Source organism: Astyanax mexicanus, chromosome 7 (genome assembly GCF_023375975.1).
Source record: "Astyanax mexicanus isolate ESR-SI-001 chromosome 7, AstMex3_surface, whole genome shotgun sequence".
NCBI classification, from domain to species: domain Eukaryota; kingdom Metazoa; phylum Chordata; class Actinopteri; order Characiformes; family Acestrorhamphidae; genus Astyanax; species Astyanax mexicanus.
This window is the reverse complement of record NC_064414.1, coordinates 15,685,376-15,929,168: the sequence shown is the minus strand read 5'-3', so window position 1 is coordinate 15,929,168 and position 243,793 is coordinate 15,685,376. Positions and strand designations below refer to the sequence as shown.

Genomic DNA, 243,793 nt, shown 5'->3' with positions numbered 1-243,793 from the left:
GCCGGAAAACTTTAATCTGTTTACTGCAGCTCCACCACTGTGGAGATTCTGGAGATAAATCTAGTTTTCTGCTTGTCGACCATTTTTCTGTGGAAGAATTTGAGCACCCTCGGCAAGTAATGCAACGGCAGTCGTCAGGGCAGTGCCTCAAAGACCATGTGTTTATCACACTTGCTTCATCAACAGCAATTTAATGTTGAGGCACTATAGGCCTTAATTAGTAATGTTTTATACCTGTATATGAACCCCTGTTTTTTTAGAACACTCAAACCAGGGAAAGCCTTTTAAAGTATCTTTTTTTTCTTAGTTCTTTGGGTTTGGCTCTGAACCTGCCTTCTACCTGTCTTTAATTGATCTCTGATCACACCGGTCTTCCTTTTTTCAAAAGCAGCCAATATATCCTCTAAACTGCCACCAGATCTGGTCTCGTCCAGTTGCCCGGGCATGTTTCAGACAGCTCAACTCTCCTGTTTCCACCAGAACTGTCTGTCAGGACAATAAATTATTGTGGTCTAAAACCAGGTGTTTCGGTTTCATTGTCCAACCCCTGTATAATATAATAATAATAAACCGCTGGGTTATAAACTGTGTTATATCTGTAAATTGAGCAGATTTCTCCTCTGATGATGTTAAGGTGAATGTGTGATAATAACTGGGGTTAAGTCGTATGAAGGGTTGCTTAATACATTTTATTTGGACATTATATAAAGATTGTGTGTGTCCTGGGTGATTCTCTAAATCATGTGCCCTTCATACCTTACTTAAAATATTTTCACTGAACTATCATTACATTTTAATGAACACCAGCTGTATAAAGATTGCAATTATAGTCAAGCCTTTGCTATTAATTTACAGAGATGCTTGAACGTTTATGAACCCTTTGGAAAAAAAAGTAAATAAAGAGAGCCCAGTTAAACAAATGAGACAAAAATATTGTACCTGGTCATTTATTTATTGAGGAAAACAATCTAATATTACATATTTGTGAGTGGCAAAAGTAGAATTAGCATTTCATTTGAAGCTAAATTAGAGTCAATGTTTTTAATCAATGGCATGTAACCAGCTGTGAGTTGGCGGAGCCTGTTTTATTTAAAAGACAGGGATCTATCAAATCTGCTCTTCACAACATGTGTTTGTGGAAGTCTACAATTTCTTTTGAGCCAAACAATGAAGATCATAATACAGTGTTTGCATCATTATGTGATCATAAAAAAATACAGATATCACTTCGTTTACAATGGTTAAGCTTGTCAGCTGTCATTTCGTTTATTCATGACCATGCTCCTCATGCCTGATGTCACTGATTAGTAGTATGAGCTAATCTATCAGTTCTATGAGGCTTAGGTTTTCAGTGCATGCTAAAATGTAAAAAAAGAGTTCTAACATGTTTCAGAATCTACAGGGAGGGTGCCTAGAACCACTGCACACTATAACATCTTTCCATGATGTCATAGACAGCACCTTTTACAGACCTAAATAACCTTCACTTTATATAAATGTTCTTAACAAAATGAAAGATGTACACATATTTTAAACATGTTTTTAGGTAAAAAAGGTTATTCTATTTCTGATAAAGAACCAGTTAAAGACCTTTATTTGTATGAGTGTAATTTAGGATACACAGGAATGCACAAAAATGTGTGTCTGTTTTTTTTATTTCACCATAGTAGCAACATATCATGTCTTCTCAGATATTGACAACCTGTGACACTGAAACAACCCAAGTTTCCTGTTGTTTTACTGAGTCGATGGAAATGAGTCTACCGATACGGCACATAGACATCAGGCAGCAGGTCGTCCTTCAACAGAAAAAGTGCAAATTAACAACATCAACTACACAATCAAACATTATTGAACTAATATTCTCTGTGTTTTCCAATAAAATTCAATCACCATGAGCTATTCTAAAATTGCCACGAAAAACAGCAAGAACTCATAACAAGCACCTGAGAGAAAGGCAAACAACAAAGCACACCCAGATAAGCAATTGTGTTAGCTGAAGCTCAAGTGCCTCATATTCAAGGGAGCCACAGCAGCGAAAGCCGTGCAAGGTCTGCCAGCAGCCTTCCTGCAATTAAACTCTGATCCTTAAATATGACCCGGCAAATAATTATTAGGCTGGGTAAATTTCTCTCGACATGGCAAGCAAGTGCTACACAATCAGCCAATGAATAATGCAAGCCTTTGGAAACACTTCCAGTGCAATCTTGTGTAAGAGTCGCTGTGGTGTGATTTTTCTCTGTTATAAAACACAAAGTCCTTCACCCACAATGCTTTCTCTGAGGTTTTTTTTTTTTACACGATCCACCAATGGCATTTTTGTTGTGTTTTTTACAGCCCTGTAATGCACAACAAATTTTAATGAAACAGGCAAACCCCAAATAATTCATCCTTGTACTGTGTGAGGTGAATAGAGAGAGTCTCAATAGAGATACTTATGAAGAGTTTTATGCAGCGTTTGTAGTTGTATTGTCAGTGCACTCATTAAGAGCTCAAACCAATGAGAGTTTCTCAAATCTGATGTTTCTAAAGTCTTCCAGCTAACTCAATTATCCAGCTAACAGTGACAGCAGTAAACATTAGTCGGCTAGTTAACAGAAACTGCTGTATAAGCAGCTATTTAAATGGCTGATTTGGGGAAAGAACATGAATAGAAAACACATCATCCTTTTTTCAGAAAGCACAATGTTAGCCAAAGAATGTTTGGAATTTAGTCCAACAAACAACCAAAAATAATAAAAATAAACATTTGGTGAATGGTAGTATCATGTAAAGGAGGAAGATTTTCAACAGTCTAATAACCCTAATTACCTTTTTAAAGAAGTAATATCTGTGAATTCAGTGAAAAACACAGAGTTTTCACAGAGCTGATACTATTATTTCTGGGGCAGAATACAGTCATCTTAAACCAAATAAAAAAAGTCATTTTTTGTTTTCTGATGCAAACACAGAGACAAAATATATACAAGGTACATACAGTGTTAAAAATAAAATAAATAAATATATATAGAATATATTATACAGGTTTTGGACAATGAAACTGAAACACCAAATTATTGGTCTACAATAATTTATTGTCTCACAGATGCACCAGCAAGACGTGCACCAACAATTTGTCCTCTTTTGAACTCTGGTATGTCACCCATAATGTTGTGTGCATTGCAATATTTAGAGCCAAACTGTGCTCTTACCCTGCTAACTGAACCTTCACACTCTGCTCTTACTGGTGCAATGTGCAATTAATGAAGATTGGCCAACAGGCTGCTCCAATTTAGCCATGAAACCTCCCACACTAAAATGACAGGGGTTTCATTTTCATTGTCCAACCCCTGTATATACTTTGATTAATACATTCAGTGGTGCCGAAAGCCACAGCCTTGGCATCTTAACTTCCTGATAGTGATCATGACTGACTAATAATCTAATTTACATACATTCAATATATATTGGGAGCTGCAGCATCTTTGTCACGATGTGGAAAAATAACTCTTTCAAACTCCACACTTCTGCAACTAATTATGTTTTGTGTGCTCTAAATTAAAAGGCTAATATTGTCATAATATTAAAGTCCATGAAGACTCAAGGTAAACTCTAGACCATGACGCTACGTTTCAAGCAACTAAAGTTTTCAGTGTGTAAAGCCAGGCCTGTAGTCATGTGTTTCCAGCCTGGACTGCTGTGAATGATACAGACACATAGCAGCCATAGTGATTTGTATGTGTAACACTGTGGCAGTAATACTTCAGCGGTCCCATTCTCACTACCAACAAGACAGACAGAAAACTGAAAACATCAGAGCCACAGGAATTTCTGTAAACAATATTCCTGTGGATTATCTCATGACTTGTTGATGCAACAGAGCAGGAATAAAACATTCCCTTGGCTATGATAGAAGACATGCAGTACTGCTGGCTGCTCATGCTCTTCACTGAGACACCGTCTCGTATTCAGCGTCATGGGTAATTCTCTGGATCAAATAGGTCTTTGTTGAAGCCATCAGTGTATTAAAAAGGGAAAGTCAGAGCATGATGGGGGCTTTTGAAGTCTCCCCCAGCAGTGCTTTGTCCTCTAACAAGCAGTCACAGCCAGTGAAGTGGAGAGACGAGGAGATTAGCCCTCCTGGGTCAGAATTACACGACCTGGTCTGAAATACGCGAGACGTTGTCGAAATGGCTCACTTGTGTGGATAGGGATTTATGGCTGTCTGTGCTCATTTTGGTCCTCGCTCGTTCCTTTGTGCCTCCACCACCAGAGCAGCGACAGCTGAACGCCGCTTTAAACTCCTCCCGAAATTTACCTGCAACAGGAGGGAAAGAGCATGAACGAAGCTGTTGAGACTGCATGGAAAATGCAACAAAAACTTCATTGCAGACAGTATAAACCTGAGACCATTACTGTAAGATTTACATTCTTGTGGAAGTCTATATTCAGATGCTTTTATTAACTAAAACACAGAGGTCATGTATAACTGCAACTGGGTGACTGATGTTATTGATGAGAAATGACATGAAAGGAAAACAGAAATAGAGAAAGATTTACAAACAAGCAGCAACTAAATGCAGGTACAGTAATTCATGGCATCTTAAAGCAGGGAAATCAGCTTTTAGTGATGTTTATAGCTTACAGACTTCAGTCAGTTAATTAGCTATTGTAAATACAATATTTATGCTAACCCCCTTAATAAAGTTTATACACTGAAATCAACCAACACATCTTTATTGTTTCAATTCAGATCCATTTAAATGATTTACATATGATAGGCTTAAATTGAATAATTTGCATTTCTCCTAATGTCAGTCGAGTACAGCTATTATTTAGATGATGAGGGAATATTTATTATCATGCATCAGTTCATTGGAATGTTTGTGTTGTATGTGGTCCTGGGTAAAGAGAGTCCTTCTATAACTGACTATGTAACTATTATGCAATTAAGTAAATACATTGTACTGCACTGGCAAAATGCTGATAATAACAGCTGATCATTTATGATTTTGTAATACGTCAAACTTTGTGAACTTTGCATAATTCTAAATACAATGAACACAATTAATATTGTAGATAATGGTTATTTCATTTCTAATATTATAGCTAAGGGTTATATTATTTCATTCATCAGCATGATATCTACACTAGCATTTCTATCTGTGCATCTCTGGGTAAAATTGCTTCTAATTAGGGTGAATTAATCATGAACCACCTAAGCATCCGTGGCTGGCCCATAGTGCAGATATGGGCTCTTATCAGAGTTGCACAGTGAGGGTACAAAGAGAATATTATCCACGCTTATTAAGTATTAATTGAGAGTAGCTTGGTTAGAAATGAAAGGTGGATGAATGTTGCTGGATTACAGTTGCAGTTTAGAGGCTTTGAAGTCTGACTGTGAAAGCTGCTGGCAGCGCTGGGTGGGAAATGTTCACTGGTGATGCCTCTGTGTGTCCAGCAGGTGGAGAAAACCTCTCATCTGACACTCAGAGCACAGGCTCGGACACTTACCGCTGAGGAAATTATAGATGATGGGATTGGCTGCGCTGTTGGCATATATGAGCCAGTGGGAGAAGGTGAACCAGGCGTACACTGTCTCTCTGTTGTTTGTGTTCTTGAAAGCACCAAATACCCTGAACATAAAGATAAAGGTTAGATTATAATCTAAAAAAATATGAACTTCAAAATGTATTGCTCTGCATAGCCAGTATTTGTTATTAAGATACAACAAAACTAGCTAAATCAATCCTGATTGAAAAAAAAAAACAAAAAAAGTTTATGTTGCAAGTATACACTGCAAGAATAAACTGCTTACATGGTGACTAAAAGAGATTAAATGTGAATGCCTTCTTGTAAGATAACCCCCCCTAGAAAAATGTGTCAAAACTCAGAAGCAAAAGTAGAAGAATACAAGAGATACCAGAAGCAAAAGACTTTATTTTAAGGGCCCTATTTTAGAAATATATAAGCAACATGTGAATTGTGCATTGCGCAGCTGGATTTAGTGTGTGTCAGTGTTATGGTCAGCCAGTAGCGCACCTGTGTTTTTCGCTGCCAAAATAGCAACACGCCAGAAATTGACCTGAACTGTTTTGTATTTGTGACATATATACATTTCTCTTTGTAAATTTCCTTCTAAATTTTTTGGTATCCATTTATCCATTAATACACTGCATTAGTATTTTTTTCTGTGTCCTGGCTGTCAAAACAAACCCTTGCATGTCCATCTTCAAAAGCATAGATAGATGCCTGTATAATCAAGTACAAATGTGGATATAAAATGTGGATTCTTCACTTCTTTACTTGCTAACAATGATCATTTCCACAAGGGGTCCTCAAAACATTTTAACCAAAGAGCCTGTTCTTCACTCATACAGGAGGCCAGATAAAGAAAACATACTAAAACGTTTCCTTATTTACCACAAGGGATTGATTAACACACATTTGTACAGTATTTAAAAACATATTTTATCACACTTACTCTTGTGCTGTTTCTTTAAATCAGAGTTAACTTTATTTATTTTTTTTTGTCTGTTATAGTTAGCAATTCAGGTGTTTATTAGTGAGCTGAATGTGGTTGAAGTGGTTTTGTGCTGTACTCTATATTACTGTTGTTATAACATGCTACATAACCCTAAGCTAATCCTCACCACCTCACACTCAGGACTGAGTTATGTGATGGCACTGCACTGCCTTACTGTTTATTACATAACGTCTGTCATTATGTCATATTCACTGTATTTTTTTGTTTTGTTTTGTTTGTACTTTAATGTATTGTACTGTGAAATCTGTGTTTTATGTTTCACAATATTTCAGTGCACACTAAGAAAAGTAAGTACAGATTTGTACTGAAAAGAGTACAAAGCTTGTCGCTCGGGCTGTACCTTATATTGAGGTACAAAAAAGTACCTTTCAGTGAAAGTCCTTTTTTGTACCCATGTTTTTTGTGCCAGTAAAGATTATAAAAATTATAAATATTATCATCAACTAAATATGGCTCAAAAACTTGATGATCCAAAATTGTGTGGCTTTCAAATAAAAGATGTGCAATTAAAATATGATGAAATGACAAAAAAAGCATTTTAACATTCACAGTTTCTGTTGGCTAACATTCTGATTATTAGGGCTGCAACAAATGCAGCCTTATTTTGTAAGTAGACTTTTTTTGTCATCTGTTACTTCTACCATGCCTTCCATCTCTGTTTCCAGTGGGAATGGTTTTCTCCATCGCTTCAAAACAATGAAACAGCTAAACATGGGATTCAAATGTCATTAAATGCAAACGTGATGTTTAAATATGGAATGTTCTGATATTCGGTGAGTAAATATGTGATCTGTTGCATTTGAGCACTCTTAGATACACAAACTGAGTTGTGTAGTGCTGTTACACATTATCTATTAGTTCACTCAGACATTTGGGTTCAACACCTTTTTATAATTGACATTGTCCATTGCAGTGAGTAATTGTCACAGCCCTACCAATGATTATTTGGTTAGCATAGCATAATCATACAACTAAAAGCCAAACGTCTACAGAGTACCTCTTCATGATGTTGAGAACACTTATGGGCAGGTAACAGAGAGCGAAGACGAAGAGCACCACCATCAGCATGCGAGCTGTCTTCCGCCGAGCCTTCACCTGCTTGATCTCGGCCGACACAGCGCTGGTCCTGACCTTAACGGACTCGCCGGGTCCTGCAGAATGAGCCGAACACTGCAGTGATTTCCACTTCCTCTGCAGCGCTGACGACGTCCCGGGAATCTAAGAACAAACCCAGACATTCTGCTTCACAACCTGCATCAAACTGCCCTCAGTCATCAGATCACTCAGCTCATACACATCTCCTCTGGGTTTACAATGTTTTCAACAATAGCTTAATTATTAGAGCTTAAGTTTTAGAGTGATAATTAAACACATGTTCGTTTTAGAATATATTTAAAACAAAAGCAAAAAGATTATTTAAAGATAGATTAAAATAGATTACAAATCAACTGAATTCTATTAAATCAGTTCAGTCTGTTTTTACTGACCTCTACAGTGTCAGCATACGATTAATCATATAGTAGACTTTTTAAAAGTGTGGAAATGTTACACTTATTAGTTAAAATAAACTAATAACAACCAATGTATTCTTCTTATTATTACTACTACTACTACTACTACTACTATTTTGACAGGCTTATTACACATTGCTTTACAAATTATGTGAATCACAAACAGCACTGATATATGTGTAATCTATCTATTAAAAGTGACAGTAATAAAATTAAGCAAATTAATGTCTTCCAAATACACATCCTCTCTGTCATCTGGTGCAGCTGATCTAGAACAAAACTCAGTTACTAAAGTTAGTTTGGAAGTCTTTAACCCACTTCCACAACTGGAACTAGAGAAAATGATCTCCTCTTCATACAGCACAACCTGCACACTTGATACAGTTCCCACAAAATTACTAAAACAGGTACTACCAGATATAATTAAACCTCTGTTAATGATAGTAAACTCATCGCTCACCCTGGGGCATGTACCCAATAAATTAGTAGTCTTCATTACCTCAAGGCTAGATTATTTTAATGCTCTACTGTCTGGATGTTCCTGCCGTAACTTAAATAAACTTCAGCTAGTTCAAAATGCTAAAACTAAAAAATCTGACCATATTAGTCCAGTACTATCAGCACTGCACTGGCTTCCAGTCAAATCCGCATAGACTATAAAATTCTCCTGTTAACGTATAAAGCCCTACACAGGCTCGCTCCTGAGTATTTACGAGACCTCATCTCCTGTTATGAACCACCGAGATTACTTAGATCTCAGGGTGCTGGTTTATTAGTAGTTCCTAAAATTCAGAGGAGCTCTGCAGGAGGAAGAGCTTTCTCTTATAAAGCGCCTCAACTCTGGATTAATCTCCCCGAATATGTTCGGGACTCAGACACAGTCTCCATCTTTGAGTCTAGACTGAAAACTTACTTGTTTAGTTTAGCTTTTGGTAATTAATGTTTTTTTCCTTTAGATAAGGCTGCAGATCCAGGTGTTCATGGGCACAGGCAATTGTGGTAAAGTGAGATGCTGGTGCCGTTGTTCTCCCACTGCACACGGTCACTCAGGTTTGTGGACGGTGGAGTGGGTGGGTGCCGGTGTTTCAGGGAGCCCCCATGTCTATGTTACCTTCTGGCTCTCTACCTTTAGTTAGGCTGTTTTATTCAGTTCTGCCGGAGTCATTAGCCACACTCTAATAATGTTTTATATTCTCTGTTTTACACAAATCCAGTTAAAACTAATTCCATCTCTCTGCCTTCCTCAGAGTTACTGACTGCCCACCTGTCTGACCCCATACCGATGGATGTTGGTGACTACTGTCTCCTTTCTGGCCAGACTGATGGAAGTTTCTGAAGTCAGCTCTTCTCCATCACCCACCACAGATCAGCTGCTCATCATCCAGTTTTTGCCACATGCCTTAAACTAGTTGATCACTCTCCACTACTGATTGCATCAAAGTTTAGATAAACTCTAACTGCTTTTATTGCTGGTGTTGTTTTACACCTCAGTATATTAGACCTGTGTGCATGTATAATGACACATAAATAAATAACATTTATTTAAAAGCCGTTTGACCAGGGGGCGCTAGTCGAAAAGGGTGATGTCCACAGCACAGGGTGTCTGTGAGCTGATGCATCAGAACCGAGCCACTGCGCTTTCCTCCAAGCGTACTGAAATGCTACTCGGCAATGCTGTATCAGCAGCAGCTCAAAAAGAGGCGGTGGCTGGCTTCACATGTATCAGAGGAAGCATGTGTTAGTCTTCACCCTCCTGGTGTGTTGGGGCATCACTAGTGATAGGGGGAGTCCCAATGAGTGGGTTGGGTAATTGGAAGTGCAAAATTAGGGAGAAAATGGGAAACATTAGAAGAAAAAAAGCTTTCTTGCTCCTCCAGCTCTTAAGGAGTTTTTCTTGACTCTGTTGCTCACTGGGGGTTCTGCATTTTATATTCAGTGTTTTGCCTGATTATTTGTCCTGCAAACACATTTCTATAAAGCTTGTTTGACAACATCAGTTGTAAAAAGCGCTATACAAATACATTTGATTTGATTTGGATATTGTAATTTTGCTTTATTCATAATCAAGCAATTTTAATTACACTGATTGGAAAAATGGTAACAAAACAAAACAAAAAAATAAAATATTGGAAAGCCCTACCTCTTTGCTCAGCAGTCTAATTCACTAATTGTGAGTGTGAGTGTGGCTGCAGGTTTTCATGCCAAACAATTAGGAGCACACCTCATCAATCTGATCAATTATTTATAGACTGATTCCAGCTGATTAGACAAGTGGACTCAAGTAGTTTTACTTAATTGGAATGAAGAAATGGTTGCTTTTACCTCTCTTATCACACAAAACTGTCATTTGGTGACAGCTTTATTTACATGATTTGCTGACAGTAAGATTCAATCTTTATTTTTTAACTGTCAATTCAGAGAGGGCAATGTACTTCTTTGTGGTTTGAATATTTTTTTAAAATAATTTTAAAATTCTATTAAGAACAACTCTATACAGAATCTATACACAGATTCATACACCACTCATTTGTGCTGAAATTATCAGATATGTTTCAGCCCATACAAATTTGTTTTAAATGAAAAGCAACACATTTTAACCGATTAAGTCTTAATAGTGCAGATTTAAACAGTCTATGTAATACTGAAAAAGAGTATTATATGGTAAAATGCTATTACAGTTGCCTATTCATAAACTTGAACAAATGTCTAGGCTATAGGTAGAAATAATTTTAAAAATATTTAAAAAATTTCATGATTTGTGCCCTGTAAAACTGATGTACACCATACCTCATTTTATTGAACACACATTGAAACATGGAAACATGCCCCAAACTCACAATATTATTTACATTTTATGAGGTGAAAAGCAGAATTTACCTGTTGACACCAAAGCTTATGACAAATCTGGATGTATGCCAAGACCATGAGGCACAGTGGAGCGAAGTAGGTAACGATGAAGAAGCAGGTGTGGTAGATCTTGGGATAGATCTCATCTGCAACCGAGAGAACATTCACATTCACATCACAGCTGGAGAATGTGTGTCTCTGCAAAGCAGAAAACAAAAGCATAGCATTCCTGTTCCATTCAGACAACTGTCTGCTAAAAAGAAATGACAGAGGTGAAAGCAATTCAAAAAAAGAAGAAAACTCATGGGTGAGCAATTTTAGATGCACCAATTAAGGGAGAACAGAATCATTTCTGTCTACCCACAGAGAAAACTGGTGTTTGCTGGAGTTCTTCAGGTACAACAACTAAACACATCAGGCAGCTCTATAATCAATACATAATGCTGGAAATGAAATTATTTTATTCACAACAAAAAACCCCTCATTTCAGCATCAGCAAAGTGTGTTTTAAAGGAAATGAATGCTCTTTTCATTTTACAAAACCAAAAGATTTCTTTTAAAGTAAACATTTATCAGTCTAATACAGTCTTTTAACACAAATGACCAGCTTTGGGAGGTAACTTTAAAACTGAAACACATGAGAGATTATCTGTGAAAATGCCATTATAAACTAATCCAGTGGATTACTATTATTATTTTAGAGTGATTGGATTACTTTTATTTACTTTGGTATTCTTGCCTTTTCAAAGATATTTAAAGTTCTGTTGTATGTTTTGTGCTGATTTGCGAGAACATCAGTTGATTGTGGTCTTGGTCAGGATCTAATGAACCATGCTCTGGTTGGTTGCAGGGTGAAAACACTTTTCTAGATGGTTCAGACTTTTAGAGCAATTACAGGAAGTTGAGTCAGTCTTTAAACAAAGCAGAGCAAAAATAATTGGTGTTGTGCTGAAATCCCACTCCTCTTAGTGAGCAGACATGTCACACAAAAGTATGGATACAAACACAAGACTGAAAATGTATTATTTATCATTTATTTAAATAGTAAAGTATAGTACAGGGAATTGTGGGTAAACTGAGATGCTGGTGCTGTTGTTCTCCCACTGCACACGGTCACTCAGGTTTGTGGACGGTGGAGTAGGTGGATGCCGGTGTTTCAGGGAGCCTCCGTGTCTATGTTACCTTCTGGCTCTCTACCTTTAGTAAAGCCTTTTTATTTAGATCTGCTGGAGTCATTAAAAAAACTAATTCCATTTCTCTGCCTTTCTGTCTTCTCTATCTTTCTCTTCTATATGTATGGAGATGCAACATTCTTGATGTTCCCAGCCTGGCTCTCCACTGCCCACTGTGTCATAAATTACTACCTGTTAATTAGCTATAGCTCCATATTATCTCTCTGTACTGTTGTCTTGTTCTGTAATTGGTTTGTACTGTGTGGGTTAACCTGAGGGGGATGGGTTTCTCTGACTGATTCTTGGTTCCTCTTAATGTTAGGGAGTTTTTACTTGCCACTGTGTCCCACATTAACTGGCATTTCTGTGGTGCTGCTCATAAGCAGTGTTGGGCACGTTACTTTGAAAAAGTAATTAGTTATAGTTACTAGTTACTGCTCCCAAAAAGTTACTAACTGAGTTACTCCACTACAAAAGTAACTAGTTACCAGTAAAAGTAACTATTGCGTTATTTTTGCATACCTAGTTTTGAGCCGCCCCACCAGCCCAGCTGAGGTTCAGTATCCCTTACATTTTAAGACAGGTTTACAAGAAATCTAAAACAACCACATGTGAACCACTTACACACTACAATTAGATTATCAGAATCTGATAGGCCTACCTTTGTTGACATTGACATTCCTACATATGTAATTCTTATAATACAGCCTAAATGAAAACACTTTTCTAGATATTAAGTCTTCACTTTTCTGTCAGGGATGCATTTTTTTTATTCAATGGATTTAAAATTGAACAAAGGGTGCAAAAATTCTGTTACTAAAGGACATGGACCAGATACATTCCATCAGTGAATCCATTCCTCAATAAAGTATGCAAAACAGTACATCAACAATGGATTTCATGTAGCAATGTAATAATGTAAACAATTCACTTGTTTCTGTCTAATACACTGCTGGATTTACATAATGATTGAGTTATGGTCCACAGTGGGCTAAGGGATTTTAACAGGTAAACTCAGTAAAGGATTGTTTATTAGCTGATCAGTTGGATCCGGTGGAAAACACACAATTTAGAGGCAGTGATTAGAGTTCAGAAACTGCTTTAAACTACCAACATAAAGTACTGTACTAAATTCTGGCTATCCTCTACATCCAGCTTCTAGCTAACTAGTTAGCTAACTGTATTTTTGTTTATTATAGGTTACAGTAAATCCTGCAATCCTAAATTAGTAAAAACAAGTAAAAACAAATAATTAGTTACTGGCTGATCAGGTACATCAGGGCAGGTTGAACATTATATATATATATATATATGGGTTTGATCTGTCTGTTTTGATTGGGAGACGAGTCTTTTTAACCTGCAGAAACAGCTCCAGAAACAGTGTAATCACAGTTTACATGGTTACATTTCTTTTAGAAAAATCGCCATATATCCAGATATGTTTTAACGTCAGCTGCTCCGACTAGCTGCCTGAACTCACAGCGAGGGGGGGGGCTTCCCCACATCGACCCCCCTCTGCGCTCCGCAAAACCAGCAAGCTGATTGGCGGGACTTTCTCGTTGAACTGGCACCATGATTGGCGTTAAGAGATTTAATAATCTCTCATTAATACATTCATAATTACTAATACGGGAGGACGGCGAAAAAGATGGGTAAAATATGGTAGTTGCACAAGTACTTCAAGAGGAGTTGGATTCTGACAGCTAGAACTCAGCACAACACCTGGCAAAACAGCTCTCCAAACTCATTACTAACATTCTACAAACCAATTAGTATGAAGTATAGAGAGACTCCACCCACGTAGCTGATAATGACAGGATGTAGTAAAGTTCTATCAAAGTCTGCTTATTAAACTCCAGAGTAAAACCAAAACTAACTGGAACAAATACAGTATTTACAAACACACAAACCCCCTAAAGACTGGAGTGAACTACACTGCTCAAAAAAATAAATGGAACACTTAAACAACACAATGTATCTCCAAGTCAAACACATCTTCTGTGAAATCATAAATAAATGCAGCCAAAACCACAGTAATTAACTTGAAAATCACAGTAATACACTGTAATAATCCACCAATGGACAATCAAAAGGGGGCAGTAGTCATTTGGATTCACTGTGGATTCAACCCACCTACAACCTGAAGAAGAAGAAGAAGAAGAAGAAAAGTGGAGCAGCACTGAGTCCACTACACTAAAATTTAAATCTAATTATATTTTTATGTCAGTAGTTGAAATATTGAAATCAGAATAAGACTGCAGTATGAAAAGCAAGTTGCAAAAGAAACAAAGCTAAGATAAATTTTAACTAGATTTAATCATTTGCCAGTCTGGCCTGTTTAACTTTGAAAACTTGCTCTTAAATGTTCTGTGTTTGTCTGTTTATTTTTCAATTAAGAGTTATATTTTTTTTTATAAAAACTTTGACTTGCCCTGAGAGCCTCTTATTAACATGATGTGCCTAACAAACCAGTTTGGTGATTTGGTGTGTATACTAACTTTCATTTTCATTTCTGTTTGGTTTCTTGTCAGAATGAATCCTGACTCCAGAAAGTGCAGTGAAAAGTTCAAGACAGGCCAGAAAACTGGAAGAACTGTAAAGCAGAAAACATCAGATATGAATCCATGCGTCGTTTCTTTCACAAGGGACTTCAGAGTTTGATTGGCAAAACAATTAAACTAAACCCTTGTTCTTCACATATTAAAGAAAAATAATAATTAAAGAGTTGTGTTTGCTGTGTCTCTGCAGATTTTATTGAACAATAAATAATGTCATGCAGTACATGGCATTAAAGAAATGCTTATGTTTAACAGTGATTTAATACTGACTACAAAATAAGGATGGCAACAACCTTTGTGCAAGGAGGAACAGGAGGAACAGTGCAAGAGCCCTGCAAAATGACCTCCAGCGGCCACTAATATCCATGTTTCTGCTCAAACTGTCTAAAATAGACTCCATGAGGGTGGTATGAGGGCCCGACGTCCACAAGTGGGGCATGTGTTTACAGCCCAACACTGTGCAGGCTGATTGGCATTTTCCAGAGAACACCAAGATTAAACACCCTGTGCTTCTCATGGATGAGAACAGGTTCACACTGAGCACATGTGACAGACGTGACAGAGTCTGGAGACGCCATGAAGATCATTTTGCTGCTGCAACATCCTCCAACATGACCGTTTAGGCAGTGGGTCAGTAATGATGTTGGGAGGCATTTCTTTGAAGGGCCTCACAGACCTCCGTGTGCTCGCCAGAGGTATCCTGACTGTTTGGTGGCAAATGCTCTCTCTATACATTCACAGTTTGTACATTCACAATTAGACCAAACTATACACACACACACTCGCACGTCTATACTATCTAGTACAAAGCTAATGTACCAAATGTGTAAATATATTGTATGTATAGCTGATGAAGTGGCTTATGAGTTTAGATTTGGGTGCTGCTACTACAGACTGGTCTACTTTGTTTGTAGTACTGTAGTTTGTTTCCAAGTTAATCCCTCTTTAAAGCATTAATCAGGCATTAATTAGCTTTTTATATAATTAGCTCAATTAATAAACTGAACAATATTATAAATAAATAATGGACTAAGATTATTAGAAATAGACCTGGTCTTTTATTGGATCCCACTGAAGCCCAGTTCCCTTTTTATTAATACTTTTTCAATTCATTATTTAAATCATTTACATAAAACCTTACTCATTATATGGAAAGAGATCTTAATCATTTATTTTATTAAAATATATCTCATATGAAACTCATATTAAAAATGGGTAACATTTTACAGGAGGGCATCATTCATAAAGCTACAAAGGAAACCCACAGGATATCACAACGACAGACAGATTTATATGGGCAGTAATAAGCTTATGAAGCTGAAGAAGGACAGCTGTCATAAAAAAAAATATTTTTTAGCTTCTACATCAAGTGACAGATTAATATTGGTTTTCCATAACACTTTTGGAGATTAAATAACATAACATTTTGTGGCAAATTAACTTTTCTGATGATTTATTTGAATGTTTGGATGCAGCTGAAACTAAGACAAGCAAAAAGCAACTTGTAAACGTTGTAAGCATATACTTACCAGTCGCATGCAGAAGGGAAGCTATTATTGTTTAATATTATTCAAGTAAACTAATCATACCTGATGTTTGATAATGTAATCTACACACAATTAAAATCATGTAAAATATAAGAAACAATTAGTTAAATTAACAAACCGTCTACACTGGACCAGAACATAGAGATAACAGTACCTCATGCTGAGCTGACCGTACTCTTATACAGTCACTGATTATTAATGTTTATTATTTTAATATAAGGAGAAGTTATAGGGTATAACTTCAGTTCTATAAGGAATCCCTCTGCTTAAACATTACCATCAGACTCTGCCCTTTAGCTATAGGAGTCAAGAGCTTCCACTCTATCAGGGTTAACGCCCAATAGCCAAAACATTAGGCATGCTGCCTCTGATTGACTAATCTGGGGTGGGTTTCCCGAAAACGATCAATCTTAGCGAATAACGAACGAACTAACGAATGACGTGTGTAAAGAACGAGCCAGTTCTGCGAGTGTTTCCCAAAGACCTTCGCAACGTGAAAATTAACAAAGGAGGTTAAAGAACGTCTTTGTTGACTCCTCCCCCGAAACAGCGCACTCAATCGATTCACAAACATCAATTCAACACTGCCAATATGCAGTATTTATTCACTATTACACCCTAAAAACGTAGAAATGTGTTGTAATCATCAATATTATACTCCTAAAGAGTCATATGACTAAATAAATACTTGAAAATCTAATCTATTTTAAAACATTAAACTTATTTTTTACATTTTTAAAACTATTATTGTTAATATATATTATATTAATAGATATTATACTAATATTATTAATAGTAATATTGATAGTAATATTAATTTATTATTATTCTAATTATTAATATTATAAAAATAATATAATAATTCATATACGTATGTGTCATGGTCAGAACAGAATAGCAGACAAGCGCAGATACTGATAAAAACAAAGTATGTTTATTATAATAATAAACAGATGTAATCAGGGTCGATACAGAAATAAGGGTGATCACCAGTAGACAGAGCAATGAAGACAAAACCATACCATAGACGAGAGACAGTCCAGAGTTCATACACAAGCAATCCAGTATCAGAGATAATCCAAGAGGCGGTGGTGAAAGTACAGTCCAGGTCATACACAAACAATCCAATATCAAAGGCAGAGGCAAGAATCGGCGCCGAGAAACAAAAAGCAAGGTCATACACAAAGTAAACTGAGACAAGAGATAAGTAACGCTTTGTACGAGGATAACCTACAATACGCGGCGTGGTAGTCTGTTTGGCGTGCACCTTTATAGTGCCAGTAATCAGTATTCGGGACTTCCAGGAGGAAGCAGGTGAGGTGTCACGTGATCAGGTGAGTGCGTGATGTCAGCGGGTGGTGCATTCTGGGTAGTGTAGTTGTTAACCTGAGAACCTCCGTTAGAGCTTGGTGTGGAAGGGACAGAGGAGCTAACAGCAACAGACGTGACAGTACCTCCCCCCAAGGGAGTCGGAACGGAACCGGAACGGGGACGACCACGACGACGTCCACCCGACGGGCAGGGAGTACCGGCGGGAGGACCAGGCGTAGCCTCAGAGGTGCCGGGCAGGCGGCGGTTGCGAGACTGGGAACCCCTACGTACCGGAGCCGAAGAAGAGAGTGAGCGTTTGGGACGCCCACGGGGCCTAGGAGCAGGCTTACTAGGGTGACGGGCATGAAACTCGGCCAGTAGAGCAAGATCCAGCACGTCACCGGCGGCAACCCAGCAACGCTACTCAGGGCCGTAACCCTCCCAGTCTATGAGGTACTGGAGCACACCGCCACGCCTGCGTGAATCCAACACCTCTCGAACCGCATAGGTAGACGAATCCTCCCCCTCCACAGCCGCGGGCGGCACGTCATCTGGAACACCCTCAGCAAGCGGACCTGGGACAAGAGGCTTGAGCAGAGAAACGTGGAACGAGTTATGCACTCTGTACTGAGCTGGCAACTCAATCTTATAAGTCACCTCGTTAACCTGAGACAACACCTTAAATGGGCCAATATATTTAGGCAGCAGTTTCCTACAGGCCCCCTCAAACCTCAAGTCCCGGGTCGACAACCACACCCTGTCTCCGGGTTGGTATTGGGGGGTGGTACCACGGTGTCTGTCGGACTGCTCCTTATATTTCCGTAAAACCTCCGAGATCTGCTGATGCGTCTCCTCCCACACCTGCTCACTCCGCTTCATCCAGTCGTCAACAGCGGGAATCTCAGTGGACGACGCTGTCCACGGAGCTAACGGAGGCTGATAACCCAGAATGCACTGAAAAGGAGTGAGACCAGACGTGGAGTTAGTTAAGGAGTTTTGAGCTATTTCAGCCCAAATCAAATATTGTGACCACTCAGAAGCATGCTTGAAACAGTATAGCCTTAGAAACTTTCCCAACTCCTGGTTAACTCTCTCACACTGACCATTACTAGTGGGGTGAAACCCAGAAGTGAGACTCACGTGTACTCCCAAATGTTCAAAAAATGATTTCCATACCCGAGAAGTAAATTGAGGACCTCTATCTGACAAAATGTCCTCCGGGACCCCATAATGTCTAAAAATGTGTGTGTATATAGCTTGGGCGGTTTGAAGAGCAGTAGGAAGTGCAGGAAAAGGGATAAACTTAACTCCCCTAGAAAATCTGTCTACCACTGTAAGGATAGTTGTGTAACCTTCAGATTCAGGTAAATCAGTAACAAAGTCTACAGCAATATGTGACCATGGTCGTTCAGGAACAGGCAGGGGACATAGCTTACTGGCTGGAAGGGTTTTTGGTGTTTTGCATTGTGCGCAGACTGAACATGAAACTACGAAAGTTTGAACGTCAGCTCGCATGGTTTCCCACCAATACCGAGCTGAGATGAGTTGCAGTGTACGTGTAACGCCTGGATGACCGGAAGTAAGAGCAGCATGTGCCCAGCCAATAAGTTGATCACGAAATTGTTCAGGTACATAAGTCTTGTGAGGAGGGCAACCCTCCGGAGGTCGTGTGTTAACCAGACTCTGCTGGATAAGATCATCTAGTTCCCATCTAATAGCAGCTACCTTAACTGTGGGTGGCAGAATGTGTTCGGGTTCAGAAACATGGCATGTGTCATCTGGGGAACTGAAAACACGGGATAAGGCATCAGCCTTAGTATTACGGTTGCCTGGACGAAACGAGATAGAGAAGTTGAAGCACGAGAAAAACAATGCCCAACGAGCTTGACGGGGGTTTAAGCGTTTAGCCGTACGGAGATACTCTAAGTTTTTGTGATCAGTCAAAACGGTGAACGGATGTGCAGCACCTTCCAGCCAGTGACGCCACTCCTCAAGAGCTAGTTTGACAGCCAGCAGCTCTCTATCCCCTATCCCATAATTACGCTCCGCAGGCGACATTTTCTTTGAGAAAAAGGCTACAGGATGAAGCTTAGGCGGTGAACCACTGCGTTGGGAGAGAACTGCTCCGATGCCGGTATTAGAAGCATCGACTTCTACAACAAAGGGTAAGTCTGGATTAGGATGTTTCAGGATGGGGGCAGAGACAAAGGCGGCTTTTAATGTCTGAAAAGCTTGGTCAGCTTCAGGGGACCACTTCAGAATTTTGGTGGCATTTTTAGTGAGCGCCGTAAGGGGGGCAGCTATGCTACTAAAGTTACGTATGAAACGTCTGTAAAAGTTTGCGAATCCTAAGAAACGTTGAAGATCTTTGATAGACTGGGGAACGGGCCAGCTAGTGACGGCATCTATTTTAGAGTCATCCATAAGAACTCCCTGGGAGCTGATGACATAGCCGAGAAATGCGACTCTCTGAAGGTGGAACTCGCATTTCTCGGCTTTAGCGTAAAGATTGTTCTCTAACAGTCTCTGGAGAACTGAGCGCACGTGCTGCACGTGGGAATCTAAGTCTGAGGAATAGATCAAAATGTCGTCTATAAAAAGTGTCGCATATTTGCCAATCATGTCTCTAAAAACATCGTTCATAAACGACTGAAATACTGCGGGTGCGTTAGCGAGACCATAACTCATGACTAGGTACTCGTAGTGGCCATTAGTAGTGGTGAACGCGGTTTTCCATTCGTCCCCCTCCCTAATGCGGATCAAATTGTAAGTGCTACGCAAATCAAGCTTAGTGAAGTAGGTAGCTGAACGCAGTTGCTCAAGGGCACATGGAATGAGGGGTAATGGGTAAGCGAATTTTTTAGTAATGGCATTCAAACCTCTATAATCAATACATGGTCTCAGTCCCCCGTCTTTTTTCTTTACAAAGAAGAATCCAGAACCGACGGGGGACTTTGACGGCCGAATGAAACCTTGCGCCAAAGCTTCAGTAACATAATCACGCATAGCCTTTTCCTCATCGAGCGTAAGGGGGTAGACTCTAGCTTTGGGTAAGGTGGCACCCTCCACTAGGTCAATAGCACAGTCATAAGGACGATGCGGAGGCAATTTTGTAGCGTTATCTTTGCTAAACACTTCCAAAAAATCTGAATACTCAGCGGGTACAACAATGTGATCAGAAACGTCAGGACTCTCTACTGAAGTAGACTGAATGATTAAACTATCCAAAGCTAGACAATGTTCATGACAATGAGCAGACCAAACCGTGATATCCCCATCGCGCCAGGAGACAGTGGGATCGTGGGTCTTCAGCCATGGCATGCCCAGGATAACTGGATGCTCGGTGCAGGGAAGCACGAAAAGTGGTAGTTCCTCAAAATGAAGAGCGCTGGCTTGTAGAGTGATGGGCAGAGTCTGCAGGGTAACCGGCTTGGAGCGGACAGTCTTTCCATCAACAGCATGGATGGCTAATGGACGTAGAAGTTCTCTGGTGGGCACTCCATGCTCCTTAACTAGGTCCTGGCTGATGAAGTTCCCCTCCGACCCGGAATCTACAAGCGCTGGGACAGAGAGCATACCAGTAGGTAACATAATATTTACAGGCAAAGAAAAACATTTAGAGCGAAGGATTGTGTTGTGCTTACGTACCACGTTAGCGCGTGGAGAGCACTCCACGCGCTGTCCCAGGGCTGGAGCTTTCACAGGTCGGGTCAGGAGACCACACTCAGCCTTGAAATGCCCGGCCTCTCCACAATAAAGGCATAGGCGAAGTCGGATTCGACGCTGCCGCTCCTCTGGAGTTAGCCGGGTTTTCTGGATATCCATGGGCTCTGGGGCAGGCAGCGCAGCTTTCTCTGGAGTGGGAGCGCGGGGCAGAGACACAGGAGTGTGTTGAGTGCGAGGACTGGTCTTGGGTCGGCGCGAGAGAAGTTGATCCAACCGGATCGACAGTGAGATGAGCTGATCCAGGGTCAGTGAATCATCTCTGCAGGCTAATTCCCTCTGTACATCTGGGTTAAGTCCGCATCTAAACACGTTGATTAAAGCAGCGTTATTCCACCCACTACCAGCTGCGAGAGTGCGAAACTCCAAAGCGTAGGAAGCCACCGCCTTCTGACCTTGCTTGAGAGCCAGCAAAAGTTCTCCATTAGACTGTCCATAACGCGAATGATCAAAAACTGAGCGGAAAGTAGCCAAAAAGTCAGTGTAACTAGCCCCAGAAAGGTCTTCCCAAATAGCTGTAGCCCACTCGAGTGCCTTACCAGAAAGCCGTGAGATAATAAAACCGATCTTAGCTTTATCGGTTGTAGGCGGTGAATTACTGAAAAACACGGAGCATTGTAAAAGAAAACCGCTGCATTTTTCCGGATCCCCATCAAACAACTCCGGTTTAGAGACAGAAAATCCAGGCACAGAAGAGTTAGCGTTAGGCATACTGGGGGCAGCTAACGGGCTAGGGCTAGGCTCAGTTACGCCTCTGAGGTGAGCTAGCAGCTCAGCTAGTTGTTGCTGCTGCGTGGTTTGCTGGCGGGCTAGCTCAGAAACAGCTTGGGTCACACCAGCGAGCGTTTGCTGGTGCTGACCGAGTAGCCTCCCCTGGTTGGCTAAACCAGATCTAATAGCCTCAGTATCTGCTATCTGATTTAGTTCGGCCGCGTATTCTGTCATGGTCAGAACAGAATAGCAGACAAGCGCAGATACTGATAAAAACAAAGTATGTTTATTATAATAATAAACAGATGTAATCAGGGTCGATACAGAAACAAGGGTGATCGCCAGTAGACAGAGCAATGAGGACAAAACCATACCATAAACGAGAGACAGTCCAGAGTTCATACACAAACAATCCAGTATCAGAGATAATCCAAGAGGCGGTGGTGAAAGTACAGTCCAGGTCATACACAAACAATCCAATATCAAAGGCAGAGGCAAGAATCGGCGCCGAGAAACAAAAAGCAAGGTCATACACAAAGTAAACTGAGACAAGAGATAAGTAACGCTTTGTACGAGGATAACCTACAATACGCGGCGTGGTAGTCTGTTTGGCGTGCACCTTTATAGTGCCAGTAATCAGTATTCGGGACTTCCAGGAGGAAGCAGGTGAGGTGTCACGTGATCAGGTGAGTGCGTGATGTCAGCGGGTGGTGCATTCTGGGTAGTGTAGTTGTTAACCTGAGAACCTCCGTTAGAGCTTGGTGTGGAAGGGACAGAGGAGCTAACAGCACCAGACGTGACAGTATGTTCCTGTGTGTGTGTGTGTGTGTGTGTGTGTATATATATATATATATATATATATATATATATATATATATATATATATATATATATATATATATTACATTTTAAACCAACAGAAATATGTTTTGTACTTTATACTGTGAAGCTCCAGCTCATCCTAAATCACCATCTCAGTTGGGTTTAGGTCAGGGGATTGTGAAGGCCATGCCCCTTTTTGTCTACTAATTCCATTTGCGTCAATTCGTTTTCATGGTTTTAATATTAATCGACAATGTAAAAAGAAAAGAAAAAAAAACATGGAATGAGACGTGTCCAACTTTTGACTGATATTTGCGAGCTGACACACCCCAGAGTTTGCCCTGATGAACGGCCACAATGTTGGTTAGAAGCACCTGATTAAGGAATAATATTAAATATTATCTGCACATTCACTGATACCCTTTACAATACGTGTAGGTGTGATTAAAGACACTGCAGGCGTCCCTGCACCGGATACCAGGGATTTTCCCAATAGCATGGAAATATATTATGTTGTGCTGTAATTCCCGGTCTTGTGGGAACTGTATATAAGTGTGTGTATGCCACATAACAGCCTGATTACAGAATCAACGGACTTGGTGACTTTGCAGCTTTGCTTAGACCGTGAGCATCATCTGCAGGAATTGACTGATTGCATTTCTTGCAGCATTAATGTCAAGACTTCTATCATCGCTAATCTGGATTTTAATAATTTACTCTTGGGTTTGATTGGCCAATTCCAATATTCCCAGTTAGACTACAAGCCACAGTTGGCATTATAATATAATATTATAATAATATAATATAATGTAATATAATTTAATATAATATAACTTATTCACTCACTTACTCACTCGTCAACCGCTTTATCCGTTAAGGGTTTGGTTTGGGGGGGGTGGGGGGGTGCTTGGTGGATGGAGTCTATACCAGCTGGCATCGGGCGGAAGGCAGTATACACCCTGGACAGGCCGCCAATCCATCACAGGGCAGACAGACACAGAGACACATTCACTCACACACTCACACCTAAGGGGCAATTTTTATCCGACATCTAATTATCCTGAACTAATTTCTTTGGACTGTGGGAGGAAACCGGAGCACCCGCAGACACGGGAAATAATATAATATAATATAATATAATATAATATAATATAATATAATATAATATAATAATTATATAGTAATATAATTGATTATAATTAATAGTAATTTAATATAATATAATAATATTAATAATTATATAGTAAATAATTGATTATAATTAATAGTAATATAATATAATAATATTAATAATTATATAGTAATATAATTGATTGTAATTAATAGTAATATAATATAATTGCTTCAAACACGGAAACACTCTTTAATTAACGATCAATCTTAAGTACGAGTTAACGAAGTTCTTAGCGTTACGAAGCTTTCGGGAAACCCCCCCCTGTTTCTTAAACCACACAATCTACTCACTTAGGTACCTACCAACTAGGGGTGTGTTTAAAAAATGTAATCTTCAGTTTAAATCGATCTTCATTTGAATGATACGATATCGATTAATAAAAATCCGAATCGATCTTTAGAAATAGCCCATTTTCCGTACAGTTTTAACATCTCACGTTGAATCTCGCCAGACCATCCTGACTGGAGTGAGCTGGAGGCTGGAGCAGAGGATTGGCACTGCCGGGAGTTTCTATAAAAATGTAAGTCATTTTCTTCTGTATTTCCACTCACTGCTGCCTGTGTTTATCAAACTAGTACATTTAACATTATTTAAGTTGTTTTCCAGTGTTGTTTTCGTTTGCTCTTTATTCAAAGTAAGACCTGACTGGCTGAATCCACCGTTAGCTTAGCAGGTTAGCCAAATCACCGGGGAAGCTAATCTCCCTTTAGCCGGGTTTGCGAGCTTTACACGCAGCCGGTGCGCTAAACTACACCCCCACTGGTGCGCTATAGCACCAGTAACTGAGTGATTTAATGTGTACATTGTGGAATTATGATGGTGTTCTCTATGAAGCTTCTGTTACTAATTCAGATTATTTTGTCCCCAGGGATGAACGTGATTACCAGCCAAGGAAGAGGCTCTCATAACGGTGGAGCTAAACTCCGGTCAGAGTGACCGCTTTTCCTTTAAATTTAATCAGGTTTTCTCTCTTTACATTTATTTATTTATATCTATTTATTTTGCTTTTGTTGTGTTTTTATTGTCACTTTGCTTATTATATTATCACATCTGAACCAGTGGGTATGGGTAAATTTCACACTTTTATTCGCAAATGAATAAGAAATTTATGAAGCATGTTGTTTTTGTTTAATGTCACTAAAATGTCAGAATGTGGCCAAACCTGTATAGAGATGTGACGCACGGTGTAGCAATTAACTAAACTACATTAAATGATATTAAAAGAATATAATATAAACACTAATATTTTAATAACGGAAGTTTAGGTGTCCCTTGTATAATTACAATATTTTATATTCAAACTACAATTTTTATTGTAATTTAAATTTACCTAAATGAATCGGTTTTGAATCAAATCGGGACCTTGTGAATCGGGAATCGAATCGAACTTGGAAATCAGTGATGATACCCACCACTACTACCAACCTAGTATGCAGTGCAGGGAATTTTCTAATTTTAGATGCATCTCATTTCGGATGTGGATGATTCTGAATCGATTCACAAAGTGCCAAATATCCATTCAGACCTGACAGCATGTTCACATTTTGTGTTATGAGCTTGCTTTCTTACCTCCTAGTACCCTAGTACGATTCCATTTCCTAAAGTACGCATATTGTTTGATCTTGCATTTCCTTCATGTTCTTCTAATAACATGTATAAGTGTGCTCATCACGCTGTTTATTAATGCTTATTTACACTGCATGGCCAAAAAAAAAGTCGCAATCAACAAAAAAGGTTACACACTTTTAATATTTTTTTTGGACCACCTTTAGCTTTGATTGCTGCACACATTCACTGTGGCATTGTTTCAATAAGCTTCTGCAATAAGATTCACAAGACTTATTTCAATCCAGTGTTGCATTAATTTTTCACCAGTATCTTGCAGCATTGATGATGGTAGAGTCTGACCACTGCACAAAGTCTTCTGTCCAACAAGAACACTAATTCAATCTCCATATCGATCCATCCACTACTTTCACACAATGTTCCTCTACACTGTTGAAACAGCGTCCAAATGTTGAACTCTCAGACACGTTCTCTCTCTCATAGACTCTTTGTCTGTCTGTCTCTTACACCCACACACACACACACACACACACACACACAGCTGATGGCTGTGGGCAGATTAGAATATGCAGCTTATTTCCTTCGTTATAGCCCTCAGTTAAACTCAAAAACATCAAAACTATGCTGAGATAAACAAAAAGCTCTAACTGTATTGCATATTTTTTTTTCAGATCAAACACAGAACAGCCACAGCATTAAAACCAGCTCTGTATTTACATTACACTGGTCAGCCATTATATTATAATCTCCTTCTTTGTATATATTAATCAATTAATCATTTGAAGTAACTATGCTTTTTTCAAGTAAATAGGAATAATGTGGAAGAGCCTATTAAATAGCAGGATTCTTTATGGATCATTACAGATACTTTACTTTAAAAAAAACTAAGCAGTCATGCACTGAGAAAAAAAAATCCTAGATAGTAGAAAAAGATGCATTAAGATAGATAGATAGATAGATAGATAGATAGATAGATAGATAGATAGATAGATAGATAGATAGATAGATAGATAGATAGATAGATAGATAGATAGATAGATAGATAGATAGATAGATAGATAGATAGATACTTTATTGATCCCCGGGGGGAAATTCTTGGCATCCAGCAGCAGGTTACACAATACACAAAGTTAAAAAAGATAAAATATAAAATATAAAGATACATATAAATACAATCAAATAAGAAATAGAATATACAGTGTAAATGTACAGTCTTCGTGTGTGTGTGTGTAATGGAGATGGAGAATGGAGGTAGTGCAGTTGAACACAATAGACAGTGAACACCAGTTGATGTGCATAATGTGAGGATAACTGATGTCAGCCAAACAGAAAGTGCAAATACACAGTTATATAATAATTTAAATTAAATTAAGCAGTGCAAAAGATACGTAAACAGTGCAAAAGATACGTAAACAGTAGATGAATTAACTAGTGAATGAACTACTAGTGCAAAATATGGTAGAACTATAAAAAGTGTTCTAGGCATCAGCAAGTCTGAGAGTGTGTCCATAGCTGGGGGTGTGTCCATGGTGTGGCCAGAGTGGCCGGAATGAAAAAGTTTCACAGAGTCTTTAGTTTGCTGTGCTGAGAGGAGTTGAACAGTCTTATGGATTGAGGAACAAAAGACTTTCGGAGTCTGTCTGTGGAGCAGGACTGGGACAGCAGTCTGCCGCTGAATGAGCTCCTCTGCCTGGTGATGGTGCTGTGCAGAGGGTGGTGAACATTGTCATTGGTAATCGTTTTATAATCACACCACAGACCTGTAAATCATAATTAAATTGAATGGCTGGGCACATGCTTGTAAACCTGACTGACAGCCTGTCGAAAGTTGTGCACCGCAGTTCAGCACAATTTTACACAAATATTTCCAGTTGCAGCTGAAATTCCACTTTTAATTTTTTCTTTTTATCTGTTAAAAATCCATTTTAAATGCCTGATTAAACTGCCAATTATTGTTGTTTTTCTGTTTTTTTTCTGGTTTTGAGAGCTTGGCTGACTCCGGATATCTAATGCGAGACAGCACGTGGGTGAGGGCAGAGCTGGTTACATCACGGGTCCTGCATTGTTTAAAATATATATATCGTGAAAAAATACATTGCAAAGTAAAGAAATTTCAATATTGTGCAGCCCTATTACATAATTCATTCTGCTAAATTTCTGGAAGTTTCTGGAAAGTACACCCAAAAGTCTGGGCTTAATTTCATGAACCATCACTTCTCTCACCTTGGTATTCTTTATGCTTCAGAAGCATGTGTCACACATTACAAATGATGTATTTTTAGCAGGCTGTTAAATACCTAATATTACCTACAAAAGTGACTTAATTCAATTATTATTTTAAATATTGTAACTCCAAATTAACTTTTCTGATGTGATTTTTTCATTCCTGATGATAATATAAATATCAGCAGGTGGCGCTCTATAATAGCACTATAAAAGGCGTAGTTGATGCTAGTAGTTAAATTAGTCTACAGAAGTATTCTGGTCACTTACTTCAATTCAAATCACAACAGGGAAGCAAAACATAATCAGAGCAGACTTGTCCTCATTCATGGCATTACAGTACGGCACAGTCCAAAACAAATCATTCATAGTTTTAATGTCATCATTGAACTTGAATAAAATGATAGCTAACAATAAAAAATTAACTGCTCTAACATTTCCACTGGGAGAAAACCCTGTCCTGTCTGAAAATTCTGACTCACTTTCCACCTTTGACTTTATATTTTGTTAAGTATTGTTTTATCTTATTCTTCCTTTGTAACGTTTGTGTACTGTGTATACCCGCTGCTGGATGTGCAAAATTTTCCCTTGGGGATCAATAAAGTATCTATCTGTCTGTCTGTCCGTCCGTCTGTCTATCTGTCTTCTCATGTCCATTGTGTGTGTAGTGAGGCACATTAAGTTGTTGTAGGCAACCTTTCATTTTCCAACATTTTCCAATTATTGACTGTTCAGCCACTCTTAATCACAGTTTATGTGAAGAATGTTTGGCTTGATGTTAATGCTGTGTACAGCTACAGTCAGTGAGGAGAAAAGGGTGGAGGTACACGTAAGTCTTTATCATTTTTTTGTTTTTTTAAATTATTTTCTTTTGTGCTTTTGCTGCAATTTTGCAAACAGATAATCTCTTAAAACCATGCAGCCTTCATAAAAATTAAAATATTAAAATATAAAATATATAATATATATAAAATATTAGCTAATACCACAATTCTATCAGTTCCATCAGGTGGGAAGATTTAATGGTAATTTAATGGTGACAGAATGTGATGGTGGGATTATTCAGCGTGCCAAGCTTACAGTCATGTAAAACACCCCAGTACTGAGCTGCAAAGTCTAAAGTCTAACAGTCAATATCAGTACTGGCAGATGTTATAACAGATAAATTAAATTAATATGAAAAAAATTTACCACTTGCTTAAGTAAATTCATTAAATCAAGCAAAGTAAAATACAGCTTCCTCACCTCCCCAGTGTTCGTCACACACGGTGAAGAGGATGGTCTTGTTGGTGAGTTCAGGCAGAAGCTCAGGCAATAGACTGCTGCATTCCATGACAACAGCCTGCGGGATCATTATCACGCAGGACACCAGCCAGATCAGGATGATGCTCTTGCGTGCCCTTTTGGCCGTGCTCTTAAACTTGAGAGGGTGGCAGATAGCATACCAGCGGTCCTGAGCAATACAGCTGAGGGTCAGCACGGACACGGACACAGAGATGGTCTGCATGAAGAGATAAAAAAAGATTTTATAAACTAATGTAAGTACACTAATTCAGAAAGACAACAAAAAGGCAGCAAATACAATACTGTCAGTTCTGACACTGATATGGTTTATTAAAAACCCATTAATAGTACTAAAGTAAGCTTCTACTGACAATTATGGATGATGGTTATTACAGTGCTTTTAAGGTATACACCGGAATCAGCCATAACATTAAAGTCAATTCACAGGTTAAAGTGGAAAAATCCACTGTGAAATGGACTTGGGGTTCAACTTTTGTCGAATTATCCTCGGTTTGCCATTCAGACTGCAAAATTAATTTTATGGAAATGCATGTATATTGTAGAGATATTCTCAGCAACAGCTGGAATTCATGCATTTAGACAGAATTGATTTTGCAACCTGGTCCCCTATCCTACCTGTTGGTTTGTGTTTGTCAGTCTTGGTGACTTAATTTTAAGTGCTCATTGAGCTCCGATTGGCTACCAGTTGATGCTCGCATCAAATTCAAAGCTCTTACAATCGCCTACAAGGTGATGACAGAACAAGCTCCTTCCTACCTGCACTGATCACTCCTGAAGGCTTACGCTACCTCCCGGCCGCTGCGCTCCTCCAATGAACGTCGCCTCGCTTTGCCAAACATTCACACAAAGCAATCCAGACTGTTCTCATACAGAGTTCCCCAATGGTGGAACAAACTACCTTCCACTACCAGATCAGAAGAATCTCTCACTATCTTTAATAAACTCCTGAAGACAGAGCTCTTCAAAGAACACTTACTCTCCTAACACCTCTAACTAACTACCTTCCACTACCAGATCAGGAGAATCTCTCGCTATCTTTAATAAACTCCTGAAGACAGAGCTCTTCAAAGAGCACTTACTCTCTTAACACCTCTAACAAACTACCTACTCTAACCTCATTTCCTTCTTCCCCTCCTTCACTCCTCTATCCCATTATCTCCCTTTGACCTTCTTTAGACCCTATATAGAGATGTTTTTACCTTTACCTTCTATTACTTTTGTACTTCACTATTGTAAGTCGCTTTGGACAAAAGAGTCTGCCAAATGTAATGTAAAGTGTACTGCACCTGGAAATGTAACTGAAGGTATTGTGTAAACAAACAATGTTTTAATCTGTGTACGTTTAAAGTTCTCAGTGCCCTGATTTTAAATGTCAGGGCCTTCGTAATTCAACCAATTAAGCTTTTAGGTAATTTGAGCTAAGCCTGTTGCGAGCATCAGCTAAAAGTGCTGTATTTTGGAACGCAGGGGGAAATTCTACTAAAGCTATTATTCATTACAAAAATTCCCTAAACCCTGATCCATTTTACACAACAGTACTCCTATAGCAGGAAATATATGTATATATATATATATATATATATATATATATATATATATATATATATATATATATATATATATATATATATACATATATTTATTGTAGGACAAAGATATTATTAGGCAGTAAGTCAACAGTTCATTCTTAAAGTTGATGTGGTGATGTGATGTATGAGCAACTTTCACAAGCGTCTAATTGTGACGGCCAGATAAATATATCAGTGCATCTCTAAAACAGCAGGTTTTATCGGCTGTTGGATGACAACCGCTGTACCAGTGACAGGGTCATTATCACCCAAAGCCTCCTGCTGTGTGTGGAGTGAGAAGGCACTCTGAAACAATCCCACAGCAGAGCTACTGTAGCTGAGCAAATTGCTGAGAAATGGAATGTGAGCTATAATATTAAGGTGTCAGAACACACAATGCCTTGCAGCTAGCTGCGAAAGGTTCCAGACACGGGGCACATGCTGACCCAATTAGAACTGAGCTGTTTTCATGCCACAATATTAGGAACTGGTTTTAATGTTGTGGCTTATCAGTGATCAAAATGTCTTAGAACACTGCTATAAGATAAAATGATTTGCCAATCAGTGATCCAGTTTTAGAAACAAGCTATCCACCTTATTGTGCCACGCCCACCATGTCCAGAGGCGGCCTCCACTTTTCTGGATCTCTGTACTGTGGTCAGAAGAATTGGACAGGGGAAGGAATTTACACTACAAAGTGTGAGTTCGAGCCATCACAAACCCATGCCTCTTATCCAAACAGAACAGAAGCCTGAGAGGTGAATCTCTAGTGCGATGTGTGTAACAGTCTGTAGATGGCGCTGTGGAGGAGCATCCGCTATTACAGACTGAAAGCTGCTGAAAAGTAGCCAACACCTGTTTACACCCACACAGCTGTGATCAATTAATACCTGATTAGTATTCATGATTTACTGAAATTTAATTCCTCTACCCAACAGTGTGGTGCAGAAAGCTCATAACTGCTGTTTCTGTTTAATTTTGAATGCAGTAATTAAAAACATATTTTATTAATAATAATACTTAAAATATATAGGTATATATAATAGGTCGGGGCAATATTATATCACAATATTAAAAGACATTTTCACAGTTTTCAATATTTACGGCTATACACATGAAAAAAACAACACTTTTTTAATAACTATCCCATACTGTGTACAGTATCCTAAATTGGACTAAAATGCTTTTTGTAATGAAATATACAGTTGGGTAAGTCTTCTATAAGGATCTTTCTGCGCTATAGAAATGTTACTGAAATGTTCACTGTGTGCACATTTACTGAAGTAGAAGCTAATTTTCTTGTGATATACTTTGTAACATTTTTATTACAATTTTATTTTTATTTATATATTATTTATTAAAATTAATATTCTGAATACATATTTTGGTACTGTCTCTGCCTTATACATCTAATAAATCTAACGATTTTTAGTTATTCATGTAAGAAGGAAAATGCATGATAGAGCATAAATAAGGGTAACTGAAGGATCTGCAGTCATTTTATGAGTGGTAATGAAGCAGCTTAGCCCATCGGGGGTACAATTGGTCAACTGGTATACTTACATTTTCCATCCTTCAGAGTCTCTCATCCTCGTTAATGTATTTTAAATTATTGTCAGATTTAGATATGATGTTCTTATAAAGCGTTTTACTTTGGTTTGCCTTGTGAGCTTCTGTACTCTTTGTCTTATTCCTACTGCAATTGCTCTGGCTCCATTTTCTCTACTGACTAAAAAAGTCTAAACAAGGTGGCAGCTTTCATTTCAGGCAGCTTTTTACTTAAAACAAACTGTTATTATATGGTAACTCCTCAAGCAAGAGTTTTACATACAATGTTTTATTGATTAACGAAGAAACATTATACAGTACTTACTCTAAACTCAAAAAATCCAAAAGATTTAATGGAATTTTTAAGCAAATATTCTGGTCTGAAAAACAAACTACGAAGTCCTTTTTTAATGTTATATAATGTTTTTTAAATTATTTGATTATAACAGTATAACTGTTGATGTTTGCCAAATCATTTTGACAACTTTACAATCATCTTTCAACAGTTTTTTTGAATAATGTAATATACCTATTGTAATAAGTTTATGTTATGGTTTTAGTTTTTTGTGTTTTATGTTATGTTTCATTTAATATGGAACTCCTCTTTATGATGATATCTCAGCTCTGAACATCACTTATTTCACCAACTCCCTTCAACCTTACCTGAAAATAAGGTAATATTCGGCACAGCATGTCGCCCAAGAACCACGTTTCGGTGATGTCCACGACCAGGCTCGCAGGAAGGCAAGTGATAGTGACCAGAATGTCGGCAAAGGAGAGGTTCACAATGAAGTAGTTGGTCACAGTGCGCATGTGATGATTTTTCCAGACAGCAAAACAGACTGAAAACAGAAGAAAGGCGTAAAAAAGAAATATATTAAACCAGACACAATTAGGGTTAAGTGTTATTTGGCTTTACTCTGGTACATTTACTTTTACTTTAAATCTAAATTAGGGAAACCTATCTTTTAGAGCTTAAAAGTACTAAGGAAATATATCAAATACAATATAATATAGTACAATAAAAAAATCCACAGTTCACAGTTTTAGAAAACACACAAAAATGTACAAACTTTAAGTGTTTAGCTTAAACAAAATGAAATAAAATAAAAGTAGCTTTTCTCTAGAAATATATATTAGCTTTTTAGCTGTATCAAAACTATCACAGCTTATTTCAAACCATAAACACCCCTTCAAAATGGGAATGAAATCTCTCTCAAAGAAAACAGTAATTAGAACTGAGCCCATTTCATTAACACAGCAACTCAACCAGATCTATAAACGAGACTTAACACACTGTTGGAACAAGTCATTTAAAGATTGCACACTGAAATGAGTACAAACACACCAATGCTCTCTCTCTCTCTCACACACACACACACAAATTAAAAAGTGTTGCAGGTCTGTACGATGCCCTTGTGCAATGTGACTACGTGACTAGCCCTTTCTTACACTGGGAGTTTACAGTTCAGTGTCTGCAGGAGAGCAGGACTGAGATTCAGGCAGACCAGAGGAACGGTGGAGGCAGAAATCTTCATCAGAGATCTAACACTGCTTTACCCGGCCATAGCGGGTCTATCTGACCTTGGCAACTGTGTCCTCTCCCAGTCCAAACCACAGAGAACGAATGAGTCCCTGAACGTTAGGTACATCACACTCAGCTAGCGAAATTACTTCACTTCAGAAGTCAACTACATCCGTTTAGTAGTGAAATGCAGTGATAAGTACCGTAACACTGGCTTAGCCAAAATATTATATCTTAGCCGCACCCCTATTAACCATTTTTGCATATGACATGGTTTGTGATGTTTCATTCATGCAACATCATAATTAGAGTCTCCTTCGAAAATATAATTGAACTTTTTTGCGCCCAAACAGGGACACATCTAATGATGTATGTGTGTTAACATCCAGTTGTAGTATACACCTTGATTCTTTGTTTGGTAACATTGGGGTCAGTTTCATAGACATGGCAACAATGGATATTCTGAACTTGATCCTAATCTTAATCCTGAACATAAACCAGATCTTGATTTGTTTTTTACTCGTAGAGAACCTAAAGAACAACTCAGTGAACTTATTCAGACTTTTAGTCAAAGGTATATATAGATGAACAGTCATTTCAGGAAGCAGAAGACGAGGATGTAGAATTCACCACCAGTAGATCAGCCTGCTTGTGATATCAGTGGAAGATAGAGTGACAACTTTGGAAAATAAGCTATCACAGATTGAGGGTAAAGTAAATGAATGTGATTTAGGAATAGAAGATTGAATTAAAGCAGCAGCAGACAAATGGCAGTATTTTCTGGAAAGGGAATGTAGTAGAGTAAAAAGTGTACTAAAGTTAGAGATAAAAGAGCTAGAGCAGACAATGATTTACTGTTTGAGGCATAGAGATGAACAGATTCAAAGTACATGCCACTGTTACTTCTACTCCAAAATCAGGAAGTTGGTTACAAGTTAGCAGAGGTGAAAATGTAGCTGTACTACCAAGTAAACCACCTGTTTGCATAGAGTTCCCTCGGTGTTGGTAGTCAAGGAGAAGAGCAAGATCTCGTTTCCTATATTGGAATGGATGGATGGGTGCATGGATGCTTTATTGATCCCAAAGGGGAAATTCTAAACATCCAGCAGCAGGTATACATAGTACACAAAAAGTTACAAAAGAAGGATAAGATATAATGATAAAGTATAAAAATAAAGTATAAAAGTACAGTCTTTAGTGTGTAATGGAGGTAGTGCAGGTAACCACAGTAGACAATGAACACCAGCTGATGTGCAAAAAAAGGAGGAGAACTGAATTCAGCCATACAGACAGTGCAAATACACAGTTCTATATTAATTTAAATTTAGCAGTGCAAACTTGTATATACAGTCATATGCAAAAGTTTGGGCACCCCTATTAATTTTAATAATTTTTAGTTCTAAATATTTGGGTGTTTGCAACAGCCATTTCAGTTTGATATATCTAATAACTGATGGACACAGTAATATTTCAGGATTGAATATTTCAGGATTTCAGGATTGAATCTCCTCTTCAGAGGAGATTCAAATCGGAGAACAACTTGCAATTGGCCACCTTAAATACCTTTTCTCATGATTGGATACACCTGGCTATGAAGTTCAAAGCTCAATGAGGTTACCAAACCAATTTTGTGTTAAAAAGTAAAAAGTAGTTAGGAGTCTTCAAATACTGATAAGGGTGCCCATACTTTTGCACCGGTCAAATTTTGGTTTATTGCATATTGCACATTTTCTGTTAGTACAATAAACCTCATTTCAATCCTGAAATATTACTGTGTTCATCAGTTATTAGATATATCAAACTGAAATGGCTGTTGCAAACACCCAAATATTTAGAACTAAAAATGATTAAGATTAATAGGGGTGCTCAAACTTTTTCATATGACTGTATGTAAACAGTGTATAGTGAATAAACTTCTAGTGCAAACTAGAGTAGAACTATAAAAAATAATGTAATGTAATAGTGTGTGTCTGCAGAGATGGGGGTCTGTCCATAGAGTGACCAGAGTTGACGGAATGAAAAAGTGTCACAGACTGGTAGAACATCAGCAGGAGTTTCTGGCAGATCCTGAAGGACCGGAGCCTCCTGAGGAAGTAGAGTCTGCTCTGTGTCTTCCTGTAGAGGGAGTCCGTGTTTACTGACCAGTCCAGCCTATCGTCCAGGTGCACACCAAGGTATCTGTAGAACTTAACCACCTCAATATTGACCGCCTTGATGTGAGGAATTGTAAGGAATTCTTAGCTGTGTGACCATTATCTGATTCTGATTTTTTTTACATTTTGATATTATTGTTAACTGGGGCTGCAAAGGATTGGTGGCTGGCTGAAAGAAAAAAGTAAAAACCTGGGCACATTTCAAAACATATATTTTGCGCTCTTTTCTTTCAGAAGACTATGAACTGAAAGTAGAAAGAAAGATTTTGTAAAGAAATCCAGGGATTTTGCTTACCAGTATAGAGCCTTATGTAGTTAGTTTGGATTGGGACTCTGATAAAGCGAAACCTTAGCCAAGTTAAAATCTGTTTGACACAAGCCAATGCTGAGGATAATTGCAGGAAGAAACAGTATTCAGTAAAGAGAATTAATCAGTATGCAACAGTGCAGCCTCAACAGAAAAGTGTCCGGCCTACCTCCATTTCCCTTCCTCTTCTGATAAAATCCCATTATACTCAGGAAATTATAGACACTGGTAGCACACATTCTCTTATTCAAGAATCTCAGTGGAGAAGACTGAAAGATCAATCAGAAGGATGGAAACCCTGCCAAGGACAAACCTTCGTACTAGCAAATGGACAAACTCAGAGAGCCTTTGTACCACTGAATGAGAGTGTGAGATAAAGGGGCAACAACCATTATACATTCTATCTAATGCAGAATCTGCTTTTCTCATCTTTTGATTGATTTTAGTACAGCCGTCTGTAGTCTGCCTTCGGAAGATGGAACAAAATTTTGTTACAGCATCATATTGTTACAACTGATGAACTTCTAGTGAGAAAGAAGGCATACCGAGTACCAGTGGTCAGACAACAGATCATTGACCAGACTGTAGAAAAGATGTTGGGACAGGGAATTATACAACCTTCTACTTCTCCTTGGTCATCACCTGTTGCACTTGTTCCAAAAAAAATGGAGGATGGCGCTTCTGTGTAGATTATCGTGGCCTCAACTCCAAAACGCATCTTGATGCACATCCCATGCCTCAGATTCATGAAATTCTGGAGTTGTTACATGGTGTCACCATCTTTAAGTGGATATTAGCAAGTAAGTGGTGATTCACTGAGCATCCCTAAGACTGCCTTCATCACAAGCAAAGAATTATATGAATTTTTGTGTTTACAGTTTAGTCTAAAAAAACTCTACAGCTATACTCTAACAACTGACGGATAAGGTACTTTGAGAGTTAGAAATTGTTTTGTTTATATGATGCTGTAATTTACAGATCTAAAAGTGTGTTTGATTTGAATCTGAAAAAGTGTAATATCATGCGGAAAACTCTAAACTTCCTGGGACATGTAATTTCCAGTGTTGGGATTTCAACTGATTCAGACAAAGTGAGGACAGTCTGTGAATTTCTAGTGCTGAAAACTATAAAAGAGGTGCAGAGGTGCAAAGCACTATAAGCTAGAAAGTGATCTGCTCTTCTAACATAAGGGTTCTACACTGCCTCAGCTGATATAGTCCAGAACCACCACTGTTTGTAACAGATTTAGCAAATGTCAGATTTGTTTTTGTCTAGAAATGCAAAGATATAGGATTCAGTTAAAACAGATTAAAGTTAGATATGCTGACAAACAATTACAGTAAAATAAAGGCAAAAGCAGAAAAGTGTTCAATTTAAATCATCTTGATGAGCACCTGTAATGGAACTGTGAGAAAAAAGCCTGTAAAATACTAATTTTAGACGATACATAAATTCAGAGTTTTCTGTAGACACAGGACCACAGCCAGACTCAGGACAAAGTCGTTTGTGAGGAGATTTTGCTGAATTCACTGTTACATTTCATTTGTTACATCAGAGACAGAAGTTCTGCAGTGTTCCAGTGCCAGTGCTGGTCATGTTTAAGAACTTAACGTTGGGCTGCAGTGAAAATCGATCTGATATTCTACAAAACTGCACACAACACCATGAAATCTGGCCTTCTGGTAGGGTTTTCATTACAGGCACTTTGCCAGCACAACATGTCCTGCAACCAGTGGCACTACCTTTAGGGTTCTGTGTGAAATACTTTAAAAACAAAACAAACAAAAAAAGGCATTGCAGATTCTGGAACACTTTTCCCTGCAAGCGTGTTTAAGTACATCAATGTTTCAGAAAACTTTATCATGTCATAATTACAGCATCCTAACTGGGTCTTAATCTTAATTAAGTCAGGAATCAGGACACAAATCTTTGTTTTTCTCCACAATAATTATTTAAATTGGTTGTTGATATGTTGCATGGATGCTGCTCCTGTTGCAGTTAATTCAGTGCAAGGGTATGATCGTGCCAGAGAGAATACTTTCACGCTAATGTTGAGCAAGATATCTTGTTGTCCTGATATCAATCCTGAGCTGTTTATTGCGTTAAGACATTTGTGTCCCCTTGTCTAATTCATTCTGCCAGCAGGCCTGATTAGGAATAAAGTAGGATTAGAAAATGCTCTCACAGGCTCAGCATGAGCATCAGGAGGAACAGCGGATTGATTTAACAGAGAAACGCATTGCAGCAGAGGCGGAGGTCAACAGCATCAAGCAGGAGAGACAAACACCCAAATCCAGAGCTACAAACATTCTGTCTGTGTTTTGTCTGAATGAGCAGCAAACAACTTTAACACCTGCTTTTACAAAGCAGTAGGAATAAACAATTCAAATCATTACTAAAATTTTGTGTATGACCTTGAAAAAGACCCAAATCATATTGTGACAGTGTGAAAATACAAATAAAGAACTAACAAGAACAAACTAACTAACAGATATATGTATGTACGTATCTGTGAAAAAGTATTTTCCCCCTACAGATTTATTTTGTTTTTTTCTTTTTTCTTTGTCACATTCATATTTTTCTGATTATAAAAGCAGCCCCAGACCATCACACTACCACCACATTTACCAAGATGTTTTTTGGTAAATGTGAGACAGGCTGTTGTGTATTTTTGGTCAGCAGTGTTTTTTGCTTTGGGACTGTTATTTGAAATATCAGCTGCGTCCTGTGGGCACTGATAAAGCACTGGAGGAAGAGAAACACAAGCTGTGAAGTCTCTGACTTCACTTTATCTACAAGGTGGAGCAGCTAGAGTCCAGTGAGTGGACACAGTGTTTAAAAACTCCAGCAGCACTGCTGTGTCTGATTCTATTCTGCATACAGCACAACACACTGCTGAGAATAATGACCCACCACACAAATAATACTTTCTGCTCTGTGGTGGTCTCTCCTGTGGGGTCCTGAGATTTAAAGAACAGAATGAAAGGAAGATAATAATAAGATATACAGACAATCAGATGCAGAACTACAGTCTGTAACGAGTGTCCTATATGAGGTTTTTCTTTTCTTTTCTTTTTTTTGGAGCTGACAAAAATGTAGTGCAAAAACAATGAGGTGGCCATAATAATCTGACTGTGTTTATATAATACAATGGAAGCATACAGTGCCCTCCACAATTATTGGCACCCCTGGTTTAAAAGAGTTCTTTGGCCTTGAATACATTCTTTTTATATATAATATGAAATAGTAAAAAAAAGACAAACATCTTAGCTTTGGTGGGTGGGGGGAAATCACACATTAAGAAATAAATCTTTTAAATGTAATTATATGTTCCACAATTATTGGCAACCCTTGTGTTAATACTTTGTACAACCTCCTTTTGCCAATGAGACAGCACTTAATCTTCTCCTGTAACTCTTCACAAGATGGTAGAATACAGAAAAAGCTTCTTCAACTATTCCTTTTTGCACAACCTCTCTAAATCATCCAGAGTCCTGGGTCTTCTCTTACGCATTCCCCTCTTCAGCTCACCCCACAGCTTTTCTATGAGGTTGAGGAATGGGAACTGAAAAGCCGAAACACTGAACATATAATAAAGAACCCCCAGTGAGTGCGGAGGCAAGGAAAACCTTCCCCAGAGCTAGAGCTTAGATTCTGGTCCGGGGTCAAGAAAATATTAAATGGTGTGGCCGTCTGTTTTTTAATGCAGTTTGTATTTTATATAAAGCTATGTATGGTAATCACAATATAGTTTAGTAACAAACCAAACTGTGTTTTAATAAAAAGTTGCACAAGTGCGCAGTGCACACTCTGCTTGTCCGTATTGCGCACTAAACTTGCAGCACTGTGCAGTGCCTTATTAGTTTTGTGTGTTTTTGCACATAGACCATAAGCTCAATATAAAAAAATTATTTGTTTAGAATTTATTTTTATTCTTAAACCATGTTAAATTATATTAGATTGGAGGAAAGTCATTCAGACATCATTCTTGTAGCCTAATTTACCAAAGTTTAAGCCTGTGGATCACTGTTCGCATTGTTTATGTTTTAATGTTTCAGAGTTATTATTTAAGGTTTTTCTTTAATAATAGGTCTATTCTTCTTTTTTTTGCAATTTTTTTTGCAATGTTCATTAACATCATTCTGAACAGATTTTGCACATTCAAACATCCCAAAAATTGTCAGCTTTAGCGCTGTATGGGGCGGGGCGGGCTCAGACAGAACATGCATGGGCTCGGGCCAGACATTTTGGGCCTGATCTAAACTCTACTCAGAGCTGGAGGAGGAAGAACCTTTGGGAAGACAAAGGCTCACATACAAGGGGGGACCATCCTACCATTGGTCAGACAGCTTTTAAATAAATATTAAGCGCCCAGTTTGCTGGTAAACCAGGGCTAATAACTACAAAAGACCTCAAATGAGAAGGAAGAAACATCGACAAGCTTCTTCTCTTGCTTCTGTTCCTAATGAGAAGAAAACCTTCTCCACTTCATTAAAGCACCTTTACAGGCTGGACAATTGACACAAGACAGGTCGGGTTCATTGATCCGTGCTGCTGGTGAAAGATTCTGACCCTAGCACCTGCGCTTCAGCAGAAATCGAAGTTCATTGTTCCAGACTGTCTTTTTCCAGTCTTCAATCTTGTATGACATAATAAGCCAAAATCACAAGTCACCAGGTATTTAATAAATAAACCAATCTCAAAAAAAATAAGAACACAAACCAAGAAAACACTGAAGGTGATCAAGCAAAAAAAACAATTATACACCATAACATAAACCTCACCTGCCTAATACTGAGCAGCATCCCATGTCAATCATGGACTCTGAAGGTTTCCTGTGGTATCTGGCCACAGTCTCAAAAATGAACAATCTGTCATTTTTTTTATTCCTTTAATAATCAGCCTGCTATCCTTTTTCAGCAGAACCCCTTTCTATTCATCCATCACCAGCCCAAAATCACTGCTGCTCTCTAAATAAATATATTATCATTTACCACACTGCTTTTATAACTGAAAGTTGCTCTCATTTACTCATCACAGAACAATGTTAAATGTGTCAGCATCGCAGCTCATTTTTAAAGCTTTTAAATTCCAGTTTTAAATATTTTAAACTTCAGTTATTAACCTTTGAAAACTTCAGTTATAAACCTTTAAACATGCCCTGGCTGAAACTTTAGGTTTGCTGTTAAATGAGTAAGTAAAGTGCATCATTCTGTTTTCCAATTAAAGGAATAGCCTGGCCAAATGAAAAGTAACTATTTTGAATGTGTATTTTTAGGTGTTTAGTTCCATTTAACCCCGTTCATTCTCGGCTCATCCGCAGCTCCCGCTAGAAGTGTGCAGTTATTTGATAGAACACAGAGATGGGAAGATGGCAGGCTCTCCATAATTCAGCTATAGATGGATGTGTGTTTAGTCTCGTGAGAGTGAACAACACTAGTTTTTATTATTTGTAAATTAAGTGAAACGTTTAGCTTAGCGTTTGGTAGGTACTATCCACTGTACTCCCTGAGGAACTCCCTGTACAGGCCCTGTCCCACTGCGATTGCGTCTAAATATCCACTAAAGTACGTCCAAATTTCAGTGGACGCAGTTTAGTGTATATTTTTAATGGATATTTAGTGGATATTTAGTGCATATTTAGACGCAATCTGGACGTAGTTTAGTGGATATTTGGACGGCACCGTCCAAGTGGACGTAGTTTAGACGTTGCCGTCCACTTTAGACGCAAAAGTGGTTTTGGTACCTCCCAAAATTTTCGGAATAGACGGCGACTAATATGGACGTAATTTAGTGGATATTTAGACGCAGTACGGACGTATTTTAGTGGATATTTGGACGGCACGTACAGGTGGACGTCGATGTCCATAAAAATATTTTTCTGGCGTCCATCGCTTTACCATCAGCCGGTCATACAGTCCAAACTCCACCCGGCGTACAATCCAAGGCCTGACCCATACAGTCCTCTCCTGCTGCCGCCTCCTCCCGGTCTGGTCCAGCACATGGAGGAGTATGTTCTGCTGCTGCACCATCACTGCAAGGAATCTGTGGTTGTGTAGAAGAGAATAGATGTGCTCTCTCTTGTAGCTCAAGAAGAAATGATGATTCACTAGAAAAAACAACCATATATAGTTGGAAGTCGACGTCCAAAAAGTGGAAGTCGACGCCCAAAGAGTGGAAGTCGACGTACAAATTTGGAAGTCGGCGTCCAACTTCAATTTAGACGGAATATGGACGTAATTTGGACGCAGCGCGTTCACTCCGTGGACGCAGTGTTTTCTGATAAATTTGGACGTACTTTAGTGGATATTTAGACGCAATCGCAGTGGGACAGGGCCTTAAGATCTGCCTCATGTTTTCTGAGAGGCTCTGTTCAGTCATCTCACCCTTATACCCTGATGGCTCACAACCAAAGTTTACTGCTTTCATCACAGAAGCTTCACACATTAACTGTTCACTTGCTACATTCCACCACTTGATAGATGCCACTGTAGCTAAAGATGGTCAAGGTTTTTACTTCACCTGTCAGTGCTATTAATATTATGGCTGATAATATTATGGCTGGTGTTGAAAACTAAAAAGAGAATAGGTTGAGAAATTGAGAAATGTCATTTGTTGGTAGTTATCAATAAAATTAGTTAATTTAATAATTTTAATAATTATAAATTAAAATAATTATTGAATATAAATAATAAATAAAGAATAAGAGAACACGTTCTATCATATGTGTACAAAATAGTAAGTTAACCACAAAAATAGAGAAAAAGAATGTGTTGCTTTGGGTGAAAATGATAAAATAACATGCGAAACATCAATGTGTTCTCTTCACACACTCACAGTTATTTACACTATTTAAATAAAGAAAGGAGCAGAAGAAGGTTGGTTTCCATCCACTAAAAAATGAAGGCACTTTCTCAGAATAGCTTCTTAGCATTTAAACCTGTGTGGACAAAATCTATTTATCTAATCAGCAGGTGCTTTAATTTCAGCAGAGCCTTATTAATCTCATTTTCTTTGTCTCAGCAACTCTGGCCTTGGTGCCAGGGACTTATCGCGATTTCGAATGAATGAAGAGCTCCTTCATTTATGAAAGGTTTTAGAAGAATAAAAAGCTAATCTCTTCAGCTCAAAATCCAGCGCCAATCTGTGTCTCAGGAAGCTGCCAGCTCATTAGCCTTCAGGCCATGACAGCTAGAAACAAATTCAATGAATGAAATAAGAGGATTCTCTGAATTCTGAGGCCAAAACAGGGCAAAAAACATGCTGCCTGAGCTGCTGAGCTGCCATTCATGCCTTTAGGATTTAGCACAAGGCCAGCAGGTCTAAGGTAGATTTTGACGTCCAGCTGTTTGATACCAAAAGGACCATATCCTCTTTTTAGCATATTACACATGAATTTGGTTCAAAGATGAAGTCTAACCAACCGAGTATGTTTCACTGCCAGGAACACAGCATTTTATAGGATCTTTTAAATGCAGCTAAGAAATCTGCCCTTACTCTCTAAGAAACTGAACACAACAACTGGCATATACTTCGAAAACCTCCTGTGCTTCAGTTGCAAACTTCTTATTCCTGTTTTAATCCAAAACACGTTTAGTGATAATTAATGAGCTGCATGTTGCAAAACAGCAGAGCACAGAATACAAGGATGTATTAGTCTCTTTGTGCTAAGCTATCCAACCATGCTCTGTCACTCATTTGTCAGTCACTGGCTCCTTTCGTTGTCCAGTAAGTTATTAGTAATAGCAAAAAAAAAAAGCAATAAATATGGATATAAATGTAATGACAATATCAACCACCCAGGAGACTTCTCCATATTAAAAACAGCTCCCTGACACCTGCAACAACAATATCCCAGAGAGAGAGAGAGAGAGAAGGAGAGAGAGACAGAGATAGTGGGAGAAGGAGAAAGTGACTCAGGGAGCATCATAGAACATCAGAATATCATAAACAGAGAATATTATTTGCTGCACTGTTAATAACAGTCATAACTTTATATACAATGTGGTTAAACAACTATAAAAGACATACTGATGTACTTTAACAGGTGTCATCTACTTGCTGGTATAACTGCTACATGTGCTAGGTATTAATAAATTAAAATAATTTGTTAGAGAAGGCATACAGTACATCCCACATATTTCCTCTAGCTAGGTCGAGCTCCTTCAGGATCATTCTCTAAGTGGAAGGAGTAGCACCAGTAAAACAGCATCAGAGAATGATACTAGCACCACCATGCTTTACAACTAGGGTTTAATGCCTCACTGTTGCTTATTATAAGATACCTCTCTTCATTGTAACAGAACAACTAAACCCAGAACATTTCCTTGATGTTTCCTTGTTCCTGTGGTGAGGTTGAAACTTTAGATTTGACACTTTTGATACAGCAGCTTTCAGTTTATGACAGGCCTGCGAGTTAGTGGTTACTGAGCTGTCCTTGACCATGCTAACTAATTCCATTTTTCAAAGAGCATGGCTTTTTGGGGCATTTTACAGACCTTGGCAAAGTGTCTACACATGTAAGTTCTAACAGGATATTCACAACCTGCCAAGAAGACTGTCAGATTTTGACTGCTCACCTTGATCAACCTGCACTCTTACTGAACCAAAAAGCATGCACAGAAATCACCACTGACCCATCCATCACCCAACAATGTAAAAGATTATTCTACAACTGCAAACCTACCAGGACAATTTCATCCCATCGTCACTCTGGATGAGGTGGAGAGGTCGACAGCTCAGGTAAAAGAAACTGTCCACAAGATAACTATAAGTTGTGCACTCCACCAATCTGGCCTTTATGGGAGAGCGGCAAGAAGAGAAACAAACACAAAAAAGTGCCTTTTTCGGTTTGCTACAAGCCATCTAGGGGAAACAGCAAACATATGGAAGAAGGTGTTTGGTCTAATGCAAAGCGCTATGCGTGGCATAAAAAAGTAACACTCTGAACACACTCTGAACACACCATCCCCACTGTGAAACATGGTGGTGGCAGCATCATGCAGTGGGGATGCTTTTCTTCAGCAGGGACAGAGAAACTGGTCAGAATTGATAGGAAGATGGATGGAGCCAAATATAGGGCAATCTGATGGAGATCTTAAAACCTGGTGGAGGCTGCAAAAGACCTGAGACTCTGAATGAGATACACCTTCCAGCAAGACAATGACCCTAAACATACAGCCAGAGCTGCAATGGAATGATTTAGACCAGGGGTATTTAATTAGAATTCAGTACGGTCCGGTTGGAGAACATTGCGCCAGGCCAAGGTCCGGACCGTCGCCATTTTTAATTTGCGTTATAGTTCAGTATTATATATTGTATTCTAAAGAAGCCTTCTAAAGAAGTTCTGTCAGTGTTTTATGCCATCAACAGCTGAAAGACAAAACAAATTACACATACTAGTATATTTCAACAATATTTATTGTTTTAAATAGGCCTGTAACAATAATTACATTAACAACCTATCATAAAATAAATGGAAACACCCTGAACTTATGTTAACTTTGTTTTAAAATGTTATATTGATTTTATTTGATTTTATTTATATTAGATTTGCGCCTGCCTGTCATGATAATTATGATAATTACATGAATAACAAATCATACAATATATGGAGAAATGTTGTGGGTAAAACTGATGGGGGAAGTTGCCGATGCTTTTTGTCCCCTGGGGGTTGCCTTAGATTTGAGGTAGGGTTGTTTTGGAAGTAAAGAGAGCGCGTCTGGCAGCGAGGGTTTTTTTTCTTGCTGAGGAATTCTGATCAGGTGGAGTACAGTGGAATATTTTGGACTCTTGTCTCGGTTGTTTCTCCCTAATTCCTCCAAGTAACACCGCTCGGTTACATTACTGTTAATATGTTTTATAAAGGAATTTAAATTTCTTTTTCTGGTGCGCACCATCTGTATTTCTCACCGCCTGCTTCGCCTGTGTGGCTCTGCGCTCTCGCATCTGCACAGATCTGATTGGCAGAGGAGAGCGTTTGTTGATCTTAAAGCACACGTGATTGGTCTGTAAGTTTACTGCGCTGTAAAGCATGTAAACCATAAAGACAACACATTTTCTGTTGCTTTAAATGAACACGGTCAGAATTAAATCCTTAGTTTATGGGTTTGGGTCCGGATTGGACAACATCTGGGTCCAGACCCGGACAGCGGTCCGCCTATTAGTGACCCCTGATTTAGACCAAAGAATATTTATGTGTTAGAATGGTCCAGTCAAAGTTCTGACCTAAATACCACTGAGCTTCTGTGGAGAGACATGAAAATGGCTGTTAACAGACGCTCTCCATCCAACCTGGCTGAGCTTCAGCTATTTTGCAAAGAATAATGGGGCATAAATCCCTAGATGGTCAAAGCTGGTAGAGATAAACCCCAAATGACCTGCAGCTGTAAATGCAGTGAATGGTGGCTCTACTTAGTATTGAAATGGCAGGGCGGAATAATTTTGCACACTTTTCAGATTTTAATTATTTTTTTATTTTTTTAAACCGTGTATAATTTTTGTTTCACTTCACAATTATGGGCTACTTTCTATCACCTAAAATTTCAATAAAACACATTTAGGTTTTGATTGTAAGGTGACAAAATGTGAAAAAGTTAAAGGTGTATGAATACTTTTGAAGGTCACTGTAAGTATTCTTGTACTTCACAATCCTATTCTGTTAACTGTTTATTTTATCCAATTGTATTTTATTTGTCGTTCTTTTTTTTGCAGTGAATTAACCTGTATTAAACTGTAAACTGTGCATTTTTTGGTCTATTTTTAGGTTACTTTATGAAGTAATTAATATTTAGTCGGGTAAATGCATTCTAAATGCATTTTAATACTTTTGATACACTTACTCTAAGCAACTGAAAACATTGATGGAATGTTTGAATGGGATTATAAAAATGGCTATATTTTCATTGCTGCTGCTGCTTTAGCATGGCCTAGTTTGATCCAGTGCTCATCATGAGATAATCACTCTAGTGTGAGCCAAGTGGCAAAAAATAATTGCACTGGCTTTTGTACACAAGTGTTGTGTAATCCTGACTGTGTCCATCACTGACTAACATCATGTGTCCAGCTTTTCTATGTGGAGATGCTTTAAAGGATGTAAGATACTCTTTAAAGCTGGATGTGCAGAAAGAATGCTGGCACAGCTGGATTAAAAAACGAAATAATGAATTAACATATGGATCAATAGACAGACAAGTAGATAAACAAACAGAGCACAGACTGGCACAAAGGAAACGGACAGATAGCTCATGGATATACAAGCTGATTTATCTGTAGATTTTACTCACTATGCTTTTCTGACAAAACGGACTGAAATGGTGGAGAATGCAAAGTTAACCCTTAGAACCCTACGGATGGATGTTCCATCAAAATCGCACCTTGTTTTCTCAGCTTAATTACTCAGGAATCCCTTCACACATAAACATAATCCATGTATGGTTAGAAAGGGCTAAACGTACTATTTCTAAAAATCCCACTGTGGTAAAGCATCTACAAGAAACCCACTGAGAAAAACACCTAAAAATGTGAGATCTCCTTCCCCAACCAATATTATTTATATTTAGTGCTTCAAACATATTTATATGATGTTCCAAACCAATTAATTTCAGTAAATGACTCAAAAGTGTCCACAGAAAAAGTGTGAAACTACCTGCTTTACTCAAACTAGAGCTAGGTATGCTGCACACTACTTTATATTATTATATACTACTTTGTTTTACTTGCACATTTTTACTAAGTAGTTATTTTGCACTAAACATTTTTATTTATTTAAACTAAAAAGTTTACATTTTTGTATATAGTAGTTTTCTTTGTGTGTCTTGATCAAAATACTGAAAGGCATAGGCTGAGTGTCAGGTTTTTAGTATCTATATGTATCCTAGAGGTGTGATTATCAAGAAAAATAAGTCTGTCTGATGCTGTTTCTCCATGTATTTTGTTAAAGTAATAAGCCATGTAAATAACTATCATCAATATTCTTATGCTTTCAACTCATTTACACTCTAGTTTAACCATTTTTGAAAAGATATCTTAGGTATATTTAAAGTTTATACATTCAAAAATAAGTAAAAAAAAAAAAAAAAAAAAAACACGCTTTTGTTAAAATTTTTACCAAAACATGGCCAGTTCCAGGAAAATATAACAATTCTGCTTCCTTTTACATTTTAAATGATTAGATTTTTGAGCAGCCGTATGTCTTCTGGAGTAAAAGAGCTCATGCTCGTGTGTCTGTCTGATATAAATACTGTGTTATAAGACCTGAAAGAGGAACTGACAAAAACAAAGAAAAAAACATACCAAAACAGAGTTTAAAAGGTTAAGAAATGGTGGAGAATGCAGAGTTAGAAATGGTGGAGAAATCTGTGTGGGTGGGACAAACCATGTCAGTTTTGTGATGGAGAGGCAATTACACAAACAGTACGATGATTAGGTTTACTGAGAGGAAGGAATATGGTAAAATTTAACATTTATAGGTAATTGGAACATTAGTGTTGTTGTGTATATTGTGTGTAAAGTATATCAGGAGTTAACTAAGGGTGTTTTTACACCAGCACTGTTTAGTCTGTTTTCAGCAGGTGTAAAAACAGTAATGTTAATCTGGTTCAGACCAAAACAAACACACCTGCGAGTGGTCCCGGTTCGGTCCTGAGCGGTTCTGTTTATGGTGAGAACATAATCAGCTTGAGCTAAACGACTGTTCAGGGGCAGTTCTACTACTACAGATAATAACTAGTCCATCTCTGCTGCTTCTCCATGCTGAGCTGTTTTCAGACTGAATGCTGTAGGTGCAGTGTTCACCACTCTCACTCGTGCAATCAGCCTTCCTGTGTTTACTTTCTTACTCACACGCCCAACAGCTATGGCCAATCAGCATGCTCACATGATTTGTTGTGATGCATTTGGTTCCACTTAGGTGGCGGTTCCACTTACTCCTTGTGGTGAAGCAACATGCAACCAAGAGAGAAACAAATTCATTACCTGCTTCAGACCAGAGAAATAAACTACAGGTGGGGAAATACCCTAAAATATCATTTTAGATTAGTGTGGCTTTAATAGAAAGAAATGTAGTTGTGGATTAAATGTAGAACAAAATTGGACAAAAAATAAACAAACATTCATCAACCAGCCATGACCAGATCAGGCTTAGTGCTTAGTACAGAATCAAATGGAAGTAGCAAAAAAATGCTGTCTAGATTGTGGAAATGTGTGAATTAGACAAATATTTCTAAAGAAAAAAACAGCAGATAGTTTAAAAAAAAGAAACGGGCAGTTTAGTGCTTATGTGTTATTTGGTTGTCTTTGTCTCAGAGTATAATAAGACCACAGACAGCAGAGGCAGACAGAGACAGACAGTAAAAGCATGTTTACATGAGTCATCCATCACAGCTGTTATTACAGCACTGAACTCTGCACTGTTTTACTGAAACTCACTTCTGTGATTCAATTCTGGATAAAATACTCCAACTCTCCAGCCTCCAGTTACTTATCTAATGCGGTCCATTCCAAAATCACTTTTGTTAATTATCAACTGTTTTAATTCTCACTTAATTTGTCACACTCACTCTGGCAGGAAACTGTATCATGCCTAAAACCTGTCTAATGCCTTAAAAAATCCTTATTATATCATTTTTATATCAGTAAAATTTCAGTGGCCTGATTCACCGGTTTAAGCAATGTTATCTAGAAAATTGCATTTTAAACTTTTGCTAAAATTTGGTAGAGCTGTGGTGATATAGAAGTGATCTTACTGCAGATTGCAACTCTCTTGATTTTAGGCAATGGCTTATGTACAGTGCTTATAAAAAACGTTTTCACCTCTTTGACCATTTCCACTTTTATTGTGTTTATAAATGAACCACAATCTGAATGCGCAACAGATTATGTCAAAGTAAATACAGAATTCCTACAACCCTGAGAAAACTTAGAGAAAAGGTTACTGAAGGGTATAAATCAGGAGATGAATAGAAAATTCCAAGTCACTGAACAGTTAACTCCATCACTAAGAAATGGAAGAAAAATGGCGTATGAGTAAATCTGTCAAGTGCCAAGGCCGCCTCACAAACCAATTTAACTGATTGACCACATGCCAACTGTCGCCTTCAGCAGTCAAAATGAACCAGAGATTGGCAAAGAGAATTACATCAACTATACAACTATTAGATTTTAGCCAAAATCCAGTGGGAGACTCCAGACCAACTAATTTGTTCTAATGAGACTAAAACTGATCTTTTTGTCCTTCAGGCCTGATGCTATGTTTGGCAAACACTGCATATCACAACCGTACCATCCCCACAGTGAAGACACTGAGAAAATACCAAATCTGTCTGCAAAGTTAAATGTAGCTACTTGGAAGAATCTTAAGTATAAAACTAATTCTGGTGTGTTTAACACTTTGTTTACAAAATAACTCCATGTGTTCCTGTATAGCTTTAATGTTTTCAATATAGTATTGCTATCTTGACGGCGGACAACACAGGCGCACTACTGACTTTATGTTATTAGAGCTGTACAGAGATGAGTAGCTTGTTTTGTGTACGTTGTGGTGCTGCTGCCCTCTGCTGCTCTTTTCTAAATCTCTTAGGTAGGAGCTGCGTGGACCTGTCAGCTGACCACTTCTGCTATCATGTGACGGGGGATGTGAAGACAAAAGGCTCAGCATCTCGGCCTTTAATGGCACATGGTGTTTTTACCATGCATCTTAGTTTTTCCTTTTCAGTTCTGTTGCTTTATAAATGAAGTTGCCTAGTTACATGTTGACGTTTATATTTTTGACTAGCTCTGATGTTGACGTGTTTATATTGCTCTAGCTATAATAGTACTCAGTCACTGTAGGGGTGAGCTGCCTCTTTTTTAGTGACTTCCTTTTCTCCTGTTTATAGGCTGGGGAATAGGTAAGTTTTGTATGTCTTTCTTTTTGTTTTCTTTTGTTGTTTCAGGTAAATTAGCACTGGGTTAATTTAAGATAATTTTGTTGCTTATTTTGGCCCTGGCTCACACTGAAGCTAATTGTGACTTCACTTTGTTGCTTTACTTTATTTATTTATTTTAATGATTTTTTTTACTTTTATTGTTGAGTTTATTTGTTGTTGTCTGCCATGTATTTTTCTGGTTCTCCTTTAAAAAAATACACTTAATGTTTTGTGTTAAAATCTTCTGTGTCCATTTTTCATGTTGCAGCCCTTAAAACCCCTAGACTTATTTGAGCATTTTTGATTAGTGTCCTAACACTGATTAGGACCCTGACAGTCACCAGTCAAACAGTCAGAAGTTTACTGCTATCTTGGGACACAGGTGTGCTGTACACACACATGGACACACAGCGGTTTATAAACCCTACTTTTATATTCACAGCATGCAGCATGGTTTACAAAGTAAATAATAAAGTGCACTGTGATAGAACTGGAGTGAGGGTACTGTAATAATAAAGTGCACTGTGATAGAACTGGAGTGAGGGTACTGTAATAATAAAGTGCACTGTGATAGAACTGGAGTGAGGGTACTGTAATAATAAAGTGCACTGTGATAGAACTGGAGTGAGGGTACTGTAATAATAAAGTGCACTGTGATAGAACTGGAGTGAGGGTACTGTAATAATAAAGTGCACTGTGATAGAACTGGAGTGAGGGTACTGTAATAATAAAGTGCACTGTGATAGGACAGGAATGAGGTAAGAAAATCGGTACCATGTGTAGAGTATGTTTTTTGGGAGAAGTGTGAGCCACAATATCAGGAAAATAATAAACGTCACTGTATTTCACGAGCGCACTTTCATTGTGATTTTGTAAGTGCACTCAATCCTGCATCTTTAACCTTAGTGACGGGGGAGTAGGGATAATTGTGCTCAGCATGGTATAAGCAAAGCATTCCCAGTGTGAGTACACCCTGAGATGTGATTAATATTATCTGAATATCACTGGTATATCTCCCAAAACATTCTGCATACCATCAGCAGCTGTAGTTAGTAATCCTTGTCAAAAAAAGGTGTATTAGGTATATTTTTTAAAAGTATCCTTAACATAAAAAAGTACATACGTAACTTATGGTAACTTAAGTATATTTCAGTTGTAGTTAAGCTATATTTAAACACAACATAAAAGCATTAAATTGTGCATTTTCCTACTTCACTTGAAGTATACAGGTCCTTCTCAAAAAATTAGCATATTGTGATAAACTTCATTATTTTCTGTAATGTACTGATAAACATTAGCTTTCATATATTTTAGATTCATTACACACAACTGAAGTAGTTCAAGCCTTTTATTGTTTTAATATTGATGATTTTGGCAAAAAAATTAAGAAAAAAACAAAAATCTAAAAAAATTAGCATATTTCATCCGACCAATAAAAGAAAAGCGTTTTTAATACAAAAAAGTCAACCTTCAAATAATTATGTTCAGTTATGCACTCAATACTTGTTCAGGAATCCTTTTGCAGAAATGACTGCTTCAATGCGGCGTGGCATGGAGGCAATCAGCCTGTGGCACTGCTGAGGTGTTATGGAGGCCCAGGATGCTTCGATAGCGGCCTTAAGCTCATCCAGTGTGTTGGCTCTTGTGTCTCTCAACTTTCTCTTCACAATATTCCACAGATGCTCTATGGGGTTCAGGTCAGGAGAGTTGGCAGGCCAATTGAGCACAGTAATACCATGGTCAGTAAACCGTTTACCAGTGGTTTTGGCGCTGTGAGCAGGTGCCAGGTCCTGCTGAAAAATTCAATCTTCATCACCATAAAGCTTTTCAGCAGATGGAAGCATGCAGTGCTCCAAAATCTCCTGATAGCTAGCTGCATTGACCCTGCCCTTGATAAAACACAGTGGACCAACACCAGCAGCTGACATGGCACCCCAGACCATCACTGACTGTGGGTACTTGACACTGGACATTTTGGTATTTCCTTCTCCCCAGTCTTCCTCCAGACTCTGAAACCTTCATTTCCGAATGACATGCAAAAATTGAGCACCAGTGCTGCTTCTCTGTAGCCCAGGTCAGGAGCTTCTGCTGCTGTTTCTGGTTCAAATGTGGCTTGATCTGGGGAATGCAGCACCTGTAGCCCATTTCCTGCACACGCCTGTGCACGGTGGCTCTGAATAATTCTACTCCAGACTCAGTCCACTGCTTCCGCAAGTCCCCCAAGATCTGGAATCGGCCCTTCTCCACAATCTTCCTCTGTGTCTTACCCTCGTGCTTGAGGGTGTCAGTGATGGCCTTCTGGACAGCAGTCAGGTCGGCAGTCTTACCCATGATTTGAGTAATGAACCAGGCTGGGAGTTTTTAAAAGCCTCAGGAAACTTTTGCAGGTGTTTAGAGTTCATTCGTTGATTCAGATGATTAGGTTAATAGCTCGTTTAGAGAAACTTTTCATGATATGCTAATTTTGTGTAATTTTTGTGTGTAATTTTGCCCAAATCATCAGTATTAAAATAATAAAAGACCTGAAATATTTCAGCTGGTGTGCAATGAATCTAAATGTATGAAAGTTTAATTTTTATCATTTCATTATGGAAAAGAATGAACTTTATCACAATATGCTATTTTTTTAAAAAGGACCTGTATTGTAAATGTACTACTTTTTGTATTGATGCACATATTGTGTATACCTTAATGCAACTAGAAAAAAAAATACACTGAAGTGCACTTTAAGCAGTATTTAATGCCATTATATATATATATATATATATATATATATATATATATATATATATATATATATATATACACAACACAATGTATAATTTAAAGCATGACTTAAAAATATATTTAACAGAAATACAGAGAAAGTATGTTTAATGTGCATTTTCATAAACTATATTAAATTGAAAATGCATTTTTAGTATTATTTACCTAATTTGAACATATTTTTTATGCTCTTAAGTATACTTCCTTTCCACAAGGGCAGAGAGAGCACAATTGGTCATGCTCTCTGGGTGGGAAGGTGGTGCTCTCTCCCCTCATCACTCTCAGAGGCAGCTGGAAACGAGAAATCCCAAAAAACTCAAGAGAAACAAAAAAACTGAGTGGACAACAGCATAAAGACACTCATAACAAGTGAAACATAATGCTTAACTTTTACAAGAATGAGGATATTAAAAAATTATCATTTGGATTTCCATCTTATAAATAAAACATTAAGTACAGAATGCCTTGACAAGGACTGTTTACTTTTAGCTCATTTTATTTTTCTATTCAAACACCAGTACATAAACACTTAGTCATTATATTCAGGGCTGGTACTGGCCATTTGGGTGCTCTAAGCATAAACGCTTTGTGGTGCCCCCACCCCGGAAATGAACCTCACTATGTGAGGTTCAAAACCAAATTTGCCCGAGCATGCTATAGCAATATCACTTTATACCTTTACTATTAATAGTGATTACAGGACTATTTAAGAATGTAATGGTGTCATTTCCCTGCTAAAAAATCCACCTCAAGTCTAGCTGGTCAACCAGAATATCAATTTGAAAAGACTTTTTTTCTGAGTGTGTCTTCCTATCGGTTATTTTAAATGAATAGTGAAATGTGAAATGGTTCTTTGTGGATTTAATGATGTCGTAATGCCATTGCAAATAAGACATTTATCTCAGTTTTGACAGGTTTCCCATAGAAAATGAATGGTCGCCTGGTCGTTGTGAATGCAGGATTAGAGCTGCCTGGCTCTGTGTTTAGTGTTTTTGCTCCATGTGCATCAGTGCTACCAGTGTGTCCCAGACTGTTATATCATCCCGAGTGCGAGGAGACTCCAACGGCAGAGCTTCTGCCCGAGGAGCTCCGCTAAACAAAGGCACCCTGCAGAGCAGCAGAAACCCACCGACACCGACCACAACTGTTTCCTTCCACTTAAACCTCTACATCTCTGCTGTTCAGTCTTTCTACTTCTGTGATGTGCTCCAAACAATTCTCCAAGCACACGCTAAGGTTCAACACTGACCCCACTGGTCAATCAAAGACACAAATAAGCCAGCTAAACAGTTTCTCAAACATCAAAAGAGTGGAGTAAAGCTCACAGCCTTTCAGCACACACCATTACCCTTCTTCATTACTCTTCTTCTACCAGTTCTTCTACCACAGGAATAACACTTTGCCCCTGTGTCCATGTGACTAAAGCTGCACTACACAACAGAAGAAAACCTGGAGACCTAATATGTGTTGAGATTAAAATCAGGAAACTCTTTTTGGGAAGCAACCCTTCTCGTTCCTAAAGGTTACTGGTGCCATCCTAACTCAGCGAACATTAGAGCTTAGATTGGGCCCAAACCTGACCTGAGCCCATAAACTGTCATTATGAGCCCGAGTACAATTTAAACTCCACAGTTTATAGTAAGCAGTAAGAGTGTTAAAACTGAGCGTTTAACTACAATTCCTAATTGTAGAGGTCTGTTCTTCCTGATATCTGTCCCCAAAAATGTCCAGTGTCTTGACTGGTGATCGTGCCAAAATTCTGATTCTTATCAAGCCACAGCTTTACACAAAATAAAAAATAGCATTAAAAAACCACAAACTATTTTCTTGAGTCCGATTCGACAGAGACAGAGACAGAGCATTGAGTCTGGGTCAGGCAGACAACCTAAACTCTAGGTGTTCCTTCAGAATTTAGATTTTTTTTGCTAATAAATACTGCTGACAAGCAGCTTAAGGTGGGAGAATCTAAAGGTTTGAGCAACTATTCAGGGTGCACTTTCCATTTCTTTCAATTAAAAGTTAAACAAAACAACAAAAACCCATTTTCTGCCTAAAATGTTGAGAATTTCTTTTTCATTTTTCAACGGTTTGTCATGTCCTGGCCCTATTTCCTGTCTGTCCTCGTGCCTGTGTGTGTGCCATGTGACCTGTGCCCCTGTGTTCTGTCTCAGTAGTTTTCCACCTGTGTCCATTTGTAGCTCCGCCCCCTAGCCCCAGGTGTCTCCACTTCCTCTGTTGTGTATATATAGTTCCCCTGTGGCACTTTGTCTTGGTCGGTCTTTGCACAAACTCCTGTCGTTTGTCTCTCTCAGAGTTTCTTTGTTTCATAGCCTTTGTGTTTCTAGCCATAGTCCTCTGTTATATATTTCAATTCAATTCAATTCAATTCAATTCAATCTTTATTGTCATTCAGCACCACATCACAAATGCATTGCAGAACGAAATTACGTTGCATCAAGTCACAAATAGATAGCCACTATAGAGAGAGAAGAAGAAGTAGGAAGCAGAGGGAAAAAAAAAAACAAAAAAAAAACAATAATAATAATATTGCACCTTAGATAGTGCTTAAAGTTTAGTAGTGTTCAGCAGCCTAATGGCCATGGGATAAAAACTGTCCCGGAATCTTGTTGTTCTACATGTCAGGCTACGGTATCTTCTACCTGAGGGCAGAAGAGAGAACAGTCCATGGGAGGGGTGGGTTTGATCTTTAATGATGTTAGTTGCTCTCATCAGGCAGCGTTGTTTTGCCAGGTCTCCAAGGGGTCTCAACGTGGCCCCAACAATCCTTTCTGCTATCCTCACCACTCTCCTCAGTGCTTTTTTATCAGAGGTGCTGCTACTCTCATACCACAGAGAGATGCTGCTGGTTAGCACACTCTCAATGGCCCCCCTATAGAAGGTAGTGAGAACTGATGGACTAAGATTAGACCTCTTTAGCCTATTTATATATTTATATATCTTCTTGTTTGTTTCTTGTTCAGTTCTGTTTTGTTTATTTAGTTCCTAGTTTATTTCGTGTATAACCTCCCTGTTTGTTTTATGTTATCGTTACACCCTGTTTGTTTTGGTTTGTTTTCTTGTTCTTTGTTTGTTTGTTTCTATGTTATTTATTTAATATATTATTTCTTACGCCCTTACCTGCACTTGCGTCCACCTCCTCGACTCCCTGCCTGGTCTACCCTGACACGGTTGAAGGATTAGTTAATTTTCTATTTACTAAACTATTAACAGAAAGTTTAACTGGGGAGACTAAAAGTATGAACGGTGAGGTAAAAAAACAGCATTCACGGTCATTCTTTTCAGCAAGACACTAAATTGCTCCCTGGATGCTACAGCTGTGTGCTTGCTGTTTTCTCAGTGGACTTTAGCTAGATTCACTGTGTTTGTTCACACTCAGGAGCGTACGTGCGCTGCTCAGCTGCACCGCATGGCAGTATGCTCCGTTTGTTTGTGTCAGTGTTTTTGAAGCACTAAATGATGTCTGATCACCGTTATTACTCACAGCATAACAACCTACGCGTAATTTGCGGTCTGAGAGTCTATTCTTACAATCCAGGTCCAGCTCGTTAAAGTGAATAAGACCCTTTCTTCTGCCATATCAACTAGCGTTGGTGCATCTCAGGGCTGTGTGAGTTCTCGTTTGCTTTTTACATTATATACAGACGACTGTCGCTCAACTTCAAAAAATCAATATGTTCTAAAATATTTGGATGATACTGATTTGCTCACATTATTAACTGACTTGAACAGCTCTGATCTGCACCAACAAGGAGTAAAACAAATTGTTATATGGAGCAAAAACAAACAAAAAAAAACAGAAGAAGTTGTGTTTAGTTCTATACTGCTGTTCTGCAGTACTGTAATGCTGTGTGGTACAGTTGCGTGTCGACAATACTGAGTCACATGGTTTAATAAGGGTAGAATGAATCTATCTCTAAATGTAGAGGCTGAATTCCATCATACTGAAATGATGCAAAGGTTGAGAAGTGTGTTACTAAATCTACTGAATCAATTCTACTTTTTTAAAACTAAATCTAGTGTCTTGTGCATCAGCTTACTGATGTAATGCTGGTATATTGATTCATGGCTCTCTGTTCAGAGCCCCAGAGGGAGGACAGTTCCCTGAGGAGGAGCAGTGCCTGTCAGGAGGTTAGTGGTGAAATCATGTGGTCGATAAACGGGTTGGAGGTGGGCCTGGTGTGTGCCAAGCAGGAGGGATGTCTTATATGAACCCTGACACTCAATCAATTCAATGTATTTGTATAGCCTTGTCCAAATGAATCAAATAAAATGTCTACAAATATTTTAAAAAGTGTTTAAAAAAAACACCTGTCTCTACTGGCCATGGAATGCCTTCTACTAGATTTAGGAGCCTTGCTGTGAGGATTTAATTGCAATCAGTGTCAAGAGCTTCAACTCCTTGAGTCATCCATAAAGTACAGACAGTCCAGACAGTTCTATTCTACTTGTGTGTGAAGGGGTGTGTGTGTGTGTGTGTGTCAGCAGTAGGTGAAACTTAGAGTGTCCAAATACATTTTCAAATACAAAACACTAAAATGTGCAGAGCAGAGAAACGCTATTTTAGCACAGCATTTGCACAATTTCATAACAGAAAACTCACTTATTATAATTGAGAACAGATCTAGATCTGAAAATGAAACACACAAAGAAATACACAAAGAAAATTTTGAAGGCTATAAGTACAGACTATAGTCCAGGGAAAGTATGGTAGTCACAATAAAGATTATACTTCCCAGAAACTGCATATACCTATCCTTCTGAACACGTAGCATTACAGCAAGAGGGGTAAATGTTAGGGAGGTCTGTACTGGAGACGGGATAGAAGTAACCTATTACCAAAGAGAAATCATATCTGGAGTTTGTCAAGGCATCAGAGCAATCCAGCTAAAATGTGCAATATCATTTTTATTTTCTAAACATACAAATTATTTTACACATTTACATATACATAGTCAGGGCCAGGCACGGATGAGACAAGCATGGATACAATAAAGAGACTTTATTAAATATGGGCAATCCACAATCGTAGTCAGAAACGGGGCAGGGTCTAAACCGAAAGGCATATACGAAAGGCAGTAAACATGCAGGCGAGCGAGACAGTCCAGGTGAACACAAAGCAGGGAGGTATCAGAGGAAAGGCAAGATTGAGTCGTAAATACAAAGTGGATATACACAGAAATAAACAAAAGCTACACTATTTAATAACAGACAGAACCATATCAAATACTCTGCAGAAAAAGAGAGTGAAGTGCAGGGGTATGCATAGTGCTTGAAAAGCTTAGTCACCAAAAATATTTATTATACTAGTGAATCAGATTGTCATGATTCAGCAGGACTCAGACACGTGCAAATATGATAAAATAGTACTTTATTAGTACAAACACCAGGAAGAGGAATAGTAAGGCAAAAAAGGGTCAATACCTTTTTTTTGTGAAGCAAAAAAGGATCAATACGTTTTTTAATAAGACAAAAAAGGGTCAATATTGGCAAATACTGAAATAACAAAGAGCCTTCGTACCAGAGAACAGTCCAGGGTCATACACGGCAGAGCAATAGCAGAGGCAAAGCAAAAAGCAAGGTCGGAGAACAAAACAATATCGAACACAATAAGCCAAACTAGAACAGAGAAACGCTTTATACTACGAAAATTCTGTCAATCCTCGCTGGAGAACAGAGGCAAAAAGAACCCCTTAAATAGTAGTAGCTAGTAATCAGGCAAAAAGTTCCTGAAGAGAGTAAGGTGGTGTGTCTTGGGTGTGACTTTAAGCAGGGAGTGGTACATCCTGGGCAGTGTAGTCCTTTGATGGCCTTTTGCAGGTAGAGCTGAGTGTAGAGGAGACAAAGGTGCCTCCAATGCCCAGATTGGCATGGGAAGTGACAGAAGTGCTTTCAGTGCCAGACCTGACACAAGTTACAGAATGCATTTCTAGTTAATGATAAACTAACAAACTAACAAACAACATATATATATATATATATATATATATATATATATATGTACATATATATACAATAGTGAAACAGAAGCATGGATTATAATGGCCAGCACTGAACATTATATTTTGACATGTTCTAATTCTTAACTATATATATATGTATATATATATATACATATATATATAGTTAAGAATTATATGAAATAGGACTGCCACATCTGCACCATCATCAAGAGAGCTCATCAGAGGCTGTACTTCCTGTATACCTGGAAAAAGGCAGAAAAAAACTGTCTCTGATCCTTCATTACATACAATCCATATCCACGACACCCTCCCTCACTCCTCGCTTCTGTACTGCACTTCTGTTTATCTGTATCACTCTGTACTTAATGTCACAATTATTGTATTTTTTGTACTATAAGGCGCACCAGATTATAATGAACGTCTATTTTCTGGTCTATTTTCATACATAAGGCACACTGGATCATAAGCCAAATTTTAGAGACTCTATAGGGAACTTCTACAAAGTTTACAGGTAGGCTATGTGTGTGTGTGTGTGTGTAGATGGCTAGGGTGTATGTTACTGTGAAATGTTGCCAGTTATCACGTCTGTGGACAACTGTTACCAAACACAAATTTCTTATGTGTAAGCATACTTGCCCAATAAAGTATGATTCTGATTATCATGCTGGAAGAAGCCATGAGATGGTGTTTAAATTACATCTATCAAGGGATGCACACGAACAACAGCAACGCTTAAATAGCATGTGACATTCAAAGAATGATTGATTGTTATTAATGCCAAGACAGCAGTGTCCACCCTAGTACACCTCCTCCAGCCTGGACTGTTGACAGTAGGCACGCTGTAGCCCGTCTGACTGAAGGTTCTATGTGCTGTGCATTCTAATATGTTTTTCTGCTCACCATGGTTTATACAGAGTAGTGATCTGAGTTACTGTAGCCATTCAAACCAGTCTGACCATTCTTTGTCCAACCCTCTCTTTAACTGCCACTCACTGGATCTTTTGATTACATCAATCTTTAATTAAAAATCAGTACAGTTTTTAAGCTTAAATTCCATCTGGAAATACTGACTAAATTTTCTCTTCCAAAATCTGAAAACACATAGCTATTCACTTATCTGCTAACACCGGGTGAGATTTTTCACTGAATATACAGTGGTGTTAAAAAGTGCATGTTTGTCACTCTTAGATGGTAAAATACAACAAAAGTAAACACAAGGTGGTTGAGCCACCCTTAGTTGCAACAACTGCAATCAAGAGTTGAGGTAACCTGCTGTGGGTCTTTCACAGCACTGTGGGATTTTTTTGGCCCACTATTATTTGCAGAATTATTGAAATTCGGTTAGATTGATGGGTTTTCAAACATAAACCATCTTTTTAAGGTCATTCCACAGCATCTAAACAGGATTCAGGTCAGGACTTTGACTAGGCCACTCCAAAGTCTTGATTTTAGCCATTCAGAGGTGGACTTGCTGGTGTGTTTTGTATCATTGTCCTGCTGCAGAACCCAAGTTCATTTCAGCTTGTGGTCATGAACAGACGGCCAGACATTCCTTTTAGAATTTGTTTGGTAGACAGTGGAATTTATGGTTACATTTATCACAGTCAAGTCTTACAGGCCTTGATGCAGCAAAACAGCCCCAGACCATGACGCTACCACCACCATGTTTTACTGTAGCTATGATGTTCTTTTACTGTAATGCAATGTTACTTTTACACCCGAAGTAATGGGGAAGTCTTGGGGATCATCAAGATGTTTTATGGCAAAAGTGAGAGGAGCCATAATGTTCTTTTTGCTCAGCAGGGAATTTTGTTTTGATATTAGTCTCTTTCTGATGGGGGAGGCATAAACACTGACCTTAATTGAGACAAATTTGGATGTTGTTGTGGGGTCTTTTTTTGTCTAGCTTTTAAGTATCTTTTGGTCTACCTCTCTGTGTCAGGCAGGTTCTATTTAAGTGATTTCTTGATTGAGGTCAGGCCTGCGTGTTTTCATACAGAGCCATATAGGTTTGATTTTTTTTTCTCCCATAATAATGAAAACCTTCATAAAAAACACATTTTGTGTTTACTTGTGTTGTCTTTGACTAATATTTAAATTTGTTTGATGACCTGAAACATTTTAGAGTGACAAACATGCAACATAAGAAATCATAAAGGGGGCAAATAAACATATTGACACCACTGTAAAGTCTATGCCTAGGCTTAATCCCTGTGTGGAAAATCGACCAGTAGAATAGTTTTGTGTGGTACCCTGTTACCCTGTGATGTATTCAGATTCTGAGACAGTCAGATTTAACTACCTGGATAAAGGGGTGAATATATATTTATACTCTTGTTTTTTATGCCTGATACTCTGGATGTTTATGAGGTAAAATTGCTTCATTGTGGTGTTACTAACATATTACTAATGCTGTGCTGATGCTAAGTTACCGGAAATGCGCTTTGGTTAACAGGAAATGAATGTAGCTCAAGAGTTCAATGCATGGTTTGCACATTTAGATCACCAGTGCTGGCTTTATGTTTTTTGGTCTACAATATTGGTATTGTCCTAGGGCCAGCAACAGCCACCCCCAAGTTCCTCCCTGACACTGCCCTTGTGATAATAAAAAAAAAAAACAATATACATTTTACCCACTGAAAATGAAAGAAATCAGGCACAAACTCAAGCAGCATTAAAGTAAGAAGAATGGTCTCTATGAGCACCACGGTAAAAAAAAATCTGACATTTCTGAAGGTTCTCTAGAATGCAGCATTTCACATCAAAGCACAAAGGAAAAATGCAAATATAGTTAGAATTTAAAGGAGAAATCTTCATCAAAGTGAATACAGCATTTGAGTCTTCAACACCACCCAGATTATTCCAAGTTGCTTCTGTTAGTGTAGTCTCCACAGTAGACCATACAGCAGGATGATGAGACCCAGAGAGTCTTTGTTCATTCAGTTCAGCCCCAGGAGAGAATCTGACACATATCAAAAGCAGCCGCAGCACAACAGCCAGACAAAGTGGTTATTTCACACTTTTACCGTTCACAGCAACAACCACTTCAGAAATGATGCAGATTAGCGAGGCTAAGGGGTTTAACAAAAACAGCATGGAGGATGACTCAGAGGAACCCAACATGTTGCTGTGAACTGCACAAATGCAAATATTTCATTAAAAACTGTGATGGAATATACTATACATATATATATATATATATATATATATATATATATATATATATATATATATATATATATATATATATATATAGTCATTGTGCTTAGATGCTGTTGTGAAGACAGGATCAGCACAGTTGGTTGAGAGCACTTAAGCCATAAGTATACATGTGTGGTCTAAGCATGAGATCAGCTAACGTTAAATAAAGAAAGTTAGATAAATCTCTTCCAACAGTGACAGCTCGGTATATTATCTACTCTACAATATGAGCAGGAATGTAAGGATTTACAGCATGATGCTACTAAACAACCATCAGCAGCAGAATGTAATCAGTCAAGAAAGATTCAGCTTGAGGTTCAGTAAACGACTACCAGTACAATGATACAATGATACACTTTTCTTTAAAGCGTTAACCTGTAAATCAGGGGTCTCAAAGTAGCGGCCCGCGACGCGGTTTCATACGGCCCCTCACGGGTTAACAAAATAAACATACATCTGGCCCGCAATTCAATTTAATTATTTATGCTTTATTATGTTCGTTTTCATATTTTATCTTAACTTGTATTTTGGTGTGTGTGTGTGGTTTTTGTTTTTTTTTTTGCTTACGCTGCGTTGCCTGCTTTAGTAGTCTTCAGTAGCCTTCAACAGTCTAACCTTGCAGCCGTGGTGTGTCCACTAAACTCCGTAGTTATAAACATCCTGAGGTTAGCAGCGCGCTAACTGACCTGTTTATAATGTAATCCGAGCAGTGACTCCGTGACGCTGCTCTAAACTGCTGCTGTTAGCTGCTTGGGCTGAAAGATGAACTGTAGAGAGCTGTATTATCCGGTTAGTGGGGTTATTTTATTTCATACACAGAAGAACTTACAAATTTTTAAAAACGCTCCAGACTGGCTCAGCTGAGTCCTGTAGCCCGTGGCTGGGCTGCAGCTCTGACTAAGCAAAGACTGCGGGCTTGTGGTGCTGCAGCTGCAGCTCCGACTAGTGGTTGGATGAGGAACTGCTAAATCTGAGGAAATGCTAAATCTGTCACAGCTCACAATTTTTGATTTTATATTTATTAAGCCTTATTTCAGTATCAAACGTTTTGATCAAAGTTAATATAACTTATAAATTAAAAGGATTTATGTTAATAGAGCAACAAGCAAACATTTTTCCATGCAACTGTAATATTTGATTGAATAAATAGTATATTGAGAGTTATTTAACATTAAGGAGTAATTACATTCATTTTGTATTACATCTGGTTACATTTTCTTATATTTATAAGTTACATCTGGCCCTCAGAGGACAGCCAATATGCCAATGTGGCCCTCGGCAAAAATGAGTTTGAGACCCCTGCTGTAAATCAAACTGCCTGAAACTGCACACCCAAATCTCAAGCAGAATATAACCTTCTGTTTCATGAAGTGTTGATAGTAAAAAGCCTTTAAAGGTTTCTTAGAAAATATGGAAATACTGATATTGAAATGATTAGAAAATGATTAGAAAATCAGAAAATACTGAACTACTGATATTGAAATGAATCTCCAGTGATCTAAATATAATAAACAACAACAAAAACTAGACACGTTGCAAAATTTCATTTTAAAACCTAGATTTTAGAGCCTATAAATTGAACAGTTTTTGCCCATGAATGTTTTTTAGCCTGTAAAAACTGAACAAAGACATTACATGTACAGTAGACATGGAACAGGCAGCTTCTCCAGGTGTTTTTTTAATCCAACATTTTTAAAAAAGAAAATAAATAATTTTTACTGTAGAAAATTGGACGAATGCATTTTTTACACTTACTGGCAGTGTATTAAGAAGTGTCTGTCACACTGTGGGTTTCAGGGAGCCTCCTGAACACATGCTAGGCCTGTGATCAAGTAAGGTCTGAGGTTATAACCCAGCTTCCCGTATGTGTCATCAGAACTCAGCCTGATTGGTCTACAGACTTAAGTGACATATGATTGGGAAGGTCAGAGTCTGGCCTATGCGAATATATATGTCTTAAAGTTAAAATGCTTTGTTAAGTGCTCTTTACACAAAAATGAGAAGCTAGCAAATGGAAGGATTAAAGGAACAAGTCTGGTGTTGGTTTGGTAGGCACAGTCTAGAGTAAGTAATGCTGTTCTGAAGAGAAATCAGTTTAAAGCTTCTAATTCAGTAGACTTCAATTTTCACAGTATAATGACAGCATGGTAATCCGGTGAGGTAACAGGTAATTGTAGTCAAGATTTTTAAATAAAGCAGTATCAATAAAACAGAGGAGAAAAGATGGGCAGAGGATTTACAGCTTGTAACAAATGCATAAATTAGTTCAATATTGAAAACCAGAGCTCCTCAAAGAAAGCCTGGATAGGAATTTCAGATCTCTTCCTAAACGATTCAAGGTATAAGGAGTAAGTTCAGTGTTCAGCTCCCGTCTCTTCAATTCCTCAGACGCACTGCCTAAAAAAGCTGAAAGAACCACATGAACAAGCCACTACCACTTACAACTTTACTGTGCTGTACATAACACAAGCCTTATGATCACCATGTCCTTATCACCAACAAGCTCTACAATACAGAATTACTACATTCATTAAAACCACTTACACCTTTACTGTACTGTACACAACACAAGCCTTATGTTCACCATGACCTTTATCACCAACAAGCTCTACAATACAGAGTTACTATATTCACTAATACCACTTACAACTTTACTGTACACAACACAAGCCTTATGGTTGTCATCACACACTGGAAATATGTGTTGTGGTCAGTTGAAACAGTATTGCAGAGTTTGGAATAGGTTTTAAGTACCTAAACACATTTCTCAACACCATTATCTCAACAGAGTGTTTAAACATAAAAACCTTAAACATAAAAACCTTAAGTCTGCCAACTTTATAAAGCTCCTAGAGATTTTGTGCTCACATTGTAGTTTAATCCACTCATCAGATCTATTGCACCCATTGCTAACACAGATGTGCAAAAGCACATGCAAAACTTGTTTTACCACCGTACAGAAGTGTTGTTAATGGAGTATGAATGTGTCTGGAATAGATGAACTCGAACTGATTGGCACTTATTGGCATTTAACATAAAACATGAGTCAACCTGGCTCTGTTTCTGTTGTGTCAAGAAAGAATCCATTCCATTTGATTGATAGGAGAATACACATGCCACTGAAAGTCCACAAAAAAACTGCAAAAAAACATTATTTCTTTGTTGTAATGTGTCCTCACCCACAATAAAAATGCTTCTGGCAGGCCTGCAGCATTCTGCCCTCACAGACACTCTTCTTGTGGAATGCAATCAGATGCACCAGAGACAGTTACTCATCTTTTGTGACTGCCTTTATTTCAGAAGAACCGATGAATGAGCAGATCCCTGTAGTGCAAGCGATTTGTCAGGGTTTCTAAAAATCCCTCCTGCATCAGAAGAGCAGTCAGATGAGCATGTCAGCACTGCAGGGGGTGCTAATACCTTACATAGTTTGATCCCCTTATTTTTAGTTAGAGTTTACATATTGTGACATTGTGGACTGATTTATTTAGTATATTAGTAGTTGAATTGCTGTTTTACAGTGTATAGTATGCTGAGTATTCTGCTGGCAGTTCCTTTGAAACGCTGCAGTCTAATCGCTTTGTGCATGTGTGTATGTGGTACAAACTCCAGAAATCCAACCTCGCAAAAACTGTAGTTTTCATGTCTATTGTATATGTATATTAAGCAAGTTCATAGATAGTTTTGATTCTTTTTATATTCCCTGTTTGAAATCTATGTCTTTGAGCTAACACCCTTTCCTAGGAAGAGCTCACTGATATGTCTGCTGAACACATACACCAATCTGAATGTAAATTCTGCCCAGTTGAGTCAGCCCACTGACAGGTCTAAGCACATAGAAAGACCAATCAGGTTGCTCTCTATCAGATTCACTTTATCTCTCACCAAATTATTCCAGAAAAGTGTGTGAGCGAGTCTGATATTACCATGTCCTCATTTTCCCAGAAGATGGAGCGGTGAGATCTCTGACACCTGATTTCGGTTGTTGCTTGTCAAATACTGACGTAAAATAATCCAGTAAATGTAGCTGTTAAGAGCAACCTCTTCCATATATTTTATAATCTCTATATCTAGTCATGCTCAGGTGCAGCTGGTATTAACGGGCTGGTAGAACTCACTCCCTTAGGTCCTTCTGCAGGTTCATACAAGATACAGCCCCCTTCTCTGTTCCAAGTATCGGAACAGTGAGGCCAATCACTGTAAGGTTGCTGTAGACTGAATACTGAACTCTGAATGGGTTTGGCATTAAAATAGGGAAAATGAGACAAAAAACAAATCAACATTTTTTTTAAATATATATTTACATCTGCATCTGAATCACGCCTGTGCCCCGCTGAATTTTGAATTGAGGTGGATTAAAGTGTTTTAACCATGTAGTCTTTGTGGGACTTATAATAGTGAATAATAATTTCAGTAATTTGTTTTAGTGAGCAAAAGTTAAAGTAAACTATCCATTAAATAGTAGAAAATTGTAATAAATTGCATTGTAACAAAGATGCATTGTTAATAAAATGTTTTGCAAACTTTATTAAATGATAGAATAGCTGGGGAGTATCTCTGGGCCGTGTCCATAGTAAAAGCTATTGATTTTTTTTTTGTGTAGTTAGTAACTTTCTGTTGTCACTTTCTGTTAAAATCAGTGTTTCCCTCTTGTTCCCTAGTTATATATAATGACTTTTTCCTAAGACAGCAGAAATCAACAATTCTGAAACCCTAAACTCATTCATTTGGAAATCCTTAAAGTTAACTAAACTCAGCCCTGGACCTTTACATTCACAGGCAACAGCCCTGCCTGGAAATAAAAGCTAAAGTGTTGATGTTTTGTCTCATATTCATCTTTTAATGTGAAACCCATTTTTTTCTGTCAAAAATAAAAGGATTGGTCTCACCAATACTTGTGGGGGGGACTGTATCTGCATTTCAGTGGATCACACCATGAAATCTGTTATCCACTTAAGCACATTTTCTTAAGCCCACCGCATGCAGGTTCACCCTACTGCTTTGTAATCTCAGAGCAGATTCAAGGCTCAAATTTATATTTAATCTGTTTACACTAAAAACAGCATGAACATATACAGTAAGAGAGCTTTTTCTATTTATCGCTGTAATTATAGAAATTAGATATGCCCTGTGGAACCATACCGCAATTACCGCTGAAAACAAACAGAAAATATTTTAGACTGCACTGCCCCCATCTAAGAGGCTCTACAAGGGCTAGTACATGTATAACTGCTTATTTAATACTTATTAAATGTATCCTTTAAACAAAAAGCGTTAATCTATTGTTCTGAGTCAAGGAGAGAGTTTCCAGTTATATATATATATATATATAGAAAGCTCTTCTCATAAGGTCTATATTCATATTTAATATCACAAGCAAAAGAGCATGCACTAAAAAGCACAGAAAGAAAAGTCACTGGAGTTTTAGCTGCTCAAAACTGATTTCATATTTACAGCCATATTCATAATTCATTCCTAGTTCTACAGATTCAATTAATGAGTGATGTTTGTGCACAGATGCAGTTATCTTTTATATACCCTGGACACACTGCAGTACCAATTTATCACCACACAGATCAGTCAAATTATAATCTTAAAAGAGAATGCTGAACATCAGCAGTGAAATTAAAAAGTCATACATCCTCTACAGAGAACAAATGTCTGCACAATTATGTTTTGTTTATTAGTATTATTATAATGTTGGGGGAAAACATGTTATGGCCAATTTTATGTCAAATGCTATTTCCCTAATACGTTAAAGCCAAATAAAAAAAAAAATAAAAAAAATCAGAAATCATATGTGAGTGTTCGCTCTCTTTAACAGGTTTGCATACACATCACTTTTTCACTGATAAAATCAGCAACACATACCATTTCAAGAGAAAGGGCCAAACAGTTGGCATGCGTAACAGTAGTCCATATTTATAAAAAAAAAATCTGTAAAACACATTTCATGATATCTAATAATCTTTACAAGAGAGCATGAACTCAGCACAATGTGAAGATAATTACTGCTTAACCTCTGTACCCCAGCACAAATCAAACAGTAAATATGAAAATAAAGTACAGAAAATCAGCTTTTAATTTTAGGTCTAGGGTAAAGCACAAAAAAACAAAAGCTAAAAACAAACAAGAAATCTTACTTACAGAGAGTCCTGTAAATCTTACTTATCTGACTACATAAACTCACATAGACACATAAAAGTAAAAGGAGCACACCTGTCTTTACTGAGTCTCCATTTTAAGAGAGAATAACATAGGGGCTCGCGCATTACTGGTGGATTTAATGAGAAGCTCTAGGCTGTTTAAGTCTGTCGGAGCAAAGGCAAGCCTTATAATTGCACTTCATTCAGTCCGGACTAGTCCCTAATCTAAATTCTCAGAGGTCTAAAAGGGAAAATGAGCCTCTATCCGAGAGCTTTTAGTAGACATGTTAAAGGATGAGTGATGGGAGCGCTGCTCTGCATCCCTACCCGCGGGAACCAGCGCGCACGAAATAATGACCAGCCGTCAAAAACCGCCACCGGCGCAACTTACCGAGCGCGTTTCCGATCAGAGAGAGCAGGAACACCGCGATATATCCCGCTATTAAGACCCACTCGTACTGCTTGGGGTGCAGGTATTCCCTCCATATGTACTTTAAAAGTTCCTCGTCGTCGTCCAGCTGAGCGGGCGCGTAACGATCCGTACAGTTCGAGCGCTGATCCGCCGGCGAGCAGTCGTTTCGGCCGTGATGAACGACGGCGATTCCAGCCATGCTGCACGCGCCACGGCTCGTCCGTAAACGTCTAAAGCATGAATGATAGTGCGCGCGGTTTTTAACGGGTAGATGGGTGGTCACGGCGCGTGACGCGCGCTGAGGTACACTTACCGGAGCCACTGAACGGCTGCAGTGGATGAGCGAGCTTAAAGGATATAACGGTTCACACGAACACAGGGAACTCCTTGTTATGCATCAATATGCAACAGTGTTTCTATCTATCTGCATTTGTGTGTGTATATATATATATATATATATATATATATATATATATATATATATATATATATATATATATATATATATATATATATATAATTCAAATTATGTATGAGCATTTAAAAAAAATAATTAACTGAACATTATACTTACAGTTTATTTGCATTATTTACAAATTAATTCTAAAATATCAGTCAAGTTCATTAGGTTTTATTTTTGTGATTGACAGCTGGTTAAGAGGTCCCCCCTCTGCCTGGAGTGGTCTACCAATCATCATAAAGAAACGTCTTGACACCTACACTACCCTGTCTAATAAACATTGAGATGTTTTTTTTCTGTATAAAAGCGCCGCCTCAGAGCTCAGGACTCCACTCAGAATACATTTCTACTGGGTCAAAAGTACATAGAGGGCAAAACAAGTGATATAAATCTTATGTATTCCACAAAAGAAGTGCAAAATGAGGCAGATACTTAAAAATATAAACATGAACATGGACAAAAAGTAGTGGGACTTCTTGTCTGATTTCTTCTGAAATTAAGGGTTTTATTTTGTACTTTTCCCACCACCCCCTCCCTCTTCGGAGGACTGTTAATACTTTATTATTTATTTATCTATGGATTTACAACAATCATTTTAGATACAGGAAAAAAAAAAAAAAAAACAGGAAGATAACAAATAGACAAGGAAACATGATAAGGGCACGAGATAACTCTGTGAATGACTTTATCCTGAATGAGTTGAATGAGTGCCTAATGTGGTTGGGTTGATGGATCTTAACTGGTGATATTGTAAGAATGAAGTTCTCCCAGTGCTGTATTTCTGGGTTAGTTGTGGAAGTGACATTAAGGCGGTATTGTAATAAATGTGTTTGAGGTGTGTATTGCCTGTGTAAAATCTGAGGTGAGTAGTTTAATGTTTATTTATTGATGATACGGTCTGGGATGAATGGGTGACTGGTGTGAGTAGAGATATTGTTTTCCACCAAGTTGTCACAAGTAAATTGTTTCTACAGTTTATACTGTTGAAATGTGTATGTTGTAATTAATTGACTAATAAATGGTAAGTCAGATATCTGGATATCTTTGCAGACTGCTGAGACTGCTGAGACTGCACAGTTTGGAGTTGGACACCGAGAGAACATGGAGCCACATGCAGACTCCCCATGCTGTTTCAACTGTCACAAGCTCCTACAGAGGATCGCTGTGCTGGAGATGAGACTCTTTACCGCTCTGCCAGGAAAAGCTCAGAGAAATACCCCTCCATTGCGTTTTGAGGGTGAGTCTAAAGAAGCCAACTCAGTCCCACAGGCTAAGCTAAGGCTAGAGAGTCTAACTGATTTTCCAAACCTTAATGGAAATCAGTCCAATCTTGGGAAAAGAACTGATCCTTACGAAAGACCGAATCATTGGCACGAACTTGGAGCAAAGCCGAAAGCTAGAAAGCAACAGGTTGCTGTGTTATCGGCTTCCACGCCAAACTGTTTACCCTGGGCTCAGAAGGCTAAAGCTAATGCTACTGCTAAAGCTAGTGCTGCTGCTAAAGCTAGTGCTGCTATACCGGCATTCATGCAGCCTAAACCGCTCTCTTTGTGGAATCGCTTTGTGCCTTTAAGGGATATGGATGATAATATTCCCGAAAGTACCGGTGATAAGACAAGACAAGAAAAAATGACTGTAGATCAGGATCCAAAGCGGGCTAGCACAGATATGAGGCCTAACAAGCAGCAGGCTAGCACAGATATGAGGCCTAACAAACAGTGGCTCTCGCCGGACAACAAGCCCTTTCGGAGCACTCTTATCATTGGGGACTCGGCTGTAAGGAACATGGGCAGCAGAGTGATATTAACCTGCTGTCTCCCTAATGGGACTGTGGCAGAAATAAATGAGCAGCTCCCCAACATTCTCTCCCAGCATGGAGAGATTGACCGGATTATTCTGCATGTGGGGAGAAACGACATTCTTAGAGAACAGTCTGAAATCCTAAAGAAGGACTTCACTGAGCTATTTCATACACTGGAGAATCTGAGCGCTCAGATGTTCATCAGTGGACCACTCCCAGCCTGGGGGTCAAATATGTTTTCACGACTGCTTAGTCTAAACACGTGGCTAAGTAACACTTGCAGTAGTAAAGGCTTGAATTTCATTGACAATTTTAATTTATTCTGGAATCGCAAGGAGTTTTTTAAACTAAATGGCTTACATCTAAGCAGGTCCGGAATGAAAGCACTAAAGGACAACCTTCATTTTGCCCTACAACATCAATCTGTCTCTAGATTCATCTCAATGCAACAAGTGCAATCTGAACCTCAGCCTCTGTCACCTGCCCCCGACAAGGACCAAGGAGCACCATCACTGGAAAACAGTCCGGCTGAGTTCCTGACACTTGATGAAAGTTACAGTTATCTTCATCATCTGACGATGACTCCACAACCAGCAGTTGAGTCATCACACTCCTTCTCAACCTCCTCATTTGCTAAAGAATCATCTCCACATATGGAGTTTACTGAGAAAATGGAGAGATTGGTATGTGCTGGGACTAAACTTTCACACTCTATCTCAGACAGTCCACAGGTCCTACCAAAAAAGCGTAGGGCACCCCCTCCTCCTGACCAATTACAGCCCCGATCTCTAAGGCCACTTCATCACAGACAGCCCTGTCCTTCCTCTCCTGTTGATGTGCAGAGGACAGAAGATTTAATTGTTACTAATAGTAGATCTAGGGAGCAAAACAGTAATAGCACCCAGTGATGTGTTCAGGGTTCCTGCTATAGAAGAGATGGTACCATTGGCTGTTTTGAGATTGAGTTGGGACCCTGTATGTCTGAAATGTTATCAATTCCTCTGTTGATTAGAAGTAGAAAGAGTAGAGTTAATTTATCCAATGCGGCAAATCAATCTAATCTCCTATTTGTGCCACGTCAACCTCAGGGTACTTCAGACACTTCTATGGTTTCATTAAAACTAGGTCTACTTAATATTAGATCACTAGTCAATAAATCATTTTTAGTAAATGATATTATAATCTCTTACGATTTAGACTTTCTGTTTCTCACTGAGACATGGTTAACAGAAGGCAGCAGTGCTACTATTTTAAACGAGACGGCACCAGCAAATTTTAGTTTTATGAATGTGTGTCGCAATGGCAAGAAAGGAGGAGGAGTAGCTGCTTTAGTGAAAGAAACATTTCAGTGCAAAGAGACTGTTTATGGCAACTTTATGTCTTTTGAATACCTTTGTTTTACTTTGAAGGGTACCCCGAAAATTCTATTTTTAACCATTTACAGACCCCCAAGATACTCTACACATTTTATTGATGAATTCACTGAACTACTCTCAGTTATTTCCTTAGAGTTTAACTGCCTTGTCATAGTTGGAGATTTTAACATACACATAGATAATATCAAAGACAATAACACTACAGATCTGCTTAGTCTTTTTGACACTTTTGGTTTGATACAACATGTGAAAGGACCTACACACACTCGTGGCCACACTTTGGATTTAGTGATCTCCAAAGGTGTTGATATTTCAGCTGTCATGGTCAAGGACATGGCCCTTTCTGACCATTTTTGTGTCTTTTTTAATTTACAAAGCACCCCAGATGCTCAAACTTTCTCTGTTCCTGTTAAAAAAAGATATATAAAGGAAAGTACTGGAGCTCAGTTTATGGGAGCTATAACTAAATCTACAAATCTAATCTCAGGGACAGTTGATGAACTTCTTTATGGTTTTAACACTAAGATTTTAACTGCCATGGATGCTGTTGCACCGTTAAAAATTAAGAAAAATTGTAAAAAACCAAAGACACCATGGCGAAACACAGTGATGGTAACTGCTTTGAAAAGAGAATGTAGGAGAGCAGAACGTAAGTGGAGAAAAACTAAACTTCAAATCCATTATGATCTCTATAAGCAAAGCCTTTGTAATTTTAACTCAGAGCTATGTAAAGCAAGACAACTGCACTTAAGTGAGATTATTAACAGGAACATTAATAACACCCACACTCTTTTCAGCATGGTCGACAAACTTACAAATCCACCAAAAACAGACTGCTCCAGAACTTCTTTCTAGAGAAAAATGTAATGAATTTGCTAATTTTTTCAAAGAGAAAATTAAAACTATCAGACTCACAATTGACACAAAGCTGCCAAATTATGAAGCCATGCAGTCCTCAGGCTCCCCTAAAAATAACATTATTATGTCACAATTTAACACAATAGATCTAACTACTTTAGACAAAACTGTTCAGTCTTAAATCAACAACATGTTGTTTGGACATGCTGCCCTCAACATTTTTAAAGACTGTTTTCTATTCTTTAGCAACTGATTTGCAGCAAATAGTAAATAGTTCACTAGTATCAGGAACTTTCCCTAAGTCACTGAAAACAGCTGCGATTAAGCCACTCTTGAAAAAGAGAACTCTGGATCCTTCTGTGTTAAACAACTATAGACCTGTTTCAAATCTTCCTTTTATAGCTAAGATTATTGAGAAAATAGCTTTTAATCAAATCAGCAACTTTTTGGACACCAACAGATACTTTGACAAATTTCAGTCTGGTTTTAGATCTAACCACAGTACTGAAACAGCTCTTATTAAAGTGTTAAATGATATACAGCTTAATACTGACTCTGGGAGAATGTCAGTCCTGGTATTATTGGACCTTAGTGCAGCATTTGACACCGTTGATCACAGAATATTATTGGACAGGCTGGAGAACTGTGCAGGACTGTCTGGAACTGTCCTTAATTGGCTAAGGTCATACTTAGAGAACAGGAATTATTTTGTCACTATAGGCAATTTTGAATCAGACAGGATACCATTGACATAAAGAATCCCCCAGGGGTCAGTTCTTGGACCTCTCCTGTTTAATCTTTATATGCTGCCCTTAGGCCAGATGTTACAGAACAATAACATTAATTACCACAGTTATGCAGATGATACACAGATATATCTGTCCCTGTCTCCAGATGATTTTAGTCCTATAGACTCATTATGTCAGTGTCTGGACCACATAAATAATTGGATGAGCCAAAATTTCCTACAATTAAATAAAGACAAGACAGACTTCATAGTGTTTGGTTGCAAAGAAAAGAGAATTAGCGTTAGTGAACATCTCCATACTCAGGGTCTAAACACCAAAGACCAGGTACGAAATCTTGGTGTTATAATAGACTCAGATCTCTCCTTCGCTAGTCATATCAAATCCATCACAAACACTGCTTTTTATCATCTTAAACATATAGCTAGAGTCAGGTGTTTGGTGTCTCAGCAGGATCTAGAGAAGCTGATGCATGCGTTTATTTCAAGTAGAGTGGATTATTGTAATGGCCTTTTAACTGGACTTCCTAAAAAGTGTATTAAACAGCTACAGCACATTCAGAATGCTGCTGCTAGAATTTTAACTAGGACTAAGAGAACAGAGCACATCACTCCAGTCCTAAAATCTCTACACTGGCTTCCAGTTATTTACAGAATAGATTTTAAAGTGCTGCTGATAGTCTATAAATCACTGAACAGCTCTTGCCCCGAATACATTACAGATCTGTTTAGAGAATATAGACCCACTAGATCTCTTAGATCTATGGCCAAGGGTCACTTAGTTGAACCCAGAGTCCAGTCTAAACATGGAGAAGCTGCTTTTAGTTATTATGCTGCATATAACTGGAACAGACTTCCAGAAAGTCTTAGAAATACCCCAAATGTAGAACTGTTCAAATCCAGGTTAAAAACTCTACTTTTTTCTCGTGCTTTTAATTAAAGCAATTTATTTCATTTTTATTTTATAACCTAATTTGATTTTATTTTATTTTTTTGTTATTAATTGTTTATTTTTTGCCCTTTATTTTTAATTGTTTTTTTAATTTTTAGAAATGTTAATTGTAAAGCACTTTGAATTGCCACAGTGTATGAAAGGTGCTATATAAATAAAGTTGCCTTGCCTTGCCTAAGGTTTGTTTTAATCCAAGATTTATCTGAACAATTAGGTTTTATTCGTTTAAATATGTATTGAAATTGATTTATAAGGAAATAATGATGGACGTTTGGTGCCTCTAGGCCAACATGGGGTTTTGTGTCTGTAATGTGTAATATTTAACTCTGGGTGTTTTATTTTTCCAGAACAATTTAGTTAAGGTGGTATTTAGAGATTGAAACCAGATGGATAAGGGTTGAATAGGAAACATTCAAATTAAATAGTTGATTTTTGTTAATATTGTCATTGTTTTGCTTAATGAGTTGAAGTTGAGTTTGAAAAACTCTGACAGCTGGGGTATGTGATGCAATTTTTTCACATGGGATGAGTTTCAGTGTAACATCAAGTGTTCTTTGAAAGAATTGTAGATTTTTAACAATTGATTGAATACCTTTTTGGATTGTTTGAATATTTTATGTTGTTGATATTAACTGTTTTTTGTAGAATTAGTAAGAAAAAAAATAATCTGCATTGTTTTCTAGATTTTATGTTTCATTTTGGGTGTTTAAATTCCCTAAATGTTTGTGTTTTGTCATATATTTGCTGCTTTTGGTACTCTGAAAATAGAGAATAGAAAAAAATCAAGGGTTTTAAAAAGAGCTTATTACTGCTTTGTTGTAGTTCATCATTTATTTATTTATTTTTGTATTTGCCTGTTTGTTTGCCTGTTAGTGCTCAGTACACTTATTTAAACATCATTTATTCAGAGAGGGTTTGCTGTGAAACATGAAGAATATATGAATCCTGGTTTCTGTATAATGATGGTGACATTGAGCTGGGATCATTGTAACCGTAACTGATGACAAATGTAGGAGCTCATAAAATTAGTCTTAAACTTAATAAAACAAATCTTCTATTCATCTTAACAATTCAACTATGTGAAAACATTATTAAATGGTGGAATCCAAAAAATAATATCAGCAGTGTAGTGATACAGGATTATTTGCAACTTGCAAATATGGCCCTGAAAATACCTGAAATTCTATATGCAGTAATCAGTTGTTCAGAAGAATACATTTTGCAATGTTTATGTTGAGACTACCTTGTTTAATTGAAACCAGTTACGCCCATGAACATTGTAAACTTATGTTTCAGATTTAGGACTGGGCACATGAATCATTCATATGCAAAATTTTCAAGGACAGAGGGTGGCAGCCAACATCAGATTACTCTGTTTATTTAATTGAATTTTTTTTTAGTCCAGCAGAAAATACTCTATATTCTCTACTCGATATCCAAAAGTATCCAGATCCATTTTAAATCAGTGACTTCACTGATACAACTTTTACAACCTGGTTAGAAAAGCATGTGTTCTGAACAGAAAAGCAATGATGTTCTTGAGAAGCTGCACATGCTCTCTAGCTATATAGTGCCCACTGACAAGCATCATCCAGAGGGGAATAATCCCCTTAGCAATTTGGCTTTAGAGAAGAATAACTGAGCTTCTGGGAGTGATCTGGGAGCGACATACCTTCAGAATGAATTGGAGTCCTCACAGCAATGTTCCATCATCTAATGTAAAGCTGTCCCAGAAGAATAGATACTGTTTCTGCAGCAGCTGTCTGCAAATATTTGAACATATAGGGCAGATAGAGAGTAAAGTAATTACTTTTAGTGCTTTTGTTTATTTAGGAAATTTAACTTACTGTTGATTTATCACTGTGCAAACATGGGGGAATCCCATACAGACATTTTGTTGATTTTTGGTGATTTTGACAGCTTCTGGTTCTGCACTATTCTAGGTCCAAAGCATTTGCTGCACAGCACATCTACCCACACATGGTGAAAGATGTTAAGTCAAGGCACTGTGAGAAGCATTCCAGAAGCTTCAGCTTGCGTTTCCCTAAAAGCTGCTTGTAGTGAATTACGAGGTATGTTTCAGATCATTGTCCTCTCTTCAGCTTCCTTAAGATCACCACATTCAACAAATTCAGCTTCTTTAACACCCTGTACGTACTGTAACTAGTAATACATGTATTTTGCTGGTACAGTAACTGCATACACTTTACTCCTTTATTTAACAATGATAACTTATTTTCATTTAAGTCATTTACAGTGCTTCTTTTTATAGGCTTTCACTGATCTGTATAAATCACTTGGCTTCATTATTGGGGAATCACTGGTTGTAAAGTGTTTACAAAAGGCCTAAAAATAAGAGAAGCTATTTATTTCTAGAACAGGAGCTTACAATTCCTGACCTGCCTAACCTAAGTTCTGAGACTAGAGACTTTTCTGCAACTAGAAAAGTTTTCACTTTGCATGTGACTATCTTTAAGATAATTCAATTTAGAGTAACCATAAATCTAGATTTGTTGGAAAATGCTGTTTTTAAATAGCTTTTCTCCAGAGGTGTTACTACTGTTCACTTTAAAAAAGTAAGTGCAATTTGGCCTTTGTATGCAATATTAATGTGCATCACTGAAAACACATTCATGTTGCAACCAGTCTACAGCATTACTGCTCTCATCATGTTTCTGCTTAGTTTAAATGCAACATTTAAATGTAATATGTTTTTGCATTCAAACATTGTATTATACAAATATTCACATTCAAAGAGACTTACAAATTAATATACAAAAAAATAATCATTATCCTGGTTATGTGTGCAATCTAATTTTAAACAGAAGGGATGATATTCCATTTAGGAATATCTTGCATTTAGGGCAGTGAGTCCTGCTGCTGTTCCTGCCCATGGAGTGGTGCTTCTCTGTGGTTCATTTGATGTCTGTCTTTTCTTCTATTTTTAAATTGATGGTGTGCAAAGAAGTTATGTTTAAGAGAAATATTATTTATTATTTAATAAAAATGCCCAACTAAGATAATCATCAAATGATTCTCATTTTATTAAAGGTACAGTGTATGTGGCCTGAAATGTCCTGGAAGTGAAAGATTAATGGTAAAAATAAAGAGCGCTGGCCGGAAAATAACTAGCCAGCATGCATAAGCTCTCTTGACCTTTCTCATATCCCCAGTCTTAAGCTAAGACCTGCAGAAATAGATTTCTCTGTGCCTGATGTCCTTTGCTGTATACACAGGCTACTTTACAATGCAGACAAGACAGTCCATCTAAAGAAAGGTCAACAAGGCGTAAGGTGTTTCTGTCTTCTCATCCCTACCCAGAGCTTTACACTTAAATGTCTGTCACTGAACTGGAAATCACACTGATTCACAACATCTTCCTGGTCTCAGCGTTCTGCTTTTTCTGCTTATACTGTACTGATATTTTATAAATACTGAAACATCACACCATGTTGATTTGAACAGGAATTTATTTGCTTTCTTATACAGTCATTCACAGAATGGCCATATCCCTTTAGTGCAGTCTAATCGTCATGTCCTCTGACACCCATTAATAAAAAGAACAGTAACATTTTGAACATTATATTAAAACACAAAAAAACGCGTTACTAAATAAAACACCTTTAAATACACATGTAAACAAAAACCATAGTCAGCATGTGCCCATAAATTCCCCGCTTTAGCAACAATTATGCACAATATAACATATTGCACTTTATTTTTAGGTAACATAGTAAAAACGTAATGGCTTTAACACTAAAAATGCACATGTAGTAGAAATATGTGGATTAAGTCTTTCCCTGTTAAATGAGAACCCAACATACTGAACCACCAAAACCTCAAAACTACATGCAGCATACAGCTTCATACAGCACCAACTTCACGTGGGACTGAAAAAGCCATCTAAATGAGCTATTATCTGTTTCAGTGTGATAAACCTAATTGTTAATATGTTACTCAGAGCTGTTCAAAATAAAAGGGTTCATTGCAGCTTTTATAGTTTATGTAAAAAATATTATGTAAAAATGTACCAGAAAGCATAATATTAACAATTTCCTGTAACATTGTTACAATAATTTAACCTTTAGAGGCATTCAACTCTTCTGTCTGGTTCCAATCACTACCACACAGATTTTAGTTTTACTTAATGAATTAAAATAGCACATTTCACATCAAACCAAAAAATGAAATAATGTATTATTCTGAAATTGTTACATCAGTGGATTTCCCATTAAAGGAAGAATGATGATATTTTGCACGAGGTAAAAATGCCTCACAAACCCAGAAAGCATCCGTCAATTTAATCATTTGCACAATTTTGGCAGTATTATACATTGCACTTTCTTCCTAAATTGCAGCATAGTTGGAAAACAAAATACAGTTCATTTTATTTTTGTATGCACTGTTGTTATTAATTGAATTAACAGGATTGGGCTGATAGTCTTTATAAAAAAGAAAGTGGCCAACTAAAATCGTGTGACATGAAGCTTTCTTAATTCTGGAGAAAATACAAGATCTGAAGTTTTTAAGAAAAAACAGACTTTTGAAAATGAAGTGTTAACTTCAGAAACTGCTTTGACAACCTCAAAGAATCTCGGAACGCAACTGTATTATCTGTTAATGAAGCAGATTATCACTTATTTATTCTTATTTATCAAATTTCCAACCCTCTGTATGAACCGGCCTAATTTATTATCATGAGTATGTGTGTGTGGGGCTACATGATTGCTTCGATCAGTGTTTGAAGTTCCTTGGGTGAGGAAGGGATTCCTGTGTTTCTCTGCTGTGTGGCTGTTTGAAGATGCACTGCGATCAGAGGAGTTGTGCTTATTCTCGTAAGTGTAAAGAGACTCAAACCTGCTGTACAATCTGTTCCCTCCAACAATCTCTCTCTGCCCTTGACTCGTTCTTCCCCGAGCTGAACCTGATCTCTCATCTGGAGCCCTGACACAGGGCTGTCCTGATGATCTCACATTCCCATCACCAGCTGGGGAAGCAGCATGCTCCTCCGTGTTAAAACGAGGAGAAGATAATTCTCCAGTCACAGCATGGTTTTCATTTTCAGAGGCCCACCCATTTGCTCTTTTTAGCCTGCTGCTGTCAGTGGATTTCATAGAAACGGCTGTGTAGTCCCACTGTTTCATACCCTGCTGTGCCTTATAGTCCCTGTCATCCGAAAGAACGGTGTCAGAGCTGCCGCCCACTTTAGGGCTTGATGTGTTCTTTTGTTTGGGTGAGTTCTCCCTTTTTTCCGGAATATTAAGAAGAGATTTTATTTTTTTGGTGCTCTTTTTAAAGAATCGTGGTGAGGACATGCCATTGGGTTTGCGTTGTCCTTTGTCCTCAACATCTAGGACAGTTGCTGACACAGTCCTGGAGGGAGGCTCTTGCCAGATTGTGCACGATGGATCTTTGTGGTCTACCTTGTGGAAGTCGTGATGGGAAACAGATCTCTGGTCCTCCTTCAGATTTTGGGAATACCCTCTTTCTCCTGAACTCTCTCCAACAGTAGTCCTCTCTGTCTGTCTTCTCAACAGAGATCCATACATGTGACTGGAGGATTCTTTAATGTTGTTATTGTATGAGTTGTATCTAGGATCTGCCACACTGTGCCGCTTGTACAAGTTCTCTTGCTCGGGATCCTTAGTCAGAAGTCGACTTTTAGCTCGGCCCAAACTGGCATATAACGCATCTCTCCCTGAATTATAGCACATGTTATTCCCTGAATGGTCTAACATCTGCATACTGCGTCTCTTTAACATAAATTCATCAGGCTGCACACGACTGTCCATTAATCCGCTTTGATTCCTCTGTGTTGGCGGGTAGTATTGAACGCCTGGTCTCAGTCCAAACCCGTCGTGGTGAACAGAGGATGAGGACTCATTGGTGTAACTGCTGGTTTCTGGGTGTTCGGGGATGGTAGACTTGAAAACCAGGGATGATCTAAGACGAGAATGCACCGGAGGAGCAGGCTTGTTCTCCATTTCGTATGGGTCCAGATAATCATAGGATTCTCCAAGTGGAACCTCACTGTTGTTGAGGTAAGACTCTATCCTCCAGCTGCGCAAAAATGATTTGGAAGTGTTGGCTAAGCTGGGCAGGTTCTGCTGCATTAAATGAACTTGTTTGTCATGACCATGGTAGGACTGGCGAAGGTTAGCGCTCCTGTTCATCATATTCAGCCTGGAGTTTTCATATGGGTTCTCCATAGCGTTTGGATAGTGGTTCCCCACATAACGCCTGCTTTCTTCTGCCACATTCCAGTTACTGGAACCGTATCTGGAGTACTGAGGGATGTATGAAGGTTCCTGTCTCTCCCCTGCATAGCTGTGTCGTTTGTTGAAATCTGATGTTTCCTGAAGGAATCTACTATGGTGGGCAATTGGCGCAGGGATGTCTTCCATTATACTCCTAAAACCTGGCTGCCTTTCACATGTTTGTCGGTACACTGAATCTAGTGTATGTCTTAAATGATCCTTCCTTTCAAAGGCTTTGGTGGGGTGACCAAGGTAGCCTTCCACTTTGCCGTTCAATCTCTTGTCAGGAAAGATATCCTGAGGCTGGAATTCTGCTGGAATTGAGGAGCGGGCATAAAGGGTCCGGAACTCCTCATCATAAGACTCCACCAGTCTGCCTGTTATGAGCTGAACCATGCTGAGGTGGATCTTCTCATAGGACCACATGAAACTGGAGAGAGAGCAGAAGAACTGCATAAATGTGCATTCTGAATCTTAATCTGAATACATTACGTTCAAACTGAATTTAATAATGATGAGGAGGGAATCTGGAATTTCTGAGCTGGTGCCTTTTTTGCTTTGTTTGAGTATAAATGCTCAATACATTTAGATAAATTCCTCCATCTTACCTGTATGATCCAAAAAACACCGTTTGGCAGTCAACTAGGAGAAATTTGTGCCCCATGGCTCCATGGAACTTGGCACCTGACCGGCAGAGGTACTCCTGGCCTTTCACTGTACGCACCCTCATGTTCTACAGACAGAATATATATATAATGTTTAAATAATATTTGTGCAGCAAAGCCAGACACAATGTATTGACACAGCATCACTGAGAGCAATAAAATCACTAATTATCCAGCTGCCGTCCTGAACAAGTTTTACCGCTGCTTTGCATAAACAGAGACAAGCCCTTTTAAAGAACAAGGGTCAAGTCTCAGTGCTACTGACTGTAACAGACAGACCAAATTAATAGGTGTGTCTTTATTCCATGCTGTGTGTATATACCTGTTTCGAAACATATAGGATAAAATACCCAATATATACAATACAATAAACCCAGATGTTTTATTCACAGTGAAATCCTGTGGTCTTTAGTATCTGATTTTCTGGTGGCCAATTGGTTAAGTATATATATATATATATATATATATATATATATATATATATATATATATATTTATTTACTTTGAATAAACTACATATATATCAATATATGTTGCTTCCTTGGAGTTAGTTTTAGTTTTAATTTTCAAATATTGGACAAATTTGTTATCCTCTGTTATCCTTATTATACTCAAAAAGAAAAAAACAGTACAGTACAGTAAGGGAAAAAAACTTGTGCAGCATTTATCTTGTTCCATCCATCATGTAAGACAGACAACATAAATATCAACTGCCAAATTATAATCATGAAGATACAAGATGATATGTACAACACGTACAGTACATTAAATATGTGTACCATTAATTACATGTTTCTTTATTTTTACTACATTTATGTACATTATTTATCTGCCTATCAACAATATGTTTTAAAGGTTGCATACATGCCAAATATGTTAAGCTCATCTGCCAAAGCCTTTATGATATATGAGCATATTATGTGCATGTACAACTTCCTCTTTAAGTCAGAGGTTTAGGTGAAATGCTGTTAAAATACAGACAATTTTTAGAAGGAATGCATTTAGGAGGAGTGGTGAGAAAATCAATGGCATTTGAACCCACCAATAATTAGTACAACTCCCCAGGGCAAAGCAGGAGGGACAACTATTTCAAGCACCTAGACTGTCTCGTCTAAAACCTTGTTATCAGCACTTTGGTCACCCAACCAGACAGCACACGTATTGTGTCGCAAGAATACCACAGAGAATAACTTTAACTGCTTTAAACAATGAGACCAGTTTCCTGATTTTGTGAAAAATAAAAGAGAACTTGGGAAACAGCTGCTGTTTTTTGTAACTGTGCACAAATGTATTTTTTTTAATAAAAAAATCTAATGTGGAATTAAGTAATATGCAAAATACGTTTCTTTAGAATGCGACTGCACTGTTGCTTATCTTATGGTCCCCTGATTCTGAGCCTCAACTGGATTATATATGGCTCATTAAAATGAACTCTCATCATATCTGCTCTGAATGTAATGTGCGCCTAGTGGGACAGAAAGCTCACTCACCCTGAGTTTTTGAATCTGAATCTCATGGTTTTCAGCCATAGTGAGAAAGCTTTTGAAGTGACTGTGATCCAGCAGAATATAGACAGGAACACCCCTGACAGACGCATCAACTACCTCTTTAAAAATATCCACATCAGTAAACACGTCCATGGCGATGGCAATGACCTGTATGGGGAAGGAGAAGAAAAGAAAAAATGAAAATGCAGCAGAAGTGCACTGACAGCACCAAAAGATGAAACATTACAATAATTGAACATTTCACAATCGGACAGGCCAAACGGCAGAAGGCCAAAACTGATAATCAGTAATGGCCTGGAAAATGACTTAAGAACCGAGAAAGGTAAAAGCGGACAATAAAGGGCAAAGCAGCAAAATTCATGACATTCTTCAAGCAAACACCATACAGCAGCGTTCCAAAGCAGTGGAGCAAATATACAGACTGACTGGGAATACAAATCCCTGTAATGCAACAGTGACAACTCAACTCCATAACACTGATAGTTTTTAAAAAATCACAGCAAGCTGAGCTACAGAAGATACACTGGAGTTTTGCCATTTAGATCTCCGTCCTGCCTGACTGCCAGCATTCCTCTAGTCAAGCTTCAACAAGCTCAGCACAATGAGTTGGGGATAAGTGGCAGAACATTTCAATCAGTCATGTGTTGCCTTATATCACCACACCCCATGAAATCGCACTTGTCCATACAGGTGAAGCTTTTTTCGTTAAATAGTACATTTTTTTAATCTACAAAGATTTAAAAACTTTCTTACTGTGGCATTTTTGCCAAAATAATAACATTTTTCAAAAAAGGCCACATTTTACGCCACTAAATTTAAATTTTGTTGTTAAAGCCCTGAATTCAGTTCTGCTGAGTCTGTAACTCAACTGCCTCAACAGGTGATGAAAGAGTATTTTCCCCAGCAGTCTTCTGAATGTTGACAGCTCAATTTGTGGAGAAATATAAAGAAGAAATGTCTGTAGCTGCTTGCTTTCTTCTTTTCACTAAGCCTTTGCACACTTGTTTCTGTAACCCCTGAAATGTATAAGAATGTGGGTTTAAATGATCTAGTAAACTGAAAAACAACAAAAATAGAGATATTTGTTTTTTCATTGGAAATCAACAATATACTCTATTTCAGCAATGAGCCAGGATCCATTTGATTGGTTATTAATGTTTTATTGATAAAGATTTTAGTTTGTGACTGAAATCGCTCCCTATTTGTGTTTTAGGGTACTACTGAGTATATCAATCATTCTTTCTAAATGTCTGAACTGTAAAGTGGAATTTGAACATGATTTTAAGGCCATTATAAATGTACGCAATGCATCATAATTTAAAGTCAATATGATAGTTCGCTATATAAGCTTAATGTGGACTAAAATGCACACAGAGTCTTACTAAGCTACAGACAACTGAGCAAACTGCATCCAATAAAACATGTCTAAATACGCCAAAATGCAAAGAAAACTGCCCAAAAACAAAACAGCAGATTTTGTAAGGTATCAACACTATTAAAAACTTTATTCCAACATGCCTTCAAAATAAACTGCTGAGCTTAAATATGAACAGATAAGTAATTACAGGGCACATTGCACTATATAATCAGAAGAATAAATAAATAAACATAAACTTCCAAAGCAATGAAAGATCTAAATATTCATACATAATAACTAACATCACTGCTCATTCCAGTTTCCAGCAGCAGAACCAGTTCTGTTTCCACCACTGTAGCTATATACAACATAGATGAGTTAAATTTTCCCAACAATTTGGACACAGCAAAAGTCCCAGCACTTGGAAGTTTTGTCCACCCGTCAAAGTGGGTTTTCCCCAGTCGATTTCACTTTACTTTAGAATTTGGTAATGTGTGGGCAGAGTTTTTAACAAAGCTCAGCCATTCATCTGTGTATATGCGACTGTTGTTGGAACATATTAATGATGTCATAGGCTGTGACCGAAATGGCTCCCTACTCCCTCATTAGTGTTGCGTTATGTGGGGAGATACTAATAAGTTCACTAATTAGTGGTAAAACTGGAGTGAATTCGGACACTCACTCATCATTATCATGCACCAGCACCGGTCGCATAAACACACACAGGTGAGGGGTGGTTGAGCCGTGTTTAAAACTCCATAAACACACTGAACTGAGCTCTGAATTAAAGTCAGTGAAGCTCTGAGCTGATCATGAAGTCATTTATCTGCTTGTTATATTTATACTGTTTAAAAGATGATCCTCACGTTACTGAACTACATGAAGAAAACCTTAAAAATAGCAGCGTACACCGGCTCGCACTGTAGCCAGATTGGGTGGTTTCATGCCAAATGTCGAGTTGTATCTGAAATTGTCTGGAGGAAACGCTGTGATTTGACAGGTGAACAAAACCGCCAAGTTCAATTTCCAAACTCTTTACACTTGGTAGTGTTATAGTTAGATATTTAACCTGGCAGAGACAGACAGAGCTTTTAGTCCTGCTGATGAAAATTTGAAGCTGTGTTTATGTTCATTATTATATATGAGTATTTCTTTCTTTCATTGCTTGCAAGGTTGTTTTTATGTACTGTTTTTACGTTTTTGTTTCGTGTGTCCAATGATACAAGGCACAAAACACATAATACAAATATGCAGATAAACTCATTTAAATATCATTTTTTGTAATCAGTGATATTTAAGATATTTATGGTATTTTATTTTAGACCATGTTGGAATAAGCCCTGTAATATTGTTAATATGACGAATATCAGCTGTTTGGGTGGTTTTCTCAGTAATTTTGTGGATTTGAAACACGCTTTACCCAGTGAATTGGTTTTATCTGAATCCCACTGTAACAATCTGGCAACCCTGGTGGCTCGTTGTCCGCTCCGTTTCTTCGACTGTCTGTTGCTTAGTAGCGAAACCCGCAATGCATTTTGGGACACATTCAGCTCGCTTAGTAAGCAGCAAAGTTTACTATAAATCATGATGCATTATGGGAGTTTTTAATGCCCTCAAAATCACGTTCGAATCCCCCCTTATGATTCGGACACTCAAAGAAAAATGGCTGACATACTCAATAGTGCCCTAACTAGTAAATAGGGAGCCATTTTGGTCACAGCCTCAGTGTCTAAATTGAGCTTGATGTCATTGTGCTTTTACTGTTATCCAGTAAGGTATATAGTCCCTCCCTCGCTAATGTGGGAGCATCTTTTTGAATTTTGGTTCTAGGTTATGTTAAACTCATATACACTGCAATAACAGTATTCAGGAAGTGAATGAGTGTGTTTTGGTGTTTCCTGTAGTTACAGATGTGTCTATAAGTGTGGTGACTCTGCACAGATAACTTGAATTATTTTATGTACCTCTAGATGCTGATACATTAACTTAAAAAAAATAATAATTTCCATCACTATTTAGGGCCTTTATTCTTAAATGTATGTACATATTTAATGCTTATTCTTACACTCCTTTTCTCATGACTCAATGCTACATGCACCTACTAACCCTGAAATGTGTGGCAAAGTTAAGCCACAAACCTCTTTTTCTATATGTATCTATTTCACTAAGACCCAGAGAGCTCCCCTGCTGAAACTGAACTGAGTTTAGCACTGCTGTTTAAAAAGCAATACAAACATAATTCCCATGAAAATATGAAACTTTCTGATTACTGCAGGGTACACAACTCATCAGCCTGAAACTAAATTACTCAGCTTAAGCTCTCAGAAATGCAAGGTGTTTTTTAATCAGTCTACATTTTCCTGAAGACTTTTGACAGTTGTTTACATCAACACAGCTGCTAACACTTGCCACTTCTAAACCATACAGCATTCTCACCAGTGAGATGCAGATGTATTTTATTTTTGGGGTCTATATTTGCAACAAGGCTGAGATACTAATGACTAATGACTAGGTCCTGGTTTCAGGTCTGTCCGAATCCTCCACTGGCTCTGTTGGGGCTCAGTCCTGTCTGTCCTGTATATATATATATATATATATATATATATATATATATATATATATATATATATATATATATATATATATATATATATATATCGGCCAGTTAATATATATATCGGCCAGTTATTTAATATGCCTGATTATTGCCATTTTTTTTAATAATTGACATTGGCCGATATCTGTTACTGTTAGCAGAGGAGCTGGGAAACACACACCAAGAACACACAGAACTTCAGACACAATTTCAGCCTCGACTGGATCCCACACAGGACGGGTAAGTGAACACAGCTAATGGTAATAAGCAGTGTATCTTCTGTGTTAAGCACAGTTTTGATCTATAGTAGCCTCGGTGCTAGCTAATGCTAACTGGCTACTTTGGCCCAGCTCAGCTAATGTTTACTCAGCTACTCACACAGCCAGCTCAGTGCTGGCTAATGCTAACTGGCTACTTCAGCTCAGCTTGGCTAACACTAACTCACACAGCCAGCTCTGTACTGGCTTATGCTAGCTGTCTCTTTTAGCTCAGCTCAGCTAATGCTAACTCAGCTACTCACACAGCCAGCACAGTGCTAGCTAACGCTAACTGGCTACCTCAGCTCAGCTAGCCCAACACTAACTAAGGTACTCACACAGCCTGCTCAGTGCTAGCTAACCTTAGCTGTCTCTTTTAGCTCAGTTTGGCTAATGCTAACTCAGGTACTTACACAGCCAGCTCTGTACTAGCTAATGCTAGCTGGCTACATCCACTCAGCTAACACTATACCTGCTACTCACACAGCCAGCTCTGTACTAGCTAACTCTAGCTGGCCCTTTAAGTTCAGTTTGGCTAATGCTAACTCAGCTACTCACACAGCCAGCTCCGTACTAGCGTACATTAGCTGCCTCTTTCAGATCATCTCAGCTAAAGCTAACTCGGGTACTCACACAGCCAGCTTTGTACTAGCTAAAGCTAACTGGCTACTTTAGCCCAGCTCAGCCAATGCTAACTCAGCTACTCACACAGCTTGATCAGTGCTAGCTAACGCTAACTGGCTCTTTCAGCTCAGCTCGGCTAACGCTTACTCAGGTACTCACACAGTGCTAGCAAATGCTAACTGGCTGCTTTAGCTTAGTTTGGCTAACGCTATCTCAGCTACGTACACAGCCAGCTCTCTGCTAGCTAACGCTCACTTGCTACTTTAGCCCAGCTCTGCTAATGCTAACTCAACTACTTCCACAGCCAGCTTTGTGCTAGCTAATGATAGCCTGCTACTTTAGGTCAGGTCAGCTAACATAAACTCAGCTACTTCCACAGCCAGCTCTGTGCTAGCTAATGCTGACCGGCTACTTTAGCTCAGTTTGGCTAACGCTATCTCAGCTACTCACACATCCAGCTCTGTACCACCTAACGGTAGCTGGCCTCGTCGGCTCAGCTCGGCTAACGCTAACTCAGGTACTCACACAGCCAGCTCTGTGGTAGCAAATGCTAACTGGCTACTTTAGCTTAGTTTGGCTAACGCTATCTCAGCTACTCACACAGCCAGCTCTGTGCTAGCTAACACTAACTCAGCTACTCACACAGCCAGCTCTGTGCTAGCTAATGCTGACTGGCTACTTTAGCTCAGTTCTCAACTACTCACACAGCCAGCTGGTTAAATATCAGCATTAACTATTAAAAAAATATCGGACGATCACTAGTTTTGTGCATCACCATATTGACATAGCACAATGACATAACAAGTCTTAACATAAAAAATAAAAAAATACAAAATGTATTTGTGTTAATGTTTGATGTTTTTACGTGTTTAACAGTGTAAAAAGTGTTATGCTTTTATCACTGAATTACAGGCAAATGTGAGTTAATCTGATGTTACAGCACCAGCTGCCTCCTGCTACTTCTGATTAGACATGATTAGAAACGTATATCATACTCTGTCACGACAAGTAGAAATATGCTTCACCTGCACCTGGTGTTCTCCAGGTATTTATACATAAACCAAGAGGAGGGGCAGGAATAATTTTACAGCTATCTCTGCACGGATATCGCAGTGTCTCTCTGACATATCCTCATGGATGAAGGAGCATCACCTTCAATTAAATCTCTCAAAGACTGAACTTCTGGTCATACCAGCAAAACCATCTTTTCAACACAACCTCTCTATAAGCATCGACTCTCTCTCTCTCTCACCGACAAAGGTTGCTAGGAACCTGGGTGTTATGGTTGATGACCAGCTCTCCTTCACACACCATGTGACCTCAGTTGCTCGACCCTGCCGCTTCGCGCTTTATAACATCAGGAAAATTAGACCGTTTCTGACGCAACGGGCCTCCCAACTCCTGGTGCAAGCAGTCGTCATCTCACGCCTCGACTACTGCAATGCCCTGCTAACTGGCCTCCCGGCCTGCGTAGTAAAACCACTCCAAATGATCCAGAATGCAGCAGCATGTCTGGTCTTCAACCAGCCAAAACGGGCACGTCACCCCACTGCTCATTGAGCTCCATTGGCTACCAGTTGAAGCTCGCATCAAATTCAAAAAGCTCTTACAATCGCCTACAAGGTGATGACAGTACAGGCTCCTTCCTACCTGCACTGATCACTCCTGAAGGCTTACGCTACCTCCCGGCCGCTGCGCTCCTCCAATGATGGTCGCCTCGCTTTACCAAACATTCACACAAAGCAATCCAGACTGTTCTCATACAGAGCTCCCCAAAGGTAGAACAAACTACCTTCCACTACCAGATCAGGAGAATCTCTCACTATCTTTAAGAAACTCCTGAAGACAGAGCTCTTCAAAGAGCACTTCTCCTAACACCTCTAACACACTAACTACTTCTAACCTCATTTCCTTCTTCCCCTCTTTCACTTCTCTATCCCTTTTTTTCCATTCGACCTCCTTTAATCCCTATCTAAAAAATGTTTTATCTTAACTTCTTTTACTTTTGTACTTGACTATTTTAAGTCGCCTTGGACAAAAGCGTCTGCCAAATGTATGTAATGTAATGTAAGCTATTATATAGTTTTTACTAGCATTAATGTGATTGATAGAGCCATTTAATTATATTTAAATGACTGGTAATAAATGAAGTGTGCAAATGAGCTTGAATTAAAAGGTGCACTATCAATGAACATCTATTTTCTGGTCTATTTTTATACATAAGGCACACCAGATTATAAGGTGCATTTTATGCGACAATAATAAGGAACAGAGGTGTCGCCATGTTTTCCTTCTAATTTAGCTAAGCTAAGTTAAGCTAAGTTAATGTATAAAAAAAAACATTTCAGACGAGTCAGACAAGTCAAATGGGTGCTGGATCTACAGATATCTCTCCTGAAAGTTGTTTATTTGGGTGAGTAAACCACTAGCAGTTACCAGCTAATGCCGGCTGACAGCACTACACTGAGGAACCCTGAGTGGACCGGTAAGCCAGGGCAATATTAGCTAGCGGTTCGTCCCACATAGCTTGTGTTAACATGGTAAACACGCAGACTACATGCCTATATGCTCACCTCTGTATGGTGAAAGAGCTAGCGCTTAGCGGGGGAAACCTCGTCTCCCCCCTAATCTCAAAGTCTGGCAGAAATAGGAGCTTTAGGTACTGAGTGTTTTAATTGACTGCATCTGCTACAATTTAATTTTAGGTTTTTTTTTTTTTTTTACATATTTTTATTTCTCCAAAATAACAGCTGTTAAAAATGTTAAAATACCCTTGTCTGACATTTATACATAAGAACATCATCCTTACAGAAGCTCTGCAGCCACCCTACTGACCTGCTGTTTACATATTTCTACTGTAACTAATGAAATACAGCCTGAGTTGATAGAATCAGAACAGAGAGACAGGTTGTTGAGCCCAACATCAATCTCTGACCCTGTTCACACCCCCGCAATGACTACTACAAAATAACATTTGCCGTGACACATGCCACAACTCCTCAATCCAGACAGATAGACAAACAGACAGCATCCGTCCCTTCTTTAAACACTCTGATAACAGACAGGTAAACTGCAGTTCTATGTTTATTCTGGTAAATGGTCCAGTATGTCAAACTCAGAGTGCAGAATGACTTAAAATGTTTGGCATCTGGCACAGAAAGACAACGCACAGTTTAGCTTTTCCTCTACACTAAAATTAGTGAGATAATAAAAGGAGAGATGAATAACTCAGATAGAAAGTGTTTAGATTTCTTTCATCAAAAAATCTTTTAAAAACCTAAGAAAAAAACAGAGTTGTAAAGATTGTGTAAAGTATTTTTTTCTCCATCAAATATGAGGTATTGATTAATTCGAATTTACAGTTAAGGATGACGTGTTTTCACGTCAGTTTTTCTCTCAGTTTTAAATTACGCTAACCGGGAATCATACACAAACAACAATATAGCAATTAGCGCTTTCCACTAACTACTATGTTGTTGTTTGTGTGTGTGTGGTAAGCATGCAGGAGCAGGGTCACTCTGAACTATGGGATCCCAAAGGGTTTGTTTGAATGAGTTTGGACGCAGACCATACACATTCTAGCTTTAAGATATGTTTAAAAATGGTTGTTTCGAAAAGAAACAGCACATTTATTTCCTTGCCACAACTGTATATTGTGCCAAATCCTAGTGCCCAATCACTAGAGAGCTGGAGGAGTGTGAAAGTGAAATTGCACATTGTCATTTTCACAGCTTAATAACCCTAGAATGCCTCAGCACATCAGCACAAAGCATATATATGTCTAGAAGGAAAATCCTACCGTTTCTAAAAACTGCAGTGATATTGCTCTCTGGTGAGGATCTGTGATTATTTGTGGGAAAAAAAATGAGTGCTCCTTTAAAGTTTCTTTCACAGTAACTTACTGTGAAACTCGTTTATTGCTTTATTTCTATTTTCAAATATAAACGCATGGACTTGTAAACAATGTTTTGAATCACTGATCATTGATTTGTGAATAGATTCACTCAATGAGTTGATTTTACACTGAACCCAAAGTGTCTGAACACCACATATCACATGATAAATTATGAATTTTCAGCAGAGATAAATGTGTCCCAGTTTTAAGAGTTTAAGGGCGTTTTCACACCAGCACTATTTGGTCCGGTTAAAATGAACTCTGGTCCGTTTGTAACTTTAGTGCGATTCGATTGAGCAGGTGTGAAAACAGTAATCTCACTCGGGTGCAGATCAGAAGAACCGGACTGAGACCAGCTAGAGGAGGTGGTCTCGGTCCGGTACCAAACGAACTCTGGAGCGGTTCGCTTGTGGTGAGAATGTGATCCGGTCTCGATCGGATCCAGCTATTAAATATAAGCCATTTATTTGAGCTAAACTGCTGATAAAGTAAGCACAGTTTAAACGGATATATTAGACAGATAATGCTAATTACCACAGCTGTGAACAAACACTGTGTCCATGCACGCTCCGTCTGCGCTGCGTTCACTGCTCACAGCCGAGTGACTCTGTTTATTATGTATAAATCTGCGCTGCACGTAGAAACACTGTGTTTGAAAGTGCAGCGTTTCAGCGTTCAGTGTTAAAGCACAGATATTTGCGCTGGAACACAAAATCTTCTCGCTGTATTTACTTTTTTCATATATATATATTTAAATGTACTCCCGTGTCAGACAGCTCTGGCCAATCAGAGGACACAGGCTGCTCGCATGGTTTATTGATGCGCATTTTGGTGCGTTTACATTTATGCCTATGTGAAACCAAACTGAACAGAGCGAGAAAACACTCAAAGTAAACAAACTCATTAACTGATTCGGACCAGAGAAACGAACTACAGGTGTGAAAACTCCCTAAAATGTGTCCCAGCTATTTTAAAGTGGCACTGACTGGATGGAAGGAGTTCTTATAAATGGATTTGGACTGACGTAATTCCTAATTTTGTGAGGTTTTATATATATATATATATATATATATATATATATATATATATATATATATATATATATATATCACAAAATTAGGAATTACGTCAGTCCAAATCCATTTATAAGAACTCCTTCCATCCAGTCAGTGCCACTTTAAAATAGCTGGGACACAGTCCATCCAGAGCCTTTACAGTAATCGATTCTTAATCATTGGAGCCGAGGTGCAGTGAATGCACATTCCTCAGCTGAAAAGAAACACTCTCGGGTTACCTCCCCGGTAGCAACACTCTGCATGCATGTGGCAGAGCAGAGTTCTCACAGACACACCCAAATAGCTCAGAAACTCCTGTCTGACCAAGACAGAGGGAGTGGAAAAATTAACTATTGATTGCACAAGGCTTTAGCTTTTTTCACAGCTCAGTTTGTGTATGTCTCATGCATTTTAGGTGGAACCGTTGCTAGGGAAAGACAATCCCTCCCTGATTCAGACAGAAAAGTGAGTTGTACCTGTCCTCCATTACAGTGAATCATTAAGGTTTACATTATCTGTAATGGCAATTTCACATGGGTATGTGAAGTCACCACTGAATATCCATTCATGTCAACATTAATCTTACAGTAGTGCAACAATATTAATGGACTGCAAGACAAAAATGTTTGTTTGTCTTTATCTCTTTTTGTTTTTCAAAGTCATAATAATGATAAACAGCTCTGCAAAAAAAATTGAGAGACCACTTCAGTTCCTCTGATTTTGCTAGTTGTATATATGTATACTGTATGTTTGAGTAAAATTGTTTTTTTTAATTCTATAAACTCCGGACATTTCTCCCAAATTCCAAATAAAAATATTTTTATTTAGAGCATTTATTTGCAGAATATGTGAAATGGCTGAAATAACAAAAAATATGCATAGCATTCAAACCTTAAATAATGCAAAGAAAACAAGTTCATATTCATAAAGTGTTAAGATTTTAGAAATCAATATTTGGTGGAATATTTTTTTTTTTTTAAATGACAGTTTTCATGTATCTTGGCATGTTGTCCTCCACCAGTCTTACACACTGCTTTTGGATAACTTTATGCCACTCCTAGTGCAAGAAGATGGATGATCACAAGCCATCAAACGAAGCTGGACTGCTTGGTTTGATGGCTTGTGATCATCCAACTTCCTCTTGATTATATTCCAGAGGTTTTCAATTTGGTCAAATCAAAGAAACTCATCATTTTTATGTGGTCTCTGTGGTCTTTTTTCAAGAGCTGTATTTGCCTCTGAAACTAAATACTATATAACTGTGCTATAAATCATTGAAATAAACCACACTGTTCCATTTACCTTAGACGAATGAAATAAGAACTGTGATCCCTGCTCACTGGGAATCTGGTTGTCTGGGAGCTCAAAATAAACCTTTGATTTGTAATATACCATGGACTAACAAAACACCAGTGCTTGCAGATGTACAGTATCTCACAAAAATGCAGATGTGGAAAAATGTATTGAAAATTTGTAATTGAGTAAAATTACCTTTACTTTGCTAAAAATCTACTCGAGTAAAAGTAAAAAAGTACTCAATTTAAAATGTACTTTGAGTAAAAGTTACATAGTTACTTTTAATTATTTATTTTTAAAAAGTACAACAAGTCATAAATTATGTATAGGTGACTATAAACCGTATTTTTATAGTTTTACAGCTCATTATTATTATTATTTTTTTAACTTGCCACTGCTATGCTTTAACTGCTATTGACAGGTTAATGATTTTTTTTTAACATTCAAGCATATTGTTTAATGTTACCAATAAAAACTTAAGAAATTATCATTAAAAACATGAAATTATACAAAAAAAGAATGCTGGTCGGCGCATGTGCAGTGCCGTAAAAAAACACATATCAATGGGTAGCATAACTCGACAGAACACCAGTTCCCCCGGGCCGTGCACACAGACCCAAGGCTACACTGATTCACACAGCGTCTCTCCCGCTAAACCGTAATAAACACTGCTGGAAAAAGTTCAGCTGCGCTGCCATGGTGAACAAAACTCAGCACAAACTATGTGTTTGTGACGTAAATTAACTAACTTGCTAGCTAAACTAGGCAGTTTGATATGTCAGTTTAGTTCAGCGTTGTTTAATGTCTAAAAGGGATCTATGTAATCCATGATCGTTAGCTAAGGTGTTTAGGTTATATCCGCCTCAATCGCCTGTTAACATCACGCCGACAGACGCATTTCATACAGCTTTCAGAGCATTTAATATACTATTAATTTAGGTGTTAATACATGTTAGTAGCAAGGGTGTCAAAAGTATTCACATTCATTACTCAAATTGAAGAATAGATACTGGGGTTTAAAAAATACTTTTACTTAAATAAAAGTATAAATTTACTGCTTTTAAAACTATTTAAAGTATAAAACTAAAAGTAATGAAAGGGGAAAAATGACTTTATAAACAGAAACCTAGGCCGCACTACAGGGGCCTATAGTGCACTACCCCCGGTGACTAGATGACTAGAAGAACTTAAATGGTGCTAAAAAAAAGGTCTTCAGAGAAGAGGGATGTTATTAAAATATTTTACAGACAGCATCATACCTGTTCTTAATACATGCTTTACCAACCAACTGTAGACTGTAACTTTGCACAGTGAACTTACAAATATTGCATATAGCAATAATATAAAGTACCAGTCAAAAGTTTGGACACATTCTATTCTCAGAGTTATGCAGTAAACAAAACATAAAAATAGTAAACAAAACCTTTTTTTTAATAACTTCTTAAGCTCCAAGCCTGAAAATACATACCCAAATTTTAAAGCTTTTTACACTAATATTAAATTATTCAGAGAATTTTAATCATATCAATTATATTACAAAATTAACTGAAAACACTTAAAATATACAATTGAACATGTAATATTCAAAATATGGTAAAAACAAGAAAAAAATACAGGTGCTTTTCAGGTTTTCTAATTTCTAATCTTAAAATGAAATATTTATACGTGTGTTTATATAAGTGTTTTACAGTTCTTTATTCCATGTAAAATTATAAACTGCTCTCTTTCACTGGTTAGATATTATAGTGATCTGCTCCTGGGATATTTTTCTTTCTTTTTCTACAAAGGACTGGAAACTTTATAAGAACAAAAACTACTAATTTTATAACTTATTTTACAGTAAAGAATGTGTTTCTGTATTCTATATATCTGCTCAGTGACAGTGTCGGGTTACAGACCCCTCCCCACCTCTCCGGCTAACACGGCACCTGATTGGCCGGTTCACATGTCTTTCTTCAGAGAAGACTCTGCTGATTCTGTGCATGTGCATTAATAAGCTGTAAACCCAGCCCCAAACCTTTTTTTTTTTTTCTAAACCAAGCCAAACCTTTAAATAACGTGTTACATTTGATATTATAAGCACTGCTTTGACAAAAATGAGGATTATTGGCGAATGGACTGATGGACTGAGCGATTTTGAAGCATCAGGGAGCGGTAAGCGCTGGTGGGGGCTGTGTGTGTGTGACTGAGTGACCTCTAGTAACGCAGGGGGATTAATTACACAAGCTGCTGTAAAACTGTATAAAACAGTCTAACGCACTCTTTAGGCTCTAATTCAGGAACTGTACAGTGAAATGGTTTGCAGTTCTGTAATCCTGAGAGTCAGAAGGTTTGAATGATGTATTTGATCTGCATTGGATCAAATATGGACGTACATAAAAAGCAAATATGCAAATTATAAGTCATATTTTTAATAACTAGGCATATTTCGCCATAAATGTTTATTTTCTAAAAGGAAATACAGCTACGTAGGCTAGACAACTGGAAAGCAGAGATTATAAACTTCAATATATGGCATATTGTGTGTATATCATTGGTATGCAGCGAGGCCCTTCTAACCCTTCAGAGATTGCAGAAGGAGTACCCACTATATTCACTGCACGCCACTGGTGTATATATATTGAGCCTATAATTATTCATAAACACAGCCAGATATTAATTATGATATTTTTCTGGCCCGCGGGTGGGCTAGGGCGCGTTAAGAAGATTTTGCTTTGATGCCAGTGTTGTCTACTCTCAACGCTCTCTTAGCCAGCTTGGATCCTAGAATGGTTCTTTTTCCCCATTTTTTACTCAGTAACGGGAAGTTTTTCAATGAAGCGAAGTAAATTACTTTTGTCAAAATGTACTTGAGTAAAAGTAAAATGACCTATTTAAAAAAAAAACTACTTTAAAAATTACAAATTACTTACAAAATCTACTCAATTACAGTAATTTGAGTAAATGTAATTTGTTACTTTCCACCTCTGCAAAAATGAGTACACCCATCACATTGTTGAAAAAAAATTTAATCTACATTTTTATGGGAGAACACTGAATATATATAGCCCCAGACTATGATGCTACCAAAACAATGCTTTACTGTAATCAATATATACAATTTATCAACTATATATACTAGATTTGCCTTCAGCATCTGTTTGCAGGCTTTCTTGGGCATTAGCTTCAGAAGAGGATGCCTTCTAGTACAGTGGCATGCAGACAGAGGAGTATTATGCAGTATGTGGAGTATGGTCTGAGCACTGCAGGCTGACCTCTCACTCCTTCAAGCTCTGCAGCAATGCTGCATATATTTTTTTAAAGCCAACCTCTGAATATTTTGCTGAACATGTGGACTCAACTTCTTTGGTTGATGCAGGGGAGGCCTGTTCTACCTACAACCATCCTGGAAATCAATTTACACCTGAGACCTTGTAACACTAAGAGAGCATTGCTAATTGAGCACAACTTGATAATTTTCAATTATGGGTGTACTTTTGTTGCCTGTGGTGTAGACATTACTGGACAGCAAATTTACACTGTTGTATAAGCTGTCCACTGACTACTTATCATTGTATCAAAGTCTCATCTCTTTAGTGTTGTCCAATAAAAAGTATAATAAATAATATGTTTACAAAAAGTTGACTTGTGTTTTTCACTTCATGATCTTGAGTAGGACTAGGGTTGTCAACCACTCTGTAAAATATTGAATTGATCCGTAATTGGAAGATAATAGACTAATACACATGTGGAGCAGCCAGGTAGGAATGTCTAATAGAGTGACACAGTGAGTGAACATTCGTGAACCCTCATACAGCACAACACACACTAACCTCATATACCTCATACACCACCACCACCATCCTGATCAGTGTCACTGCAGTGCTGAAAATTAAATTAGGGATGTATTTTTTCATGTACTTTTATAAAAGATGCCTAGCAAATTTGTCTTTTGTGTGGGTGTATGCTTATATTTTATTGCTTAACACTACAGGTGCCATGAACCACTTCCAACCGTAGGTAGAATAAACTGTAACCTACACCACTGTCTGAGGAAAATATGTGAAATGAAACCCAGCTGTGCGCTTAAAGTTTTTTTTTTTTGCTTTGTTCCCTGTTTGCCGAAAGTGCCCTTAAGTGTTAGACCCGAACTGCAATGTGAATTCTGTTACACCCTTTTTATGAAAGCCAACAGTACTATGTAGCAAAATTGCTATTTGCATGACCAATATTGGTAGCAGCAAACTTGCCTATTCATAAAGAAACGACAGATTCCTTATTAAAAATAAGTTCAAGTTATTTCAATTATTTAGTATGTATAAACCCACACTGATATACAAACCTAACTGTTAACATGAGTTTAGGATAGTGCACAGCAGAACTGCCTTAATCATAAAAATTGCATTTTGTGTCTTCACATTTCTTAGTTAAAAGAATATCAGGTCTGCATTCAGCTTCTGTGAAAAACACTTTCACTTTGGTAGTGCTGCTGTGAAAACTGTGAAGTGAAGTAGAGTGTGGTACACTGAAGAACAGCGTGGTGAGTGAGGTAGAGCAAGGTAGAGTGAGTATCCTAGATACAGTGTGGTAGAAAGAGGGTAAAGTGTGGTATAACAAGGTAGAGTCAGGGTATAGAGTGCAGTAGAGTGTGTAGAGATAGGTTGAGTGAGGGTAGAGTGTAGTAGAGTGTGTAGAGCTAGGTTGAGTGAGGGTAGAGTGTAGTAGAGTGTGTAGAGCTAGGTTGAGTGAGGGTAGAGTGTAGTAGAGTGTGTAGAGCTAGGTTGAGTGAGGGTAGAGTGCAGTAGAGTGTGTAGAGCTAGGTTGAGTGAGGGTAGAGTGCAGTAGAGTGTGTAGAGCTAGGTAGAGTGAGGGTAGAGTGCAGTAGAGTGTGTAGAGCTAGGTTGAGTGAGGGTAGAGTGTAGTAGAGTGTGTAGAGCTAGGTTGAGTGAGGGTAGAGTGTAGTAGAGTGTGTAGAGCTAGGTTGAGTGAGGGTAGAGTGTAGTAGAGTGTGTAGAGCTAGGTTGAGTGAGGGTAGAGTGTAGTAGAGTGTGTAGAGCTAGGTTGAGTGAGGGTAGAGTGTAGGGGTTTGCCATATAGGATTATATGGAATAATATCGACAACATTTTTTAATACTGTGAACGATATTATTCCCTAAAATATCGCCCCATATCACCCACCCCTAATTATCAAGGTACTACTTTTTTGCTGTTTTTAGCAAAAGAAAAAAATCACACTGTTCTCAGAGTGAGGCAAAATGAGGTGGAGTGTGGGTAGAAAGGGCTAGAAATAGGTTGAGTGTGGTAGTGTAGGATGTATTGGAGTGAGGTAGAATGTAGTAGAGTGAGATACATTGAGGTAGGGTATGGGTAGAGTGAGGTAGAGCATGGTAGGGTAGGGTGTAGCAGAGTGAAATAGAGTGAGGTAGAGTGTGGTAGAATAAGAGAGTGTGGGTAGAGTGGGGTAGAAAGAGGTAGAGTGTAGTATAGGGAAATAGAGTGTGGTAGAGTGAGATAGAATGAGAAAGCATGGGTGGAGTGGGGTAGAGTGGGGTAACGTGTCATAGGGTAGAATGTAGTAGAGTGAAGTAGAATAAGGATAGAGTGGGGAAGAGCGTAGTAGAGTGAGGAAGAGTGTGGTAAAGTGAGCTACAAGGAGGAAGAGTGGTAGAGTGAGAGAGTGTGGTAGAGTAAGAAAGAGTTTGGTAGAGTAAGAGTGTGGTAGTAAGTCATGTGACAAAAATAAAATCAAAATGAAATTGTAAAGTTTTTATTTATTAGTCCTTGCCATGGGCTGCATGTCTGACAGAATTAAAATCAAAAAGCAAAGTGACAGTTTGTGATTCAGTGTTTGGTGAGGACGGCACTTTTAAAATTAAAAAAATAAAATGCAAACGCAAATGAATATTAGCGCGCTCTCGTTCAGAGTAGGTGGCTTGTTAGTTAGTTAGCTAAGCTAGCTAGCACTGGCTAACTAACAGACGATCTACTCTGAACGGTGTCTCTCGCCACAGAAGCGGCTGGGAGGTTCACTGCTGTAAATGAGCCCCTTGCATCGGAGTTAAGTCATCCGTGCTTCGGAGGTTCTTGAAACTGAGAGGTTCCTGAACACGGCTGAGGCCGCTGTTCAGCAGCAGTGAGCCTCGGTTTAATCTGCAGCGCTGCTCTCTGTAACCCTGAGCCTTGCTCTTGCTGGAGGGAGGGTCGGTTGTTGTACCCCCACCTACTGCCAAAGTGAAGCTTTTATTTTTCTTTTTTTACAATTAGCTTTTTCATTTTAGATTTGACTGTAAAATACTTTTATGGTAAAGAAAATGAAATGACAAAATGCCTTTTTGATTTAAATGTTATTTTTGTCACATATGACCCGTGCTTAAGTTAAAAATTAAATTGCAAATGAAGTAATTTAATTTTGTTTTTATTTTTGTCATAATATTTTTACACGTTTGGAAAAAGAACATTTAAAATGGTATTTGCTTTTTCATTTTATTGTTTTCATTTCAGTTTTATTTTGGAAGGATTTACCTCCCATATACTACTAGTTCACACCTTTTTTAACCTTTTAAACTCCTTAAAACCCTGTCAGTGTTTCATGGCTTTTTCACACCATTGTTAGAAGTTAGGAAGCAGTTTGCTTTGCATGTATTTAGTGATTAGTAGGGAAATTTACTCTGCAGTGCTGTCGAGCTTTAGAGCTTGAGGTCTCCAGCTAAAGAGCAGGCTGCTAACTTTACCAACATAACCAGTGCATCAAGTACTGTACAACAGCTATTTCTGTTTGAATAAAATATATTCTTAATGAAGCCTTTACCATTGGGAAAAAATACATAAAAGCTGTGTATATTGGTGAGTGTATTGTGGTCTGTAGTAAAATAATAAGGGTTAAAAGGAAGAATTGTTGCCCTCACTTCAACGGGCTTGATGTGGGTGAGTGCAGATGGAGAAAATGATGCAACATGTTTCACCCTGCACTGCAGACAGCATGTAGCAGCAACAGTTACTCTTGCTCTATTTGGCTTGTATCTAGTCAGTTGCACTAAGCATGCTGCTACTGGTACCGGTAAAATCCTAGTTTGCTATTAATTAAAATTCTGTTTCTGGTGCAGTGTTCAGTATGAACACTAAACTGTGAACAGTTGAGAAACGTTAAAGTGCGTCCATGTTCATTACAGAGAGACACATTTAAAGTGAAATTTACACTGAGAACGGCAGCCAGTATTTTGTTAAACAGACTAATGCCAATTACAGCAGCTTGCAAAAGTATTCATACCCCTTTTCACATCAATCAATCAATCAATCAATCAACCTTTATTTTAAACTCGGAAATACATTGAGGGTGACCCTCATTTTCAATGTAGCCGAGCAAATACAATAGTGATTGAAAAAGCAAAATTAAAAGCAAATATTTAATATTTATGAAACAGAAGAATAAAACTGAAACTAAAAATTAAAACTATTTAGTAATAAGAATAAAATTTAAAAAATTAAAAAATTTAAAATATATAATAACAGTATTACTGATAAAACATAATTAAAAAAAAAATAAAATAAAATAATTATAAGAAAGTAAATACAAAAACAAAAATAATAAAATAAATAAAAATAAATAAATATATAAATAAATAAATTATATAAAATAAATAAAAGGAATATAAATATATATATATATAATAAAATAAAATAAGAGAACTAAAACATGAAGTAAAATAAATAATTAAGATTGAGTAAAACAGGTACAGGCTGTCTGAAGGTGGTTAGATATTAAAAGTTTAAAATGATTGAGTGACAACAGTGAGCTGAGTTTTAGTGTTTCCTGTAGTGAGTTCCAGCTTGCCGGTGCACTGTAGCTAAAAGCAGATTTTCCCAGTTTTTCCACGTCACCTTACAACCACAAATTTAAAATGTTTTTAATAAAATTTTACGTGATAGACCAATTCAAAGTTCCACTTAATTGTGAAGTGGAATTAAATTGATACATGTTTTTTGAAATTTTAATAAAATAAAAATCTGAAAAGTGTGACATGAAAAATTGTTCAGCCCAAACCCCTAAATAAAATCCCCTAATTAGTTAATAGAGTCCAGCTGTGTGTAATTTAGTCTATCCTGAATGTAAAGCGCTGTGTGTGGGTGGAAAGTAACACTGGTTATCACCAGTCTATAGATGTGCAAAGCTGGTAGAGACATATCCCAAAAGAACTACAGTTGTAATTGCAGCAAATGGTGGCTCTACTAAGTATTGATATAGGGGTGCTGAAGACTTTTGCATGTCACACTTTTAAGATTTTTATTTAATTACAATTTTTTAAACTATGTATCATTTTTATTCCACTTTACAATTATGTTCTCCTTTGTGTTGGCCTATCAATTAAAATATTGAATAAGTTTGTGGTTGTAAGGTGACAAAATGTGAAAAAGCTATGGATACTTTGTATGAATCCTTTTGCAAGCCATTGTATGCACAAAATCTTTTAGCTCAGAAAAACATATCAAGGAGGGGACTATATCTGTTTACTTTCTTCAGAGTTTGCAGCTAAACCCACAGTGATAAAAAAAAGAACTGAATAAGTAGTATAATATACTCAGTTAGTCACAGGGCGCGCCAGAAGAACAGTAGAATTTAGCTTGAACAGTAGTGCTTTAAACACAACACATAAAAAGCAACACAGTGATGAGTTCCATTTAATGTACACTGAATGCCTTTCAAAGAAGAGGAGCCACATCTGTGGAGCTAAATTTAAAAAAATCCACCCAAATGTCCATTTACCTGTTCATTCTGTGGAGGAAAACAACACCAAAACATCTTGAGTAATAGCTTGTTTCTAACGCTCCGATAAAGAGACGTTAGCTTTAGCGCTGAACTATGAGCGAGGGAGCACAGATATGTGCAGAGGGTAAACTTTACAAGCACACCCATGCTCCCGTTCTTGTAGTTCATCTCCTCAGCTAACGTGTCTTCTGATAGCCTCACAGCACTCACTGTGTCTGTTCACTGGAGAATCGTTAAAGCAGGCTTATGGATGTTTGGGTGAATGTTTTATATTTAGCTCCTCCAGCGGCAGACACAGCTCTTCTTCTTTAGTAGGTGGTAGATAAGTTAGCTAGCTAGCCATGTGGTGTCCCCACCATCGCTGTAAATAGTCGTAAATAATGTTAAACAGTAGGTTGAAATCAGGGCTCTCAAGTGACACATATTACAAGCAGTTCACAATCTTACACCTTGTATCTCTCACGCACAGAATTTACTTGTCATAACGCAGCGTCGCTTCTCACGCAATGCTTTTCACACATCAGCCTCCCTAATCACTCCCTGCACTTCACCCCAAGTCTTCTCTTTGTTGATGTCAATAACATACATTACTATGTGCTTTCAAACAGGTGAGGTTTTTGGCCCATTTACAGCTGGTCACACATGGTTGCACATTGCCTTTAGGCTTTTAAATTTTCATACAGTCTGCTGTACAAAAATAACACTTCTAATTGTATTTCTCAAAAAACAAATACAATGCTTTTTAATTCTGTGCGGTAAATTATTCTACAATAATCAAAAAGTCACCAAATGTAATGCTCCTGTAGTAATGCTTAGAACTGAATTTATTGCACTTGCATTATTGCATTAAGTTGTTTAATTTCCTCACTTCTTAAAGTGTATTAATCGTGTTGTCCTCTTTGGACTAACAATAGTTTATACTCCTTTCTATCAAAGGACAGAATAACTGGGGAATAACTCTGGCCCAAGTTTATACAACACCAATTATACCCACACACACACCTCCCCCGTTCTGACCAAATCTCACTCTGGTCTGACTTGAGAACCCTGGTTGGAATGTGGTGTTAGCGTCCTAGCTGCTCTATGATCAGCTATTTTTGATTGCATTTGCTTTAAAAATGATACAACTGTAAACGATGTAAAATTAACCAGAAATTCTGGAAGAAACGAACTAAAAACTACCTAACTATTGAAAGTGGGTGTGGCAGAATAAGGTGAATAGGCTTTAACTTCTGGCCAATTGTATTATTGGTAAGGTGGGGGAGGGGGGTGGTAGTAGTTAACTCCATGGTCTAATCAAAGTTTTTAATGATCAGTAATGGCCAGCTGCAGTCCTGCAAACCCAGTGACAACTCTACTATTAGACTACATTAACACAGCAAGTAAAAGTGGCCCAAATCCCATTTTCTCAGCAAATCTTGATGTTCATTTCAGGCTGTTCACAATATCTCTATATTCTACCTGTTTTTACTAGACCTATGTCATGGGTCTCTGTCTGTCTTTAACGGGAAATTGGTCTGGGCTAAGTGAGTCTAAGTCTAAGAAAAAAAAATTCCAAGCCCAAAACCAGAACCTAACTACTGCCCTGTATTAGACCCTAGCAATATTAAATCAATCAAGAACAAATTTATTCAATCTAAATGAAGCTTTAACAAAAATTCTGAATAATGAGAGGTGTTCTTCAATTAACGTTTGTCCTTCATGGGAGCCAAAAACTATTTAGCAGTCAATGTTTTAGCATAGAAAAGTCTCACTGTATTACCTGTCTAGCATCCTGAATATGTTTCCTCACCACCTCCTTGATGGTGGGGCTGTTCAGCCTGGGCGGATGGTACAGCAAATCAATGTTGGTCTGGAGCCTGCTGTGAATGACCTCTGGCCATCCCAGGTCTAGGTCAGGGGGAGGAGCATCAGAATGCGTGGGCCAGTATGTCCCTGTTGACACTTCATCGTTTGCTGGGAGATCCGGTTCCTCCAGCTGGATGCTAACAGGCAGCTGCTCAGCGTTTTGTGTGATAAAGTGGATTTCGTCCTCAGAAAGGAAGCTCACGATTTTCTCTGCTTTGATGAACTCTTGATAAACAGGTTTGCCTCCACTAACCAGAGAGTCAATGGCTAGCCGGTAGGACTCTTTGTAATGGGGCTGGACATAATCCTCAGGCTTGAACTCCTCTTTCAAGGAGGAGAGCAAAGAAAGATTGGATTCCATCATGGCCGGAGCTGGGATAACGGGAGCTTTAGCGCATGTCACCTAATAAACAAAGCAAACAGTTTTAGTGAGATTTGTATTCAGTTGAAGTCACTATTCTGTGGCATCATTTCACTTGTCTAGGCAACAGTGAAAGTGTGTTAGAGTGTATTCTGTGAAACGGACTGGAGCAGTTAATGTATGGGCCTCCTGCTTACATTACTGCTGAGAGACAATAAAGAAAGAAAAGAAGAAAGACTCGCAGACAGGTGTGTTTTCAATAGAGCACTTAGAACTCCTTTATCCCTCCTGATGCATAAAGGCTTAGGTATAGCTCCATTGACAAAACGGCAAACTTGCCTGTTTTGCCCTCATGTGATTCATACTCCAATAGAAAATAACTGAGAAAAGTATAAGATTCTATTCACAAGAAATTTAACTATTGGGGGGAGAATATCTACTATAATGTAAAAAACCTATTTTTATAAACAGTGGAAATTTCTGCCTCATCAACAGCTCTACAATTTAGTGTTTGTCTTTGATTAATGAGGAAGTGTTCATGAATAACCTGTGTTTGTTAATTGCTACTCAATGCAGTACTGCACAAACATCACCTAAGAACCAGACAAACAGCCCTGAATAAAGACATGCACCTTTTTTTATTTAACTGTTTTCTTGTAGAGAAACGTATTGATATGAAAATCAAGAACCAAAAGCACAAATAAATGTATTAAAGTGTACCTACTAGTGTTTTCTAAGTTTAGAATTTAATGATAATAATACTGTTAAAATGGCAATGAATCTAAATACTCATTTTCCTACATGTACTGCACTGCCTGTGAAGTTTAGGGACTAAACAAAAGAAAGAAAACATATTTAAAATAAAATTACATGAAAACCTCACCAAATAAATATGATCAGTATTTAATGTGTCCTTCCTTTATCTTTAGTACAGCTTGCTTTCTTTTTGGGCAACTCACATTTATTCTGCCTAAGAGCCTAAGTCTAAGTCAAATTGAAATTATTTTTTTAAACATGCTAGCACTTACATCAGAATACAAAGCGTATTGTTTTCTAACAAATCATGTTTTGCATTAGAATGAAAAAAGATAAGCACCGCAGATGTCACTTGAGATGAAAGGTGATGTTCATTGTATCTCCACTGTAGTATAAATATAGACCAATAGCATTTTATGCTGTTAGTGGTGTTTGCTAGATCTGTACTTGGCTGAAAGACATACTGTCAGTGTATTTCTGGTTAGTAGGTTAGAATATAGGTTGGAATATAAGCTACAAACATTTGTGTATCGCTTAAACGAACAGTGTAAAAGACAACATCAGCAGTAACACTATCACACACTATCATGATCAAACTTAAGCAGGTAATCTCTGATCTCTGATTTGTACCTGTCACAGTCTGCTCTATGTGTACTGAGGCAGCATTATTGATGAGCTGGTCATTGCACACAGCGCAATTCTTTTCAACACAATTCGTGTCACTGTCTGCTCATAAAAATGTGCTCGCCTCATACAAAGTATATGACAAACAGTGCAATTAGCATTGAGCACACAGTGGGTAATACGTGAAATTGGCTAAAGTATAGGAGAAAGTATAGAAACACTTGAAGTGAGAGTGGAGCTTGTTTTCCCTTTCTCAAGAATGAAAGCTTTGTGTTTTTTTTATCTTATCTAATCTCTAACACACATGTAACGCATGACAATGTCCTCTGGTAACCAATATATTTTTTTATATAAAGCAAAGGCTAGAAAGACATTTGCTTGTGAATCAGGTTTGGGTTGATCTGCTTGTAAATAAAAACAGTTTTCCAGTTTTAAGGCTTACATGAATTAAATAGCAACGCATTTTAATCCGAGAAATAGGATATGTGCCTTTCTAGATTTGCTCATCTCTGGAACTCTGTCCCTTCATACGTCCAGCAGTCCAATCTCTCTCTGCATTTAAAACAAACCTCAAAACTCTTTTCTATTTAGTTGACAGCCTGTCTCAACACTAACCCTTCTTCCTATCGCCACTGTCTCCTCAGCTGTTGACTGTCTCTGTACCTTTGCGTCTTTGGGTTTAGAGTGCTGTCATACCTGTCTCTCTGTGTGTTCTGTGTTCCATTATAACAGTCAGCCTCTACATTATTAATAAAGCACTTTAGGCACACTATTCTTCTGCTTCTTCTTATTATTATTACATATCAAGAGCAGTCAAATAAATAAGTTGCTGTATTGTGACAGTTTATACATATCAATACAGTAAATGCAAATGCACATTGATGCTCCATTCCATAAAAAGGCAAATACAAATCAAAAGCTAACATGCTGTAGTTAGGTAATGAAACAGAATGTGCACATTGTTTACCACTTAAATTGACTAACCCTTTTAATAACAAAAAGACCCAGACAATTCTTGGCTGTTTGTATATCTAAGCTTAGCTAAATTTATGCACTTAATGTTTTGTTTTTAGACTTACTTGAACTGTCAGTTATGGGGAAATCTTCTGGCGCATTGGCGATGCATTCTTATCCCAGCTAGACAGATTAAAAAGTGTGCTTAAAAAAATGAAGTGAAGTTTCTCTACTGGCGAGGGAAGGCAAGTAAAAAACAGAGAACTGAAGACATCACAACTTGAGAAGAGCTGAGAGGCAGAGCTGGTGGGGATTCAAGTTTTCACATGCAAATGTGAAGAAAAAAACTGAAATGCTCTCCCTGGCCACAGGCTACAAACCTGTTTGAGCTACTCTTAGTCACACCCCTCCCTCCCACTTCCTCTCTCGCTCTCTCTCTCTCTCTCTCTCTCTCTCTCTCTCTCTCTCTCTTCCTTGTTTGAGTTCAGAGTTCACTTTTTTACAGTTGACCGTTCTCCCTCTCTCTCTTTCTCTCTATCTGTGTTCTCTGCCTTTCAATTCAATTCAAAGTTGCTTTATTAGCACAACAAATATTCACAATATTTGTATTGTAAAAATAAGCTGTGATTAACATTTTCCTTTCTTTCTCTCTCTTTCTCTCTCTCTCTATCTGTGTTCTCTGCCTTTCTCCTCCAACACCCCCCCCCCCCCTCTCTTTGTCTTGGTTTTCTCTCTCTCCCTTTTTTGTCTTGGCTCTCTCTTTCTCTCTCTCTCTCTCTCTCTCTCTCTCTCTCTCTCTTCTGTTAATTTACATCTTCTTTTGGACTTTGTAGTTTGAGGCTGATAATGGAATGTATTTTAGGACTTGCGGTTTCTTATCTTTGCACTGGGTTAAGTGAGAATGTGCAGAGAGTCAGACTACATAATAACAAGTGGCAGTCCCGGGGTCCAAGCAGGAATTAGCCCAGGGAGGCTCAGAAATCAGTCCAAGACCTTTCCTGAGACAGAAGCCACATTATGGGCAGTTTGTGCAGAGTTCTACATTTTGGGCCCTAATATTCTATTAATCAGTATGGAGATGGAGGGGAGGATGGGGTATCTGATGATCTGATGAGTTTTTTTGTAGGAGGAATGTTGAGCTGGTTGATGGGTGGAGCTATAAATTATGACTCAGATGTATGTCCCAATGGTTGTGTAGACCTTATGGAAGAAACTAATTCAGTCATTCCTGACAGTATTATAATAGTTAGTTTACATATTTAAATTACTTACATGTATAAAAATAGTGAATAACCTGCATTTACATATTGGTCAGACTGTACTGTATAAGACTGTTTTACTTTATGTGTGTCATCTTAATAGTATGAAACATTTGTTGATTTTAGTTTAAAAAGTGAACAGGGCCCACAGTGGCCGACACCTGTCATACTTGGAAGATTATTAGAGAGCCCATTTGTGTACACGTCAAGTGTCAAGTTTTGGGTTGATTGGGCAATTCTAAGACAGTCAAATACAATGCTGATAATCGAATTGCTGATGGCAGCCATGTTTTTTTTTTTATATGACAACATACTCATAGATGCTGATCCAGGACAGTATTTTGTATCACCATGTCAATTGTTATGTGAATTGGACGATGTTTATGCAATTTGTTGCTTGACAAATTTGAGTGCTAAAATCCTTTTTTTTTGTTACTTACTTTAAAAATTAAAGTAGAAAATCTTAGCTTTCATTTGATACCATAATGTGTATGTGCTGTGAAATTCCTGAGACTAGTTTGCGCCCAAATATTTGTGTTAATTTGCATATTATAAGTAAAGGAGAAAAAATAATTTTGTCTGTATGTCATACGGGGTGGGAGATATGGACCTTAAAGTTTGACAGGGATTAGTACAGCAATTAAGCCCAATCCACACATGAACAGAACCAAAAGACAAAAATGAAGAATCAGAAACAAGGAATCCAAACTAGAATAATACAATGACATTTGTGTAAATGTTGACGTTTATGTGTTGGAAGGGGGGGAAATGCTCAAGCCTCAGGATATGTCTGAGGGCTAGATGACAAGGACAGAGTTCATGTAAAATAGCAGGTCTTGTGGGTTTTTTTTTAATTCTACTAAAAGTGGACAAGGGACTACCAGTTAACCAGAAACTAGAAACTAGAAAACAGAAAACAAAGATCTGTTCATTAGGTTTAACAGAAGAGCTACTACTATCATTACTATTATTACCACTGTAATGGAAAATAAACCATATGTTAAATTCAGTAAAATAAATATAGATATGGTGTAGTTGTTGAGGTAAAGCAGGGGTATACTAAAAAATATTTCTCCAGGTTCAACAAAAAAATCCTAAAAGCAAGTTTTAGTTTAACAATCATCACTCCCCAATATTATTATCCCTTATATATTTTTACAAAAAAAAAAGATAATTTTTATATTTAATAATAAGCTAGGTTAAATGTATATTTATTGTATATTTTATAATTTTTTCAGTTGGAAAACTTGGATTGCCAAGGGTCCAATGTCACTGCAACTACTGTTTAAAATCACTGTATAAACTTAAAATGCTGCATAAAAATAAAGATCAACAAACCTCTTTTTAATTAACCCTCATTAATTAAGGGTACTAAATAATTTTACAGTAGAGTTTTTTTTTAAGTCTTTATTTTAAAATGTTCTATTATTATACATTTAAATTCCTAGATTCCTACATTATAAAGTACTGAACAGAGACATTGTAGAATAGTCACAAAGCAAATGTTAAAATCATTAAACACATCGGGTTGTTGAGTAATCTCTTTTGTGGTTTCTGACTCCTTATAACATACTGTTACATTATGCACTGCCTAGCCAAAAAAAAAAATGCACCAAAAAAAAAAAAAAAGGTCACACTCTAATATTTCTTTAGACCGCCTTTAGCTTTGATTGCTGCACACTCACATTCACTGTGACATTTCTTCAATAAGCTTCTGCAATATCACACGATAAATTTCAATCCAGTGTTGCATCAATTTCACAAAGATCTTGCAGCATTGATGATGGTAGAGTCTGACCACTGCACAAAAATTGATGTATTATATGTGACAGAGATAAAGAAAGCACATTCAGCAAGTTATAGCATAGCTTTGACAGGTTGCTGGAAATGCATCAAATCATTTCTCACTGTGAAACTCAGGCAGGACGCCAGGGTCACACACCTCCAGCCCTGCCAGAAAATAATGGAACAGCATGGCTCTACTCAAACCACTTAATTCCCATGTGTTTGTGTATGACTGACCTTTATGGTGACCTTAAGTCCATCCACGTGTTTATGACAGCAGATATGCAAACATTTATCAGTGTACTGAGAGACTATACAACACATCTGTATTTTACATTTAAATTATGTCAGTTTAAAGTGCCATTTTTTTCAGTATCTGTTTCCTTGTACAAAGAAAAGATTAACACTGTTAGAGTTACTACATTATTCATCAGTCAATTAGGTTATCCCAAGAAATGTAGGTTTTGCAAGATACAAGCATTATATAACTTATTGTAATTTGAAAATAATTCATTTAAATTTTTATATTACAGGTTTATTTGACACATTTTGTGATGTTTTAGGACATATCAACTATCATAATCTATACCTGTTATTCAGGTTGTGTTTTTCTAGAAAGAGACAATCCCCCCTAAAGATATTTGTACACAATAATACTGAATACTACTGTTTTTAAAATGATGTTTTTGGCAGATGGACGATTAGAAATCAAACAGTGTCTTCAATAAAAAAAACAGAGGCAGCTCCAGTTTCTCAGTTCTCCTAACTTACCTTTTTAGAACTGTATTTCAGTAAGGTAAAGCATAGATATATATAAAAGTTAAATATATTTCTTACAGCAACACTTATTATATGGTAAGAACACATTTTTACACATTTGGTGTTTTGCTTGTTTCCACCCGCAGGATTAAACCCCACCTACAGCATGATGCCCCCCAGGCTGGGTGGGTGATTCACTCGCAGCTACAAAGCACTGTGACATCACTCAGATTAAAATGCAAGACCAGCTGAGCCAAAAAATTAAATGATATTCTTCTCTATATAAAATAAATGAAATGCTGCATTTCCTCAAAGCAATGTTAGCTGTGTTCTGGTCATATGTCATGCTCACAGGAAACACATAAAAATGTTCTTCAAGTTTTAAATAGGTCTTAGAACTAATATGGTTCTGTTTAAACCCTTGCCATTACAGTAGAACCCTTTAAAAACTGATCATGAATTTTAAGGATGTACATTTTGCTGATGAAGTAGATGTCTAATAAATGTATAGAACTTTGACCAGTAATGTATTATCTATGTATTATTAATATTAATAACTTAAATCAAATTTTAAATCTAGTGATTCAATCACAAATTTCAGACACGTAAATGATTACAGGTTGGTCTGACTGGACACAGTCTTACACCCTGCCTACCTTATGCCAACAGTCTATTTTTTCATGCCTTGCACTGCGCCATTTAGGTAGCAACAGTGCTTCTGAATATATCTATGTCTGGAGTCTGGAGTTGACATGTGTTCAGGTACATTTCTGTCATATTGTTATTATGGCAACAGACAACGTAGGTGCGCCACTAACTGACAACAAACAAGATGGATGTAAACAGTCAGACGTACACCCCAGCTCCTTACATGAATCAAGCTGCAGAGTGCACGGTATATGGCTCCTCTATAGATTATAAGAATTGGGCCTGGGTATTGCCAATAAACTCGCAATAAACCTGCTTTCCCTGCTGCCCTATAAAACAACAGTTAAAGGCTATTGTGGGTAGTGTATATCTTGGTGGATGGTCTTACTTATCCTTTAACTCTTATATTGTAATCACTGTGCTCACTGAGTAACCAGGGTATCAGAAAATGACTCACCTGATTATCCCGTCAATAAAATCACCATTATCCTAGCCACTTTCCACTCTCACGATTTGCTGATCATCTGGTCATCAGCCGTGGGTTTTAGAGGATTTGCATAAGTAGAGTCTCCCCTGCTGCGCACAGAAATTAGTAAAAATAGAATAAGTAATCTCTCCAGTAATGAATGGGTAAGTGAGGTCATGGCAAAAGCAAATTGAGAAATAAGAAACAAAACATATCCACTGAAAAAAACTGTTTAGTTGCAGCAACAAAATAAAGTGTTATAAAAGTGTTACATCAAAACATTTCCTTTAGTCAAGAAGTATATTATTTTAATCACAACTAAAACAGAGGGGTCCCTGGCTTTTTCATGTCATGCCGGTGCGTCTGGCGCCAGGATAGGTGAACAGTCCATCCAACCATTCTCTCACACTAGAATCCAGAAACCCCCAAAGTTACTGTCGGGGCAGTGCAGGGGTGTAGGTCTGTTAATGCTAATATATGGCTTAGTAAAAATATTATTTAGCTGCAAATAAATCGAGTCAAGCATGTTCATAATAATCACAATACAGCAAAAGTAACAAATCAAACTGTAATCTCTGTGATTTTGTACAGGTTATATAATCAATAAAATGGTATTATAACTATGCAGTGCTGTCCGGCACAGTGCACACACATGAGTTCCTCCACTCGTCTGCAGCCCCTCCTTGGCACAGCTAAAATGAAAGTTCCACAAGGCTAAAATTAAAGCTTTGCATGGCTAAAACTAAAAGCTCAGTGTGGCTAAAAATTAGGCTAAGCGCAGCTTAAATTAAAAGCTCTGCTGGGCTAAAATTAAACCTCAGCATGGCTAAAATTAAAGCGCCACACGGCTAAAATTAAAGCTCTGCGTGGCTACAATTAAAAGCTTCATAGTGCTAAAATGAAAGCTTTGCCCAGCTAAATTAAATGCTTTGTGGGGCTAAAATTAAACCACAGCACGGCTAAAATTAAAAGCTCCATGGTGGTAAAATAAAAGCTTTGCGAGGCTAAAATTAAACCTCAGCAAGGCTTAAATTAAAGCTCTGCAAGGCTTATGTTTATGTTTATTGGGCGGCTGGGTCGGGCTCTGGCAGTAAAAGGAAATGAAGGGTGTGATAAAAAGCGAGTAGGATATAAATATTTCACAATATATTCTAAAGGTCTATTCAATGTTATAAAAAATAACTAATTATATCATCAAGGGTAAAAGAGTACAGTAACTGTAATCTATCATAGTCAAAGTGAAAAATATGGCAAATTAGATTAAGGTTTGATTAAATTTAAAGAAAGATAACATTACAGCTTGAAAAGAGCAACGGATATTACAGTCTTTATCTTTAATGGAGTGAGCAGGTAAGTTAGGATATGTTGCTGTTTTTATTGTGTGATGTGACTTTTTAATAAGTCGCACAGAACTTGAATAAGTCACGCAGTGTAAATCTGCACCCCCCGGTGGAGAAAATGAGCCTGGTTTTCTGCATTTTGTGCTGTAAAACCCTGAAATCTCATTAATAAGCATTTTACAAGAGCCTCATTTAAAGGGTTTTAAAAGAATGCCCATAAATGTAAATCAAAGCTTGTAAGCAGTAAATGTTCTCTCAGCTTCAAAACACTCCAGTTTAATAAACACTCCAGTTTACCGAAACACCTGGAACTTAGGAAATTCTATCCGTGTAGAGTTAGCACTGCAAGTTGTGTGAAAAGCCTGCTAATTTAAAAAAGGGGATTTTCTTTAAACTGTTGTACATGAGAAAAAACAGGCCAGCTCTGAAACAGCAGTTTAGATGTTTTTAGAAGAAAAAAGAATACATGCTGGTGTAAGCTGTCAGACAAATCTAAATGATTCATTGTGCGATTAACTGTAAATGTGATTAATGCAGTGCAAATTAGCCAAAGTACTAATAAAATAAATATTATACTTTTTACTATACATTTTATCTTGATTTAATTTTCCTTTGGGAGTGAGGTTTTGTTTCAGCTGTGATGGTAAAGTGCAGTAGACAAGGGACTTGAGGCTCTCTGGTATTTGATGAACACAAAATGGTTTTGTTTAAATGTATGTATTATTTATATAAAAATATTGGTTTTCTTTGTCTATATTTAAAACAAATATCCAAAGTAATCTTAATAATAATAAAAATGAGAAGAAGAAGAAGAAGAAGAATCCTTGAAATGATGTTACTATTACATTTTGGAATAGGAAGTGAGTAATATGTACTTATTCCATTAATTTGCTGACAGTGTCATCAGAATTTCTAAGCTATTGCTGAAAAATGAATAACACACCCTCCCTACCCCCTTTCTATTGGTTAATACAGGGAACGTACTTTGCATTCTTGATAAAATAAAAAATACATGATTCTTTCAGTTGCTCAAATAAAAAAAAAAAGGAAAACAAATGTTAACTGAAAGCATCTCTATGATTAAGAACACTGTTGTAGAATTAATACTTTTGGGATTTCACACATGATAGGCATGCGTGCTCTACACTGCAGAAAGGGAAATGCCTCATAGGCAGTGTTGAGTTACAGACAGGGGATTTACAGGAAGAGGTGTCAGATTTCAAGCTCTTCTGGGAGTATATTTTGACATTTAGGCTCAATAACAAGTTTCTGTCCCTTAAGCGAGTTGCATCACTGGTGAGTCATGTTTACAAAGTGAGCCTCATTGTCTGCATTCTCGTGGCTTGCTGGGATATTGCATGGGTAGTCTTTTACCTCAAGCTTGTTCAGACAGGTCATATTTATCTTTATCTTTGGTCATTCACAAAATTAACTATGCGTGAGAAACTCGAGGGAAACAAATTTCTTAAAACACACATATTTTTTGGTTGAACCACAACACAGTTACAGAGCTGGCATTCTATGGAAATTTAGCAGAGGGTAAGCTATATTACCAATTTCCTCAGTGATGAGACGCCTTATTTCTGAAATAAGAAAGCAATGGATAGTTTCATGTCTACTGAAAGGCTTGATGATTGCTTGCTAGGAGTGTGACGAGATCTCGTGGCACGAGATCTCGCGAGATTAAACGTGAAGACATTTCTCATCAAGCTTAAACCTGTCTCGCGGGAAGAAAAAAAATAGTTCAGTGTGGAGTTTTTAAGAGGGATCTGGCAACGCAGTGAGAGCAGCGCTCAGCAGAAGAGGAAAATTCGGGTATTTGCATAGAGCAGAGGTCACTAATGGGCGGACCACCCTCAGGCTACTCTGTCCCCTGTCTGGCCAGACTGATGAAAGTTTCTGGAAGTCAGGCTTCCCCATCCATCACCCACCACAGATCAGCTGCCTGTCATCCAGTGCCTCGAACTAGAAGTTTGTATGAACTCTGAATGTTCTGTTTCCACTGCTGATGTGGCTATCTACCTGAAAATATTACACATACTGTATGTAGAAGTATAATGACTGTTTGTCTGACCAGAGGAGGAGGGGCCCCTTTTACATATTAGCATTGACAGTACATGTTATAGCACATATTTACATATTACATAGTTTACATAGTTTGTGCTGAGTTTTGTTCTCCATGGCAGCGCAGCTGAACTTTTTCCAGCAGTGTTTATTACGGTTAGTGGGAGAGACTCTGATTCACACAGCGTCTCTCCCACTAACCGTAATAAACACTGCTGGAAAAAGTTCAGCTGCGCTGCCATGGAGAACAAAACTCAGCACAAACTATGCGTTATAAAATCAGCAGAACATAAACAGCAAACATTATGAGGCATTTCTCTCACCACCAAAAAGATAAATTCTATTTGTGGACACAGGTTATGCATGTAACGTAGAGCAGCTTTGATTTGTCTCCAGTTTAGTTCAGCGTTGTTTAATGTCTAAAAGAGATCTATGTAATCCATGATCGTTAGATGAGGTATTTAGGTTATATTCGCCTCAATCACCTGTTAACATCACGCCGACATACCCATTTCATACAGCTTTCAGTGAATTTAATATACTATTAATTTAAGCGTTAATACACGTTAGTAGCAAGGGTGTCAAAAGTGTTCACATTCATAGATAGAGAAGAATAGATACCTGTCCCTACTGTAGACTGTAGCTTTGCACAGTGAACTTACAAATATTGCATATAGCAATAATATAAAGTACCAGTCAAAAGTTTGGACACATTCTATTCTCATTTTTTCTACACTTGTTGCAGATTAATATTGAAGCTATCAAATCTATGGCATATTAATTTACAGAGTTATGCAGTAAACAAAACATAAAAATAGTAAACAAAATCTTTTTTTTTTATAACTTCTTAAGCTCCAAGCCTGAAAATACATACCCACATTTTAAAGCTTTTTACACTACTATTAAATTATTCAGAGAATTTTAATTTTATCAATTAATATTACAAAATTAACTGAAAACACTTAAAAATATACAATTAACCATGTAATATTCAAAATATGGTAAAAACAAGATTTCCAGTGCTTTTCAGATTTTCTCATTTTTAATTTTAAAATGAAATATAATATACCTGTGTTTATTATATAGTGTTTTTACAGTTCTTTATTTAGCTACAAGGTGTTTACATTCACCATGTAAAATTATAAACTGCTCTCTTTCACTGGTTAGATATTATAGTGATCTGCTCCTGAGATATTTTTCTTTCTTTCTCCAAAGGACTGGAAACATTATAAGAACAAAAACTACTAATTGTATAACTTATTTTACAGTAAAGAATGTGTTTCTGTATTTTATATATCTGCTCAGTGACAGTGTCGGGTTACAGACCCCGCCCCAGCTCTGTCTGGCCGACAGAGCTGATTCACATGTCTTTCTTCAGAGAAGACTCTGTTGATTCTGCGCATGTGCACTAGTAAGCTGTAAAGCCAACCTTTAAATAAAGCGTTAAATTTGATATTATACGCACTACTTTGACGAAAATGAGGATTACTGTAAAATGGACTGATGGATTTACTGATTTGGAGCGATTTTGGAGCAGCAGGGAGAGGTAAGCGCTGGTGGGACTGTGTGTGTGTCTGTTTGCCTCTAGTAACGCAAGGGGATTAATTACACAAGCTGCTGTAAAACTGTATAAAACAGTCTAACGCACTCTTCAGGAACGTAATCCTGAGAGTTAGACAGTTGAAATGATGTATAAAATGTATTGGATCAAATATGGACGTACGTAAAACGCAAATATGTAAATTACAAGTAATATTTTAATAAATAAGCATATTTCGCCGTAAATGTTTATTTTCTAAAAGGATATACAGCTAAATAGGCTAGACAACTGAAAACCAGATATATGGCATATTGTGTGTGTATATTGAGCCTATAATTATTCATAAACACAGCCAGATATTAATTATGACATTGTTCTGGCCCATGGGCGGGCCAGGGTGCGTTAAGACGATGAAGTAGAAGCGTTGCCAGTGTTGCCTACTCTCAACGCTCTCTTAGCTCGGCTTGAAACTCACACGTCGCTAAAAGTGGGTAATCCAGGTCTAGAAATTAAAAATCCACCCCAGGGATTAGGTTGAACTAGCTCCAGAGCCAGCCAGGCAATAGGAGCGAAATCCTGGGATGGATTTTTACTTTTTGAACCTAGATTACCCCCCTCTACACCTAAACTCATAAAAATTAAAAGCTCACACACACTCTCCAAACGAACTTACAACACGGAATCATAGCCTAGACTTAGCAAGCAAGCCTTGGCCTGTACCAAGCCTTAGCAAACACCCCAATTAGTGCATCACTCAGTTCCTACAATATTTTATCAACATTAGTGATGCTACCCTTGAACCTGAAGCTTCGAGGCGTGTGTTGAAAAAACGACACGCATTGGTTCGAATCACTGAGCCGATGCTTGATTCGTTCTACAAAGATCACGTGACCAATGACGTCCGAAGCTTTATTTCGGCACACAACCACGTGACTGCTTCAGGGAAAGATTCAAAAGCGGCAAATCCTGGCGCGCAGTTCGAGGGTTGTTAGCGGAGATACAGAGACAGAGAGCGAGAGAGAGAGAGAGAGAGAGAGAGAGCGAGAGAGAGAGAGAGAGAGAGAGAGAGAGAGATAGATAGATAGATAGATAGATAGATAGATAGATAGATAGATAGATAGATAAGATATAGATAGTAGATAATAAAATATTAGAATGGAACTAGTAAGAAAAAGAGGCCGTTCTGAAGTTTGGGAACACTTTGAACTTTTGCCATCAAATAAGGTACAAAATTATTATTTAGAAAATATAAACTTTGAAAGAAAACTATGCCTTTTAGACATATGGCATTTTATTAGTTCTGTAAGAGTGTACAATAATTATATATATATATATATATATATATCCTCATAGTTCAATGTGTGTACTGTCATGGCATACATCCAGTAAAAGTGTTGCCTTATGACAACATATTTTGAAATAACCAACTGAACCCCAGCACTGTGGAAAATTTTTTATTCCTAAATAAAAACTAAATTACACATGTACATAACCACGTCCATTAAATATGTGCCCCCTGCCCCTTACACAAGCACCTTCACCTTTATGAGCATACATTTCTTTAATCAAATTCTTCCATATCCCCCATGCAGCATATCTACATGAGCCTTGCCTATGGAAAAATAGGCAATGGACTAGTGATACATGTAAACATGTTACAAACCCTGCTTGGAAAGATGTGAATAATAGTGAATAATATAATTTTAAAATTTGTTATATTAACAGATTAATAACATGGTGAAGGGAAAAAAGCAACAATGTGAATGCAATTAGAATTACAAGTGTAGTTTCTCCAGTGTGCCTTATCAAGGTACATTCTAAGTGTATTATATATTAATTAAAAATATATTACAGTTATGTCTTTTAATATAATGCATTCAATTATCCAGACATCAAAGTATTCTTCCATTTCCTTTTTTCAGTTTTTATTTAAACCTCAAATGTCATGTAAATGCACTGGAACAGGTTTAAAAACTGTAAAAAGACAAAAAAAACGCCCCTCGTCCTTTAAATACACAAAGCACTTTCAGGTTTTGCCCACCAGGTGCCGCTGATGTCCACTGTGTTATGAAGCTCCGAGTAATGAACCTTTTTTCGATACAATTAGGAAAAAGGCTTCAGTGCTTCAGAAAGCCTCGGTTTGCCATCACTAATCAACATATAACTGTAGGAAACATTCAGTTTACCTCAATATGCTTTTTCAAATTAGATGGTGAATTTCTGAAATTTCGTGCTGCTGAGCTGCATCGCATCCGAAAACAGTTGTTTTTGCATCCAACCATTCCGAAGCCCCTCGCTGCAGCTGGAGATAATTGGGGTCTTCCTACCAACTTTCTCACTGGCGCACTTCTGGATTTTGACGTGACGTGCAGGTCACGCATCAAATACAGACCAATAGAGGGTCTGAATGGAATATGTTTATACTTGTTATCCAACCACAAGGTTTCGAAAAGGGTAATGCTGCAGGCCGGAGCCCCAGTGGGCGTGGCTAAAGGACGAGCATGTGTCAATCATTTTCGACTGCAGCCAATCAGATACTACACTTTGGTTGTCAATCACTTTTTATTAAGCCAATCCTCAGACAGACCAAGCTGTCCATCATTTTTTACTGCAGCCAAATCACCTTAACAGATCTGTCAAAAGAAGGCGGAAACTGCGTTGCTACCGGTTAAACGTAGCGCGATTTAAACTTCTGAACAGCGGTGAAGCTGAATGTGTATAAGTATTTTACAAAATACTATATTAACAGTTTAAAACATGTATGTGCTACTGTAGTTAGTCCTGCCTATATGCCGCTCTTAAACAGAAGTAACTGTATGAAAACGTTAGAAAAGCTCTGACTTTAGATATTTTTAAAACAAAGATTAAAATACTCGTTTTTCTGGAATGGCACAATTCCTTTATTGCAGTAATTGCATTAAATTGTGTACATATATATATATATATATATATATATATATATATATATATATATATATATATATATATATATGATTTAAAAATATCTAAAGTCAGGGCTTTTCTAACGTTTTAAATCAGTTCAGACAGTTTTTTCCCAGCATTTTTTTTACTCAGTAACGAGGAGTTTTTCAATGTAGCGAAGTAGATTACAAATTACTCATGAAATCTACTTAATTACAGTAACGTGACTAAATGAAATTCGTTACTTTGCACCTCTGATAAATACTGCTATGGATCTGAAATGACAGACCTGAAACAGCACTGTGTTTGACCCTGAGACCATGGACTGTTCCCTTCTTTTTCCATATTTCTCATGTTGTCTATACTGACAGCATGCAGCAGGCAGGGAATTGTAGGTGGAGAAGTGGGCTGTGTACCAAAACTCGCACCTTTTTAAAACCACGCCCTTGTAAAGTATGGCCTGTGTATTTAGTTGTGGGTCAGGCACTAGAGTAGCTGGTAACCATTGTGTTTATGATGGGGGTCAAGCAAGGAGCTAGGTAAGCAGTGAATGCTAACAGGCCAACGGTGAAATCAGGACAGGAGGACAGAGGGATTAGATACTTTTAAAAAAAGAAATAGTCTCATTGTTATTAAGAGGCGCTTTCTGTTCCTGATTTAAATGGAAAAAGAAACTTTAATTTGCAGGTCATTTTTGGGTGAACTTGGTGTAGAATTGGGTTGTGATCGGCGTATATTTTAGACATCGGGTAAGGATGTCTCTGGCCTGTTGAATGGGCAGTCCAGGCACAGTCTCTCCTATTGGACTTCTTGTGTTTGCTGGTTTTTGGCCATGGCTGTGGGCACCAAATCTGTACCCTGCCAGGGTGGACCTCAGTTTGGGGTCAGTCGGAGTGGTCAGGTAGTCTGCTGCTCTGTACCATTGGCTAGAAACCGAGGGGAATGGGTTTTAGAAACAGGTTGATTTGCCCCCCCACCCCCAAAAAAATTACAATCGTTTCACTAGTACTATTAATTAGGAGACGGGCCACTAAGTGCTGTGTGAATAGGAAATCTTTTAACGCCAATCACGGAGCCGAATCAGGGAGAAAGTTACGCCTTTCAGGAGAAACAGCCAATCAGCTTGCTGGTTTGCGGCGCGGAGGAGAGTTAGTGTGCTGGTGGGGGGGAAGCCCCTTCTCGCTCACTGTGAATGTCAGTAGCTGCAGCAGATGTTAAAACTAATCTTGATATACAGCGATTTTTCTAAAAGAAAGATAACGAAGCTAACCATGTAAACTGTGATGAGATAGCTTCTGATGAGAGTTTCTGATAGCTGGTTAAAAAGACACAAATCAAAACACACAGATCAAACCCACTGTGCTTAATGAAATGCAGCTTGTGAGTCAGTTAGCTTAACTTTGGAATTAGCTAGATAGGGAGTCAAGGATAAAAAAATAATCTATATATGTAATGTTCAGCTTGCCCTGTACCTGATTAGCTAATAACTATTTCATTTTCAAATTGTGTTTATTAATTTAGGATTACAGGACTTACTGTGAGCTATAATGAACAAAACTTAATTTAGCTAACTAACTTAGTTAGCTAGAAGCTGTATGTAGAGGATGGACAGAATTTAGTACAATACTTTATGTCGGCAGTTTAAAGCAGTTTTTTTAACACTGATCTCTGCATTAAAATTGTGTGTTTTCCACCAGATCCAGCTAATAAACAATCCTTTACTGAGTTTACCTGTTAATATCCCTTAACCCCCTATGGACCATAAATCAATCTTGTATATCCAGCAGTGTTTTTAGACACATCATACCCCCACTTACTTTATGAAGTGCCTTTAAAGCACAGAAATGGAGAACAGTATGCAGTAGAATTTTCAGAAACACGGTTGAGACACACTGCTCTAACCTGACTTCTGTTCATTTGTAGTTTACAGTAAGAGCACAGTAACCCTGCGTTCACACTGGAAAGCGACAAAGCGACAGGCGACCATTCATTTCCTATGGCAGGGCGCGATTTGTCGCCGCGACACGCGAGAGGCGACAAGCGACAAAGCGACAAGCGACACGGAGATGAATTTTTCTCAACTTTATGCAAATGAGTTATGACGCGGTGAAGCGACATTCTAACCCGATTGGCTCCTAGCTTTTCTTTGGACCAATCACAAACAAGGCGGTTCGACGTCCTCAAGCTCCTGCTCTCTGAATTTCTAGTTTCTTTCCCGGTTCATTCTGTTGAACGGGGTGGACCCACATCAGTCTGTGGGAACGGCTGCGTTTCCAGCGCAGTTAAATCACAGAAACGCACAAGAGTCCAGCAAGTTTGGGAGTTATAGCTGGAGAATAAAGTGGCCAAGTGATTCCTTTTTTGTGCCTTTTTTCTTGTCGGAGGCTGGACCATGATAAACGCGGGCGTTGAGCTTGACACGCCCACAAGCGACAAACGCTGGGCGACACAAGCGACTCGTCGCGTTCCAGTGTGAACGCAGGGTAAGACCAGATGTAAATAGAGGGATTCCAGACAAATCCTAATGTTTTTTTCTGACATCTAATGTTTATATTAACTTCTGCCAAAAATCTTTAGGATGAAATTAATAATAAACAGAATACAGAAATCAGGGATTATTTGTGATAAACAATAATTCTACAAATGTTGTTCTAAGACACTATAGGGTAGACTTTGGCTCATATTAGCAAAGGTCCCCCCCCCCACCCAATATCAAACCCGCTCCTACGCCCTTGCTCTGTACTGATGGTTTAGATCCGAATAGCAATGTCATTTACTCTGAGATTTAGTTTGAGTTTGGGCTGGTAAGACAAGGCAAGTTTAATTATATAGCCTCTTTCATACACAATGATCATTCAAAGTGCTTTACAAAATAGAAAGTACAAAGACAGTCACATAAGCATGTAAGAAAATAATAATAAAAATAAGGATAAAATAAGAGTAAACCATGCATTAAACATGATTTAAACATAATTAAAACAATACATTTAAAGTATATATTTAGTTGTTTAAAGCAGCAGAATCTAGATTATTGTTATTTAGTAGCTTAATAACTGCAGATTTCTGTAAGGCTGGAAAAATACCTGAGGATAATTAGCATTTACTATTTGCAAAAGATCTTTTTTTAGACATGTCAACAAATCTTAAAGAAATTTTGCTGGTAGGGGGCAATACGTTAAGACGAGGATTTTAGGCCTAGCACTGTTTTCTTAAAAGTTCAGGTTATTCAGGGTCAGTAATTTTGAGAGGTTTTATTAGTCGATCAATTGTGGTAAATAAAGTGTGTGAGTCGTCCATGTTTTTATTATTGATGTCAAAAAATAGAAGGTCTCCCTGGCTTTTTTGATCTCTTGGTTATAGACTTGGAGGTTTTGTCTGTATATATTATAGTGAATCTGGAATTCCTCCATGTGCGTTCTGATTTTGTCTTTTTTCTCTACTCAACTCAACTTTATTTATAAAGCACTTTAAAAACAGCACTTTAAAACAGATGAAACAAAGTGCTGTACATAGATAATTATAAAACAAAAACAAACCCTAAAATAATAGGACAAACTAAAATATAACAATAAGAACTTTGCCATTGCCGGACCCAAGCCCGGATGAGAAAGGAGGAGGGTTGGGCGTCGGGCTAGCAACCCGTCCCTGTAAAAACCCCACCGCTACGGAAACGGAAAACAAACAGACAAGAACGTTTGGACAAATGCACTGGAATTCTGCTTCAAACAGGATCCAACGCCCGATGGAAGCATCATTTTCTGCCAAGACAGTTACAAAGATTGGATCGTAGAGCGTACGGCTGGCGCAACTCATGAAGGAATTTGACGATTATCAGATCGATATCCTCGGAATCAGCGAAGCCAGGTGGATAGAAAACGGTCGAATTAACAGCGATGGCAAGACAATCGCCCCCCATCCGTGGGCAACCTGTCAACGACCCAATCATCACAGCTTGCTTCGGATTCGGACACGCCAATACGACCGTTGTTCAAGTGTATGCGCCGACAGACAGTGCCGAAGATGCCTCCAAGGACCAGCTACAAGATGTCTTTAATGACATCCCAAACTACGATCTGAAGATCCCCATTGGGGATTTTAATGCCCAGCTGGGTGGCGATCGAGTAGGGTGAGAGACCGTGATGGGAGCACACACATCCTCGACACGCCTCAGTGACAACGGCGAGTGATTGGTGTCTTTCTGCGAGCACAATGGGCTGTGTATTGAAAATATGTACTTCTAACACCGCAAGATCCACAAGAAGACGTGGCGATCACCCAGCGGGAGGACTTTCAACAAAATTGACTTTGCCTCAAACTCAAGCTTCGAAACCAAAAGGCAGCCCCCACCAAAGAGATTGTTTGCACTCGAGAAGCTCAAGGACCCAATCGTCGTTAACGCCTTCAATTTAGAGCTGCAAAATCGGTTCGCCCTCCTTGGAGAAACAGAGAATTTGGAAGACCACTGGACTGGCCTCATGAATGCCACCACGGAGTCCGCTCAAAACATCAGAAGACATTGAGGAAAGAGACGCGAACAGTCGATCCAAGAAAGATCATGGGAACTGATTGACGAGAGGATTTATGTTGGGACCCAGCAGCTGGAAAAAGTGGAGAAATTCACCTACCTCGGTAGCATGATTTCCCATGAAAGTGACGAGGGGGTGGATGTCAAGTGCCAAATCAGTAAGGCGGCCGCTGTGTTCTGGAGAATGAACAAAATCTGGTCCTCCCCAACCATCTCTCTTAAGATCAAGTTCAGCTTGCTGAGTTCAATAGTGATCCCAACTGCCTTCTACGCCAGCAAGACCTGCAAGGCATCAGCCAGCATCAAGTTCTTCTTCCAGCAGCGATGCCTCCGCCATATTTTGAGGATCCATTACACCGACCACATCACCAACGAGGAAGTCCTACGGAGAAGTAGTAGCTTGGTCAAACTCCTCAATATCGTCGCGTGCCGAAGACTTCGACTGGCCGGCCATTCCCTTCGCATGGATAACTCAAGGATCCCGAAGATGGCATTGAGATGGCAACCACCAGGCGCTAAAAGACGTCAACATTTGGCAAAGGTCATTCCATCAGGATCTCAAGGCATCAAAATGATGTTATGTAATAACAAAAGTTTGGGAGAAGGACCACGCCCGAACTCTACGTTCTAACTCCACCCCGTATCAATCAACCGTACTATAAATACCTCCTCTAACTAACTACCTCTCGTGACGAAAACTTCGCAACCCACCTCCTCCCCTACAACCCCCTTTTTCTACTCTTCCACTTCTCATTAAATAAAAAAGGGGGGGATATAACTGCACGCTTCTTCAGCGCGCAGTTCAGAACTCCAGCCCAAATTTCCCAGAGTTCCCTCCCCTTTTTCTTCCTCCTTTTCTACTTCTATAAGGCGTGGTCCGCACTTAGCAAACATCATGTTAGAAGAAGCTGAAGCCCGGGCACAAGATCGAGCCCAATGGCAATTGTTTTCCGCCCAATATGCCACATAGGCATAAAAGGTTCTACTAGTACTACATAAGATATCATTAATAAAACAAAAAACTATCAATTCTCAGTTTGGGTCAAAAGCCAAAGAATAAAAATGAGTTTTAAGACGGTTTTAAAAACAGACAGTGGCTTGCCTAATGTGCAAGGGTGGGTTGTTCCATAACTTGTTGGCAGCAATCGAAAAAGCTCTGTCCCCTCTAAGCTTACGCTTTGCCACAGCACCTCCAGGAGCAGCTGATCAGCTGACCTGAGGCACCGAGCAGGGACGTGGGGATGAAGCAGCTCAGCGAGGTAGGGTGGGGCAAGTCCATTTAAATATTTAAAAACAAATAAAAGAATCTTAAAATGAACTCTAAAATGTATAGGCAGCCAGTGGAGGGAGGCCTGAATGGCAGTTATTTTTTTTTTTATTTAAGGCCATTCAGGTTTTGATATCATTAAGACATAACAGAAGCCATGTTTACTTAAAATGGAGCCTAATGGAAGTAGATACAGTAAGAAAAGGAGGGGTCCTAAAATTGACCCCAGTGGAACCCCATAGTGCAGGGGGGCTGAGAAGGATTCTGCGCCAACAAAACTCACACATAAACTTCTGTCTGTAAGATAGGACCTGCACCACTCCAAAGCACTACCACGGATGCCCACTAGATGCTCCAGTTGGGAAACTAAAATGTGATCCACTGTGTCAAATGCTGCAGTTATTCCAGCCCAACAATCTCCAGTGTCATTGGCCAGGAGGATGTCAATAAAACTCTAAGCAATGCTGATTCTGTACTAGGGTTGCAGCGGTAACCGGTTTCACGGTATACCGTGGTATTAAAATGCACGGTTATCATACCGTGTGTGTTTGCTTATTACCGGTAAAACGCAAGCCAGCGGAGAAAGTCACCCGCGCATGCGCAACTCTGCTCCGCTTCAGCTACTCAGCACACAGCGGTGAGAATGGCAGAAAGTGCATCAGACTAGAGCTTAGATTCTCTGCCCGAACCAAACCTGACCCGAGGACCGACCCGAAATCGGTCCGTTCGGGCCGAGATTTCCCACCACATTCCTCGGGCCGGGTCGGGTTGGGCTCCAGAAAATAGTCTGTAGTCAGATGTAGGCATCTGTTTTTTAATTATATATTTTATGTTTAAATAAAGCTCTGGTGTGATAATCACAATGTTAATGCTAAGTAACCAATTATTATTGTTAATGAAAACGAACCAAATAACGAAAACTGAAAGTGAAACTTAACTAACCTATTTATAAGCGCTGTTTTCACTCCCGCAGTTCTACAGCGGGAGGTGTTGTGCCGATTCTGTCCGCGAAGCGGGAGTCGGATTGAGCAGGGAGTCGGATTCGGCATAACAGCGGCAGCGCGGCTGCACCTCGCGGTCCGCGGTGTTAGTTGTAAGCGCTCGCGCTAGCCGCAAAATACGACAGAAAACACTGAGAAACTGCAGAATTATGAATTGGACTAAAATGAGCACGAGGAGATAAAAGAGAACCTTTACCTGTGAGTAGCTCACATCAGAACACGCAAATCTCTCTCTCTCTCTGTGTCTCTCTCTCTCGCACGTGAACTTCTCCGCACTGTGTTTAGCTGTTCTTAAAAATCATTTTTATTAAATAATAGTTCTATGCTTCTATGTTAGTGTTAATTAACATAATTCTGATCATATTTCGCTCATTCAAACAGCCTGAAAACAGACTTGTAATCTTGTAATCAACAAGCTTGTAATCAATGTGGCCGTAGTCACAGCTAAAGGAGGAAATACATCAAACCTGTTCTCCCATCTCCGAGAACACCACCCCGCTGTGCAGCGCAAAGTATGTGTTCAGTTTATAATTTTACCTAAATAACCTAAATAAAACTTCTTTGTAGTCGTGCACAACCCATGCGGTAAGCGCCCGCAAAAGTGCTGAGTTATCCGAAATTTGGGCACGCAGGTACAGGCGTGAAGTGCGTGCTACGATGGATTCACGTGTCCGTGTAAAGGTCCTGGCCGGACTGGATGTGAAAGACGCCATTCATTTACATGCGTTAATTTTCAAATTCTGACGTGCCTGTTTTTCATATGTTGAAGGTTTTAAGGTGTGAAAGCCTTAAAATAGAAATCTCTATTGTGAGGATCATGTCAGAAATAAATCCCCTCTTTCTGCAGTATCTGGTTATATACCAACTTTTTTTATAAATATATACACTCTTAATGCCCTTAAGAGTAGTGGAAAAACATGGTTTCCTTCACCTGATGGTGTAGTTTCTACAATAAATAGTTAATTGAACAAAAAACCTTTGTTGTAATTTCTTTAAGGGTCAGTTTAATAATATATGTAACAAACTGTGATACCGTGATAACCGTGATACCGCGGTATTTTCCGAGACGGTTATCATACCGTGAAAATCTCATACCGTTGCAACCCTATTCTGTACTATACATGGTTTTAAACCCAGACTGAAAAACCTTGAGGATATTATGCTCATTTAAAAAAACATTTCAGCTGAGCATAAACAACTTTTCCCAAGATTTTACAAATAAAAGGCAGCTTGGAAATAGGCCTATAATTAGCCAATACTGTGTGGTCAAGAACAGTATTGCACCACAAAATGTTTAAAACTTACAGGAACAACACTGGAGTGTGCCAGAGCAGTGTCAGCGTGTGCTAGAGCAGTGTCAGCGTGTGCTAGAGCAGTGTCAGCGTGTGCTAGAGCAGCGTCAGCGTGTGTTAGGTAGTAAATCTCTAGTAAATCTTTACACTTTTTGCCAGTAATTTTAACAGTTAGAGTTACGTCCTTGCTACCTTCCTGAAGTTTAAAACGTCCTTTCTCCCTGGGAATGTAACAGAGCTGATTGGTGCTCTTACCAAGTTTTGGGCATATGTTGACTTTATGACCTCTCTGATTACATTGTGAGTGAATTATCAGGGCTAGGTATACTGCTGTTGCTTTTAGTTTTAGGGTCACCTGCACTATTCCAGCGACTTTGGGTGGAAGTTTAACAACTAGGCCTAGGACCACAACCATATCCATCCCCAGACTTACCAGGTTTAGCAGGGAGTAGTTGCTTGCAATGGTCCCCAAGCCTGAAGTCTCCCTCAGTCCATGTGACTGAGATGAACACCTCTGTCAGGGTCACTGCTTGCTCTGATGAAGCTGGGCTGCGTTTGATAATCCAGTTTTGTAGCTCGTTGAGACACTGCTTCATGACGATGGCACTGCCAATTTGTTCTTTGGTCTTTTCACATGATGTCATCCATTTTTTATACAGCACCATTAATCTGGTGTACAACTCTCCTGGAGTCTTGTCAGGTTAAACGTTCTCAAGTCTCTGAAGCGCTGTTTCCGTTTTGATTTAAAATTTCATCAATACTGCACTTTTGATTTTGTGGTAATCAATCCATTGCAACATAGGCTGCTCTAGCCTTACCATCTAGAAAAAGGAATAAGATGGAATGCCTGGCTACAATGCTGGTGATGAGCAGTGCTACTGACCTCATCACATCGCTGCTTACTACACAAGCTCAATGTGTCCCAGAATGCATTGCGAGTTTCTCTACAAAGCAACAGACAGCCGAACAAAGAGAGTGGACAGCACAGTGGGAAGCAGTTAAAACCAAGTCACTGGCTAAAACGTGTTTAAAATCCAGATGAATGCAGAGAAAACCACCCAAACAGCTGATGTTGAGCATATCAACAGTATTACAGGGTTTATTCCAACAAGATGATTTTATTTAAAAAAAATAATAAAATACCTTAAATATCTTAAATAAAATACCTTAAAAATCTTAAATATCACCAATTACAATAAAAAAATATTTAAATGATTTTATCTATGTTTGTATTGTGCGTATTGTGCATTGTATGATAGGATACACAAACCAAAGAAAGGAATTACAGTACATAATAATAAACTCGCAAAAAATAACAAGTAAATACTCATACACAGCAACCAACACAAATAAGTGTTTCCTCCAGTTAATTTCAGCACAGCGTTTCCTCCAGTTAATTTCACTTAACTTGACATTTGGCATGAAACCATGCAATCTGGCAACATTGCGAGCTGTCAGACGCTGTTAATTTCAGATGCTTTTCCATTTAGTTTATTAATGTGAGGATTATGTTTGTAAACAGTGTAAATATAACAGAGCGATTCCTCCATTATCAGCTCAGAGCTTCACTAACTTTAATTCAGAGCTCAGTTCGTGTGTTTATGTAGTTTTAAACACAGTTCAGTTGTTCTGGTGTCTGCATTTAAGAGACCAGAGAGGGCGCATGTTAATGATGAGGGCGTGTCCGATTTCACTACTGTTTTCACCGCTACTTAGTGGACTACATAGTGTTTCCCTATATAGCGCAAAACTAATGAAGGAGTAGGGAATACAGCCTCTGTCTTCAATCAAACTAACAACCAGCCAATCAAATCACACCAGGAGATCATGTGACAGGCAGTGCTTCGCAGACTTGCCAGCCAATCATAGAACAGCTGAACGCAACAGCTTTCTAACTAGCCTCTTTTCCCCGCAGCAGTGGAGCCTAAAACTTGATTTATTTTCAACCCTTTAGCTGAAAACAGTGGGTTTTTGTCACCAGCATGATAATATAATATTGCTAAAATGGTGTAGAAATCATAACTGTAATCATATTGTAACAAATCTCTTTCTAGAAAACAGGTCAATCACATTCTCTGAGGGGACTCTAACCATCAGCCCATGATGCACGAATGAAACATCCCAAATTATGCCTTATGCACAAAATGTGTATTTTCACACAGTTATTTAGTCCTCAACATACAATTAATTTTCAGGCGGAGATGATATGATTTTTAGGTTTAGTCTCTGAACCAGATGAGCCTCTGTTTGAACAAAAACTACAAAAAAAGAAAAAAAAAATGACTGATCTCACTGGGCGAATAATCAAAGTTCATGGAAGGGTTGATTCCCAGGGATTTAGTAGCAATAGTCCAATCCGAAGCCAAGTAGTGAGCCATGATCATCATCATCATCATCAGCAGCAGCAGCAGCACCCATGAAAGTCCAATAAATTTGGAGATTGAAGTCCAAGACCCTCAATTTTACTGTTCATAATCCATTCAAATCCCAGAACAACAGAGCAGTACACACAAATAGATAAACATCATCAATGCCATTTCAAATCCATTTGAGAAAAACAGTTAATCTGTACAACACATTCATTCTGATTTACTTACACTTGGCTTAAAACACTCAGGTTTTCCAAGAGAAAGACTTAAAATGTTCAAACAGTATGTGAGCATCAAACAAACTGTTTGTAACACCTGTATATACACAATAACTCCGTAGGCTGCCTTTAAAATAAAAGTCCCATTTTCACAACCTACATAACATGCCTTGAGGTTCTTAGAAAATGCATACTAACTCAGAAACAATACATTTTAACAAGAATAAACCTATTTATAAACTCAATAGATGTTCTTAATACACTTTCAGGAGTATTTTTATTTTTTAACCTCATATTTTGGGCTGTGAATTTGACATGTCGTATTTGAGAAACCTGAATGTTTGCTTTTGAATTTGTTTACATTAAAAAAAGAAAGAGTTTACTTCAGAGGGAAAAACGCACATGCAACAGTTCAATGCAAAATAATTCAATTCTAGAAATTCAAATGCTTTTAAATTTTAAAATCGGGTGAGACTGTTTAACTTCCATACTGAGAGAGAAATGATTTAAATCTGTTATCATATAATCTACTATAATATTGCGAAGAGATGAGAAAATCTTTTTAAAGAATGCCCTCTTAACCTACCGCTGACAATGTACAGATCCAGGCTTTGACAGCGCTGCAGAAGATCTTTTCTATTTCTGCTTACTACGCTTTCATGGTTGTTTCTGTGGGGGCCAAGAAAAGTGTTCTTAATAAGAGATTTTTTTTTATTTGTAATAAAAGCATCGTTTGTGTTGGTATAAAGTTGGTATGTATCCCTAATCGGGCATTCAGGTCACCACACACGAGCACATTTCCCTGGGCCTGAAAATGGCATACCTCCTTCTAAGGTAAAAAAAAAAAAAACAGGTTGTCAGAGTGGAATGGGGAGTAGTATGAAGAATTGATGATTTAATTTGTATTGTTTGTTTGGTTGTAGTTTCTTCAAAACTCCTTCATCACCCATCTCCTCCCTTCATCATCCACCAGAGTCCAACGTCTCCTTTCATCACCCACCAGAGCCCAACGTTAGGCTCTGTTGGGTGATGCAGGGAGACGTTGGGCTCTGGCGGGGGATGAAGGGAGACATTGGGCTCTGGTTGGGGATAAAGGGAGTAGAGACCGACCGATATGGGTTTTTCTAAGGCCGATGCCGATACCGATCATTAGTGGTCAGAGTCAGCCGATGGCCGATGTGACCTGCCGATTTTTAGGGCCGATATGCTATCGTATCATATTTATTTGGCATGCTTAAAATCATAGTAAGAGGAGGCACAACAGTTGTAAACTTCACACAATTTATTGAAAATAAGGTTAGCATTTTATAGTGACTTTAATGTTACTATATCACTATATGTTAATAAAAAAAATATTAATTTTATTTAGATTGTATTATCCATAACATTTTATTTTATTCATTATATAACATATGTTCTATATACACTATATATTCATGTTTATAGTAGAAATATTATGTTGGCTATTATATAAAATTTACTGTAGGGGCCTACTAATTAACAAATGTATGACTTGTTGCAGTCTGTTAGTCTATTAATTATTCATTTTAATATGTTTAACAGAGTGCAAGAAGACTTCCATAATGTGACAACTTTAGATAGTTACTCCAAAACGGCAAAGCTCATTTCTTCTTCAACTCCATGCAGTTGAAAACGAATGGACATGGGAGGACAATGTTATAAAATGTTCACATTAGGGCTGCAGCTATTATTTTACAAAAATGGGTGACGTTTAAATTAAGAATAAAATTATAAATAATGCAAAAACAGACAGGTGCTGTAATTTAAATATAGCTTTATCTGTTTTTTTTTCTTCTTCAAATGAGCTCCTTAGCCAGAGAAACGCGTCTCATCAGCTGTACTGGAGGTTCGGTGCGTGAGCGGAAAATGAGTTGAGAAAGCTGAAGAGCGCGGACTTTATAGGTTCAGGATAAAATGAGCTTTTATCAGAAAAGTCTGGAGGGGGTTCTAAAGTAGAACCCGACAAAACAGAAAATTCTGCTCATCGTTTCATTTAATATCTAACAGCGCAAACCGCTTTAAACGGGTGAGTTTTACAGCAGAACAGCAGGAGGCGGCATGATTTAATGTCTGTTTGTAGTGAAGGAAAAAGAGATGTTTTATTTTAACTCCATTATTTTAGAAAATATTTGTTTTATTAATTCGTTTACAATAAAGCTTATTTATATATAAGGAGAAGTACAGTCCTCTAATAATCCTGACTAACCAGTAATTATTATTTCAGCGCAGCTGATGCTGCGAATATCCTTAAACAGTTTTAGTCCTGCCCTTTTTCATTTCGTCTAAAAATAATTTAAATACTGAAAATATCAAGTGTTAATTTGATTTTATTTACTTAGATTTTCGTTTCTGAAGAAGAGACGTCAGTTATTTTATACTAGAGCTTATAGATAGGGCTTGCCTTGCATAGTCAGGGCCATTCCAAATGCACTCCTGCCATCAACGCTAAGCATAGTTTCGTTTGGAGAGAAATGCTACATTCAGTTGAAATTCTATTCTTTTTCAGTAAATGAAGCAACATCACAGATTACTAATCATGAGAGAAAATATAGACTTTGGGACACTGGATTGTAAAAATGGATGCCTTACCCGTTGAAAGTCTTGCTCACTCTTGAAACCTTGTGCTGCGTTCCAAGTAGCTGCCCGCAGATGTGCCGGATTAAAATCGGCGCGGCCAAATAAGAAAATCGGCCGATGCCGATTGATAAAAAATAACAAAAATCGGCCGATTAAATCGGCTGGCCGATCGATCGGTCGGCCTCTATGTACCAGTACTACTCAGTGACAAAATGGGTGATAGGAAATTACTCATCCTCAAACATTCATACAACTGACTTTTGTACAAATTGCTTTTATTTTATTAATTAATCTGTTATTTAAATAATCAATTTAATCAAAGCAAAAATTAAAGCTTTAAACTTTGTGCCATTTATGCTGCTTTCACCTACCCTGCACCACCCTAGATGCTGCCCAGTGCTAGCTCATATCACACTACTGCTATACTTTAAACTGAACTGAAGGTATCTGTGTAATAGTATACCCTGGGGGTGGGCAACTGGACAGAAGCACCAAAAGCTGTATGTTTATGGGTGGAGCTGAGGCTTAGCCTAAATGTCCAGGATCATGCTTTCCTTGAAAGATTTATTTTGTCATTTACAGCAGCTATATAAACTGTTTTTATGCCACCTGAGAAAAGTAAATTTCTATCATATTAGTAGCTTGTTTTGAAGAGCCAAATTATTCTATGGAGTTTACATCCTATTTTATATCTGTCTGTCATTCCCAACAACCCCCTTCCACCTATTTTGTGCCTCTGAAAAATGCCAATTCCGAAAATCAAAGTTACACAAGAAAATACAAATAAGCAGACAGGTATACAGTGGCTTGCAAAAGTATTCATACCCCTTGAACTTCTTCACATTTTGACACAGCCAGGAAGTCCTGAATACTGATTACCTGTCTATTTAAGGTCTGCTCACACACACACACACGCCGCGTTTTGCCTGCTTTCTGCCACATTACAAAGCGTTTATCTCTGTTATAGTTTTCTAGTGTATGACCTTGCTTTTGTTTTCTCGACTCTGATTTTTTGCCTTGCCTACTCTGTGGATTATTGTGTATTACCTGGACTGCTTATCATTTACGTTTTTGGATCACCTCTGATACTGCCTGCTTCGTGTATGAACTCTGGACTGTGTATTGTTTCTGATTGTGGATCACCTCTGACACTGCCTGCCTCGTGTACGACCATTGGACTGCCTCACTATCCGGTAATGGTCTTTTCCTCCTGGAATCTGCTTAACAGTATTTGCTACCTTCTACTACTGTTTTGTTTTATACCCTGTGGGTTTTCAATAAAATCCTTAACTGGTTCCGCGAGTGTCTGTATTCTGTACCCCATCATGACAGAATATGCGGCCTCTCGTGAACAGACAGCGATCTCAGACCAGTTAAAAACAGGGTTGATTAACCAGGGACAACTTCTCGGTCAGCACCAACAAACCCTCGTTGGTGTGACCCACGCCATTTCAGAGCTAGCTAGCCAGCAAGCTAACCAACAACAACAGCTGACTAGCATTCTCGAACACCTTCAGGGCTTAGCATTAGCCAACGCTAGCTCGACTGCTAACCCTCCATGGCTAACACCAGTCTGCCTAGCCCCAGCACTTCATCCTCCGTTTTTTTTCGTGTGTAAATCGGAGTTATATGATGGTGATCCGGAGAAGTGCAGCGGCTTTATATGACAGTGCTCTGTGTTTTTCAGTAACTCTCCGCCCACTACTGATAAAGCCAAGATAGGCTTTGTTATCTCTCGTCTCTCAGGCAAAGCACTCGAGTGGGCTACTGCTGTTTGGGATAGCATTTCGGTGGCTAGCTACACTGACTTTTTGGATGTTTTTCGCTCTGTTTTTGATCACTCACGCTATGGTCAGTCTAATGGGAAGATACTGCTGGCGTTAAAGCAAGGTCACAAGTCTGCTGCCTCATATGCTCTTGAGTTTCAGACACTAGCTGCTGGTAGCGGATGGAACAACGCAGCGCTGCTCTCCGTGTTCAAGAACGGACATAACCCGGACATTTTGAGAGAGTTAGCATGTAAAGATGATTCACTCACCCTTGATCAGCTCATCTCTCTCTCAATGCGTTTGGATCAGCTGCTGTCTCGCCGTCCCAAAGCCAACTCCGACTTTACTCCGGAGTCCCACCTTCACGTCTCTACCAGCCTCCACCATCTGCTCCTGTGTCCGTCTCCGAACCTATGGACATCCAGAGGTCCAGGTTGTCTGCAGCAGAGCGCCAACGCTGCCTTCGTTTGCATCTGTGCCTCTATTGTGGAGAGGCTAACCACCGCAAAGCTGACTGTGGTTTCCTGACCCGATCCGGGAGGTCTTCTGCTCCGGGAAAGTGCTAACGTGGTACGTAATCTGACTCCTTGATTCAAAGAATTTTTCACTGCCTATGATCATTACCTCACACACTGGTTCTTTTCCCGTCTTTTCGGATCGGAGGGGAACTTAATAAGTTTGGAGCTGGTGAAGGAACATGGCATCCCCACGAGAGAGCTTCGCCGTCCTCTATCCATCCATGCTGTCGATGGGAAATCGGTGCGCTCCAGACCGGTGACTCTTCAGACTGTGCCGATCTCTCTTCAAGCCAGCGCACTCCACCATGAGGAACTGTCTCTCTTTGTGCTTCCCAGCACCGAACACCTAGTGATTTTGGGCATGCCATGGCTCAAGACTCACAACCCAGTGATTTCCTGGCCTGAAGGGGACATTACGGTCTTGTCTGTCTGATGTAGCTTTAAACTCTACTACTATTGAGAGCCCCGAAGCTGTAGATTCTCCTGTTATTCCTCCCGAGTATTCAGATTCAGTGTTTAGCAAAGCTAGTGCCACTAAACTGCCACCTCATCGGTCTTATGACTGTGCCATAGACCTCATTGAAGGTGCTACTCTTCCTAAAGCTAGAGTTTACCCACTTAACTCTTGACAAAGAGAAGGCTATGGCTACTTAGGTTGAGGAGGCTCTTGCGCAGGGGTCAGGTTTCTTTTTCGTTAAAAAGAAAGATGGGGTCTACGACCCTGCATTGATTATCGTGGTCTAAACGTTATAACAAAGAAGTTTGCGTATCCGCTTCCTCTGATCCCTAGCGCACTTGAACAACTTAGTGAAGCCAAGTTTTTCACTAAATTGGATTTACGCAATGCGTATAACCTTATTCGCATCCGTGAGGGCGATGAATGGAAGACTGCCTTCACTACCACTAATGGGCACTACGAATACTTGGTCATGAGTTTTGGTCTTGCTAACGCCCCGGCAGTCTTCCAGTCATTTATGAATGATGTGTTTCGTGACATGATCAATAAATTCGTTGTCTTATTTATAGATGATATTTTGATCTTCTCCCCAGACCTAGACTCTCACGTGCAGCATGTCCGCTCTGTCCTCCAACGTCTCTTAGACCACAATCTCTATGCTAAAGCTGAGAAATGTGAGTTCCACCTCCAACGGGTCACATTTCTCGGCTATGTCATTAGTCCTCAGGGTGTCCTCATGGACGATACTAAAGTCTCTGCCGTGACCAATTGGCCCGTTCCCCAGTCAGTGAAAGATTTACAACGTTTTTTGGGTTTCCCTACTTTTACAGGCGCTTTATTAGAAATTTTAGCAGTATTGCCGCCCCGCTCACTGCGTTAACCAAAGGCGCCACCAAGGTACTCAGGTGGTCCCCTGCAGCTGATGCTGCTTTTGTTAGACTCAAGTCCGCTTTCGTCTCTGCTCCCATTCTCGCTCATCCTAAGCCTGATCTTCCGTTTGTGGTCGAGGTCGACGCATCTGACTCTGGGGTGGGGGCCGTCTTGTCTCAGCGTAGTGGTACTTCTCCTAAACTTCATCCCATAGCCTTCTTTTCGAGAAAAATGACTCCTGCTGAACGCAACTATGGCATAGGGGATAGGGAGCTTCTGGCTGTAAAACTTGCTCTCGAGGAATGGCGTCACTGGTTGGAGGAGTCCGCTCATCCATTCACTGTTTATACTGACACTAAAAACCTCGAGTATTTGCGTAGTGCCAAACGTCTCAACCCACGTCAAGCACGTTGGTCTCTGTTTTTCTCGCGCTTTGATTTCTCGATTTCGTTTCGCCCTGGTAGCCATAACACTAAGGCGGATGCGCTATCACGAATCTTCTGCACTTCTGATAGCGCATCTCAGTCCTCTAAGTGTGAGCGCATTTTACCTCCCAACGTTAAAATCGCAACCATCCGTTGGGAGTTAGACGATCTTATTCGACAGAGTGCGGAACACTCGCCCCCTCTTGAGGGTTGTCCACCTCAGAAAACGTTCGTCCCAGTACAATTCCGTGATCATCTCATTAGTTGGGCTCATTCGTCTCTTACGTCAGGCCACCCGGGTGTCACGCGCACTTTACAGTTGATCTCAGCTTGTTACTGGTGGGAAACCATGCGAGCTGACATACACGCTGTTCTTACTGTTGTAGACAGGTTTTCTAGGTGTGTTTTCCAAGTTTATTCCATTCCCTGCATTACCTACAGCTTTACAAACTGCTCAGGCCATTTACATTCACATTTTTAGACACTATGGCATCCCTGAGGATATCCTTTCTGACTGAGGTCCTCAGTTTACTTCTAGAGTATGGAAAGCATTCTTTGAACATTTAGGGGTGCATGTTAGCCTTACTTCTGGTTTCCATCCCACTAGCAATCGGCAGTGTGAGCGTGTCAATCAGGAATTAGGTAAATTCCTTAGACTGTACTGTCATAAACACCCTACTGACTGGTCCCAGTTTCTCATATGGGCTGAAATCGCACAGAATTCCCTCACTAACTCCACTTCTGGTCTCACTCCCTTTCAGTGCATTCTAGGGTACCAACCTCCGTTAGCTCCGTGGACAGCCTTGTCTTCTGAGGTTCCAGCAGTTGACGACTGGATGAAACGGAGTGAGCAGGTGTGGGAGGAGACTCACCAGCAGGTTTCGGATGCATTGCGCCAGTATAAGGAGAGGTCTGACAGACACAGAGGCAGTACCCCCCAGTACCAACCCGGGGATCGGGTCTGGTTGTCTACACGGGACTTGAGGTTTGAGGGAGAGTGCAGGAAGCTGGTACCCAAGTACATTGGTCCGTTTAAGGTTATCTCGCAGGTGAATTGAGCTGCCAGCTCAATATCGGGTACATAATTCTTTCCATGTGTCTCTTTTTAAGCCTCTTGTTCCAGGTCTGCTCGCTGAGGGGACTCCCGATGATGATCCGCCCGTGGCAGTGGAGGGGGTGGCTTCATCCACGCATGCGGTGAGAGAGGTACTGGATTCTTGCAGGCGCGGTGGTGTGCTCCAGTATCTGATTGACTGGGAGGGCTACGGCCCCGAGGAGCGTTGCTGGGTTGCTGCAGGGGATGTGCTGGACCCTGCTCTATTGGCCGAGTTTCATGCTCGTCACCCGGGCAAGCCTGCTCCCAGGTTCTCAGTCTATCAACTACAACACCCAGAATGCACCACACACCGACATCACACACTCTGCCGATCACGTGACACCTCACCTGCCCCGGCCAGGAAGTCCTGAATACTGATTACCTGTGCTATTTAAGGTCTGCTTACACACACACACACACACACGCCGCGTTTTGCCTTGTTTCGCCCACATTACAAACCGTTTATCTCTGTTATAGTTTTCTAGTGTATGACCTTGCTTTTGTTTTCTCGACTCTGATTTTTGCCTTGCCTACTCTGTGGATTATTGTGTATTACCTGGACTGCTTATCGTTTACGTTTTTGGATCACCTCTGATACTGCCTGCTTCGTGTATGAACTCTGGACTGTGTATTGTTTCTGATTGTGGATCACCTCTGACACTGCCTGCCTCGTGTACGACCATTGGACTGCCTCACTATTCGGTAATGGTCTCTCCCTCCTGGTTTCTGTTTAACAGTGTTCACTACCTGCTGCTACTGTTTTGTTTTGTACCCTGTGGGTTTTTAATAAAATCCTTAACTGGTTCCGCAAGTGTCTGTATTCTGTACCCCATCATGACATTTGTTCACTAGTGTTCTCTAATAAACCACTAAGGCCTTCACTGTATTTATACTGAGAAAAAATTACACACAGCTGGACTTTGACTTATTCAGTGACTTTTAAAGGCACCTGACTGCACTGGACTTTATTTAGGGGGTTCAGAGGAAAGTAGGCTGAATATTTTTGCACATCACACTTTTCAGATTTTAATTTATAAACATTTTGAAAACAATGCATCATCTTCATTTCATTTTACAATTATGTGGTACTTTGTGTTGGTTTATCACTTAAAAATCTCTTAAAAATACAGTTTAGTTTGTGGTTGTGTGTTGACAAAATGTGATAAAGTGGTATGAATATGGGCTGTGAATACTTTTGCAAGCCACTGTATATACTTCTTCTGACACATGAAAGAGCAATGGACAGACATCAGTTACCAACAGCTGAAGACAGTCTGTCCAGAGCAAGATGAAAAAATGCATTCTAGGGATCGTAGTGCTGGGGTGTCGTTTGTCGTTGGACTGGAAGCGTAAAGTACGGGTTTTGGACTACAGAAGTCTGTATAGTTGTAAAAAATATTTCTTTACATGACCTGTGCAGGGTAATTAGCAAGTTTCATTATTAAAATTTCATTGAAAAATCTTAGAGAGAGAAAGAGAGAGAGAGAGAGTAATTTGGAGGATGAGAGCACTCATGTGTGTCTCCCTTTCCCTTAATGACCACAGACTTGGTCAAAGCAATTATAACTTCAGGAAAATAATATGAGAATTAAATACATGATGTATCATTTAATATCCATACAGATAATTAATATCTTGTTCAGCTCAGATGACCATGAAGAACTCCACCACTCCTACAGTTTAAAGATGAGCTTCAGTGTGTCCGTGTCTCATGATACTGTGTCCTTTGCCAGGAAGCATCAATCAGTGTCTTCAGCGCCTGTGAGAGGGAGACACAGGTTGATGGAAAAAGATATTCTGACCTCTATGTAACATTTTACACTGCTCAAAAAAATAAAGGGAACACTCAAATAACACAATATAACTCCAAGTAAATCAAACTTCTGTGAAATTAAACTGTCCACTTAGGAAGCAACACTGATTGACAATCAATTTCACCTGCTGTTGTGCAAATGGAATAGACAACAGGTGGAAATTATTGGCAATTAGCAAGACACACTCAATAAAGGAGTGGCTCTGCAGGTGGGGACCACAGACCACTTCTCAGAACCTATGCTGTCTGGCTGATGTTTTGGTCAGTTTTGAATGTTGGTGGTGCTTTCACACTCGTGGTAGCATGAGACGGACTCTACAACCCACACAAGTGGCTCAGGTAGTGCAGCTCATCCAGGATGGCACATCAATGCGAGCTGTGGCAAGAAGGTTTGCTGTGTCTGTCAGCGTAGTGTCCAGAGGCTGGAGGCGCTACCAGGGGACAGGCCAGTACACCAGGAGACGTGGAGGAGGCCGTAGGAGGGCAACAACCCAGCAGCAGGACCGCTACCTCCGCCTTTGTGCAAGAAGGAACAGGAGGAGCACTGCCAGAGCCCTGCAAAATGACCTCCAGCAGGCCACAAATGTGCATGTGTCTGCACAAACGGTTAGAAACCGACTCCATGAGGATGGTATGAGGGCCCGACATCCACAGATGGGGGTTGTGCTCACAGCCCAACACCGTGCAGGACGCTTGGCATTTGCCAGAGAACACCAGGATTGGCAAATTCGCCACTGGCGCCTTGTGCTCTTCACAGATGAAAGCAGGTTCACACTGAGCACATGACAGACGTGACAGAGTCTGGAGACGCCGTGGAGAGCGGTCTGCTGCCTGCAACATCCTTCAGCATGACCGGTTTGGCAGTGGGTCAGTAATGGTGTGGGGTGGCATTTCTTTGGAGGGCCGCACAGCCCTCCATGTGCTCACCAGAGGTAGCCTGACTGCCATTAGGTACCGAGATGAGATCCTCAGACCCCTTGTGAGACCATATGCTGGTGCGGTTGGCCCTGGGTTCCTCCTAATGCAGGACAATGCTAGACCTCATGTGGCTGGAGTGTGTCAGCAGTTCCTGCAAGATGAAGGCATTGAAGCTATGAACTGGCCCGCCCGTTCCCCAGACCTGAATCCGATTGAGCACATCTGGGACATCATGTCTCGCTCCATGCACCACAGACTGTCCAGGAGTTGGCGGATGCTTTAGTCCAGGTCTGGGAGGAGATCCCTCAGGAGACCATCCGCCACCTCATCAGGAGCATGCCCAGGCGTTGTAGGGAGGTCATACAGGCACGTGGAGGCCACACACAATACTGAGCCTCATTTTGACTTGTTTTAAGGACATTACATTAAAGTTGGATCAGCCTGTAGTGTGTTTTTTCACTTAAATTTTGTGTGTGGCTCCAAATCCAGGCCTCCATTGGTTAATAAATTTGATTTCCATTGATGATTTTTGTGTGATTTTGTTGTCAGCACATTCAACTTTGTACAGAACAAAGTATTCAATGAGAATATTTCATTCATTCAGATCTAGGATGTGTTATTTGAGTGTTCCCTTTATTTTTTTGAGCAGTGTATATTGCATAGGCACCTCATTAATGCCTAAACCGACTTCACAAACATTAACTACAACCAACAGCTCCATCTCTAAATCCTGAACCAACAAAGACACATTTAAGATCACACAAGATCTCTAGATCACACGTTCGTCAATAACAATATGCTGATTTATCTTTTTTAAACAATCAGTAATAAAAGTGTAATGTGATGTATTCCACAAAGTGATCTAACTCAGCTGGGTCAAAGTAGGTTTCACAAATGAGGGTAAACTAAAGCCCTGCTCAGTTCCTTCAGTTACTAACATGGGGTGGGTTTCCCAAAAGCTTCATAACACTGAGATCTTCATTACCTCATATTTAAGATTAATTGTTAATTAAAGATTGTTTTCCAAACCCTTAACTAACTAAAGTACTATACAAACGTGTTTAAAAAATGAACAAGTAATCCAACCCCGTCATTATTTTGAAAGTACTTCTTTAAGTGAATTTTGCAGTTCAGCACACTAAACACCAGAGACCGCCAATTCTGATGGAGAAAACTGCATTTATTTTTTCTGTGGTTAATTCTCTATTATATTATATTATATTATAGTATAGTATAGTATAGTATAGTATAGTATATTATACACTAGTGGCATCATTTGTTTAATTGGGCTCTTTTGAATTAATCAGTCTAACCCATGCATAAATCATTTAAATACAGATTGGCGATGGTACAGCTCTTTACATCAAGGCTGCAATGAATGTAATCACTAAATTCTTACAAAAAAAATTTCAAAACATATAATTTTTAATTATAAAGACAAATTATGTTTGCCTATCACTGGTAATACTCACAGTCATTTTGCTTTTCTGTTAACGTCCAGTGGGGTTACCTATAGTGCCGTGGGCTGTAAACATCTTGGTGATGTCGCTCAATCAATTACAGGATCACTATGGTGACTGCTTTTTAATTTGGCAGTGACAGGGTTGGGTAGTAATGGAATACAGAATTAGGTCATTAGAATACAGTGTTTGTTGTAGTGAGTCTTGAGTAAGTGAGCATGTGTTGCTGCTGCTATTGCTGTTTGTCAAGCAAAGCTCTTTCTCTGTGAAACAGTGAGTGTGTGTGTATATATATATATATATATATATATATGTGTGTGTGGTGTAGACACAGGATAGTTCTGTGTACATTTATACTTCAGCTTTTTCTTTTGTCAGAGAACTCAACACAGCTTCAATGTGTTCTGTTATTTCCATTTTGTGTATGACCTTATTTTGTTTTTCGACCCTGACTCTTGCCTGCCCTCTGATACCACCTTGCCTGTGTATGACCCTCAGACTGTTACTAGTTTAGGTTCTGTCTGTCTTGCTGTTTTTCTCTGGTTTTGACAGGTGGAAAAAGTACTGAAAAATGAATTAGGACTTCCGTTGCCTCAAGACACAAGATGGCAGCGTAGTTTAGAGCTCCAGGTATCTGCCTAGTAAATTCCCCAAATCCAAGGATTCCTCTTTATATGTTGGACCTAAATTGAAAGGACAATGAGTGGGGATAAATCCAGGAAAACGAGATCGGTGTTAAAAAGCGGCACAGACACGGAGAAACAAGTCGACACCTCCACGAGGGAGACAGGGCCGGGAGATAATGGCGACAGGGATACCGAGCATGGAGGTAACGCTCGGCTCCATCTGCCAAGTTTTGAGCGAAGCCATGAGTGAATTGAAAGTGGACATGAGAAACGAGCTCACAGAGTTTCGAGCCAGCTTTAGACTCGACATGAATGTACAGTTGGACGAAATGTCTACTGAACTTAACCAGAAGATATTGGACGCCATGGGGCAAATTGGGGAGGCCATGCAGAGCTTAGGGGAAGTGGAGAGAAGGATGGAGGAGGCAGAGAGATGAGATATCAGCGTTAAAGATTCCCTAACCCAATTAATAAAAAAACAGCGAGCGCTGCAGGCTGAACTGACAGACCTGGAAGGTCGTTCACAAAGAAATAATGTCCGAATATACGGTGTACCTGAAAACGCAGAGGGCTCCTCGGTGCGCCGTTTTGTGGAGGATTTAATTAAAGCTGAATTAGACGGTTCAGATTCAGAGCTTGGAATTGAAAGGGCTCCCCCCACCGGTGCTCCACCATGGTCGATAGTGGTCCGGTTTCTGCAGTTTACAATCAAAGAAAAAGTCCTACAAGCTGCTTTTGAAAAAGAGAATCTCTGTACAAGACCGGAGGGTGTTTTTTGACCATGATTATGCGGAGGAGGTCCAGAGGAGGAGAATGGAGTACACTCCAATCAAGAAAGTTCTCAAGGAAAACAAAATCTGCTTCCAAACTCCGCTGTCCAAGCTGCGGGTGCATCTTGATCTGGGTACGGTCACCTACAACCAGTGTTAGGAAGGTTACTTTTAAAATGTAATCCCTTACAGATTACTGATTACATCACTCAAGATGTAATTTGTAACGTAATTAGTTACATTACTTCAAGTGAGTAACGTAATCTGATTACTTTGGATTACTTACAATATTGTCGTTTTTTTAAGCCTGAATGAATGTAGCAACCACATATTGCATATTATTCTTTTATTTTTCTTTCCAGTTAACAAATAGATAAACAAATAAAACAGCCTTTTCAATCACTCTATCAAAATACTTATGAAACCATTTCATCAAACAATTTTATGAAACAGTTCTATCAATTGATGATAAAACCATTAAAAACCACTAAAAACCAAACAATGTAACAACAAATGTAAGCTATCTTTTCGCAGGTTTGCCATATTCTGCAAGTGGATTTTTTGGCAGGATTATCTAGGGGTGTAAATCACAAGATTCATTATGATACGATACGATTATTTTAGTCAGCGGTACGATAATGTACGATGCCTCAAATTATGTCACGATACGATGCGATTCAGTTCAATAGGATTTAATGAGATTACAAACTTTTCCTTTTCTAAGAACTCACAAATGCAAACAAAATATAATTTGAATGTTTTAATATTAAATGTCAAATGCAGTGAAATCATAAACAGTAAACAATAATTCACTTCAACACTTTAATTTCCATTATTTAGGTCCATTTGAGAACATCAAATGCAGAAGAAAATGTAAAAGAATTATATATAAATATAAATATATTTAGAGTTTACAATGTGTGTATGGATGTTGGTGATGAATAGTCAATCATTCTCTACATTTCCTGATTCAGTAGGGTCTTGACAAACAAATTACAAAATTTGTAATTTATATCACAAAGCATAGAAGAGTTACACTGCATTATATTAAGTGTCCACCAGGCGTCTCCAAAGTGTTCAAAACCTCTTCAGAGCGCACCTAATCTAATACAAAGATACACAAGTAAATCTGTCACTATACAACAACAGTTTGTAATATTTTTGTTTGTTTGTGATAAAATAAATTAATGTAAGTCTATTTCAGAGTAATATTAATATTTTTGGATGAAATGACACACAAAATCACAACTTTGTTTAGCAGAGGGATTTTGCTGACAGCGGTTAGGCATGCTTCACTCCCAGCCATTAGGAGACCAATCAGGGCAAATTACGTATCAGTATTTTCGTCTAAGGGTGGACTATTGGTTGAAATAGGTGGCAATCACTTTTGTGACCCTGGAGAAAGGCTATGACCTGATTTGATTGGATTGGATTGATCCAGCGCTCACGTTATTGGTTCAAAAGACGATCACTCAAGAAAAATGGTGGTTTGTGGACCAATAAAAAACACAGAATCTAGAAGAGGACATCCTTAGCTTTGTATTCACGTACAACTTTAAGTAAAAACATTACATTTTGTGGTCGCTAGGAGCTTGAGAATATTACGTTGCGGTTGCGCTGAAACTAAACCCATGTTTGTGAGGAGAAGTGAGCAGGCGAATAAAGGACTTTTTGGATATTTTATCTGCGGTTCAGTGCTGTACTGTGGATGCTGAGATAGTAAGTGAATTTTCTATAATCTAATATGATGTTATTTTACATATTAATAATAATTTATTAGGCTATTTTGTTGGGGAGGCGTGTTCACCATGTCATGACATATAATGTAGCCTTTCATTTAGTGCATAATTGCGGCACCTAGTGGTGTTTTTTTTGTATAACAGTTAAGCTGAAGGTATTTTCCTATTGGTTAATTCAGAACATGTGATTCTGAGGGTAAAGCTTAGCTAGCCGGAAGTAGTCAGAAAATCTCCATGCGGCCAGACAAAGAGCTTCTCCTCTTTTTTCCTTCTTGTTGTGCCTGGGAAAGCCTTTGCTTGTAAGTTCACTTTTATTTCATAGTTTATGTTATAAGCAGATACATATGTTGTAGATCAGGGGTCTCAAACTCAAATTACCTGGGGGCCACTAACCAGGCTGTGTTTTCGATGAGGGGCCAGATTAAAGCATCGCAACAAAAAGCAGTGGGAAAAGGGGAAAATCAACTATTTATGTAATAACTATGTACACATATAGTAATTCAAATACATTTTGTACATTGTATATTCAAATACATTCAGTGTTTGCTCAGTGCTTCCTTTGTCCTTGCTCAGTGCTTGCTACCAGAAACTTGACAGTGCTTCTTCTGACACAAATGAGCCACATTTGCTTTAAGTGAGTTTGCAGTGGACACTCTAATGATGGACTGGAGATGGGCATCGGTCAGTCTGGATCTGTGCTTGGATTTATTCAATTTTACAGTTGAGAACAGCTTTTCACACACATATGTACTCCCAAAGAGACACAAGACTCGGGTGAACAACTTCAACAGCTTTGGGAAGGATGGGGGTAGCTCTCTTAGAAACTGTCCAAAAATATCCTGTTTTCCTTGTGCTTCCCTAAATTTAGTTTTGAGATCAGTGCTGCACTGCAGATCTATAAGCTCCATCTGAAGCATTACTGGGGCACTGTCCACATTATAGGTGAAGGGGTCTGCAAATATCTGAAAAATGTCACTGTAAGTCTTGAAGTCAGCAAATCGCTGGTTGAACTCCTGCTGTAGGTTCTCAAGAGCAGCAACATATTCATCAGTACTGAATGTGGAACCCTCTTTTATAACAGACTTGCATGTTGGGAAGTGAGTGAGTTTTTTCTCAGTAACCTGTGCAATCCACAGTCTTAGCTTTATGGAGAAAGCTTTCACACTGTCATAAACCTCTGTAACAAGCTGGTTTGGTCCCTGCAGCTTTAGATTGAGTGAATTCAGTTCCTGGGTGATGTCAACAAGAAATGCAAGATCCATCACCCATTTAGGATCATCAAGCTCAGGAACATGCAGCCTGCCTTAATTCATAAACGCCTTGATTTCCTCTCTCAGCTCAAAGAACCTTTTTAGGACACTTCCTCTGCTCAGCCAGCGCACTTCTGTGAAGTACAAGACATCACCATATTCTGCGTCAGTATCCTCCAAAAAAGCACGAAACTGACGGTGCTGTAATCCTCTCAATCTGATGAAGTTAATACATTTCACCACAACTGACATAACACTGTCAAATTTTAAGCACTTACTGCAAAGTGCCTGCTGATGAATAATACAATGCAACGCAATCACAGGATCTACTACGTGCTCTTCCTCCAGCTTTCTCTGAATCAGCGACACAAGACCATTTTTTCTCCCTATCATTGAAGGGGCACCGTCCGTCGTTATTCCTACCAGTTTATCCCAGGGCAATCCAGCGCGATCGATGACGTTACACAGCTGCTGGAATATATCATTAGCGGTGGTCTTCCCGCGCATTGGACATAAAGATAGCAGTTCTTCGGACAAATATAGCCAGGTGAGCAGTATCATTCACGTCTGTACTCTCATCAAGCGCTAGTGAATATGCACAGAATCCTCGCACTTTGGTGCACAGCTGATCAAAAATATCAGCCGACAACTCACTGATCCGCTCAGCTACAGTATTCGCAGTGAGACTTACGTTTCTGAACAAACTCGCCTTTTCTGGGCAAAGGATCTGAGCAGCCTGAAGCATGCAGTCCTTCAGAAACTGTCCCTCTGGAGCACGGCGTACCCACCCGAGAACTTCTGCGTCCTTTATCCATTCATGCTGTGGACAGGAAGACGGTTCGCTCCAAGCCAGTTACTCTGCAGACGCTACCCATCACCCTACAAGCCAGCACTCTTCATTTTGAGGAACTGCCACTTTTCGTGCTTCCCTGCACCGAGCATCCTGTTATCCTGGGCATCCCATGGCTCAAGACCCACGATCCCACTGTCTCCTGGCGCGATGGGGATATCACGGTTTGGTCTTCTCACTGTCATAAGAACTGTTTGGCTTTGGATAGTCTTCTCATTCAGTCCACTTCTGTGGAGAGTCCTGAAGTTTCTGATTCCCCTGTTATTCCCACTGAGTATTCAGATTTTTTAGAAGTGTTTAGCAAAGATAACGCTACTAAATTACCTCCTCATCGCTCTTGTGACTGTGCTATCGACCTAGTGGAGGGTGCCACTCTACCCAAAGCTAGAGTTTACCCCCTCACTCTCGATGAGGAAAAGGCTATGAATGATTACATTACTGAAGCTTTAGCTCAGGGTTTCATTCGCCCGTCAAAGTCACCAGTCGGTTCAGGTTTTTTCTTTGTTAAGAAAAATGACGGGGGACTGAGACCCTGTATTGATTACAGAGGGTTAAATGCGATTACTAAGAAGTTTGCGTACCCATTGCCCCTCATTCCTTGCGCTCTTGAGCAGTTGCGTAATGCCACCTATTTCACCAAGCTTGATTTACGTAGTGCTTATAACTTAATCCGCATTAGGGAGGGGGATGAGTGGAAGACTGCGTTTACTACTATTAATGGCCACTACGAATATTTAGTAATGAGTTATGGTCTCGCTAACGCCCCCGCAGTGTTTCAGTCGTTTATGAACGACATTTTCCGAGACATGATTGGCAAATATGTCACCCTTTTTATAGATGACATATTAATTTATTCATCTGACCTTGAATCCCACGTGAAACACGTTCGCTCGGTTCTCCAAAGACTTCTGGAGAACGATCTCTATGCTAAAGCCGAGAAATGCGAGTTCCATCTTCAGAGAGTCGCATTTCTCGGCTATGTCATCAGCTCCCAGGGAGTTCTCATGGATGACTCTAAAGTAGACCCCGTAACTAGTTGGCCCGTTCCCCAATCCATCAAAGACCTCCAACGTTTCTTAGGGTTTGCCAATTTTTACAGACGTTTCATACGTAACTTCAGCAGTATAGCTGCCCCACTCACTGCGCTCACTAAGAATGCCACCAAGGTTCTTAAGTGGTCCCCTGAAGCCGACCAAGAGTTCCACAAGTTAAAAGCCGCTTTCGTCTCTGCCCCCGTTCTCATGCACCCGAAACCCGAACTACCATTTGTAGTCGAGGTCGACGCTTCTGATACTGGCATAGGAGCAGTTCTCTCCTGACGCAGCAGTTCACCGCCTAAACTACATCCCATAGCCTTTTTCTCACGAAAAATGTCACCTGCAGAGCGTAACTATGGGATAGGGGATAGAGAGCTGTTGGCTGTCAAACTTGCTCTAGAGGAGTGGCGTCACTGGCTGGAAGGGGTTGCACATCCATTCACCGTTCTAACTGATCACAAAAACTTGGAATATCTCCGTACTGTGTGGGGCCTAAATTAGGAGATTGAAGATCGATATTAGAAGCTTCATATACTAAAGCAACACCTGGCCTTATATGAGCAGGTTCACTAAGTTCGCTCAGTCTCTGCCTGGGCCTGCGTCAGGCATGTCTCGGGGGAGACAGCTTCATAAGATAAACAGGCCATACTTTGGCTGGGTTCCCAGAAAACCTATAGGACGGTTGGGGAGCGTATCTCTAAATTCGTTGGACGGAAACCAGGTGTCCACTTAGACCTTAGCTCTCATGGGAAAGAATGTGCTCGTGAAGGTCAGTATTTAAAAAAAAAAACATACCATGTTGATTTGGCTACGATTAGACCCAATTAAGGAAATGTTGGCATAATGCCATAGCCTTGACTGGAAAAAACCTCCCTAAAGGTGATCATATTTGGGAACGATTATGTTCAACTGGAAAATGGTTATATAACAGTAAAAGGTGGAGCCTAAAGCCCCCACCTTCTGTTCACCCAAACACTGTATAAAAATACGTGTGTTCCTTTGTGTTATCAGAAGACTGGAACCCTCTGACTGAACCTGGCTGATCTCAAGACAATAAAAGAACATCTTAGAACAGGGGTGTCAAACTCATTTTGGCCGAGGGCCACATTGGCATATTGGCTGTCCTCCGAGGGCCAGATGTAACTTATAAATGTAATAAAATGTAACCAAATGTAATATATGTAAATGAATGTAATTACTCCTTAATGTTAAATAACTCTCAATATATTATTTATTCAATCAAATATTACAGTTGCATGGAAAAAATGTTTGCTTGTTGCTCTATTAACATAAATCCTTTTAATTTGTCATGTCATGAAATCCAAAAACTCCATCAATCAAGAACCAAACTATTCAAGTGAATAGAAATGACATCAAGTTATATTAACTTTGAAATTATTAACTGAAATAAGGCTTAATAAATATAAAATCAAAAATTGTGAGCTGTTAAGAACATAGCATTTCCTCAGATTTAGCAGTTCCTCATCCAACCACTAGTGGGAGCTGCAGCAGCAGCACCACAAGTCCGCAGTCTTTACTGAGTCAGAGCTACAGCCCAGCCACGGGCTACAGGGCTCAGCTCAGCCAGTCTGGAGCGTTTTTACAATTTTTAAGTTCTTCTGTGTATGAAATAAAGATTTTTGTAACCGAATAATACAGCTCTCTACAGTTCATCTTTCAGCCCAATCAGCTAACAGCAGCCGTTTAGAGCATGAGTCACTGCTGGGATTACATTATAAACAGGTCAGTTATCGCGCTGCTAACCTCAGGATGTTTATAACTACGGAGTTTAGTGGACACACCACGGCTGCAAGGTTAGACTGTTGAAGGCTACTGAAGACTACTAAAGGCTATTGGAGGTTATTGAAAGGGTTATTGAGGGCAGAAATCAGTAAAGGCTGGTTAGATAAGTGATTCACGTCCTCGTACTTTGCTGCGGTGAAACTGCGACTAGCGCTGTCACAGTGATGTTTATTAACGTCATTAAAACAGATTTTGTCAGCTATTGTCTTATAAATATTTACACAGAACTTATATCTCTCCTAAAAAGCGTTTATTTTGGTCAGTAACACTCTTCGTAACACAAAAGGCATACCGGTCTTTCGCCTTGAAGCACAGCCGTCCGTCTGCATCAACTTCTCTTTTTCTGGACATTATGGGATAAACATTTATATGTCTCAATTCCACCCGCGAAGTTACACCTTCCCTCCGGCAGGGTTTCCACATCAATGACTACACTGCCGTGTAGTGGCAGTAAGCCGTAACTTTGCGGGTAATACAATCGACAAGCATTGTGGGAAATGTATTTTTTGGTCAAAGAACGCTTCTGACTTATTTATTATAGACACTAAGATCTTACAAGCTCTCGCGGGCCACATAAAAAGACGTGGCGGGCCACATTTGGCCCGCGGGCCTTGTGTTTGACACATGTGTCTTAGAACTTCGAAGAACTCCGTCTTCTCCTTTTTTTTAACTCAAGGCACTCGTCTGTTTTTTCTCTTCTTTCTTTTGAATTTAAAGCTTTGTAGTGATGCGTGACTAGATAATTTTTAAAGAGTCTATTTTAAGCTAGCCCAAGGCTTCCCTTTACGGGAGGCCTAAGAGTCGTCAGTTTTTGAACGACATTCTGGCGCCCAACTTGTGGGGCCCGAAACGAACCCATACGCAGTAACGATTAGAGAAAAGCAGCCGTGACATCGTGTGGCGAAGAAGACAATCCTCTTCAAGGAACGGTGAGCATTACACCTTTTTCAATTTAATTACTGAAAAAGAAATAGTGTGTTTTCTTGCTCACAAAAGATGTCATTGCTTTAGAAGTTAAAAAGAAAAATTACAACTTCATAAAAGATAAAGTAACATTTAATTGAATAACAAGCAGACGAGCGCTATGATCTAAAGAAAGATATATACATATTTAGAAATATGTATATAACATTGTAAATTGAAGCCAATTGTCCAAATTTAATACTTGATGAGTATTTTTAGCGTCTTAATTCAAGCAAATTAACCAAAATTTAAGTAAATTACAATAAGTAAATTACAATAAGTAATTATATGTTAATGTCTGTCTAAGTGTATGTTGTACGTCTTTCTCCCGGACGTTAAAGACGGGACACGTCATAAGGTGCGATCTAGAAAGCACGACGTTAGACTTGATGAAAGAACATGAGAAAAAGAGAATAAATATAAGAGCGACGCCAGAGAGTGAAGCGTGCGCAAAAGAGATAAATAAGAGCGACGCCTGAGAGAAAGCGTGCGCCAAAGGCCTAAAAGAGTAAGAGATAAATGGGGAAAAACTTGGACACCCGTCTGTTTAACAGAGGGTCGTAAGAAAACCAAGTACGTCTCTTTGTTCCATGAGCGTAAGTTGAGACACTCTATCCTGACTGTTTTTACAGCGGAGATTGATTCTCACTCGGAGAAAAAACGCTTAGTGCAGAACGCCACTGTAACTGACAGAGAGACGAGGGATGACTATTCAAATCTGACTAGTGGGGTATATGTTTTTTGTTGTCTGTTTAAAACCTGTGTTTGGTATTGTCTGAGATCTCTAGTTTATTTTAATAACTGCTTAGATTGTGTTAGAGCTTAAGTAAACTGTTTAATATGGCTGTGACTTTGTAGATAACCTGTTTAAATGTTATTGGTGTTATTTGAAGTTGTTTAGTGATGAGCCCACCCAGAAAAGTATTGAGAGTTTGTAACAGAGTAATAATCACCTGCTTAGTGACTGTAACCGTACACCATAGGCGTGGCATTTTTCGTAGAGTGGACTTTCGTGTTGTCCTTGTAAGGAGAGTTGGTCGTGAGGTGGTTAAGGGCGTAAAACGGCTGCAGACGTTTTTAGAACCAGAAACCTATAGAAGAGTGTTAAAATGCATCCGCCAACTACAAGGTTGGAGTCGGTGAAGCAATATGCTAAATTACAGTACAAAAATTTGATAATAACCATAACCACAGTAACAGTGGTTTATCAAAAGTTCCCGATCGATTTAGATGCCAGCGAAAGAGCTGACAGAACCATGAGGTACTGCAAACAGTACCGACCAAGCAATTGGAAACTGTTCGAAACATGGATTGGTGAAATCATGGTTTTCACATCCAAATCATGGCTCTCCTCGCTATTGAGCGGCCAAAGTAGATTCAAGGGTATGACTCACTTACAGATGCGCCTGCAGGGCTTAACAGCCCCAGGGCCATCAATTGCAATTGACATCGCACAGACACGCAGAATTCGGAGAAGAGTAAACAGAGCCCGACTTATGGCTCGCCGAAAACAGCGCAGACAAGAAGACGCTAGAAAAATGAAATTGATTAAGAAATGGAATGCGTCGCGAGCACCAGAGCAAAGAGAGGAGTTTCTAGTGTAAATATTTGTCTAAGATGTACAGGCTGTATATGTGCTGGCTGTAAAATACGCACACACATACATAAGCTTGTGCAGTCACACACACATAATGACCCACCCATATATGGGCATGCGCACACATGCATGGACACACAGGCACACATACACTTATACACTAGAAACATGTAGATGTTTTATTAACTATTAAGCTAAACCAACGACATTACCATTCCTAAATAGCAAGAAGGGTGCAATATGTTTATTTTACTCTCGAAATCTATTTTGAAATGTAAATATATTCTCTCAGTTTCTTTTTAGAAAGCCTCAAATCGACTGGACAGTCCCACTTGAGGAGAAAACGAGAGACTAACGTGGTGACACCCCTCACGCAGCAAACAGATAAGAGTACATTTTACTCATTCTTAATTCATTTATCATGGGTAATAGAAGCAACAAGACTTGTAAAAATGAGGTAGACCCAGTACAGCTCCTTATTGAAAAAGGGGTTGGCACTTATGCTGAACTGACCCAGTGTATGACTAGATGGCATAAGCTGACAGCTAAAGCTGACAAGCAATGGCCCCTTGCAGGGACCTTTGACCCAGAGCTGTGCAACATGATTCGTGCCTTAGAGCAGGAATCTTATGTATGGAATAGCCGTCAGAGGATTAAACAGCAGCGCAGGCTGATTTTGCTGAAGGCATTTATGGACCATGGCCCTAAGCCAACTAGTGTCCTGTCAAACCCTACCAGCCCAATTCCAATCCCAGAAAGGCCTCCGCCCTATGCTTCTGAGAGAACCCCAACGACAGGGCTTTACCCTGTCACAACATGTTGGCCGGATGCTTCAATTGAATTAAAAGGCACATTAAGCTTTGATAAAGCATCAGATGACACACCTGACTCACCAATTGTTAGACCTGACCCATCAATTGGCAGACGTGTGACCACACCGATAGAAGATCAAGAAGCTGCAGAGGGACGCAATAAACACACACCAAAAACATTTCCGTCTGGTGAACCCCTGCAGCTGGCACCCACTTGGACAGTGCCAAAAACTGCATTGATGACCCCAGAGATGTTCACAGCAAATGGCTCCTCCACAGGACCTGCTAAGGAACAGGAGAGAGGTGACACGACACCAAAAAGAAATTATGATAACAGCGTGCAAAAGCTACCCGATGAGGATGGAGGATCAAGATCATGCACCCCAGCAGCTGAAGAAACCTTCCCAAATGCTGCAGAAAACTATCCACAAGTGCGATTCCTCGCAGCGCCACTACAGCGGAGAGTTACTGGCGTGTTGGAGATAGAACCTGAAGCAAGCGCTAGGCAGAGGCGAGACGACTTCCAGAACACTTACAACGAAACAGAAAGGGCTATTGAGGAAGAATTAAAGAAACTGAATAATAAAAATGCAGAGAACTTGACAACCCCACGCTTTGTTCATGGCTTGCGTAGAAGCCGATCTGTTGAGCTGCAGACACCATTAATGCAGAGAATACCTGATTTGGGGCCAGATTTCCCTCTTACCGATACTGATGAGGATGAAGACCCTACAGACTGGAGAGCACCTCAAGGCCGGAAATCACCTTCAGGACCGAGGCGTTCTAAACGCATAGAATTGAGGCAAAAATCCAAGGACCTTCTCAGACCAATTAAGCAATCCAAGTCATCACTATTCTTCCCCATCATTGCCCAGGCCCAGGGTAGCTCATATGTGCCCTGGTCCTTCATGGACTGCAGGAGGGCAGAAGTGGATCACTGCTTTTGAAGACAAGACATCAGGCTACACTATAGCCATTGGAGACATAAAGGCTATCCTGTCACACTCCGTTGAAAAAACAAAAATGGAAGACATATTTTCACTGGCCAATTACAGGTGCCTGGCAACAAAACAATAGTTTGAAGACACACCTTTCAACTACTACAGAAACAAAATCTGGGATGCCATTCGTGAGGAATTCCCAACTGACATGGATCCAAGTCAACTGGATTCACTTGAACTGAAACCTGACACCCCTGCCACTGAATACATCACCAATTTTCAAAAGAAATGGCTAGAAGAAACAGGTACTGCTTGGAACTCCTCCAACCCGTGTCTGTTTAAGATGATGCTGAGAAAGAGCTTGCCCAAAGAAGTGCAAGATGCACTTGATGAGGTCGTGGGCTTAAATAACATGGATTGGAACATGTTTAAAGATCACATCGTCCATCATGCAGAGCGATACAAGAAGAAGAAGGCCCAGAACAAAGAAGAGTTGGAGAAAATAGCTTTGCAGCTACAGAGAGCACAACTAACAGAGTTGAAGAAAAAAGATAAAAAATCAGCTGACCTCATGGCAGTGATGGCCTCTGATAAACCCAAGGCACCAAGTGCGACTGATCAGATTTTGCCTGTCCTGACCACACAAGCACCTGTACAACAACCAATGCAAGGCCAACAGGGGATGCAACCACAACAAGTTGTTCCTGGAACTCAGACGTTTCCTGCACCTGCAACACCAATGATGCCGATCAATCCCATGCCACAGAACCAAAGCATGCAGCCCAACACTATTCAGATGACCAACCCCAATCTCAACCAGCTCCAACGACCTATGCCACCTGTCAATGTTTATGTTAACACAGGATCAGGCAACAGGGGAGGACTCAGAGGAAGAGGAAGAGGTAGAGGCCGTGGGATGCCAAGACCTAATAACAACCCATTCGGAATGCCTAATGCGCAGACCCTGGATCAATTAGACACATTTAACGTTCCAGGCCAAAATTACCAACAAGGTCAAGGATACCAGCAAGGTCAAACCTACCAACAAGGCCAAAGCTATCAACAAGCTGGAACCTCTCAAGTTTGCTACACATGTCACCAACCTGGCCACTATTCAAGAAACTGTCCAAATGCTGGATGGTACTGAAGATGCCCGGAAAGCCTTGAGGGGGAGAATATCCAATTGTCAGTATCAAATTCATCTATTAGTGACCCAAAAGTACAGGTTAAAATTAATGGTGAGAAAAACATATTGTTCCTAATTGATACAGGAGCCACCCACTTTGTAATTGGTCCAGAGGGAGTAAATCTTCCCCTGTCCTCTCATCAACTAAGGGCACAAGGCTTTTCAGGGAAAACGCAAACACTAAGATTTACAGAACCTGTACACCTAGCTATAAACGAGCAAACTGTAGTAGCTCCTTTATTATATTCGGAAGCATGTCCAGCTAATCTCCTAGGTAGGGATATATTATGTAAATTAAATGCAGACATTAAATGCTCGCCCACTGGGTTGTATATAGACTTCCCTACCCCAGTTTATCAGATGTACATAAAAGCTAAAGAGGGAAGGCCAACCAAAGACTTGCCAACAGTCTACTGGCTGAGGCTAGTAGACAGCCTACTTGACAGGTTATACCACAAGTGGGAACCCTGGATTGAGAGCCATAGGCCAGATATGAAGCATGTGTCTGATGATCTACACTGTACACTTTTGTATGATCATGATAATTCACAAACTGAGTATGACGCATGTTGGCAACAGTGTCTACAAGGTAAAGCAATCACACTAAGAACAGGAGATATGATCATAGGTCCCCAAGGAGTCGCTGTAGAAGCCATCCTTGATGACAACTTGTTACAATGGTACAAGGTTGAGAATTCTGTACCACATGTATCTCTTATGGTTGCTAAATACAATCAACCAATGGACTTTGGCCCAATGGTGTTGGCTAGCAAAAAGATGACATGGATTGAAACAGATGATCAGTGTGTTTTCGAATCAGTTGATCGAACATACTACAAAATTACCACCAAATCTGTTAACCGAACAATAGCTGAAAAGGTTGCTGTAGATAGACTAGCGCCTTATATTCAAGCTAAACTGACCAAGGATCAGGAAGAACTGTTAAAAGCAGTACCCGAGCAACTATGGACCAAAAACCACACTGATGTAGGCTTTATTAGATCTGTTGAGCCAGTTCAAGTGACTCTTAAGCCAAATGCCAGATTACCTTACCAAAGACAGTATCCGCTCAGTAAAGCTGCGTTTGAGGGAATTAAGCCAACAATTGAGGGCTTATTACAGGCAGGAGTTCTAGTACAAACTGCCAGCCGATGCAATACTCCGATTTACCCTGTGAAAAAACCCAACTCTGATAAATGGCGCTTAGTGCATGACTTGAGAGCTGTAAATGCTGTTGTGGAAGGCGAAACTCCTGTAGTGCCTGACCCACACACACTGCTATCAAACATACCTTTTGATGCTACCTTTTACAATGTTATTGACCTTTGCTCTGCATTCTTTAGCATTCCACTTGATGAACAATCCAGATTTTTATTCGCATTCACATATGGAGGCAAACAATACACCTACACCCGCATGCCACAAGGCTTTAGTGAAAGCCCTAGCATATTTAACAAAACAGTAGCACAAGACCTAGGCGATATTGAAATCAGCAGTACATTGATTATGTATTTTGATGATCTGCTAATTGCTTCCAAAACCAAGCAGGAATGTGAACAAGACACAATAACAGTCTTAACCAAATTGGCAGAGAAAGGCCACAAAGTTAGCAAGGCTAAGTTGCAGTTTTGTGCCGAGGAAGTAGACTACCTTGGCAGACGCCTAAAGGGTAATAAACGTACAATTATGCCAGCACACATTAAAACCATTCAGTCTGTTCCTAAGCCAATTACAGTAGGCCAAATGCTCACATTTTTAGGAATGGCTGGCTATAGTCGACAATGGATTTGTGATTTCGCACTTAAAACCGCTCCCCTGAGGAGGTTGGTAAAAGCAGCGGGACAGAGAGACCTTAAAGGAATCTTGGTTTGGGATGAGGAAGCTGAACAAGTTTTCATGCAAATCAAGCGTGACCTGTGCAATGCTCCTGCATTAGCTAACCCAGACTACTCAAAACCTTTTGAATTGTTTGTATCTGTAAAGAAGGGTTTTGTTAATGCAATTCTGAGACAATTGTCAAACCCAATACAGGGCTACACTCAAGCAAACACCATAGCCTACTTTAGTACACAACTTGACAAAATTGAACAAGGTATGCCACCTTGCTACCAAGGTTTGGCAGCAGCGGCCTATGCCTTTGAGAAAGCTACTACAATTACCATGGGGTACCCGGTTACCATGTATACCAACCATTGTCTACATACTTTGCTAACATCTAATTCTTTTGTGCTGACAAATGCCAGACGCACAGGCTATGACGTTATTCTATCTGCACCTGAACTAACCATTAAACGATGCAACAAAATCAACCCAGCTGACAAGATACCACTCCCAACGGAGGGTACTCCACATGACTGTGAGCAACTTACCTCAGATTTTCTGAAACCTAGACATGACCTAGCAAGTGAGCCTCTGACGTATAATGACTTGATTCTTTTTGTTGATGGTTCCTGTTTTAGAGGACCAGATGGCAACCTGGCTGGTTTTGCCGTGGTGAATTACGATCAGATCACAAACCAATTTGTGACTCTCTTTAAAGCTAATATACCACAGCCATGCTCAGCCCAATTGGCAGAGCTCAAAGCTTTGACAACTGCTTGTCAATTAGCTAAAGGTAAACAAGCGACTGTGATGACTGATTCCGCGTACGCCCATGGGGTGGCGCAAGTGTACGGATCCATCTGGGCCCAGCGCGGGTTCGTAAGAGCTGATGGTACCGAAATTGCACACGGACAGGCCATTTCAGACCTCTTAGAAGCTATTTTGCTACCTGACAGACTTGCCATTGTTAAATGTGCTGCTCATAGACATGACGATTCTCTGATTACCCAGGGCAACAATATGGCTGACCAGGAGGCTAAAGATGCTGCTACCGCAACATTACAGTGCCCTGACCAATCCACAGACAGACTCCAATTGGCTGAGGAACAACTGACTGAGCTTACACCAGACTTAACTAGCTTAAGTGAGTGCCAAGAAAATGCAAGTGTCTATGAAAGAAACGTTTGGATTAAAAGAAGAGCTAAACCAGAAAATGGTGTCTGGTACGGCCCAAATGGCCTGCCAGTAGCTCCCATATCCTTATTAAATATCCTGATTGCTGATGCACATGGCGTATCTCATGTCCACCGGAAAGAAATTATTAAACAAATCAAGGCTGAGTGGTGGACTCCATATCTAGTTCTTACTGTAGACCAATTCCTTAACCATTGTGCTGTCTGTATACAGTACAACTTCAGGAAATCTTTGACTGCTCCATTAGGACACATCCCTGTTCCTGATGGCCCATTTAGACACCTGGTAATGGATTACCTAGACATGGGAAAACCCATTAGAGCATTTCGCTACATTATAGTAGTCACTGACAGATTCAGTAGATGGACAGAAGCGCAAGCAACTCAAAAAGAAACAGCCACTGCAGCTGCTAGATTCCTGATTCGAGAGGTGATTCCTAGATTCGGAGTACCGGATACGATTAGTTCAGATAACGGTTCGCATTTTGCTAACAAAGTTATCGCAGCCATAGCCAGATCACTTGGCATCAAACGTAGGCTTGGCTGTGTCTACAGACCACAGAGCCAAGGCATTGTTGAAAGACAGAATGGAGTCTTAAAAGCAAAAATTGCTAAGATCATTGCGCACAGTGAAGGAAAAATCAATTGGCTAGATGCCCTACCGCTAGCTTTGATGAGCATGAGAATGACCACAAATAGAGTGACCAACCTAACACCACATGAGATGGTGACAGGCAGACCAATGCCAGTCACATATCTTAGGGCACCATACCAAGGCCCTAGTCTTGAACAGCTCCAAGCTGGATACCAGATCCTGACTAGACAACGTGCACGTCTAACTTCTCCCGAACCTGGTTCAGACTCTGATTCCAGCTAAATCACTGCCGACCGTAAAAATCGGGTACATTGCAACTGACATCCTTCGGGGAAGAAATGCCTCCATGGCATCCTTTTAGACATCCTGGTTTTTGCGGACTAAAAGGTACCACCCTTATTTTGATCATCATCTCTTGCATTATTGTTTTTCCTATACTTTTCACGGAACAATCTGCACGGTCACCTCACACGGAACTTGAACCTAGTGCAAACTGTTCTTTTGAATCGAATACTACTGGACAGTACTAATTAAGTACTTGGACCTTTTTCTTGTTTTTCTGTTTGCATTATTGTGTATATTAACTTTGATTGTGTGATTTGTGTATGTTTTTAACCAAATTCCACCTGATGAACCCCTGCCAAGCCTTTCATATTCCAACTCTCCCCTATCCATTACCTGTTTTTTCCTTTTTCAAAGACCTACCTTTATATTTGATCAAAGCAGACCTTTATCCCTTTTCTAGAATCAACCCTATTGATTAACCCTGAACACCTTCTAGTTGCTGAAATAATTAGACCAAACTTTACTACCGCCATTGTATGGTATTTTGCCACCCCAGGTGATAACACATCCCTAAGTCGCAGACAATACTTTCGTTCATTTGTAACAAGCAAGTCCACACTAACAGAATATTGCTGCCATTGGATTGCGTCCTAACCATGCAACTCGTACAAATCAAGGCTAAGAGTCTTGACCTTTGGAGGTCCCATAAGGACCATCTCTTACTCGGTTTGACAGTTATCATGACAGCCTTTATTACCTCTGCATTAGGTGCCTTAGCCATATCTATGCTTTGTAACATTTACCAAACCGCCTCTCAGGACAAGATTACCAGCCCCAAGGTTGACAACCTTTCACTAACTATCTTTAAACGCTCGCTAGACACGAACAAGTACAGACGGTCCATTGTCCATCAGACTTGGTATGAATCGGGAAATCGCACGTGTGAACGATACTGTCCTTATGGCGACCCAACAGTTTGTATGTCAAATTCCGACCTGTTCTCATCATTTTCCTACGCGAATATTTACTTTGAGTGGACCCAATATCGCCAATCTGATTACTAGACAACTAAAAAACGCTGTTTGGCATCACCTGCCAATATCTGTGACCAACCTGCTAACTGTTTCAATTCTGCACGCCTTAAGAGACGACCATCCAAGACTTTGCATTGCAGCCTCGCTTTGTTAATGTCATACTTCCTGACCATTACACCCTCGACACGCGACAGATACACCTACTTCCAAGTTGAATATCGTTCAATGAACTCAGTAGCGTTCCTAATTGACACCAAAGGTAAATTTTCTCTTAAGGCTTACCCAATTGGTTCTAACTGCTCTCATCAGGCTCAATATACTTTAAATGCCTTCTGTGAGCCTTTAATCTGCTACGAACAAGCCCGTCTTAACAGAACTCCAAGAGCTGTGGTGCATTCCTGGGAAGCACAGAGACTATTCACATTTGATTCCTTAGACCCTAATGACTTACCCGACACAGATAATGACCCTGGTGTAGTAATTTCCCAATATGCTGACCAGAACATGTTCTATCAATACTTGACCTACACCGCCCAATCAGTTGCATCAACTGACTGTTTAGCTTGTCACAATGGTAACAGCGTCCCAACTATCACCCCCATAGACGGTTTAGATATTGTTACTAACAGAACTGTTCCGTCCCCTCTGCAATGCTTGATGTCTTCATTAACCATTCCCAGCCAACACTCAACTGTTGATCCAAGATGTACTGATATCGATGGCCCAATTGTTCCACCACCTCCAGTCATACGTGATACTGGAGCTCAGTATCCTTTTTGTTTTTGCAGAACCAATACACGACACACTCTTCCCGAACTTGACAATAGGTGTCGTATTAGACTTAACCCTTTTGGCACTGATGTACTCACAGGATACAGATATCTTAAGGTTAACTTAGCTAACGGTACCCTTCCCCTAGCTGATCTCTTCTGGATATGTCACTCCGACACTAAACTGTTCCAGTCCCTTACTAACACATGGACTGGCTGTTGTGCACCTGTCACTTTAACCGGTTCTGTTTCAGTCATGACCTTTGATGAGGCTTTACCCCGACACAAACGGGATCTCTATTCTGACATTTCAGACATACAGAATGTTCCTGAGCTCAATTACCTGGGCATCCCTGTAAAAATTCCTAAGGAACATTTAGTTATGAGTGATGGTAGCATTGGAGCCACAGGTATATTGTTTGCTGGAATGCAAGCCTATAGAAATGGCCACTGGATTAATTACATTTGGTACAACCAACAGAGATTTCTTAACCACACCATTACTGCTTTAGAGGCACTTGGTGAGCAATTGGACGCTACTTCAAAAATGACCCTTCAAAACAGATTCGCGATTGACCAAATGAGAGCCCCTGATGATGGTGTCTGTGTTTTGATTGGCGAGGAATGTTGTTCCTATATTCCCTTACATACTGGCTCTGATGGTAACTTTACTAAGGTAATGTCCAAACTTAGAAACCTGCGTGATGAACATGTTAGAAACACACAGGCTTCACAAGATTCTTGGTTTAACTGGTTGTTTTCTGGTCAATGGAAGGCTCTTTTGATGAGATTGGCTATGATGCTTTTGTATGTCATTTTGATTTTGATGTTTGTGGCATGTTGTGTTGTACCTTGCCTGAGATTGTTGATTGAACGAACTATTTCATCTATCTCTGGACAATATGCTGTTTTCCATGCGTCTGTTGACTCATCAGCGGGACTTGAAGTAACTTGTCAAATGGGCCAGGGCGTGGCCCCGGACAAATGATGCGACTGCGTACTTCGGGTCAAGGTGAAGTGCTAGTAACCTCTCCCTTGACCTACACCGTGCCTTTCTACGTGGCGCAAAGTCACAAAAGGCAGAAGACGTCTTCAGCTACCTATTGACTTTGTGTTTTTATCCTTTTGCCTTTGGATATTTCTCGGGGTTCCCAGTCTCGCAACCCCCGCCTGTCCGGTACCTCTGTGGCGACTCCTGTTCCTCCCACCGGTACTCCCTGCCCGTCGGGTGGACGTCGTCGTGGTCGTCCCCGTTCCGTCTCCGTTCCGACTCCCTCAGGGGGAGGTACTGTCACGTCTGGTGCTGTTAGCTCCTCTGTCCCTTCCACACCCAGCTCTAATGGAGGTTCTCAGGTCAACAACTACACTACCCAGAATGCACCACCCGCTGACATCACGCACACACCTGATCACGTGACACATCACCTGCTTCCTCCAGGAAGTCCCGAATACTGATTACTGGCACTATTTAAGAGCACACCACACACACACACCCACGCCGCGTATTGTAGGTTCTCCTCATTAACAAGGCGTTTCTATATCTCTTGTCTCAGTGTATCTCGTGTATGACCTTGCCTTTGTTTTCTCTATGCCGATTATTGCCTTTGCCTCTGATATTGGATTACCTGTGTATTACCTGGACTGTGTTTTCACTACTGCCTCTTGGATTACCTCTGATACTGGATATCTCGTGTATGAACTCTGGACTGTTTCTCGTTTATGGTATGGTTTTGTCTACGTTGCTCCTGTTATTGGTGATCACCTATTTTTCTGTACCGACTACGTTTTACATCTGTTTATTTTTTAATAAACAATCTTTTATCAGTATCTGTACGTGTCTGCATTCTGTACTACCATGACAATAATAGAACAATTTTTTAAATTATTGGACCTGCCCTCATTGGGTAACGCACACAATAATGATTTAACCTCTGAAATATCAGATGAAGAAATCAATGCAGCAATATTAGCCCTTAAATCAGGAAAATCACCCGGTACAGATGGATACCCACCAGAGTGGTACAAATTAATGAAGGAACCTTTATTTCCTTTACTTCATACCTGCTTTAATTATATCATGAAGGGTGGATCACTCCCCCCTTTGTGGAACGAGGCCTATATATCAGTCATACTGAAGGAGGGAAAAGACAGGACAGACTGTAGATCCTATAGACCAATAAGTGTTCTATCTGTTGATTACAAACTGTTTGCGTCAATTTTAACTAAAAGGATGGAGAAGGTGATGCCCTTCCTGATAAATGAGGACCAAACAGGGTTTATTAAAAATAGACAAACTCATGATAACATACGGAGAGTCCTTCATACTATCGATTTCATTAATGAGCGGGGATATAGTGCAATAATTCTTAGTTTAGATGCAGAACAGTCCTTCGATTCAGTTGGTTGGGAATTTTTATATAAAGTAATGGATAGATTTCGATTTAGTAAAAAATCTTAAAATGCATAAGGACATTATACTCATCCCCATCTGCTATGATTAAAATAAATAGGTCTCTTTCTTATTCAATAGACTTGCAGAGAGGATGTCAACAAGGATGCCCACTAAGCCAGACTCTCTTTAATTTGTACATTGAGCCGTTAGTCCAAGTTATCAGACAGGAAAGAGGTTTATAGGGTATAGATATTTGGGGAGAAGAATATAAAATCTCTTCATATGAGGATGATGTCTTGGTGACATTACGAAATCCAGGAATAGGAGTACCATTACTAATGAATATTTAAAAAAAATATGGGAGTTACTCTGGACACACGTACAGTATTTAGGGGTCTATTTGCCAAAAGATGTGTCAATTTTATGGGCCATAAATTTTAATAGATTAAATAAAACAATTTATAAGGATATGGAAAGATGGTTCCTGCTCCCTCTCGACATGGGCAGCAGAGTACGGGCAGTTAAAATGAATATTCTCCCTAAGTTATTATATTTATTTTCAGCTCTCCCCATAGAGAATTCCCCCCATCAGTTTAGAGACTGGGACATTCATATTTCTAGGTTTGTTGGAAATAAAAAGAGGCCTTGTGTGAAATATTCTACCTTTGCAAAGAGAGATGGGAGGTCTTGCACTCCCATGTTTAAAGGACAACTATGTGGCTTCCCAATTAAGGCGCCTCATTCTTTGGTGTAATCCAATGTATGAGGCCAAATGGAAGAATATAGAATTTCAATACAAGGAATCAATACAAATACAGAATCAATGGGTTGGGTTTTTTTTTTATTTGGCATGAGCAGATTAAACTTTTTTAACTTCATAGAGAAATCAAGGTACTGAGTTGGCCAGCATATGATCCACATTTCATCCCACAGCTCTGCATGATCATATGTATAGACAATGGTCTTTAAGGGGCATAACAGACATTTGTAAAATGTTGTCGAACGATGAATTTAAAAGCTTCCAGAGACTCAGCCTTTCTTTTGGACTTGGTAATCGGGACTTTTTTAAAGATATTTACAGTTACGTCACTTCTTTACTAAAGAGGTTAGGGGTCCTAATCCTGCTCCTTTTTCAGATTTGATTCAAATCAGTGGCGGATGCTGGTCTTTCAAGGAGGGGAGGCTCAATTTCGGCCTACATCTTAACATATGTCGTTTTATTTATATGTTGGTAAAGGAACAAAATACAGGACAGCTGAAAATACCTGTTACTTTTCCCCACCTTTTACACCAAATTAATCTGAGCAGTTGATCTGCCCTGCTGTTTAACTCTTACCTTTTTCTTCATAAGGAAGACTATCAAATGGCTTCTCCAAAATCCGTCCACAACATTAAAACTGTCTGACATTATGTGCAGCTTGCACTGACGCGAGGCTAGTGTGAAGTGTGTCCGTCTGTGAGTGCTTTGTGACGTGCTCGTCTCGTTTCGCTGCGCGCTTTGCTCCGCTATTGAAGTCTGTGCACTGTTTAAAGCAGCGCTGTGAAGCTGCAGGAATGAGTGAGAGGAAAGCCGCGGTGTTACCAGTGATAAGAAGCTGATTCTGAACTAAGTTCAGCGCGGTGTAGCACATATTTAATCAGTGACATGTACACACAACAGTATATATTTAATCACTTACTTTTTTACATTTTAGGGGAAGCTGAGCTTCCCTTGCAGTCTTAGAGCAATCGCCACTGATTCAAATCTTCATGAATGCTTATGAGGGGGGAAATAAAAAAGGAGTTATTGGCAAATTGTATAAAGCAATAAGTCAAATAAACAAAAAACTCTTCCGATTATGTGAGACTTCGCTGGGAACAAGATATACAGAGTGGGATTTCAGAGGAAGTTTGGTTAACTGTATGGAAAACTCAGTTCACTTCTACTAACTCTTTGACTTGGAGAGATTTTTGTTGGAAGAGTCTGATTAGATATTTTGTAACACCTAGATTGTTTAATTGTTTAATGATAAAAATACATACACCACATGCTTTCACAGGTTTGATGTGGAAGTTTGAAATGCTAAGAGCTCTGTCCGGCGGGACAGGCACATTTTGTATTGCATGAGGACATTATTGCCTCATTATTCTACTCACGAGCATCTGTGCGCCGTCGCATCCACGCCAATTTTATTTTTTTCTCCCAGCAATTTATTGATTACTCAGTAACAGGGAGTTTTTCAATGTAGCGAAATAAATTACTTGTGTCAAAATGTAGTTGAGTAAATGTAAAATGACCTATTTTAAAAACTACTTTAAAAATTACAAATTCCTCATAAAATCTACTTAATTACAGTAATGTGAGTAAATGTAATTCATTACTTTCCACCTCTGGGTTTTGAATACCCCTTGTTTTGCCCTTTTGTCAATAAACATGTTTTATTGTGTCGGTGTGTGTCTAAGACCTGCCTTGTCATGACAATGTTCAAATTATTACATTATTCTTCATTTTATTTTTCAATCAATAATGTAATAATTAATGTAATGTAATGTAAAATACAATTACAAATACTGCACAATGTACAATAAACATAACTAAGTTTTATTATATTAACAGCAATTTATTACATTTTTTATTATGTTTTTATTATTATAACATTTGCAGTTATTAAAGTACTTGTTACATATAGTACAACCATTGACTGTGACCTGGTATTTCTTTCTCGTTTTTCTCTCTTCCTCTGTTTGCTGCCGATATGGACCGAGATTCTTTGAAGACCACTCTCATGGGCTCTCCTGGCAAAAACTGTCTCTTTTTTCTTTATAATAGACATCTAGTTACACAACCCATACCTTGTGAAATGACTAATTAAGTAAAAAAGGGCTATGTGAACAATGAAGCTCTGAATGAAAGAACTTCAAACATGTTAAAAGAATCTGCAGAACAGTGTCAGATCACGGGCATTTCTAATGAAAAGGATGAGATGAAAGAATGAGGTTGAAGGCTGCTAATTGACACCCAGACTAATAAATGCTTCTGTTAAGCTGGCCTGGGTTAAACACACTGACCAACCTTTAATGACTGTAATTTAGATATGCACTGAAAGCTTTGAACTGTTCTTGTTGTTCTTAAATGAATGTAGAAAGCAGCAGGTCAAACACAAATGCAAATGAATATCTTCACAGAACATCTGTTCATCCCTCTATAGAAAAGATCCTGTGGTTCACATTCATACAGGTTACAACCTTCTTTTGATATGAAATCAGACCTGATTACCCATGACAGCAAACACCAGTGACGTCTTTACCTTCCTCTTTTGTTTTGTCGTTCTGCCTTTCTTCTCGTTTATAGCCTTAGTGTATTGCTCCTTGTTTATCTCTGTTTATTTCTAGTTTATTCCTTTATTTTCTTTGCCCTGTTTAGTTTATTCTGTTTTGTTTTAGTTCCTCATTTGTTTCTTTTGTTAGCCTCCCTGTTTGTTTGTTATGTTTATCTTGTTTGTTTTGGTTTATTTCTTTGTTTCTTTGCTTGTTTGTTTATTTGTTTAATAAATATCCTCTTTACCTGCACCGCCTCCATTGTCTCCCTGCCTGCATATCCCTGACAGAAAGACAGACCAACACAGACTATATATATGAACAACACTACAAAACTAGGACAATATATACACAGAAAACACACACGAAACTACAAACACCTGGGGAAACAGGTAACGAGGGGGTGGAGCTACAAATGAGACACGGAAAAGAAAAAGTATTGGGGAACAGACAGAGAGACGGGAGCATGTGGGAGCTGAAACAAAAACACAAACAAAACACAGAGCAGGCTAGAAAGAAAACAAACCAGGGCGAGAGCATAACAGAACCCACCACTCCCCCCCCCCCCCCTTAACACGCAACTACTGGGGTGCGAAAAAACAAATCCCCTCTACATCAACCCGCCTGTCGCTGCCTCCAGGGGCTGTCCTGCCTCTGGCTTTCATGTGTCTGCCTTGGTTCTTTGATGAACACGCCGTTTACGCCCCGGAGAGAGCTACAGCAGCGACAGCTCTCCAGACGCTGTCTCCCGTCCGGCCAGCTTCTAAGACTGCAGTGCCAGCTTACCCAGCTCCAGAGCTCGCTTCCCCCGCGGCGGAACCTGCATACGCTGCATTTTCTGCTGCTGACTGCTCCAGCAGCCCAAGTTGCCGTACCTACTCCTGTGCCCACTCCCATGACAGGGTTTGGCCCAGATGCCGTGTACCCAGGCCTGCTCCCAGGCCTCCTGACTTTAACCCCAAAACTGTGCCCAGGCTGGTCCCACGAACTGCCGCACAGACATTTTGTACCCTTGTCTCTTCCTGTCCTGGTCCCTGTGTCTGTCTGTGTTCCAGTTTCTGTCCTGACTGGTCTCTCTGTTCCTGTCCCAGTCCGTGTGTATACATGTAGCGCCTCTACTAAGTATTAATATAGGGGCGCTGAATACATTTGCACACTTTTTCCCCCAACTTTTTACCCAACAGTGGCAGCAGCCAACAGCAGGACCCCATTAATATATTACTAATGTTTTGTAAAAATCACTTTTATGTGTGTAATATAATTTCATTAGTATTATTCAATGTCATGATATCTTGGTGCTTTTGGGGGCTCTGAACAGCCATGTAATTTGAGTATGTCTTGGGTCATCTCTGGCTTCTGGACTCGACAGTAGCTTTCACATTTAGTAAAACATACTGAGCTTTTTCAGTAAAAAAAAAGATAATAAGAAAACACCACCAAACATGGGAAACTAGACAACTGTGAAAACATCTCCAGATTGGTTCTGTTGAAAATGAGCTCAAAATCGGGGGCTCTCTGGCACATAGTAATTTTCCCCAGTGTGTCTGTTGGAGTGGTCAGTCTTACTTAATGTGAGTGTTTTCAGCAGAATCTTCTTGTTGGGCATTTCAACAGATCTCCATACTCCATACCAGAGCTGCCGTTACTGATGCATGTTGCTCGAGGTAGAATTTTAGCCTTTCCAAGGAGCCATTTCATTGCATGATTTGCAGAATCAGTTTATTTGATGGAATCTGTAGCAGTTTCCACAAGCACAGTGGTGTTGAAAAAGCAGTACATATCTCCTGACACAACAATCTACTGACTTGGGATATGTTTAAACCTGCTTGCAATAAACACATCAGTGCAATTTCTTGAATTTTTGTGATCAACTGGGGAAAGTGAATAGATGTGTTTTGTTCTCTGAGCTCTTGCTTCCTTGCAGGCAGTGGCAAATGATATTGACAGTATTAGCCATTGTGCATGCTACAGTGCTTAGGTAATGTTTGTAAGTGGTCTTTGTTTTTGTGAAGTATATTTTAAAGATTGTATCTTAGTTGATTTCACTTAAATAATGTAGCACTATATTAACTATCCATCTGCTGTTACTTCCTGGCATCTATTTACATAATGGGTGTGTCTCCCCTCCCCACCACCAGTGTGCAATATTGTCAACAAGGGCTACACTGTCTTTATAATCTTGAGAGAATAAATCATTTTTTTTAACAAAATCAGCTAAATGTAAAATGTGTCATTAGTCATTTTCATGTACTTTGTGAAGTCCTAATAATGGCTCTTTTATTTTAACACAGTACTTTAAATGATTAAGAAAGTAAACATTTTTCAATTAGAAGTTAAATAATAATGTATTTAATTGCAAGAATCAAAGAGCTGTTTAAATATCGAGCAAGAATATGTGGTAATAAATGATTTTTGTGGTGTCTTGAGATTCTGAGTCTTGTTTCAGAATTAAGCAAAAGACAAATAGAAAGAGGCATTTTTAGTCACTTCCTCTTCACAAAATACAGGTTTATTTTTGAGGTTGTAATACATTTACATGGAAAATACATTATATTGGAAAGTTCTAGGAAAAACATTGTGTTGTGTAAAACCTGTGACATTTCTTTAAACTCTAAAATGGTTGATCAATCTCACATGAGATTTATATGAAAGTTCTATGGAATCAATTAGACAATTTATTGAAATTAATTGGTTCAGAATCTACAATCAGTGTATTCTTAAACACGTCTGTTATGATATTTTTTAGTACTTTAAACACACTTTTAGTCTATTAACAAATTAACAGTTTGTTAATGTAGTGTGTCTTTAAAAACATTTCTCTTCATGTGTAGTCATGTGACACCGCCACGTCCGCTCTGCGGCATTGAAGCAACATGGAGGAAAACTCAAACTCAAAGCCAACTGGGCAACTTGACTTATACAGAACTTATTTAATAACTCATAAGCACTAAATGAAACCTGTGAAAGTTGCATTAGGGAGGTCCTTTTTATTTGTTCTAGCCCTCTTAATGCCTTTCCAGCAGTCTAAATAGATTAAAACCGCTTTATAACTAAGGTTCAGCCATGGCATGTCTCCAAAGAAGCCTTTTGTGGCACCTGCATTGGCAACCGGCACACGCACCTTATTTTCCTGTAAAATATGGTTTGCCTTGCTATTGCTGTGCAATTAGAAAGATTGCTTTACTGAACCATAGATCTCCTAATCTACAGGTGCTTTAAATATCAGGGCTTTCTGGTTCGTTTTGCTCTCCGCTGTGAAGCATAGGTTCTTAATTCGAGTGAGCAGGTGCACAGCGGCTAAACCTCTCAAGACTTTTTCAGCATAGCAATGCTAGGGGAGTCTATTAGCTACAAACTGCTCAAAAACTAAGCAGCTTATATATTCTGTCAGCTTTACTCCCACAGAACACACAACGGGCCCAGTAATTCAGCTTCAAAGAACAAAACTTAGTCTGCTTAATAGGCTTGAGATCTGCCAGTCATCTTTGTTAAGCTGGGATACACAGAAACAATTCACACTAACATAAAACAAAATTACTTTAACGCTTCTGTAGCTCAAGTAGAAATACCTATTGCTCACAGAAGGCTGATCATTTCTTTTTCATTAGTAAGTTGTCGATTGAGCTTTCCTTAAACGCCCACAACATTTCTACTCAGATCATTATCAATTCACTACTCAAATTTCACTTTCAGTGTTACAGATTCTAATTAGTCATAAAGGAACCCTACGCTCATTTATTACTTATTTATTAATGTTTTTTTGGTGTTTTTCTATTACTCTATTTACATCATTTTTGTAAGTCACTTTGGACAATAGCATCTGCCAAATGTAATGTAATATTACAAGAATTGAAAAGTTCCCTGAAAAATAACCGTTCACATAAATCAGAACTTTACAATCCAAGCCTCTAATGTAATTTAAACTTTCCTAAAAAGCACAATACAAATAAATCATAAATTGAATAATTTTCTGAACTTGGCAAGCGAAAAAAAGAATGTCTCACATTTCAAAATGCAGAAAAGTTGGTTGGCCCTATCTTACACCCTGCACATGGCGTGCTGTGAGGCTCATTGCTTACACCCAGCCAACAGTTTATTTTTTTAAAATACAATAGGTCACACCGAGTTGCATATGGAAACTGCACGAGAAACTGTTCTTTCACCCCGATTACCTGCACCTTGGCTTGCAACATCCCACTGCAGAGCTGTTACTGACTGACTGATGCCAATTAGAGGTGAGGCGTTTGCATGCGATGAATAAAAGCTGGAATCCTATCATTCTTCCCTGCCCACTCCCGCACCAAACTAATAAAGCACTTTTTTCACAAAAATTGTCTCACAGGGCATTACTTCATACTAGAGAGCACATGAAGCAATTAGGACCAGGGCTTAATGGAGTGCCATATAGACTGTATAAAAGTGCACCAGTATGAGTATAGTGTAAAAGAAGGGGGCTGTTCCAAACGGATGGCAAAGGGCAGGGGGTGTCCTTATATAAAAGTAGAAAGGTTTGTGTGGGCATTGATCAGTTCTGTACTTGCTGCTGAATGTGGATGTTAAGATTTTCTTTAGTGTGGTCACATGGTAATTTGCAGTATACTTACTCAGCATGCAAATAAACTGATTGATACATCATTGCAAAAGGTGGGGATTTCAGGTTTTGCAGGTTGGTTAGAATGTAGTAGTATGATTTGGCATCAGATTCAGGGGACAAAGTAAAAAATGGAGACATCCATGTGGAATTCTTAGACTTAGCTAATGCTTTTGGTTCTGTACCACATGCATTGTTATGGAAAGCATTTACTTTTTTTTAGGATTTTTTAGGAAGGCTAGTTAAAGCTTATTTCTGAGAATATTCAGTTCTGTTTTAATGCAGGGAGGTATGTCATGGCCTGGCAAAGGCTGGAAATGGGCATAATGTCAGGGTGTACAATTCCACCGCTAGCATTTACAATGGTGATGGAGGTGATGTATTAGGGCTTCTAAGTAGGTTGTAAGCAGGGAGAGGTTGCATGACGGCACTCAGCTCCCACCAATTAGGCCATAGATGGATAATATGACAACACTGACAACTAGACTTCAGTGTTCCTGGTGGCTACTGGAAAAGATCAATGATAATCTAAATTTTGCAACTCTGCAGAAACTTGGAGGGAAGTGAGTCTGGTACGCCAGAATTTACTGCTGAGCCTTCTGGAGGTGTTGTAGGCCTTGTGAAGTGATTGGGGTGTAGTGGATAATTAGTGTATTTGTAATGGAAAGTTATGTGTTTTGTGTTTGTGTCAAATGTTGCAGATCAGATCATAAACTGCCACATCAACCTAGCAGTTAGGTGGAGGAGGTTACTAGCATTATGTAATTAATAGTGAGTGAGTAGGATAGTAGAGTAAAGGGGAAGGGTATGCTATGTGTAACCCCAGATGTTCAGGATTTATCATATCTTTGTATTATGTTACTGGATCAAAAAAAAGGTTACATTTAAAAAGACAGTTTAAAACAATCTCAGGGAAAAAAACATATTTGTTATGATCTGTAGGAATTGGGAAAATTAAATATATTTTGTATTGTATTTTCACTGATGCTGAATGTTTCTGCCCTGTGAACATTTCTATATACTCACTTTATGAATGTTAGAGGTCACCTTGTTAGATTCCTGCCACAGCAGCCCCCCGCACCCACTACCGTCTCTTCTGCTCGGTGTGAACACTTAAATAGGAGTCTCTGGGGTTTCCATTTTCACCTGGACCGGCTTTAAAGAGGATGGAACACCTTGTAGAGAGACACCTATCAGTGCTGGAGCTCCTTCTGCAGTGAGAGGCTGAGCAGTCGGCCGCGCTGGGCTCGGTACAGAACGCCTCTGTTCTTCAGAGGAGAGCATCTCTCTTTCCCACGTTCCTCTTCTGTCCTCTTCATCCACAGCGGACAACACACCGCTGGCAAACTGCAAAACAAGGTTAATATTCTTGATACAATAGCGGTGACTGATCTTCTGTAATGCTTATTTAGTCTCTTTAAGAATTTGGAAAGCAGAAAGGTGGATCAGCAAGCCTATTTTGAGCTCAGGAACTGAAAGCTGTTCTGTCTGCATGAGATGCCGAAAAATAATTGGATAATTTATTATGTTATGTTTTCTGTGATATATTTCACTACAGTAAAAAGCAGCATTCAAAGTTAATGCAGCAATGTTCACACAGCATCATGACATTTTTAGAGCATGATAAGAAAAGACTTCTTGTTTAGCTTCTTTTGAAGAAAGAAAACCCCACATAAAATGAATGTATGTGTTAGCTCACAATGGGTTTACAAATAAGCAAAACAAACAGGACTGTGTACCAATCAGACCAAGTTAACAAGCCTATGTACACATGTATTGGAACTCTTACACATTACACCTACAGGAGCATGTATGGCTTTTTCTGTTTTTAACCCATAAAGTGCCTTGAAATTGAATATAATTTTGTGGGTGTAACAAAAATTTGGAATACAGTAAATTCAGTAAATGAGAATTTTTAATGAATGAGAATTTAAAGTGAAATGGCAGAGTGGACCTATGTGGTCATGTATTTAATAACTCATCACACTGCCTGGGAGAAAACCATAAGTATTAACAAGCAAACAAGTTAAGAAGTGAGCCTCCTGCCTCTCCGACTCCGTGTTCTTTGCTGTGTCAGTTGATATAATATTAGGGGCAACCACAAACTGGGGACGAGGATAATGGAACTGTGTTTCATGTGTTTCAAGGACTGGAAATCTCTGCTGTGTGGTCGGTGGAAAAGGGAAAAACAAAACAAAAAAGCGGCACAGACCTGAAACACTGGCCATGAGTAGAATAAAACCCCAGACTGAAAATATTAAAACGCAGCCACTAAAGAGTATGCTAGTGCTTGAGATAAGGGGAGGTGAGAAGAGTAAATTCACTGAAGCCTCCAGCCAGTGCTGAGTACTTTCGATTCCACAAAAGGAGCCAGGAGGAGGGAGAGTCGATAGCAAACTTTACGGCTGCATCACCTAGGAAATTACAGCACTGTGATTTTGACACTGGGATGAATGACACCATATAAGATTGTGTGTGGACTGAGAAGTGCAGCTATCCAAAAGCGCCTGCTATCAGAACATGCACTAGTGTTAGAAAAAGCCATTGAAATAAGCATAAGTCTATCAAATTAGCAGCCAAAGAAGCACATCAGCTCAGTACTAATTTAAAAGTGCATTAGGTGGCTGCAGAAAAGAACAAAGCAGTGAGTAAATGCTACAGATGTGATAAACCTGGACATCTAGCAGTCTTTCCAGTCTCCTGTGCAATCAGACAATGTTGAAGCACATTTAGAATCCTCAGTACAGAGCGGGATTCAACGTAATCAATTGTGCTATTGTGTCAGTAATAAAGAAAGATGGTAGAAGTCACGCTTAACCCCGTGTTGGAGGCCGAACAGTACCCACTGCGCCACACTGATGACTTAAAGGACAAAAAATCAGCAAAATTGATTTAAGTCGAGCTTATTGTAAAATGTATATGCACAAAAGCTCAATGGAGCTGCTCACTATAGTCACACACGTATGGTGTCACTTTGGCCCCATCTCTTTTTCAAAGAGCGCTGGTTTAAATGGTCTACCTGAAGTTCAGTGTTATATAGATGATATTTTGATCACAGAGAAGACTGAAGAAGAGCACTTCAAAAACTTGGATGCTACCTTTCAGAGGCTAAAAGATACGAAGAGGAATTAACATTGAAAAGCAAACACTACTATGGAAAAATTTTAATGAAATCCACAAAATGCACTGAGAATATGTGATAAAAAATGCCAAATCATTATTACATTACATTTCACAGCAGATGATCTCTTGAAAAACGATACAAAATAATTAACGTTTTTTAAAACCAAACGCTAAATTTGTGTCAGAATTGCACGTAAAACAGCTCAACTGCATTGTGTTCCACTGTGTAGCGCTTCAAATGTTCAAAAGCAAATCACAATACACAGGATTGCATTCAGTCTACAAGCAGAAATTGGGGCAGGGCTGACATGTCTTTTTGGAATATTCATCATTTTAACTGGCAGAGCCTTCACTAGCAATTTAAGAATATCAGGCTATTCTAAGGTTTTCAAGTACATGCTGAAACATAAATTGGCCAATGGAGGCCATGTATTTTGAATATGACATCAGATCCATAGATTCTGATCTAGAAAAGAAGATTGTATCACCCTGCATGACATTTTTTTTCTTGTTATAGCACCACCTGGTTAGAGGTGTATAAGCATGCTTTTTGCAGTATGAGTTCCACTCATATTTTTGGGTGGAGCCTGATAGCTACAGAGTGTTGTAAAACCATTTTTTTTATAATTATTACATTTCAGGTTCTTATTTTTCTTTTGTTACCATACTTTATGTGTATGTAGCATAAAATTCCAGAGACTAGTTCTGCACCCAAAAAGTTGTTTATTCGAATATTATGAAAATATATTATATTTAAATTTTTGAAGGGGATGCGTCATATAATCGGGAAAACAAAGCGCATGTCGTATGGGGTAGAAGCTGTACCTTATAGTCTGACGCTATAGTGCCACTATCGGGCCAAACAAACTGAGCTTGTTGGCCTGATTAGCGGGAGTGACTCCTACCTGTTGACTAAGTGTTGTGTCTGTACAACTTAGGCTCTGGTCTGTAAAAAACATTTTATCAGAGAAAAAGACTAACAAATACAACAGTGTTTCTGCACCTTCATTAATTGGACCCTTAATTAATGGACTCATTTATATATATATATATATATATATATATATATATATATATATATATATATATATATATATATATATATATATATATTATTTGACAACTATATTTCATGCTGTTGGTGTTAAAGATTGAGGTAAAGGATTAGTCTCATATATCAATTAATTTAACATAATTTATACCAAAAAAACAGCATAATTGCGTCTTTGCTAAAGGATGGAATTCTTCAGGTACCTCACAAATGGATTAATTCAGAGGACCGCAATGTGACGGTATTATCAACGGCCCTTTTTACTTTCATACAAGATTCGTTTTTTTTCTCACGGAAAGACTACTTAGTATTTTACACAATTTATAATGGCCCATTAAAAATTGTAGAATCAGAGATTTAGGGGTGCTAAGCACCCAATAAACCCAGCCCCACAACCCTGCTTTAAAAAACACATAAACTGTAAATGAAAAGAGTTCCTACAAGGGCTGAGTGGGTCAGAAGAAATAGATTATATGGAAGATAGAACTATTGGAGACAGATTTAACATATTTGATCAAATAGCTGGAAAGAGAATAAGCTATTCAAAACTCAGTATGGATTTTTCAGGGCATCTGATCACACTGATTAATGAAGTTCCATATTTTATGGTTGTTCTGATTGTGCACGCCCATCCTTTTTTAGGAGGCACAAGCACCCTTAACAGTAAAAGCAGAAAGTTGTGTTTTTGTTGCTTTAAAGAGTATTGTGTCTCTTATATGTAAAAATAATTGACACTTAATTCGTCACAGTAAATGTCACATGTTTCAGGTATAGCATGCTTTTCTTCAGTTTCAATCTCTTTGTAGAGTATGGGGATGGATATCTAAAATGTTACTGATTCCCAGCTTCAAAGTGCACAACATAGCCAGAGAGATCTGATTCTACACAAATACAGATATAAATCCTTGCTAGTAGAGAAACAGAGTTTATAATTCACTTTACCCTTTCCAAGTTGGGTAGAGTTTTTGACATCGCTCAATTGAAGATTCTCTGGTTGGCAGAAAAACATGGACATGAATGATATGCAGATACATTTTTTAAATGACTGCTGCTGTTGAATATCCAACTCCAACTGGCAGTTCTCTTAAATTTACTCGTTTGATCTTATTTGGTTTTGAACTAGAACAGCTTATTCCATATAAATTCACTGCAGTAGGAGACAAACTAAACATATTAATCAAAATGAATAATCTCTGACTGTCAGAATGCTGAGGGATGGGGGTTGGGGAGAGAGGGAGGGCTATCCTATTGGCCCACAGAGAGCGAGGCCAATTTAGCTCTTGAAGGCGCCCAGCCAATGGATGGCTGTGGTATAATCCCCTGATTGCCAATGTTGCTCATCTGCTCAAACACATTTTACACATATTTCTGCAAATTAATGTGAACATTGTTTCCAGCATTTTCTGTTAATGAACTGTTGTTAAAGAGGATATTCCTCTCTCTCATTGTTGATGCACACTTTTTTCAGAATAGCTTTCACTGTGAGTTCTTTATAGCTCCTTATCAGAATACTGTGCCATTTGGTGTCTCATAAGTTAATAAAATGACCTACGATTTGTAATTATTTGGACTATTTGTCATATGAATTCAGACTACACAGAATTTATTATTTCCAGCATAACCCTTAACAGGGTGCAGCAATTTTTTATAGTGAAGCATGGTTGAGCTTGAGTTGTGATGTGATGATTATGTCAAATGTTACTTTTTTAAAGGAGCAGGGCTATCACAAGATGATGGTGAATTAATGGGCATATTTAAATAGCTTGATGATACAGCAGAGAAAAGTAAAGTGTAAAATATCTGTAGCCCTGTTTTATTTTCATGTTATGTAAATTAAGATAATTCTAAAAACAAGTTCATTTTATTTGTATAATAGTATAATTCTGCTCACCCATGTTACTAAATAGTTGTGCAGCCTGTCCGAATACCGTAAGAGACGAAAGAAGCAGATTAAAATCCATCTGTAGTAGGCTTCCAACGGAGGGTACATAAAAGTATCCTACTCCGGAAGACTTTTAAGGATTTTTTTATGACATCACTGCATCCACGCCCACAGAGCACGCGAAAATGGAGAAGGCAACGCACAAATATACGTCATAAATGTATTAATTAACTAAGTTCTTATCTAATTAAACAGCCAGTAAAGCAGTAATATAATTTATAGTTTAGATAAGCTGTATGCTCATTAAAACTATATTAATGACCCTATTTGTAACATGTTAATAATATACATACATATATTATTTATAATATATATATCATTTTAATTTATCTCTTTTTTTTTTTTACTTAGAGACTGATGAGGAAACTGAAACCCTTATAAGGCTGAGGTCAGACAGGGCTGCCAGCTTCACTGAGATGCGGCCAAAGATTCGTCTGGGAGTAAGCAGGATTTTATTGGAATATCTGAATTTTTAGCTGTGTGTGATAGTAATGTTATGAAACGTGCTGAAAGTGAGCGTTGTGATTGGCTCAGTTCATCGGTAGTCAACATACTATCTAAAAGGGATCAGCTGTCTCATTTCCCCAATTACAGCTCCTTCCCTCCATTCCTCCTCCTCCTCTCCTCTCCTCGATTCCTCCACCTTCTTCCGGGGTAGGAGAGGAGGAGTAGGAGAAGAGGAGTAGGAGAGGAGGAGTAGCAAAAGTTTCTGGACGCAGCCAGAGAGAATGAGAGAGAGAGCTAATCAGAGTCAGCCATGCAGCACAGAGGCTGTTTCTGCTCAAAAATAAGTCCAAAATGTGGCTAACGGCCAGTTTAAACCGCTTGTGTGACTTTTTGGGGCATCTTTGATGAGGACACGGACAGTGTTTCTGACGAGCTACATAGAGCTTGAGTGCTGACATAGGAGCTGTTTTAGGACTTCTTGGCTGTTCCACCATTTCATGAGCCTCGCTCGCACCCTGAACTACTGCTGGACTGCCTAAACTACAACTTTGCTGATTCTACGTCGTCCTGCTTTCGCCAGACATTCTCAAGAGGTCGTGAGTACTGAGTGTGCACTACTTGATATTTTATGTTGCTTACTTTAAGTAAGTGAAGCAGCTATTAAAGTTTTAAGCCTCACCGTACCCAAGCCACGTCTCAGGCCTGCAACTTTTTGTTTCTTTTATTTTTCTATTATTTTTGTGTGTGTGAGTGTGTGTGAGTGTGCATGTGTGTGCCCACAAGTTAGGTATTTATTAGTTTATTTGTTCTGAACTGTGATTATATTTTTGGATAATATTTTGTGGTAAATTCTTGTTAATAAGTATATTGGATAATCCATAACACACTACTTCTAAAATCTCATTTATTTCATTTCTCATTTAAAACTGTGATACCTGATATTCCAAATTCATACAAAAGTCTGAGTAAAAAGAAAGGTAGCTAAGCATTAAAACTCATTTTTGTGGTTACTAGAGTGCTCATTTCATTAAGCACTGATTATTTATTTATTTATATTTCTTTATTTTCTTTTTGAGTAATCTCTATTAGAAATAGCTGAGTGTGTGAAACAGAGAGATTTCTAACAATAGAGTATATTAAGTCTACCTATTTTTGTTTATACAAAATTTGAAATGACATTATTCTGCACCAATAATCATTGGGACCCAGGGTCCTGCCATTACTACATAGGTGGTTAGGCAGGGTGTTACATATCTATATGTATAATTTGCCTATATGTGTATATGTGTAATGATGTGTTCATTCAGGGTTAATTTTAAAAGCTGTATTGTTATACAGTGTGTGTGTATAACATATAAACAACATTATTGATATTGACTGATATTAATCAGTAGGAGGGAATTAATGTATCATGTTTAGCACATTCTACTTGGGCCAGTTAAAGAACATGAAATATCTGTGTAATATTCTACATAATATTACTCTGTGCTCGGCTGCAGTTGGCATGAAGTCTCTGTAAGATATTCTCCTGTGCTGATGCCTCAGGCCTTCAGAAACTCATGATGAAAGTCACTGAGAGAGTTCGATGTACTGTGTGTGAAGTCAGTCATAGAAGATGAGTGGTTGTGAAGAGTCAGTGCTGGAGGCCAAGCTCGGCGGGAGGCAGCTACAGCAGGTCAAACTCTCTGTAAGTGGACTGAAGCACACCAGCATAATTACTCCAAACCTAATCTACCCCTCCTCCATCCCCCATCTCGGCAACACACAGAACCAACCAGCAGGTCTGTGATTTACATTCAACTTTTTTTTCACATTAATTTTCTTATGCACAAAAAATATTCACACATACAAATACAACAGTTTGGGCGCCATACAGAGACAGGCCACAGCAACACTCTCTTTGGTAGAAACTGCAGCTTGCAAAGTGGGTTTTTGGATTCAATTCTTTCCACTCTTGGAATTGTTTGTGGCAGAAGGCGTCCAGTTCTTGGGTCTCTGAGGGCCATCTGATCTGATCATGACCACCATAACTGTTCGTACTGTTTTCCCACCTTGATGTTTTTTACCACAAGGTTGCTTGTTTCTAAAAGGTAGGTAACACCATGGCTGGTTTAATCCACCAAGTCAATTTAAATTTGATTGGCCAGAGTGGAAACAGAGATTTTTGCACCTAGTTGTGGGCATCTTGGATAAAGACCTGTCTTGTAAGTTTAAACTCAAGTGGCGATAACATGTCTTCATGACTGAAGTTATCGAAAAAGTGCTGTAAGTGGTCGAGATTATGTCATCACAGCAGTCACCACAGGACTTATAAACTGGAGGGATGTGGGAGATGTTGTAAACCCAGGCACATAAATATAAAAAGATGCTCTGCATCCAAGAGTAAGTGTAGTAAGTGTCACAAGGACTTCAGAAACATGTGTGTCACTCAAAACATGTGAGAGAAATCACACAGGAGGTGAAGTAACCATATTTCCTAGGGAAAATTGGCACAAAGACCTGCACTCAGGACTAGAGCTTAGATTGTCTGCCCGAACCCGACCTGACCCGAGGCCGGTTCGGGCCGAGATTTCCCACCACATTCCTCGGGCCGAGACGGGTCGGGCTCCAGAAAATAGTCTTAGATGTAGGCGTCTGTTTTTTAATTATATTTTTATTGTTAAATAAAATAACGAAAACTGAAAGTGAAACTAAACTACTTTATTTATTAGCGCTGTTTTCACTCCCGCAGTTGTACAGCGGGGGGGGTGTTGTGCCGATTCTGTCCGCGAAGCGGGAGTCGGATTCAGCAGCGGATTCGGCACAAGCGCGGCGGCACCTCGCGGTCCGCGGTGTTAGTTGTAAGTGCTCGCGCTAGCTGCAATATACGACAGAAAACACTGAGGGAGCTGCAGAATTATGTATGGGACTAGAATACGAGCATGAGGAGATAAAAGAGAAACTTTACCTGTAAGTAGCTCATACCAGAACAAGCAAATCTCTCTTTCTCTCTCTCTGTCTCTCTCTCTCTCGCACGTAAACTCCTCCGTGTTTGACTTGCAGCACTGTGTGTAGCTGTTCTTAAAAATCATTTTAATTAAATAATAGTTCTATGCTTCTATGTTACAGTGTTGATTAACATAATTCTGATCATATTTCGCTCATTCAAACAACCCGAAAACAGACAGTTTATGGAGCGGGGCGGCTCGGGCTCATGATGACAGTTTATGGTTCGGGTCGGGCTCGGGCAGAACGTGCTCGGGCTGGGTCGGGTCGGATTTTTTGGGCCCGGTCTAACCTCTACACTGGACGACTGAACAGATAACCTACAAGTGAGCAATGTCCCAATCACTTTTAAAATAGACAGTGGGGCAGAAGCCACAGTTATCACCGTTATGACCACAAGCTTCAAGGACCTCTTATTAACTGTTAAGACTTGAACAATGTTTCCATTAGGTGTCAGAGACTGTTTTTTTTTTTCTTTTTTTTTTTCAGAAATATTTTTATTGATTTTTCAAATATACCCCAAATACATTATGTATGTTATAATTATGTGCAAGTTGTAATACACATACAAAGAAAAACAAACATATACCACAGAAATCAGAAAAACAAACTCATGATGAAAGTCACTGAGAGAGTTCGATGTACTGTGTGTGAAGTCAGTCATAGAAGATGAGTGGTTGTGAAGAGTCAGTGCTGGAGGCCAAGCTCGGCGGGAGGCAGCTACAGCAGGTCAAACTCTCTGTAAGTGGACTGAAGCACACCAGCATAATTACTCCAAACCTAATCTACCCCTCCTCCATCCCCCATCTCGGCAACACACAGAACCAACCAGCAGGTCTGTGATTTACATTCAACTTTTTTTTTACATTCATTTTCTTCTGCACAAAAAATATTCACACATACAAATACAACAGTTTGGGCGCCATACAGAGACAGGCCACAGCAACACTCTCTTTGGTAGAAACTGCAGCTTGCAAAGTGGGTTTTTGGATTCAATTCTTTCCACTCTTGGAATTGTTTGTGGCAGAAGGCGTCCAGTTCTTGGGTCTCTGAGGGCCATCTGATCTGATCATGACCACCATAACTGTTCGTACTGTTTTCCCACCTTGATGTTTTTTACCACAAGGTTGCTTGTTTCTAAAAGGTAGGTAACACCATGGCTGGTTTAATCCACCAAGTCAATTTAAATTTGATTGGCCAGAGTGGAAACAGAGATTTTTGCACCTAGTTGTGGGCATCTTGGATAAAGACCTGTCTTGTAAGTTCAAGTGGCCATAACATGTCTTCATGACTGAAGTTATCGAAAAAGGGCTGTAAGTGGTCGAGATTATGTCATCACAGCAGTCACCACAGGACTTATAAACTGGAGGGATGTGGGAGATGTTGTAAACCCATGCTCTGCATCCAAGAGTATGTGAGAGAAATCACACAGGAGGTGAAGTAACCATATTTCCTAGGGAAAATTGGCACAAAGACCTGCACTCAGGACTAGAGCTTAGATTGTCTGCCCGAACCCGACCTGACCCGAGGCCGGTTCGGGCCGAGATTTCCCACCACATTCCTCGGGCCGAGACGGGTCGGGCTCCAGAAAATAGTCTTAGATGTAGGCGTCTGTTTTTTAATTATATTTTTATTGTTAAATAAAATAACGAAAACCATGGGTGTGGTAGTGGGGGGAAAAGTGGACCTGACTACCCAGGGCCCGAGTAGGGAGAAGGGCCCATGAAAATCCAGATTTTTTTTTTCGCTCACCTTCCTTGTATACTGGCATGGATAGGGGCCCACTGACATTGAGAGTGTACAGGGCCCAGCATTTGCTGCTACACCCCTGACGAAAACTGAAAGTGAAACTAAACTAATTTGGCCTTTGAGTAGTGGAGTCTGTGAACTATTTTAAACTGTATCAATGTATGTCTCGTATTTATTGAGCATCTGTTGATGTTCTTTAGAGCATGTTCCCATTGTTCAGAAGTAATCTCTATACCCAGTTCTTCCATCCATGCTTGTTTAATGGAGTCGGACTGGATGGTAATGTGATTATGTAAGATGTTATAAAAGGCAGAAACTGCTCCTTTCGTATTTGGAGAGATAGTAAGAATCTTTTCCAGAGATGAATGGTGCGGTTTGGTTTCAAACTCAGCTAAATGTGTTCTCATGAAATGCCAAATTTGTAAATACGCAAAAAAATTTGAGGAGGGAAATTTATATTTATTTTGCAGTTGTTGGAATGTAGCAAAACAGTTGTCAATGTAAAGATCTCCAATAGTTTTTAGACCCCTGTTTTTCCATTGCAAGAAGACAGCATCCTTTAGTGCTGCTGGAAATGCGTGGTTGTTACGTATTGGATTATCTAGATACATGTCGGATTTCTGCGTTTGAATCGGACTGTTAAGTAAACTTAGTAGAGAGGTGTTTCGACACATGGAACGTTCAATAGCAAGCCAAGAGGGAATTTCACATTCTTGAGCAGACGGGTGTTTTCGCCAGAAAGAGAGGCACAAGCTCCACACCTACGTCTTACATAGTGGAGACAGCACCAAATGAGTGCTACAGAAGGAAAATGCATCACCTGCTGGTTACTCCCAACTATATCACATCGCACTGTAGAGATCTTGATGTGGCCACTCCAGCAGTGGACATGGACATTGATTTGACCATACTAAGATAAAACTGAGGAAACTAAGACACCGGTTTCCTTTTCACATGAGACTCTTACACAAGGGGTTTAATGTCACTTATCCTGACAAAAGCTGCGGTCCAATCTGAAGGGAGCTGCCCAACTAGGCAGCATTTGCAGGCAGCATAGGCGCGCTCCCGAGAAAAGGACTGTCCCATTCGGAAGGTAGCATGTGCTGCCTACCTGGGCAGCTGCCTTATTTTACCCCAATTCTGAAGGCAGCGTGAGATGTATCCTTCACGGCGAAGGCAATCCCATGATGCATTTCACCAGCTCAGAGTTCCAGCGCTCAGATTTAAAAACATGGCGGACGGAGCCGGCCTGCCACGGAGTTTCTGTACAAATGTAAGTAATTCCCGCCTGTATTTCCACTCACCGCTGCGTGGGTTTATCAAACTAGCATATTTTAGACTGTTTTAAGTTGTTTTCCATCGTTGTTTTCGCCTGTACTTCATTTAATGTAAGACCTGACCGGCGGAAGCTACCGTTAGCTTATCGCGCTAATTTACCGGGTAAGCTAACACGCATCTAGCCGACTTACAGAGTACCAAACGCGGCTGCAGCACTTTAAACATGAACTCCTCCTTTAAATGTAATACTTACGAGATTGCTTTTAAACACGGATGTGAGGAAAATGTGCCAGAATGAAAAGTTTTAGCTCCAGTGCACTGCTTTAATATCACCCAATCTCTGAACAGAAAAACAGTGTGTGTGAATTTGTATTTAAAGAAAGAAACGCTGAATTCGTGTCAGAATCGCACTTAAAATGCAATCACATCAACTGCATTGTATTCCACTGTGTGGCGCTGCGAACGTGTAAAGCAATCACAATGTCCAGCGATTGCATTCCATCTAACCACAGCCTGTGATCAAATCACTGTCCAGTCAGAACGCTCTCCTGAATTTGGGGCGGGGCTGAGACGCCAGTCTCTTGGAGCTGTACCAGAAGAAAAGTCTTTCCGCGACAGGATAAAAGAGGAAATAATAACTTTAATTCAACAAATTAAGGCTGGGACAGTTACAGACGACTATGTGCTGCTCAGAGTGGAGTGGATTTTAGAGAAGACGCTCATGTTCTCACATTTAGCGCTAAAGACTTTCCTGAAACCTCAAACAATGCTCCAACTCCAGCAGTCCAACATAGACATATATACATAGATACTACATTGACTGGCGCCTTTATTATATACACCTTTAATAATCACAACTCTACCAGTTTATACCCGATTTACACAAGGTTTGGTTTCGTAATGATACAGGACGCTGTTACACATTACAAATACATGCTTTCATGCTGGAATATGGTATGGCGTATTAAAAAAAAGTGTATTAATTAATTATTTGTATATACTGATATGTACATACATACATACATATATACATGTACATATACCCCCCATATACATTTATACATACATACAGAGAGAGACCACCTGAAACTATGGATTTCTTTGATTTTACCAAATTTACCAAACCACAAGCCATCAAACCAAGCTGAAGTGCATGAATTTTGTGCACAAGAAGTGGCATAAGGTTATCCAAAAGCAGTGTATAAGACTGGTGGAGGAGGTCGTTATATTACCAGATTAAAGTAGTTATTTTACCAGATTAAAGTCGAACACCAGATTAAAGTCATACTATTACCAGATTAAAGTCGTAATATTAAATTCGTTATAAAATGAAAGTCTTAATATTACCAGATTAAAGTCGTTATGTTACCAGATTAAACTCGTTATATCTGGCTACATTAGGTTTACATAATAATAATAATAATAAGAAGAGAAAGTAGAAGAAGAGAAAGAAGAAGAATGCATATATGTATTTATTTAATTGAATTATATATATATATTTATTCATCCAGTTTACAGGCCTAAATCCACATCCACTACAATATTCTTGATCTGGCTGCAATCAGTGCTTATATCTTGATTAATGTATTCAGGACTGAGAATAACTCAAAGAAATATCATTTTAAAACGAACTTCATAAGTATAACAGACCCACGATTGACACTAAAGGAAAGCTGCAAAGAAAAAATGAGGCAGTTAATATCCAATGTAAGAAACGAAAAAAGATATTACTGATAAATATCAAAGCGGAGGATAATAGACCGACAGACACACGCACACACACACACCGATGGGAATATTTCAGCAACTCCAATTCACCTGACGGCATGTGTTTGGACTGGAGTTTGGATTATCTGCCCGATACCCGACCTGAACACCGGCCGCTGGGAAAAATATTTTTCTTAAATAATAGGTCTATGCTTCTTTAGACTTGCAATGTTAAATAGTATAATTCTGAACAGATTTCGCTCATTCAAACTCACTGAAAATATGTTTTAAAAGTTCAGTTTTAACGCACTACTAAAAAAAAATAATGTTTAAATAGGATAGGTTATGGGTCTGGGACAGCTAATTCAGCGCTACATTACTCTTTTAATAAATACATAAGTAAATTCCAAGCCCTAAATTTAATTCATTCAATTCCTATTAGGATTGCATTTGGAAACGGCAGAAATGTGTATGTGGCGGACAGCCACATTTTTTTTAAGAATGACCCAAAAACGCCATCATAGGTAAAGGGCTTTTAAAATAAGAATTATTTAAATTACAAACATAACACACATGCAATTGTCTGGTATTTTTTTTTATTATATTAAATTTTTTGTTTGATTTTGTTCTTATTTGTATTATGTTTATTTTAATCTATATTATATTTTAATATGTCTATACTTAATCTATTTAATATTATTTTATTACTTTTAAAAGTAAAACTATTTACTTTTTTTAGTTGGTTTTATTTGCTTTATTTTATTTATTGTTTTATTTTTTTATTTAAGTTTATTTTGAAGCATTGTACTGCATTTTGTGTATGAATGGTGTTATATAAATAATGTTGTTATATATATAATGTTGTGATATATATATAATTAATTTATACACTTATTAATATGCCATATCATATGTCTGTCTTTGTTAAAGAGCTTAACAAGTATTCCAGCATGAAAGCATGTATTTGTAATGTGTGACGGCGTCCTGTACCATTACTAAACCAAACCGTGTATAAATCAGGTATAAACTGGTAGAGTTGTGATTATTATAGGTGTATTTTACACCTTCCTCAGTGTAAATTAATGCCCTGGGCCGCGTGCAACAGACGGCGCCAGTCAATGTAGTGTCTATGTATATATGTCTATGTTGGACTGCTGGAGTTGGAGCATTGTTTGAGGTTTCGGGAAAGTCTTTGGCGCTAAATGAGAACATGAGCGTCTTCTCTAAAATCCACTCCACTCTGAGCAGCACATAGTCGTCTGTAACTGTCCCAGCCTTAATTTGTTGAATTAAAGTTTTTATTTCCTCTTTTATCCTGTCGCGGAAAGACTTTTCTTCTGGTACAGCTCCAAGAGACTGGCGTCTCAGCCCCGCCCCAAATTCAGGAGAGCGTTCTGACTGGACAGTGATTTGATTACAGGCTGTGGTTAGATGAAATGCAATCGCTGGACATTGTGATTGCTTTACACGTTCGCAGCGCCACACAGTGGAATACAATGCAGTTGAGGTGATTGCATTTTAAGTGCGATTCTGACACGAATTCAGCGTTTCTTTCTTTAAATACAAATTCACACACACTGTTTTTCTGTTCAGAGATTGGGTGATATTAAAGCAGTGCACTGGAGCTAAAACTTTTCATTCTGGCACATTTTCCTCACATCCGTGTTTAAAAGCAATCTCGTAAGTATTACATTTAAAGGAGGAGTTCATGTTTAAAGTATCTTATGGTGAAAAAAAATACAGCTGTGTCTTGATAACATTTCAAGGTGTATTTTATAAATTCTGGCACTAATTCAGCGTTTGGTTTTGAAAATGCAAATAAGTGTGTATTGTTTTTCAATAAAGAGATCAAGTGCAATGAAATGTAATGTAATAGTAGTTTTTGCATTTAATTTTGGCACTTATTCTGCATGTTAGTGAGGAAAAGCAATGCATTTTGTTGATTGTTTTTACATTGTTCCACCCTAGTGTTTGCTTTTCAGTTTGGCACTAATTCCTCTCCATAGTATTCAGTCAGTGGTGCACTTTCTATTGAATATAGCAGGGACATTCCAGGATTTTGGTACATTTCAGGGTTGGTCACTTCTGAAAATTTGATCTTCAATTTGATCATTTTTAGTCATATATTTATTAAATACAGGTAATAGACTATCAAAAAGGTTGATTTGTCAAGCTCAGGTATTGAAGCAGTTTTTTTTAGATGCTTAAGTTGGTATGCAATATATTTGGTGCAATCCTGTTACCAATACTTCAAATCCTGTAAAAAATATATTTTAAAATATTTTTTTGCAAATATTTTGCCAGCATGTAAAGAAAGACATATGCAACTGAATTATCGATTTGATTTCAGGTAATTATTGGTTTCCTTACATTTTATTAACTTTGAAAGTCTTTCTTAACTGAAATTTGTATGTGTAGTGGTTTTATTTTTATTAGTTTTATTTTCAGATATTTGCTGAACTGTACATGGAATGAATAATTCAAGCTATTTAAAGGGCAGTGGTAACATTTGCAAGATAAGGATATTATACATCATTATTTTAGTTAAAAATGTTACAGCAACAGGGTTAAGGTTGAGTAACAGGGTTGCGGGGGTTAAATGAAAATCTTTAAAGACCCGATAAAATTCTATGAATATAAGCGCATCACACAGGATTACTGAAATGCTTTTTTATTCACCAGACTTCTATGAAGACACAACAAGTAGGAATGTGATTCGTCAATGTAGTGTTAATAGAACAGTACTCAGCTTCTTGTATTCCATTTTAGATTGAACTCAACAGGTATGTGGTTTTATACCTCTTTTTTTAAAAGTTTTCACCAAAATTAAGCATGAACTATACAAAATGGAATTAATTTATGTAACTCATCAATGTAATATCATCAAGAACAGTACAAAAATTGTTTAAAGATTAGTCTGTTATCATTTTATACTGAAGTCAATAGTCATGAGGTTTAAAACCTCTTTTTTAAATATTTAAATCAAAATTGAACATGAATTATAAAAACTGAACATGAATTTTTAAAAGAAATGAGCCAACAATTTTTCAGACCCCCAACTAAGGCTTGGTAAATTAATTATTTGAAGAGGATCACACCTTTGGAGCTAACTTCTCAACTGATATTTAAAAATAGCATTTATTATTTAATTGCTTGCTAAAGCTAAAATGAGCTAAAAATATTAAGGAAAATCTAAGGTCGGCCATCTTAAAAGTGTTGGCTTCCAAAATGTAGTGAGTTCATGGTCCTGTAGAGTATAAGCACACCGTGTTGGTGCCAATCCGTCCACCCGTTCAGAAGTTATGGGCCAAACAAAATTCGGCCATCTTGAAAGCCCTAGCATGGCTTTGAAATATTTTAGGGTGACTTGAGCCCCCCTAGAATTGGGCTAATGACGTCCATGATGACCCCGCCCCGTATTTACAGATCAGGATGTAAATATAACTGTCTTCAGTGTGACACAAAAAAAATATTGAATTTAACTCACACAACCTCAGTCAGTCTCTCACCTCATTCACCACGTAGCCTGTCACTCACCTCCTCCACAGTGTCTGCCTCTTTGTAAAAAGCTAAATATCTATTGAACCATTGAACAATTTGTCTATAATAGCTTTAGAAATAAAAAAAAAAGTAAAAAAATAAAACAAACAAAAACCCTACAAAAACAATTAACACTTCTGGCTAACTGCTGCTCTTATAATAACATTTAAGAACACAGCAAAAAAACTAATGTATGTAATTCATGTAAAAATGAAGTTACTGTAAAAAAGTGACGGCCTATTTAAAAAGCAACAGATGTTGTTTATTTGTAACATTTCTAACATATTTAGGATGTTTTTTACACACTTTTTTCACTCCCACAACCTTAATCCTTTACAGCTTCAAAAACATGTATTATGCAAATTAGGTGTTGATGTCATTTAGCGATACATACCTGCCCCCCCCCCCCAACCCAGGTGTCACCCTACTATAATTTCAGTTAAATGTTTAATTTAAATCTTTAATTTAGTTTTGTCAAAGCAAACTGAAAATGTGCAACCCTGTTTATTCTAATGCAAGCCTGTTACTCAACTTACAGTAACAGGGTTGCGAGTAACAGGGGTGCAAATCTAGGCTAAGTTGTGGTTTACCACAGGAACAGATGCTAACTGTAAAATTTTGCTATGTATACAAGATCAAGGACAAACATGGTTATATAAGTATATAAAGTAAATTTTGACTTAGATATTAATCTTACAATATGAGTAACAGGGTTGCGTTCACTGAGTGACACACACAACTTGGACAAACAAAAAAAAAATAAATAAAATTGTTAGAGCACTTACTCTTGGTCTTGCCATGTGGGCAGAAAATGTCCTTGTGATGTAACTTTCTTTGTGCCAGTAGACAAATATTTTTAACTCTTTCTCTGCCAGTTAAAATTCCTTATGGTAACAGGGTTGAGCGCATGTTGTGGGACACAACTTAATAGCATAGAAACTGTAACATGCAATACAATGTAGACCAAAGAAGTTGTTTTCATAAGTAAAGGAGATGCATATCAACAATATACAAGAAGAGTCATTTATTTAGAGCTTATTTTAATTGTTAAATTTGCCAAAGGAGTTGGTCACCCAATGTGTGGTGAAGGTGTGGTTATCTCCAATCACACCGGGTGTGATTGGAGATAACCACACCTTCAGTAGGACAAGAGAAAACGGCCATTTTTTGAGGTGGTCCAAAGGTATTCAGTCTTTTAAATAATATCTAAGGAGCTTATTTTTCCACCAAATTTTATAGATTGTATATAACAGGTACATTTTTCACAAAAAAAAATAGTCATTTAGATATTTTGGATATGTATATTTGAAATTTAAGTGGTGGAACAGGAAATGTACCAAAATCCTGGAATGTCCCAGCAATACACCAGAAATTTATCTGCACCCTCTGGCATATAAATACTGTTGGCAGGGTGTAAGATAGCAATAAACATACCTTGCGTAGGATGTAAGATAGGACCATTTGTGGTTGAGTTGTTGTGGTTCCTAAAAACTTTTCAAACCACTCACAGTTGAAGGTAAAAAATTTAGGAGAAAAGAAATCACAAACTGATTTTGTACAGTAGTGACATCCAATTACAATACCTCACTGGAGTTCTGCAGGCTCTTTAGAATGGCTCATTATTTTCAAAACTGCATTTAAAGCCAACATTTTATATACCAGCAGCAATGGAACTGAATGAATGACCTAAAATCAGTGATTAAGGGGTGTGTCCCAATACCTTTGTCATATAGTATATATAATTTCTTTATATTGAATATGCTTTCTAATTCTTTTACCTTCTTGTTCTCTCCCTTTAGTTAGGCTGTCATATTCAGATCTGCCACAGTCATTAGCCACACATATTATCTGTTCTCCACAAATCCAGTCCAAACTAAATCCATCTTTCTGACATCCTCTGTGTTACTGACTGCCCATCTGTCCAGCCAGAAACTGATAAATGTTCCACCTTCAGGTCACCTAAAATATTAGACATATAATGATGAAACTATTGTGGCACTCTAAAATAGTTAAGTGTGTGAAAATAGTAGCCCCTTATTTTATTTTTATGTATTATCTCCTTCTCATATAACTACTGTTAAGATTCCTATTGTTATATAACAGGGTAATATAAGTTTCGCCAGTAGAGGGCGCTCGGTGACAGGCACCAGGGTCTAGTACTCTAACCAGCAGAGAAAATTAGTCAGTACCTGGTGGAGCAGTTAGCAGATAACACACCGAGTAGCTCCTGTAACCTGCTGTTTCTGTGTTTTGCAGGTAAGCTGGGTGATAAATTGTAGATAAAGTGAGAGTTAACAGTATTAGTGACTCATTAGAGCTTTGGGTTGTGAAAATGTCGAACTTGTGGTCGAAGCAGTCGTTTTAATGAGTTTCAGAGCTGTTTTAGGTTTGAAAGCTAATCGGGAGAAGCTAAATGTGAATCAGACTGAGCCTCATGCTAAGCTATGGAGCACATGTGGTCTTATACTTGAACTAGTCTAGTTATTCGGCTAGAATTTAAGTCTGTATTATCCATTTTTGCTATTTTTGAGCTATTTTTGATTTAAAGCTGCACTATATATGTTCTGTTTACCAGATTAAGTGTAAAATGCTTTTTGTTCATTAATTAATATGGATTATAAGAGATAAGCTAAGAAGATCTTCATTTAAAATAGATTCTGTTTAAAATATAATTCATAGGAGCATTTGAGTTAAAAAGAGATTAAAACTGATTAAAATTGTTGTTAAAAACACTATAAAAACAGGAAGTAGAGTAATAAGAGTTCATAATGATACTTAGTTACACAGTAAAGGCATTCTGGTGATTTTGTGAGTTTACTACAGTGATGTATGTGGAAATGAAACTGTAAATGTGCAGAGACATTAATGGAGTTAGCTTTAATAAGAATTGTTTTGATAATACTGTTTTATTATTTGACTTTATTATACATGTGTATTATGTCACTGTTGCTATAATGCAGAGAAAATTAGTCAGTACCTGATGGAGCAGTTAGCAGATAACACACCGAGTAGCTCCTGTAACCTGCTGTTTCTGTGTTTTGCAGTGTATACACAAAAATAAATATGTTGCACCGGAGATGAGTTGGCCCATCATTTTCAGCAGTGTAACACTATGAACATATGTTGTTTTGTAATAATTTTTTAACATTTATTTATAAGTTGTCTGACCAAAAGAGGGTGGGTCCCTTTCGCCTTGATAGTATATGTGATAGTATATGGTACATGTGAGTTTCTCCCAGTGTTTCTTTCTCCTCCAGCTCTGAGGGAGTTTTTTTCCTGCCTCCCGATCACTGGGGGTTCTGTGTTGTATAGGAAATGTTTTGTTTGATTCTCTGTCCTGTGATCACATTTCTGTAAAACTGCTTTGCGACAATATCAATATCAGTGCACTATACAAATAAATTTGAATTAATTTAATTCTATGTACAGTAAGTATTTCATTATTTCTCAACCCTATGCATAAGAAGTGCAGATGCTCCCACATACAGGTGCATCGGGAAAAAAAAAGAGATATTTTTACAAAAAGGAGAAATCTATCTGGTGTGGGTTTCTCAAATGGCTCTTTAGAACTAAGTTGTTTCTTAGAAGGTTAAGCGAGCTTTACACTGAACTCTCTCTCTCCATGCTAAGATGTTCTTAATGCTAAGATGCTTTCGGGAAACTGGGCCATGGACTGTTGCTCAGTGCTGCAAAGTCCTGTTTTCATATAAAAATACATTTTGCATTTTAGTTGGAAATCAAGATCTCTGGAGGAAAAGTGGAGAGGTACAGGTAGAGGACTAGAGTGTTTTATTATGTTTTATTATGATAGCAGTATGAATGATTTAATGATTGTCATTAATATTTGCCACAGTTCTTCTTTGTTTTCCAAAAAAAAACAAGGATCATAGCCATTAAACACCAAGAAAACGGAAGACAGAAACAACTAGGAGAGATATTGCAGCTGCATACTCTCTCAGATCTATCAAAAACATTTGTGCCAAGTTGTACTATAGTCTCCTCAAACAGGTGAAGAAAATATCTGATAACTTTCTATCGACTTACTTTCCACAGTGTAAACATAAAAGCGTTCTAAAATAAGCAGAGTGTTCAGGATGTCAAAACATCTGCATTCCTCGACAGATGCTATTTCTTAAAAGCGTGTGCTTTGGCAGGTCGAGCTACAACGGGTATTATCCTGAATTGCTCATATTTTCTCAGATTGCTGTCCTATTGTCCTTCTCCAACCATTTGGCTGCGCTCAATTGATTCTATGTTCATTCTTTATGATCTTTTAACTATTGTGTGTGATTTTTCAAGATGCTCTATTAAAGGTGAATGTAAATTGTGGTTTATTTGGTATAATATCATTGCATAAGCATGAGTATTATATAATATATGTTGTACTTTAGTGTTTAGTATTAGAATTAAATGCATGTGAAGGAAAAAATAAATACTATTTAAGCGTATTCACGCTTCGCAGATTCACAGTCAAGTTATCCGCTATTTAAATATAGATGCCCATATACATGTGATATTACCGTAAACAGACACGCAGGCTGGTAGCACACTAACATAGTACAAAGAAGAAAAGACACGTTTCACTCGCTTATATTAATTCACACATACATTACGCCCAGAAACGACAAGAAAAACAGATTAAAATCACTCACCTCACTATAGATTTTATGCAGTACATTATCTATTTTTGATATCACCAGTGCATTCTGAAGTGCTATTTATTTTATTTTAATTACTAAGCATTTTCTTATAATGCCAAAAATAGGTTTTTAGATAAGAGCAGCAGTGCAATTTTGTAATTTTATAAATCCATGCCTAACACATGTGTGGTGTTCATACTTTTGTTTCTCAAAAGTGTTTGTGGGTTTGGTGGGCCTGTTGCATTGTATTAATTGAAAATGTGCTCAGATATATGTTCTTCTAAGAAAATTATTCATTATTCTATACAATGATTTTTCCATGAGAAATGCCACAACAAGTTCACTACTATGTGAAAGAGGTAATCCTTGACTATCACCCCTGTAAATGTGGGCAAATTTCACTGCAAATTTCTTAAATGCATATATAATAACATATAATATAATACAATATAATATATAATACCATGTGAAAGTGGTGCAACACAAAAAAAAATAGAGAAATTTATATTTCATGCAAAAATCCATTTTTGTGGGCTCTTTGAAATATGTTTGGGGTCTTTGTCCTACTGTAAGACCCATGAACTTAGATGTGACGCCCCGCTCTCTGACACTGGGCCCTACATTGCGATACAAAATCTTTCATGATGCTTTGCACAGATTTGCACTGATTAATGCCAAGAACTGCATCTCTTATCTAAATACTTAATTCTTTTTTATAAGAAAATGCTGAGTAATTATCAATCAAGCAATTAAGCAATCAAATAAATTAAATAGCACTCCAGAATGCACTGGTGATATAAAAAATGACACTCTCTCTCTTAAACACTGGTGGGATTATTATGTCATTATATCAAATAGATATTGTACTGTGGATACTTGACTCCGGTGCCAGGAGCTGGTTTCAGCAGTGACCCGCAGCCTCAGCAGCCCACAGCCGCTTCTGGCTTGTTAGTTAGCCAGTGCTAGCTAGCTTAGCTAACTAACTAACAAGCCACCTACTTTGAACGGTCTCTCTGAGCACGGAAGCGGCTGCAGGCTGCTGAGGCTGTGTAAGCAGCAGTACCCCAGTGCAGTGTTTCTCAACCAGGGTGCCGTCTGGCTTCATCGGGGGTGCCGTCAAAATATTGCGCCTCACGTGCATATTTCCTTCCCAGAGTCAGCTCGTGTCGGGGTGTGTCCCAATTCTCAGGCAGCATACTCTGAAGGATGCGACCCACAGAGGCGGTGTATTACTGCGCAGCTGTGACGCAATCTGTCTTCGAATACAGCCTCTGAAGGATGCAGCCCCTAAATTGGGACACACTGTAAAGTTTTTGTCCCCCCACGCGATGCACGCGCTATTTTATTTCATATTCCGCCAGCAACACCCCTCGTTCTCGTATTCTTTAGATCAGTGCTTCTTTAACTGTAATAAGTGGACCTTTGGTGGTCTATGAAGCATCACAAGGTATGACCAGTGACGGACTCAGACTATTTGAAGGACAGAGGCGATACTAAAATACTAAGAGCACCAACTTCATGATTTGGGCTGTGAACATTCCAGAGGTGTGTTAAGTTAGTTTTAAACTTTGTCGTCATTGATAACAATTCACTCTTAATTTTAGTCTTGTAACATCAAATACAGTTTATCCCACTTTGGAAACACCTACAGGGCACTACATTTAATTCACTGCTGGGCATATCTCATGTTTTTTCACCTGTCAAAGAAAAAACAGCACTGCATCCAATTTTCTCTAAAGGAAACAGCAGCCTTTGGGATATTGTCTAGTCGATAAAGGCATAGAAGGTCATTTTCTATTTGAAGAGAAGAAGGGCATTCATAGATGAATACATAAAAAATAATTCAAAATACAGAGGTAACATTGTCTTGGTTTATTGCAAGATGGGGCACCCCAAGGGCACTTGATTATTGTTTACGCCACCCCGCCCAATTCATTCTTTATGAAAAATATATCTTTTTTTAGGCTTTTAATTGTTTGTGGACATCTCTAATTCAGCAGTTAGGACTCAGGAAAGAGGTATAAAAGCCCTGATATTTGGGTTTTTATTGGCTGTAAGCCATAATCATCAACAATAAAAGAAATAAACGCTTAAAATAGATCACTCTGTATGTAATATATCTATATACTTTGAGTTTCACATTTTTAAATAAATTACTGAAATAAAGTAACTTTTCAATGATTTTAATTTTTTTTTTAATGCACCTGTATGTTCAAATTTCAGGACCAAAGTGGAGCTCTGTACTCTAATGAGTCTTACAGCATGAGGTTGTAAGAGTCTGTTAGATGTGCTTTAACTGAGCATCATCTGAGGTTTCCAGATATTGTGTAATAGACTAGGTGCACTGCGCCTCACATCTGACTTACAAGTAAAACACTAAACTAACTTTAAAATTCTGTTGGATTTAGTTGATTAAAGATGCAGAAGCTGAAATACTTGAGAGCGGAAAAAGGAAAGTAGATAAGCTGATGTTTTGATCAGTAGCTGCCCTCATTTTGTCATTTATTAGTAGGAAAGCAATGATTCAAACATATTTGTAAGATTCCCATTAATAAACAGACACTAGTAGTCATGCAAAGGTGGGGAAAGTCATAAATCCCTTTATTGTAGCTAATCAAATGTAAGCACAATATGTTCGACCAATCCCAATGCAGAGTTACTTTCATAACATAAAAACATTTGAATAACCAACATTGCCTTTGCAAATGTTTGGTCAGACCAGAAACCACAGCTTGCTGGCCTAAAATGAGTGTTTTTTTTTTTTTTTTTTTTTTTTTAAACATATTTTTTTTTTTTTTTTTTTTTTTAGATAAAATCCCCTGTGATGGTCAAGGGACTAGGCACTAGGTCTAAAGGGAATGTTTTATATCATTTTGCTGTTATAGAAACCATCATATTCATAGCTTTATTCTTTTTGCAGGTTTTAAATTAACATCCAGGATTTACTGGTAATTTGAAACAAAACGTCTTTTATATCTGGTGATATAAGCCGGCTGTTTGGATCTCTTTGACCCCCTGATTTAATGTGAGATCATTTTTGGAGCTGTAGGGATTACCATCACATTCTTCTATTAAAGGTTTTATATATAACATGTATTATGCAGATATTTTGTTACCTTTGTTTTCTGCTTTTCATGAAGCATTCTTATATTAAAGAGGGAATTTAAATAGTTTTACCTTGTACTTGTGACGATTTGACAGTGTGTCTTGGTATCTTTGGAAAGGATTTGGAACATATTCTTCATCTTTCACATCATCCAGTCTTGTAACAATGAGGGGTCTTATGACTCCGGGCTTTGTCTGGAGTAGAGATCAAGAAGTATTAGATATTATATTTATGTATCACAATAAACTTTTAGAAAATACTTAAAACAGTTTGTGTATTTTTTTATATACATTTAGGCCCATTAATATTTACACAGTGACTCTGCATGTGAGCACACTGGATTTGAAATGAAAGAACTGAAATGCTCCTGAAGTGCTGACTTTCAGCTTTAATTCAAGGGGCTAAAAATTCATGAACAGATTGTGTCACTGTCCACATATTTTTAGGTCTAACTACAACTGGATACTTCTGTTATTATTTCTTATCAACATGAAATTAATTCTGATATCGAAGGCAAAAAAAGTTAACTTTTAAGCCAAGAGTGCCATTTGTATTAATTAGATAGCATGGTCTGGCTTGCTGTTGACTTTATTTTGCCCTAGAGAAAACATGTATTTATGTTCTGAGAGGCGTTTTTTTTTTTTTTTTTTGCACGTCAGATACATTTTTCATCAGTTGTATCAGCTTTAGAAAAAGCTTAACCTAATTTGGCTCAGAATGCAAACTCATGTTCCACAACTGAAATAAATTACGCTATAGTATACAGTTCAGTATACAGCATATCAGAAATCATCTACAGCATGATATGAGTAGCACTGTTCAGTATAGGACTGAACAGAGAATCTCTGTTTAATCTCTCAGAGCAGCTCAGCAGAAATCAAAAATAAAAATCAAATACACACCATCGCTCTCTCAGCGGGTCCAGGAACTTGAAGATGAAAGTTGGCCTAGAAGAATTAGAGCAGTTATAAGAGAAACCTCTCTTTCAAAAAGTAAGCATAACCTACAAGATGGAATCTAAAAACTGGAACTTTTCTAGAATATGGAAACAATCTCTGGCAAAAGTCTTATACATCTTATATTAGACTTACAGAATACAAAAATGAGAAATATTAAACGGATATTTATATCCATGACATCACTTGTCAAGATATACTTATCAAGATGAGGATTTTTTGTTTTTTAACCAAACATCATCCTTGGTGAATCATTTGTATGCAACATTCTGACTCATGAACTGTAAACAGGCTTACCTTCAGCATCAGGTGTAGGAGTAATGAGTAGCACTCATTAACACACCTCTGTATATGTGCATTGAAAAGGAACCTGATGCAGCACCTTTCTTTCTAAGCATGAGCTCTATAAATAGTAAATACTCCCACACATGTTATAGGAAATGCTTATAGCATAAACCCAAGAAAACAGATCCAAAACAAGCCTCACAGAGAATCATACAGTAAGATTCAGTCAGTGTTCGCACTTTTAGAACAAAGGAACTGTTTTGGTACCCTAAATAACCATTGTTTAGAAAAGAGATCTGTGAGAGTAAATAATCTTTTTTAAACAGAACAAATCTCTGTTGCAGAAATGTTTCTTATTTTATTTTAACAGAACATTATAGCACATTTGTGCGATTTTTTATAATGTTTTCTAGAGAAAGGAATTTAAAATATAATCATAAAGCAAATGAGCACAGTGATATTTGAGAAGTGAAATTAAATTCATAGGATTTACAAAAAGTATGCAATAATTCTTAAAACAAAATTAGGCAGGTTTAGCACCCTTGTCTTTTTTTTTTATTTTACCAATAATTGGAAATTATTATTTGGTGAGCTCATTGACCCTTTACCTACATACACAGTTGAATCAGAGAGGCCAATCTCTTTATTTCTGCTGTAGACTGGAAACATTTGGGTTTGACATTAAAAGATGAATATAAGACTAAATTTACACACTTTAATTTTCAGGTATTTATATCTGAATCTGATAAACAGTTCAGAAGATAACTCCTGTTATCTGAATCCACCCATTGTAATCATGAGCAAGATAGACTTAATATTTAGTCAAAAATACTTTACTTGGAATAACTGCTTCAAGCCAGTGACCACTGGAGATACTAACCTTCTGCATTCTTCTTCTGTGATGCTTTTTCATGCAGTGGGTTTTGGCTCATTATCTTGCTGCACAATAAAGAATCTCCCAATCAGTTTGTCTTTTTTAAATTCACAGACAAAATGTCAATTGTAGAATTCTGAGCTCAATGTACATCAATGAAGATTAATGAGCACATCCTAGAAGAAGCCATGCAATTTCAAGGCATGGCACTACCTCCACACATCTTGGGAAATTCCAGCCTGACCTTAAAAATATTCTTTAGAATTAGTGGTTTTCATGTTCCGGTGAAGTGTCTGTACTTTTGTTAACAAAGTCTAACAGTGAACAGTAGCTTATTGATTAGGATGAAAGGTTTTATCTTCTGAACTGTGTATCAGATCCAGATGTGAATACCTGTAAAAATCAGAAATGTTTATCGTTAAGTTTTCAGTCCACAGCAGAAAAAAATTGAATGACAGGATAATATATATATATATATATATATATATATATATATATATATATATATATATATAAATATATATATATATATAAATATATATATATATATATAAATATATATATATATATATATATATATATATATATATATATATATATATATATAAATATAAATATATATATATATATATATATATATATATATTTTTTTTTTTTTTTTTTTTTTTTTGCACAATAGTTATTATATTGAATCATCTCAGCAGTGATCTCTACATATAGCTTTTATAAAAAGCTAGGCTTTTCATGCACCCCAACCTTGCAACATGATCCTGATTGAGCTGAGCTTGATTGACAGTAAAATAGGAATGAGCTACCATGTGATCATACACAGCAGGTGGCTCATTGATCACGAACAGAATCAGCAGTGAAAAGGTCAAAGCAATCTTGTGGGTACTTCAAGAAAAAAGAGATAAGGGATGAACTACAGATAAAAATCAGCATGGTCATCACTCACTAGGCCTAGTGAACATGCATAGTCTGACTGTTATCCAGTTCATCTGTCTTAATAAAGTAGCCTAAAGCAAAAAAGTCAACAAAGTAAAAAGTTAATGATTTTTCTTTAGAGTGTGACAGCCGTCTCAGCCTAGACGCAATTTAACTCTCCACTCAGACAAGAACAATGTTGCTTTGCAAAATAACACCAACGTTTATATTGTACTTTATATCATAGTTTATAAGCATCTGTGCAAAGTGTAGTTGCTGGATTTGATTTTGTGAATTATCAATAAAAAGTGGAAGATGTAACATTATGAAAAAACGTAGGCTTGTCAGCGTTAAAGTGTTAATGCACATGGTTCATTTGCCGAAATATGTTTTTTTTTTTATGCAGATTAATTACGCAGCCATTTTTGACCCCAACTTCCACTGTAATCTTCCCTGCCCCTGCCTGACCAATGACTGAAACGCATGGTGCACGCAGTACGCCAATATAAGTCCCTTCAGACAACCACCAGTGCACTGCTGGTCAACCTGGCGCTCGTGGACCTGCTGGTCTGCGTCATGGGTTGCCTGCTCCTGGTCGTGCTGTGGGCGCACGGTCTACCTTGAATGTGCAGCTGCTCTCTGTGGCTGTGATCAGTCTCAGGCATCACAGAGCCGTCACTAAACTCATCAAAGGGTGGCAGCAAGCGGAGGAAGACAACACTTGCATCAGAACTCGCCTGTTAAGCGCAGCTCAGATCAGGTAAAATCGTGCAATCTAAGCCTGAAAAAAGGTGCAGATGAATTGTCTAAATACCTATTTATCTTGGTCACTGTGCTGATATGAATGATAATAAAGTGATAACATGAAGGGTGGCATCGCTCTGTATTTTTCAGTATGAATAAGATAAAATAACTTCAATTTCCCACATAAAAAGTCCAGATATTATTTGCAGTTACATATTCACACCAGGGACATCTCCAGATCTTGGCGTTACATATTTGTAGGGGTGAAACGATTACTTGAGTAATTTGAGTTACTCGCTAAAAAAAATTGATAGATTAATTTTCTGTGCCTCGAGGAATCAATTAATGAATTTTAAAACGCAGAGCATGGAATTTTGAGTGGAATTTTAATGTGAAACAGCGTGCTCAGCGTTATGTCACCCACGCACAGGAAGCGGGTGGAGGAGGCAGAGGTTTTTAGAGCAGGTAAATTGATTTTATAACAAATCAGTGAGATTACCATCAATGTACCATAATAACATAACGACAGCGGATTGCTGATTATTATTAATACTGTCTAATATGTGTGGTTAGTTTAGTACAACATAGGCAAGTTCTAGACTTAATACAGGCTTTATGTAAACAGTAAACACAGCGCTGTGGAGATTATAAACAGAGCTAAAGTTACTCTGGCTGGAATGCACGGCCATGAACTTACTATATTGTCATTTAGTCTTAGTTACGTCCATTAATTAGATCTGAGTACTGTAAAACATAAATAATATATATATATACACTGATTAGGTGGGAAAGGATGCAGCGAGCTTATCATAATGAACTGTACATCTTTAAAAATACGGTTTATAGTCACCTATATTTTTAACAGTAAAGAAAAAAATGGATCATAGAAACCTATGCCACGTGTTCTTGAAAATTTTTTATGGGGTGGTCTGAACAAATACTGTCTGAAAGGTCCAAATTATTATGTGTCATAATAGTTCATTTAAAACTATTTAATTTATTATTTGTTGTACTTTTTATATCAAAGAATTAAAAGTGACTATGTAACTTTTACTCAAAGTACATTTTAAATTGAGTACTTTTTTTTTTACTTTTACTCGAGTAGATTTTTAGATGAGTACTTTTACTTTTACTTGAGTAGAATTTTAGCAAAGTAAAGGTACTTTTACTCAATTACAATTTTCCAGTACTTTTTCCACCTCTGCTAAACACGCAATAGAAATGAAGACTCTCAAAAGACACTAAGGCAGACCTCAGACCTATTACACATAAACTTTCAGCCAGAAAAAAATAGCTGGATAAATACATCAAATGCAGAATACAAAAGCCCAATAAATAAAAAATAATCATCAGTGACTTGCATGTTTAACTGTATAATTACTTTGCAGAAAGTTAAAAAGAAAAGTGCAAAAAAACATCAGTATTTAGACAGTATTACCTTCTTAAAGAAAACCTTCTGTCTAAATGAAAGATCTTAGCTGCAGTAATATGAGCTGCAAAATCTGTCAAGTTTTCGGGTTGTTCTTAAAACATTTTTATTTAACGTTTAAATATGATTTGTATCAATAAATTAATTGGGAATGTTACTTTTAATGTTTCCATAATGTTTTTTATGTGAGAAACGTTCTAATAATGTTGATCAAATCATCATTACATCACACGTTTTCAGAACGGTCCTAGAACATTATTTCTGTAATGTTTCAGGCTAACCTTCCTGGAACCTTTTTAAAAAATGTGCTAAATGTTGTTATAATGTTCTCTGTTTCCTGAGATATAGCTCTAGGATTCTTACATATTTTGTTTCTCGTCCTAAACACTGTGGCAGTGGAGATGATGCTGATTTCTGTGGGCACAGAGGAAAAGGAAATGTGTGAGCACATATTTTCTCATATAACTGTTTTAAAAGAAAGCATCATCACACTGAAGAGGGCACAGCGGCACGCAGTTACCTACCCTTGGTGTTTCTGAAGCAGCAGACGTCACAGCAAGATTGTTCGCAGGGTTTGATTTATGCTGAAAAAAAATCCTAAACACTTATCAATTACAACACAAATGTAGATGTTTTATGTGATGAATTAGAGTGTATTGAATGGTAACTCACTGTTAGGTTTGTATCCTCTAATGCTTCATCAATTGCTGCATAAAGTTCTGCAGACTGCTGTCTGAGCTGGGCAGGGGTGCACATCTGTGCAGTGGTACACAACATTATTCCTCAGCTTTAGAATTTTGTTTGGATTTTGCATTTGCATTCAGGCAATTCAGTTCTGAAATACCTGAGAATGAGGGTCCTCCCATGCAAAGTTGTCAGTAGGGTCCATAATAGCCTCATTCTTCTCAACGTCATCATTAATTGCCTTCAAAAGAAAGATGGGATGGATATTAAAATAATTAAACCTAAAACTTACATTGCCTTGACTGGCCACACTGGCCAATGTTCAACTTTCACAAAAAAATACCTCACAACTTGCTGGTGTGAGCATTCCCAGGCCATTTTTAGTTGGCATAATTTAACTTATATTAAATTGTTATGAATTGTACCTTCTGCTGACTTTATGGTTAAACTGAAAAAAAGTTGTGTCAATGACAAGGTTCACAATAACCGTGTTCATGTAGTGGGCGAAACATTATATTTTTTGTTCATTTTTCAGTTAACAACTTCTACACCCTGATGGTGAGTGAAATGTGGGTTGACACACCCAATATGCAAATAGATGTTGCCAAGAGCAGTACGAAAAATGTAAGTTTTCCTTAAAATAGATGTAGTGCACACAAAATCAACAACATCAGGTGAAAACCCCTGCAGAATCAACTACATAGTCAAACTGAGCATGTGCAGAATAGTTGGTTTGGCCTCAACTTGGGTTCAGATACAATATGTAAATTTCACTAACACAGGTTATTTTTATGTAGACCAACTTTTAACAAGACACTTAACAGAGTGAGTTGAAGAAATTAGTTATTAATTTCTGACTTAAAAATCACATAAAGGAGAACATGTTTAAGTTTTGTTTTTACAGTGATATTTTGAATGAGTACCATATTTTTCACACTAAGGCACATTTTAAATCCTTTAAACCTTGGTTGTAAGCAGGTCTGCTAAAGTACGTTATACAGAAGTTACAGGAGTTTTAGTATAGTTCTCCAGCGCTGAGACTGGAGCAGTATTAGCATTAAATGCTGCACTAATTGCTAGCCCTTTCGCTGCTCAGACGTGAGTATATCAGACTGAAGCCTGGGCATTTACTGTGGCACCCTGGCTTACCAGAACACTCAGGATTTTTCAGTGTAGCGTTGTTGGGCGGTTAGCAGTTAGCCGCTAATAATAATGCTGCTGCACCCAGCTTTAGTGGAAATCTGAAAAGCTAAGCTTACTGGAAATAAACGAAAACACTTTACTCTCTTAAATAAACAGTTTTCAGCAGAAAAATCTATGTAAATTAACATCTAGCACTTGTTTAACTTAAAAAGAAAATGTATTGTTTTAAAGTTACAGTTTTGTTAACTTAGCTTAGCTTTACTGAACTTTGTTACTCCCCCACCACCACCCAGCAGCAAGACCTGATGAATTAGAAAGAAAACATGGCAACACTCTAGTTCCTTACTAGTGTTGCATAATACGCCTTATAATCTGGTGCGCCTTATATATGAAAATAGACTAGAAAATAAATGTGCCTTTATAGTGCTGCTTATAATCCGGTATGCCTCGTAGTGCGGGAAAATCCAGTATTTGTTCTACGTTTATTCTGGTGTTTCAATATCACTATTGTATTATCCCATTCTTAGTTTATATATATATACAAGTAGAGAGAAGATTGAAAATTTATCTAAATGTCAAATATAATAGAGATGACTGCTGATACTGAAGGATGATCATTCTGGGTCATAATTATGGAGCACATTGTCAGTGGCTGTCAGTTAGTGTAATGATGATTGCAATGTATTGAAAATCACTCACCTGCTGTTCCAAAAGGAGTGTATTTGTGGGAATAGCAGCCAGTGCCTTGTAGGTGGACTTAATCTTGTATGGCTATTTAAAGAAATGGTTATACAATATGTAATTAAGGAAATAATCACTCAGCACAACATTTAATAAAACTCCAACACCATGCAATCTAACTGCACACCAACCGTGCCCTTCATAAAATATATAGTGCGTGCTTGTTCGTAAGTTGGTGAAGATCATGTTTCCAGCAGTGTGTGGGGCCTTGGTCAAGTAACATGCCTGCCATAAAGCGAATGTCTCGCCGATCTCATGGTCACTGAGGCATGCGACTGGCATGCAGCAGAGACACTCCAGAGCATGCATTTTACCTTCTTGTCCTGGCATGGGGAAGGTGAGGAACAGAGGGAGTAGGATGGAGAAGGGGAGAGCTGGCGGCTGGGGAACGCCGGAGAGGGAGACAGGGTGTACGAGTCTGGAGTGGGGGAGCGCGAGCTCGATCTGGGTGAGGCAGGAGAAAAATCTGGAGTGTCAGAAAGGCGTGTGAGGCCCAGTGGCCTGGAAGAAGGAGACAGTTTTAAAGCCGGGGACGCTAAGAGAACTCGCTCTAGATTGTCCTTTTTTACATTTTGAAAGTGAAAATTTGCTTCTTTTAGGACAGTTGAAGCTAAGACGTCTTTGGATTGTTGAGCAGGTTTGAGGTCGGGCATGGTCGAAGGATCACATTGCATCTGTCTGTCTTTTACATCCAATGATAGTTCTGCATTCTTCGGAATAAGAAAGGGGTCCATTGATTTATGTCCGTGTCCTTGTCGGGGAAACTCCAGAATTCTGTGAGATTGTTCTGAATGCTCTGCAGATAAAACACATGCCACTTTTGAGAGGCTACTGCAATTCTCAGAACTGCAGCAGGACACGTGGTGTAATTTAGGAGACATGGGCCTTGATGTGGAAAAAGATGAAAAGGGCAAGGGGCTAGAGAGTGTGGGCTCATGGTTTCCTGTCCAACCCGACTTGGATTGGCATCCAAGAGCAGGTTCTGAAGGAGGGGAACGTGGCAGGGTCTGTGAATTGTTGTATATGGGCGATGGAACAACTGCACTGAATTCAGAACTGAATTGTGAATGAAATGTGTCAGGTGTTCTTAGTGGTAGTGAAGCAGTGCTAACTTTAGGTTCCTTGAATGACATAGAAAGAGTGCTGTTGTTGATTAAACTTGGAGGCATAGGTCTTGCCTTTTCACTGGGCTCCATAAAAGCCATAACATCACTGGCACAGGTTTTTTTAGCCTCCACAGGGGTTATGTTAGAGGCTGCCGTGCAGGCCGTACAGGAGGACATGCTTGCTGGGCTGATGGGCCAGCAGGGAGAGTAGGGTCTCTGTAAAGCAGAGGATAGAATCGGCAGGCGGCCCTTCCTCAGAATGGCCGTCAACAAGGATAGTTGGGTGGGCGGGGGCCTGTGGCGGGCACGTGGTGACAGAGGACACGGTGAAGGAGCTTGGCTGTCACAACAGACTGCCTGTCCAGAGGAGTGTGGCATCTGTACCAGGCTGGATCCCGGGGCAAGTGTGTGGCGCTTGATTCTCAGCACTGATGGCGTAAATGCTCCTGACCTCACGGAGGAGCACGGGGAGACAGTCCGGCTGAAGGAAAGTGGAGAACCACCAGGGGAAAACATTGGGAGGGCAGACCAGCTTCTTTCCTGCTCCCAGCAATCATAGAGGATGGACTCCTTAGACGATGCGATAGATGGGAAAAGGTCCACAGAGCTGGCGGGGCTCAGGACCTCCTCTTCTCTCTGGGACAAATGGTTTAAAAACAGCTCCGGGCTGACCTCAGCACTCTCAACTGTGTTGCGACACCCTTTTTGAGAGACGGTTGGCTGTTTATCATTTGGCTCCATGGTCATCGGACCAGGCCTGGAGCTTGGGCAAGTTATTTCAACATTAGCCGTGGCTGGAGAGGGGGATGAGCTAAAAGCTGAATTATCAGTACATTTAAGCTGAGAAAAAAAGAAACAAAGAAAAAAATTAATAATATGATAACATTGTAGTACAAAAGCATTTTGCTGATTATTGCAATGGACGATGCACGCAATAATGAAGCTATGATACAACCTTAATTTACGGCTATAAGCCACTACTTTCATCAAACACTTGAACACTGAGGCTTTTATAACTGTGTTTTTTTTTTGTTTGTTTACGGACTAACAAGCTTCAAAAGTGTTTTACCCACCCAAACATGCATTTGAAGTGGCGCTCCATGCTGAGTGGAAGGCTTGGATAAAAAACACTGAGAAACCAGTGGCCTGCTAAGAGCAACTTTTGCCAGTGTCTGCTAGTGGATCCTGACAGTGTGGAACAGTCAAAAAGTCCACTATCAGCAACCGGTTTTGAAAAGCTGGACTGCTGTGTGATGAATGGGACAGCACAAGCTTAAATAATATCAGTGGCACTGAGAGTACACAGCGCACTCTAAAAATAAAAACAGTTGACTTTAACAATAAAGTCTTGGGATTAAAGTAGTAATATTATGAGAATCATGTTGTAATATTAAATATGAAAAGAAGGCTGTCATTTTAAGAAGATCAAAGGGAAAGGGTCATTTTCTGCTCATGATCGCCCACATAGCTGTTGTGATTATAATGAGTCAGCTATTTTTATAACCTGCTGCTTATTAACGCTCTAGTGTTACAGTTAGATAAAACAGTGTGCAGACTGCTACTGGTAGCCTAGCCTTCGGCTCCCCCACCACAAGACATATCGGCAGAGTGTGTGGTACTTCGTGGAGGTATTCTGCTGTTTCCTGTTGAGCTTTTATTTTCTCTGTAACTGGTTTTAAAGAAATTACATTTAACAACACCCTTTTTAATCCCCTACAAAATTTATATTAGGCTTACAGATTATTTTTTTAAAAAGTATCATTGTTTTTAGTGTAGTATTTGATATGATTTATGTCCCACATGTTGCACAAAACATTGTATTATTTTTATTTTGGACCAGCTTTTTGAATTTTATATAGTTTTACAGATTTAAAGCAGGTCTCATATGAGCCATTCAATGAACTGTCCCAAATTCCATTATATACATTTTGGTAACCCTTTCTTTTACAGTCTCATAAGTTTTAGGTATTAACCAGGTAACTGTGAGGTACAAACACTGTGGTATTAAGTAATTATTTTGGGTAACAAGATGGTAAGTACCAGGACAGTCTTGCCTAATTACACTGAACTGTCTCACAGGTTCTAGGTATTAAACAGGTACGTGGGAGGTACAAACTCCAAAGTACAAGGTAATTATTTTGGTTAGTAAGATGGTAAAAACGATAACAGTTCAATTTCATTACACTGACATATCTTACAGGTTGTAGATATTAACCTGGTAAGTGTGAGATACAAACTCCAGTAACTTGATGATAAGTACCAACACAGTCCCCGTACACTGAAGAAAACAGGGCTAATTTATCTGGTTTTACTGAGTTCTTACCATGTGGGTCAACAAATAAACCTTTGTAGAATTCCCTGATGTAAGTACTGTGTAAAACACTGTGTACATAACAGAACTTTCAGCTTAATAAACAAGTAAAAGGACTGCAAAAGAAAGCAGTAACAGAAAGCAGTCCTTATTTTACACGCTAATTTACCACGTAAGCTAAAACATATCTAGCTGAGTTACAGAGTACTAATTACAGCTGCGGCGCTGAGGAAGTGTGACGAGATATCGTGCCACGAGATCTCGCGAGATTAAATGTGAAGTTATTTCTCGTCAAGCTTAAACCTCTCGAGGGAGAAAAAAAAACAGTTTAATGTGGACTTTTTAAGAGGGATCTGGCAACCCAGTAGCAGCGAGTGTGAGAGCAGCTCTCAGCAGAAGAGGAAAATTCGGGCATTTGTGTAGAACAGAGGTCACTAATGGGCGGACCGCGGTCCGGACCCAAACGTTGTCCAAACCGATAAACTACTGAGAAGGATTTAATTGTGCGGCGCAGTAAACTCATAGACCAATCACGTGTGGGGTAAGATCACCAAACGCTCTCTTCAGTCAATCAGATCTGTGCAGACGCGGTAAGAAAAAAATATATATAAACACACCGCTCCTCACGCGGGATCGAACCCGTGATGTCAGGGTCCCGGTACCGCGACCGTGAAAAAACGCCTGTATAAGGACATAGGGAGCCCGAGATCGGGCGGAAAAACGAGAACGGGCGGAAACTCGTCACGCCGACAGAGAGACAGACGAGAAATGTATACAAAATCTGTCCAGAGAGGCATTTCTTCTTCTTCTTCTCCTTCTTCTTCTTCTTCTATATTTTTACATCATTCAGTTCAAACAACCTTACAGGATATAGCACTTAATTATTTAATATAATTAAATACCCCTGATATAGAAGATGCTTCTGCTTCTTTTAAGTTGTATGTCTGGCTGCATTTTGGCTCCAGTGAAAACAATAAACGGTAACAGAGTGACCAACAAGACACAAACCATATATAAATACTGTAAGTAAATCCTACACGTGACTGTTTCATAGGCAGCTGTACTAATCCCTTAGCTCTGTACTGTATTTAAAAACATGTTCTGTCTCTGTTTGCACTTCAAGCATAGTCTTAATATGACTGGTTATGGTTCTGCATAGTTAAATTACAAGAGATTTAGGAGAAAAAAAAACACAAACCATAGGCTTAATATGACTGGTTGTGGTTTGCACTATATAAGACCTAGAAAAGTTGTATTTTTATTTTTTATTCTTATTTCTATTCCTTATAGAATCAATGTGTGAGAGAAACCAGTCTGTTAAGTTTGCTGTTACACCTTAGCCTGTGTCTGTCCAGTGTCTTTCCTTTTTTGGTTCCTTCCTGCTCCTGTCCTCTGTTCTCGTGTTTTGTTTACCTGTCATGTTTCCCAGCCATGTGCTACTGTGTTTTGGTCATGTCTCCGCCTTAGCCCCGCCTTGTCATCTGTAACCCCTCCTGTCTCCTTTGTAACCCCGCCCCCCTCATTACCTCCACAGGTGTCCCTAGTGTGTGCCTGTGTATAAATACCCCATGTGCTCCTTTGTAGTTTGTCGCATCTTTTGTCTCAACTTGTCATGTTACTCTGTCCAGATTGTGTTCATCTGTTTTGTTTAGCCACAGACCTGCTGTGTTGTTTGTCCTCAGTGTCTCAGGTTTGCTTTATTTAGTTTGTTTCTTTGTTTGGGTAGCTTGCTTGTTTGGTCCAGTATTTTAGTTTATCCTCTGTTTCATAGTGTTTTGTTTTAGTTACCTTTTCTTTTTATATTCCCTAGTGTTCTTTTCTTTGTTAGTTTAAATATGGAAAATAAAAAAGACTTGCGTTTACATCCTGCCTCCTCCACGTTACATAAGATGCGACCCACTGAGGATGTAGCAAGTCATTATTCGGCGATGCAGGAACAGCAGGAGTTTTTGGAGAGCCTTGTTTCCATGCTTCAAGATGGACAGCCGCTGGTATTACCCTCATTGATGTCTTCCCCCTGTGAATATGATGGGGAACACGGGACCTGTGAGGGCTTCATCATGCAGTGCTCCCTCTACCTCGACCATTTGTTGTGCCCTACCCTTCCAGAACTTATAAAGGTACTTTTTATCAAGACTTTACTGAGGGGTAGGGCTTCACAATGGGCGGACATTGTGTCGGACCAAAGGCCTGAAAAGGCAAAGACGGTGGAGGGACTCTTTGAGCTACTGAAGCTCAGATTTTCAAAAGCACCAGCAGCTTCCGCTGCTCCAGCCTCAGCTCCAGCTCCAGCACCTGCTGCCTCAGCTCCAGCACCTACTGCCTCAGCCTCAGCTCCAGCACCTGCTGCCTCAGCTCCAGCACCTGCTGCCTCAGCTCCAGCTCCAGCACCTGCTGCCTCAGCTCCAGCTCCAGCACCTGCTGCCTCAGCTCCAGCTCCAGCACCTGCTGCCTCAGCTCCAGCTCCAGCACCTGCTGCCTCAGCTCCAGCTCCAGCACCTGCTGCCTCAGCTCCAGCTCCAGCACCTGCTGCCCCAGCTCCAGCTCCAGCACCTGCTGCCCCAGCTCCAGCTCCAGCACCTGCTGCCCCAGCTCCAGCTCCAGCACCTGCTGCCCCAGCTCCAGCTCCAGCACCTGCTGCCTCAGCTCCAGCTCCAGCACCTGCTGCCTCAGCTCCAGCTCCAGCACCTGCTGCCTCAGCTCCAGCTCCAGCACCTGCTGCCTCAGCTCCAGCTCCAGTACCTGCTGCCTCAGCTCCAGCTCCAGTACCTGCTGCCTCAGCTCCAGCTCCAGCACCTGCTGCCCCAGCTCCAGCACCTGCTGCCCCAGCTCCAGCTCCAGCACCTGCTGCCCCAGCTCCAGCACCTGCTGCCCCAGCTCCAGCTCCAGCACCTGCTGCCCCAGCTCCAGCACCAGCAGTTCCCGCTGCTTCAGCTCCAGCACCAGCAGCTCCCGCTGCTTCAGCTCCAGCACCAGCAGCTCCCGCTACTTCAGCTCCAGCGCCAGCAGCTCCCGCTGCTCCAGCCTCAGCGCCAGCAGCTCCCACTGCTCCAGCCTCAGCACCAGCAGTGCCTGCCGCCCACGTGGTACCCACTGCTCCAGACCCTGTGCCCGCGGCTCCGGCCGCCTCTGACCCTGTGCCCGCGGCTCCGGCCGCCTCTGACCCTGTGCCCGCGGCTCCGGCCGCCTCTGACCCTGTGCCCGCGGCTCCGGCCGCCTCTGACCCTGTGCCCGCGGCTCCGGCCGCCTCTGACCCTGTGCCCACTCCCAGAACTTTGTATGCCCCCAGGCCTATCCCCAGGCCTGCTCCCAGGTCACGAGCTCCTAGAGCTATACCCCAGCTGGCCCCTCAGACTTTTGCAAATTTTGGGCCATTATTGTTTGTACATGTTCCTGTATCTCTCCCAGTTGTGGTTCCTGTGTCCGTCTGTGTCCCTGTGTCCTTGTCTAGCTGTGTTTCTGTTCTTGTCCCAGTCACTGTATTGGTTTCTGTCCCCATCCGAATTATGGTCCCTGTTCCTTTATCTAATTTTGCCCCGTCAACTGCCCAGTCTTTTGCTCGGTCCCCTGTTCAGTCCCCATATGCATCCCTGGTCCAGTCTGTTTCAACCCCTGGTTCTGTGTTCGGCCCTGTTCCACCTTTGTTTCAGCCTCCTGTCCAGTCTTCATCTATGTTAAGTGTCCAGCCCCTAGTTCAGTCTTTCATCCAGTCTAAGTCCCCTGTCCTGTCTCAGCCCTCTGTCCAGTCTAAGTCCCCTGTCCTGTCTCAGCCCTCTGTCCAGTCTAAGTCCCCTGTCCTGTCTCAGCCCTCTGTCCAGTCTAAGTCCCCTGTCCTGTCTCAGCCCTCTGTCCAGTCTTTCGTCCAGTCTAAGTCCCTTGTCCAGTCTCTTTCTCCGTCCACTGTCCAGTCTCCCCTGATGTCCAATGTCTAGTCCTTAGTCCAGTCCCCTGTCTTGTCCTGTGTTCTTCCCCTGTTCTTGTCTAGACTTGTCTTTCGTTCTGTTCCCTCTCTCATCTCGGCGCCTCTGGTAGTGGCGCCGTTGAGGGGGGGTAATGTTACACCTTAGCCTGTGTCTGTCCAGTGTCTTTCCTTTTTTGGTTCCTTCCTGCTCCTGTCCTCTGTTCTCGTGTTTTGTTTACCTGTCATGTTTCCCAGCCATGTGCTACTGTGTTTTGGTCATGTCTCCGCCTTAGCCCCGCCTTGTCATCTGTAACCCCTCCTGTCTCCTTTGTAACCCCGCCCCCCTCATTACCTCCACAGGTGTCCCTAGTGTGTGCCTGTGTATAAATACCCCATGTGCTCCTTTGTAGTTTGTCGCATCTTTTGTCTCAACTTGTCATGTTACTCTGTCCAGATTGTGTTCATCTGTTTTGTTTAGCCACAGACCTGCTGTGTTGTTTGTCCTCAGTGTCTCAGGTTTGCTTTATTTAGTTTGTTTCTTTGTTTGGGTAGCTTGCTTGTTTGGTCCAGTATTTTAGTTTATCCTCTGTTTCATAGTGTTTTGTTTTAGTTACCTTTTCTTTTTATATTCCCTAGTGTTCTTTTCTTTGTTAGTTTAAATATGGAAAATAAAAAAGACTTGCGTTTACATCCTGCCTCCTCCACGTTACATTTGCGGTATATGATTTTGTCCAAAAAAAAGTTTTCTTTAAAATTTAATTTTTAAATCTCGTCTCGTCTCCTTATCGTGAACCCAATATCGTGTCTCGTCTCGTCTCGTGGTATTAGTGTCTCGTCACACCCATAGTAAATAGTGTAACTGTTAGGGGGAATAACTGTAGATTAACCTGTAACTAATTTATTTAATGTGTAAATGTGTAAATAGTGGAATTATGCAATGTTAGCTCTGTTACTAATTCAGATTATTTTCTCCACAGGCATGAAGGTGGGCCGGGGAAGGTGAACTCTGGTCAGACCGGCTGGAGGCATCGTTAGCTCCCTTTATGAAGAGTTTTTTTATTTTTATTTAATAAAGTTTTCTTTCTTAACATTATGAATTTAGCTTGTTGTGTTTTTAGTGTTATTATGCTTATTGTAGTATCACATCTCAACTAATGGTTATGGGTGAACTTCACAATTATTTGCAAATAAAGAAGCTAATGAAACATGTTATGTTTCTAATTTATGCAGCTTAAAGGTAAAATAGATTAGCTGGCTGTGTTTGAATATGCTATTGTGTAAAATGTAGCTTAGTTTGATAATTTAGTTTTGAAGGCTTATACAAAATATTTGTTATATTATGGTTACATTCATTATGCATTTCTGTAAGGCAGGTAATCAAATATAAATTAAATACATAAATAAAACTGACCATACTCGGAGTACAAAGTGAGAGAAAGTGTATAATTAAAGTAAATCATGAATATTTAAGTTTATCTGTAATATTTGGGTGATTAAAGAGAAGTATCTGCCGTTGCTTTGAGATTTATCCTCAGGTTAGTGGTTAATAACTTTAGCTATTAGTAAACAGAGCTCAGGAGCACAGCGCGCTAAACGGTATGCTGTCTCCAGAGCGTGTCCCAAACGCACTGCCTCATAAGATTCTTTATGGGTTAAATTGCTGCCTTACAAGGGAGCTGCTTTTAAAGGCAATGCTACCTAGGCAGCTGCCTTCAAATTGGACCGCAGCTTACATTTAAATATCCACTATTAAAATCTGTGTGTGGAGTGAATTTTATGCCAAAAGTTTTACACAAAAAAAAATTATAAAATAAAATCCGCAATCAAAAATGTAAAAAATCAAAAGGAAAAATAAACGTTACAAACACAAACATTTGTTTTTAAATATAATAAAGTAGCCAATTATATTAAAAATATATATTTGCTATTTTATTTTATTTTTTTGTGTTTGCAACAAAATTTTGATTGTGGATTTTTTATTTTTTAACACTTTTGCCACAAAATTCACTCTGTAAGCAAAGTAAATATTTGAATGTAAAGCATATAAAATAGAGAAAAACTAAATTTCCCAGAACCATTTACTGTTTTTGCACCATTTATCAGTAAGTTTCCTGTTCAGTGCAACCAATGGGATGAGTGTGAGGCATGATTGCCATGTTATTAGCGCATCAGTGTTGAGAAGGGGCAGGCCTAAGGGTCATGTCCTGCCTGTGTGTGTCAGAAGGGGAGAGAGGAGTTTGCGTGTGTTCCTAAACTGCTGTGTTCTTAGAATTTCTCCACTCTAAAGCAAAGTTTAGGGAGTAAGTGTACTTTATATTTATGTTTTTAAGAGACAGTTTGTGTGTGTGTGTGTGTGTGAAAACTTTATTAAAAAGTCCCGTATGTCAAGCCCCTCTGAGAATTCTGATCTTTTAGAGGTCTTTATCCCCATTAAAGCTACCGAACTTCATAGACCTTATGATTGCGCTATTGACCTTATTGAACGTGCCACACTGCCCAAATCCCGAGTTTACCCCCTGACATGTGAGGAGGAGAAAGATATGGATGAATATGTTACTGAAGCTCTAGCTCAGGGTTACATCAGTCCCCAGTAGGTTCAGGTTTCTTCTTTGTTAAAAAAAAAAGGATGGAGGACTGCATTGATTATTGTGGTCTCAAAACTATCACTACAAAATTCGCATACCCACTTCCTCTTATTCTGGTAGCCCTTGAACAGTATTGGGGCACTTCATATTTCACTAAATTAGACATATGTAGTGCTTCTAATTTAGTGTGCATTTGAGCAGGTGATGAATAAAAGACCGCTTTCACCATAACTCGCGGCCACTACAAATATCTAGTGATGAGTTTAAGTATCACATTTTCCGTGACATGCTAGCCTGCTTTGTTATTTCACTTATAGAGGATATTCTAATTTATTTACCCTTCACCAAGTTGCTCATATCTGTCAAGTACTCCCAAAAACAATCTCTTTGCTAAAGCCGAATAATGCGAGTTCCACAGTGAACAAGTCATCTTTTTAGGCTATGTTATCAGTTCCTCAGGCGTCACCATAAATGACGTGAATTCCCGCCAGGCACGCTTAGATTGCGACCGCAACACTAAAGCCGACGCTCTATCCAGAGTTTTTTCTGTCAAGGGGAGGATAGCTCGAAGTCTGAACGCATCTTGCCACCCTCAGTCACTGTTGCGGCCATCCAGTGGGAGTTCAATGAGCAGATCCGACAGGTCGTACCTGGAGGGTACTCCCCCGGGTAAACTGTTCGTACCTCTTATTACGTGGGCTCACTCGGCAGTGTTCTCTGGGCATCTGGGTGAGTCTCGTACTTTACAGCTCATTTAATCACGTTATTGGTGGGACTCCCTGAGAAAGGATGTCCACGATTTTGTTACCTCCTGTGTCTGTGCCCAGTGCCATGGTGCCCAGTATACGTTAAGGAGCAGGCAGGCCGACATAGAGGGGACACTCCCTTCTACCAACCCGGAGAGCGGGTTTGACTCTCTACCAAAGACTTTAGGTTTGAAGGTTCGTGGTTTATTGGCCCATTTAAAGTGTTATGTCTAAAATTCAAAATGCAATATAGGCTAGGCTACCGGTAGCAACGCCTCCACAGCAAAATCTGGAGACTGTATTATCTAACTGTAACACTAGATCATTATAAAGCAGCAGGTTATAAATGTAACTGACTGATAATAATCACAGCAGTCCTGTTACAGATCATGAGCGGAAAATGCTCCTTTCCTTTCTAACTTCTTAAAATGGCAGTCCAAGTAACTAATCCCACTTATTATTACCACATTATTCTTGCGACATTCCTAGTAGGCTACTGTATTTTTTTTAAACCAGCCATGTTGCAGCTCCGTTCGCAGTATGTAAAGTCTTTAATAGGGTGGCTTATAGTCAGGTACGGCTTATAGACAGGCGTCTATATGTACAGATTTTTTTTAATTAGTGGGTCCAGCTTACATTCATGTGAGCTCAATAACCCGGAAATTACGGTAAAAGTGAAAAATTCCTTTGCTTTTCTCAGAGTGCTGCCAAAATTATTACCATAAATAGTTTTTGCTATCCATTTCATCACCTGTCTTTCACATTTACTTAATGATCATGAACATACTCTCAGAAAATATAAAAATAAAGCATTCAGAAGCAGTGCATCCACGGTGTTGTGCTGTCCCACATAACAAGTGAAGAATTCTGTCCTCTAATTAGGGAATGCTGGAGGTAGAATCGTATTTAAATGTATTTTTTCCCAATACAACTAATGAGTTTGAGTAATCATCTACTTAGTCTACCAAGGCAAATGACATTTGAGTAAGAAGCAATATCATTCTGACCTGAGTTTTAGAGTACTTTACCATCTCTCTGGGCTCTGTATCCTCAGTGTCTGTAACGTATACAATCTCTGCCTTGTAAACATCTTCATCTGTCATGTTGTCTTCAGATACCTCAGGGTCTCCTAAGGCCTACAGGAAACACTTTTTATTAAATGTGAAGCGTTACTTAAGTCATTAATGACTTTTTTTTACCGCAATAATGTAATACTGTGTGTGTGTGTATGTGCGAGTTTCGCCTACACATCTTTAGCAGAAGGCCTTATCCCTCATGTATTGCTCACATGTGATTGCACATGACCCGTGGAGGTTGTGTAAGTTCTTAAGCAGATGCTCTTTTCATGCAAACCCTAGATCATCTGACCTGCTCTCAGGCTACAGGATTTATCTATTCCCCATCACAAGAACTCACACAAAGTTAAAATAAACAGGAAATATATTACAACGTTATAGCTTTAGCCTGTAGGAAAACACTACAAGTTACATTTCAAGTTTAAAAAGTCTGCTTACCTGATGAATCTAAATAAAGACTTAACCATGTCACTTTGTAGACCAGGGCCTGGACATCATTGCTTAATTGATCGTTTTAATGAGCAAATAAGAAACAAGGAACAATAACAAGGTTATTGTGCAAGGCTAACTTACTCACCATTGTTTAATGTGCATACTAATGAATGAAGATGAATCTACAGTAACGTTCAGTCATGTTTATATAACGTATTTATTGTTACAAATACATTGTGGAAAAAAAAACAATACACTCACATATAAAACCGAGTTAATGGATGTGCCCTTTTACCAACAGCCTCAGATGTCTTGTTGCTTTTATGACAGACAAATTTTATATAACAATAAAACAATAATTTGTTGTATTAAATTATCCTGCTAATGAATCTTATTGGAATCTAGAGGTATGAGTGTATGGTAGTAATAGAAGTACCAGCATTCTGGAAAAGATGACAGGATGGACATGCAGGTGCCTGTGTTGCAAACTCAAAAATGTAAGTGTATTTTTTTATATGGATGATTTTAAAAGTTATCATTCTGTAAAATATGACAAGATGGAATTAAAAACAAAACACTTGCAATGAGAAGGCAGATGTTTTACAGAATGATATGAGGAAGGGAATGTAGGAAGTGGAAACCACAATACTGGTATATTCATATAGTGTGCAAAGCCTTCATTACCCTCATATTCATTTGTCATGTTCATTCATCATGTTCATTCGTTAGTACACACATTTGTTGATGGTAAGTAATTTAACCATGCAGATATTAATTTATGATTTATTCATTTGTTCCTGCTTAATGCATCCTTACTTACTGATGAGTTCATCCTTAATATATGCCTTAATTAATGTCATGTCATGTAAAAATACTACAAGATGTTTCTGATACTTTTACTTTTAGTACTTGAGTAGTAATTTTTTTAATAAACAGTTTTTGCAGTACAAAATGTAAAAAGTCACTTTTTTGATAGAACGCTTGTACTTTTACTCAAGTCTGTGACTTTAGTGCTTTATACATACCTGGTCCTACATAAGAGGTCCTTACCTTCTGTCTTTCTGACTTCTTTTCCAACGTGGATTTAAATCTGCTCTCTTTAGGCAGTTTTTTCAGAATTGGCAGAAAGGTGAAGGACTTGAGCTTGGTTGCAAAAACAGTGTAGACCTGAGTACATAGAGAAACACAGCACAATATCATATATCATTTACATCAAATAAAGTCTGAGCAAAAATCATGCTCCTGCTACTTAAGTACAGAAAATATATTTATAACAATAATATATGAATAACATTTAGAATCCAAAGACTCAAAATGCACTGCTGTATTAAATATGACATTTCTCCTGGAGCATGAAGAGGCTCTAAATGATTCCTGTCATTAGCCTCCACTTCTGCTTTAGCCTAGTGTGCCTTCCACACGCAATGAAAAACTAATCAAAGGGTTGTGATTACAAGGTGATACCACTGCCACACTTCATTATGTTTCATTTTAATTTCAAAATGAAAAGTGCATCTGAGCTCGATCCAGGTCTTAGGTAATAGAGAAGGGTACAGACGTTAGGCAGTTTGCAGTTAATCTCATATCATTTCAAATATACTGCTTACACCACTTGAACCCACATTTTAATCGTCAATATTAATATTATGGCAATAAAAATGCACTTTACACTTACATATCTCACTAAAAAAACAGTTAGGTTGCTAGCAGGGAAGTCAACAAGCTGTGTTGGACTACAGCCCCGAGTTCCATTAATTGCTGCAAAGAACACAATTTTTTAAACCCAGCTTAAAATACAGCTTTGTCTATTTTAAGCCTTTTCAATTTCAAACTAACACATCCAGATCATATTTCCAGAATCATCCCAAATCCTAAACAATAATAATCACTGTAAATCAGAATAATACTATTTAACTTTTTAAGAATAAAGGTTTTACCTGATTTCAAAACTGTCGTTCACACCACAGACAATATATTACATTCTCCTCAAACTCACTTGTAACGGTTTGGTTTTAGACTTGACTGGAATGTAAAGAGTGGGCAGAAAACAGAAACTCTATTCAATATTTATAACCGTGGGAAAGCACTGCTCAGTCCCAGATTGCTACAGCAGAAATGAAACTGACTGCTGCGTTGATCGCTAGAGAAAAGACTGTATTTATGGTTCTATGAATTTCTGCTGTTTATGGAAATACACACTCTTGTACATGTAAATGAAGCACTGTAATCATAAAGGCTGGAAAAATACTGCTGTTTGCACAACAATTCGATAAACTCAGACTTTGACTTTGTATCTGTGCTCTCCGTTGTATTTTATTCACAGTATGTTCAAAGAGCATTTCCTTTTTTATGAGATACTGCTTTACCATTCCTCTTATCTGCCTTATATTTTTTGATATTACATGTAAATGTAGGTGTAGAATCATGTTCTCTAAAATTCAGCTGCTGAGGTAAAAGATAGAGTTTTCAATATGTTTTGGCATGAAATAGACTGCTGTAGAGAAAAGTACCTGTTTATAATGGTAGTGAGAGTAACAAATTAAAAGTAATGATGTGTATATTTGCGAAGTTTTGTATGTAATCTTGATAACGGCACAATTGTATTATTTCTAGGGGTGTGATCAGTTAATCATTTTATACCATGAGATGAGACACGATACTGGGTTCATGAGAATGAGACGAGATGAGATTTTAACAATATATATTTATTTTATTTGTATTTAGTCTTTTTGTAGTTCACATCTTTAAAATGACCATGATATTGCTTTACAAAGCTTTGAAATATATGGTCATACCAATGTAAAATACATCTTTTTAATTTTGGTGACTTTACCATGTGCTAAAATACATTTTTAACCACAGCCAGCGCAGAGAAGAGCACAGTGATTGCCCTCTAAACATGTTTACACTGAAAGCTCAAAGATGCTTTTTATTTGCTGATTAGTAAGAGCAGATAGCCATGGGGGGAAGCAGGAAGTTGAGTTGTAAAATATGCTTAGGTTAGCGCAGGGTCTAGAGCTTCAAATTATTTTCAGATCAATGCATGAAATTCAGCTGTCAGTCACTCACCCAAAACTGAATCAGATCACCCTGCGCTCCAAAATACCATATACCATCACTTCCTTCCCACAGAAAAATAAACATCACCCACAGCCTTCAGCAATCAACTATAAAAATAAAATATACTTAAAAATCTGCACAGTAACTATACATTATTATTAGTTATATTTCTTTCTGTCAGTTATGAGGATTTATATTTATGTTTAGTACACAGACTAAATAACTGTTACTTAAAATATAGCAGACACAGGCATTCTGCTGTTTAAGAATTTCAACAGATGCTTATTCTCACTCAAAAAACTTTGACTGAACATGAATTTATTTTTTAACTTTGCTATTATTTAACTGAAATTCACTTTTATATCTGAAAAATAAAGCACATTGTCACCCTGGTGTGTGGTGCTTCCCGTCAATTATATATGTAACGCCGGACAGATAGGATTGATGCTCGCCGAGTAAAAGGTAAAGTCTGGTTTATTTACAGAGTAGTAAGCAGAATAACACAGCCAGAGAACAGGTTGAACAACACTCACACTGGAAGCAGGAGACGTAGTACAGAAAACAGTCCAAGATCCAAAGCCAGAGAGACAGTCCGATAATTCAACAAATCCGATAAGGGCAAAGACAAAAGGCAAAATAGAGGAAAAGGGTCATAACAAAAGTGCAGACAGGAGAGCGTTTGGAAAAACGCTCAGTACGCAACATGAGTCGACAATACCTCACAAAGTACATATGCTAACAGAACCCTATATATACCAAACCTAGAATTACTATGAACCAGAACAACTTAGAACACAGGTGACTCAGAAGGGGGGAGAGTAACGCGATTGGATGAAGGTGAGCGGCTGACAGTGACGTCATCGCCAGTGGGTTTTTGGGAAATGGAGTTCGGGAGTGTGAGAGAAGAAGCTATAGACGTGACAGTACTCCCCCCCCGAGGAGTCCGAAAGAACCGAAAGATGAGGACGACACACAGGAACTGCCCCTCTCCGCCCAGAGGCCCGACGGAAACGAGGACCCGAAGCGGGTATAGCCTGGACAGGAACCCTGGTCCTGGGACGACCCCTCCTGGAGCCGCGGCCGGAGCTGAGGGACCGATTAGCAGCTGACCCATAGTGCCTACCCCTTCCAGGGTCAGGAGACCTCCTCCTCGGATGACCCCTAGGGCGTGGTGCTGGACGAGACGGGTGAGAACGGTGGAACTACACCAATAACGGGTCAAGGACGTCAGCTGCAGTAACCCAGCTTCTCTCCTCAGGTCCCTAGCCTTCCCAATCTACCAGGTACTCCAGGGATCCCCTTCTCATTCTGGAGTCCAACAAGTGCTCCACCGCGTAGACGGGTCCACCATCCATTAGCACAGGCGGAGGAGGTAGCACCCCATGCGAGGTCTCATCCAGCGGACCAGGGATAACCGGCTTAAGTAAAGAAACATGGAAGGAGGGACAGACACGATAATTAGAAGGCAATTCAAGATGGAATATAACTTCACTGATTCTTTTAATTATTTTAAAAGGGCCAATAAACTTAACTGATTTTTGTTGCCTTCAGGGAGCCGGAAATCCCTGGTAGATAGCCAAACAAGATCCCCGGGTGGAGCATCACAACGATGACGATCCACCTGCTGTTTGTGTTGTTCTATACGTCTGTGAGTCTCCTCCCACACTTCCTCGCTACGGCGCATCCACTGATCCACAGCAGGGATATCAGAAGGTTCAGCTGACCACGACATGAGAGGAGGTTGATAACCTAAGAAACACTGAAAGGGTGTTAGCTTAGTGGTAGAACTAACCAGAGAGTTCTAAGCCAATTCAGCCCAGGGAAGATATTGGGCCAAATCATGAACATTGTTTATAGCAATAAATACGTAAGAATTTACCTAGTTCCTGGTTCATTCTCTCACATTGACCATTACTTTGGGGATGATAACTGGAAGATAAACTGACAGAGATGCCCAACCTATTTATAAAAGCAGACCAGACCTGAGATATGAATTGAGGACCATGATCAGAAACTATATCCTCAGGAATACCAAAGGCTTGAAAAACATCATTAAATAGACTATCTGCAGCTTCAAATGCAGAAGGTAATTTAGCGAAGGGGATGAACTTAAAGCCACATGAAAAACGATCTACAACTGTCATGATAACTGTATTACCCAAGGATAAGGGAAGATCCGTGACAAAATCGACCACCAAGTTGGACCAAGGTCGAGCTGGAACAGGTAAGGGTACTAATTTACCGGCAGGTAGAGTACGGGGAGTCTTACTTTGAGCGCAAATAGTGCAAGATGAAACAAATTCATGGATATCAGAGCGCATAGTTTCCCACCAAAACCGACCCTCTAATAATTGATGGGTGCGAGTTTCACCAGGATGCCCAGAAGATAGGGAAGTGTGAGCCCATGTAATTAATCTACCTCTACACTGAATTGGTACATATGTTTTGTCTGGCTGACATTCTGCAGGAGGGGGTGTGGTCTCATTGATCTGATTGATCTCCTACGAGATCTCCCACCTGATCGGAGCCAGGACTATCTCAGGTTTCAGAATGGAGGTGGGTTCTGAAATAGCTGAATTATTCTCATCATAAATATGTAAAAGGGCATCAGCTTTGGTGTTTCTGGATCCTGGTCGGTAGGTAACAGTAAAATTAAATCAGGTGAAGAATAAGGACCACCTTGCCTGTCATGAGTTCATACACTTCATGGATTTGAAAAATTCCAAATTCCTGTGGTCAGTAATGACAACAAAGGGGTGCAAAGCACCCTCCAACCAATGACGGCATTCATCTAGGGCTAATTTTATGGCCAAGAACGCCATAATTTTGTTCAGCTGGTGTGAGTTTGTGAGAAAACCTAGATTGGGATGATCGAAAACAAGCTGAAACAAACGTGAAACAAAAAACAAAACACGAGCTCTGACGGTGGTAGGTGGCATGTTGGTAAAGTATAACGACATCTGGAGCAAAAAAACTCTACACAGATCAGGGGTGCCGTCATATTTATCCGGTTTGCTCAACTAAAAAACAGCTGCTGTCGGAGCCGGATAAGCTAAGCTTGCCGGGGGCTGGCTAGCGTGAGCTAAGCTAGCCGGGGAGGCTACGCTTAGCTGGGCTAGCTGGGAGTGTTGTTCGGTTTGCTGGGCGGTGAGAGAGCTAACAGAACGAGTGAGACCCTCGAACAGCTGGCTATGCTGCCCGAGCATTCTCCTCTGGTTATCTACAACCTGCTGTAAGTCCTTAAACTCAGCCATCTCTATTGTCGGCGAGGTATTATGTAACGCCAGACAGATAGGATAGACGCTTGCCGAGTAAAAGGTAAAGACAGCACTCACACTGAAAGCAGGAGACGTAGTACAGAAAACAGTCCAAGTTTCGAAGCCAGGAAGACAGTCCGATAGTTCAATAAATCCGATAAGGGCAAAGACAAAAGGCAAAATCCGTAATGCAGAAAAATGGGTCATAACAAAAAGGCAGACAGAAAAAAGTTGGGAAAAACAGTCGACAATACCTGGCAAAGAACAGACGCTGACTGAAGCCTATATATACAAAACTAGAATTACAATGAAGAGTAACACAATTGGGTGAAGGTGAGTGGCTGACGGTGACGTCATAACCATTGGGTTCCTGGGAAATGGAGTTTGGGAGTGTGAAAGGAGAGTCTATAGACGTGACAGTCCAGCGCTCTAAAATGTCGCAGGCAGGCAAAGTGGAACTTGGAGCAGCGCGCATAACCTCTGTCTTCCAAAAAAAAAAAAAAACGTTTTAATAAAAAAGTTCATACAAGTATAGTAAAATTTATGTTAACAAACTTACTAAAGCCAACAAATGTAATTGATAATTAATCAACAGAAATCAGGCAAAATGCGCTGCGCCACTCTCTCTCCCTCTCGCTCTCTCTCCTCTCTCTCTTTTTTTATTTAACTCAGTTCAGTTAAATAAAAATAAGCAAGGACCTGTAAGTTCATCAAATATTGTCAAATATAAAGGATAGTTTGAGGTTTTGGTGAGCTGTTTTCATGATTTGAAACTGAAACTAACTGAAACTTTTATTATTCTGCGCAGAAAGCCTGTGATTGTTTTAAATGAGTTTTATTTTATTAATCAAATTATATATATATATATATATATATATATATATATATATATATATATATATATATATATATATATATATAAATAATTTGATTAATAAAATAATATATATATATATATATATATATATATATATATATATATATATATATTCCCCATGATTCCCATGTTCTTAGTTTATTGATATAAATTTGATAATCTTGTATCATTTAACTTTACTGTCATGTCTGGTGCTGAAAGCACACCTGTGTCTCCCACACTCAGCTCTACCTGTGGTAACCAAGCTTCCAACTACAATACCCAGAATGCACTCCTGATCACATGAAAGACCACATGACACCTCCAGGAAGTCCTGAGTACTGATTACCCCTCAGTATAAATAGACCATGTTCACGCTCACTCGTCGCTGAGTAATTGTTTGGTTCTTCCTGCATTACAAAGCGTTTCTCTAGCCCTCTATTGTTATTCCGTGTTGATGATCCTGTTTTCGTGTTTTTCCGACTTTGATTTATGCCTACGCCTGTGATTGGATTTCCGTGTATGACCTGGACTGTTTATCGTTTGTGGATTACTGCCTGCTCTGTGATACCCCCTTGCCTGTGTATGAACTTTGGACTGTCTCTCGTTTATGGTATGGTTCCCCTACGTTATATATCTCTGCTATTGTATCTGCTCATATGTATACCAACTGGTTCTTTTAATAAAGCCTTTAATTTGTATCCGCACAAGTCTCATCCTTGTCTGGCCCTGACATTTACTTTCACTGCTATTATTATTTTCTTCATAAGACATAAATTCTTTACTTTTTATGTTAATTTTTATGATCAGTTTTTACATAAACAAAAAACAGAATAAAGAATAAAATAACTCTACTCTTCCCTAAGCTGCTGGTTTATCTTCACAGCGTGAGGCGCAGTCAGTCTCCTATACGCTCTTTAAATAGGAATGAACAAAAGTCAGCGGGCAGCTGCTCTTAAAGGGGATGAATACAGACACACTGATTGGTTTATTTCATGTTACGCCCAAAACACACCCACGAATAATTGAGGGAATTAAAACACGTCTTTTGCGCCATTGGAGCTGCGCAAGGCATATTTTTTGCGCCCTCGCGATACCAAAGACAGAGGACTCGCCCAGAAATCCAGCTGAGCAAAGCGCAATTACCAAGTGAGCTGTAGATCGTTAAAAAAGGGGCCTGTGTCTTCTGCATTTAGGACCTTTAAACCACAGTGATAACAGCCACTCCTCTTTGTTTACAGCGTAACCACAGAGACAAACTGAGACACAAATAAACACAGGCAAGAAAAGGTCCCAGAAGGCATTCCCTAGTTGCTGGCAGAGCTTTTGCTCTCCTTCTCTCTCTCTCTCTCTCTCTCTCTCCTTTCCCCTTCAGCTCCACACCCTGCTCTAATAGATTCCATAGGACATATTTACCTGACCTTTGATTTTTCACTATAACCTCTTTTAACTAAATATTGTTTAGGACACATTACACCTAAATGTCTATACCCTGGTCTAAAATTTGTACTGACCCTTTCAAAAAAAAAAAAATCAAAACTTCTGTAAATATGAATATATTAAGCTGATGTTTCTGATTTTGGGGGTCTGGGTCTCGTGAGACTTATGTAAAGCTGCTTTGTGACAAAATCAGTTGTAAAAAGCCCTATAAAAATAAATTTGATTTGAAAGGTCCAGAATGAGTGATACAGTCTGATTTTTAGAGAGGTGCTGCTCTTCTCCACTCTCCTCTCTGCTCCCACATACAAACACACACATGCACACACACAGAGTGTGAGACAGGATTAAGTCAAAACCCAAGGGTTTACAAAACAGAGAACATGCAGATTTGCATAAATAGAGGTTCAGTCATATATTGTCAATTTTAAAACAGTTTAACAGGATGAAGTTGTGCTTCATCCAAGACTTAATTGCTGTAATGTAGTTTTCTAGGTTGTTGATAGATTGAATCCTGATGTTTTGTACCACACACACTCACACTTGGCCCTAATTTAGCAATCTGTAGGCGAGTCATCAGCTGCACACTGAAGAGCATCATGACACGCCTTGCACAATCGGATATGATAGGACCTTTGGGCTTTTTAGCCTTTCACCTGCAGTGTATTTTATAGAAGGTGGGATGAGACTAAAGCAAATGGGTAAAGACAGATGGGCATTGGAGTAGAGTCTGTATCAGTGCTGTGAAAAGGTATTTGCACCCTGTTACGTCCTAGATGTTGTTTATTTATTTTGGAATTTATTTTCTAAGTACTAAGTAGCTTTTGTTTTTGTATGTGTTGTAGTGCTACTGCCCTCTGTTGCTCTCTCTCTCTCTCTCTCTCTCTCTCTCAAGCTCTTAGGTGAAACCTTCGGTGGGAACATGTCTTCTGATCATTGTGGCCATATGACCCAAGAATACAAAAGGATCTTAATTTCCACTGTGGGGTGGCATCGGTCAACAATATAGCGCACTTTGCACAAGGAGAAGCTGTATGGGAGAGTGATGTGAAAGAAGCCTTTTCTGCAAGCACACCACAAACAGCATGTGCTGTATTGTTGACCGATGCATAGTGACACCATCTGCAGCAAGATGATGCTGCAGCTCTTTGGAGGTGGCCTGTGGATTGTCCTTGACTGTTCTCACCATTCTTCTTCTCTGCCTTTCTGATATTTTTCTTGGCCTGCCACTTCTGGGCTTAACAAGAACTGTCCCTGTGGTCTTTCATTTCCTTACTATGTTCCTCACAGTGGAAACTGACAGGTTAAATCTCTGAGACAACTTTTTGTATCCTTCCCCTGAACAACTATGTTGAACAATCTTTGTTTTTAGATCATTTGAGAGTTGTTTTGATGAGCCCATGATGCCACTCTTCAGAGGAGATTCAAATAGAAGAACAAATTGCAGTTGGCCACCCTAAATTCTTAAACCTTTCCTCATGACTGGATACACCTGGCTATGAAGTTCAAAGCTCAATGAGGTTACCAAACCAATTTTGTGCTTCAGTAAGTCAGTAAAAAGTAGTTAGGAGTATTCAAATCAATAAAATGATAAGGGTTTTGGTTTAATGCATATTGCACATTTTCTGTTTGTACAATAAACCTAATTTCAATCCTGAAATATTACTGTGTCCATCAGTTATTAGATATATCAAACTGAATCTTTAAATCTTCACAATAGGGCCCTAAGTGTATATTCATGTTCATGGCGGCGAGTAACACAAAAGTAACGCAATTGATACTTTTACTGGTAACTATGTAGCGGCTCAGTGGTTTAATACCTGGTGCTAATTGAGATGTTGAAATATTTTTAATTGGGCGCCAGTTATTAAATTAATTTAATTAGATTAATTAATTAATTAATTAATTAATCAAATTAATTAATAACACAAGACATCTCAGGGTGTGGTTTCTACAGGTGACAGAAATTTTCATAACCAAGTTATCCAGAAAAACACACTGAAATGACAGGTTTTGTAAAATAAAAGTATTTATTAAATCACACATATATGAGTAAATAATTCATTAAAAAGTCATAAATGTAGCCATTAGATATCAAATCATAGTGTAGAATAATAAATGAGAAATAAAAGAACAAACACGTTATAATGCTGACATGAAAGGAATAAAGATTAATAGAACTATTAAGTGAATATTTCTAAATAAGGGTCTAAATGTAATGAGGTCAAACTAATCAAATGAGAACACTAAAATAAGTAGATAAGTAAGATATTTTACGGCCTACAAAGATCATCCCTTTCGCCAAATAACTAAAAATTAATCTATGCTACGAAGAGAGTTAAGAACAATAACCAAACTAGACTTGACCAACCAAAACACCAATTGCTGAGAGAAATACCCAAACTGCCTTACTCTGAGACGTCTACAAAGGGGGGTCCCCATCGGTTCGGTCCGCTGTTTAAACCTCTTGTTCGGCTGACATCCTGCACCCCTAGAAGGTCCGGTGTGGACCCATCCGCAGGGTAAAGATGGTGCTCTGTGGGCCAGCGGCGCACCTGGACGACACCCGCTTCTAGTCTCTGCACAGGGAAGGCCTTCCCTGGAGCTGGCTCGGCTGGCGTACCCTCTCGGTGATCCGTCGGTTGGTCTAGTTGGTTTACTGAACTATATTAACTATCTTGGCAAGCAGGAGAACTCTGTAGATCATAAAATAGCCTAGTTATTTAAACTAGGATAGCTAATATTAATATACTTGAAGATTAAATGCACTAGTCTAAGAAAACTAACTTAAGATGACTACACTAATAGTATATCCTTTCTCCATCTCTGGGCTCCCTAACCTCTCTCCTCTAACTGTTTTCCTCAACTCATCTTCTTCCACTCCTTCTCTAACTCCAACTGCTTCTCCTCCAACTCCTCCGAACTGAACTGGAAACTCTAAACTGGAAAACTGAACTGTGTCTGCCCAGTTTTACTATTAGTCTCTGTGGCCTGTTTGGCCCCTGAGCTATGATTGGCCCTGTGGCCCAAATGTCTGTGTTTTGATTGGTCTAGGAGCAATTTCAAACTTTGGTGGGGATTCACAAAGGGCCATAAACCCCCCCTCGCTCACATGGTCAGCATGCTTCAGCATTTTTCTAATAGATCAAACCAAAAGAAAACTCAATTAAACAGTGGATCAAAATACATTTTTCAGCATATCAGTTTGTGAGGATAAATTCAGGAAACAAACAATCTTACAATTGAATCACAATAAATGTAATATATATATATATTGCCCACAAACATGTAATATTCAAGATAATCTTAGAAATACAACGATGGATGGTACTCTGTCAGAAAGAGATCAAGAGTCATGTTATTATTTAAACCCAATTAAATCACTTAAAAGATAATACATGGTTAAACCACTGATAACCAAATAAAGCTAAATTATCAAATGCTAATTAAACCTTGTTGATTCAGACTTGAATGTGTAGGAGAATTCAATCAGGACACATCCAAACACATATACCATATACCAGACACATATACCATTATTTAGTAAACATTCTATAAAACACCTTTTTTATATAGTCAATATATATGTATTTTAAGCAAAATCTTCTGAGTGAGAAATTCCTCCCCTTTGCTGAGTTTAGATAAGCGGTTGGCATCGGAATTTACGATGGTGGGGGAAGGAGCTCTTTCTGCACCCCACAGAATTTGAGCCTGCAATGTTGAAAATGGAATCCCAAGCTTAGAACATTTCTCTTAATTTCATTAATCTTATTTCTAAGTGATTGCAGAAATAACTAGGCACAAACCCCTAAATTGGTACAACATTTGGTGAATTAACAATTTCCAAGGCATTAATTAAGTTTTGACACTCTCTTAAGTCTGCAGTCCCGTCCTAGTGATGGTGTTGCAAATGTTCCAAATGTTTACATTAACTCCGAGGTTTATGACTTGGAGGAATGTAAACAGAATTTTACCCTAAACTCGCATTTAGGGCTCTTGAGCGAGGCTGAGTGAAGAAATAGTCAGTAAATGTCATTTTGAAATTTAAGGTTGTTTGAAAAAAAGATTACTCCAAGGTTTTTTTAGAGTGTTCTGGGTTCGAAGTTTCCTTATATGCCGTAAAGTGGGGGTAGTGTGTGTGTCTGTGTGTAAGCAATGAAGAAATCCTCTGGTTAATCCACTACAACTAGTTACTTTTATAGTGTAGTAACTACTATTTTTTTGGAGAAGTAACTAGTAACTATAACTAATTACTTTTTCAAAGTAACGTGCCCAACACTGTTTTTGACTGCCATGTATTTGTTTTGCCTGGTCCTTCTGTTTAAAATATAAAAATATATTTTTCCACTTTTGCATCCAAAACTTGTGTTGGTCCATTTATTTATGTTGCAACCCTTAGAACCCCTAGAGTCGTAACACCCTTTACAATTTTTTTTTTATTTCCGGCCATCAGTTTGTGATCTTAAGCCCAGGCAAGCTTGGGTTCTGCAGGACAATGATTTAAAGCACACCAATTCTGTAAAGAAGAGTGGATCAAATCTCCTCCTTAGAGATGCGAAAGACTCGTTACCAGTTATCACAAACACTTGATCACAGTTGTTGCTGCCAAGGGTGGCAAACACATTTTCAAACTAATTTTTACATTTACACAGGTTATATTTGACTGATATTAAATTGTGTTAGTTCATGTAAAAAGTTAATCTTAATCTGAAAAGTGAATCTATAATTAATCTATAAAATCTAAATCTGAAAAGTACATATATCTTAATTCTGTACTTAAAAAATATCTGTTGTTTTGCAAATATAGATTCTCTCAGAATTATCACAGGGGCAATATGTTACAGATTATTGAATTGGCTGAGTTGGTTACTTTTTCTGGTTAAATAATTACATTTTCTATTGTGGGTAAGTGAAAATAAACAGAATGGACACTCTCAGAATGCAGAGCAACCATCAAAAAGAAAAGCTGTGGCCCCCTGAGATTTAGTGCTACACTAATGAGGTTTGGCAACTAATAAAACCAGTGCAAACAAAATCCGAAGAACGCACCGCTATTTTACACCAGCACTGCAACTCTGTGTGCTGAGCTTAAATGTTTCCTATGGTCGCATTAACACTGACCCTTAGTACTCAGCAGACGCCCGGCAGTGCTAATGCTTCCAGCAGGATATTATTCCTCTGGCGCACACTGCCTCTGCTAAACTTTAGATATTAACCCTATACACTGACAGTGACATAATCAGTAAAGAACAGCTCAACTTAAACTGTTTACTTGTGGAATCAGAGCAAAATAATAAGCATGAGTTATAATCATCTGGACACAGAAAAGATAGCAAAGGCTTTTATATGCTAATTCCAGTGACAGTGTAGCCCAGTGAAAAGGTCACAACAACAATAATTGGAATATACAACAATGTTAACTCCTTATACTCAACTGTCATGTTTTTGCATCACTGCATAAAATACACTCTGACCCTTTAGTTTTCTCACACACGAACAGATACATTAAATCTATTTTTATAAGCACATAAGTAAGGATTTTTCAGAATGGGCTGTCCAATTAATCCTTTAATAAGGTTTTGGCCATCCTAAGCTCAGCCTTTTTAATGCAATCCTCTTCCACTATTAAAGATTCAGACATGTAAACAGTTTGGGTCAGGAAAAGCTGATTTCTGCTTTCTCTCAGCTCACCACCACCTTCAATCTCCTCGAAAATATGTACTAAAAACACAGCTGACATCGAAAACAACCTAAATTAATGTTCCCACACAGATAAAAACAGCCTATAGCATCTATAACATCACATCTATAGCAGGTGGTGCATATAAAAAAATATTTAACTTACATTTGAATAATGATGAATGTGCTGCAACGTTACATGACAAATAGTAAAAACCCTGAAATACAGTTAGGCTCTTCATGATTTGGGCTCTGCATGTCACCACATTGAATTAGAAATAAGCTTCTTTACTTTTAAAAACAGGGTTGCTTTTGCAGTATGTTTTGGATCATTGTCAGTCTGTAACTGTAAAGCACTGTCAAATTAATATTGCTGAATTAGTTTGAATCAGAGCAGAAAATAAATAGCTGTACATGCCAGAATTCTTCTGTTACATCTTCGATAAACACTAATGACCCAGTGCCATTGGAAGTCATGCATCAAATCCCACCACCATGTTTTGCAGAGGATGTGGTGTTCTTGTATCAATCTGTTCCAAGCCTTCTCCATACTTTCTTTTTCCCATCATTCTGGTACAGGTTTATCTTAGTTTCATCTGTCCAAAGAACGCTGTTGCAGAACTGAACTAGCTTCTTTAGATGTAGTCCAATCTGACCTTTCTATTAATGAACCCTCTGTATTTGTTCTCATGAAGTCCTTCCTTTATGGTAGACAGAGATATTGATATACAAACTTCCGTTCTTCACTTAGGGGTGTGTTGTGAGGGAGATTTTCTTCAAGCTCACCCCTGAGCTTTTTTTCCCCAGAATGTACCAAACTGTTGATTTCACCACTCATAACAATTCAGCTATTTCTCTGATGGGTTTCTTCTTTTTGCAGACTAAAGAGGGACTGTTTCATTTCCATTAAGAAACAACAGCTTCCAAATGCAAATGTCACACCTGAAATAAATTCAAGACATTTTACCAGCTTAACTGATGATACATTATTAAGGGAATTGCCCATGGATCCCTTAAAAGAGCTTTTGAGTTCATTTGTCCAATCACTTTTTAGAGCCCCTGAAATAAGTAGGCTTTGTAGACAAATGGTTGCAGTTCACTAGTTCAACCCCTTAGATTAAACCTGAAAGTTTACACTTCAATACCATCTCATTTATTTAATTTCAACAAAACATCCAACAGTAGAACTTACTCTATCTAACCTGCACAGCCACATAATTCTGCTATCAGCTCAGAATAAAAGTTAATATCATAGTAAACATGCTCCAATCCTGCTGATGCTGGCTGCATCATTGCTATTCCTACCTAACACTGTTGATCCAACTACAGTGTTTGTTGGCGTTACACAAACATGGCTGAATTCTGTTAGCGAGCATTAAGTCGAGAGCTTGAGAGGACTAAAGACATAATACATAATATCAAACGGAAGGACTTACCCTGTTATCAAAACTCGCTTATTAATCCAGCTCCGAATACAGGTAGTATCACCAGTTAGCCATAGGGGTTAAATTGCTACTGTAGGAGTCATGAGTCCTCAGCCCAAAATGTATTATGCAATCCCCGTTAACAAGTACTTGTTTAAATTATATTTAGCCAGAAGTAAAATGTATTTTACAAAAGCTTATGGATATTTAGCAGAGCCAATCACTTATTATTTATGTTTCTTTACATAAATAATGTTTTTCATTGGGTTGCCATCATATTCAAAGGAACATTATTTGATATAGTTGGTTTAACTAGATTTTCACATTGCATAATACATTTTAGTTGGGGTGTAACTGAGTATAGTAGTCCTGAGATGGGTATGTCATCATTTCCTATGTTAAGCATGGCAAGTTCTTGGCAGTATCTTCTTGTTTTCTGCAAGATACTGAAAGCATCCATGACTCTCACAACAATCTAAAAAGGCTTGTGGAACAAAGTGTGCCGCATGCTAACTTCAGCACTCTTCCTGTTAATGATAAAAGTAACCTTTGATTGTTATTGAGTCGAGGAAGTTAGAACAAAAAAAAAACCCTGAAAATTCACTGGAGATAATTTGGTAAAAAAAAAAAAAATTTGTAGCTTTGTATTTTCTAGTTGTGAAGAAATGATGTCCAAATTTTTAAACAAATGTGTTTTTTTTTAACTAACGTTAAATATCTCTCACTACAGGAATATTGAATCTACAGACACAATTATTCGTATTATTTTCTAACTGTATTCACTGAACTGTTTATGCAGTTTACTGCTAATAGTAGAAATGTTGCTGCTATGTTGGCAGATAAGTATTTTCTAAGTTTATTACAATCCTAATCAAAATCTGAAGACCACTTAAAAAATTGCAAGAATTATTATTTTGTGATATAAGACACCTAGGAAGAGCTTAGTAGAGCATTACAATGCTAAAATGCTAAGTCTTAGTAGAGGATTACAATGTTAAAGAATGAATGAGCACATGAGACAAAAGAATCTAAGCGGCCAATTTATTGAAATCAACAATCTAACTGAAACTGTTCTTCTGCTGATCAAAGGTTTAAGGTCATAGCTCAAAAAAGCCCTAAAAACCCCATCTAAACAGAAGTCAAATGAAGCACTTGGTAATGAGTAGCCCCACCAAACAGACATTTAGACATGCTTGATGCAATTACTCCAGTACAGTATATAGAACCAAAATTTCTACTGAAGTAAAGTAACAAAGTGTTTGTACTTCATTACTTGACACCTGGTCTTGGAATTGTGAATACTTGAAAGACAATTGGAATTGAAATAAAACTTTTGATCAGCTAAAAAAAGCTGTCATTAAATTGACTGATCAAAAGTTTGTCTCTTTTTCCTTTTTTTTCTCTTGTCTCTTTTTTCTAATTGATTTACTGTCATGAAGCTCTACCTAGAACCTTATTTATATACAATATTCTAAAATGCAAATATTTTGAGGGTCTTACAATTTTGATCATAGTGTATATAAACAGTACAGTGCAGTGGCTGACGGAGTGGTGCAGAACCAACAATCTATCTTAAAACATGGATAAAACTTAAGAGATGGTTGTTGACAGATAGCCCCAAGAAAACCAACAAAAACATTAGCTAATGTCAATATATTTTCTAATGTAATAACTGAAAACAATTCAGCACTAGTTAAATGCATTATTTTAATTATAGCAAGCAAAAGTCAAGGTACTATGCAGGTATACAAAGGTACACACATTGAAAATTTACCTGAAAGTACAACGCATTTCTTAAGCTCCTATTATTTTCCCCACAGAGTGTGTGGGAAAATGCAAGAAAGAAAAATACAAATGTATAATATGGTTTCTGGGGTGCTTAAAGCAGTCCTTTGAAGGAAACAGGCAGAGAACTCAGGGTCCACAGTAATTCATTATTAATATTAATATATTGTGTATGTGTGCACAGCAGGAATCCATAAGACTAACATTAAAGGAGAATTGTATGATGATGTATAATCTGTTGGTGTTAAAACAGAATGCATACAGGGCATAATAATCATTAAGCATGCTCAAGCTAAATGCTGGGATTTCATTCACTGCAACTCTAGTTTTCATATGTTTATATAAATATGAATGTTTTAGACTAAACCATGTGTTGCAGTTTTCATCCCACACCCTTATACATCTGATTAAAAAAAAACTGATTAAATAAGTGGAATCAAGTTTCCTCGAATGAAACCTGCAGCACCTTGCAGCCAAGATTATGTAGTCCTGGATTAAAAAATCTTATTAATGCTTCTGGCAATCATTTTTCATGATCCCTGTTTCACATATCCATGGCTATGTGGTTTCTGGATGAATGGCAAGGAATTGCTAGTTTGCTAAATTTTTTCAGCTGCACAGTTGACATTTAGAAACCTCAAATGACTGCTCTGCACACGCTGAGACTTCATACAGTCCTATTTAGCCTCAGGACTGTTGCTGTTCCTCCCTCTATACACATAATATAGTGGCAGTAAGCCTCTGGATTTCTTTTAAAAGACAGAAGTCCTTAAGTTTTACACTGTTTTTCCTGGTGTGAGGTCACTATGTTTATATGATTTCCTGAGTTTGTATGGTAGCTCTTGTTTCTCAGATCAGCTACACATTCTTTTGTCATGTGACTCTTATATCACAGTTTATGACAAGCAGTCAACATAACAGCACCTGTTTTGAATCGCTGCGTATCAAGTCTCAGAGTAAACGACTCTAAAGATAAACACGTGAGCATTAGTCAGTCTGAGCAATGTGTATGATTATTTAGTAGAGTAGTATGATAATTAAATTGCATTTATTTGAATCATAAGCTAAAAAGTATATAAATATGATACAATTACATAGAAAGGTCTTTGTATGTATTTAAAGCCCTGATATGTTTAAGGTTACACTCTTGTGTTTCTCCTGGGACATTTAATCCCTTATGTTCACCACCATAATATTGTAAAAGAAAAAAAAACTAAACAAACATTTCAAAATTTCATAGAGCTAGGTTACTGCAGTTTACCTGAGTGGTTATTTGCTAACCACTCAACAGTCTCTACAGCCTAAAGCCCCTTTTTCCTCTGCATACAGCGCATTATTATGCAGAAGTGTAAGGGAGTAATTTTTTATTATTTTATTAAGCCATTAACCCATGGGAACAATTAAAAAAAGACACTGCACCCACAGATAGCCTTATTTAATAGTTCCCCAATTTTTTTGTTAAGCTTATTAAGATTAACAAACAAATTCATTAAGTGATTTAATGCTCTGTTTTCAAGAAAAAAGGTGATAACTGACACCTGAAAAATGTGATGACTATGTATCAGAAACTTTCTACATGGTCATAGATACACTGCCTAAAGCTTGAGACATTGTTTTACTGTCCCTCTGAAAGGTTTTTTTATTTTATTTTTTTATTTAAGGGGTAAAAGCAGGGTACTGTAAGGCAAAAGGTTTTTTTTAAACTCTAATAGCTATTTCTACTTTGACACATCGCAACACCTGGTTCTTATCACCACTATAGAGAAATCTAATTTAACAATTTTATGTATAATAGATCTTTTTTCTGGTTCTGAACTTGCTGAAAACATGCTTGGACCTAGAAAACATGCTCTACAGCACTGTATCACAATATGTGTACATATCCCATCCTAACAGGACACTTTAAAAATCAGGTTTCCATTTCATTCAGTAAGTCCTCTTTAGAGGTCTGAAGGTCATGGGCAGTAAAAGAAGCCAACATTTCCAACTGAAATCTATTACTGTGGAAACACTTTAGAGTCTATTTGTTGTAGCCTTCCAAAATGTCAGTGCTCTCCCTGGCTACTCACCTTTCCCAAGGCCCCGCGTGGCTGCTCCAAGGCCATGCCGCTGCTGTTGGTGAAAGTGGGTTTGGACATGAAGTTCTGTACTGTGCATTCCTTTGCCCTCTGTTGTGAACTTCTTCAAATGAGCTGCAGCCTGTAGCAGCACAGATAAGTACAGAGAGCCATGAGCTTCCATTTATAGGTTCATACAATCCACAAATAGCTTGCAGCAGACTGCTGGCAGCCGACTGGGCACCCATAACAACACAAATTGCGAGATCACTGGCACTCTTGGGGGAGAACATGCTTAGATATAATAGTGTACATGATTCTGGTGTGAATCCATTGAATTTAATTTATTTTGTGAGAGTTTGTCTTTCAACAATGATGATAATGTGGATCATAAAACAAATATTGTGTACATTTCTTTAAATCATCACGTTTATGTTGGCTAATGCTGATAATAGTTACAATGCCCCAAACTGGGGGTTTACTTGGTAGTGAGGTACAAGTTCAAGAAGATCAGGTCAATAGCTCTACTCTTTTTTTTTTGTTTGTTTTGATTCCATTTCAAGCTTTTTAGTTTCTCAGTGACCCTCTCAATATGTAGTGCAGGCATCTCTTTACTAACGCTGACTAAATTAAATAAACTTAAGATACTCTAATTACAAAATCCTGATGGTTGGTGCCAGAATTAATGACACAGCCCAAATCCCCCCACTAGTGCCCCATGGGCAATGTAGAAACACACATTGAGCTTGTATAGCACTACTGTGTGTTTGCAGAGCACTGGGCAGAAGTTGGCATTTACGTTTAATACTTGTTAAATCTGACATTTCAACAGATAGTAAGCCACAAATTCCACATCTTTTTCAACCTACACAGCACAACCAGTTGGACACCTTTAATTTTTTTCTTTATTCATGAAAAAACATAAAGTTGAAGACAAATATAAGTTTTTTTTTCACTCAATACACATGCCTGTGTTTGGTTTCCGCTTCTAATAGAGATGAGCTACACTAAATCAAAGTTCCCAAGGGGAGTACTGATGCTTCCTTTGGAGAAAAACATAAAACTGTTTGAGGAACAATTTAATTTTATAATATTGGAGTCAGCATGTCTCATTAGTTGGCTGACTGATCACATTCTTTGTCTCCAAACAGACTGAACATTTAATGAGCCCATAGCCACTTTTAAGCACAAAGAAGCATTCATGATAGCTGTTGGGTAGTTCAGTGTACTGTACAAAATAAGAATAAGTGTTGGAAACTGAAAATGTTTAAAAAAAAAGCAAGATCAAATAAATATTTATTCACTGTAAATGTAATGTAAGTCCAGCAACAGTTTCAATTTAACAAAAGTATAATAATTAAAGTGACACTTTTTTAATTTTAGTGTATTGTGTTACTATCTTTTAGCTAACTTTCACAGCATGGGTTAGATTCATTTAAAAGTTTTTTGTGATACACTTCACATAAAAGCCCTCCAATTTCACTGGCTTTATATCCTGATTTACATCAGTTTTGTGTATCGTTTTGTATGCAGAATTGGATTGTCAACTTTCCTGTGACTGTGCACTGCCTTCTGCACCAAACGAGAGAATAACCAGCATGAATAAGAAGTATGGAAGAACCTGGAGCTCAGCAGCCAATCAGCAACACTGGCAGCTCTCCTTCTGCAAACTCAACAGTAATCAATCATCAAGTGCTCTCAAACAATCGATTCATCATTTCAGAGATAGGCAGTTCCTGTAAAACCCACTTCAGCCCCCACCCAAGCTTGCCCACCCCCATCCCCCTCAGCGAACACTCTTACACTGGCACGCGCCACAGTCTGCATTCTGCTCACAGCTGCCGCTGTCCATCACTCAGCACTGCCAGCAGCGCGCCAGAATGTGTAGGAGTCTGTGTATCTGTGTCATGGGTGATCTCAACAAAGAACTCAAAGCATAAATACTTAAAAACTGGAAAATGAATTACATTTGATTACAATTAGAGTGATCAGTTTCAGCTTTAAAAGCACTGGTAGGAATGTGCTTGGGTCGCTTGCCTGCGATTTACCTTAAAAAAGCAACTAAACTAACTAACTAAAAAAAACAATTACTAGAACTACGTAACTAGAATTCTATATAGTACTGTTGGCAGCATTTGATTAGCCTAAGGGTTGGTTTACTTTTTTGAGGATATGCACTAATGCTGTCTGGCAGAAGGAATTGGAACATCCAAGCCTCCCCTACCTCCCCTATTCTGCGACAGCTTCTTCCACCTGGCATTCAGACTTCCCCAACCAGTGATGAACATTAGTTTTTCAGTATTTGTAAATGCATAAAATATTTAAAATAATGCATCATATATATATATATATATAAGCATCTTAAGAGAGGGAAAACAGCATTTAGCGATTCAAAGGATTTATATCCCTGTAGTAAGAATGTTCCATATATTTACAATTATGTTAGTTTGCTTTGTGCAAAAAGAGTAAGTAGTAATTCCTTAAAACAAGTGTTAAACCTTCTTAAATTAAAGCTGAATAGTCTTTACTTTAGTCACGTTTTGTTGTTTCATTTTACATCAGTCGTGACAGTATACAGAGGCAAATCGCTGATGTTTGTGCCACATTTTTTATTTTGCACAGTATTTTTTTTTCTTTTATATTTCCAATAAAAGGACGATTGCTTTTCTACAAGCTTCTTTACAGCTCGAAAATGTCTTCATAATGGACATTTTTGAAAACCTGGTTTCCTTGCCATCCGTCTTGTTTTGTTGTTGATTTTTTTGTACATAATGACTTTCAAGCATCTTCAGCTGAATTAAAAGCACGTTCTTTGTAATCTGCATCAATGCTCTTTTGTGAGTATCACTTATTCATTTTAATGAAGCTCAATCTCCATTGAGATACACAGAATGCTGCTGCACAAGTTTACAACCATAAAATGGATTCAATTCACAATGAATTAAACTAAATAAACTACTTCTTTTAGAATTAGTTTGAATTGATTGACTTAAATTAATCATTTAGCAAAATCATATAGAAGTTGTGGTCTGAAGTCACATAATCCTAATTAAACACATTAATTTTAAGTTACAGAAACAACGGTCTAAATCAGTCTTTTATTTCTTTAAAAGAAATGATTTTGCATGATAAAACTTCATATGAATACAGATTCTTAAGAATATCCTTTCCGCTATTTGTTCAGCCTTAATAATATTTCATTCTTTACTTCTCTGTCTAAGACCTTCCATCATGCTGCTTCCTTGTACCTTTGACTTCCAATTCCTCTTAGTCTTGCTGTAAGCTTACAATAACTGGTAATAATTAATTTGATAACACGATACTGCAAAATAGCTAGTTATTCAAATAAGTCATTACGTACAGTTCAGTTATTAAAGTTAATAAGATAAATCAAATGTAAAAGTAATTTACAATGTTAATCAAATCTAAGCATACTGTGAGACTTTATTGAGATGAAATGAAAATTCCATGAAATTCTTGAGAGGATTATTTTAGACAACACATTTGAGCAGCAGGAGCATTTTGCTAAAATCTCGCTAAGCTAGGCTTTTGGGATGCCACCATGTCAAAATCTGCATAATGTATTATCTAACTGTATTTGGGTCAATGACGTGACGCCAAAATTTTGTGTCCAACTACATTTTTTTTAATTAAAAAAAAGATTTAAAAGCATAAAAAGTTGTTATAGATATGTAGTCTCTCTCCCACATTTGAGCTTACTTTTACTTATTAAAAATAACTGGTTCATCAGAAAGTTTTGGTTATTTAAAGTGTCAAAATATCATGTGGTGCGACCGTCCCACCATAACTACTGCTTTGAAAACTTCTATAAAATTACTTCTAACCTATATATTTTATATTTTTGCCCTTTTCAGCATGATTTTCAAAGTGTTTTTACAGGTTAGTACGCTTAAAAAACTTGATTGTGCATTATCAGGACCTCAGAATAACACTAACATGTGCACTGAAGCATTTTAGTGATTTACCCCTCTTAAAAAGCAGATTTAGGGGACTAAATCTATGCTAAGACAACGCGAATACAGTTACTGGCATTTAACATTAATGACTGAGAGCCTATTAGTTGTAAATTCCTAAATATCTTAATATCTTATATATCCAGATAGACAATGCTGACCTAACTAAGGTTAATTAAAAATCTTAATATCTTATAAGTTATATACAGATAGACCATGCTAATCTAACTAAGTAAATATCTTAATATCTCATGTCCAAATGCACCATGCTAAGCTAACTAAGTAAATATCTTATATATCCAGATAGACCATGCTAAACTAACTAATTAAGTATATTATATATCCAGATAGACCATGCTAAACTAACTAAGTAAATATCTTATATATCAATATCTTATATATCCAGATAAACCATGCTAACCTAACTAGCTAGGTAAATAAAGCTTAACTCTATTCATTTCAGAAAGAACTTTAAATACTAACAAGAGATAAATGCTTAATAAATACAGACTATTGTGGAATCTAAGGACTAAGTAGTACTGCAGAATTTAGCTAAATGATAGCTACCTATTGCTCAGGTAACTAACGCTAACTAGCTATCTTACTGTTTGTCTAAGTAACTACTAATTTAACAGAGATATGATTTAAGGTGATATGACCAATATTTATTTTATTATATTTGTTTGACTGAGGATATTGGATACATTGTCAACAGTGGGGGAAAAACACTTTTCCAATGCATGTGTAATTTAAGATAGCATAGTTAGTCCTGTTTAATAGTAGTGCATCTTAAAATAAATGTTTAATATTGTTTAATTAACAGTCATCTTTTGTATTAATTATGTTTACAGTGACACATCTAACAATTTATATTTTAAGTTTTAAATGAAATATTTTAGGGACTTTTTTCTGTTTTTTTTTCATGAGCTTTTAGAAAAGTAAAACAAAAACAGTTTTGGGATATGTCTCTTTATATGTAGTGATTATAACATTTGACTGACTTTTTTAAATTAAACTATGATAGAAAAATTCTCATGATATTTAGGTTTTCTGAGATGCACTAGTAATAGTGTGCCAAAACAAACCCAATAAATATAAGTGTGTGTTATTGTTTGTTTTATATAAATATAAGATAAGTAAATAATGAATACAAAATATAACAACTTTAATATAATCATCTTTCTTGTCATTTTCTTAAACAAGATGTTAAAAAAAAAATAATAATAATAATAAAATGTAGGTAATGTTTCCAAAATGTTTAATTGTATTCATGTATTAAATGCAATCATGTCTCAATTTTCTTATTCTCTTCCTGCTTTTGTATTCCCCAG

At 38.6% G+C, this 243,793-nt stretch overlaps 3 protein-coding genes and 1 pseudogene across 7 annotated transcripts; 1 reads left to right on the top strand and 3 right to left on the bottom strand.

The window, feature by feature from the left end:
• Window positions 1-1,643: 1,643 nt before the first annotated feature.
• hcrtr2 (hypocretin (orexin) receptor 2) lies at window positions 1,644-69,778 on the bottom strand. The gene is made up of 7 exons (XM_007239619.4): window positions 69,489-69,778; window positions 32,776-32,954; window positions 28,937-29,192; window positions 10,915-11,030; window positions 7,524-7,744; window positions 5,494-5,615; window positions 1,644-4,297 (listed from the first exon to the last, which is right to left on the bottom strand). The coding sequence occupies exons 1-7, from the start codon at window positions 69,706-69,708 to the stop codon at window positions 4,131-4,133; spliced, it is 1,281 nt and encodes a 426-aa protein (XP_007239681.2). The 5' UTR covers window positions 69,709-69,778; the 3' UTR covers window positions 1,644-4,130.
• A 9,375-nt stretch (window positions 69,779-79,153) lies between these two features.
• On the bottom strand, window positions 79,154-108,856 carry fam83b (family with sequence similarity 83 member B). 2 transcript variants are annotated; one of them, XM_007239617.4, is made up of 5 exons: window positions 108,623-108,856; window positions 105,717-106,205; window positions 84,114-84,278; window positions 82,567-82,691; window positions 79,154-82,388 (listed from the first exon to the last, which is right to left on the bottom strand). In XM_007239617.4, exons 2-5 carry the CDS (start codon window positions 106,164-106,166, stop codon window positions 80,339-80,341), a joined length of 2,790 nt encoding a protein of 929 aa, XP_007239679.3. In that variant the 5' UTR covers window positions 106,167-106,205; window positions 108,623-108,856; the 3' UTR covers window positions 79,154-80,338. The 2 variants fall into 2 exon arrangements, with proteins under 2 accessions (XP_007239679.3, XP_022519589.2); XM_022663868.2 differs by lacking the exon at window positions 105,717-106,205 and having other exon boundaries at window positions 108,623-108,855.
• Window positions 108,857-125,022: 16,166 nt separating this feature from the next.
• LOC111190099 (craniofacial development protein 2-like) lies at window positions 125,023-125,800 on the top strand (annotated as a pseudogene).
• A 45,530-nt stretch (window positions 125,801-171,330) lies between these two features.
• Window positions 171,331-238,653, bottom strand: LOC103043591 (muscular LMNA-interacting protein). Of its 4 annotated transcripts, none has more exons than XM_007239476.3 (12): window positions 238,501-238,653; window positions 219,984-220,100; window positions 218,433-218,561; window positions 207,091-208,722; window positions 206,735-206,806; window positions 205,053-205,133; window positions 204,881-204,964; window positions 204,733-204,792; window positions 204,572-204,622; window positions 199,899-199,943; window positions 199,068-199,190; window positions 171,331-174,775 (listed from the first exon to the last, which is right to left on the bottom strand). In XM_007239476.3, exons 1-12 carry the CDS (start codon window positions 238,567-238,569, stop codon window positions 174,542-174,544), a joined length of 2,697 nt encoding a protein of 898 aa, XP_007239538.3. In that variant the 5' UTR covers window positions 238,570-238,653; the 3' UTR covers window positions 171,331-174,541. The 4 variants fall into 4 exon arrangements, 3 of the variants coding, with proteins under 3 accessions (XP_007239538.3, XP_007239539.3, XP_022542261.2); XM_007239477.3 differs by having other exon boundaries at window positions 218,454-218,561; XM_022686540.2 differs by lacking the exons at window positions 204,572-204,622; window positions 204,733-204,792.
• Window positions 238,654-243,793: the final 5,140 nt, after the last annotated feature.

Bases quoted from the DNA above. Each gene is read 5' to 3' on its own strand.
- hcrtr2 (XM_007239619.4), bottom strand. From the start codon at position 69,708: ATGGCTGGAATCGCCGTCGTTCATCACGGCCGAAACGACTGCTCGCCG. The intron at 29,193-32,775 runs GTAAGGTTGAAG...CTCTTCATGCAG, and splicing joins GAATATTACCTTATTTTCAG to ACCATCTCTGTGTCCGTGTC. The intron at 11,031-28,936 runs GTGAGGAAGCTG...TCTCGGTTGCAG, and splicing joins GTGTGACGAACACTGGGGAG to ATGAGATCTATCCCAAGATC.
- fam83b (XM_007239617.4), bottom strand. From the start codon at position 106,166: ATGATGGAATCCAATCTTTCTTTGCTCTCCTCCTTGAAAGAGGAGTTC. The intron at 84,279-105,716 runs GTAATACAGTGA...TTCCCCATACAG, and splicing joins ATATTCAGGATGCTAGACAG to GTCATTGCCATCGCCATGGA. The intron at 82,692-84,113 runs GTGAGTGAGCTT...TTCTGTCTGTAG, and splicing joins TTCAGATTCAAAAACTCAGG to AACATGAGGGTGCGTACAGT.
- LOC103043591 (XM_007239476.3), bottom strand. From the start codon at position 238,569: ATGTCCAAACCCACTTTCACCAACAGCAGCGGCATGGCCTTGGAGCAG. The intron at 220,101-238,500 runs GTGAGTAGCCAG...CTATGTACTCAG, and splicing joins CACGCGGGGCCTTGGGAAAG to GTCTACACTGTTTTTGCAAC. The intron at 208,723-218,432 runs GTCAGAATGATA...TTTTTTTCTCAG, and splicing joins TAAAGTACTCTAAAACTCAG to CTTAAATGTACTGATAATTC.